Here is a 288,358-nt window from a genome sequence, read left to right as displayed (position 1 = left end):
TATAGTCTATAGATATTTTACAGGTAGCAATGCAGGTCATTTTCCTACGGCTTCTGAACTCATCTTACTTATGATATGTGTGTAGTGCAGTAAAACAAATACTTCTGCACAACACGTATAATTTGTAAAGCACTTCCAAACACCACTAAAAAAATCTACACATGGAATTAAAAAAAAAAAAATAACCAAAACAAATTATTTTTCTGACAGTCCGCTTTCCGCACTGGCGTGAACTGGTGTACGTGCGAAAGATAACGGCGTATAAATTTGGCTGTAGAAGGAAAGAAATGGATTAATGAGATGGAGATTATGGACGATAAGGGCTGTTTCAACGGGTGATAGGTGCCTAAATTTAATGCCGAATATTAGTTTCGCCTGACAATTAGGGGCAATTAGAATTTTGAAAATGCCGTAAAGAAATGCGGAATACGGATAACAGCGGCTTTACAGAATTAAAAGAAATATGGCACAAAAAATAACAATGAACAATTATAGGGTTATTAAACGGGAACCGATTCCATAACGTTAAAAAATATTCAAGCTCCGTAGACGATGACAATTTGCTAGTTTCCAAAGAAAACGTTCGGCCAACCGACGCTGTACCGTGACCTATCGAACCACGCAGTATGCGGGCTCGTGTCCTCCGTGGGTCTGCTAGTTCCTTTCCAAAGAAAACGTTCGGCCAACCGACGCTGTACCGTGACCTATCGAACCACGCAGTATGCGGGCTCGTGTCCTCCGTGGGTCTGATACCTGACCGCCGGTCGACGACCATCCACTGCCGACTGCCCGTCGGCGGCTGCGCCCCGTTGTTGATACGGCCACCACACACCACCGGAGCACTGCTCGACGGTAGCCTTAAAAAGCTCCTGGTGCAGGCAACTACGGCCAACAAGGCCGCGGAACGACGGGAAGAAAAGCGCACTCCAAGTTATTATTGGCAACTTCAGAAGAAAACGTTCCTCTCGATTAAAAGGTTAACTTAACGGAAACAAGTAAAAAATTGAAAAATATTCGCAAACCACAAACAGATCTTCCCACGTCAATCTCAAAATCCATCTGAAGTCCCCCACAGAAAACAAATTTCTTCTTTCCGAATCAGAATTGAAATTCAAAATTCAACGCAATTGTAACCTGCCAACATCGAAAACATCTCAGTCCAAAAAAGGTTCCATGTGTTTTTATAGAGCGCCATCTAACCGTACTTGCGTGAATCAATTCACACTGTACGACACGACTAAACATACAAGCAAACTAGACATGACAGACAAGCAAGTAGTTTCCAAAATTGACGACAGATGTAGCGTCATGCTACAGTAGATAAAGTAGTGTATGCAACTGTACATAATTAGGCCTTAAAACAGTGTGATTCTATTATGAAACTCGCTACCGCTCGTTTCATAAAACCGCACTTCTGTTTTAAGGCCTCGCATTATGTGTCAGTTGCATAAATTATATTACAGACAGTATTTTCATTGCGTTCGTGTGGTGAAAAGTGTTGTGTTTCACTCGGTGGCATAATTTGTTTAACCCTCATGCTTTGAAACCCTCGCACTCGCGCTCGTGGTTCAATTTTGGAATCTTTCGCTTGCTTAGGTATCAATACTATCAATATCTCTCGTGCTAAGAGGTTAAACAACAACTTTGCCCCCTTGTAAAACAAATAACTATTGTTTAGCAATCCTGCTAATACAAATTGTAATTATGAATGGAAAATTTTAACAAGCTATCTAATTAAAACTGTTCCGTTGTCACAAAGTTTTCTATGCAAATGGCATTACCTCCCGAAATGATATTTCGAATTGAGTTTAAAGAAACTCCAGAAACTGTATTTCAGTAAAGCGGGCCAGCTTAATCAGCAGCAGTTAGTAGTTAGTTTGAGAGTACCATCCATCAGGCGGCGGGACATCATAGACGTATGGCAAATCTTCGTGTGTCGTGTCGGAAGACACAATTTATATGCAAATCCAACATAAGATACAAGCCACTCAGCTGTCGACACAGCCTGCTCTCTCACCGCCACCGGCTCGTGTTAACACTTTGCAAATAACTTACCCAACACACAACATTGTCTATAATATAAAACTCGCATAGAACACTGTACCACTCTATAAAGGTACCTACTATTTTATTTTCCTTCGTCTTAAATTACAAGACAAACAAAACACTTATTGATATTTTGCCACCGCGGATACTTTCCCGCCTATTTCTTTTGAAGTGCATATTTATTTTTATTTTTTTGTGTAGAAAACGTTAAACAACGCAATTTATTTTCTTTGAGCCCATTTCCACGGTTTAAGCCATCATCTGTTTATTTAAACGTAATGATACCTACCTTATTTCGTTTTCTGAGAAAAAATATACTTAATAAGCCGAAGCTTGGGGCGTCTTCTAAATTATTAGGATTTTTTCCAATGAATAACGTATCCTTTAAATTAATAAATATCTGTTATATATTTTCATTGATTGTGCGTTTTTGTGCACAGAGATACATGAAGAGCATGACTGACAATGTACTCGTTATTTTATCTAGATAGGTAACTGACATGTAAAGACCAGTAATGTTAAGTTCTAGTTCTAATTCCCATAAAAATATAATAGCCAGTTCGCGGAATTTTATTTCGTGTTTTTCACGTAAAAGGTAACTACGGTATTCGAAGTGGGATACGGTCATTTGGTCAGAGCATACCTACAGTAAACGCCTTGTCACAGTAATTGCATCTTCATTCGGAAGTCACCCTACACCAAATCGACCTCATGTTGGATTACTAAGTAAAGTATAAAGTAAAATTATGGATGTGGCATATGGCATATGGTAGCTTGAAATCTAGTAGGTAGCTAATGTAGCTAAAGGTATAGGCGCTGGATAAAATGTATGTTACCGAAAAAACCCGTTTTTAGTGAAAACACGTTTCTCTTATTAGTTAAAATTAGTTTTCCATATCGCCTCCGTAAAAACACGTTTTCACTAGGTAGTTAAAACTAGTTTTCTTTGAGGCCTTGGCGAAAACTAGTTTTAACTGGGATTTTTAATTGTTAAGAAACAACTAAACCTAACTAAAAATAAAAATACCTAAAACTTACCTTCTAAACCATGGCCCCTCGGCAAGGTGCCCATCACGCAGGCAGCGTTCCCGCGCTGTATCGCGATAGCAATCCTAAATGAATGTCAGTGATAACTAGTTTTGACTAGACGATACATATTTATAACACAAAAGTATTTTTTCTAAGTTAACATTCTAAAATACAAAGGTCGGTTCTGGCACTTCTGACGCTCACCTCCTTCTTGCTTCGCTCGTAGGCACAGCTATTTATTGACTAACGGAATAACGAGAAAACTAGTTTTAACTGATATAATTCCAGCAAGTATTATTAAAGTACTACCTGTTAACATGTTTAAGCAGATTACTTATGGAAAACAGCCTCATCCATTATTTGCAAGTTTCATCATTTCCGTATTGTTGTTCGGCGTTCGCGGCGCGGCGGTGGCGACCGCTGGCTAAGCCAATTAGTGTCCACTTGGGTAAACACCGGCTCGTTAGCGGACTTGTGTGCTCTGTTCAATTCAATTTGCCAGCTCCACCACCACTTATTGATAGGACATGTTTTTCTTTGTCCGCTCTAATTTACTAGGACGTGCAGGATCAGACCGATTTTAAGAACGTTGTGCACATGCGGTACGGTACGGATGTGAATCCATAAGCATGGGATCTACGAAAACTACTACTGTATTTATGGTGTATTTCGATGGACATCGGACATAAGCTCTAATTGTTAACTACTTATGTGATTGTGTTTTATCTATTACCATAACAATCGAGGTTAGTGTATTAGATGAGCAATTAAATAGTAAACCTTCGTAATGAAAAGAAAACAACACGTTTCATTTTTAACTAACTCGTCTAACTAATCTATCTCTAGCGTAGGTGTCGTGGGTAGCGTGTGTGTAAGTCATTTTTACGGTAGGTGTAAGCGCGACTGGTTTTGGAAATTCTTTCTTTTTTTAATGGCACCTTGTTGACTTTTCATCAGTATATGTAACGCAAATTGCGTACCTACCTTTTATGAAATATGCTAATTATATTAATGTATTTCAAGTCGGTGTCGGTTATTAAAGGCTCTCCATTTTACTCGGGCGGAGGAACGTCGTGTCACGGTGGGCTCCTGTACTTTGTCTCTTTGATGCTGTGCTCAAAGGTTAATATGACTTATTGTACGGAACTTAATTAGGCTTGCATTTGTTTCGTTGTATAACTTTGTGTTTGTTGGGAACTTCCGACGTTAATAGGGGCTATCGTTGAAAAGGGTCAACGTGCGTCAGATTAATTGTATCTGTTTATATAATATTATTAGGAAAATTTGGTATAATAGTAAATCGTAACTGTACTCTGAAAAAGACGTAGGCTCAGCAGCGGGTTATAAATAATGATGATGATTTGCGTCACTATGGTTCAAATCTATACATTTGAGTGCCAATAGAAAATGTAAAGTTGGTACGCTTTTAAGCGATAAGAGTAGGTAGGTACCTAAGTAGGTATTAGTAATTTTCACCAAGGCACTTTGCTTTTATTTTAAGCGATTTTATTAAGGTACCTATTTCGTAAAATATATTTTTTGTACCAATATTATGTATTTTGAAGTAAATGGTTCCAATTTTGGATTCAATTTTGGATCATGGTGTTTTATAGATTGGCTAAGTTTCGTTTTGAATCGCAGAGCGGCGTTGATCTTGTCGATTATTGTGTTATAACATAAATGACACAATAAAGTGTATGAATAAATGAAGCATGCAACTTGATAAGCTGCCAATTGCACTTTTTTGTGAAAGAAGCCAATTTTGATAAGAAACGATGTAAATCATTAACATTTTAAAAAGATTCTTCGATTCAAACGTAACTTTATCGCCCGTACTTGGGCTATAGCGGCAGATCGGCTGGTTATGTCGGAAGGTTGTCGTCTCGCGGTAGGTAATCTAGTCCGTGACTTGCAAGTGAAATGCGTGGTTTTATTACCGAGCGGCGCCTGGGTATCCGACACCCGGTACGGGCTTTGCCTCGCAAAACGAATGGGAGGGACAGTAGGTCCAAATTCATGCATTCAATGGCTTTAAAAAAAACATCTCTCATACTCTGAAAGTGAATCATTGTTCATCTGAGTAGAGGGTTAAAAGTGATAAATTTTGCCCCTAAGGTTGAAAAGTGGAATGTTCCTTTCTGTCCCCGTCCTATCAGGACTAGGTGGATACAAATTGGAAAATATTGTCCTACGTCCAATGGGAATTTATTTGTTTCTACTTATTGGAGTGAAAGAGTCCTTTTGTGGTAATACAATGTGGATAGGCCCCCAACCAAGGGCTGACGATCTGATTCTGAACGAAACGCTTTCTGACACTCTCACATATTAGCGATAGAGAGATAAATAGCGTTTCGTTGTCGTAGCGCAAACAATTGGCATCTTGGTTAAGCAACCTGGGATCCATTCGATGAAGGCAGCGCACGTAGATTTATAACTCTAGAAGAGGACTTTTTCCAGCAGCTCCTTTAGTTGATATTGATATTTTATGATGACATTCCTACTCTATGGATGGATTGTAATTGCTCTAGTCATCCTTCTGTATTTGCTCATTGGTGATGGTGGCAGGGGGCGAGCCGTGTCGTGAGTCGTTAGTGCGCCGCATTGTACTTACCGGTTATTGCGGCAGCGACCCGGTGTGACGACGCGAGAATATTTCCCATTTCCAATACGAAACCACGAATATCATTAATCATTACAATTATTTTATTATAGGCATAAAATCCATTACGAATAAAATAATAATAATAAATAAAACCAAAATTTAATTTAAATGTAACCTTAATTGATTTGACTGAAATAAATAATTACATTCATGCTTCTTAACATTTTCAATTTTTTTGCATTACTTATTAATATTATATATCTATCTTTGATATTATGTACCTACCTATTCTAGAACAAATCCAACTAAGATACACATTAGATAAGATAATAATATAATTTTGTATGCCATAGACTGACGAGTTGACGACTGACTGAGTTTGAGGTGGTTCCAAAGGACGTTTACATTTATTGTACTTCAATATTAAATATCATGGGAACCATACATATTAACATGGGAATTTCGGAAGAAAAAGTTGATTACCACTACTTTATTAGTGGTTAGAAAAATTCTAACCTTAAAAAAACAGAGTACGTACAGTGAAAAGAAAGAGACAGAAAAACGTTCAAATGTCATTCAACCGTATTAATAATAATCATCATCATCATCATATATTAATAATAGACTAGTCATAATACCTCAGAATAATGAAGTCATTATTCTGAGCATAATACAATACATACGTTCAGTTATAATACATCGTTCAGAAACTAGTACGAGTATGAATTCGTTTTTTTATGTTATATGAAGTAAACTACTACAGGTTGCATTTTTCTGTCTAATATGTTCTCACTGCTGCCGTGAAAAATTGTATGTGCAACGCGAAGTAAAAGTTATTTTCATGTCGTGCTTTTATAATTCCTTTGCTTGTACGGGACTCAAAATAAGCACTCGAAGAAATATTGAACTTGGCTCTCTGTGGCTCACATAACTATAGTTCATCTATATAAAGAGGAATAATCGACCGGTCGTTGACCTTCTACCCTCCCCACCGCTATGTTATTCGGTTATATCGAAATTAAATAAGGGGAAACTCTTTTGATACATGGGTACGTTAGGTATTTTTTCAATTTAAACTAGAAAAAAACCTTAAAAGATAAGTAATCGTACACTACCGCACTAGCTGATAAATCCATTGCTGTTTTAAAATAACGATTTCTTCTGTTTCGTAAAGGGTTCTATAAATATTAAATCCACTTGCTTTTCCCTTTACACCACTATCGTTTTATGCAACTATCTAGTTATCTTTGCCAATGAACGTCAACGTTGAGGTACAATTTATTACATCTAATGCTTAGGTGCTTATAGCTGAGCTTATATTATTCGCTGAGTAAGAAATTATATGCAGAAGCACGGAGCAAGTCACGGCCTGACGTAGAGGTTGATCGAGGCATAATTAATATTGAAACATTTTTGCCCACCGCGGTTATAGTGCGACAAAAAAATTGTACAAATTAAATAAAATGGAACCAAAAAATTTCCATACTAAATTGTTGCCATGTTTAAGCATTATACGTCAAAAATATTACAGTTACATACAGTTACGTAGGAAGTGGCGCCCTCAATAATTTTCAACAATTTCTTGCCGGACTATATAACTGTGACGGAAAAATTAAACTTTTACAAGTAGAAGCTAAAATACCGTCTCCCCGGGGCTAGAAAACTTGGATCATAAGATGTTATAAGTATGTTAAAACCTGCAGAGAAATAATAAAATAAATAATAATAATTTTTAAGAAAAAAAAACCGACTTCAATGGGGGCCGCTGAAAGTTCACTTATTGTTGATGGTGCACTCTTAGATTCCAGACAATGAAATGAAAAAGACAGCATCTTTTGCCTAATTATGTGAGAAAAGGAGGTAAAACCACCCACTTTTCTAGTAGAATTTCGTTTTTGTAAGGGTCGCAGTTCTAACCTAATCTAACCTACTTTTCTGATAGTATTTTGTTTCTGTAAGGGTCACAGCTCTAACCTAACCTACTTTTCTGATAGCAGTTCTGTTCTATGAGAATCGCAGTTCAAAACCCAACCACCCACCTAACCCACTTGTCTAGTAGCATTTCCGGGTCCGGGTCTTGGAACGGATCAGAGTCCGGGTCCGTGGCCGGCTGTCCGGGTCCAAGTTTGGGTCAGAGTTCGGTCCGGGTCCGAGTTGGGGTCCATGTTCAGACCCGAGTCCGGGTCCGAGTTGGGGTCCATGTTCAGACCCGAGTCCGGGTCCAAGTTTAGGTCTGGGTCCATAAGGAAGAGAACAAATCGCCAAACGTGAACTATGTGTCATTGAAGAGTTCCATTCTGATCATTATCAGCAGTTTCCACTTCATCAAATGTCACTTTTTTAAATGTAAATGCTGGATTTGTTTATAAAAATACAAAAATCACTATATGCCTTTCACATTTGAGGAGTTCCCTCGATTCCTCATGGATCCCATAATCAGAACTCGAGCTTGACAAAAATGTTTCTTGAAAACCTAACTTGCTTAACAAACATAACGAAGAAGACAAATCGCCAAACGTGAACTATGCGTCATTGAAGAGTTCCGTTCTGATCATCATCAGCAGTTCCACTTCATCAAATGTCACTTTTTAAAATGGAAGTGCTGGATTTGTTTATAAAAATACAAAAATCACTATATGTATGCCTTTCACATTTGAGGAGTTCCCTCGATCCCTCATGGATCCCATCATCAGAACTTGAGCTTGACAAAAATGTTTCTTGAAAACCTAACTCGCTTAACAAACATAACGAAGAGGACAAATCGCCAAACGTGAACTATGCGTCATTGAAGAGTTCCGTTCTGATCATCATCAGCAGTTCCACTTCATCAAATGTCACTTTTTTAAATGTAATTGCTTGATTTGTTGATAAAAATACTAAAATCACTATATGTATGCCTTTAACATTTGAGGAGTTCCCTCGATTCCTCATGGATCCCATCATCAGAACTGCTTTTTGACAAAAACGGGACCAATTTGTATGTATATACTTACAATCAAAAAAAGAATTTTCAAAATCGGTCTAGAAATGACGGAGTTATGGAGTAACAAACATTAAAAAAAAAAAACAAAAAAAACATACAACCGAATTGAGAACCTCCTCCTTTGAAATCTTGAAGTCGGTTAATAAAAGGGTCTTCCTTTTGAGTGAGTCTTCTTCACGGTGACAGAAAAATACCTACCTAAGTTTAAATTTCTATGCGACTTTCTGTGTAGTTTTGAAAAACCATGGCTTGGTGTAATAAAATGTGTAAGGTTCCTTTATTTCAGTGGCCACTTGCATAGGCTATTAATTTCATGTAATTGGCTGATTTCATTTTCATCCACTCATTAAATGACTTATTATTAATTTATAAGGTAACTTTTTGTATCCAAGGTCATGGGTGTTTTTACACCAATTTTCAATACCTATAAACGCACATTTTAACTAAAACGTAAACAACAGTTTTGACCTTTTAATTAAATAAATTTCATCCAGTTTTAACATTTTGTTTTTACTCAGTACAGATTGTGCAATTTCTTATATAGGAAAAATATAACAGGATTAATTTGGATCGGCTTCTATGGCGCTTTGTGTCGGACCATTTTAAAAACATGGCGCGTCCGTAATGATGGCTTGATGAGAGCGTCAGTTCGGTGCAGCGCCCGCCGCCGCCCTCTACGTGATACGGAAATGCACAATGGATTACTGAAAAATACATTCGAACTTCTAATACATTTGAATTTAAAGTTAAACTTAGGCAGCGTCAAGAAAAAGAGGCGAATGATGTAAGATTTTTCTTAATGCTAATAGACTTTTAAACTTTGAGATTTTTCTAAATAATTGTGCCTAAACATCACGCTGTATGTACTTATTGAAAATAGGACAGGCCACTCGACGATATAATTATGTAGCCAACTTTATAGCAGACCAACTAAACTTACACTAGAAACCGTACCAAGACTAGACGTTAACATGTTTGGAAGTGAAAATTAGAGGGTAAACTGAAGAGATACTTATCTAGTAGTTGAGTCGTAGCGTAGGCAGTAGTGAGTTGAGTGGAGAATATCCTAACAAGTAAACTGTCCGCGACCCGCGGCGAATAACAATGCTCGCGACGGCGACGCGGCGCGCGACTCGCACAAACCGTAACGACATTCACAACTTCTTCCGATACGACTATCGGAGAGTAAACATTTACTGTAACTATTTCTTCGTCAGGTCTCCATACGCTTACGTTGCATTCTTGCTCCTATATAGTCTTACCTAGTTTGTAAATCTGAATATATCAAACTTAAGTGAAGGAACCTAGTCGTTTCATTGTAGCATTGAGTACATAAAACTTCAATATATAGTTACTACATAAGATGTTCGGAGGGTACTAGTAGGATTTAATAGTGTAATTAAATTTTTAACAAGCAGAAACGTCTGCAAACGATGCTATTAAGCTTAGAATAAATTTAAAAGTGGAAAAATTACTGCCCTGGGTGAGACTTGAACTCACGCCCTCTGGATCCAGTTTTTAAATTAATTCTATTCTAAATTAATTCTAAGTTTAATAGTGTATTTCCTAATCATATGAAGTAATTAAATTTAAGTTTAATGAACTCCGATTGATTTGAATAATAAATGTCATAAGTGACAATTTTATCGCCGCCGACATGGAGACTATATAAAGGAGCCAAATCTCTATGTATGAAAAGTGTCCATCAAAAAACAGTAATTAGGCGGCGCCACCATACACCGAAATACTACCAAAAACAACCTACGTAATTTGGTCGGGTTATTTATTGCCTTATGTCCCAGAGCCTAACTAGCGCCACCGGAGAGATTAGGAACTATTATTTTACGTCAGGTTTAAGCATTTTACGTCAAAAATATGACAGTTACGTAGAAAGTGGCGTCCTCAATAATTTTCTACAATTTCTTGTCGGACTACAAGGATGGTCTACGGCATTTTTTGCGTTGCAGCACGGAATCTGATAATTAGGAGGATAATTTATAATTTCAGAATGTCTGTCTGTGTAGGTTATAATATAAGGTGGCTATAATCTGTGTGTGTCTGTGTCTGTGTGTGTGTGCTACTTAGTTAAAAATACAGGTGTTATAAGATAAGACAGTAAAATATTGGTATATATATAAACAATAGTTATATGCTTATCTTTAGAGGTACCTACTAATAAGAATAACTAACAGTAGCATATCCTACGCCTCTTTCCTATGACGAATTGGTCAAACATTAACATACTTTCCTTTAAAATTTCGCACATACAACAGTAGGTACAAGTTGAACGGAGTTTTTTAAAAGTTTTCTTCTTTACTTATTTGAGGACGGTCGGAGCGAGCGTCGAACTCCTAACTCGTGTTATTGAATTTAATGTACCCTGCTCGTACCTAGTTCCACTCATGTCGATAAAATCACTTCCACCAGTTATACGTACTTGACTACTTGTATAATGTTGCATTACTTAAGGACGTTAAAAGCAAAATCAATTTAATTAAATGTTTAGTAATTTTTTATAGACATTTGCAAGACTAAAATCGCTCTATATCGCTTCCTATTCAGCGTGTATGTGTCGACGGCCGATCGTAATATCCGAAATATCATGAAGTTCCTAGGCATACCGTAAACGTGAAAATAATTGTCTCGTTCCCTGAGTATTTCTGGACAGTTTGGCCTTCGGGCATCTAAAGCTAACAAACCTATACTGCCTACGAGTATCTATTGGTTTAATGTGACTACCGGCAAAACATTAAACAGGAACTTTACGATCGGCCGGATATTACGATCGGCCGCTGACGTATGCACCTACTGTTAGGCAACGTTCACCCCCTTTTGGATACATTTACTCGTATATGGACGTCGATCCAAGAGCGGTATACAGATTTTACATTTTTAGGGTTCCGTAACCAAAGGGTAAAAACGGGACCCTATTACTAAGACTCCTCTGTCCGTCTGTCCGTCTGTCTGTCTGTCTGTCACCAGGCTGTATCTCACGAACCGTGATAGCTAGACAGTTGAAATTGTCACAGATGATGTATTTCTGTTGCCGCTATAACAACAAATACTAAAAAGTACGGAACCCTCGGTGCGCGAGTCCGACTCGCACTTGGCCGGTTTTTTTTATCTTTTGTTCTTTGATGTTGACGTTCACTCACGCTGATTATTGCAAGCAAGTGCAAGGCAATGTCGTATCATAACAAAATAAAAACTTTAACAATTTTTTAAATCTGAATACCGACCCAGAACCCGTTAGGTGGGTTAATTTTGTATAGGAACCACGAGCGCAGCTTAGAATAATCAACTCATTCACAGCTAAGCTACGCTTGTGGTGCTACATCGTAGCCAAAATGCCTCGTAGACGCGTATCAAAAATAAGCCGTAGCACTGATAAATTATTATTTAATTTAGCTCTGTTGGGTTTAGGCATAAAATATGCTATTTTATTTCGCATTAAATTTGGATAACAAGACTTCAAAAGGTCTATTCATCTGAATGGAGTCCTCCTGCTTAAAGTATTTTTATCAGTCAGTCAGTTGAAGTATTATTAGTCATTTGTTGTTATCAAATGTGTTTTTTTTTACAGTAATAACATATACTAATCTATGGAACTGCTATCTGAACGTTATAACTCTTTATATTTAATATTTTATTTGAATGATTTGTTTATCTTACGTGTTTATTCCTCGCATCATTCATGATTGGCTACAAGCGTCAACTCGTTAAACTATTTGTATTCCAAATCTTTTTGATATTTCTGTGAACAGAGAACATTTGGAGGCATGTAAATAAGAGGAACGTGTAAATTTTTGTTGGGCGTACCGCAAAAGGTTCTTGGGCTAACATTTACATTTGGCGTCTTCGCCTCGCCGTTGCCGGCGGCTTTAATCACTGAGAACAGGTGTGGAGCTCCGCACCAATCTTTTTAATGGAATTTCTTATCAAATAACTTTTTTTCATCTATTACCACGATAGCTTGCATCTCTGTTGGCTGAAAAGCTAGCTTTAGAGAACAGTTTTCGAATGAATGGTACCTACCTAATACCTACCTGCTTAATACCTATAGTAATAGCTAAAGGAGTTGCTCGTTTGGAGAAAACATAAAAGTGTAATTTAAATTGTTGCCTCTTTTTGTACCTACTAAATACAGTCAGTTGCAAAGACGCCTAACCCCTGCCCTGCCTTATTAGAATTTAGAAGAGAGCATGCAGGGTGACAGCAGTGACTGGAAGGTATATACTGGAATCTGAGATCATGGGTATGGGCTTGTTAAGGGTGTGGTCATACTATACTAAGTCATATTATGGGCAGATATAATATATGTAACTACGTATACGATAAGTAAAGTCTAAGGAAAAAACGTGCCTCGGAAAATCTAGAAAAAAATATGCTAGAATAGATGGCGCCTTTGGCCTATACTCGTGTAGACAGCGTCACCGTTTGATATTTGTCAATTTTTACACATATCAGTGAAAAAAATGGGTCATAGTCATATGGCGTTATAAAAAAAAAGTGTGCGTGTAATCTTTACGCGCGATTGAAGTAAAACTTCTTTGACGTTTACGATACATATAACTGAAATGATTAAACTTCAACTTAAAATTAAATTAAATATCATATTATAATTTCATTATATTTACAAAAAATGATTTAATGTTATATTCATATTATTCATTAAAATAGGCATTTCAATGTAATTATTAGGTTTATGGTACCTAACTGAAATGTGAAACATAAATTTTACTTTCTAAATTTGCTAATTTTCTTGAAAAAACAGCATCTATCGTTGTACCGAAACGCATTGTTGATTGAAGTGGAGAAATATTTATTTATTAGTATTTTACTTTTATGCGATTACTGATAAATTCTATAAAAACGAAATAAAATACCCAATTTGTACCTGCGTTTTTATATGTGTGTCAAACAGATTATATTAAATACTTTATATTAATTTAAATATACTTTCATTATTTTTGCTGCTCTATCTAGTACTGAAAAAAACTCCTTGATACGCTTTGATTTTCCGTAATTCTTTTTATTCAATTCAGTTCAATTAATCATATCTGACATAAATATCCATATGATTGTTAGTTTACAAGACATTTATTACCCTAATCTACCATCAAAATAATAAAAAAAAACCCTAAAATATTACACTTGTGCCAGTAGTTTATCACTTTCGCTAGATGGCGTAGTGCCGTCAACGCTGACTGTATACCAAAAAGTATAGTAAGTATGGCGGTCAGCAAAATATTATCGGCGCGTGTCGATAACTTAGTATAAGTTAGAGCACGCGCTGATTCGGTCAAGATAATATCTGTACCGCCGTAGATTAGAGATGTATAAAACACTTGATTATGATTTAATGAATCAGTCTAAGTCTACCCGTTAACGGTACCTTTTACTCACCCAACCACGTTCCTCTAAAGTAAGTATATAGAAACTGTATACTCTATCTCAGTATATATAAGTTACTCTATCATATGACATTTACTATTTTTGAATAGCGGAAACTATCTACATAGACTATAGAATACTGAGAGTTACCCTCTAGTCGCGCCTAAAGAAGTTTTACTTTAATAAAAAATATTAAATAAAAATAATAAATAATTTATCCATATAGGTATTTATAATATATTATTTGTTGATAATTTTATACATTTTCATTTTTAGTTTTAATCCTGTTTCAATAGGGCCGGCAACGCACTTACAACCCCTCTGGTGTTGCGGGTGTCCATGGGCGGCGATAATCGCTTACCATCAGGTGATCCGTCTGCTCGTTTGCCTCCTATTTCATAAAAAAAAAAAAAATAGATGGCAGTCAATTTACTGTGACTAAAAAATTTACTATTGCCTGTCCATTTCAGAATGTTACCCTTAAATCAGTTTAAGCACAAACTACTGACATTTTTAATTGATAATTGTTTTTACACCATTTCTGAATTTTTGCTGTATAATTTTAACGCTTCTGATAATAACTGAAAATAACTTTATAATCGTCACCCAGTTTGAAGACTTCAGGATTGCTAACATCTACAAACCTCCTCTTGCTACCTGGGCCGGTAATGGGATGCCCACCTTCCCACACCCATGCATTTATACTGGAGATTTTAATAGTCATCATACATCGTGGCGATACGCAACGAGTGATACAAATGGGCTAGCCCTGGCACAATGGGCTGAATCGAGCAATCTCTTTTTAGTTTTTAATGCCAAGGACAGGGGCACTTTCCACTCAGCTCGCTGGAAAAAAGACTACAATCCAGATCTGACCTTCGTTACTAAAGATCCCTCAGGTACACCCCTTCCAACAGACCGGCTCGTTCTTCGGGACTTCCCCAACAGCCAACATAGACCTATAATACTGGAAGTAGGGCTAAAGATTCCACTCACTAAATCAATGCCACTCCCACGTTGGAACTTTAACCGTGCAGACTGGCCGAGCTATGCAGCAAAAGTGGACGCTGGTGTCCGATTTATCCCTCCGATAGCACATAACTACACACGTTTCGTGGGATTGATTCTGTCTTCTGCTAAGGCCCACGTATGCAGGGGTTTCAGAAGGGAGTATGTTCCTGGATGGAATGAACTTAGTGAACAGCTCTACAAAGACTACCAAAAAACTGGGGATAGCTCGATCGGCACTGAACTTCTAGTCACCTTGGACGAAAACCGCTCCAACAAATGGAGGAATACTGTCCAATCCATGGACTTCAGGCGCTCAAGCCGTAAAGCATGGAGGGTGTTAAACAGGCTTTCTGGGAAACAGTCATCGTCGGGTTCTCTACCTGCAATCTACCCAAATCAAATAGCAAACCGGTTAGTTTCTGTGTCCAGAGCAAAAGGAGACAAGCTGGAGACAAAAAAGGTTAAGAAAAAGTGGCAACAGCTGAAGGCCGAGCATAAATCTGACCCCGGCCTGTCAAAACCCTTCTCAGTGGACGAAGTCAAACTAGCCATCAAAGGTCTTCAGCCTGGAAAAGCAGCAGGAGTCGATGAAATTTACAACGAATTTCTCATAAATCTGGGCTCTCATGCTATAAAGTGGTTGTCTTTATTTTTCTCCGAAATTCTGAAGTCCAATAAACTACCTAGGTTATTCACAGAATCCAAAGTGATCGCATTACTGAAGCCAGGAAAGAATGACGATGATCCCTCTAGTTATCGCCCCATAGCTCTACTAAGTAATGTTTATAAACTTCTGGAAAGAGTCTTGCTGAAACGAATAGCGCCGCTCATAGACAACATTATTCCAGTGGAGCAAGCGGGTTTTAGATCCGGGCGCAGCTGTACAGATCAAGTTCTAGCATTAACCACTCACATAGAGACGGGATACCAAAATGGACTTAAATCTGGGGCAGTTTTTATCGACTTAACAGCAGCGTACGACACGGTATGGAGAGAGGGGCTGCTCTACAAACTTTTAGTTGCAGTCCCTAACTTAGAAATCGTTCAACTTATATCAAGTATGCTTTCTCAACGACGGTTCCGCATTCACTTGGGTTCCAAGGTCAGCAAAGTGAAGAAGCTGAACAACGGGCTGCCACAGGGCTCTGTACTAGCCCCTCTGTACATCCACGACCTGCCTCCTACTCTGGCTCGTAAATTTATATACGCCGACGATATTTGCCTTGTCACGCAGCATAAGACTTTTAGCAACCTGGAGCGGACATTAACGCAGGACATGGTTACACTAGCAAGGTATTTCAAAGCTTGGCGCCTCACACCTAGCACAAGTAAGACCGAAACATGCTGTTTCCACCTACACAACCAACTGGCAAACCGCGAGCTCAAAGTTTCTCTTGACGGTTCGACCCTGAGACACAATTCTACTCCAAAATACCTCGGTGTCATCCTTGACCGCTCTCTAACCTTCAAAGAACATCTCACTTGTACTGGACGTAAACTACAAACGCGCAACAACATCATTCACAAATTAACTGGAACATCCTGGGGAGCAAATGCCAACACTCTGCGTACATCTGCCTTATCGCTGGTGTATTCCTCAGCTGAGTATTGCGCGCCGGTCTGGCTGGGCAGTGTTCACACTAACAAAGTCGATACGGAGCTAAACAAAACTATGCGGCTCATATCTGGCACACTGCGATCTACCCCATGCCACTGGCTCCCGGTTCTTTGTGGGATCCTGCCGCCTGATTTGCGAAGGAAGGATGCGCTTGTGAAAGAGTCTCGCAAAATTAGGGAAAACCTAAACCTACCAATACACAGCGAATTCACGCACCCTGTAAATAGTCGCCTGAAGTCCAGGAACCCTCCCTACAGTATTGCGTCAACTCTTTCACAGGGAGACTACAACGCTAACAGGGAGTGGACGCAACAATGGACTACTGCAATGGCTGGAAAGTTTGGATCGGGGATTGTTCCGGGTAAGAAAATAGATGGATTTGAGCTGCCGAGGCGGACATGGTGTAACCTTAATAGATTGCGCACCGGCCACGGTCGCTGTGCCCTATTGTATTGTATTGTAGTTCGGGCGATTTTCCGCAACTCGACGACTGGCGCCTATTTTGCGTGACATGGGGGTGGGCTAGTCCTGCCAGCCCAGCTCCTCGAGGAAACCTATCAAACCTTTGATGTTGAGTAGGACCTCGGGGAGGTCTCTCGGGGATCCGAGATGTTTTGCCCTGTATGGGGCCACTCCGCTGCACTCCAGCACCACGTGAGAGGCTGTTTCTTCTGTCTCCATGCATCCTCTGCATAGGGGACTGTCTGTGACACCTGTTATAAAAAGATGTTTGTTAAATAGTCCATGACCTGTTATGACACTGGTTACCATGCTCAGTCGGGTCTTTCCTAATTGAAGGAGCACCCTTGTGAGCTTTCCGTTGATGCCAGGCATGGCTTGTTTGGCCTGTCTGCATCCAGTCTGGTTTAGCCAATGTTCTGTGTGTAGTTTCCCTGTACGTGCCAGCAGCATTGAACGTACCTTGCTAAACGGTATCGGGAGGATCGGTTCTGGGCCAATCGCTCCCGCACTCGATCCTTGCCTGGCAAGCTCGTCCGCAGCATCGTTACCCCGGGATCCGCTGTGTCCTTTGATCCATTGTAGGGTGATCTTATTGTTATGACATACCTCCATTAGTCGTTCGTGGCATTCGTGTATAAGTTTGGATGTGACTATATGGCTTTTTAGAGCCATCAAGACTGCTCTACTGTCGGAGAGTATGCGGATGGAGGATCCTACTACCTTCCTTGCAGTAATGGCAGCCGCCGCGTTTATGATGCCCATGCACTCAGCCTGGAATACCGAGTTATGGGCTCCTAGCGGAGTGGTGATTGACATGTTCAGGTCTTCTGAGAAGGTTCCAGAGCCCGATCCGCTGTCTGTTTTGGACCCATCAGTGAAGATTCTGAGCTCCCGAGGATTGAGTCCTTCGTAATTGTCGTCCTCGTATAACTGTATTTTGTACCTTTTGTCGAAGATAGCTTGTTTATGAATCCGATCCGTGCCCGAATTGAGCACTGGAAATTCGTCATATACCTTATCCAGGCAAGTTGTGTGAAGAGCTCCTATGATGTTGGACCATATGTTAAGGGCTCGCAGCCTTACCGCTGAGAGACTGGCCTCTTGTTGTATGTGTAGGTGCAGCGGTGGAAGGCTTAACATGACCTCCATGGCTGCAGTCGGTGTGGACCTCGTACAGCCAGTGGTGGCCGCGCATGCGAGCCTTTGGAGTCTTTGTAGCTTGTCTCGTACGTTGCCTAGGTTTGTTCTTGGCCACCAAACCAGAGCACCGTAACAGAGTAAGGGGCGGATTATGGTCTTATAGAGCCAGAGAGTAATTTTTGGGTTGAGTCCCCACCTCTTACCAATCATCCTTCTGCATTGCCAAAAGACAACTCCCGCCTTGTCTATACGTTTGTTGATGTGATTGTTCCAGTTGAGTTTACTGTCGAGAGTTAGCCCTAAGTACTTAACTTCATCGGTCAGCTGTAGCTCGGTTTGGAAAAGTGTTGGTCTGGTAAAGTTGCCAAGCGCTCTTTTATTGGTGAACATTACCATTTCTGTTTTGGTGGGGTTGACTGATAGGTCGAATTCTCTACACCAGCGTTCTACAATCCGAAGAGCAGCCTGGGTGAGATCGCAGACTGTACTGGCAAATTTACCTGATATTAATATTGCCAGATCATCAGCGTAGCCTATTGTGTAGAAGTGTTTCTCGTTCAGTTTGGTTATAAGGTTGTTGACTACTAGGTTCCACAGCAGAGGTGACAGGACTCCCCCTTGAGGGCATCCTCGCACCGCCGCCACGGCCTGCGGTTCACCTGCATACCTTATAGTTCTTTTGTTTAGCATGTTCATAATCCACTTTGTTAGTCCGGGTTCCGCGCCGTGGCTATCCAAGGCATTCCCTATGCTGGTAAAGTGGGTCTTGTCGAAAGCGCCCTCGATGTCAATGAAGGTGCCAAGGCACAGTTCTTTGGCATGGATGGCTCTCTCAATGCGGCTGACGACCATGTGTAGTGCCGATTCTGTGGATTTACCTGAGCTGTACGCGTGCTGGTTGTTGTGCATCGGTGTGTTCTTTAGCGTTCGATCCCTCAAATCCCTGTCGCACAGTTTTTCCAGTGTTTTCAGCAGGAATGATGTGAGACTGATGGGCCTGAAGGATTTAGCCGCCGTGTAGTCATTCTTACCTGGTTTTGGTATGAATATCACGTTCACATCCCTCCATCTCCTGGGCACGTACCCCCAGGCTAGGCATGCTGCCATGATGCTGGTCAGGGTTTGCTGGATGGGCTCTAGACCCCACTGTAGGAGAGCAGGGAAGATCCCATCCGGACCAGCCGCCTTGAAGGGATGGAAACTGTTTATAGCCCACCTGAGTTTCTCAGCGGTGACGACTCTGTGCGCCATTTGCCAGTTGTTGTCTGCTGTACTGTATACCTCATCCTGCTGATCTTCATCGGCGAGACTTACGCATCCTGGAAAGTGAGTTTCCAGGAGAAGGCGTTGGGTCTCTACAGGGGAAGATGTGTACGTGCCATCGGGTTTCCGGAGTGAGCCCAATTGCGATGTGGTCTTGTACGCTAATGTTTTCCTTACACGGTTGGCGTGGTCTAGTGTTTCGATGCTGCTGCAGAAGTTCCTCCATGATAAGGATCTCCAGTACCGCAGTCTTTTTTTGTAATTGGCCTTGGCTTCATAGTAGTTGTCCCAGTCTACCTCGGCCATTGTGTTCATGGCCCTGTTGAAGAGTCTCCTGGTTTTCCGTCGGAGTCTCTCCAGTTCTGGACCCCACCACTTGTGTCCCGTTATGGCAGTCCTTGCCGGTGGTTTTAAGGGACACGCCTTGTGGTAGCTGTCTACGAGGGCATCGGTTAAGATGTTTACCTGCTGTTCTATTTCAGTCGGTTCCCGGAAGTCGTCCCTCGGAGGAAGCAGGTCGAGGCTTTCACCTAGGACCTTCCTGAAAGTGGCTCGGTCCGTTTTCCTGGGATTCCTTCGGGCGATTGGTGTGTCACTAGATGCTAGTAGATTGAAGCGAATCCATCTATGGTCTGAGCAAGAGGCCTCCTGGGAGACGTGCCATCCCATGACTAGTTCACTGACCTCCTCCGAAGCCAGAGTCAGGTCAATAATCGTCCTGCATCGTTTGTTTACGAATGTTGGTTCGGCACCTACATTTAAAATGTTTAGATTAGTAGTCACAAGATATTCAACAAGTGTCTTACCTCTGTTGTTACTGGTCTCCATTCCCCACAGCGGGTGGTGTGCGTTGGAGTCGGCCCCGATGATTAATGCGAGGCCCGCTCTCTCGCAGTGGCTGACCAGTCGTTGTAGTTCGGCGGGCGGCGGCTCGTCCTCTCCGGGCATGTACGCCGAGGCAAGGACTAGGTCGCGACAGCCTGTTGGCAGTGGAACTTGTAGTTTAATCGCACACAGGTCTCTGGAACAGAACTCAGTGAGCGGTTGTGCAATGATATTGTTAGTGGTTAGGATACAAGCCCTAGGGACGGCGTGTACCGTGGAGTAATAGAGCTTACCTTTCGTGTCGGAGAGCCCGCGTATGTGACCGTTGCCCACCCATGGTTCTTGTAGGAGGGCAACGGCTGTTGGCAAACCTACCAGGCAGCGTCTCAGTTGGGCCGTAGCGGCCACGCTGTGCTGGAGGTTTGCTTGTAGGACACTAGCCGGTGTCCATGTTGTCGGTGGTGGGGTCTCCGTCTTGCATCTCCCCTCCCTCCTTCAACATGTCGGCCAGCCCCGTCTCTATCCAAGCCGACAGGTACTCACCGTCGGATGATGTCCCGGCTGGTTCGTCACCAGTGCCAAGGAGTTCATCCTCCGAGGGTTCGGCTGTCGTTGGCTTGGGCATCGATGGGGGGGCAACTTCCTCTCCGGAGGCAGATTTACTCTGACCGGGGGTGCCCGGGGCCTGTCGACTAGGGACCTGTGCTCCCGTTACCCTTAGGGTGGAGTCCTGCAGGGTGGGAGGCTGGTCCAGGTATTTGCCTCCGGGACCCCTGAACCTGAGGTAGACATTACCCACTCCACAGTTCAGGGATCTCCCCCTCTCCATAAAGGCGGGGACGAGGTCTTCGGGGATTGTGAAGGCGACAAACCACCCCTGGTCTTGCCGCAGTATCTCAATGATGGACCAAGTGCCGACCTTGGCCCATTCATTCTGGTACTTCAGTCCGTCAGCTGCCTGACGGACGTCTTCCCAGGACGAGTTGTTGATGTTGGGTATAAGGAGCCCGCACTTAACTCTCCTTGCCATCTCCGACTGGCGAACTGCCGTTAGGGAGATGTCTGGCAAGGTTAGGGACTGGATGCATCGCTGAGACCAGGCGGCCGAGTATTCGTCCTCTGCGAAGACCCTCAGCTGCCCCTCAGCGAAAACCGGTTTACCCTTGAATTTAGGTGGCCGGGCTCCCACGATGTTCTTCCTCGCCTCCACCACGATTGCTTGGTGCAACCCGCGGAGAATGGCGTGGGATGTTTCAGCGGAGATCTTACCCGACTTTGCGTCCGTGATGACGATCGTCAGGTCAGATGCCGCTGCTTGTGCGTACGACGCTTTCGGTTGGCTGGGGCTCACTAGTCGCTGCTTTTTGTTATCTCCTTGCGGGGAGAAGGACTCTTCTCGCGTCCTTTTAGCAGTGGCTCGTGCGAACTTGCCTGGCCGTCGTTTGGGTGGAACTGCAGTCGGAACAGCAGGGCTACTGGCCGACCTTCCTGCCTTAGGGGGTAGGATGGAACCTTTCCCCTTCGGCGGAGGCTTGCCAGCAGCATCCTGCTTGTTCGGCGCCGGTTCGGGTGCCGGCTTCTGAGAAGCCCGTGCTCCCTCCTCGGTTGCAGGGTTGTGTGTCTGTGTGTGTGTGTGTGTCTGTGTGGTGCCCAGTTGCTGCTCTCGTGCTAGCCGAGCCGCGCGCCTCTGGTTCTTATTTTTCTTCTTCTTCTTAGCCACCCCACCTTGACGTTGAACAGGGGGGGGTGGGTTGGAAGAGGAAGAAGTCCCGGCTCTGGCTGGGTGAGGCTTCCCACTAGTGGGTCGCTTCTTGGGCCTGCGGTCCACTACCTGCCAGTCCTGGAATGTGTTTGGGCCAGTCTGCTCCCCAGATGAACTAGGTTGCTGACCAGCCGGGTGGTTTGCTTGACGCACTGTCTCTGGGACAGCTTGTCTCGCATGTGTGGCTTCACCATTAGCGATGAACGCTGCTGGATCAGCTTGGGGGTTTTCGTTCGACCTGTTATCCATAGTTCGTACGTTTTATCTTCATCCTCATCGGCTCCCACCCTACAAGGGCCCACAACATTGGGAACGCTTACCGGCACATATAAAAGGTGCTTTCAGTCGTTAGGACACCGACTCGGGTATAGAAGTGAGAAGTTGGCTAGTTGCGCGACATCGGAAATTTGTGAAGGTGGGACGTAGGGTCGCCCAGGTCAGACGCCCTCCGCCAGAATCACCTAAACGAATCTCCTCAGCATGGCCTTTCACCACCACATCAGCAGCCGAAACTACCTCTGCGGCCCTCCCACTTCTTGCCGTGAGTCCACCTACGGTACCTCACTAGACCATTTCCCGGACTGTGGCTAGTAGCCCGGGCCACCGTTTCGCCCGAAATTCGGGCCGAAGCAGACGTGTTGCCACGCGGGTTGGCAATGGCTCAATCGCCAGGATCCCGTCATCCTTGCTTACGGCGCTCAACTGTGCAGGTCCTAGCACAGGTGGGTTGTGTGTAGGTTGTCAGCAGTAACCCACTCCTGCTGACAACACCAGTGTGGATGTTAGCCGTGACTAGAAAGAGGCACGAATGCCAGTCGCTAGTGACGTTGCCCAGGGTGGACCAGAGGAGACAGACGGACCTTTGGGCGGGCCGAAGCCCACCCAAACTTCCCCCCGTCTCCCGCTCGGGGAGGTCATCACACCACTCCACCCCTATATAAATATCGTTGCGGGTGGGTGGAGTCTCCTGCATGTCACTGTGGTGCCGACGAACAGAGTATGCGACATATTTTCCAAGAGTGCCCATCTACTCGATATACTGGAGGCCCCCCGGAAGACCTGATAAAACTGAACGACGAAGCTATCAAGTGGATTAATTCTCTGGAGTTAGATTTATGATTTCTCTGTATCTGTATATATTAACATAATGCCATACGATTAAATAAATAACGCTTCTGATTTGACATGACTTTAATATTAATAATAACTAGGTATTTATATAGATATGTAAATTTATTTCGCATGTTAGTATGTAAGGAAATTATTCAAGTTTTTGTACGCCATCAGGCAGGGTACAGTGCTACAAATATTTATTTACCGCCACTGTAATCAGTTTGACATATACTCACAAATAAAAACATTGAACTTTGAACTATGACAATAACCCTATATACACTCTATTCTCTTTGTTATGGGTTAATTGAAATGCAATCGGTGCTTTGCCTTTGAAAGTTTTATATATCCATTTGTTAAAAAACCACCACCAATAATCGATAATTAATAACCTTACTATAAGGTCAATGAGGGCATTTCCGTTATACTTTTTCATTAGTTCACTTTGGCCGGTCATAACTATGATGATATTTACTTTTTTAATAAACCTGATCACTGTAATAGATTAAGCATTTCTTTAACTATATGAAGGTACTCATATTAAAATGCTAGTAACGTTGGTTATTTAAATATGTTTTTTACTTAAAACGTGTCAGTTGACGGATTTTCCCTACGGTTTGGGGCAATATTCCGTCAACCAACGTTTTTTCTTGTATCGTGACGTATTACAAACATATCTGTCAAGTGAACAAATACCGCTATACTCTTAATCGAAACTAAACCTTAGCGAACTCAATATAAGCTTTATTTTATTGCAAAGTATAATTTGGGACAATTCCGGCCTATTTTTACGATCAGGAGTAGTAAACCTTTTAAAACAGATTCCCAAACCTTAGGGAAAATCCGTCAACTGACATGTTTTTAATAACTACTGTTTTTGTGCTCACCAGTTGGCGCTACTGTTGAGTAAGGTCTGAAGTACAGTGTCCAAGTCATTATGGACGCGACAATATTTTTAATTACTTACAAATCATATTTAATACATACAAAAACACCTATCTTAATAACTTTCTCCTTCGACTTGCTTAGTTTTACACCTCTTTTTCTTAACTCCGCTTACTGACATGATTGTTGACCCGTAACTCATTTACGATATAATCCGGTATATTATAAAAAGTTCACAAAATAATGATAATTGTTATAAACGTGCGTAACCCTTCCAGAAACAGTGACAATTGACATTTCGGAGACCTCACGCTACACTAGCGCCTCAAGCGACAAATTAATAAGCGGTAGCCCTCATTCCTATCTTCTCTCTACATATACAGTCTCTATATATGTACAGTCTGTTAGAGTGCTAGCTAAATTGGATATTTCATAGCGTATGTATTGAACGACCAATTTAGCTAAGACCCTAAATTGTTCAACAATCGCAGAGCGTGATGGTACTTTGATGGTACCTACATGCTGCTATTTTACCTTTACCGATCAAAATTAGTTAAGTATGTAACTTTGAAACCGTGCTTAACATTCTCAAATAAAAATACAGAGTAAAAAATCAACAATTTTAATATTGAAATCGTATATATGGACTAATCAACACATGTTAAGATGTATGCAGTCATACCCATACCAGATGTGTATGTGGACATGCATGAAAAGAGCTGTGTTAAGCAAACCCACAAATTTGAATTATTCTTATTATTTTACAAATCTACAATACCTAACTTGTTCGGAATAAAAGATTTTCATCATTTTTTTTGGCAAAACTCCCGACTCTCATTTTATCCAAACAATAGTTTTACAATTTCCTTAAGAAAAACTCATAACTCCATATTTGCTGGGTTCAGATTACATTTTTATTGAATAAATGTGAACAATCATTTGTAATTTTTGTTGTCTTTTGTGCCATAAAGTTTAAATTAATAAATCTGACGGCTTCATTTGAGTTAACATTATGTAAAAAAAACTAAGCGTCTTCATAAAAAAATTTCGGCATTGAAGTTTTTTGTGCCTTTTGTAAAATTTGGTCAGGTTGGCTTGCGACTTTAGCCGACGATATTAACATTAAATCGAGATTTAAACTCGGTATTTATTTTTATAGTTATTATTTATGTTTAAGTCAAATCAAAAAGGTTGGCAATATATGAAATTTGGAAATTCCGGCACATGACGATTTCTTTCCGTTTCGCAATTGACGGATTTGTCTGCTCGATCATTTTGTTAATACGAATATTTAACCACCCATAGTTTCTCACAAACAGCTTATAATTGAAAATTGATAAAACTACCAGCAAGCATGGATATCGAACTATATAATAAACCTACTTACTAAGCCGTAACTTACATTTTCTCATCGCACCGTCACGAAACACAGGAGCATACTACACTCGCGTTCGAGCTCGGAGCGCAACTAAACTTTGAAAGCGGTATTTTTCCATTCACTGGCTAGACAGCGTCATCTGTTTTTAATTGCGGGTATTAAATTTTCTCGCTGCTTTACCGATCGAGTCAGTAAGTGTGTACTGTTATTTGTATAGCCGCAAACGCCGTTTGACGGAAATGCCCCGCTGACGGAAATGCCCTCATTGACCTTAGTTTGTTTTTAGGGTTCCGTACCTCAAAAGGAAAAGACGGAACCCTTATAGGATCACTCGTGCGTCTGTCTGTCTGTCTGTCACAGCCTATTTTCTCCGAAACTACTGGACCAATTAAGTTGAAATTTGGTACACATATGTAAGTTTGTAACCCAAAGATGAACATGTAACGTAAACAAATTAATTTTACCCACGGGGGCCACTTTTGGGGGGTAAATGAGAAAATTAAAAAAAAAAGTTTGTCAAACTATATCGTGTTACATATCAAATGAAAGAGCTCATTGTGAGAATCTCAAATATTTTTTTTTATAATTGTAAGATAAATAGTTTAGAAGTTATTCAAGAAAATAGGCAAAAAATGACCATTCCCCCCCTTTATCTCCGAAACTACTGGGTCCAAAATTTTGAAAAAAATACACAAAATAGATCTTTACCTATAGATCACCGGAAAACCTATTAGAAATGTGCAGTCAAGCGTGAGTCGGACTTAATTACTTAGTTTTTGATCCGACCCCTACGGGTTTTTTAAAGACATTTCACATAAAAAATACATTGTTTAAATTGTGTTATGTACGGAACCCTTGGAACGCGAGTCCGACTTGCACTTGGCCGGTTTTTTTAGCATAAGAAATAAGGTATTAAGCGATCTTGACGTGTCTTTTTATTAAAAATCACTTAAAAATAAGTCACAGCAAATATGTTACAATTATAAATCATATACGATCTTTTAAATTCTTTTGCTTTCATAAGTAATATAAACAAATTTTTGAAAAGCGTTTTTCAATATTTTTTTAATAAAAAGACACGTCAAGATTGTTAACCCTTTTCTAATGCTAAGAAAAACGAACTATGGTTCGCGTTATTTGCTCGTTATAAGACTTACGTTAATAGTATAAAATTGTTAGTGTGTTACGTATACAACCGTACGTGTAGACCGCACCGAAAACGTTAATATTTCGTTTGTAGTGCCAACTAAAGTATTGACACGGAACTTCGGCCGACTTCTAATGGATTGTGTCACGACGATGTATGTAAATACCTACACGTATTCAATTTAGTCGACAATATTTCATCGTATTGGTGTTCTAACTGTACGTTTCCTCATACGACTTAAGAACATATTCGTCCAAGGAAATTGAATTACCAGAGCTTTTATGTGAGACGCAAAACGGAGTACGGGATCTTCAGGGAATCATTTAAATTTTCCGCGGTTGGCGTTTGTTTCGTATCAATATCCGGATTAGGTCGAATCAAATTTGGTTTGTAGGATCAGGATTTATGCAGCAGTCTCAATTTCCTGCGACGACAGCGGAACATCCGCCATGTGCAGCGCCCCGCGCTCCCCCCGTCTGAGGCCCTACGCTTGGCCCAAGCGGAAAATGGAGCGTGGGCATTTGCATAGCAACACTCGAGCCGAGCGGACCGGCAAATTGTTGTCGCATCGATGACTCGATCAATACGCCATAATCTATCGTTATACTAGCCTCTGGGTTTTGTCTGTACCTGTCTGCTTACGGTTGGCTTACGGTCTTACGCCTTACTCCCTAATTTAAATTTGGTCGGTTTTATTCAACAAACAAACACACTTTTCTCTCACATTGTATACTCAAGACCTGCCAGAGAAATTTTATGACATAAATCTTGACATATTAATAATTACAAGCTATATGAGAATATTTGTACTAAAATTACAATTTTTGTTTTGTTTTTACCTTCGTGGACGATGTAAGAAATTTTATAAACACGAATTACTTTCTAATGGAAATGGACCTACCAACTGATTCGATTTAATTCCTTTTGAGCGTAAATATTTGATAGGTAAATAAACAAGATTCGTCTAAATTTGCTGATACTCAGATGACATAAAATAAATCTGCCATTTACAATTGATATACATACGCAATTTTTGTTACGAACGTTGCACTAAGGTATTTATTTTACTCCTAATACCTATTGGTAACCTAACGTCGAAGAGAATAACTACGTAATGAAATTTATTGTACCTGAAGGATGCTATATTATGGTATAGTCAAGTGTAATCATATGGGTGCACACAACTTACTCAAAATATGGTTGCATACAACTTACTCAAAAATATGTCCCATTGCTCTTATGTCGGCGATTTAAGAACTATGGGACATATTTTTGAGTAAGTTGTATGCAACCATATTTTTACACTTGACTATACCATACTATAGCATCCTTCAGGTATATATATACAATATAGGTAGGTTTTTAATGTATTTCAACGTGACGAGTTATTTTCTTTTTCTTTAAGTAAGTAAATATACTTCTAGAAACCTTATTTTTAATGGTTTTTTATCACCTAAAGTTAGCGTACACACTCGATAAGCAATCCTTATGTTTTGTTCGAGTATGAATTGAAAATAATTAAAAACTTTGTGTTCATTGTTTTTTTTTACTACGTGGATTATGCAGCTCTTCAACGTGACGTAAATTATTAATAACAAAACCGGCCAAGTGCGAGTCGGACTCGCGCACAAAGGGTTTCGTACCATTACGCAAAAAACGGCAAAAAAATCCCGTTTGTTGTACTGGAGCCCCACTTAAATATTTATTTTATTCTGTTTTTAGTTGTTATAGCGGCAACAGAAATACATCTGTAAAAATTTTAACTGTCTAGCTATCACGGTTCATGAGATACAGCCTGGTGACATACAAACAGACAGGCGGACAGACGGACAGAGGAGTCTTACTAATAGGGTCCCGTTTTTACTCTTTGGATACGGAACTCTAAAAAGAAACCTCACAACAGACTCATTTGGCGAGAGCGTAATTATAAACTGAAATACTCTTGTCACCCTGTTCATACATCTTAATTTTAACTTCCTAACCCGAAATTGAATTCATTCGTTAAACTTTTTATGACCGGCGAACCGATATATATCGTATCACTGAACACTAATTGTATGGCTACGAATGCTACGGGCGGCGTATCGAGGAGAGTTCGTAGCGGTTGCTACGAGCTAAAGTAATGTTGAAGTTCATTAGCGTTACTTATTCCATTTAAAAAAAAAAACTGTAAAGAAACATTTTAAGACACTGAGCCCGATTGAGATTTAAACATTTGTTATGGTTTTGATCTTATTTGGATAGAAATGAAGTAAAAGTCGTCCGTGAGATGCGCGCTAACTACCAAGACAATCGTGAAGGTCATGTCAAAACCAGTTCACAACCATAACAAATTGCTAAATTAGAATCGACCTCCTTTGACAAGGGATTTCCGAAAATGCTACTTCCGATTATTTGTTTAGTTCGAGTTTGTGTATGTAAAGTATCACGTATCATTCCTAGTTCGTTACGGCGCACGGGAACAAATATTCGTTGAGTGCGTCGAGCGGGCCGGGGTCGATTTCGGTTCGTTTAAGTTCGACATCCATAACACCTCTGTTTGTGAAGCCAGCCCCTCGTACTGTTTACGTAGCACGATGACAGAATTTGCAATGAAAATTTACTGTGTCAACGTGCATTGCAATCGTGACATAGAAAACAGCCGATACTCCCCAATACAACAATGCGCGTGTAATCAAATAACGTGAGAATAACCGAATGAAACCGTGTATTTTTTCCTAAAAAATATATCAGTTTGCTTGTCGTCATAAACGTGGCATGGTAAAGTCCATAAATATTTTAAATCGTAAAATCCGTTATACCCGTGGAGTGACGCCGGCGCGGTGTTTGAGCTGCGGTCCTAAGTAAATAGCGCGATTTAACCCTTAAATGCATAATGATGTATATATGCATCGTATATTTGATGGTCCGTGGCTCAATATGCAGCTATCCAAAATCACATTTATTACTTTTATACAGCATGACACATCTATTTCAATTTATTAAAAAGTTATACAAAAAATCATGCATTTAAGGGTTAATGAGGCCAGAGAACGCTATCGAGTCGAGCCGTGGGCGGCGCGGACGCGGCCGCGGCCGTTGTTGACTCGTCCAACTCCGCTCAACAATACCGCAAATCCCGAAGGTTTTTATTCCCATTAAATACAACAAACACTCCTTAAGCCAATTGTATAAGCTATAATATAAACCTAAAGAAAAACCTCCAATTGATTGATTAGGTAACAAAAAGAAAAGCTAATCTAGCTTTGCATGATTACTATTTTCGAATACAATAAAAGTACAACAAATAATTAAGCGTGGGAGCGAGCTGGGCGAGAGTTCAGACTGAGGCGGCGGCAGCTGATTTCGTACCTACATCTATACAGATAACTAAGGAATCTACTCTCTACGTTTAGTTACTACAGCTTCCTCAAAGGATAAGTAATATCGATAATTTCGCAATTGACTATAAAACCCACTGAACGGTTTCATAACTCTGCTACCTCAAATTTTAAAATCCCGAGGGTATTAACAGCTTTACAAAGTTCGCGCAACATCCCGCTTTCATTAAAATCTTTCGTTTCCGTATTATATGAAAGTAGACTTGAATACTAATGCATGTCGGATTGCACAAGTTTATATTAATTTACTTGAGGAGTTCGCGATCGCTCTCTCTGATTTATTAGTATTCATTACGGCAATACTCGTTGTTATTGCAAAGCTGCCCGGTTGTATCTCGCTAACTTTTTATTCTTTATACGTATTAGTAAATTATTATTATATACCTATGTCGACGAAAAAAAATTCTACGTTACTGAAAAGTGCAAGCTTTAGTGGGTATCGGATCTTCAAATTACAAAGGCATATTAAGCTTTTGTGGATATCGGGGCTTAAAATTTACGATTTTATCATAAACTATAAAAACGCAACAGCACTAGCGACTGAAAACTCGTCTGTAGGACAGTACAGTACAGCCTGAGATCTGTCAGTCCCACCACACGTCCAGCTTAAAACGCCGTAGAAGGAAATACTGACTAATTAGAAGGAAATGCACATGCGGTGCTGCTTGAATTTTTAATTAATGGAAAGCATTGAAAAGTTGTTCATTTTTAAGGTGGATTCGCAGGAATAAACAGCGATGAGAGCTAGGCGGGTCCAATTAAAGGCTTCGGAGCAGTCTGCTGGCATTATACTGGTTTATATAATTAGGTGTAGGTATCTGTTTTAAACGCCTTTTTTACGGTATGCTTTAAATAGAATGGTTTATGTTTGAGCTATACTATACTAAAAAATAAAAAAAACCATGTACATTTTAAAATGTTAAAAACATTCATGGCAAAATTGCGGAATCCTGATTACGCTTAGTTCTTCATAAAATTTAATTAGTCAAACTAAGAATGTATAACTTAGAACTTCCATACTAAAACGTCACGAGCGCGATGAGCTGAATGCAATTTAAATGAGATAGTGCGAAAGTTAGCGAACGCAGTGCGAAATTCACGAGAGGCCTAGCGGCCGTTTATAATTTCACTCCGACTCACTGACCAATAGTTTTCGGGCTATTTAATTTGGGCTTCTGTTTATTTTGTTAGCATAATTATGCTTGCATTTGGTTTTGCAATGGATATCGTTGCCTTGTGTCAAAAAGTTTGTAGGGTAAACCCACCAGTGAATGAACACCCCCCAGTGAATGAACAATTTCACGTTTTTTGTCTAAAATAAGAAATATAGCAATTTCTAACACTTGGCGTATTTTTTTCTTATAAACAACTTTATTTCCTATGCAATGGCAACCCATCATACATTTATTTTCGACCAGTTTGAATGTGACTGGCGTTCGAAGTTTACGTGTTTCTGGTATTGAAGTTTTGTATGGAAAAATTTGATCCCAGATAAGAACAGTGTACGTTTGGAGCAACATATGAAGTGCTTATTTAATGTTTACCTGTACAAAGTTTAGTTACTTGGATAGATTAAGAGTTAAACCTTCTATAAATGCACACTTTTTCAGCGTATTATGCGATTAAGTCTTTATTTTTTAGAGTTCCATTACTGGCTTATCAAATGTTCTGAAACCAGTAAATGAACGGTGTGTTCATTCACTGGTGTAGTCTAGATTTCATTTATTTTCTAAATTTATATCTAAACGAAATGGTATTGAGTTTGTTTTTTGTGATTCTGCATAGAAAACGATTCTGACTCATTCAGCCAGTATTGGAACAAACCAAATTTCTAGATTTTTTAGTCCATTTACTAGATTTTTCATGCCTATGTATGAACAGTACAAAATTTGGCTTGTTCATTCATTGGGTTTCTACTAATTCTATGTATGAACAATGTAACCACCAACAACGGAATGAAAAGTCTATTATTTTAAGCATTATTTGCTGAGCCTGACCTTTTTTCATCAAAATATGCACGTTGTTTCTTGTTTTAAATATTGATTCTCTTTTTTTATTAATATGTAACAGATTTCTGTGTTATTGGTGAATAACCATGATTTTAATACATTTTTATATATTTAATATCAAATAGAGGGGATAAAAAGATATGAACGCTTTCGCTATACCTAATAGAATAGAGCTGGAAACGAGTTTTGTGTTAAAAATGTCTTTTTAATGCTGATTAAAAAGATCGAAATTATGTTCATTCACTGGATTTTGCGATGTTCATTCACTAGTTTTCATGTTAATTCATTAGGTTTTTGGGTACTTTTTGTTAAATAATGTTAAAACTCAAAAACTATGAAAGTAATAAAAAATCGCAAAAATTACTTTCTTAATTATTAAATGAGGATTGATTAAATTGCAATTAATTATTCAAATTATTAATGAATGCTGAGAAATGATTTTTCAAACTTGGATAATTGCTTAAGTGTTCATTCACTGGTGGTCTTACCCTATTATCTACACCGCGTTGAATTCTTTCAAGTTATTTTTTGGGTAAAAGATATTTTTGTTTATTTAGAATGATACTTCAAGAACTATTTTTTTTTTTATTGGTATTAAGGATAACAACAGCCCTAAATAAAACTAATCCTCCTTTAAACATTTATATCAACCTATTATTGTGAATGTGAATGTGGGGCCGGAAGGTTCTGGAGTGGCGTCCGCGTACCGGAAGACGAACTGCCGGTAGGCCTCCAACGAGATGGAGCGACGACCTGGTGAAGCTCGCGGGAATTCGGCGGTTGCGAGCCTTTTTCATGTCCATACCATTTGACATTTGGGGACCTCGAGGAATCGCAGCCATCTTGGAAAATGTGTACCATCCTAGAAAAATTCGCGTTTTACTCTAAATCTACGTTATCTATGAAAATATGGTGTAAGGCAAAATTAAATTTTACACAGAAACGGTCCTAGATATCTTTGTAGAAAAAATACATCTTGTTATAGAAAATATTTCCTGTATCCAGGTTTAGCGGTTATACCCTTTCAGGCAACTTTCAGGGGATATTCTCTTAATAGGAAACTTGGAGGAATATAAATTCCACTTTTGTCTATACATTTGTAGCCTACTGACATTTTATTTAAACAAAACTCAAAAATAATATATATTTGTACTTTGTATTAACTTATTACTAGAACACACATCGAGTAAGTATACATGTGAAAGAAAGAACCGTACAGGACATTTTTGTCTAAAAAATATTTTATGTAATTAGCTACACTAGCATTATCTTATACAGTATAGAGAACCCTTAAATTAGAACACAAGTACCTATTTTGAGAACTTAAAAAAATTCTATATAGTAGTAATATTCTCTTATTATATACACAATATACATTATATACATTTATAGATAAAAAATGGGAAATCACCAGTGGATGAACATGAACATTTTGTAGTAGTTAAATGAACAGGTTGCCGCCAATGAATAAACTACCCTTATAAGATCCTATTGATAAACTACCCTTAGAAGATTGTGTACAAAATGATGTATTATTTTATTATTCATAACATAAACGTTTCATAAAAATTATCAAGGGATTAATAGAACGGCACTGGCAATAGAAAGTCGCAAAAAATCGGAAGTACGCGTAAATTTTCTTTTGGCAGTATTTCCCGGGAGTGTAGGTTTCCAATCGGCGGCGGCGCGGGTCAGCCGGGAGTCAATGAAAAGCGGTAAAGTGGTACCGCGGTGCTGATTAAAGCCTCGAGCAATCGCCCCGGAAAGTATTTATAGGTACACCTGTTCGTTAGCGGCAAGCGCGACTCCGGCCAACTCCTTGATTAGGCGCCGACGGGCGATGCTTCGTTTCTACTACAAATAAAAGAATTCTCCCCTTTACTAGCATCTAAAGAATGCATTTTCGATAGAGAGCATGCAGGCAAAAGACAATTAGTAGGTATACTAGTAATTCCGTTTACCTACTTATGTGAATAATGAGAAGCGTTAATGCGAACAATCTTTGGTATTTGCGAAACGTTACTAAAAGGATGTCTTTTTTACGAAAAATTAACGGTAATCTCAATCGATCGCAAAGTTCATTATTCAAGTTCCCGAGCAAGAGATGGAGTTGACAACCATCGCCCGGGCCGCTATCAGCGGATTTATGCCGTACTTTACTTTGAAATGTCACGCAGAATTTGATAAGCAGTTGATTTTGCATGTGAATGGGCCGGGTATTTGGTGCACGCATGTTGCGTTGGCGCCGTCGCATTGCGACGCCGGTCACGGAAACCCTTAATAACATCACGTTTGATGCGCCTCTATTATTATATTTCATCTCCAGTCGGTCCCATGACGAGTACGGTATACCTATATGTAGTTTGTTTGAATTTTTCTGTAAGGTTAATTTTTTGCTCGATGATCGTCGTCAACAATTGTTCGCTATTTGTAAACAAATACGCGCGGTAAGAGCGCTTATTGTTTGGTAAAGCAGCGCATTTTTGTTTTATACATTATATATAATTCACCGGAATACAAGTCTGTTAACCTTACAAAGTCTGCGCTTCGCCCGGTACGAGTCGTAGAAGCCGTATATTGTACGGTAGGCCGCTCACGTCCGACGAATGAAGACGCTTACCTGAAACTTTTCTTACCCTTTAGCACATTAACCAGCGCGCGCTGCCCGAGGCCAATATTTTGCACTCGTTAGTTTCAGCATACGTAACAAGCTAAGTTCTTGTTTTGAGCTTAATGATGGTAATGCGGTCTGACTTCGTAGCGCTGTTGCTAACAACAGCACTACGAAGCACTAAGGAAGTCTTGGAAAGGGAAATAACTTGAAGTCTTCATGTTGTTAGCGTTCCTAATTATGCTGAGTACTATTTAAGAAACATCTTTTTATAACAGGTGTTACAGACAGTCCCCTATGCCGAGGATGCATGGAGACAGAAGAGACAGCCTCTCACGTGGTGCTGGATTGCAGCAGAGTGGCTCCACACAGGGCAAAACATCTCAGATACCCGAGAGACCTCCCCGAGGTCCTACTCAGCGTCAAATGTTTGATACGATTCCTCGAGGAGTTGGGCTGGCAGAACTAGCCCCCCAATAAACATTAAACAGAAACGGGTAGATACATTTATTTGTCTACCCCAAACATTTATATAAACTAATGTCGGGTAGTTTAGTGTTGTTTACCAATATCTCAATTGACATTTTGCTAGGACGTCAGTCTTCCGTGACCACAGCTAGTGCAACCTAGCTGAAACGTCGGAAAAAAGGTAAAATAATGAAATTTAATCGCGTTAGACCCGGTAATGACATTAATTTTGCGAAAAATCGGCCGAACTACAATACAAGATTATAACGAGAATTCACCTTCTGCTCCAGATACTCATTTTTAATATTTCTCCCATATTACTTATCCATCGATTCATTATTGTGCATAAAGTTCGAAGCCTATAGTGGTTTTAGTTATTTAAGTATGTTTTTGTAACTATATGTAAGTAAGTTAAACGTCCTAGTGCTCGACATGTTTTGCCTTTTGATTAACTTTGTATTATAATTTGCTAACATTTTTGCAACTTTTGCCGCTTGCTTTACCTTGCGAAGTTACTCAGACAACTCCGGTTGACGTAAAAGCACAATAAAAGAATTTCGACTATTATATTTACGTTTACATTGGCGAAATAAAAACAGACAAATAACTTAGCTTTACATTTTCCATTGGCGGAACTCAACATTACGTCTATTGTACTCGAGTAAAGGAATCTCGTATTTGCATCCGAGCGTAGACAGAAGCGAAGGGGAAGGAACGCACGGTGAGACGAAAAAGTAATTTTTCATAAGTATCTAGGCTGGTTTTCAATAACACGCCAACTGAGTGCCAGTGCAGGTAAGGATTCTGTAGGCAGACAGAATATTAATGATATAGTGGGGTGTATTAGCTTAGCCTTATGCTACTTTATTTGGCACAGGTTCAGAATAATCTGTTCATATTTACTTTAACCTATTAAAGTGAATACATTCACGTTGCTAAGCTACAAAGTCACTCGTAATATAAGGTAGTGCAATGAAGGAAACGTTCTGAGTGCGGCCCTCGCGGGCCCTCGCGGCAAGCGGTCGGGTTCGTTACGTGCGCTCCGCTGGATCCGCGAGTGACACCGGCGACTTCCCAAGATCAAACCTCACCTCGCTACACTCCATGGTCTAAATCAAAACACCTTTTTCAACTTTCTCAACGAGTTCAAGGGACAAATGTCAATATTTTTCGTATTTTTTTCCCCTTCACGAGTAGAAATAACAAATCAAAATAATCAATCCAAGTATGTATTGTGATAAATTTTCTACTTAAAGTTTTATTTATTTATTTAAACTTTATTGCATAAAACATAAAAATAATGTAAAAATGGCGGACATAATGCCTGAAGTTTTGTGCCTCAATTAAATTTATGTTTTTATAACTCGATATATTTATTTTGAGGTTGTGCAATAGAGGGTCTGTAATTGTATTGTACTGTATAATTATGTACTTTAAAGTCCACATTGAAAGTAAAGCTTCGCCAATTACAGGAAAAGTTTGACCTTATCACTAAATAACCTGTCAGTTGGAACATCAATGCGGTGGAGGTTAGCCTACGATTATACGATACGATCAACATTGATATTTAGCCTTCCGTCACGTCACGTCAGCTAATTCTCATTTCCAACAAAAACGGCTCAGGAAATTGGATATAAGGATCTGCGCGCTTGGATCCGGCTACGTGACGTTTGTCGAACACGTCACTACACTATGTGGTAATTTCCGCCCTGCGCTCGCGGAAAATTACTTTAGCCGCATGAAATTTCCGATGGTATAGAAATAAAGCTGATGAAAGAGACATATACTTTTTGGTATAGATTGAGGTTGAAATTGGTGTCAGATTTTTTATTTTGTACCTATTTCGCTTTCGCTAAGTCACATACACAGTATGTACCTACCTATTTCTAATGTGAATTGGAAATTCATTGTAAATAATAATTTGTTATATGAATTCAGTCAATCGGGCAGTATTAGGGTGTCAAGCATATCCGTTTAAACGCCGAAGCATTCGCCGCGGATTTTTTTTGTGAATTTGGTCTTAGTTAAGATGGCCAGTGGGAGTCGAGTTTCAAATGCAATTATTAAAATAAAAAGTCCTTAAACTTTTCAGTGATACGTATTAAGGAAATATTTTTGGTAAAATTTTCAAACGTTAACCTAATTAACTTTTTATTACTTACTACTGTTCTACTGTTGCTACTTCGGACTACTTGCATAACACTAGATCCAAGAAAAGTACGTAACTTTTACTGGAAGGTGTTAATATAATAATTATACCTCTGTGAAGTGTCTCACGGTGCGACACCTCGTCCACGCCACGCCACGTCACGGCGCGTCACGCGCCGCGTACGCCACTACGTGTGTTCTGCCGCAACGTGTGTAACGTGACATGAGGAAATAGTATTGCTTTATTTAATTTTTAGCCTGCCACTCGATTTTCGGATGACCCAAAAGTGAGTCAAAATATTGGAAACATTGGCATGCCGTAGAACTATTTTAGATTGTCGGGCTGAACTCGCCATTATCCTTTCATACATTAAACTAATTAAATATTGACATGTGTAACGTGAACAACAAAATACAATGTTTTAATTTTCTTATTAGGTAAGTAAATACGTTCAGAAAAAATAGGCACAGGTATAAAAGTCTAACCCTTCGTATGCTAAACTCCCGGAGCGGGAGGGGAGAAAAAGTGCCGTTGTCTGCCAACCTTCATTTAGCTCATTTGGCCATGTCTGCCACAGGTTTTTCGGGGCACTTCGATCTAGTGTGTGCATGTTAGAAAAACTGCAATTAAACAACTTTTTTATATGCAACATATGCACTTATAGTATATTTTTTGAATCACAGAAAGATACACTATCAGATTCTATACAGAAAAAATGTTTACGTTGTACAGATAAAGTAATATTCCGCGTCGAAGATAGAATTATATAATGTTTGCCAGTTTTCGGTATAAAACCTTCCAGAATTATTAACTCACAATATTGTTTGGTAAAATATGCATTTTATTAACAATAATAAAGTTCAATTTAAAACATTGACCGAATAAAATACATCACTCCATACACTTTTTTATCAGAAGGTTAAGAAAAAAACGACCCTAACGGGAGGCCCTGCGCCGCTCGTCTAAAATAGCTCATGTTATAATCTTAGTTCACAGAAAAATTTAAGTCAAATGGCTCGTTTCTTGTTTTTATAATAGTTTAGTTCATAAACTTAACCTGTACAAACATCTACGTCCGAGGAATGTATTATTTTTAAGATATGAACAATTCAATTTACCCTTTGTAAAATGGCACTAGATAGGTACAAGCAATCAATGAACACTATCACATAATCTTTTTTAGATAAGAATTTGTTCAATGAAACTAGACATAATTTACTAAAGGATTGTAAAAAATGCAAAACATGTTTGCATACAAAAATATTTAAGAAATGATGAACAAAAACAAGGAATTTCTACCAAAAAGGCACCCGACTTTTACCTTGACTTTGGCAGCCAAGCGCCGTGTGCCACCGTCCCGCTGCGGACACCTCAAGTGTCGCGTGTCATTTATTTTCAATATTTCGTCAAATATTGATATATTTGAATCAATTTATAACTTGAATTAAGTAAATAGATAACCAGTCATTCCATTTTCGCAATATTATAAACAAATCTATCCTTATTTGACGCCAACGAGTAATTTGTTTGACGGCCATGACCGAAGTCGAAACCAACGTAGTTAAATGAATATCGTATTTTTCTATGAAAACCATGTCACAACACAAACAATGACTAAGAATAATGTGTATTACTTACCCAACCATCTTTTCTCTTCCAAAATCCTTTAAAAACTTTAAACTTTAACTCACTTAAATAGTTTACAAACCCAGACGTAAACACCATCGCGTAAGTGATCACGGAAGAATGAAGTTTCTATGAAACTAAAACTTTGTTGACGATACTGACCAACTGTCGCCTGTCTTTATTCAATGGTCTCGCATTGGCATGTATCAGAGCAGTGCAAAATCAGTTTAGGTACTCAAATTCACACGAAAACCCTACGAGTACCTACAGTTTCTCCCGGAGCGGGAGACTGGCAGATACGGGCTTATTTGTCCCTGGCAGCAGCGGGAGAATGGCAGATATGCAAACTTGTCCAAAATGGCGTTTGGCATACGAGGGGCTAATCTAATACATTGTATGTGTTTCGCAGTGCTCTGTGGGAGTATTTGGAATTGCCCCAGATGATTGCACCTTACCGGTTTAACCGTTTCTGAAATTTCAACAATAAAACTCCCCTTTATAATAAACGCAGGATTCTCTTAGGGTGTCCTATACCTCTAGTGTCAGTTTGATGTGGTATTTTTGAGTTAAGGGAGGGTAATTTTTATTCAAATGTTTAATCCTACTGTGGCCGGGTCCTGTGGTTAGAGCAAATACGTAAACGGATGACTCCTTATAATTTCAGGTGTGTAAATTTTTAGGGAATGACTATCTGCCTATTAGACCATGAGCGGACTTAATTTATTTTTAGAGTTAAAAATTAACCTTTATGTTATTCAAACTACAACAAACTACGTAAAAATATGTATAAAAATGTTTTTTGTTTTGTTTAAACTATTGGAACATGAGCCCTGCAGACTTGACAGATTTTGATGTCGATGTAGGTGTCGTGGATTAGAGTTATTTTTATGTTCTTCCCTACTACTTACTACTAAGGTATGTACCCTGATAACGGCGGATATATACATATTTATAAGTATAAAAAAAATACCGAAAGTCAAATCCACCTAGCAATTGCAACTGCAAATAAATTTAGGGAGCTTCTATTGATAGTATCGATGGCCCATTGTGAATCGGTTCGCATGTTGCCCCACGAAGCGAATCGCACCGGAATCCTGAATGAGCAAAGCAATACCTCCGCAGGACGAACAGACGCCCGATGTTTGTGTATTAATATTACTGAAACAGAACAGGTTTCCCAGATTACCATAATTTGCTTCGATGCATTTGAATAATGAGAACGTGTTCCTCTATTCTATAGCTTTATGAAAGTTACTCAATTGAGAAACGTATTATCGCTACCGGAACCTCGTGCGAGGTTGATAGCCATTATATAATTCGGGAACTATTTCGGACTCGAGTCATTATCGACTAAAGCTGGCGCATTTGTGAGACAATACGAGGGATTTTTAACGAATTATTAAAATTTAGTATGTAATGTAGTAAGTTAATATGTTCGAAAACGATATTGTTTTTTGAATAGCACTTTCACAGTCTGTGTTATCAAAATCGCTGATTAACTGAACTTGGTCTAATTCTACGTAAATGGTTGTATTGTATTTGTGAAATTAAAATTTTGCGTCATTTGAGGTACTGGTCAGTGTTTTTCTTTAAACATTGAGTAAGGAGTATACATGACATGACATAAGAAACGCCTCCAAAATAGAATTTCTCCGAAATTAATCCTGCCTTTGTAGAAAGTAGCTACTAGAGTAGATGCTACAGAACTAACTACAGCGGCTGGTATAAGGCATAATGCTTCTGAAATTATTGAGGTGCCAATTGTCTTCAACAGCCAATTCAAGGTAATGCCAGTGATGATCATGCCAGTTACTTTTAGGCCAGGTTTTTTTTTTTTATTTGGGATAGAATTGCAGTTTAGGAGTGACAGGATGTTTAGCAGTGGAGAAGTTGAGATAGGGATAATAGAAATTAATGCTCTATGTTCTGTTGCACGCAAGTGAGAGAGAAAGAAAGAAAAAAATGCAACAACAATAATATAAATAACAATTAAATTTTACACCCGTAAGTTATACTTAGATAATATCTATAAGTGAGCCTAATTTACAAATAGGAGTCAGAGATAGCGAAAAACTGAAAGGGAAAAAGCTGGCACTTAAATTCGAGAAAGCAATTAATGTTGAGAATTTGTCAGACATTATATATTTGAATCCACCTAACAAAAAAGTAATATCAAACAATAAAATTAGGACTTAAAGTAAAAATTACAAACTAAAATTAAGGGTCAGACATTGGTTTTAAATTAATTAATAAATATGTAAAAAACATAGGTGTCAAGCCTTATTTTGTAAAAAATCAATTTATTTATTTTATTGAGGGAGAGGGCATGTAATGATTGTCATCCGATTTTGAACTTTAAGTCTTAGCCCTAAGGATGTAAATTCCTTGTTACTTTACATAACTAAGTATGGTTGGTTGTAACTGGTGTTCAATTTTCGTCACCGTGTTAATTAATAAGTAGACAGCATAACGCAGCGGTAGATAGCTGGACTAGAGAACGGGACGTCCGAGGTTCGAATTCCGGCGTGGATGATCTTTTTTCCTAGTTGTAATTTGGTTTTTCTAACTCATTTATTTGTTGAGAATTATGGTTGTCTACGGTCATAACGGATAGTTTTGAATTGGCAGCCAAAAACCATTGACTTATATATTACTTCGTAAAAACGGGCTAAACGGGCCTTACGGGCACTACGAAGTGGTATAACATTTAAAACTTTCGCGTTTTGAACACATATTAAATCACATATTTTAAAATCGGGTCTATCGCGAATTTATTTTGTTACCTTTATTTACCGACGGTTTGACACAGGTTTCACTGGTCGTGGTCGCGGATAACTGATGTCCCAGCAAAATGTCAAAACATAGGTTTATGTGACTACCCGACAAAAAGTGTATTAAGTATTAAGTTTGGGGTAGACGTCACATTTTCAAACCACCCACTACACATAAATGTTAATTATTGTCAATAGTCCGACACGCAACACTCACGACATCCGCGCACACATCCGAAGATAGATCCCTTGGCTTTAACTTTTGGATCACTGGTTACCGATAAGTTAAAACCATCTTCCCTACGAACTACGAAGTTCGTAAGTGCAGTTCGTTGGTGCACATGTTCGTTGCTGCGCACATGTTCGCTCGGCATTATATGCACGGGCCTATTTATATTATTTTGCCAAAGACGAAAGATGCATCCTCCACTTGTTCGATTTTCGAAATTAAATACCGAAATTTATAGCCACACTTGCGAGAGTGATTTTACTTCAATTAAGGTGCAGCAATATTTCACCAGGGGGTACCTTATTTAGTGCCACTTGCACCATCCCACTAACCCGGGTTAAGCGGTTATACCGTTAACCCAGTGTCAAATTGTACTGGTAACCATGGTAACTCCAGGTTTAACCGGAAAACCCCGGGTTAGTGGAATGGTGCAAGTGGTGCTTAGTAATTTATAAACGTATGTTAACTCCCTCTACAACACATAACAATATATTTAACTTGACAGATAATAAATTAATCTATATATATAAACATAAAAGTCCTGACTAACTGACTGACTGACTGACTGACTCACTTAAATCAACGCCCAGCCCAAACCGTTGGACCTAGAGAGCTGAATTTTTCACAATAGATAGCTTTTATGACGTTAGTATCCACTAAGAAGGGGTTTTTCAAAATTCATCCCCTAAGGTGGTGAAAAAGGGGTTGAAAATTTTGAATGGAGATCATAAATTTTTTTGAGTGCGGGACTTGAAACTTTGTATAAAGGCATATTATTAAAATACTAGAAAAGTAATTTCAGCGTTTTTGAAAATTCATCCCTTAAGGTGGTGAAAAAGGGGTAGAAAGTTTGTATGGAGGTCAAACATTTTTTTAAGTGCGCGACTTGAATCTTTGCATAAAGGCATGTTATTAGAATACAAGAAAAGTGATTTCAGCGTGTTTAAAAATTCACCCCCTAAAGTGGTTAAAAAGGGGTTGAAATTTTGTCGTGTCGTGCGCGCGTACGCTTTAACGTTCTTAAAAATTCAACCCCTAAAGGGGTTAAAAAGGGGATGTAAGTTTATATGTGGTACAAATTTTCTTTTAAGCTAGGAACTTGAAACTTGGTAAAAAGGGCATTATATTAAAATAGACGAAAATTAATTACTTACACCGTTTTTGAAAAGTTCGTATTAATAGTTTCGGGAGCGATTTTTTTTTAAATAGTGGACTTGTAAATATTCTACGAGGGTCGAGAGGGATTATATCGGGAACAATTTTTTTCAGCTAGGGTCTTGAAACTTCGTAGTTTGTGAAAGACAAATTTCATGCGTTGTATAATTATTAACAAATGATTAACCGTCCCTACTGATATCTTTTGCTGCATAATGTTCTATATTATGCTCATGTAGAATATATAACCACCAACATACAAATCCACGCGTACGAAGTCGCGGGCAACAGCTAGTAAATATAATAAGTTTTAGATCGGCAAATCTTAAGTATCAGTCAAGTATATGATACCTACTATTGCTTAGATTATAATCCAGCAGTTTGTAATTTCAATCTTGTGGGCGAAATTGGTTGGCGCCGGAAAGGGGTATTGTGACATTGTCTCATATTGCGGAGAGATTTATATGCGGTCAGAGGCGGCTACGGACGTCGATCTATAACCTATCTAGTGCCGGCACAACTAGCTTGTTTATTAATACCTTGTCTGGGCAGGATCATCGAATACTTTTACTTTGTATAAATTTAATGGACTTTTAGGGGTATTTTGGTATTTTACAACTTAGATGGCCGTAAACCTTAATATAAACGAATACCTTAAAAACACGTCGCTGAAATAATTAACTTTTTAAACAAACGTTTTCTAATTTCAATGACGAAATACAGGCCGAAACTTTTCCCTAACGTTTAAATGCGATCGAGTTTTGGTAATTGTTAAATGTATAGTTAGTTTAATTTTAGCGCAGGTACGGTCACGATCCGTGATTGTTGAGCCATTTAGGGTCCTAGCTAAATTGGTTGTTCAATACTTACGCCATGGAATGTACAATTTAGCTACAACCCTAAATGGCTCAACAATCACGGAGCGTGACTGTATTCGTGGAATGGTCAATTAATTTTTAGAATGCTTTTTTCCGTAATACCACCAATTCAATTCAAGACTTTCCTATTGCGTAGAAACGTTCCTGACAACGAACCGGTGGTTAGCGTACCTACTGGAACTTTGACGTATCTTGGTTGCCATTAGATCTTAAAAGTACTCTTACTAATATGTGACATAGTCGCAGGTTAAAACTGGGTGACTATCTAATAGAACGATCTCATAAGCGACAACCGTAAAAGGCCTTCTTAACTTCCGAATTTATTCAGCATACAAGTTTCGTGGCGACTTGGTGACAGCGCAGTCCATTTTGTTTATTCCTATTTGTCCGTTCAACAAACAAAGTTGGCCGTAGAAAACAAAAACTAGTCGACTCCTAAAGCACTGTGTTACCGGTTCCCAGCTCACTGCATTCAGTTGGCAGCAACCGCGACTTTATAATTCAAACTAAAAACCCGATTTGAATTCCATGTAAACAAGTTTGTGGCTTTGTAGAACATATTCTCATAAAATCGTAACGAGCTAACTTTACCGATAACATAGAATCTACCAGCTGAAAATGATACTGATTTCGTAAAAAGCTACCTAATTTAAAACTTGTACAAAAATAACGATACTTGGGGAGTAGTTTCTATCGATATGTCGTGGCCGATCATAGATTATGATTATTTCATGAAATGCTATTTTAAAATTGATCACTAACTTCATGATATGGTTGAATTAGGTTTGACTTTTTCATGATGTGGCCAACCGATAATTTTATGAAATGATTCTAAGATCTGGCCTTGACAGATATAAAATATTCTTCATTGCGCCCGCAGTAGATACAACATTATTTACGTGAATTTCAGATTTCACTTGAATAAGTAACTACTGGACGTATAACCTACTGATGAATTTGTGGGAATCCCTACTTACAAATGTCAACAAATGCCTCTTCAATGTAAGAGCTATAAAACTGTAAGTGGATTAAAACTTAATCCGTAGTGAAAGTTTAATTGTTACACAGAACGAATTGAATTAGTAGATGCGATACCTACTTCCACCCGTCTAGTTTCCAAGTGTATTGGACGACCAATAATATTGCTATATTACGCAATTCAGATCGGAAATGATATTGATCAGGAATAAAAGTTTAATTGCAAAAGTTGTTTATAGTGCGCAGACGGCGAGCCCGCGTGTCTGCAGTCTTAAGACAGATTTTCTTTGGTATTTCCATAAATTTGCTGCATCTTGTCTGCACAAAATGTAATGCTGATATTATTGCGAATACCAATAAGTTTTGCAATTTTATTAACCATCTAGATAGTATTGACAACAATCGTAGGTACTATTGAATGTTTTTCTTAAATAACAGAATTTGGGAAACTGTTCCCGTATTTTTAACCACTTGAGATTCGCATCCGACTTCGTATCTACTTCTCGCTACTTTAACGTATTTCCCCGACAGTAAGGGCGTTTAAAATAAAATTTACACGCGTAAGTATCGTAATGTTGGCGTGGCGTAGATTACCTGAGATCATGGGGCGAGGAGGTGGGCAATGAAATCTGTGGAGATTTATTGTGTGTCGTACGTTACAGTGGGGGTTTATCTTGTTTACGGGCCGGCGTCGCCGCGTCTGGACGCTGCAATAAGGCCCGGCTGACCCATTTAGAATGCACGTCTGGGACGCTCGCCTGCTACCGGACACTTGTGATTGCTACTTTTCTTTATTATGATAATAAGAATGTAAACAGCATTTTTCGTGCTTTTCAAGTTTTAATAAACAACATAGTTACTATGCTTAGGTAATTTAATAGTTTTTCTTGTATGCTATAGTTAGGGTATAGAAAGACAAAGTTGCCTTTTTAAATTTGGCGGACAAATAGTTAACAAAGCTTGTGTAACCTTTATGCAGATAATGTATCAATCTGAAAATATTTATAGCCTTTAACTTTATGTCCGCAGAAGAGACATGAAAGTAATTGCTGTTTAACTAACTTATATATATTATTTATATTATGATATAATTGCATGCTAAATTTATTTGCTGTACTATTCTTTTATCCTTGGTACAGGTCCTCAAGGGCCTATTTTAGATTTAAGCTAGTTATTAATTTCGTTTACGTAGTACCACTGTATATATCTTGTATGTAAATAAATGTTTATTTAAAATTATTTTATGACATTGGTTTAATTAAATTTAATATGTATAACGCACACTTAGAATCAAAGATTGATATAACTCCGTAATAGATGGATACAGTCTAAGGAAAAAACGTGCCTCGAAAATCACGAAAATTTGATTCTCGATCAGATGGCGCCACTAGTTTTGGCCTACACTCGTATAGAGGGCGTTGACTGTTTCGTTTGTTATTTATAATTTTAACGCATACCAGTGAAAGAACATGGGTCAAAATCATATAAAAATAAATAATGCAAATAAAAAAATCATTTATCCATATTTAAATACATTTTATCGTATTTTTATAAATATTTATTTTTAGTTTTAAAGTGTGTCGACAGATGGCAGTGAATTTACTGGGGTTACAAAATTTACTATGACAGTACCGCTCTAGTATAAGTTACTCTATGCTTAGAATGAATCAGTAACCTACATTCTTGCAAATAAATGTATTTCTATTTACATAAACGCTAACCCATTTTTAATGAATGAATGAATGAATGAAATTATTTAATCCAGAAAAAAAAAACCATATGAATTTAAAACATTTAAAACTAATTACATAATGATATATGATTAAATTAAATTAGATTAAGACATACACAAACACAAAAACAAATACACAAAAATCTTTAAATAAGGACCTGCGTCTCGGGTCACCCCGACCCCGATTCAACAGGCTTGTGGTAGGCCCTCCAGCGCTCGTGCAGCTTACTGGCGTCCCACTCTGACCGCTGACAGCAGCGTGTTGGAGGAGACGTAGATCGCCTTTCTGGCGGTGGCGCTCCTCGCGCGCAGCAGCGCGGCCCAGCCCGGCGCGCGCCGCTCCGCGAACATGGCGCTCGCGCTGCACCAGGGCGGCAAGCGGAACAACGCCCGCCAGGCGTTGTTATACTGCACGCGCAAGTCACTGATCGCCGCACAGGTGTAGTCGGCCCATAGCTCCACTGTGTAGACGCTTGTACAGAAGCTGAGGAATAGCTGCCTTTTTACGTCGTTGCTACATTTGGCGAATCTTCTAGCCAGCATATTCGCCCGTACCGCAGTAGCTCGCCTTTGTCTTTCTATGTCATCCTGATCTTTTAAGGTAGAAAGCAGAATATGGCCAAGATATTTGACCTTGTGCACTTGACGCAATTGAACCCCATCGAGCAGCAGTGGTGGTATGTGTACGGGCATATGTGCCGCCTCCATAAGCATAAATTCCGACTTGTCAGGATTGTACGTCATATTGTGCTCGGTGGCGTACCTCTCGCATTCTGCGAGTAACTCACGCATTGCTCCCACAGATGGCGCTAGTAGGACCATATCGTCCGCATACGCTATGTGGTTGGCCATTGTGTCATTGATGGAGCATCCGACCCCGGTCCTTGTCAGTGCGTGCGAAAGCCCGTCCATGTAGATGCTGAAGAGCGCCGGGGACATAGTTCCACCTTGCCTTCCGCCACAGTTAAGTCCGCTAGCTGTGGATAGAGTAGATTTCCATCTTACGACGTTCTTCTGCTGGGAATACCACTTCTCCAGTACCTTAACAATTGGTGTGGGCGTTTTCCGTTCACGTAGTTTATTCCAATAAACCTATTAATACCTAGCTTGAGATAAGTAGAGTGCTCTCTTACTTTAATTACAATAAGATTTCTTGTAGCTATTTCCTATTGGTACCTGTTTGATATATTGGACTATGGTCGCAGTTGCAGGTATAGGAACACTAACTGGAGATGAAGCATGATTTGAAATACTTTTGTAATGCAAACTTTATTGTCCCGTAGAGCTATGGAGCCCTAAATGGATGATTAATAGCCGCTTGTAGTTATTTCGTTAACATCCATTACGGTGATGTTTATTTTGAACATGAAGCTTATCAGGACTGCTCAAACGGCACTTAAATTGTTGGTTGCAAGGTAGTTAACCCTTGCGGATGCGAGGGGCGCAGGTCGCCCCGCCGCCGCAAACACGCCGCAACGTCGTATGCCGCAGTAGGTCGGTTTCCCCGCAGATCTGCGGGGTAATCGTGTCACTGTTCAGGCGTTTGATCATTAAATTTTATTATTATTTTGTGCTTTTTTATTTGAAATTAGAATGGGAAATCAGAATGGTAACCGTTTTTTTCTGTAATTTAAAACAAGTTTATTCATGGTAAGCAGATAACAGGTATTACTTATGCACTTGGAATGGAACTACAGAGCTTGCTAAGCTTGCTAGCCCTAAAACTATAATAAGTTTTAATCATAATATGTAAATACTTTGAACCTAACTACTTCCCAGCTGACGACCTTCGCTTATCTTTTATGGGTAAGTTGTAGTGTTGGGATCCTACTGTAGGTTTGTGTAGCACTCTGTCCGCAATAGATAAAACAGTGATAGAACATGCACCGCGCGCCGCCGGCATGAATAATTCATTAGTTTCACTTGCCACTTTTGTTGATATCGGGATTTTCAGCTTCGCACCGACAAAAATTTGCGTTCTGGAAATGGTTATTGTTAGACTTTGCTTAACATCTTGTTAATTTTAAATGAGTGACATTCAATAGCTCGCCTTCTTGCCCTTAAAATATATTTGTATACGTATATTATGTGTCCCCACCAACGCAGAATGTTTGGTACATACGAGTATAGATATATAATGTATAGATAAAACGTATATTTCATGATATCTTAGTTAATTTTAATTACTCGTTATTGCGCAGTGCACAGTTGCACACCTCAGTTAATGAAAACTGTACAAACCACAACCTTGAAAGGAAAGCTAACTCTCTAACTATTAATTTTGCCGCTAAAGAGCGATCTCTCCCAGACAACCTTTGAGTAGCAGATTCATTTGACCATAATTAATTAACGAAACAGTAGGTTAGAAAAAAAAGGGATTGCTCTTTCTTTTTATTAATTTTTGTAAATCGATTTTGGCATGCGCTGAAGGCCAAGCAATTTATTTTATTCAAATTTTCAGTCGTTTGCTAGTACTTATAAGTTAGATCCCCATTGTTTCATGAAATTTAATTACCACAGAATTTCTACAATATTTAATAAATTGTACCTATTGTTTATTTTTCATGGCTTCTGTTGGTCAGATTTGAGCGCAGATTTAAGTAGAAGCTGAAATATTTTTCGTTCGTTTGCTAAGTCACAGTGTAAATGTTTGTAGATAACCGGTGTGGGCGCTGAAAGCCGTTAAACCAAGGCGCGAACATCTCGGCGCCCCATGGAGCCTGTTATAATTTACGATCATCCGAAAAATCCCTGGATTATTTTTATTCGATAACGATAAAGGTAGGGCTGAGGGTTTCTTTTTTATTATCACTCAAAGCGAGATGACTATTGTGCAATTTTACACATGTAACACTGAAGCAATTAAAATCTGTGTTTTATGATTTAAAATACCCTTAGGCAATTTCGCTATATTTAGTGTTTCACATATTTGCCAACCTTACACACATACCTACCTACTCTTAGCCCTGCCCTGCCGTTAAATGGTAAAGCGCTGCAACTCAAGTTACAGCGTTTAAAATAACCTTGGATAAAATCAATCCTTTCATGTTCTTGAACGATCCCCTTTTTTCAGATTTTTGATATCTCTTTTAATTAAGTCTGTAGAAAATTGTCAAAACGTGGCAACTATAGTCTGAGCATACCAAAACATTGTAGTGAGTCCCGAGCCCCGATAAAAAAAAATACTTTGGCATAAAAGCCGAGTCCTTTATAAAGAAATAAGCGTTGAAATTTCTATCGTTTAAATTAAGGTTTAAAATTAACGTGTCGATTTTTTGCTAAAACAAAGTTGATTTTATAGTCTATGGGAAATATTTAAAGCTTGTTTTTTATTAAAACTTATTTGGGCTTTATAAACACCTGTCGGCGTTTATGCAACTAAAATTGTTCACTTTAGTTGCTAAAATGTGTCATTTTGTATCGGATCAGGTATCTTTTTATATCCGAGATGACATGAACGGAAAGTCACCTAAGGATTTACAAATACACGATGATGACGCGACAACATGCGACGTGCGGTGAATGCAATAAAAGAATTCCTATAGCTAGAACCTACACTACGTTCATATTATGTGACTACAGTACAGTCTGCCGGATCTAACGCGCTAACAAAAACCCCGTTTTTCCTTAAGTTAATAAACGCAATGATTGTACCTATTTTCTGGTAATGAACAGAAACACCGCGTTGTACTCCAGGCACGTTCGGTTGATCGAGGCGGCGCGGATTAGACGAGCCCGAAAGTGATCCGTTATAATTTCAAGGGTGGACAGTGACGGCTGGTGCGCACAGATTAGCTCCCTTCGATAAACAATAGCATTAGTATGCGAGGACGCGCTGACCGCCGATCAGCCCAGCCGTGCTTGGATTAATTTGCCTTCTGGAAATTATGGCGTCCTATATGAGGCCGATGGCAGCCAAATTACATACTCGTAGGTACTCCCGGTGGTTTGTTTTCGTTCGGAGACAGTTTACTTTGCCTTCTGCTACCCTAACACTTTCAAATAAAGTTTACATTCGCTCGCTTGCGCCCGTTACCATGGCGTGACAGTGAAGTTTTTGTTTATGATGTAAAGCGTTCAAAAGGTTAATGTGTTAGTATTCATAATGTAATTAATGTACCTATGACTATAACTAAAACTCAACTAAAACGTCAAAATGTGACAAAAGAATTAAAAACCTTTTTAATTTTACATAGGTTTGAAAAAAACCGGCCAAGTGCGAGTTGGACTCGCGCACGAAGGGTTCCGTACCATTACGCAAAAAACGGCAAGAAAATCACGTTTGTTGTATGGGAGCCCCCCTTAAATATTCATTTTATTCTGTTTTTAGTATTTATTGTTATAGCGGAAACAGAAATACACCATCTGTGAAAATTTCAACTGTCTAACTATCACGGTTCATGAGATACAGCCTGGTGACAGACGGACAGACAGACGGACAGACGGACAGCGGAGTCTTAGTAATAGGGTCCCGTTTTTACCCTTTGGGTACGGAACCCTAAAAAAACGATTGATTCTTGATATACTTCAGGGCGCGGCGCGCTCTTTCTTTTTTCCGTGAGATTAGCGAGGTGTAGACTAGCAAGAACATTTTGAATGCAGTTTACCTTGGTAGTTGGCAATGTAACGTAAATTGCATGCAAGTTCTTGCTAGTCTAAACCTCGCTATAGATCAAATTAATTCTTTTTTCCCGAAAAAGACTCATTGCCGAATGAATGCCTTTTTATATTTTTTTACAATTGCAGCCAATCGATGCATTGAAAATAGATAAAAAATTGTAATAGCTACGTGTAGAGGTAGGTTACCTAGTTGTAGTAGCAAGAAAGACACCTCGACCTAGAAAGTATCAAGTGATTGGTAAATATGATGAGGTCTGTAATTAGAATTTGAACCGTGTTGTTTTTACATACCCTACTTATTAAGTATATCATATGTAAATAGTCCTTAACAAATGCGACTATGATGTAGAGAAGGTATTTAATAGGTGTAGGTATGTAAAAACGAAAATTGTTTATTTACATTTGATTGATTAGGGATTTGAACGGGGCCCGAGATTTTTCCACTCGACGAATAGTTATAGGTATGTGCATAATGCTAAAAATTTGTGTTAGGTACATGAATTGACTTGTTTACTCACCATATTTTCCCTGTATCCGAGACGTTATCCTTCCACCATTGATTATATTATAACGGTTTGATAGATGACCAGAAAGCCTTTCGGAAAATGATGCATCTTTCTAACGACACGGATATACATATATTATATATTATGTGTTACTGTCACCGCATAGGGAACAACACTGAAAATAATAAAACTAAAACAGCAACTTTATGAAAAAGTATATTATTTTTTGCTTAGCAGCTCTGCTTCAATATTTAATTGTTTCAAATCCTAATCATACATTACATGTCTTTTTTGATAAAGTGTGTACCTAAAAATCAATCAAATCCATCTAGAGTCCGTCAAAACTAACTCAGTATCGACTTAGCAGCGACAAAGTGGCGGTAACACTTTAAACTCAGTACCGACTTAGCAGCGACAAAGTGGCGGTAACACTTTAAACTCAGTACCGACTTAGCAGCGACAAAGTGGCGGTAACACTTTAAACTCAGTACCGACTTAGCAGCGACAAAGTGGCGGTAACACTTTAAACTCAGTACCGACTTAGCAGCGACAAAGTGGCGGTAACACTTTAAACTCAGTACCGACTTAGCAGCGACAAAGTGTAGCGGCACCACTTTAAACTCAGTATTGACTTATAGTACAGCGGCCAGATGGCCTAAAACAGTATACTACCGACAAGTGGTATCGTTGTGTTCGGTAGAGTTTACTGAGTACGAAATAAGAACTTGTCACTTTCTAAGAGTGTGGGGGGATGACTGTGACGTCACAAAATCGGCAGTACAAAGTTTTTAACTTTTTTCTTTCAACATACCATGTGGGGTACCAAATGAAAGGGCATTGTGAGTAGATTACAAATATATAACATAGTCTAACATTTTCACTAGTTGGTCTAACAAATTATTAGAAAATGATCAAAAATTTCACAATTCAAAGTTGACTTTGAACTGCTCTAAATTGAATATGGCTTAATGGATTAGTCCAAATATTATACAATATGACTGTGAATGTCCTTTATATTATGTCTTAAAAATAATTAACCAGATATATCCAAAAATAAGAAAAGTACATCAAGTTGAATAACACTATAATTTTCTGTTATACTATACCAAAATAAATACATACATTAGACCAGAAAATTATACTGATATTCAACTTCGTGTACTTTTCTTATTTTTGAATATATCTGTTTAATTGTTTTTGGACATAATATAGGGGATATTCACAGTCATTGTATATAAATTTTGGACTAATCCATTCAGCCATTTACAATTTAGAGCAGTTCAAAATCAACTCAGGATTGTGAAATTTTTGAGCGTTTTCTAATAATTTGTTAGACTAAGTAGTGAAAATGTTAAACTATGTTATATATTTGTAATCTACTCACAATGCCCTTTCATTTGGTACCCCACATGGCAAGTTTAAAAGAAAAAAGTTAAAAACTTTGTACTGCCGATTTTGTGACGTCACAGTTATCCCCCCCACACTCTTAGAAAGTGACAAGTTCTTATTTCGTACTCAGTAGACTCCGACAACGATACCACTTGTCGGTAGTATACTGACCAGTCACATCGAATGGTGTTTTAGGCCATCTGGCCGCTGTACTATTAGCGGTACCCCTTTAAACGTCATATTTTCATAGGAATTGTAATTGCTATTTGCATTAAATTGGCGATGAGGTAAAGGATTTGACTTGGCTAGGTTTTACCAACAAACCAAATTTTAGGAAAGTAACAGACAAATTTAATATAATAGCCTATACATAAAAACCACACAAGACAAATCCTTTATAATTTCAGGATTTTCTACACAGCACAGAACTTGGCGCCCATATAGATCTCAATTATTTTGTCGACGAGTCAACAACGACATATATTCTTAATATTGAACTTGGCTCTCATTTCACATTTGTGTTTTTGTTGGGATATCATTACTTTTTGTACAGAAATGACTATAGTATTTATCATGAAAGCAGCTTTGCCCAAGCTGAAAAGGAGACCCTCGCTAATGCGCGGTCAGTTGTAAAAAGATTACAGTTTTCAAATATTTTCCTACGTTGTACATGCCAAATATCAAGGTTCTAGGTCATCTAAAAGTGGGTTAGGTTTTTGGTCTATCTTATACCTTTAAACGAGCAATTCTTGTATATACCGTGATACAGTTTAATACTAGTACGGGGAACAGACGTAGCTTACTTTATTCATAAAATGTTAAAGTACCTATATTATTTTGTAGTTATCTTCACTGGACAGTGCAGTTGACTGACCAATTGTAGACCTTATTCTAACGACTTAGGGACGTCGGTTGGTCACTTAGCTGTGCTGCGCCTAGTGACCAGGGTCACTACACTATGTAGTTGTATAAAAATGTAAGCATATATATGTCTTTTCTAATACTGAATAAAGATATGTATATTTCGGGGATCTCGGAAACGGCTCTAACAATTTGCTATATGGGGGTTTTCGGGGGCGAAAAATCGATCTAGCTAGGTCTTATCTATGGGCAAACGCGCATTTTTGAGTTTTTATATGTTTTTCGAGCAAAGCGTAAAGAACTTTGAAGACGCTCGTCTCATTGAACTTGATGCGAAACGTCAGATACGTACGAGTAAGTCCCGGCCGAAACCCTCTTATAATTATACTTACAATAATTCTGGTCAGCTTCACCTGCGATAGTTTTTAAAAATAAGTTCGGCTTTGCCAGCCATATCAGAGCACACGCTCGTAATTAGCTAGGGTCCCGGTTGCCGATTACGGCATGGATAGCTATATCTATGGGCTAACGCGCATTTTTGAGTTTTTATATGTTTTTCGAGTAAAGCCCAGTCTCCCAGATATTCTTATCTTATACCTACCTCTAAACGAGCAATTCTTGTATATATTTATATATTTCGGGGATCTCGGAAACGGCTCTAACGATTTCGATGAAATATGCCATATGGGGGTTTTCGGGGGCGTAAAATCGATCTAGCTAGGTTATCTCTGGAAAAACGCGCATTTTTGAGTTTTATATGTTTTCTGATGTCTCTCAGATATTAAGTCTTAATAATCTAATAATTATCAATATTCTTTTCCATTGAATTATCAACAATTTTCAGTGTTTTGCGATTTTTCCCCTATGTACACCTAATAGTCTACGTTGGTGCCAAATATCAAGTTTCCAGGTCATCTGGAAGTGGGGATATTTGATCCATAAGTCTTAATTAATCTAATGATTATCAATACCTATAATATGATTTTTTTCCATCGAATTATCAATTTTCTTTCAGTTTTGATTTGTTCCTCTATATACACCTAATAGTCTACCTTGACGCCAAGTATGAAGTTTCTAATAGGTCATCTGGAAGTGGGTTAGGTTTTTGATCTATAAGTCTAAATTAATGTAATAATTATCAATATATGATTTTTTTTCCATCAAATTATCAAAATTTTTAGTTTTCAAATGTTTCCCTCTATATACACCTAATAGTCAACCTTGATGCCAAACTTCAAGTTTCTAGGTCACCTGGAAGTGTGTTTTTGATAAGTTTTTGATCTATAAGTCAGTCAGTTAGGGTCAACAGTAGCTCGAAATGGTTTGTTTAATATTACACACGGTTGCTGCGTCGCCAGTTCCTTTTTCTTTGAACTTTGCTGGACACTCTACCGCGTGACTAATTTGTTGTACTATAAACTATACCTAGTAATACATAGGTAGTAGATGGATATTGGAATTTAACTAGCAGTTTGATAAGGGTAACCCCTACCTAACCAATTACTTCCCCACTTTAATCAGGTTAACCACCTGTTTATCCAAGCTTTTCAATTTGTTAACTAATTGTTTGATCCTCGAGTATTAAATTAAGGACTGTCTTCTACGTGCACAGCTCATTGCGTTAATTTTGTTTGTCCTCCGATATCCGGTTCCGGAAGCACGCACCTGCCTCCGTGTTGCGGCTAAGTAATGAAGCTACGGTAACAACACTGCACTCCTCTATTCTTAGCGTCACTGAACTTTAAACTTTATATTATATTCTGTACAGTGCAAATTTCAATGACAGCCACTGATCACGTAATCATGATCAATTATTAAACGGATTTGCCAAAGGCCAATTAGGTTACGGTGGATAATTTATAAACAGAATATTAAGGCTTGGTCTAGTGAGACTGGATTAACAAGACTAAGTTTTTTTATTTTAGGGAAGACCGAGGTGAGTTGACACAGCGTTCATATCTTGCCATTTACAGACACTAGAAGTATGACTACCAAGAAAAAAAAAAATTCAATTTTATTTTAGCACTTGGGTTACCAATTGAAAGCTTCTGAAACAATACGTATTTATCATATACATGGCAAAATAAGAAGCTATATGCGGACACGTCATGTATAATACGTGGCTTTCTATTTACTTATATACCAACGAGGTGTATTTTTTATTTATGATATAAGTAGGATAAACTAGCAGACCAATGGCCTGATGGCAAGCAGTTTACAGTACGTTCTATATGGAATGTTTTTTTCCCCACACTAGCTCGGAAAGTTGTCTTTTATCCTTTAAAACAAGCGGGGAAAAACGCATTTTATCCACTAGTGGGGAAAGTAATTTGACCTTGGATGGAGCGTGTTTAAGTAGCTTGACAGATAACAAAACGTAAAACGCTCATAATAATGATTCGTTTGATATTAATTATCATTAAACAAATGGTTTGAGAATCTAATAAAAAATACCAAATTTAGCTTTATTTAATGATTTTATGTCATAAACCTTAAAGTTCCATAAGAAACGTTTGTTTTTTTAATAATGATGTTAAATATAATTCTGAACGCACAAGTTGAGTCGATGCAATTTCAAAACGCATCATTGACATTTCATACGTCAGAAATGTCAACATTGTCAACAATTTTTTTACTTAAAAACTTCTCGCGTAAAAATACAGAATTTCCAGAGTTTTTTGTTATAATATCGTAAAAAAATGAGTGATTTCAGTGATGAAGATGATCTAACGCCTGTGGATGTTGCACTTTCCTCGCTATAGTGAGGTGAAAAGTTTTGTGTTACACACGGGTGCAAATGTATTTTACTTCTCGTGTGTTGAAACACTCGCGGGTGAAATACAACTTTGCACCCTTGTATAATGTTGAATAAATATAAATAACAAATAACTATTTTTTAATATTTTCATTTACATATGTAGACGATATATTTATTATTCCTTTTTATCAAGAATCAGACACCAGAATCCGTAACAATTACCTACGTGTCATCAGGTGTCAAATAATTATAATAGTTTGGGCAAAAAATCATGCATGTAAGGATTAACTAGTAATAAAATATTTAAACACCTTTTTCTGTCAAACAAACATTTATTTTATATTTGTTTAAAGTTCATAAGACTTCATTAAATGTCATTTCAACGCGCTCTAATTGTGTATTCCTATTTTGCTAAAGCTTAAACTTTCCCAAAGTTCCCACGTCAAATTATAGGGAAGAAACTTAAAGCTCTAAATCAAAAGCTAATTTGCTTCAAAATTGTTGAGCCTGCGGGCGATGTATTGCGTAATGTGTTCTTTACATCAAAAACACATTTAAAAGAAGTTAGATTGGCTTACAGGAGTTGGCGTGCCGCCATACATAGTTGGAGCCTTTTCGGCGCCCCAAAGCCAGACCTAATCTTCAAAGATTCGCCGCAGATTGTTTGCTAACATTTCGCCCCGTCAAATTATGACGGAAGGAGATTTTTTACATAAATTACTTTGTTGGTCTTCAAACTTCAATAAGGGCAGTTATTTAAATTCATGCGCGAATGGCGGACGGGAAGGTCAAATAAACCAATCTATTTTTAAAACAAGCTTTATTTAATTTATATAACCTATTCCTCTGGTACCGTGACATGTAGTAGTACATATTACAATTGCTTGCGCTTCTTATAATAAACTCATAGTTACATTATCAATAGATATACTCTCAGATACTAGTCACTTCATTGCTTTGGCTTAGGGGTATATTTACAACAACCTATCTAAGTAGCATTACAGTTTCTTAAATGTAGTTAGCAATTTGGCAACATGTTAACGATAACATATACGTACAATGCATTATACAAACTTTAATTGACCGAAGAAACTTGATCAGTTGTAAAAATAAAAATGTTTAATTTTGACTAAAATATCGCCATTTCAAATGGCATAAACACTTCATAAACATGAGGTTTCTGTTTCATAAAGGCAATAACCAGGTTAAGGTTATACCTAAATACGTACTAATCAATATGGGGAAATAAACGTGTGAGTTAGAAATTTGGACGCAAATCGCCTAAATTAAATAAAAAATTATATCTGTACAATAATCTTGCAAATCCCGTCAACTTATCATTTGTATCACAGCGAACATGAGGTGTATAAATAAGCACAAATCAAATTTTGGACATTTTTCTAAAGATCAGTCTTAATCTATGTTATCAAAATAACAATTATGATTATAGTTTAGTGCACTTAATATTTATTTAATTCGTGTGCAGTGTTCTAGAATAAAATTTACTATTCACGGCCCAGCAGATTTATTGCAACGTTTAACATCTACATACATATTGGGATACATTCGCTACTGTGCAGGTTCACTGATCACAAACAAACACTGATATCGCCTAACGTGGCGTGGTCATCAAAATCTGCTACACCGAGAAGTGTTGTAAAAAGGTACGTGTTTGTCTCAAACACTAGAATCGTTACATATTTTTAATCCATCAAAAATGAATTTAGTGTCTGAGACATCCACATATAGTTCAAGGAACTGTTGTCCATAATAGTTTAAACATTTATAATTAACAACAACGGATTTTACTCTATGTGAAAGAAATTTGATTAAATTAAGCACACCATTGTATAGATAATGTATATAATACGATGACCATCTACAAGTCATGATTCTAAGTAGATACCTGTTTTGAAGACCTTAAGTGATATTTGACAATCCATAAGCTCTAGCACAACATGGAGTAATCCATAGTTCCCGATATTATGAGTTGAAAATTGAAAAGAGGTCGAAGTACTAATACTTTCTTCTTAATCATAACATACGGCTCCATTAGTTCTGCCTACTGTTTTATTTGTTGCCTGAGTTGCCTCAGTTTGCTGGCAATATTCCCATAGCTACCGTACCGTACCGTAAAGATATTGAGTATTAGGTATATTTGTGTCAATTGTGTCCTTAGAAATGTTGATATGAATTCCATTTATTGGGTAATTGAGTCGGACCAAGCTAACTCTGCAGACTTTGCAATGACAGTGTTGAAAATGTCATCAGAGATGTCGAGTTTTGAATACTTTGTTCTGTCGTACAGGTATCATACAGTCTCTTATTAAATTCGGTGCAGAATTAGCTTGATTTGACTACACTATTATAGGGGCCGTGCGCATTGGAGGGTCTGCCGTCTTGTGGCCTGAATCGAAAACATTAACTCTGACATTGATACTTCACGCCAAAGAAAGTGACGCCCTCTATAGTTCACGTACGTTTTATTATGCATTGTAGGTTCTGCCATCTTGTGGGCTATATTGGAAGCATAAACTTGACATTTACACTTCGCGCTAATAAACAGGGGTATCCTGTGCTGCCCCCTACTGCTGCTCCTGTGCTGTGTTAATGCACGTTCCCTATTAATATTTTGAAGTTATCTACAATTCTGAGGACATTACATGTAAATAAAATTAAAAACCATTCTAATTTTAAATATACCTTTTCTTTGTTTTCTTTTTTTATTCTCCTTGTAAGAGGATAGTTGACAACCACTTCTCCATACAAACGTAGTCCCAATTTTCCTCCCTGAATATTAACATCATGGAAAATATTTTTATACAATTTAATATACGTTTAACATATTTGTTTGACTTTTTTCGATGTTTTGATTGTAACAAAATTTAGGAGCGTAAAACAAATTCGATATAATTTGTTAAAAGCTCCTAACTCATATAATATTTAAAAAAATCTAACGAAAGGACACAGCTACGGTTAATATAAATCAAATTGTGTAAAAATATTTTCTGTAATATTAATATCCTGAAAGGAAAATGAGGACTACCTACGTTAGCATGGAGAAGCGGTCGTCCCCTTTCCTCTTAACTGAATATAATTAAACTTTTTATTTCACTTTAAAAAAGTTACTGAGCAGTTGTATTAAGCTATGTAGGAAGGTGTAGTATATAAATGCATTTGAAAAAAGTTAAGCTCGGGGTTTTCCATGGGTTAACTGCAGCAATCTTTTTTTATGAAAATTCAAGTAGGTATATCATTCGGTTTAGTCCAATTAACTGTACAAAATAATCGTTATAATTATAACTAGCTTAAATACGGAAATTCCAGCAAAAAATTAAATGGTTCAAAGGTAATTAACTAATTAAAAATAAGGTAGTACTACTAACAAAATTAGAATCCATGCTTGACTCCTCCGCCAATCAGCATAACCTGCGGAACAAACAGCCGGTGGTAGAAGTTATTTCTAACTGAGATTACCTGTTTTTATTACTTATGGGTTTTGATAAATATTTATTAATAATTGCAGATACTATGCCTTATAAAAGACACGTACGTGTAAGTAAGTTTTTTATATAGATAAAACATTAAACAAACAATAAAGTATAAAAACCCAAAAAATAAAGTATATACATACATACATACATACATTCATACAACAAAACAATTTTTTATATATTAGTTATACTAATATAAATAGGTACAAAAAGAAGTATAAATAAATGGAAAGAAGGTTGTCAAGGCTGAGGCAGAATTGTGAAATATTCGATTAGATTTTTTTGGCCTTAAGTTCAAAATCACAGCATTTTTTATAAGGTTTCCACTTGAATACTTTTTTTACGTGCAAAGGCAACACACACACATGCAAATTTAATTTAATGCAGTTTGCCTAATGGAACTATACTGAAAGCTAACATCGAGGGATGTTAGTTAGGTAGGAGCAGCTAAGTTTCTGTAGCAGTACCTGTGACTTGCGATGCGCCCCCGACCCAGTTGAGATGAGACTTCCCACCGCCCTCGTCGGGCTTCTGCTTGCCCTTGTCGATCTCGTTCAGGTTGGACTGATACTTTGTACCTATGAAAAAATTAAATAGTGAATTTTGAATTATCTAAATCAATGTGAAAATAATGTGTCAATCGGCAATTATTAAACAATACAGAGAAACTACAAGTAACTACTTAAACTACCTACGACAAAGTTAGGTATAAAACTCAAAATACTTGAGCTCAACTGAATTAACTTTAGTTACGTCACTGAATTTTACGTAAGTGAAACCCAAATGATATAAAGATTACAGGCGGACATGATACTCATTGAGTAAAGGATTCAATATGGCAGGGTACGGCGGGCGGTTGGCCGGCAGTTATTGAAAAGTTGCGCAATATTGTCGAGTGGTCGGGCCGTAAATTCGTAATGGTTACAAAAAAGAAAACAGAGGGTGGTGTCGACGCGCCGGCGGTGCCGCGGCCGCAAAAACAACCGCCCGCAAACTTGCGCCGAGACGCCGCATCGGTTAAATGGATTTTTCAAGTTCAAGAGTGCAAGGAAAAATAAAATTGGTAGATATGGTGATTTTAATGCATGCTTCGTGGGCATTTTTCACATGTCTGATTTTCAATATGCATCGATGTATGCGTGTTGAAAAATGTACGTGTAGCATTATTTGGTTACGGTATATATATTCTGATGCTTAATAAGTAATATATCTTGTTTAGAATTATTGTACTATGTTGAGCTGCGGTAAACGCGAAAAAACTGCTAAAACTTTCAGACAGGTACAGCTATGTTATGCAACGTGCGATTTATTATCTTAATTTCTTGCTTAAACCACTTCGAGCTTCAAAGTAGACACTGAAAACTTATGATAAAAGTATCGTGAGGCTTAACGAGAGCGGAAGTGAACACTTGCTCGTAATAGGTTGTCGTGCAAGATGTTGCCATGGTCCGGCGGCAGCACGACCGGGGAAATGCCCAAGTTCCCAATAACGGGCGAGTAATAACGCGGACTTATGAATCCGCCCCCACAACATACAACATGCTCTTTTAATCATACCTACTATTGGGAGCGTGCACGACGACACCACCACACAGCGGTTGCAACTACAGGCCCGTATTTTATCACTACTATTAAGCGAGTTTATGCGGTTATTACCTAAGAGTAGAGTGATTCTTGAGGAAGGTTAAGGCGTATAATTTGTAAAGGTTTTGTGTAAATTGGTTGAAATAAGTATGACGATATTTGCTAATAAAGTTAGAAAAGCTCTTAGCTTTAATCGTAAACGCTGCCCAATCCGTTTCAGATAACAACACAATGTATGATGGAATTGTCTCTATTTCATTGGTCTACAAAAAAGTCTGCAATGGTTATCTTTTATGGATTACTTATTATACCGATTCTTGTCGTCTACATTTTTTTTTTATTTGTTTTTTTTTTAATCTGGTTTTTATTGAGGCTTTGGGCACTAGGTGAACATGTCAGCCTCATGGGTGCTTACATAGTTCCCTACTCAAGGAAGAGGTCAATAAAGCGGTAAACACTGATTGCTTTGTCTGACATAGGCTATGTGGTATTTGCAAATCTATTTGTTACACGGAAACAGTATTAATAATTATCAAATTTAATACATTAGTTATATTAAGCATTACAGACAGATTACAATGGTCCCTTACACCATACAATTTAAATAAATATCTCAAAAGTAATAGTAAATAAAAATAAATCTCTTTATTTACATACAAGATATATACAGTGGTTCTACGTAAACGAAATTAATAGCTAGCTTAAATACCTTGAAATCATTTTTAAAACCCTATTGAATGATGGGGCACAAATTTATGTACGTTAATTTTTCTATTAAATTTAAATTTTCAAAATATTCCTATCCCTAACTTAGAAACCCTTTTAAGTATGTATTTTATTTTTATTTTCAGTTTACATAATATAATAGATAATACTTAATAATAGTAACAATAAATAAAGCCTTATAGTAAAAATTAAACTACAATTAACTAAACTAAAACTACTATAAAACTAAATCTAAAATGGGCCCCCGTGGCATGGTGCCGAGGATGCTGGCAGCATTTCCTCGCTGGATCGCTATGGTCAAGCGTTGGGCGAGGAAGCTGCCAGCTCTCTTATCTCCGGTCCCATCCACCAGCCGTTTTGCCAATTGCCGGTAAAGGCCATGTGCTGCGGGGCCCGACCAAGAGTCTCGACTCCAAACGCAACAAAGTTGTAGTTGGTGTCGAGACTCCCGTATTTGCGCTTTTTGAGGGCCTCGGCCGCCTCCGCTGCCGCGCCGGCTTTGTGTGTAGTACCGTGGAGGTGGGACGGCGCTAGCGTGTCAACACAAGTTGCGTCCCACACGAGCACACGTCCCATCTTCCACGGAATCAAAGACATCCCGTCGAGTCTCTTGCCATCGTCTCTGGCTATACCGGCAGGCTCCAGTACAGCTGGAACGTTGACGGTGGCAAGTGACCGACGGATTATGTCGTTAAGTGCAGCGTGGCGCGAAAGGCGACCCGCGCTACGTTGGCAAGCAAGCCCGTGGCGCCCCAGCTGGTCCACCTCAATGCCACAGGAGCATTTGTGCGGTGCGCAGATTGGGGCCCCTTAGCTAGCTTAAATCTAAAATAGGCCCTTGAGGCATTGTACCAATTAAATTAAACTTAAAGTTCCATTTCGAGCCATATAACTTGTATGAAAAGTTAAGAGTCCCCGGCAAGCTCGGTTCTCCATACAAACGTAGTTACGCTCTCATTTTAAAACGACTAGCTAGATTGCTTTGAAACTTTGTACTTATAGTAGGATAAGGTATATCTAGGGGCTAGGTTGATCTGTGTAAGATATCCCCTAATATTTATTCATTTTATTATGATACTGTATTTTGGATATTGTTTAAGTAATATTAAGATCCAGCTCACTTTTTGAAATGACATCATGATTGAATCTATTATCGTATACAGGATTATTTTAAGGTTATCATCAAATGTTCCAAAAGAGGCACATATTGGTGACGTTTGGGAGCGTGAATCTCACTGGATCAGGTACCACAGAAGTGAAGTACTTACATACTAAGTAGTAAATTAGTCACTTAACCAAGAAACGCTAGTAGTAGTTAAGTTACTCGTATCTATTTATTATTTTCGTTTGTTGATTTCGTATATAAGTACATAGTACATATATATATATTATTTCATAATTTTATTAAGGTGACATTTACCATTGTAAAACTGATTAGAATAACAAAATTACTTTTTAAACTGCTGTTAGTTTATCTTGTGACTTTTGGTAGGTAACCAAATAGTTAACAACAATATGGAGGTAAAATGTGATCATATTTATAATTTATACTACTGGTTATTATTTTACAACACTATAATTTAACCGCCCAATACAAAGTAACACCTACTAACGCAATATAATATTTCAGGTCACTCCATAAAAGGTTTGTTTATAAGCGATTTGTTTATATTTTACGAGAGTCGTAACTCTTAGCCTGTTAACAAACTACCAGTGGCGACAAGCAGATTGCCGTAACAGTTTACGATCTATAAACAATATAACGACCACTAATAATAACTGAAACAGCACCAAACAACAAATATAGCTGAACGGTCCCGCGAGCATAACTCATAAAGGTACCATTATCTCTTAATAAACGAAACCGACCAAATAAAAATGTTGACTCAATGCCTTTACCGTTTACGTTTCCGGCAGCGATACCGGGTAATAATAAACTAATTTGCCCACGATATAATTTTAATTTTAATTGTTATAAAATATGTGGCGATTGCATAATTAATTAACATTTCATGAATATTATATCTATCTACATTAACTTAAAAGGGGTAACAATTCGGGGCAGGGAACCTGTTTTGCATCAACCGTCGTAAAAATATGGTTTACATTAGAAGCATATTGCGACAAAGAAGATGGAATTGACAACCTATGTAGGTGAACTTATTACAATGAATACATATATTATATATTAATGAAATAAATATGTAGTAATGAGCATTTATTAAATACCATAGGTAAGCTAATAAGTAATTACCTTTATCTAGTACCGGCGTGTCTTTGCGTGGTGGCTTGGACGGCGGCGGGACGGTCGCGGCCCGGGGGTCGGGCGTGGTGGTCGGCGGTGACGAAGCTGGACAGACATTACAACTTAATGACACACATTATAATACTACGAATTATTAAATATAATTATGGTTCCAACATTTTAAGTACTTACTATCGTAAAGCGTCTGATTTGGTTTTAGAAATAAATCACAAAAATAACTTATAATTATTGCTGTTTCATAGAAAATATCGCCAGGTAATGGGTCAAAATGTAGGAATAGCTGATCTCATAATAAAGATGTCTGCTAGCTGATACTACTTATAAGTATCAATCTTGTTCAATAGGTAAGGTCAATATGGGTAAGTGTGACATAATTTTGTAAAAGTTAACTTTGAACACATAAATCAATATCATAAAGTTGGATTTCGAACTGTGCCCTAAGGTACAGTAGTAGTAGTAGTAGGTAGGTAGGTAAGGTACGGTATGGTTCAACTTTATCTGAAATCAATGTTTTGTTTTATGTTTGTTTGATGATTTGAAGTTGGGATTTAAGGTCTTTAATGAAAATAGAGTCAGGGTCACACTTGTCCAGAAAAATGAGGTAAGTGTAACTACATTGTTAGTACATAAAATAATTATATTATTAAAACGCAATAACCGTGATACTAAACGATAATTATTTATCAATTTTGATCTATACTATATACGTAGTTAGTTATCATCATTTATGATAAAATATAATCCGGGGTAACTGTGACATATATGTTCCAACGTGGGGTGGAAAACCTTTTTTAATTAAATTTAGGACTGAAAAAAATATGTGAACAAAACAAAAACGACCTTCTATTTATAGGAACAAACACACTTCATAGCACTGTGGCGCTTGTGGTCCCAGCCGGCGAATAACGATTATTAGACTTATTAGATGAATGATAATACCGGTGAGATAAAAAATAAGGTAGGTACCTTAATTAATAATTCCACGCAGACGAAGTCGCGGGTAAAAGCTATTAGTCATTGATAAATTGGTAATACAAGAAATGATTGTTTACGATCTCTGATACGGGGCAAGTGTAACATACAGTCACACTTGCCTCAAGTGAGATAGACACCCTTCCCCAGTCACTCTTGTATACATCGTGTAGGCTCCAACTCGTATTTAAAAAATTGAGAAAATTCAAAATGACGATAATCTCAAAATTGGTTGACAACGTCACCTTTAGTAATAAATTACAATTGATAGTTTATTTACTCATGACAACAAATCATAGCATTATCAAAATCTCGATAAGTTTACGTAATATGAAGGTCAGTTACACTTGCCTCGTAGCTACACTTATCCGTACTGACCTTATGACTATATTGCTTGCTATTTGTTAGCAAAGTAGGTATACGTAATTACGTATAATATTAGTGTAAAGTGATGTCGAATTGTCTATTTAACTCACATGTAGTGAATTCAAGCCTCAATGGATGTCTAACTGTTCTAATGATTCTCATAAAAATTCTTGACCTACATTGCTTAATGAAAGGTTAACTTACTATATAGCCTTATCGTTCCATCCGACTCTCCCCGCGGATTTTTGGCCACGCATTTATATGTTCCATAATCTTCAGTAGTAATATGTCTGATTAACAGCCTCATATGGGTTTTGTAAGCCGGAACGCCGAGTGTATTTTCCATATGATACTTGGAGCTCTCATGAATCATGTGGCCGTCGTCACGGGTCCAGTAATTCAGAGACGTGGGATGCGCCTCGGTGAAGCATTCCAGGGTTACGTTATAATAAAGAGGCGCCCCGACCAGCTGGTGAGGAATCCATAACATTGGGGGGACTGGAACAAAATATAAAAACGTATAATACATGTACATACATAACTGGACACAGCTAAGCCATCATTTATATTTTAATCATATCACCTATAAAAGATTGTCTGGAAGAGATCGCTCTTGTTGTTAAAGTATCAGAAATAGATACATCATATAAATCAGCAATATATTGTATATATTTGTTCCTGAGTCATGCGTGCTTTTTATGTATTTGTATTCTTTATGTATTTTAAGTATTTGTATATTATATATATCATTGTCTGAGTATTATAGGTATCACAAGCCTTCTTAAGCTTACTGTAAGGTCGGGCTTAGTCAATTTATATGAGGATGTCCTATAATATTTATTTGTTTATTTTATTTGGGCACTATTACTTAGCTTTTGAGTTTATGAGTATGTATTTGTATATTAATTTTTCTGAACCTCTTCTTAGTGTTTGATTGGGCTCAAATGCAATTTTATGTTAACACATCAGTCCTCGGACCTCGTGTGGTCTAAGGAAGTAGAAGAAAAAACGCAATTCCATTAAGTTCTGACAATTATAGGTCTCGACGGAGACTACACCATGTAAGTATTGACCGGTAAGTAGTTACCATTAAAAGCGTTAATCAAGATATACATATATTAGGTACATTAGGTAGGTAACATGTTACTACTTAATTACGAGACAAACTAAACTAAACATACTTGAGACGGATTACTTGGGTTTATAATACTGTTAATATCTAGTTTTTATAAACTATAGGTACAGTATATGTACTTACAATCAACGCTGACTTTAACCCTTTTGGACACGGTAGGTGGAACGCCATTACTCGCGATGCACAAGTACGCGCCCATGTCCAAACGTGAAATACGCGCCATATCCAGCACTTCACCTTCCCAGTCGGCCACTGAAAATTAAAATCAGTTAATAATACCGCAAATTGCAATATTTACTTCTTTTCTAAATCCTTAAATAAAATTAGCAATGAAAATAGATTTGCTAAATGGGCCATATCTGCATTTGTACCAGTACCAGTACTCTAATTAGCACTTTACAACTGCTATGAATAAATGTAACATTACAATATAAATGTAGGCAATTAATGTCTAACCAGAATGTCCTTTTGTGATGGAGATTTTTGAATTGTCGTCCCGCTTCCACTTGATGGTGGGCTTAGGAGAGCCATTAGCACGGCACGTCAAGGTGACGTTCGCGCCCTCTCGGACAATCACGTCGCTCGAACTTAGAGAGTCGTCTATCGTCGGTGGAACTGTAAACAAAGGAAAATACATATTAACTCTTTTACCCAACCATTCCTTGGTTTGACGTATGTTGTGTAGGGGTAGATGATTTTATGTTCAATAAGAAAGTTAACATGTACTACCTACTCCTTGAGTTGGCGTCGAAAATGGATTGTCGTATGGCTTGAATTATATTATAAAAAAATTAAAAAAAGGTCTTTCCTGCTGCGGAAGCTCAGAACAAAAATTTTCTGCATATTCTGATGTGTATAAGGTCAAAATAGAAACTAATTACAATCTAGGTCTACGCTTTAGCTAAATTTACAAATGAACATATTATTTAGTAAAGAGGCGTGTGTAACTTCTTCCAGTAGGTACCCGAAGCGTCCGTCCCAAAGGGAGCTAGTTATCTTTTAGAATATGATTTAAAATAAAAGCAACCTTCTTGACTTGTATCCGAACTGTGTCTTAGCCGTGATTGTGTTGAAGTGGCCCTCTTTGTTTATTCCAGAGATACTTTACAGGAACAACGTGCGGTGCTCGTCGTGCTTGACACACACGTCCGAGATGTGCAGGAACCATGTGCAGTGCTTGTCATGCATGACATTCACGAGCAAGTTATATAAAGAGCTATTGCTTCCTTACCTACAACGTGCAAGTATCCGAACTGCGTTTTAGCCGTGACCGTGTTGATCTGGCACATGTAGCGGCCGCGGTCCTCCTCGCGCACGTCCGAGATGTGCAGGAACCACGTGCGGTGCTTGTCGTGCGTGACGCTAACGCGCGGGTTGCGCGTGATGACGTGGTTGTGCACGGTCAATATTGCACTTTGCTCGAAGTGCATCCATGCTACCTGTTCAGAATAGTTTTTATTAATGCATGGTTGTTGTGAAAACAATGATTCAAGCGGGAATATTGAATTTAAATCCTGAATCCATTTTGCTCAGAAAGAATAGGGCATGGTATTTACACTATTTACTGAGGTTATTTGTAGTAGTACTGTCTTCGTACCGTAGCAACACAAAAAAAAACCACAAAAATTCGTTGTTTTTTTTCTTCTTCCACAGCTATGAGCGATATGTAATAGGTATCACTTTAGAACTCTATTATAGTCCATAATATAATAAGTCCCTAGTTCGGTTCAAAACAATGATCATGTGGTTTCCGAAAGTTAAGAAATGTTTGAGCGATATTTTATTTAATTATAAAGATATGTAGGGAAGACTCGAGTTTTATCGTTCCTAACTAGGCAACAAGAAGTTCAAGAAAGGAATTCTTTATACTCTTTTTTTTAACTTTATTCTACTTACTATTCATACGTCCGATTATATACCTACATACTAAATAGCTACCTAATAATTTATCAATAACACGCTACACTACCAAAGTATGTTAGTACAAGTACATTTATTTAAGTTTTAAAAGGTGTACATTTTTAAAGACGCATTAGTATTGGAGGTAATGGAATTTCCTTAGATATGATAAAACGAAGTCATTCAATGTTCACTTCTTTATCGTGAACATCACACGTCACGTGATATTAAAAATGTGGACATGCCTTTCACGGAGTAAGCAGGCCAGGGAGACGCAGGGGGAGATGCGGTGCCTCAATAATTTCCAATCGTTCTTACAATTTGACGAGTGACATAACGGAAATTAAAGAAAACGTCTCCCATTCAAGGATACAAGTCTTAATAAAAAATAAAAGCTATCGTTCAAATAATGAAAGTACATAATATCTACTTATGTAAATATCTACTCTACGATAAATCACCTTGTAGGTAATCGGACTTCGAATGAATACAAAAAGTGTTTGAGCATTAGCAGTGATGGTTAAATGAAACAATAAAGGAAACATCTGAACTTGAACATTTACGAGTGCCGGGCGGCGCGGCGCGGCGCGGGCGCGACATCTGTGTAATTGCACGGAGCTGCCATCGCGTCCCCGCTTCACACCAATTTCCGCAGCATTAAGCGCTTAAAATGCATTTTACAGAGATTGTTATGCTTCCAACAACCCTGCTACTTTTAATCTACGCCCCGGAATGATTCAAACTTAATTATTCAGGTGAAATAGATCCCGAAGTACCTAAGTTCCGAAGCTACCAAGCTCTGTGATCAAGTTTTGCTATTGGTTATTAAGAAAAGTTTGCGTATCTTGAAGTACAAAGTCTATCTTAATAAGCTATTAAAGTAAAAATTAAGCTGGTTTCAGAAGAAAATGCCTTAAGTTTCAGAAGTTCGACGCGCATCTTTTATCTCTAAATCCAGCTCTAAGTTTGATTCATGAGTAGGTTAGTTCTTTTTATCAAGATTGCGGAGGCAATATAGGGGAAGTTTGGGCGCCGAGACTCGTGCCGGGTCACATCTTACCTATCTTAAGTGATGCGGTTCTCAGCCGCTGTCTAATTTATAATGGACTTGAGAAACTTTACCCATTTTATTATGCAATGGGACGGTAACCCCTCTAATGATGACGACCTGACTTGCGGCGGTCCCTGAGCCTTCCAAGATGTTAGTGTACTTAAATTATGAAATAAAAATACTTATTTTACTCGACACACTGACATTGACACATGACCATTAGGAGTTTAAAGAATATATGTATACGAAATACACGTGTTTATCAAATTGTAATGTGCTAATTTAATAATATTCAAATATTATTTTAAATCTGATGATAAGATCTCGGTACATACGGTGTAAAGATCTTTATTAGAGTCCGCAGCAAACTCGGTTCTCCATACAAACGTAGTTACTCTCTCATTTTAAAACGAGTAGCTAGCTGCTAGATTGCTCTGAAACTTTGTACTTACAATAGGATAAGGTATATCTATGCCTGTAATTAGTTTATGTAGCTTCAGATACCATCGTTAAAAAAATACAGCGAAGTTAAGTTTTTTAATACAAAACTTGTTTTTGCTCTATTTCGTTTGTTTTATAAGCTGTAGCTAATAACTGTAGCTGTAACTCCTCATATCATTGTATGTGCACATTTCATTACAATCCAACACGTATGTAGTTTTAAAATGGGAACGAAACTCCGTTTGTATGGGAAATAGTGGAAATACTTAACATATTTCAGAGCAAGTTCTGCCAGAAATAAAACTTAGTTTAAACATTGATTTGACAGAACTTGAATGCATGCGACGTTTTTAAATAAGTATATTAAGAGGATAGTGGGCGGCCGCTCCTACATACAAACGTAGTCCTCATTTTCCTCTTTAGATACTGACATTGGTAAATATTATAACACAATTGGATGTACAAGGTAATTTTTTTTTACCACCCACTGCATAGTGAGTTTATAGGTTTTTTTTTTTAAATATGTATATTTATTCCGTAACAAACGATTACGTTTACAATAGCTGTGCTGGTGCCTCTTTTTAAGTAAGTATTTAAAATACTTGTGTTAAGAGAACACCGCTCTTCCACACGTTGTTTTGCTTAGTCTAATATGTATGTTCATATAGGTACATAGTGTTATCTTTCGCGAGACAAAGAATCTGTTTGTTTCAACAGATAAAAACACCTTACAAATGTTACACTACAATGTAAAAAAGTACCAAGGGAAAGAAATATTACATAATACAACAATTATTTAAACGAATCTATCTATTATTGTATGTATTTGTGTGTGTGTGTGTGTGTGTGTGTGTGTGTGTGTGTGTGTGTGTGTGTGTGTGTGTGTGTGTGTGTGTGTGTGTGTGTGTGTGTGTGTGTGTGTGTGTGTGTGTGTGTGTGTGTGTGTGTGTATGTACGCGTTTGTGTGTGTAAATATGGTTTTATTTTATAAGGACGTCCGAAGGACGATGCCGATATGGAGAGAGAGCGAAGAGCATTGTGTGTGAGGGCGAACATGCTGGCCCTCAGGTTTGCTAGTTTGCTAGGTGTTCAAAAGCAGTGAAAATTACGCTTTTTAAGGCATACTGCTCTTCTTTTTACACTGGCAGCCTGTGGGTCCGATATACCCAAAAGTCATACAATGTTATTAGGGTGCAGTACAACAATGCTTTTAGGATGCTGATTGGCCTGCCCAAATTCTGCAGCGCATCCACCATGTTCGCGGAGTCACGCACCGATGGGTTTGCAGCAAAGTTGCGCAAAAATGCAGCGTCTCTGCTGAGCAGAACGAGGGACAGCCCAAACAGCATCCTAAAGATGATTGCTGATCATGTGTGTTGTCCTGTAATTAATTAAATCATTTTAAATGTAAAATCGAATTTAATTTAAAGTACTAACATTATTTTTAAGAATATACTAACAAAAATTAAGACCATGTTATCTTTATTTAATAAATAAATTGAAATTGAAATTGAATAATCTCTTCAATTTCATTATAATTTAAAGTTTTTAGCCAGTTACTTACTTTTATCTTACACTCTCTATATGTCTGTCAATTTCACTATTAATTTTGTTATAAACATTAGCTGATCGAAACTCGTACTGTCTTCTAGCAAATACTGATTTAGTTTTTGGCGCGGAGATGGCTTTTGGTTTTTTTCGTCTATTAGTGTCATTAGTGTTAATTTTAGAAGTTATTGTTTTGTGGCGTTTCAGAACTGCATTTAAAATATAAAGTCTAATTGACAACAGATCACAGTTCGTATATGTATGTTATTAGTGGAAAACCTATAGGGTTTGGAGTACATTACCTTTAGTAGATTTGAGCTCTCTATAGTTCAAGGAATTTTGTCTTGTAGCTCCACCCCAAACCGATATACAATAGCTGAGAACTGATTGTACTAAAGACACGTAGATTTGTTTCATCAGATCCTTGGAAGCCACATGCCGCAGACTCTTAAAAATGTAAATTAGTTTTCGTATCCGGGACATAATCAGCTCGGTGTGCACATGCCAGGTTAGTCTCTGGTCAATCATTACACCAATGTATTTAGTGGACTCGACTTTACTGATAACTGAGCATGAAAACCAAGCTCAAGTGTGTCGTGACACGTGTGTATCCTAATTGTGAAATTAGAGGCTGGTTGTGTCCTGTCGTACTTTGTGAAACAAATGTAATTTGTCTTATCAGTGTTGAGGGTTGAGGGTAAGCAGTTTGGTTTGCAGCCAACGGGCAATTATAGCAAGACCTTGCTCTGTTGTTTTCCTAACTTCATCCCAGCTATCACCCCAGAATACAACGGCCGTGTCATCAGCATAGGTATAGATGGACCCTCTGTCGATTTTTAAATTGCACAATTCGTTAAAGTAAATTTGAAAAAGGCCATACTGAACAACTTTTATTATGGGACCAATGCCGAAATCGCGAAAAAAAATTTGACTGTTTCATACATTCCGGCTGATGCATATGATGTGATGTCGCCGCTGATTTCTATGGGACATTAAAAAAAATTCGCGATTTCGGTAAATATTACAATGTTCTAATTAAGTAGTTACCAATTGGAAGAGCGAGGCTTTCTGATACAGGTGTACACTACACCTACTAGAAGGTCTCAACCCCCTGTATTATGTATTACTTTAGATTGATTGAAATAAACAATTTATTATAAAATAAAATAAAAAGTATGACCTATAAATTCATACTGAACAACAACTTTTATTATGGGATTTTACTGAAGAGTAAATTATTGGTGTGAAAAATAATGTTTACCTCGAACCGTTCTATGGAAATAATGCAATATATTAATTATAAACTGAAATAGATACCATACACTAAAGAAAAAGTGGCCAAGTTCTCCGGTAGCCGAGGCGGGAATCGAACCCTTCAGCTTGCGCGGCTAACGTCCTGACCACTAGACCACCCGGCCACGGCGGTACCCGTCCCAAATTCTCTGGTGTATGCTATCTTTGAAAGGCTAGGCGCAAATATTTCATAAAATAATTTGATTTGTTCCCTAGTTCAATATGTTGATGTCAGAGCATCTCGCGTCGGGCCTCAGTAGCCACGCCACATACGAGATGTTGATTAGACAAGAACTCAGATGCTTGCATTTCCGAAGCGGACGCGGCGCAGGAGGTTGTAAATTTCTTTTCACCTCAGCAGTTCGAACAAGCCTACTTTCGTCACTCCCTGCATCCCTGTGTGCAAGTCGCACTTTCTTCACTCCTGGGAGTGAAACAAAGTAGCTTTTTAATTTAGTAAAGGCCATGAACTGCCACTTCATACTTTTTTTTCTTGTTTTTTTTTTGTCTGTATTATTCTGTGTAATTCGAAATACATTTTAACCTTTAATATGTTCTCACTACTGAGGTGAAAAATTATATGTGTAACACGAGAGCAAAGTTATTTTACATCTCGTGTTTTTGGTCTTTCGCTTTCGCTTTTCCCAACTTTCCTCTCTTGTTGCACAAATAACTATTTCTACTTTCTCAGCAGCATATAATAAAAAAATGTGAACGTTATTTGCGTTGTAACAAGGTTTCTTTCTTAACTAGCTACTGACCGAGATAAGAGGTTCACAAGACAAGCGATGGAAATCTGATCTGCTTAATTGTGGCCGGCGTCTAATCTAATCGTCGGTGTGTCCGTCTGAGGAGACCTGATTCAATTACCTCCCCCTGTTGTCGCCACCTGGATCGACAACTTTCCTGATATCCCGTAATAATATTGACATTTTATAATTAATACCGTACTCAATGGAGAGATTATAGTCATAGTACTGTTACGGTGGATATTGAATAATCATCAGGCCTTAACAAATAAATAATATACGATTCATACTCGCAAAGATAGATATAACTCCGTAATAGATGGATACAGTCTAAGGAAAAAACGTGCCTCGAAAATCACGAAAATTTGACTCTCGATCAGATGGCGCCACTAGTTTTGGCCTTCACTCGTATAGAGGGCGTTGACTGTTTCGTTTGTTATTTATAATTTTAACGCATACCAGTGAAAGAACATGGGTCAAAATCATATAAAAATAATTAATGTGAATAAAAAAATAATTTATCCATATTTAAATACATTTTAACGTATTTTTTTTAAATCTTCATTTTTAGTTTTAAAGTATGTCGATAGATGGCAGTGAATTTACAGTGGTTACAAAATTTACTATGACAGTACCGCTCTATCTTATTATATCCTCATTGATACTCGTAACATTTAAACCGGTATGGTTTTCGTGTTAACCAAAAAACTTTAATTAAAAAAGTGTTCATAATGAATTGAATGCAGCAATGTTTTTAGTTTTTGAAGTAACTAGTTACTGCATAAAGAGACCATTTACCTCTAGGTATACATGTGTTCCAGCGCAAAGGAATAATTCACGAAGTTACCAGGATTGTTTCAACAATTAAGATAATATTAAAGAGAAATCAAAATTTTATAAGCGGTCGAGAGATAAGCGTTGAGTGTTGAACTTTAGGAAGTGGGGCGCGTGGCGGGTCGGTGCGAAATGTTTTGTAATAACCCAACTTCCGAGGAATTTGGATTATAACATTACTTAGTTACGGAAAGTGTAAAATTAACAACGTTACTGGTTTTATGTGCATAGGTGGCCTAGGGGTTCATGGCGTTAGCCGCGATAGCTAAAGACGCCGAATCAGTCGGTTCGAATCCAGCCTTTACCACTGGAGGGCTTCGTCACTTTTTTCTTTAACATATGACATCTGTTACAGTTTGTAAATCATAATTAAATACGTCAAGTGTAAAGTACAAATTAGTCAACACCTCAAATTAAGCCGACTTCAAGTTAAATGTTATTAAAATAAAACCGATTTCAAAACGGACCTAGCATGTTTAATCCCATGAAAAATGTAAATCTCAAAAGCGAAGTAGATAACGAGGCAGGCTGAGGTAAATCTGATATTAAATGGCCGCAGCAGCGACTAATCTCATTCGTCTGAGACCCTAAGCGAGTTAATCTCAACGTCACCTCGCAAGAAAGTCCGTCCGAACGTCTCGAGTGCTGCAACTCCGCGCATACACGTAATGAGGCAGGCTTGCAATTTGCAAATAATTTTAAAATTGCTTGCCCATTAGCGTAGTTGATAGAAGATGAACAAAAAGATACTGTACTCGATACAACACATTTTCTGTAAACAAATATGATTGTTACCTTAGGATAGAGATAGGATAAATATGTGTTGCGATATATTTGAAGGCATGTTTACAAAAACAACATAACTAACATTTTTTGCGGATTTGAGTTTTTGGTATCATAGCATTCGTCTAAGCAGGATCTACACGTAGAGCAAAAGATAGTGTCCAAAAATGACCCCAATATCAGTCCCCAAAAATATACCTATTTTACAAAAACTACATATCTACATTGTTTTTATGTAAACATGCCTTCATTTGATCAATCACTTTGACTGTCACTATCCATTTGACGCTGACTGTACTTATAGAAATCCCAAATGTTGCAAAACATTGTAAAATAGTGCCATTTAATTCTCAACGGTAGCTGACTTTTGTACTTACCTACATGGTCATTGGTCAAGTCTGAACCACAAAATTGTCTGAGCTTCAGAACTTTAAAATCTTACCGGTACGTTGGGGTTTCGACGGTGAAGGCAAAATTGATGCGCACCGACGTTTCTGTTCTAAACTTTGACGAAGGCGGCTATTAACTCGTTATCTTCTAACCACCTTTAATTTAGGCCGTTCTTTCTTTTTATCTTAATTGTTGAGGCATTTAGACGGCGAAGTTGAAGTTTGGTAGTCGGCGGCGCCCGGGCGGCCGGGTCCCTCAGGATATGCCTGGAAGGCGTCGTTTGATTTATAATGGACTCGTTGCGAACTTTGCCCATTCTGCCGCGCACCGCACCGAACCTCTTTAACGACGGACTCATCGCCGCAGGAGATGATTCGTGGACGTGTTACGACAGATTTAATAATGGAACGTTTATGAACGTTTCGTCTTATTATATTTATACTTTATACCTACTATGTGTTCTTCTTGATATAACTAATTGGACCGAAAACAGTTTTGCTTAACAACGTATGAACGTAACAATACATAATTGTTATATTAACTGAATACGTACGTGACTGATCGTTGTGATTTATCTTGCGGTAACTTGATCTGATTATATGCATTATACCTATAGGTATAATATCCAAACCCCGGTTAATTGAAAATAAGGGTGCGTAAAACTACGTACTTATCCTTAATTCGCCTTTAGTACGACACTTCGCTTTTATTAGAGTCAGACCAAGCTAACTCGGCAGCGGTTTTGAGAGCTGTGCAAGTGTTATTTTAAACGTCAAAATTCAATGAAATGATGACGTTTAAAATAGGTAACACTTGCACAGTCTTTGCTATCAAAATCGCTGCCGAGTTAGCTTGGTCTGATTCTAGCACTAAGTCATAATTCCACCAAAAATTGCGTCATTGGCGTTTAGGAATTCAACAGGAATTTGAAGAATGTAAATTTTTAATCATAAAAATAAAATATTAGACTAAGTTAGCTTATTATAGTTTCTTTTTACATTGAACTATTTTTACGTAGTTGATTGTGATTTCAATAGATATTATTATTTAAATTATTAATTGGGCGAATTTGGAAGCGAAGAATGTCAGTTAGGGTTCGGATGTTATCCCAACCCTTATTTTCAATGAATTACAACATTGATTACGGGGTGTGATAATCTTATCTCAGCGTCAAAGTAGCTAGTTAAAGACATGGACAACTCAATAAGGCCGTATTCATTATATTCCATATTCCTTCTATATTTCTCATACTTAATAATATTTTTTATGTGAAAAATAAAATATGTTTTTGTTCAGATAATTCGCATACCTAACCGAATACAGGTTCGCGGTTCCTACAAGCTAAACGTATTCAGTAATTATAAAATGATTAGTTTAAATAAGTAAATTAGCTATCTAATAATTCATCCTGATAAATGTTTTATTCAACTTGATGTCGTATAAAAATAATCTGGTTTAGAAAAATACATGAAAGCTAAAAGATATAAAAGGCCGTAAAACTACTTAAGAGATTTCGCGGGCTTTCAAGTCCTCAGAGATAGCAGATCTGGAGCATTGAGTTCAACTTGAGGACGTTTATTTGATAAATAATATTTGTATTAGCCAATATCACTATTTACAGGATGACGCATGAAGGTGACCGGGGAGCATTTTTTATTTATAAGTTTACTTTAAGTTTTGTTCGTTATTATGTACTTTTTTTGTTTGTTTAAATACCTTTAAATGCCGAAGTAAATCTAAATTTACTATACGAGTAGGTTCCTGACTCGCATTATTTTTTCGTAAAATGGAGTGTGACTGAACTTCAAATTACAAACATACGATGAACGATTGTGTGTGTGACAGATTGCTATTATACGACAAACTGTTGGTCGACAGTATGGGAGGTCGCACACGATGACGTCGCGACAGTCGCGCGTTTGTATCGCTACCGCATCGCTTCTGCCACGCGTTGCTAATGCGAAAAGAGGCGCGCGACGTGAACCGCTGCAAAAAGTCGTCGTGTGCGACCTCCCATGCTGTCGACCAACAGTTTGTGCGGTAATGCACTGCACACATTGCAGTTTGTTATTAATTATGAAGCGATTTTATTAAGTAAGTAAGTCTTTATTTCACCAAAATTATACATTTTACGTACTTGTAAAACTACTTTTTTTTTTAAGAAACATGGAACCAGGTAACAACAGGCGGTCTTATCTTATTGCATAACATACATATAACTTATCGAATAACAAAAATAACATATCGATCTTTTCATGTATACGAGTATGCTAACTGTACTTATATGAAATAACGATTCAACGTAATTCAACATTTCACTTCTTGTGTTAATTATACGTATATCATTTTCAGTGAAATTTCCTTTTAATTAGATTCTTGTTATCAAATTTTAAGTTAAAGTTTGGAGTCCCCGGCAAGCTCGGTTCTCCATACAAACGTAGTTACGCTCTCATTTTAAAACGACTACCGAGATTGCTCTGAAACTTTGTACTTATAATAGAATAAAAGGTATATAGGTCTGTAATTAGTCTATGTAGCTTCAGATACAATAGTTAGAAAAATACAGCGAATTTAAGTTTTTCATACAAACCTTGTTTTTGCTCTATTTCGTTTGTTTTATATACTAGAGCTATACATACAAATTAATTACAAGTCCGTTAACTCTGAAAATGACCTTCGGATTTTAGAAAGATACATCGGGTATCGGCGGTAACACGCGAAGGTGATACTGCTGTTCTGCTTTCTTATTAACTCACGAAAAATTTTAAACTTACCGCAAAAAGTTAAGGATACCTATTGTCTCAATGTAAAATAAGCCCTAATTTAATGACACTATGCTTAATATTCGGTTGATGACTATATTGCGATTTGACTTTTTCTGATAATCTAAATAAAATAGAATCAGAATTTGAAATTCGTCCCTAGGTAATTTGAAAACAGAACGTCACACCGTCATTTACTACTTCTGGCGGAAATGTATATAGAGTAGTTCATACCAGTTACATATTTCAATTCATATGGTAAAATCATGGATGTAATCATAAAATGTCATTGGGTAAAATTATACAATTTTTCAAATTCAGGAGATCTTTGAATCTATTATGGAAATCATATACCATCCTCCAGATTACATCGTATTCAAAACTATCCAGATTTAACACAAAGTCCTTTTTCGGTCTCTATTTCTTTGACGTTTCAATGGGCATGGATGGAGGCTTTTGGTCGGCTTTCCTTAATATTTTTCTTAATGTATTTTTAGAAATTTCTGTTACTTCTATCACCCGCTATTACATTTTATTAAAATATAGTTATATAGATTTAAGAGCATGTAAGATGGTAATCCTAATTAAAGAAAATGAAAATGAAATTATTTACAATTATCACTTTTCTTAAAAGTTTCCGCTTCTTTTCAAAAATATTTATATACTTTATATATTATTTCCCGTGATTGACCATTTACTGAAATACCCTTTTTGAGATCATTCCCCATTAAATTAATTGCCGAAAAATATGAAATTAAATATTTATCTACTAGTTATGGTGGTATTAACTCTGTATAGTTTAAGGCTGAAAAAACGACTGCTAGCTAGAGATCTTAGATCCCGTTTTCTAAGGGGACCTTGCATTTTTGAGACAAAGCAAACCGCTTGGAACAGGTGTTCCTGGGGGTGATCTGAGCTGATTTAGCCCAGTTGCCACGAGGTTCCCCCCAGCAGGTGGGCAGGGCAGGGGGGGGGGGAAGTGCCTCCGGCGCGCCCCACTCTAAGCTTTATATCTGCATACATCTAGCAAATATATCAAGTTTGGTGTCTTTTTCGTATAATTCGAGGATGAAGAATTCATTTCTGTGACTAAATTTTCACTCACCTATACAAAAAATACGAGAAATTCAAAATTCAAAAATTTTCTTTACACTTTTTTTTTCGAAAATCCTCTACAAAATTAAAACTATGGCGATTTGCTCTAGAAAAAAAATACCTGTGAATAGCCCAGTTATCCTTCTATATAAAATAGTAAACTTGTCAAACATTTTTCTTTTATAACTCTGTTAAAAAAATGTTTTGTGTCGCGCGGCGTACCCGTGTTGTAAGAGCGGTATGCAGCTTTTAGGATTTTTAAGTATGTTTAGATGATTTCTGATAAGTTGTTATTCTTCTGGTTGTAGATTACATTAATAAATTACTTCTGGATGTGATATATAGTTGGTCAAGCAAATCATGTCAGCAGAAAAAGGCGCGAAATTCAAATTTTATATGGGACGATATCCCTTCGCGCCTACATTTTATAAATTTGCCAGTAGTTATTATAAATGTGATAAAATTAACATAGTTAGATGTTTGACAAAAATGCGGGTTAAAATTAGATATCTATTGTTCGCAATTGTCACTACATGCACATAGGTCCGTACATTTTAGTTTTTTTAACGCAGTTGCACCTCCTTGCTCATTTGTTTTGCAGCGGCAACGAATAATCTCCAAACAAGTAGCAGCCGCCGCAGGTCGGCTTGTCCATATGGGCTCCCAATAACCATTTTGTTTGGACCAGCCCCAGTCAGCAGGGCATGGTAGCTGTTGCTGAGAGGATATAATCTGAAACCTCCTCCCCAAACTCCTCCTTGGTAAACTGCACGGAGAATATGTTTACGTAGGGCATCTTCTGTTGGAGGCAGATTCTCTAACTCACGGTTTCTTAAACTTTTTGCTGTCACGGACCATTTTCACAATTTAAACAATTCCACGGACCCCGGTTAAAATATATTTTAGAAAAATAATAAAAACCCTTATTTGTATTTTAAAATTTACTTTTATTATAAGTTTCATTACACTTAGGTCTCGTCAAGTTTATTACAACATTTCCTAATAAGTATGTTTACAGTACATATTTGACTTACTGCGGACCCCTGATAAACATGCTACGAACCCCTAAGGGGTCCGTGGACCCCACTTTAAGAAACCCTGCTCTAACTGGAGATTTCTTATTGTATAAAGTACTCTTCGGCACTCATTTACACTCGTACCTAGTACTTGTACTGTACCTGATCTGAAATCAGTAACAAAATGCATAGTGTTAAAATACTGTCTAGGAATCAATTCACACCTCTTAATTCAAATCTGTCCAGACTTAAAAATGTAAGACTCTTACTTGTGATACAAGACCATAACAAATTTTTCCAATATTGGCAAATTTGGCAACGCCTGCTCAGTATTGCCTTGTTTGTCGTATTTAAATCCCTCTGTTACAGCAGGATATGCCCTCCAAGCTTGAAATACGCTTTTTTTCACCTTTCCACACAAAAAAGAAACAGTGTCGCAACCTGAAAAGGCGTGGAAGAATGCCAAAACTACTGTATTTTCTGGTCCTGTGAAATAAATTATATATCTATGCGTTACAAATAAAATCATATATTTAAAGAAAGTTTGCAGCAGTTATAAGCTTGGAGCGCATATCCTGCTGTAACGAAGGGATTTAAATTTGGCAAACAAGGCAATATTGAGCAGGCGTTGCCAATATTGGAAAAATTTGTTATTGTCTTATATGACAAGTAACTCAAGTAAGTCTTACAATATTAAGTCTGAACAAATTTGAATTACGCGAGGTGTCAACCCTAGACTTATTTTAACACTATGCATTTTGTAACTGATTTCAGATCAGGTACAAGTACGAGTGTAAATGAGTGCCGAAGAAATCTCCAGTTAGAAATCTGCCTCCAACGGAAGATGCGCTAAGTAAACATTATTCTCCTCCAGTATACCAAGGAGGCTATGTTTGGGGACATATTATCCCCCTCAGCAACAGGTTATTGGGAGCCCATATGGACAAGCCTACCTGCGGCGGCTATTGCTTGTTTAGAGCTTATTCGTTGCCGCTGCAAAACAAAATGCACAGGGAGGTGCAACTGCGTTAAAAAAAACTAAAATGCACTGACATATTTATGTGCATGTAGTGGCAATTGCGAACAATATATATCTTATTTCAACCCGAATTTTTTGTCAAACATCTAACTATGTTAATTTTATCACATCCATACTAATATTTTAAATGCGAAAGTGTGTCTTTCTGTCTGTCTATTACCTCTTCACGCTTAAACCGCTGAACCGATTTACTTGAAATTCGGTGTAGAGATAGTTTGAGTCTCGGGGAAGGACATAGGATAGTTTTTATCTCAGAACTCACCCCTTAAGGGGGTGAAAAGGGGGGTGGAAGTTTATATGGGGAATCAATAAAAAGGAGATTGGATAAGTCGCGGGCAAGAACTAGTATTATATATGCGAAAGTGTGTCTGTTTGTCTGTCTGTCTATCTGTTACCTCTTCAGGCTTAAACCGCTGGACCGATTTAGTTGAAATTTTATATAGACATAGTTTGAGTCCCGGGGTGGTTTTTATATCAGAAATTATCCTTTAAGGGGGTGAAAAGGGAGGTGGATGTTTGTATCGGATATCGATAAAAAGCATATTGGATAAAAAGTAAGCTACCCAAATTACTAACTCCACGCAGACGAAGTCGCGGGCAAAAGCTAGTTAATAGTAAAGTTTTCCCAGTCTTTATTTATATATTTGTATATATATCACGTCTAGAAGTAATTTATTAATGTAATCTACGAACAGAAGAATAACAACTCATCAGAAATCATCTAAACATACTTAAAAATCCTAAGAGCTGCATACCGCTCTTACAACGCGGGTACGCCGCGCGACACAAAACATTTTTTTAACAGAGTTATAAAAGAAAAATGTTTGACAAGTTTACTATTTTATATAGAAGGATAACTGGGCTATTCACAGGTATTTTTTTTCTAGAGCAAATCGCCATAGTTTTAATTTTGTAGAGGATTTTCGAAAAAAAAAGTGTAAAGAAAATTTTTGAATTTTGAATATCTCGTATTTTTTGTATGGGTGAGTGAAAATTTAGTCACAGAAATGAATTCTTCATCCTCGAATTATACGAAAAAGACACCAAACTTGATATATTTGCTAGATGTATGCAGATATAAAGTTTAGAGTGAGGCGCGCCGGAGCCACTTTTCCCCCCCCCTCCCCTGCCCACCTGCTGGGGGGGACCTCGTGGCAACCGGGCTAAATCAGCTCAGATCACCCCCAGAAACAACTGTTCCAAACGGTTTGCTTTGTCTCAAAAATGCAAGGTGGTGGACCTAAGATCTGCCACTATGCACTCTTTGGGTGTTGGATTGCAACTAAATCAGTAAGACACTGTCATTGTCCATTACGCGATTATGTCCGATTTTAACCGAAAAACGAATGTCATTCTGAGAGTTAACGGACTGTACAAACCTAGATATACCTTATGTCATTGTATGTGAAAAGTTTCATTAAAATCCAACGCATCGTTTTAAAATGAGAACGAAACTCCGTTTGTATGGGAAGGTGAAATTTGGCCGAGTTGGGTGGCTGGCATATGAGGTAATTTTTACTCCACTTTTTGGTAAAGTTACTCGACAACCTTTGCATTGACCATTGATGATGATGGCAGACAATACAATGGATCGATGAATGAACGACGGTGGATAAATAAGTGCGCTTCATGCACTTGCACTATCTATGCGCATGAATTCACATCTATAGTTCGTTTTTTTTAGCAATATAAAAAAGGTAAACAATTTTGACGTGTCTTTTTATTGAAAAATATTGAAGAACTCTTTTCAAAAATTAGTTTATATTACTTATGAAAGCAAAAGATTGTAAAACATCGTATATGTGATATTTTCTTTAAAAGGGACCTTATTGTCGATGGCGCTTACGCCATTATTAACGTTGCTCCGATATAAATACAATGCCGCGCGACGCTGAGCGGCGTAAGCTCCATCGACAATAAGGTCCCTTTTCATAGAAAATGCCCCATATGATTTATAATTGTAACATATTTGTTTTGATTTATTTTTCAAAAGTGATCTTTAATAAAAAAACACGTCAAGATCGCTTACCTTTTTTCTAAAGTCCCGGGTCCCGTCCTTTGGGTACGGAACCCTAAAAAACGAACTATAGTCAAAGCGCTTAAAATGTTTCTCTTTAATATAATAGGAAATTTCACTGCAAAAATTAAATCTAAAATAACCACATGCCAGAGAGCAATGGAGAGAAGCTTGCTAAACATAAAAAGAGTGCAAAAAATACCCCATATAAATATAAGAGCTGTAACAAAACTTATAGACGCTCTCAAGCACGCAAAAACACAAAAATGGAGATGGGCAGGACATGTTGCCAGACTGTCTGACTCGCGATGGACCTTGCTAGCTACCACCTGGAAAGGACCTGCAGGCAAACGACGCTCCGGAAAACCAAATAGCCGCTGGACTGATGACATAAATAAAACAGTCGGTACAAACTGGAGACATATAGCTGCAAATAGGGATAGATGGAAGTCCTTGGAGGAGGCCTTCACCCGATGAGGGGTTCTTGTCCGCAAACAAAATTTTTGTTATAAGATTATAATATCAAATTACTTAATAATATATGTGAAAAATTGACGTATTTAAATTGACATACTAAAAATACATACTAAATAAATTATATAAATGCTTTACTGTAACGAAACTGACCTATTTAATGTAATTAACTTATTGGACTCGAAATAAAAGACTTTTTTATTATTTATTTATTTATAATATGAAATAAAAAGTATCAAAACTACTATGAAAACAGAAAAATTTTTTTTTTACTATAAACCGAAAACCGGTAAAAATAGTAGTGACACACTAATTGAAAAAACACATATTAAAATATTTTCATAGAAAGTAATTTAATTTGTTCTTAGAAAATATTTTTTGTTAAGTGGCAAACGCAGGGCCAATAGAACGATGAACGACTAATAGCAACAACGTCTACCTAGAGCTAATGCAATGGTGCAGATAGAAATGAGCGAACATCTTGCAGGAGACGGCTTAGCTTACTCCCACTAAAAGCCAACTTAGAGATCTCTTCGGGAACGGATTCGAGCCGAGGGCTCTCCAACTTTTCGCGGAATCTACGGCCAATAAGTTATTTCGAGGTCGGCGTGAGTAGTGTCGCCCGGAAATGCTTTGGCAACTTCAACAAGTATTAATGCAGGTACCTACTCTGTCACAGATCGCAGTCAATAATGTGTTTGCAATATGTTCATAATTTATATCGGATCCGTTTTCAGCACCTAATATTAACCCTTTACCAAGCTGACATTTCAAAAATCACAATCGAATGTCAGTCGTACGCATCGAAAATAGAACACATGTTCGAAGTGCCGTATGTGGGAAATATATATCCCTTAGCCTGGTAAAGGGTTAATAGTTAGTTTTTAGATCTGAAGTATACAATGCCTAATCTCAATATTGCTTTAGGCTATACATATCATTTATTCTGATTATTTTTTGGGCTCTATTACTCTAGGGTAATTAGAGCGGTAGAACTGTGTGGGGGGACGGTAGCCTGGGAAAAATCCAGGAACCTTCCGCATCACACAAGACGGTACTATTTATTCCGAAATAACACATTGTCTTATATAGGGTCTAAGTAATAGGTACTCTGTTATTTAGTTTGCGTCGGGAATAGCGACATATTTGAAGTAATTTGAACAACAAAGTAAACACTATATATCGGCTCAAACATACACCCGCCTAAATGACATAATGTCATTTCTTAATAAAATAAACATTACTAAAACAAAAAATATTCGACGGCTCGTGTATATAAACTAAAAAATAATGTGTTTAATATATATAAACTATCTTCACTTCAACTTATCTTTTACTCGATTTAGAAACTCGGACTGCCAGGGCTTCCAGACAAATTCTTAAAATTGAAAGGATTACTTCAGCGCCGAGGCTATTAGAGGATTATCTAGAGGCCATGAATCGGATGTTAGACAAATATTGAATCTTCCTATCCCTGTGTCTCACGGTTTTGTTTCTCCCGCACAAAACATTCCCAGTAGACCAGCAGCTCGACGCTATCTCTCGATTCTCATTGTTTTTTACGACTCTTTTCTCGTACAACTCTTCGCTTGTCTGTACTGTCATATGTTTCTCTATCTCTCAGAATTCTAACTTCTTTGGCATGTGGTTGAACTCATCTCTCAAGTACATGCCAATGAAAGTTCGATCTTTTTGCACGTCTTCGTTAATCTCGACTTTTCTCTCTCACTTATACTTTGGTTTGAAATCTCTGTTCGTCTCCGTATCTTTTTAGGATTCCGTACCCAAAGGGTAAAAACGGGACCCTATTACTAAGACTCCGCTGTCCGTCCGTCTGTCTGTCCGTCTGTCACCAGGCTGTATCTCATGAACCGTGATAGCTAGACAGTTGAAATTTTTAACAGATGCCGCTATAATAACAATAAAAAAATATTTAAGTGGGGCTCCCATACAACAAACGTGATTTTTTGCCGTTTTTTGCGTAATGGTACGGAACCCTTAGTGCGCGAGTCCGACTCGCACTTGGCCGGTTTTTTAGGTTCGTGCTTCGATTTTTTCCTAGTTTCTATATCGCGCTTGAATTCTTGATTGTTTTCTATCTCGTAGTTTGAATCTATGCTTTTCAACTCTATGTTATCTGAATATTTGGATTGGTAAGGCATACTTTTGTATTCTCTCCGCAACAACGAGTGATGGTTTTTGCTTATTACTTCTTGAAACTCTTTTTTCTTAGGCTTAGTGAATGGTTTTGCTCACATATGTAATTCAGATTTAGCTACTGGTACTGGTATTGGGTGAAATGACTGCGACGTGACTGTGACTTGTGATTCTTTCTGGACATTCACTTCCGCTATTGGGTACATATTTGTAGGCTCGAATAATTGGGTGGTAATAAGGGTGGTAAATTGAATATACTTAAGGTGTTTGCTTCTTCTTCCCATTGTTGTAGGACATCTGTCATGTCGGCTTTTAACTCTATGTACACTTCCTCGCACTCGAAATACATGTTCTGTTTAAAACAGTCGACAGCGTCTCGTTACTATTGTTTTATGACTTGCTGAGAATCGGCTCCATTATTCTTGTAAAGATTCTATTCTGGTTTTGACATGTCCAATCGTCAGCTTCTTGTTGGATAGGTTATTAAAAATTTCTCTAGCTTTTACTATCCTACGTAAATTCTTGTTCCGCGATTAAGTCTTGCAATACTTCTGACATCTTGGTGGCTTTTGAAAACTAACTGAAATCTCAACTTGAAATAGATCTCTGAAACTCGGAATCTCTTCTCTAGGAACTTCTTGAACAAGAACATGGTAGGTAACTCATTTGCGCTTAAAGGATTAATTCTCAAACATTCTGTAGCTCAGCTATTCATTCTTTAAACATTTTTAAAGATTATTCTTGAAAACTACGGAAAATTCACATCGAAATCATGATTCTGTTGCTTGACGTGAAAAAATGTTGACGTATTCTATTTCCGAAACCTTATTCTTTCCAAGTCCATAAAATTCAATGTAGTAAATATCACTATTTATATCGGCGAATTTTCTGCGTTTATGTTACTCGTACGTTTAAACATATATCTTATTTTGTCATATTCGAAGTACAAATTGATCTTAGAGTTTATACATCTTTTTGATTTGACGTTTCGTAAAGAAGAGCTGATTTGACTCGTCAGTAAAGTAGCCAATTAAGTCTCACTAGTTTTTGTTAGTATTGCACAAACAAAGCTAACAGGATGGAAGTGGAACTTGGAAAAACACGGCTGGAAACCATTATCCAATTTTGCATTTCCAAAATTCGTAATTAAGTACCCCTGTCTGTATTCCATATGCAATTGTGATCATTCCATTCCGAGCGGGCATTGCAACGAGTGCTCTAGTCGCCGGGCCTTTGGGTTCAGCCCGACATCGGCTGGGAGGGAAATACGCCTGTGCTCCGTCAGAGCAGTTCATGCGGCATGCGGCGCGAGTATAACATTGTTGCGACTCGTTGTGGCATGTTATTGCAAACCCACATACGTGATACTGCCGACTATCTGACATTTCATGCCTATGAACCGACTACGTGCGCATACTTCCCCGGCGTACGTATAAAATACCAAATATATCGTGAATTCATGGAGCAGTACAATGCGAAATTGCAACAATGATTAACAAGTTTCTAGTACATATACATAAGTTACTATTTTATTTAATTCAATAAATGTGCCATTATGGCTATTAATAATCGTTATTTATTTAATACTAAATGATTATTTTATCGCGCACAAAAATTAATTATTTACTAAAATGATCAAAAACTTACAAAGTATGTACTTATGTAGGTATGTAGTATCGGTGTGATGTTGGCACTTGAAGCATAGGCATAAATCCAAGCGTAAGCCCATGAAAGTTTACTGAGCAGAAATCAGACTATTCCATATATACACTCGATATACACATTAGATAAAAATATTGCTTTAAATTCTCCAGAACAGTAGGTATTTTGTTTTTCATCGTAATATTTTCACAAGTCCATAATTCTATATAAAGACGGTCGAAGAGGCAAATCTTTTTAACCGATGCGGGAAACTAATGGCACAGGCGAGGCTTTCGGGAAAATCCGCTTCTTGTTGTCAATACAGGGCAACGGTGATGGCTCCCTCCGCTAAGCCTTTATTTCACAAGTAAGAGCACACTATCTCCGCTTTTATTGCGGCCGCGCCGTGCCGAGCTACAAGCGTAAGTAAATGCAGTAAAAAACGAGACCCCTTTTAAACAGGAAATCAATAGAATTCTTACGGATGTTTTTGGAATTTTCTTTAATGGGTACAGTAAGTATTTGGTCAGAACTTGGTGTTTTTAAGGTGCTACTTGTATTCCATGATGAGTTAAGGAATTTGCTTTGCTTGTAGTTAGGTTAATGTTGAAAACTGCAACAGTACAACGACGTGTAGGTTTCCAGGACGTTCCCGTAAAACAATAATAAAGATATAACGTGTAAAGTGTCAAAGCTGACATTGATCAACGATACTTTCTAGTTTAGCAAGCCAGGCGTCTGAGCGTATCATGTTTGTTAGCAGTAAAATAGTTTCAAGTTAACTAATGACTTTCTCAATCATAGTTGATGACAGCAAATAACTAGACATGTTTCACGATAAGCTAATACTAATCTGTGTCTCAAGTGGGGTGCTGGGAGCACTGCCGCCGGCTCAAATGGACCGGAGTCCCCCCACGGAGGCCTGTGGGAGCGTACGGTCCATGCAGTAACATACACTCACATTAGAAATGTGAGCATTTTATATAGGTGGTATCATAATACAAATTATACACGGTGGCTAAAAAATAAGTGCATTGGTTACATTTTCGCGATTTCGGGGTTGGTCCCAAAGTAAAAGTTGCTCAGTATAATTCCAAAACCTGCTTGGCAACGGAAATGTACTTATTTTTTAGCCACCCTGTATATAGAAGGTTTAATATAGATTATTTCAACTCTGGATTAACGTGTACGTTACGTACGTTACAAAATAAAGTAAAATATACCCTTTGCTTTAAAATGTAAATCTGCTATAGGTAGTAAGAAGTAAAAATGTAACCAAAATTCATCTCGTAAATCTGATAAGATGCTTATGTTATTTATCATATCATTTCATGTCATTTATGTATTTTGTATCATTTATCATTTATGTATTTATTTATGTATTTATAGCTATAAGCATGCTTATAGGTAGGGCCTGTTTCACAAAGTCTGAGTAAAGTATTAGATACCTAATTAACGAATAAATTAACTGCCAGATAAAACTACCTCAAGTTGTAAAGTTGTTTATCTACCAGTTAAGCTATTTGGAGATTGTGAAACGCAAAACGCTGACTTTATTCGTCAGATAAGTGGCAAGTAGCTTATTCAGGACTGTACTTGGACATTGTGAAACAGGCCCTAAGCCATATAAACTCCAAATAAGTACTTAGGCAAACTCGAGTAGGTATCTTCTTTCTTCAGTTTTTTTTTGAAAATTATCTTTCTATTTAACACCTTTCTATGTCTTACAGGTATTAAAAAACTTGGCTGGAATTATGTACAGTCGCCATCAGATATATCTGATCACGTTTCTATTGGCAAGGAGTTAGAGTGCATGTTCAGATATTTATGATTATAAGCACCTCGGCCGCTCTGATATATCTGACGGCGACTGTACAATAGTAAACTAAGTAGTTTGTATTTGTTATATGACCATTGAACAGCAAAGGGCGACAATTTATTTCATTATATCAATATGCACACTATCTTCTCTCACAATCAGATATTAGCCGTCGTTAGTGTGGCCGAAAACGTGCATGGGCGCCGCGCGCCGATGCCGGCGCTGCGAGTACCTACACGCGGCTTATCGGCGTCCGGTCGCGGCGGAGACTCGCCGCAGCTATACCCGCGGACACACGGCCCAACAGCTTTACCAACATTCTCAGTGCATCTCCTATCAAGACTACATTCAGATTGCGACGTTACAACATCGCTGGTGTAGCGTTGCAACATCGGGAAACGGGCACTCTCAATCTTCTCGATAAAACGAGTGACGTTCGAACCGCAATAACAATACAACAACGTCAGCAACTCAATTTATCAAGGAAATTGACAGTGAGATCATCGCTTTACCGTTGCTGCAGTCGTAATACGAAATTAAGCCTCGTTGATTAGGTTTTATGTTAGATAATGCATATGTCGTGGCCTGATCATAGGTTTTGATAATTTCATGATACCTCTATGCTATCATAGAATTGTTCACTTCATGATAATTATGGTCAGGTTAGGTTTGACTATTTCATGATGTGGCCAACCAATAATTTTATGAAATAATTACCACATCATGAAATCATCAATGGTAGGTTGTCTGAAAGAGATCGCTTTTTAGCGATAAGACCGCCTGTTGTTTACATCTACTTGTATTTCTGTTTTGTTTTTTTTGTATTGTTTTCTTTTATTACACCTCAGTGTGCAATAAAGAGTATTTGTATTTGTAGGTACACACCTTGATATAATGTGTACATACTGTACAATGGCTGTTCCTTTTGCTAAAGTGTATAACGCAATTATCTGTCATGTCTCGAAGTACAACATGCATGAAGGATGTATACACAACGCAGTGGACTATGCACACCAAATGCACACAGGTTTAGGAGAGACAACTGGTGCAAACCGTAGGCGAGTTGCTATCTATGAAATGAATACATTAATTTAATAGTACGTGGGCTTACGAGTGTATTCATAATCGTAAAATATTACGGCACTTTATTATTAAACACAAATGAGAATCAATTAGTCTTTTGGAATTTAAGTGTTCGCCAAAGACAGAAAATACAGCCCTATAACAAGGGTTAAAAATGGTTGAAAGATAGTCCAATACAAATACTTTGAAACTTCTTAGAAGTATAATATAAAAATACAACAAAGAAATTTCAACGCTTTTGTAAATTCAACCCCCAAGGGGGTTAAAAAGGGGATGAAAGATTGGGTCCAATACAAATACTTTGAAACTTCTTAGAAGCATAATATAAGAATACAAGAAAGAGATGTTAACGTTTTTGTAAATTCAACCCCTAAGGGGGTTAAGATGGGGATGAAAGTTTGTATGTGGTACAACTCACCTACAAGGTTTCTTTTAAGCTAGGAACTTGAAACTTTGTTAAAAGACAATGTTATTAAAATACAAACGCGTTTTTGAAATCTTATCCCCTAAGTGGGTTAAAAAGGGGTCGAAGAAATGTTCTAAGGAGTTAGAGGGATTCTATCGAGAACATTTTTTTTAGTTAGGAGCTAGAAACTTCGTAGGTTATTGTGATTGTGACAGACAAATGTCATGCGTTGTAAAATTATTAACAAATGACTAACCCAGGGAGGGTGCTGCTATCTTTGGCTGCATAAATGATAAAGTGTTTTATATTCATGTAGAATATATAACCACCAACATACAAATTCACGCGTACGAAGTCGCGGGCAACAGTTAGTATTCTATATAATTCAATTTTCTCCAACGTATTTCTAAAATGTGAGTGAAAAACCAAAGTTAAACAATACTTCCGATGGTTACTTTAGAATCGAATATATTTGAACATTTCGAGCAGAACTATCTACTATGCGGCTATTGCCATTTTTAAAATAGCAATAATTTTAAAGTTTGTAACAAACGCATCAATGTATGAAATTTGGTATTAATTGCAAAAGCAAACTGAATTCTGTTTAGTCGAGTTAAGGTTGAGTTCGCGGTGAGTAAGTCTTGTTTTTACTTCATGTTGGTAACGAAAGCGAGGTGCAAACTCCGCGTTAGGGTTGTAAATCATATCTTCTTCCATTTATATGGACACTTTATTACGACGGCGCGTTCTAAATCAAATGATAAAATGCTTCTTATTTTATGTTTCCTTTCGGTGCTCTACGCATATTGTCGTCTTGCGCCGAGTAGGTGTCTGCCGTTAAGTGATGTGTCCTCAGAGTCGGCATGTCGCACATTTGTCTTGTAGATTAAAATCTCAGTACCCTCGGCGTTAGTATACGTTTGTAAATCTTAATAGTAATCTTATTCATTTTAGATAAGTATTAGAAAACTACGCTTGCTTAAAATATGTATAAATAAATTTGATTTCTAAATAGGTTAGCAGGGGAAACGTGACACAATAAAGTACACGAGACGGTTAGTACGGTACACTACAAGTTTTAATATAAAATGACACTACTTTTGTTGCTAAAAAGTAGTCACCTAAATAAAGTAAATATGTTTTTACGTTTGTTAAGTATACAGAATTTTGTTTCATATTATTATGTATTAGTTTTGTATGATATTTCATGATAGCTAAGATATAATTATTATGTAATTTTATAAAAAATCAATGTAAAAAAATGACAGTTGTAGGCACAGGCACCGAAATACCTATAATATTTGTATATGTATACCGCTCGTAGAGCCATGGAAGTGGCATAAAACTCGGCCCTATGATTGACGGGAAAAGGATCTTCTTGAAGAATTTATTCTGGCATTTGTTATAGTTATTATTTTGTGGAAAATAAATTTAAATTGGTAAATAGACAGTATAATAATTAAGATTGTACCTTGTAAGAGCCGAGGTTTTTGACAGAGCAAGCTAGACGCACGCTTCGCCCGGCCGGCACCGTCATGTTCTGAATCACGTCCGTGAACTCCGGCTCCTCCACCACTGGAACAACCAAACAAACAATAGAGTTACCCTCCAACACACTTGAGAAAACCGACGAGTTTCCTTTTGGAAGAGTTAGCTAAGAAAGCGAGGCTAATAGACGATTGATGCGATAGGAAGGCTAGTAATAATGTTAGACCATTTAGTCCAAGAAAGTAGGTACTATAATAATTCCATTAAATCTGAGGTGTAATTCTCATACACTAAGTGATTGGTATGAATAACTAAAAAATACTTGGTTAAATGAGAAGAATTATTACGTGTGATATAGGTTTAATTCATTTAATTTTACTTGTCATCGTATCAATGCAGATATTGCAGATTAAACTTGGAACGCTTAATCTAGTATTGCAACTCTCTTTTAAATAGGTACCTCCGACCCGTTTGTTCAAAATCGAAAGAAAAGTCGAATTCAGATACTTTTGCAGGTTTTTTTCTAACACTACCTAGTGTAACTACAGTCAAACAAATTGATTTAGATATGTACCATTTCATACCTTGTAACAGATTATTGTCAGTGTGAAGGTACCTAAATTTTAAATACGTCATCCATCACTATGTCTTGATGATAATGCGGTTGACCAAAACGTCACGGTTAAAGGTGACGTTTGGCTGCAGCCGAAGTAGCCTTTTACCGCTGCAACGTTGTGGCATCGTGAAATGGGAGGTGTCACTGTCTATTTTCTTGATGAATTGCGTTGCAAAATATATTTTTATATAAATAAATACAACTTATATGACAACCTCATAACAAATCAAACTAAATCGGTAGGTAATCAGTATTTTGTGAAAATATTTAAAAAAAGGAGAGAGAGAACCATGAAAACACACGAAACTTTATAATAAAAATTAATAGGTACAATACACAACCGTTACATTACTCTAGAATTACAATTCTGATTATCAATGTTGTCTCACAGTAAGCCTAATTACACTAATTCAAAATACACCCTGTTTCTGTCTGGACACTGTCTGATGTTTTCATATACACTGCCCCACCACGCACAACACCTGTACTCTAAGTGACATCGAAAAACCAGTTTGAACTTGGAATTTATTGAGCGAGTAAACGGTAAACTACTAAGCGCAACTTGCACCATCCCACTAACCCGGGATTAACCGGTTAAACCGTTAACCCAGTGTCAAATTGTACCACAGTAACTCCAGGTTTAACCGGTTAACCCTGGGTTAGTGGGCTGGTGCAAGTGCTGGCCCTCAATGATTTTTAGGATAACACTTACGATTGTTATACTCGTACGTGGTGAGGCCAAACTGTAAGGAATAAAAATTAGGTAGTAAAATGCCTTTGCCGTCTATCAAAAGTTGACAGCGTGACACCCATAGTTATGAGTACATTTTTGTGTCAAAGGATACGATTTGTAATTCTAAAATTATAAAAGCAGAACGCTTTTAAACAAATTGAGTGGGCGATAAGGAGTAATGTCGTCGTTTATCAAGCTCCAAGATAGATGGATGCTGCTCTGCTCTGCCCATTTTAAATGCGTTTGTCTTTTGCTTGCCAAATTGGCGCTCTCTGTTTCTTTCTCACTTTTACGAACCAACCGAACGAGGCAATAAAGGTTCAATAAGAGGGCTTTACGGTGATTCCTGTCTCGGTTAAACCCGCAAAAATTTTGGAAATCTAACTGGGGCGTTTATGGCCGTTTTATTGACACAAAAGGGTGTCAAATCCAACAAAAAAAGATAAAAGAGGTGGCGCGATAAGGCAAACGGTTTAGTGTCGTAAAGGAAGAGTTGTCCAGGGGTTGAATGTAAACATTTGTCATTCAGTGAGTCGAGTCGGGTAAAGCGGGAGCTGCGCCGGCTGCGAGCTTCTCCGGTGCGGTGACAACGCGCACCGACTGTCTTGTTTGGAGAATAAACTTACTCAGCCTCTTCCCGCTTGTTTACATATCACCGTCTGCCTCAAACAGGCTACAATAAATTTATCGAAGGAAGTGATTTTGATTCTATTTGTTTTCGTCTCTAGATTTCGTAAATTTCCTACCTGATTAAATTCGATAGGTATAAATTATAATTAATACCATTCCAACCGATGTAGCGTATTTCTCTAAGTTTGCTTAGTGTCTACACTAAGTATGTACGTAGGGCGCGCGGTGAGCGAGAGATACCTGACTGAAGATGAAAGCTGCGTTTTGTGTTTGCTCACCTGATCGTATTAGCTCTAAGCACGACGCTCCATTTTCTACTCCGCTGCTCCTGACTCAACCGATGTAGATCGCGCATTACCATCCCCTACGCACCCCATTAGCAGCGTATGCGTTTTCTCATCTGATATCTGTGTTCATTTAAATTAGGTATGTAATTTACTAATTTGTTTGATGAAATTAGTCCGGTGGATTTTACAAGCAGCTAAAGTAGAAACTCACGACATATTTAATGCACAAAACAAAACATTTATCCGTCAGTTTCTGTATCTTATTCTTATTCTAGCTAGGTAGATACATAATATTAAAACTAACACCCAGTCGCCAGTCTGGCTGTGACCACGAACGTAACGTCACGTTCGAAACGTCAGGCCATAAATAAACGTAAGTTTGTACGCGATTAAGTCCATATTAAGTTCCGTGTTAGTTTTAAAATTATGAGTGAAAATCGTGTTAGTTTAAATCAGTATAGGTAGATACATTCATTTAAATTTGGCTGTTTTCTTATTTTATATAAAAATAAACTTAATAATTTGTTTAAGAAAGCGACAAGCTAACGACAACCTACAATTAAAACAATTGACTAACATTTAGTGCGCACATATAGTGCGACATAAATTTCTTGTCGGACTATTATTAATACAAATATGTATTTTACTTGATTTTTACCTTATTGTCAATATGGGTCATATGGGTCATAGTTAAGGCCCTTTTTATTTAATTTGTCAGGATGTCGCCGTCGACGGATACGTCTGGGAGAACATCATCATCATCATCTTACACTCATACAACTCATACAACTCATACAAGTACCTGAAGTACCTTTTTTTACATACAGCATAAGGAAATTTGTCCTGTCATTTAGGTATGACTTACTCCAATAGACAAGCGTTTTAACATAATCACGACATTTATGTAATGTTAAAACCGCATTGTTATTTTAATAACACATTACGAAAACAACAGTGTATTTCGAAGAAAGTAAATACCGCTATGTTTACCTAATTCTGCCACGAAAAATATCGCCTTACCGACTACGACAAAGGGATTAACCATTTCGCCGCTACCGTCGTCTGTGGCTTCTTAATTAACCCCTTAGTACCCGCGCGCCGCACGCTCACCGCACGCCTCCTGCTTGCGAGATTATTGCCAAGGCTACGTATTATCTATCCTTGTTCATTTGTACCGCATCGGATGTTATTGGAAACTAATGTTTGTGACGTATGTTCAAATAAGTTAAATTATGTTTTCAGTGGGGATTAGGTATTCGAGTCGTCAACATAACAATGTGACATGGACATGGCTACCATTGATTTATTTTATTCGTTAATTTCTTGAATCCAAGAGTTGTTATACAATAAAATATAACAGTTCTCTGCAAAACGGTGTATTAAAGCTAAATTAAATCCCTAGTACCGATAGCGGAATTAAAACTATTACCAATATTTCATGAGCTGCGGTTTGTTTATAGCTTACATGTAATGTAGGTTAGGTTTAAATATCTATATATGAACAAATTAAATTGTAGGATAGGGTGGGTACTTGGGCAGTCAGAGGGCAGTGTTTTAAGACTGTACCTACTCTGCACCGACTATATAACATTATTTGCATGTACGGCTATATGTACCAATTGTACCATTTCTTGCAGATCCACGAACGTCTCGGGTATAAAAGTACTTTATTAGTTTTATTATCGTAAAAGTCTTATCGGAATTTGTCAGGGTGTCGAATACATCCAGCAATTCTATTAATTACGCCTGGAATTGGGTCGACTAAATATTCCAAAACTAATAATGAATGGGACCGAGTCCGATGTTCCTAACTCGAGAATAATCTCATATTAAAGCTGGCCCTTATGCAAATCAAAGGCGGTCACTCGGAAGTAATCAGGCGCGGACGGGACCGCAGCGCGCGGCGCGGCGTGGGCACGCTCCGACCGGGGCCCGCCGCAAATTGACAGCCGACGCATACCACCAAATTGATTGTGGCTACACAGACACCCCGTTATAATGCCAATGATGCAGGGTAGACAAATAACGTGCCATCCCCTGAGACTGGCCTTCCATTCTTCCAAAACTCAGCGCAATAAATCATTTTAATTTGGTTTTGCCCTGGAGATCGTATTATGTCCGCCATGCCTATAACGATTTTATAGTTTTTGGATTATATTATCTATACATATAATAAAGCGGAAGAGGGTCGAAAGTCTGTACATGGAAGATATTCGAAAAAATATTGGCTGGGGATACTTAGAATCGATAACAGAACACATTCCAACAGTTTTTAGAATTTTTGTCTGTTTATCTGTTTGTCTGTTTATCTGTTTGTCTGTTTATTTGACCGCGCAACTAATGAAAACGGCTGAACGGATTTTGATGCAAACTTTACTAATCTGGCGAAAAAATCCACGGCCAGGTTATAGGCTATAAAAATTTGAGAAATTTTACCCCTAAGGGGGTTAAAAAGGGGATGAAAGTTTGTATGGGGGTCAAGATTTATTTTAAGCTAGCAATTTGAAACTTCGTAAGAAGATATATTATTAAAATACAAGAAAACTAATTTCAGCGTTTTTGAAAATTCATCCCCTAAGGAGGTGAAATAGAGGTTAAAAGTTTGTATTAAGATCAATTTTTTTTTTGAGTGCGTTACTTGAAACTTTGTATAATGGGCATATTATTATAATACAGGAAAAGCGATTTTAGCGTTTTCAAGAATTCGTCCCCTAACAGGGTTAAAAGGGGGTTGAAAGTTTGAATCCATTACAAATGCTTTGAAACTTCTTAGACGATTACAAAAAACTTATTTTGACGTTTTTGGAAATTTAACACCTCAGGGGGATGAAAGGGGGATGAAAGTTTGTCTTGGGGTGCAAATTTTATTTTAAGCTAGGAACTTAAAACTTTGCAAAACGTTATTATATTAAAAAGCAAGAAAATTATTTCAGCGTTTTTAAAAATTCATCCCCCATGGTGGTGAAAAAGGGGTTAAAAACTTTATCTTGATAACTATATCATTTTAGCTACTAGGCTAAGTTAGGTATCGTTTTTGTATAAATCGGGTATGCCGAATTTATTTATGATATCAAAATGACACCATTCCCGAGTGAAAACACAAAAAATATGAAAAAAACTTTTTTTAATTTCTCTTTACGCTTAAACCGCTAAACCGATTTAGATAAAATTTGGTATAGAGATAGTTTGAGTCCCGTGGAAGAACATAGGGTAGTTTTTATCCAAAAAATGGAGACTGCGTTTGCATGGAGAAGCGGCCGTGCCCTTTCCTCTTAATAATGGTCACGAAGGTGGGTACTTAAAAAAAAAACTTTTTTCAGTAAATGTCAAACGATTTGGGACTTTTACGCGTTACCATGCCTTCCCGAAAAAAATCGAATCTTTCTCGTAGTAAATTTTGTAACCACAGTAAATTCACTGCCATCTATCGACACACTTTAAAACTAAAAATGAAGATTTATAAAAATACGATAAAGTGTATTTAAATATGGATAAATGATTTTTTTTATTTGCATTAATTATTTTTTATTATTTTGTCCCATGTTCTTTCACTGATATGCGTTAAAATTGTTAAATAATAGCAAACGAAACCGTCAACGCCCTCTATACGAGAGTAGGCAAAAGGTAGTAGCGACCTCTGATCGAGAATAAAATTTTCGTGATTTTCGAGGCACGTTTTTTCCTTAGACTGTATCCATCTATTACGGAGTAATATCTATCTTTGGTGGTAGGTACCTAATTGTAAAATATTTTATCTGGACTACAGTCCTCTAGCGTATCCATCTGTCAACTTTACTTTAAGTTCCGTCTCCAGGGGACATTGAGATAAATTAGGGGTGAATTAGCCGCTTACTGACACAGACCGAATTCCACGCAGGCGAAGCCGCGGGCACAGCTAGTTATAAATATATGCAATGATTGCAATGAATTATGTAAATGTCTATTAAGCAATAATAATAATAATAGACAATGTAGATTAACTACTACCGTAATCAGACGGTAATTCAACCGGTAGTTCAAGGGAGGAACGTGGAAATTTTAATTGGGGGTTTCCAAAGCAGAGTGTGATACCCAGTCATATTCTCACACTATCCTTCTTCTATTTAGACCGGGCTCTCAGTGAAGTTCCGTTTGCAAAAATAGCACACCGCAGTTTGACTTCTGATCCTTGTAGGGGGTTCCTATATAAGCTCCTAGAAACCCGATGTTGCCGGGCTGAAAAGTAGTGCCGTTACCCCCAATAGCCCTTTGAATTTCCCCCTTACAATTCTCATACATTCGCTATCGAAAAAATCTCACCTTTTGCACAAATCTGACTAATTTGAGTCTAGCTCTTAGCCTAATTGAACTACCAGAGAAAAGGCACCCCCCCTGCATACAAAATTCTGTAAATTTGTATGGACGTGGGGTACCTTTTCTCTGCAGCTGACTGTACCTAATATTAGCAACAGCGGTTATAATATATGCAAGTTCAGCAACATACGAGTATCCCACATATTTAAGTGCTAGAAAGTTTTGTATCTGAGCATTCACGAATGTTTGCTTTATACTAGCCGGTGGCACAGCTATTGGAAACTAATCAATTAGTATCACAGTAAGAGGTTTTTTCCCAATGCTCGCTGCCGCGGGCCATGCTCTCTTAGTAATTTATTTGTTTTTCAACTGAAATAAAAAAGCCATTGGAAAAATTCCAAACGTTACTGATTTAATATGCACTCTGACATTTACGATAAATGTGTTTTAGAGTTTTAAATTTGAAAATCAATGCTTTTGCCAGGTTTTAATATTTTAATGGAAAAGCCACCGGACGAAGCCTGTGTTGCGGATTTCTTAAATATAACTAGATTATTTTTTAAGATTTTGTATATAAGTTGATATAAGGTATAATTCGATTCTTGTCTATTACGTATTTTGAAATACAACAATACATATTTTAACAAATTATTTTACTAATCATGTTTTTGGCCAAGTAATTAATTTCTGGTACAAGTTTAACACCGACTGTACTCTTATTATTACACATGTATTTACCTAAGTGAAAATTGGAAACTTACAGTATTTCTCGTCATCTCATTTTGAACCGGTTAGCGCATTCGATTCCTTTAAACACAACTAAACATAAAAGGTCCAACAAAACTTCACTTAGACACATACTCCAGTCAAATTAAGGGTCTCACCTAGGAATGAGATAATAAGCTACAAACTCGTATACACCTTCATTATGGCGTTCTAAAGTGTTTCCTCAAAAATTAAGTCTCGTGTGCGCATCGGAAGTAATTCAAGATTAAATGTCACAGAATGGCGTTTTCTAAAATAAAATTGAAAACCTGTTTATTTCAAATCTGGACATTCTTGGGCTCATTTTACTCAGAATCGACAGCATTCTCCATCCTGCTATTAAAACAGATGTCTCAAAATGTCTATTCCGTTCCGTCACGTTATAGTGTGAATTTTTTTTTCACTTGTATCTGCGTGACGTAGTGGAATGTACAATTTTTACAAAAAAATTTGGGCCTTTTTTATATCACCAGGATTGAATATGCTAGTGATTCTGAGCTGAAAGAACCCAAAGACACCAGGATCTGTGAGGATCAGGTTTTCAATATTTATTTTAGAAAACGCCCAGAAATTAGTTTTTCGCAAATATCAAGATTTTTGTAGCTCCAATGATGTTTACATCTAGGTAAAAATTTAAGAGCATAAAATTTACTACAAGTTATATCTCATTTTTCATGCGATCAGCCGTGTCTACGATAGATGGCGCAGAACACCAGTGTAAACAGTGACTGGTTTTCATATATCAATATATATTATACTAGCTGTTGCCCGCGACTTCGTACGCGTGGATTTGTATGTTGGTGGTTATATATTTTAAATGAGCATAGAACATTATGCATAATGTATCAAAAGCAAATGCGTAATGTATGCAGCAAAAGATATCAATAGGGACGGTAAATCATTTGTTAATAATTATACAGCGCATGAAATTTGTCTTTCACAAAGTATGAAGTTTCAAGCCCCTAACTGAAAAAATTGTTCTCGCTATGATCCCTCTCGACACTTAGATTTTCAAATCCACTATTTAAAAAAAAATTTGCTCCAGATGCAAACTTTATTAATACAAACTTTTCAAACACGGTGCAATCAGTTTTCGTCTATTTTTTTAATGAAAGTGACACCCGTTGCCCACGAACGCTGCAAAGGGTTCGAAACGTCGGGATGTATTATAAATTCAATATACGCGATATAATCCGTTTTCATAGTTTTATTTTATGAGTAACTATCGCGGTAACCGAAGACAATACTATTTTTTTAATATAATGCCCTTTTACCAAGTTTCATGTTCCTAGCTTAAACGAAAACTTTTACTACATATAAACTTACATCCCCTTTTTAACACCCTTAGGGGTAGAATTATTAAGAACGTTGAAATAACTTTTTTTGTAATATTATACAATGCCTTTCTAAGAAGTTTCAATAAGCATTTGTAATGGATTCAAACTTTCAACCAATTTTTAACACTTTTAGGGGATGAATATTTAAACAAAGGGGGGTTTACTTATGAATGGTGTCAATGTTGATACCATAAATGAATTCAGCACCCCCGATTTATACGAAAACGTTACCAAACTCGGCCTAGCAGCTTTACTGATGTAAATAATCAAGATAAAAATGAGAGCCCTAAATAAACCTTCAAGAGCGGATATCTCAAAAACTATACAAGATATCGAAAAACTTGACTGAATAAAACTTGTAACAAATTAAATCTCTTTTTATTTTGTATAAGTGGCCAAGTCGCTCAGACGCATAGTTTCCGAGATATAATCGAAAAATCGAAAAATAGAACCTTCAAACCCCCCTCTCCCTCCCAGCACCAGGGTTACGGCCGGGGACTTTTTGATATGTTTATCTCCTAACTAGTCCAAACAAAGCTACGAAGTTAAAAATTGTGTTCCTTGCATTTCCCTCTATACCTTCTTATTGCTTAGCCTAAAAGACTGAAATCCTGTACTCAAAAAAAGGTTTGATCTCCATACAAACGTTCAACCTCTTTTTTACCACCTTGGGGAATGAATTTTCAAAAATGCTGAAATAAGTTTTCTTCCCTTATTAAATATCTTTCTACGAAGTTTCAAGTACCTAGCTTAAAATACAATTAGGACCCCTACACTACTACAAATTTTCTACCCCTTTTTAACCACTTGACGGGATGAATTTTTAAAAACGCTGAAATACTTTTCTTGTATTCTAATAATATACCTTTATACAAAGATTCAAGTCCCGCACTCAAAGAATTTTTTTATCTCCATACAAACTTTCAGCCCCCTTTTTTATCACCTTGGGGGATGAATTTTAAAAAACGCTAAAATCAGTTTTCTACTCTTTTAATGATATACCGTTTTACGAAGTTTCTAATTCCTAGCTTAGAATAAAATTTGAACCCTATACAAACTTTCAAACCCTTTTCAACCCCTTTAAGGGGTGAATTTTTAAAATCGCTGAAATTACTTTTCTTCTATGCTAATTATATACCTTTATACAAAGATTCCAGTCCCGCACTCAATAAAATGTTTGATCTCCATACAAACTTTCAACCCCCTTTTCACCACCTTAGGGGATGAATTATCAAAAACGCTGAAATTAGTTTTCTTGTATTTTAATAATATATCTTTTAACGAAGTTTCAAATCGCTAGCTTAAAATAAATCTTGAACCCCATACAAACTTTGGACTTAGCTGTTGTCCGCGACTTCGTACGCGTGGATTTGTATGTTGGTGGTTATATATTCTACATGAGCATAATATAGAACATTATGCAGCAAAAGATATCAGTAGGGACGGTTAATCATTTGTTAATAATTATACAACGCATGAAATTTGTCTTTCACAAACTACGAAGTTTCAAGACCCTAACTGAAAATAATTTTTAGGAAAAAAAACCGACTTCAATGGGGGATGCCGCTGAAAGTTTACTTATTGTTGATGGTGCACTCTTAGATTCCAGACAATGAAATGAAATAGACAGCATATTTTGCGTAATTATCCTAATCCATCTTTTGACTAATTTTGCCTAATTGCCTAATTATTATATTATTGCCTAATAATGTAGAAAAGGAGGTAAAACCACCCACTTTTCTAGTAGCATTTCGTTTTTGTAAGGGTCGCAGTTCTAACCTAACCTAACCTACTTTTCTGATAGCATTTCGTTTCTGGAAGGGTCACAGTTCTAACCTAACCTAACCCACTTTTCTAGTAGCATTTCCGGGTCCGGGTCTGGGTCCGGATCCGAGTCCGGGTCCGTGTCCGGCTGTCCGGGTCCAAGTTTGGGTCAGAGTTCTGTCCGGGTCCGGATCCGAGTTGGGGTCCATGTCCAGACCCGGGTCCGGGTCCGAGTCCGGGTCCAAGTTTGGGTCTGGGTCCATAAGGAAGAGAACAAATCGCCAAACATGAACTATGTGTCATTGAAGAGTTCCATTCTGATCATCATCAGCAGGTCCACTTAATCAAATGTCACTTTTTTAAATGTAAATGCTGGATTTGTTGATGAAAATACAAAAATCACAATATGTATGCATTTCACATTTGAGGAGTTCCCTCGGTTCCTCATGGGTCTCATCATCAGAACTCGAGCTTGACAAAAATATGCCTTAAAAACTTAAGTTGCTTAACAAACATAAAGAAGAGGACAAATCGCCAAACGTAAACTATGCGTCATTAAAGAGTTCCATTCTGATCATCATCAGCAGTTCCACTTCATCAAATGTCACTTTTTAAAATGGAAATGCTGGATTTGTTGATAAAAATACAAAAATCACTTTATGTCTGCCTTTCACATTTGAGGAGTTCCCTCGATTCCTCATGGATCCCATCATCAGAACTCGAGCTTGACCAAAATGTTTCTTGAAAACCTAACTTGCTTAACAGACATAACGAAGAGGACAAATCGCCAAACGTGAACTATGCGTCATTGAAGAGTTCCGTTCTGATCATCATCAGCAGTTCCACTTCATCAAATGTCACTTTTTTAAATGTAAGTTGATTTGTTGATGAAAATACTAAAATCACTATATGTAAGCCTTTAACATTTGAGGAGTTCCCTCGATTCCTCATGGATCCCATCATCAGAACTGCGTTTTGACAAAAACGGGACCAATCTGTATGTATATACTTACAATCAAAAAAAGAATTTTCAAAATCGGTCCAGAAATGACGGAGTTATGGAGTAACAAACATTAAAAAAAAAAAAAAACAACCGAATTGATAACCTCCTCCTTTTGAAATCTTGAAGTCGGTTAAAAATTGTTCCCGATATAATCCCTCTCGACCCTCTTAGAAGATTTACAAGTCCACTATTTAAAAAAATATTCGCTCCCGAAACTATTAATACAAACTTTTCAAAAACGGTGTAAGTAATCAATTTTCGTCTATTTTAATGCCCTTTTTACCAAGTTTCAAGTTCCTAGCTTAAAAGAAAATTTGTACCACATATAAACTTACATCCCCTTTTTAACCCCTTTAGGGGTTGAATTTTTAAGAACGTTAAAATAACTTTTTTGGAATCTTATACAATGCCTTTCTAAGAAGTGTCAAAGCATTTGTAATAGATTCACTTTGAACCCCTTTTTAACCCTTTTAGGGGATGAATATTTAAAAACGCTTTAATTACTTTTCTTGTATTTATACAAAGATTCAATTCCCGCACTCAAAAAAATATTTGATCTCCATACAAACTTTCGACCCCATTTTTACCACCTTGGGGGATTTCAATAATGCTGAAACAAGTTTTTTTTTCTTTAAATTGTATATCTTTCTATGAAGTTTCAGGTACCTAGCTTAAGATAAAATTAGGACCACGACAAACTTTCAACCCCTTTTTAACCACTTTAGGTTTCAACCCCTTTTTAACCACTTTAGGGGATGAATTTTTAAAAACGCTGAAATCACTTTTCTTGTTTTCTAATAACATGCCTTTATGCAAAGATTCAAGTCGCGCACTTAAAAAAATGTTTGACCTCCATACAAACTTTCTTCCCCTTTTTCACCACCTTAAGGGATGAATTTTCAAAAACGCTGAAATTAGCTTTCTTCTCTTTTAATGAAATACCTTTTTACGAAGTTTCAAACTCTTAGCTTAAAATATAATTTGGACCCTATACACACTTTCAACCCCTTTTTAACCCTTTTAAGGAATGAATTTTTAAAAACGCTGAAATTATTTTTCTTGTATTCTAATAATAATATGCCTTTATACAAAGATTCAAGTCCCATACTCACAAAAATATTTGATCTCCATACAAACTTTCAACCCCTTTTTCACCACCTTGGGGGATGAATTTTTAAAAACGCTGAAATGAGTTTTCTTGTTTTTTGTTATAATTAATAAACATTTATATTATAAAATTTGAACCCCAAGACAAACTTTCATCCCCATTTAAACCCCCTGAGGGGTTGAATTTCCAAAAACGTCAATTTTACTTTTTCTTTGTAATCGGCTATTATGCCTTTCTAGTATTTGGAATGGATTCAAACTCTCCACCCTTTTTTGGCCCATATAGGAGATGAATTTTTAAAAACGCTGAAATCACTTTTCTTGTATTTTAATAATATGCCTTCATACGAAGTTTCAAGTCCCGCACTCAAAAAAAATTATGATCTCCATACAAACTTTCAACCCCTTTTTCACCACCTTAGGGGATGAATTTTGAAAAACCCCTTGTTAGTGGATACTAACGTCATAAAAGCTATCTATTGTGAAAAATTCAGCTCTTTAGGTCCAACGGTTTGGGCTGGGCGTTGATTTAAGTGAGTCAGTCAGTCAGTCAGTTAGTCAGGACTTTTACGTTTATATATATAGATAGAAGATAAAACAAAGTCCCCCGCCGCGTCTGTTTGTATGTCTTACATACAGACTGTTCGCGATAAACTCAAAAACTACTGAACGGATTTTAGAATAAGAATAGAATAGAATAAAATTTTATTCGTAAGCACAAACAAACAAGAGAGAAGATTTTCAAGCTGATTTCACCTATGAATAGAGTGCTGATTCTTGAGGAAGGTTTAAGTGTATAATTTGTTGAGGATTTGTGTAAATTGGTTGAACTACCCGTGCGAAACCGGGGCGGGTCGCTAGTTTAATAAAAATCTACAAATAAACAAAATAATTAACATACATATTAATGATGGATCACTCAATTACCGTGTACAATTAAGTTCTACCTACCTACCTTCAGATTTTATGAATGAAGTCACGGCGATATTGGCAAAGTGGTTTGTAGTAAACATTTAAGTTTATACGACGTCCCTTGTCACAGCTGTTGCTTGTAATATTCCCATATATGATCAAATTCTTTTAAGAGATCCGTAGATAAAGAACATGGCGTCGGGTGTTTGGGCGGTTTCGGACTTTCACTTATTTGTATGCTTCACCCTTCGCCGGGACGGGACGGGGACGTGACTATTCGAGATACATAAACCCTGAGTGAATACGGAAAATAGAAATAAAGTAACATATTCCTTTAGTAGACGGATTGTGGGAAAAAATATGTAGGTAGGTTATAATGTTTTGTATCTATAAAAATACTGTAAAGAACCTACTGCATTTTATAATTAAACAATTGAGAATGTATGTGTAGATCAAATTCATTGCTTGTCAATGTTATAGTTATATTATCACTTGTGAATGTACCAACCTCGTCAATAAAGCAGGTATAAATATGATACTATTGTATGCAATTTTATAGTGGTGTAAACAAGTTGAAAATATCCAGAAGCATAGGTATAAAAATGTAATATAAAGTTGGGCGGGCGGTAATTCCGGTCAGCTCGGAAGCGGCGTCGACAGGCCCTCTTATCGCTTGTCACCGATGGTTACGAGCGAGTCGAGCGACACCGGAACACCCCTTCAATCTCCTCGCACTGCTCAATAGAAACGCCACTGCTGACTAACGATTCTTATTTCGTGGAGATGTTAGGGATAGTTTCTGTACCTATAACATGATGATATTATGTGATCGAAAGGCATGATATTTATTAACAGTTCTTACTGCGGACAATCTGCGTAGCTATGATGATGACGTAATAGTAATTTACGATACAAGTGCGAAAAAAATAGAAAATTCGCAAAAAGTGGAGGAAATTTACCTATTCGCACGTGTATCGTACCCACAAAGTTTTACAGTACATATGGCCCTTTAAATTTTTGACGTAGTTACGTAATGTGCTTATTATACACCGGTGTTGTAATGTAGCACCAGATGTACTGTAATAGTACATTATGATACAAGTGTGCTAAGTTGGTTATTACACAGGAGGCGATATTGTGCGCGCGAGCTGTAAGCGAGCGCGCAATAAGAAAGCCGATGTGTGTAATGACCAATGCACACGCGTTTCATACGACGTTTTTCAACACACTTGCGAGAAAAAAAAGATACTCATATTAATCAAATTTTAATAGTTAAAACAGTTAGTATTGTGTGATGCATCTGTCATACTGCCGGCTGCCCCTCGCCCCGGCCGCGGGCGGCGAGCCGAGCGGGCCGGCCGGGCCGCGCACCGCACAGGCGGTCGGGCGCGCCGGTGCCCGCCAGTCCGACCAATTAAAAAAGGCTCCCTTTCCATGCATATTATTAGCAATCAGTTACCTTCTTAACTCAGTCGGACAATATAATGAAAAAGCACGAGTGGAATAATACACTGAAAGAGCACGCGTGTTTAATATCTAGGATTATGAGCCAAAAATCGGTGGAATAAAAACTTCGTTTTGAGCAAGTGTGTCGAAAATACAATAATGTACGGTGTAATGTTTAGAAAAAAATAAGTACCTACCTACTTTTAGGGTTCCGTACCTCAAAAGGAAAAAAACGGAACCCTTATAGGATCACTCGTGCGTCTGTCTGTCTGTCCGTCTGTCACAGTCTATTTTCTCCTAAACTACTGGACCAATTAAATAGAAATTTGGTACACATATGTAAGTTTGTGACCCAAAGACGGACATGTATAACGTATACAAATGAATTTTAAATATGGGGGGCCACGTTTTTCAAACTATATCGTGTTACATATCAAATGAAAGAGCTCATTGTGAGAATCTTAAATATATATATTTTGTAATTTTATAATAAATAGTTTAGAAGTTATTTAAGAAATAGCCAAAAAATGGCCATCCCCCCTTTATCTCCGAAACTACTGGGCCTAGTTTTGAAAAAAATACACAAAATAAAATAAAACTATGAAAACGGATTATATCGCGTATATTGAATTTATAATACATCCCGACGTTTCGAACTTTTTACAGCGTTCGTGGTCAACGGGTGACTGAGGAAAAATTACAAAGTTACATGTACAACCAGCCTTAAAGTTTGTAGTCTATGATTGTTCATTATTTTAGTATGTGGGTATTTTTGCACTTTGTAATTTTTCCTCAGTCACCCGTTGACCACGAACGCTGTAAAGAGTTCGAAACGTCGGGATGTATTATAAATTCAATATACGCGATATAATCCGTTTTCATAGTTTTATTTCATGAGTAACTATCGCGGTAACCGAAGACAATATTAAATACACAAAATAGTTCTTTACCTATAGATGACAGGAAAACCTATTAGAAATGTGCAGTCAAGCGTGAGTCGGACTTAATTACTTAGTTTTTATCCGACCCCTGCGGGTTTTTAAAGACATTTCACATAAAAAAATACATTGTTAAAAGTTGAGTAATGTACGGAACCCTTGGAACGCGAGTCCGACTCGCACTTGGCCGGTTTTTTATATATGTACTAGAATAGAATATGTAATTTATGATTTATTTGCTAACGTCTGTCAATAAAATAATAATACCTATTTAATACAGAGCGCTAAAAGACACAATAGCTTTCAAACCAAATAAAAGATGATTTACTTTATTTAGAACACAGAAAACACTGTAAAACACGTTTATTACTGTATTTAAGAGGTTGAACGTTTGCATAATAGAGTATCTTAAGTCTGATCACTAATTGAACAAGTGTTTTGAGGCTCACGGGCGCGTAAGTCGAGAGATCTAATTAAAGCACCTGCCGCGGTGCGCCGCCGCCGCGCTTCGAACCCCGCTCCGGCCCATTATCACGCCCCCACGTCCTATTAGCATTGTCTCCTCGAGGGCGATACTTATCTTTATTTAAATTCACTTCTTGGTAATTGGGTTGACGAGTAGACAACGTGATTTGCATTGATGAAAATTGGCCAGTATACCCGGTTTCAGTAGCTTATAACTCGTCGGTTAATTTGTTTATATTACATTTATACGATGAAAACGATTTAATCAGCGATATGGTTTCACGGAAAGCCTGGTAGTTTGTTAATTTAATACGACATTTGATTAAAATTGATTATAACTCAACATGGTATTTTTATTAATGTTACAAATTAAATTAAAAGAAGTTTAAACGAAAAGCTCGACCTCACTGGACCTCATTAAATAAGTAGTTTCAATTCGCGGCGTAGAGATGACGTCATGTTAGCATTAGCACTTGTATCATGTTTTAATAGCTTTGTGGTGGTACAGTCAAAGAGGACGCGCTTGGTTATTTCTCATTACGGAACACGCGATAAAATCACACAGAGTTGCCTCATTAAAATCTTCTGGTACGCGCATCTGCGAGCCTTTTGTAAAGGCGGCAGCGCGACGCTCTCAACGCCTTTCACGTGTCATTTGGGGCACAATACCGTGCGGCGACGTCGGGCTTTCCTCGCACGGCATGGCGCGGCGCGAGGCTGCACCGCGGCTGCGATACATGGCGCCTAGCGACGCGACATGACTCGTGGCAGTCGTGGCTCGTGGCCTGACAACAATGCGCTCAACGATATGATATGCAATTTTGAGCAGAGTTGCCTTCATGTCAGTGCGCTCTTTTACCAGATTATTATATTATATCGCAACCTCATTGAGATTTAAATGTGCATACGTAAAGTAAATCAATCGTACAAGATTTAAAGTAAATCAAACGTCAACAAACAATCGGAAATGTGTACAATAGGCAGGGATTTTAATTTTTATTCAGCGAACACTGAGCAAACCATAATTAACAAGATAGTTCCTACCAACATTTAGGCCAAGTTCCAGTTTGTCGCAAACTCTAACTAAGGGAGCAACTGAAAAGTTTTAGGTAGGTACTAATTTAATTGAAAGAACATTTCAGGAAGTAGCTTATACAAGTTTCAGGAAATATTTCAGAAGGATTTGTAGGATTTTTATTGTTTTACTCGTAAACGTTGTAAAATTTTCGCTGGTCTCAGGTGTTGTTTAGGTGGTGAAATAAGAGTGGACTGTAGTTTTAAATGCTGGTTTACTTTCTAAACTACGAAGAAGTACAAAAGTGGCAAAGTGAAATTGTCGTTAGGAATCGAGAGAATGAAAGGTGAGTTTTTGAAAGCCCTAACTGTCAAAGTTTTGAATACAAAATTGCCATAGTTAAATATTGAACATATAGATTTGAATGATAATTGTATTTATACATACATATATATCAATGAATATTTTATTTAAAAAATATACAATTTGGATGACGTTAATTGTGAGATTATTTTATTACATGAAATTAGAATTATTTTTAATTGCAAACATTAAATTAAGCTAAAGAAAAAGGATCAAAAATGAATCCATTTTTGAACGTTTCTGAACATGCTCCCGGCCTTGAAGTGTGGGAACTTCAACTATGTGTCGACAGGGAGAGGATGGATGTTTTTGAATGCCCATCAGATAGTCTCCTCTCTTTGTCTGTATATCCTTGATCCGCTTGCGACGCCGTCGCTGCCATGAATGCCTCGGACGACTCGACCGAGTTGCCAGAACAGAAGAGGAGGCAGTTTTGTCCTGCACGGCAACCAGAACGCCTTCCTGGAGTTCTCCTGTTGAATGGGGCCACGAACGTTGATTTGGCGAAGTCCTTGAGTTAGCAATCTGTGCGTGAGATATGAAAATTGTGGATCGCCCTATAAGGAAGTGGGAAGGAATTAAGGGACTAAAGCTATTTGGATCATCTGACATTGAAGTCAGCGGCCTTAAGTTTGAAATTGCCTTAATTTGAATCAGTAGTGCAGACATCCCTTCGTATGTTATGTGCAAAGGTAGCGTGAAAGAAGACTGGATGTCTTCGGTTACCTCCGATGACGTCGATGCATTATCAGACAATATTGTCTGCGGTTTATCGCGGCGTGCAATGAATCGGCGCAAGGCTGCAATAAACGCATGTTTATTTGAATCTGAATCCAGTTTGAGGGGCGCTGCTCCTGTTGCAAGGCACACAAATGCATAAAGATTACCTTTTTGACTGAATATCAAAACTGGACCAGCATAATCGCCACCAGCCTCAAGAAATGGATATTGTGACTCAATACATTTTTTGAACGTACTGTGTTTGGATGTTGAACTGAGCAACACTGAATGTCTGAGGTCGTAAGCGTAGCTCGAGTTGCTCAGTCTTCCCCCCACAAAAATGAGTTTACCTCCACCGTGAAACAGAGGATACCGTGTCGGAAAGGAGTCTCCTTGAGCCCTACGCAGTAATAAATTATTAGAATGCTCAAGCTCTTTGTGTGTAATATAGCCATGTTGCTTGGCTTCTGAATGACGCTCCACTGAGGGAGACGTAGCTGAAGTATGTTGACATGAGTCCCCTAGAACCTCAGGCGACTTCTTCAACTGCATTGAAGATTTGAAATGATCATCAGGATCAGTCTTTAAAGACTGCTCCTCACAAATGTTTTGTTCTAACTGAATTGAATCTGACTTCCACAAACTCGGGACGTTTATTTTTGAATCTGACGGTATTTCATGTGAATTGATTTTTGGTAAATTGATGAAGTTTGAATTGTGTGCCTTGACAACGGTATTAGCAGAGCTTACCTCCAACTTATTATCGGGAAAATTACGCCTCGAATGCTTTTGAATCAGCACTTGCGCAGACGACAGGCTTGTGAAGTAGGTATTTTCGAAAAGAGCCCACTCCTCTCCGATATCCCCTCCGCTTGCAGACGCAGACGAAATATCGATGTCTGTCTGTAATGCATCAAATTCATCGTATATAGGCACTGTATTGTCAAATCTTAACTGTAACTCGGCAAGCTGCAAATCACTTAATTGCGGCTCGGCTGCTACATTTGAAACAAACTTCTGAAAAGCATTAAGTTTGCCTTTAATAACCCCACGCTTGTAATAAAGTTTCTTTAACTCTTGTTCCGAAGACATTGTGAACTAAGGTAAACTAAGTATGACCCTACTCAAAATTAATTTGAAATGAAATAAATTGTCTTTGATAAAATTTGCTATGCGAAATTCTCAGGCGCTTAACTTTTATGCACTATAGATCTGAGGTGCAATAAAATTATGCAATGGCTTAATTACCTTGTTTACGCGCTCCCGGCACACTGCAGTTCGCTATAAAAATTGACTGAATAACGTGTTCACGTGCGATTGTGATGTTTAAATCGAAAAAAGGATAGTATATTGATGAATTAATGAATATTGTGATGAATTAACAGTTAGGTATCAAGTTTGAAGTGAAATTGTGCAATGAAATTGTATATATTAATATGAAATGCGCTTAGAGGTTATAATTATATTTGCCTACAATATATGAATACCGCTAATGAATACTAGTGAATATCTACCTGCTACTGATCAAATGATGGCAATGAAAACAATGAATTTACTTTCTGCACTAGATGGAAAAGTAATGAATATGAATTATATGGATATGTTTGAAATGAATGGATGGTCAGCTACAAGGAAAAAACAAACAAAGGAACTGTGAATTGAAAGGAAATAGAACGATCTCACTTTCGCGTACTTCTTCCTTCTGTGCTGACTCCTTCTGGATCTGAATCTGGATGTTGGTTGACTGGTCCCCACTGGATGCTCCTGGACTGGTCTGGTTGGTGCTGAATGGGCTGGATTCCGTAACTGACTCCTGGTTACGGCTGGATTCCCTTTGAAATGGGATGCTCCGTGTGTCCGTCGCTGCTTTGTCCACTCGTCGATCCTGACTGCTGCTGGGACGCGATGATTGTCAGCTCTGGAACTCGCACGTAGCTGGATGTGCCCTGCGCCAACCTGGATGACCCACGGCTTCACTGGAGAAGGTCCGTTGAATAGGTGGAGCTCGACTCGATGCCACAATCTTGCCTTCTCGCAATTCAGAAGCTTCGTAAGGACCATGTAATATCCAAATTACATGTATGGTTTCCAAATTTCAAAAATTACGAAAAAATACGCAAAAAGTGGCAAAGTGAATTGTCGTTAGGAATCGAGAGAAAGAAAGGTGAGTTTTTGAAAGCCCTAACTGTCAAAGTTTTGAATACAAAATTGCCATAGTTAAATATTGAACATATAGATTTGAATGATAATTGTATTTATACATACATATATATCAATGAATATTTTATTTAAAAAATATACAATTTGGATGACGTTAATTGTGAGATTATTTTATTACATGAAATTAGAATTATTTTTAATTGCAAACATTAAATTAAGCTAAAGAAAAAGGATCAAAAATGAATCCATTTTTGAACGTTTCTGAACAACGTTGTTGGTGATACTTTTAATAATGACTAACGTTAGACCGGCCCGGGGCCGGGCCGAGCCGTCCGACGCTTCGTTTTCTATAGAAAGCACCACCTGATCACCCATTACCCGTCATAGAAAACGAAGTGTCGGACGCCCCGGCCCGGCCCCGCCCCCGGTCCGGTCTAACGTAAATCATCCTTTATACAATCCATAATTATTTTTATTGTTAATAAATGCATTCTCAAAATCAGCTTTTTCTACTCGTCGACTATAATCTGTGTATTACAACTTCATATGCAACACTACAACCTTACTCTTTTCAACGTTGGATAGTCTATGGCACTTCCGACTCAAAAGCATAAGAATTTTATCGATACGGTTTAGTCAATTATAAAATTTTTGAAAATAGAACTTCATACATTTCGATAAAATATTTCTTGTTTAAGGAGACTCGATTCAATGCAAATTAGCATACTTAAACACGCTGCTGCGTCGCATCTGCTTTATGATTGGTTGGTCAATAAAAACATTTTATTTTATGTTGTAGTAGAAACAATTGCTTCATAAGTCTAACGCGCATGTGACATCCTTCATATAGCAACATCCATACCCTACGAAAACCGCTTAGCGTTGCTTGTTAGTCTCCATAGGCTACGGAGGCCAAAATCGAGAAAAAAACTGTCTTAAAATGGAATTTAGCAAGGAGCAAGTACCAGGGCCTCATGAGTTACGAGGAGGTGTCAGTCGTTGACCAACCCGCTGGGGGCGCCGGCCATGGCGGCCGGGGCGCGTACGAGTGAAAGTATCGCGGGCTGCGGCAGCTCGCGTATCTTAGCTGTATACTTTTGGTTTGTTTACCTATATGATTCTACTAGTTGAAAGTAATATTTTTTTGTCTCATAGAAAAAGTATTGCATACAATAGTGATATAATCAAGCTTTTCAATCTCGTACCTTACTTAAGCAACTCAGCAAGTCTCGTTGCTTAAACACGGTACTCGACTGAAAAGATCTCTATTATATCACGATTGTATAAAATACTATTATCACACTAGGTGAGTTTCTTTTTGGGAATTTTCGAATTTGAACTGCTGGCTGCGCTATGTTTTGATATTTATGAGAATATTCTGTATAAACATAAAAAAAATATTGCTAATTTGAAGAAAAACTGTAGTATACATAAAAGTTAATATTAGAAAAACATGTCAAAATCGATATATAAAAAGAGCTTGAAATTACCAATAATCTAATACTTACATGTTCAAAATCAAAACTACACTAAATTTTAAAGGTCCCTATGGCAAGGTTCCGAAGATGCTGACTGCGTTACGCCGCTGAACTGCAAGACTGATGTGTTGAGCGAGGTAACTGCCAGCTCTCCGGTCCCCAGTTGCGTCTCTGTCTTTTCGGACGGAACAAAACTGTATTCGGCACCGAAATCACTTTATAACTATCCCCACTGTTTGATCGGTTTGATAACAATAAATATTTTTGGCCCAAGACAATCTGAGCGTAACGAGCATTCCTTACTTCCTTAGGGCTGTAAAGCTTTAAGGCTGTACATCTTCAGAATTAAGCGAACATTAAGGTACAATACGGCGGTTCAATATTTAGCGGCGGGTTCACTTTGCATATTCACAAGGCGGTCGGCGGGTTGCCGCTCACCGTTCACCTACCGACTTGGAATGGAAATGCGGCCCATTAGCCGCACTGGCCGGGTGCTCCCATCGCACACCGGCACCGAGTCAATGCTCCTATGAACAGTATGAACCAGTGCGTGTAAATGAGCCCTAGAGTTTCTGTACCAACTATGCGTAATTGGAAAAATTACTTATATCTAATTGTTAACGTGAGCCTCCAACTTGCTAAACGTTCTCGGTAAGAGATTGTAATAATATCCTTATGTTATAATCACTTAAATACATAGCGCAAGCACGTCCAACGCTTAGATAAACCAGTATAAATGTAACCTCGAGATTATAGAAACTGAGTAATCCAACCACTAATAGTTATTGGTTGGCCTGAGCGTTCGAATTGCTTGTGCTCGGTAAATAAATGGAATAACATGTCCCGTGCGATGCCTGTGTTCGCTTCCAAAGCCGCTGTCTCCAACCAATTATCTGCTCTTTTAACTATGTAACTGTATAATTTTGGTGCAATAAATAAATAAAGAATATATACTTACTTACGCTCGTCACCTCTAATTGAAGTTCCATTTTGCCTAATGTGGCTTTTTGCCGAGAATGTGATAGTTATTGTAATTAGGTAGGTTAGTATAATAGGTAGCTAACTAAACGAGCATTCCAAATTAACGAGCGTAGGTAATTTTCTTAAATCCAGTTCGAGGCTGCTTACAAAAACAGGACAGGAATACTTACTTACTTTAATGTCTATTCTTAGTGTTTTTATAAAAAAAAACTCAAGTACGATGAATGTGATTTGCTTTGTATTCATTATTTAAATTTATTTAAAACTATTCAAAAAACCCGATTTCGTTGCTTTTGAGTATATAAATAATTAAATTGACAACTGATCTACAATGACATCACTACGTATCTCATCTACTTTTGGTTGCTGATAAGCAATAATGTGTCAACCCACAAAAACTCAAAAATGAGATTTTAATGCCATATTGAAGCTGGTCCGCTCGACTTCATTTTGCAAAAATGACCTTAGTGATTTGAAATTTATAAATATACCAAAAGAAGGAAAAAAGGTTAACACAAATCCATTAACACGTGTTGTCTGTTTTGCATTAATGCGTTTAGTACCTTAACTTATTACAGTAATGGGGAGAACACATACTAAAATTTCAATAATGTCTTAAGAGAGGTTAACTCATTATTGCGGAAATCACTTTCCATTAGTTCTGTTTTACCAGAAGCGCTTTGAAGGTAAGTGTTGCTAACAACTGTGTTTATAATTAGTATATTGTGTCACAAGGGGGCAAAATGACATATTTACGGCGAGGGCGTACAATTCAATCCTAAACGAAGCGAAGGATTCTATAATAGAATCCTGAGCGTAGCGAGGGATTCTAACATAGAAGCCTGAGCGTAGTGAGGGATTCAAGTGTTAACGCCCAAGGTGAAAATAATTTTGCTACCATGTGACACATACTGCTTTTCACATCACCTATGAGGAAATTACATACATATATTAGGTTTCAAAACATTATTATTTTGAGCAAAGATCGATACGGACAAAGTGCCAAAAATATGTATACACGACCTTAGTATAGGTATATACTTCTGGCACTTTGTCCGTATCGATATTTTCAGACGTGACTGTACTGACAAATTAAAAGTACCTACAGCTCATAATTATGTACCTAATATCTTTTCAAAGACAGCAGCAAACACCTAAAATGATACAATGAAAATCAAGTACATTATTTATGTAGATTTTTCTGGTAACAAATTAGCTCTTACCCCTTTGAACCAAATCTTCGGAAGAACACTATGAAGACTGATATCACTTATATTTATTAATATGAAGTTATTGATTTAAACTAAGTATTCACAAATTTATACACAATACAGGACCGCATAATTATGCTTTGTGAAATATGTGTACAAAACTTTTTAAAAATAAACTTTTTAAATTGCATAGACAAGTATGGCTGCGTTTAAGGAGACCTAAAATGTCAAAATAAAAATTAAATTATTAAACATTTTTTTTGCGTTTCTTTGTAAATATTACGCTAATTAATTAATTTACTTAATTTAAATATGCTATTAATTAATTTAAAATACGCTAATTACATTTATTGTTTACAATTACAACAAAATATTATTAAAGTTAGAAAAAATATATGCACGTAATCGATTATAAATAAATTGTAATCGATTATATGCATACTAAATTCATATGTCTGTGTGTCAATATTTTATACTGGCAACAAAATGTCCTTGAACAGAAAAGTGCCACTGATCCCTCCTAGCAGGGAAGAAAAGTTCCCTTTTCGAATAGGTGATGTGAAAATGTAATTTTACGAATTTTGTGCACAAATCTGTAAATTTTTGCAGCCTTCAATACTAATGCTGATTGAAATAAAGTATTTATATAGCGTAATCACACTAGTTTTTACGGGTTTTATTATTGAGGAAAGTTTGACGAAAAAACTAAACAAAACCGCAAATTGCTGTAGTTTTTCTTAGCAATCCATTTTAAATGCTAAGTTCAACAATTTGAATGTATGTGCATTCGTAAAATAATGTTATTTTTGTAATTATAATGATTTAAAATAACAAGTTAGACTTGAATCTTTCTTACAAATCGAAAAAAATATCATATCAATGCATTATGAGGCTTGATTGATTATTGCAAAACAAAATTTATATTTAGTTAGTATTAAACAACAACACTTTATGTGCTATAACATGTTGATTATAAGTTCAAAGGCACATTTACACAATTAGCAAAACTGTGTTAAGTATATTGACACGTTCTTGAGAAAGTTTCACGTCATTATTCAATTCGCAATAAACAAAAAGGGGATTATTACGACAAAGTTAAATTTATTTCGGATATTATAATTATAAATCACTAGTATTCATTGTATTTAAACTGACAAATACAACAGTTTGAACAAAATCTTAAATTTTTAGAACAAACACTCAAAAACCACGAAAAAATCTTTAGACGCCATTTTCTCAAAATGGTGCTTACGTGGGTTAACACATTATTGCTTATCAGCATACATTTGTCTACTTACTTAAACGTGTAATATGTAATTATCTTTTCACATCACCTATTCGAAAAGAGGACTTTTCTTCCCTGCTAGGAGGGATCAAAGTGGCACTTTTCTGTTCAAGGACATTTTGTTGCCAGTATGAAATATTGACACAAGGACATATGAAATTAGTATGCATATAATCGATTACGTGCACACAATAATTTTTCTAACTTAAATAATATTTTGTTGTAATTGTAAACAATAAATGTAATTAGCGTATTTTAAATTAATTAATAGCATATTTAAATTAAGTAAATTAATTAATTAGCGAAATATTTACAAAGAAACGTAAAAAACATTAGTTTAATAATTTAATTTTTATTTTGACATTTTGGTCTCCTTACACGCAGCCATACTTGTCTATGCAATTTAAAAAGTTTATATTTAAAAAGTTTTGTACAAATATTTCACAAAGCATAATTATGCGGTTCTGTATTGTGTATAAGTTTGTAAATACTTAGTTTAAATCAATAGCTTTATAATAATAAATATGTATAAGTGATATCAGTCTTCATAGTGTACTTCCGAAGATTTGGTTCAAAGGGGTAAGAGCTAATTTGTTACCAGAAAAATTTACAAGAATAATGTACTTGAGTTTCATTGTATCATTTTAGGTGTTTGCTGCTGTCTTTGAAAAGATATTAGGTACATATTTATGAGCTGTAGGTACTTTTCATTTGTCAGTACAGTCACGTCTGAAAATATCGATACGGACAAAGTGCCAGAAGTATGTACAGTCAGCAATACTATTCGCTTAGCACCTTTGCGTACAAACTTCTGTGCAGGGGGGGTACCTTTTCTCTGTAGCTGACTGTACATATACTAAGGTCGTGTATACATATTTTTGGCACTTTGTCCGTATCGATCTTTGCTTAAAATAATAATGTTTTGAAACCTAATATATGTATGTAATTTCCTCATAGGTGATGTGAAAAGCAGTATGTGTCACATGGTAGCAAAATTATTTTCACCTTGGGCGTTAACACTTGAATCCCTCACTACGCTCAGGATTCTATGTTAGAATCACTCGCTACGCTCAGGATTCTATTATAGAATCCTTCGCTTCGTTTAGGATTCAGTTGTACGCCCTCGCCGTAAATATGTCATTTTGCTCCCTTGTGACACAATCTACTATTTCGATTATTCGATATTTAAAAGCACGAGTAAAAATGTATTCCCGGCAATCAAATATTTATAAGTAAACTACGAGTATCTCAACTACCTCGGTAAACTATATTTTATCGTATCTATGTTTTATTGTATCCATACAACCGAATCCTTACGGGAGGAAAATTTAATGCTGAATACTATATGTGGAGCAAGCAATATTTCAATAGCAATATAATGTACCTTGCCGGAATACCTAGTACCTACTCGTTTGACTCGTTTCATAACTGTTTGATTTGTGAACAATGCCGATACGAATAATGTTTCATTGTATCCCACTTATATTGTTAATCAAAGGGTAAATTTGTTAAGCCCGCAGGTGTCATGAGGGGTCACTGGCGTTTGCTTGGTTTAACTTCTACAGTCAAGTTGTGAAAACGTAAAATAATTAAATAAAGAGAGCAAAAAGAAGTGAACGAGAACTCTCGGATGCTTGCAACACGTCGCCGGGTGCAAATGTACGCGAGCATCGTGATCGTTTGCTTTGTGGTTCCTAGAAAAATAAATACAGAAACAGGGAATTTACTTTGTTAAATAGGTACGTGCAATTTAACTTTGTAATCAAATGCAAAATTGGATTAGCTATTTAATTCTAAAATTGCATTAGCTTTGCATTCTTGCATTCTTGGTGATTTATGCGGCAATATGTGTAACAATTACAAAGTCCACTATCTTACGGTGGATGAGATCAGTAGTATATTCGCATGTGATTCGCATTCATGCATTTACTGAGACTGCGGCGGAAAGCAACCGTGGTGTCATTGCGACTCCGCGCACGATTCCATGACGTGGCGTCTCTGAGGAATCAGAGCCCCCGCTCCCCACTACTTTACTCTTCTGTTTCACTTGACTCGGCAAATATAAAGCTCTACTAATGAATAGAATTTGATGCTCGCCGCGATATAGCCTTTATGAAATAAAACGGATCTCACTCAGTTCGCTTACAGATTCAGGAGAAAATAACTACAACACAATATTTAAATGCGAAAAAGCCACTCTCCTTAGTGACGCGGTGAAGCAAATGGAGCAGAATATCAATCTAGAGACAACCGTGACTGAGCGCTTTCTTTCCCTGTGAAAGAAAATCTGTTGTGTTAGATACCTTTGATAGTAGAACACACAGTTAGTATGTAGATATATGCTTAGTGAGTGCAGTTACGTTTTCTGTCGTCGGCAGCGGATCGTTATCTGTTTCCACCAAAGGAAACTGGCTTTTCTGAGAAGAGCCCCCCACGGTTTCGTCGGCCTCCCCCCGCTCGATTTCTCCTTTTTGCGTTAGGTATTTCATTTTTCTTTTATAACGTGCACCTGCTAGTTAGCCGCCGCGGGCTTTCATTGCTCCTGCAATGTTAACTGGACTTTACCTTGTACCTTTTAAAATATATTTTTAGATAGAATTAATAAATCATAAACTGAAATAAATGTCATATACTAAGTAAAATGACCAAGGCCTCCAGTGCCCCAGGCTGGAATAGAACCAGCGTCCTCTGCTATCGCGGCAGGTGCCAACAAAAACAAAAACAAATTAAAGTATTTTCTGTAAATAATTTGATTTGTTCTAATACTTCTAACAGAATTAATAAATCGATTGAAATTTGCGCTTATTATTTGGGCACATCTAAAATATATTTATATTTTATGATTAAAAATACTAATGTTTTGTTTATTAATATCATAATATCATATATATCTATATGTTTTATTATTCATTAATATCATAATATCATACAGGTTCAATTGTTTCGTGATAATATACATATAATATTGTAAATTTTCATCCACCATAGTGAAATGACATCATAAAAACATTTTTTTGCCTATGAAAATTGTCATAGTAAATACAACACCCACTTTTTTGACTAGGTGCAGTCAGCTGCAGAGAAAAGGTACCCCCCCCCCCCTGCATAGAAATTTGTATAAAAAAGTGCTAAGCTAATAGTATTGCTGACTGTACATACTAGTATCATATGGCGGAATGGAAATACTCGTAATGTATAATGGCTAAATTTTCAGTCTAATGTAGTATGTATCATATTTCTAAAAATTAGGTACGCAGAAACGTAATCCACCTACATACGTATCGCGATTTGATCACCGACACAAATATGAGTGCACATATTACAGTCATTTTTAGTACGATTTTTAGATATTTAATTGACATTTCCAAGTAGGTATTTTATTTGGAGTAACTTAATCAGTACCTACTTAATATTATATGTTTCTAGCAACTTAGGACATCTATCACCGACGCCATACATGTAATGTGGCAAATGTCCACTTTCCGTGTTTAGCAGTAACGATTTAGTTTACTGCGACATAAACGATATTGCTTGTGGCAGCGCAACCTAACGTGCATATATAGGCAAGCATTTAGAGAATATACTTTCTTATACTAGCTATCACGCATAAGGTGTTTCACTACCTACTCCCCATCACCTGCTCGAAACAACATAACAAGCGCAATCTTGTTATTTGATACATTTGTTGATTTAGTGGCTTTTATAAAAAGTTGCCGTTAATTGGTGAGATATTGTAGGTTTACGTAAAAATATTTAGACGAAACGATGAAAACCGGGTAAGCTACCTATCTATAGAACCAGCAAAAGCAGCTGATTATCAGTCAGCCGGACGATATCAGCCTGTCAGTTAGAACAAAAATTTCACAGTTCCGAACAACTAACAGGCCGATATCGTCCGGCCGACTGGTAATCAGTGGGCCCCTTTACATGTATAAGGTACCGACATACCTAGTAAACAACATTTGGTCATAATAATAAGTTATGTTCGCGAATATTATACCAATTAATGCGAACGTAGTTACGTGAAATTTCCATAAGTTTACGTAATTACTTTATATTTTTTTAGGGTTCCGTACCCAAAGGGTGAAAACGGGACCCTATTACTAAGACTCCGCTGTCCGTTTGTCCGTCTGTCTGTCCGTCTGTCCGTCTGTCACCAGGCTGTATCTCATGAACCGTGATAGCTAGACAGTTGAAATTTTCATACATGTATTTCTGTTGCCGCTATAACAACAAATACTAAAAACAGCCGTACAACAAACGTGATTTTTTGCTGCTTTTTCCGTGATGGTACGGAACCCTTCGTGCGCGAGTCCAACTCGCACTTGGCCGGTTTTTTTATACTACGTCTATGGTAAGCAGTCACCGTACCTAGCCTATAGACGCCTGCAACTCCAGAGGTGTTACATGCGCGTTGGCGACCCTAACACACCGCACCCTCGTTGAGCATTTTTTTGTATGGGAAGGATTATGAATGAGGTTAATCAATCGGTCAACTTTGATTAATAATACAACCGGACAAGATTGATCCTAAACACCTTGCTAACAACATTTAGGTACCATTAAAATGTTTATTATTTATTTATTTTATTTATTTATATTTATTTATTTGGAGATCCAACAGCTGTGACATTAACATAAAAATTATAGTTGATACAGGAAGCCAATTATAGGAACTCACAGGTAGTGACATGATACTAAACTAATAGGTACTATACTAAGGTTGCGCACTATCGCAGCCACATATGTGAACAGAGCGTATACAAATGATAACTAATAAGGGAGTAACTAAAATACAAATTAACTTAGCAATGAAGACTAAGAGGCAAGACAAAAAAAGAGAGAGTAAGTAAGTAATAATAGGCATTCAAGAAGGCGACAACACGCTCACCCAAAAGACTCAAAATATCTCTGCACTAAATTACGTCTCACGCTAGGAATTCTACAGTTGAATATATCTACATCAAATTCTTTAGACAACTCATTTAGGTTACGACTGGCGCGCGTTAAAAAACTATTCTGTCTGTATTTGGAAGATGCATTTTCGATGCGTTTAGGGTTAAAATGTAACGTACCTCCTTGCGGTCCAGCTACTTTATTTTAGAATCATTTTGTCGCACTTTCCAAAAAATTCAAACTAGACAACTAAAGAGTGGGCGGATATGAAGTTTAATGCCCGCCGTCAGTGCAATAGATGGTATTCGCAGAAGCTTCCAAATAGCTTCCTGATACATTTGTATTCCTTACAGGCAAGTAATCAATATCCGTTTGTCACGACTGAACAGCGCTATCCTCGGTCTACGACAACTTTTACTTCGCCACTCCGAGCTGCGCCAGCGCAATCACACAAAATAATATCAAGGATAAAACACTAATTATATTAGTTACTTAATTTATAATTATTCCTACCATCATCATCATCATAAATTTAAGAGCTGCGCTCTTGTCGGTGAAGCTGTCTCCAGGCATGTCTTTCTTTGGCCTTTTCATTGACGGCCTGATCCGACACGACGTTCACTTGATCCATGTATGCCTTTCTTGGCTTTCTTTCTCCTACCAACTTTTCCTTCTATGATGGTCTTGATGAATTCATCGTGTCGTAACAGGTAATAGGTTATTCCTACTTCGGGCCTTTATTTGCGTATATGTATAATACACGTAAAACCGAACGTCGGACGCTGGGTATTGCGATTTTTGTATGTCTAATGATAATAATGAAATGTTGATAATAAATGTTAAGGCATAGGGATGTGGCGCCACCATCGCCCGCTGCACTGTGGTTTACGGCCCATACAAAGGTGCGACAAAAAACAAGAATGATCCAAAATTTAGTACATTTTACATTAACACCATTGTTTTAAGATAAACACAGCATGTATTTAATAAAAAACTGTTCTTTACATATACTATAAAACATATAGGTGTATATAAGTAATAGCGACAAACATGCAAAAATGAAATGAATGTTAAAATATTCCACTTAAGGCTTAAAATGAAGTAATTTTAAAACAGCTTTATATATATTATATATTTTTTCTTTCTAGGCTCCCTAAGCTCTGTCATTAATGGATCAGAGCTTAGAAAAAGCCTGTTCAGAATATCGCTATTTGTGACCTTCCTGGACATTTTTCGCGTATCTATTAGCAATGGGTATGATCAGATGTCCTTATTACTAGTTTCAGCTGCTACTCCTGATTCCTTCCCCTATTAGCAACTGTGCATGGCAAATAATAGCAGAACTATGCACTACATTTTTGTACACAGATGCTGGAATATAATACCAATCGCACTTTTCAATATTTTTTTCAGCGATTTTCAGTGTAAATATTTCAAACTTATCAGAGTTAATTTTGTAGCCATGCTCAACGTTTGTAAAATTGTGGCACAACCTCCTGTTACCGTCTGTCCGTCCGTCCGTATGTCGCAGCCACTTTCTTCCGAAACTATACTCTTGAAACTTGGTAAGTAGATGTATTCTGTGAACCGCATTAAGATTTTCACGCAAAAATATAAAAAAAAAACAATAAATTTTGGGGATCCCCATACTTAGAACTGAAACTCAAAAAAATGTTTTTCATCAATGATATTAAGGTTTCTAATATCATTTTTTTTCTAAACTGAATAGTTTGCGCGAGAGACACTTCCAAAGTGGTAAATGTGTCCCCCCCCTGTAACTAGTCTAAAATAAGAGAATGATAAAACTAAAAAAAATATGATGTAATTTCCGGTGGAAGTTCGCATGGTAATGACCATGCAAACTTCCACCGAATAATGTGGTTTGAACGAGATCTAGTAAGTACCTTTTTTTTTATAATAAGTCATAAATCGTAAACCGCAATTTACCTTTCACTCACGTTTCACATAAAAAATACATTGTTTAAATTGTGTAATGTACGGAACCCTCGGTGCGCGAGTCCGACTCGCACTTGGCCGGTTTTTAATATCTAATTTATACGCAACCTGTAAATAAAATCATACAACCTTATCCAGGCATGAAGAGAAGTCAAACCAAAATGATAACGATCTTCATGCAAAACCTTTTCGACACACAAACACAGGGCGGACACGCTATACATCAAAAATCGCTCGCGTATCTATGTGTGAACGGCACGTTCGTACACGCGTCATTCGTCATAGTGTGAGTAAGTTGCTTAAAAATAGTACTGAGGGCACGCCAGAAGTCCGCCAGATTTCTGTCGCGGGGCGATGTAATTAGTGTCGGGGCGGGGCGGTGCGTGGTCGTTCTGTATGATAATACTATTACTTATTCTGTGACACAAGTCTAAGCTATTAATTTCTGTTAACTTTGCAATAACATTATCGTTGAAGTAAGTGATCGAAGTTAATTTCTATTTTTAACGGTTAGAGTCATGAATTTCAGCATACACCAACATAATGTGTTCGCTGACACGACACTCGCTCCAGTGACTGCTGTCGAATTTTGACCATATCTTAAAGATATCTATACGTGTAAACTCATATACATAGCTAATAATAAAAACTTCTTATCCAATATAATAGTACGAAAACAATTATTAACATCTTAACTATGTAATTCGTAGCACCGTGCTACGAAAAAACGCATTAGCGTAGCACCTAACTTATTGCCAAAAGAGGATAGACGGGGGTATGTTCATAATCAGGAACATACCCCCGTCTACCGATTTTTGATTTTCTAGTGCTCGATTTCGTCACTCAAAAGTCTGTGGAAAACGGCAAATTGATATAATTTTGAAATACGAGCAATAGATATTGGGAATCTAGCGGTATTGACCACTCGTTTTCAATTTTATTAGTATAATTTAAACGCCTAGTAGTGGAGATATATTAAAGGGAAAATCACGAAATCAGCGCTCGATATTCAAAAATCGGTTCCCTGGGGGCCGATTCTTGAATTTGCGTCCGGTTTTATACCCCATAGCCCAGTATTTACTCCATTGCTTTCACCCAATAGCTTACTTCATTTTAGATTTCATCAACTATATAATTATAGCTCTTACGGGTGCTGTCTCTGCGTGTGCCCCATAAGGCCCCCATTACACGGGCAAGGGCAGCATCCGCTCGGTGTACCCTTACATTTCATTAAAGTGTCAATGGAGCCTATAAGTGTTGGCTTTGACTCCGCGCACGCCTCCCAAAGGTCCGGAACATAATGAAATGTCACTTTTGACACTGACAGATCATATTCATAACAAATCCAGATCAAATTCATAACCTATTTATTATAATAATCAGAATACGAGTCGCGTCCCAAATTATTCGCACACGATCTTGTTCTCATAGCATTAAAGTTTTTTATATACTATATCCATCAACTCGATGCGATGCTCGTTCTGATAGCATTTATACATCGATACACGCCAGCGAGACAATATGATATTCTGGTATCGCGAAAAAATAAAGCTGGTATGGCGGCATCACGCGTATGAAATAAAATAACAACGATAGCATGGTGAGGATGGGGCTTGATACATATTTGAATACATTACCGAGCACGCAGATAATGCCGACAACATGCCGGTATTCATAATGCCTACTCGAACTCTACGTGAATACAGATACAGCAACATGTCTCGGCGACATGACTACATTATGCGATATGCGATCAACTCAATCTAGACAGGAGATGGAAATCTAAATGCTAATCTGATATGAGTAACGTTATTGCCAATTATGTTTTACTAAATTTAAAAAAAAGGTATATAATATTCATTTTATATATCGCTCGAATAGCTCTCTTCTGCAGAACAAAAATGTTATTTATCTCTGAAGCATTGCCCCATAGTAAAATACCATACCTATGACATAATATAACACTATGGAAGTAACTAATATAAACTAATCGAGTTACTAGTGATCGCACCAAGTTATGCCTGTAAAAAATAGGAATAATTATGTATGTATTAAAAGTATGACAATCAAACAAAATAATACCCTAATACGATGTCTGAACATAATACTTGAGTAAAAATTGGGTTTACTCGATTTCGTTACTCGAAAATCTGTGGAAAACGGCGAAATGCTATTTTTGAAATACGAGCGATAGAAATCTAGTCGTATTGACCACTCATTTTCAATTCTATTAGTAGAATTAAAATGCCTAGTAGTGGAGATATTATATTAAAGGGAGAACACAAAATCAAGCGATCGAAATTCAAAAATCGGCCCCCAGGTCCTCTGCATTCGCGGCAGACATCTAAACCGCTTGGGCATCTAGGTCACGCCGGCATAGGTCGAATTTTCCTTAACATATACATATATGCTCCTAATACCTTAATGCCGACAGCACATTATTTCTATTAATAGGTTGAATTATTTGTATTAAATCAAGTTATTTTAAGAACTGTTCCTTAGTCGTTACAAATAAATAAATATTAACATTACACAACGTTATTGGAAACGGGTGCAATCTGTAGGTTTCATAAACCTTGCAATCAGTTTACAGTTGCATGGTGTAAAGGTAGGAAAACACTTCTAGAGCGCATTCAATGCGCTTGAGTGCCCAAGCCGCGACCGATACCTTTGAAACTCCTAGCTTGCTATCTGATTTACTGGTTTCGAATTTTAATTTGCTTTTTTAAACTTGGAAGAACTTTTTCCCAAGTAGCTTGATTCTATGACTATTACCTGCTCGGAGTGCTCGGTTTCTAACTCAAATGTACCAATTTTATTTAATTAAGACACAAGCTCATGCAAAAACAATTTATCTGGATTAGCTATTAGATAAACTTAAAATATTGCTATATTAAAGTGATAAGTACTGTTTTATTTACAATCATGTGATATTTATTTTTAATCCGAATTCCGAAAATAGTTAATGTTAATACCGTAGTTGTTAGCGTAATATAATCGTGCAATTAATAAAATTGAGTTAACCCCTAACATCATTTGCATTATTTAATAATGCGAGGTATATGTAGATATTGTTGAAACACAATAATATTAAATATTAATTGCAATAACAGCACAAAAGGGTTTAATATGCAACGATAATTATCCAGCAATGTATTACACATTGTACACTTACGCCTGCTTGTATGTAAGTTTTTTTTAATTTTACACTAAGTACAAAATTATTATGGTATATAAGATCTTTTAGTAATTTCCTAGCATCGATTTATTTTATTACTTATTATGTTAATAGTGGGATAGATTTTTTAGGGTTCCGTACCCAAAGGGTAAAGACGGGACCCTATTACTAAGAGTCCGCTGTCTGTCTGTCTGTCTGTCTGTCCGTTTGTCACCAGGCTGTATATCATGAACCGTGATAGCTAGACACTTGAAATTTTCACAGATAGTGTAAAAACACTATCTGTGAAAATTTCAAGTGTCTAGCTATCACGGTAAACATAACTATGTTGCTGCTATAACAACAGATACTAAAAACAGATACTAATATAAATATATAAGTGGGGCTCCCATACAACAAACGTGATTTTTTTGCCGTTTTTTGCGTAATGGTACGGAACCCTTCGTGCGTGAGTCCGACTCACACTTGGCCGGTTTTTTAATAATGATTTAGTATGTTTAAGTAGTGATAATTATTGTGTAGATATCTTAAGAGACAGTTACTTTCCAGGGCCCAGGCAGTGTCAACAAAGATGTTTTGCAACAATGTTGCTAGTAGACTGAGGAAGGATGACAAGCCGCGGACTATACCCGCAACAAAGAACTCTTCACAAAAGCAAATACATATTTGTCTCGGCTCGCTCGCGCCTTTGCAGTTTAGCTTCTTGGCTTCTTATTCAGTTAACATAATTATGCTTCCCGTCAAGTACCTACCTATATTTAACTTTAATCTCGTACTTTTTGGTTTACTTACAGTACTGGCCAGTAATATACCACCTTAGTATTATTTTGTATGGACATCTATAGAGTAAACAGTCATTTTATACGAATAAATGATGAATACCGACTGCAATGAAATACTGTGACTTACAAGTTACAATAGGGGACAAAAAAAATTAGTTTACTATTAAATCACATTTACAAACGGGTCTATCGCGAATTTATTTTGTTACCTTTATTTACCGACGTTTCGACACAGGTTTCACTGGTCGTGGTCGCGGCTAACTGACGTCCCAGCAAAATGACAAAACAGAGATTTGTGTGACTACCCCACGAAAAGTGCATTTAAAGTTTTAGTAAGTAAGTACACAAAATTGACACTTGGCAAGCATGATCTTACCCGTTCTTTCTTGCGAAATGTGACAGTGATAGCGGCAAACCGATGGAACGTCCTTAACAGATACAATAAAGGTATATTTTTTTATTTTTCAATAAGATACTAAAATAACAAGGGTTGGTTGATCACTTAAGCGGTGTTTCAAGCCCTTGCTAAGAAGGGCTGTGGCGATTAGACAGCGCCAAGCTGCCACCTTACGAGGGTCCTCCACGGCTGAGAGGTCCTTGAGACGAGTCCTCGCGACATTTCGGCAAACATCCCCAACAAACAAGCTAAACCACGCTTTTAGATAATTTTTGGTTCTAAATTGCTGTCGAAAAACATATTTAGAACTTCAATAGTTCTTAGAAAAGTTATGTAAATAACCTACGCATACATATATTATTATTCTTATGTTACTACAAAGGCCGGGAAAGGGACTAGCCAGGGAAGTGTGATATTGAAGATTGAGCAAAGCGAGGCCTACAATTCCAATTCCTGTCCCGGTCGAGCAATTTATAGTATTTTCTCAAAAATTGCGTGCACATACAATCTAAAAACGAGTAATAACCTTAAATTTCAATGTACGGCGCGTCTCGTTAAAGTGCCGCACGTGTAATTAAAATGTTATTGTTTATATAGAGTACATACTGACCCTACTACTTAGGTATTACAAAAAACACTTCAATACTTCACTTTAACAAAGCCAGTGTACTAAATAAGTACCATGGGACAAGTACAAGGTACGCATAGTTTAACAACTCTAGCATAAGCTTACGTTTTACCTGAATAAAAAACTTAATACTAAAAGTGTGCCCCACAAACAAAGTTACTAGCATTGCCTTAAAATTCTCAAGATCCAAAGCCTTTAAAAATTGTCAGAATCGCAAACTTAAAATGCAGGTGAAAACCGATTCAACTGGGACAATGCACAAAATCATCACGAATCGCTCCGGCGTGAACGTGTTAATAGTACCTCGCCGCGCCGGCAAAAGCGAGGCGAATAATTAGAAATGTTCAGGCGCAGCGGCCGCGAGTGATTGATGTAGTGGAAGCACTGCGGCTCGCGAGCCCCCGCCTCTGCGACGACTTGGAGACATTAAGAATATTTAAATTGTAAATTGCTCTCCTGTACTGAATACCTATTTGGCAAACTTTGCCCACCAAAACGCTCAGTACCTAACCTACATACTTACTAATTGTCGGTAATACTTATTTTTCATACCCATATAAGATCACTTTTTTGTCCGTCCGTCTGTCTGTCTGTCAAGAACGCGAACGTTATCTCGTGAACGCGTGGAGGTATCGAGTTGAAATTAAAACCAGCAATTACTTAATAGGTCTACAGTCCCTTGAAGCTGAGAAAAAATCAAACTTCTAAGTTAACGTAAAAAAAGATACGGCCGTTTATGCCACAAAAAACCTATATTTAGACACTCTCAAGGTATCAAAACGTACCAATTTTCCGTAGACGCAGAACTATGAAATTTAGCAAGTAATATTGTCTTACCTTACACTACAGGGAAAAATTTGATAACTATCCGACTCGCACTTGTCCAGTTTTTTACAATAGCAGCCGGTCTTGAACTCTATCAGAATAGTATTTTTAAGAACGGTAATTAGGTACTTAATTAATAATCCATGCAAAAGATGCATTCCTTTACACTGTAAAGTAAAGTTCACAGGGGCTGTACAATAGTAACCGAATAATGCAAAAACATTGTAATAGGCCCCCGAAGTGAATGGGACAACAAAACTTGGTGATAACAATATGGCTCATAGAAACATGAATATAACAAACTAAAGAACTGGCCGGCTGATTGAATCATCCGGCGTTCTTTGTCATAAATCCGACAACGGCCACGGCTAGCCTTCCAACAATGCGTCCTGAAATCGTTTCATTTCTCATTTTGTTACTCTCCCCTTTAATCTCGCATCCGTAGAAAAGTGGATAAGCGTTGCAAAGGGGCATTGCATTGCAGGCAAGCGGCTGATTAATGTATTGTTGAATTGCAAGTCTATACGCTGTTATTATCGCTAATATTAAATTAGTTGAAGTTGTATTCGCTTAATTAACACGGGCTTTTAGCCAGATTAAATGGACAGAATCGCTACTGTGCATAAATCTCGCGAATATAGGCAAAATAAATTATACATTTTTATCATACCTTATTATTGCAGGTAGGTTAGGTTAAAGCAGAATTGATTGCAGGTCTAAGACTAATATCAAAGTTTATATACCACTTACTACCTGCCTAGCCGCTAGTTTCAGTAAAAGTAGAGCTAATCACAGCTCATAAAACAAAATATTGCCTGATATTGCCCCATAAAATCTGACAACGCATAGTTTTCTTTTTATAATGCGGTACATACTCGTACATAGATATCATTTGCATGAAACCCATCACACGAAGCTGTAGGCGGCACAGAAATTATTATAAAGAGCAGAAATATTTCCAATACAAACAAAGAAAAAACATACAGTTTGAGCAAGTTTCTCTACCCGCATACGAAATAAGCGCATGTCACGCGCTCCAAGCGCGGCTTGATACATACGTAATGTGGACATGCCACAGAATTGAGTTCCGCTACTACTAACATTTTTCTATGTGCTCTTTAATAAGAGTAGTTTGTATTAGTTTCCGCATTGAAACGATTTTTCTTACCGATGCATTTTTCTTTGCGAAATATAACTTAGCTAAAAGTAGTGAGTTATAAGTTTTATAAACAATCGTACATATTCAAGTTGTGCCTATTCTTTTACATTTATATAGAAAGTTCCTTAATTTTCTGGTTATTTTACTACCTTGGAAATAAATCGCAACCAAACGTAATCAGCAACAGGAGTATCTAAGTGGACGAGGTGTTCAAAATTATATGACTACTGTGCAGTTAATTTTGAATACCAGGTCCACTTTGCTACAGGTGGGATCAGACGGTTCACTCGAATAAATGTTCACTTGAGTGAATGTTTCATTTTTCTTTAATTGCATGTTCACACGGCTGCTGGCAAGATTATTCACTTTTTATTTTCTTTCACTATGGCGTCGAATGAAGTTGTGCGTCTTGGATTTTTTTTAATTTGTGATCATTTAAAAAAGATGTTCACAAGCAAAAAGCAAAGAAAACGTCGACGGTGATGGATGCGAAATTCGAATACATTGGGGAAAGTAGCCATTGAAGATCCTGAATTGTATCGCAATCATTTGCGGATGATTATAAGTAATTTTGAAGAACTTCTAGTTGCTACTTTAATAACGAAAGCAAATACTTTAATGAGAGACATCAGCGGTGGCAGCATGGTTGCATTTTTATCGCTTACGCATTTGTTAGTATGTGACAGTCGTGGTAACAGGCAATAAAAATGCGACCTTGCTACTGCCACAGTATACCTAGCCCAGGAGTCGCGAAGCGCATGCGGCTCTTTTTAGGTACAATTGTGACTCTTTAAGTCATTCATAAAATTAACCCGTGTGTTCTTACACCACTGAAAACAAGATATACGGCTCTTCAAGCTTTCTAAAGCTGATGATTCCTACTGCAGTTGGCTCTTCTTCCTAAAAGTTTGACGACTCCTGACCTAGCCGGATAAATCTTAAAATGTTACTGGGATACCTTGCTACTGGCGATTGTTTTGGAACTCGGGAATATTTTTACAGAGTACCTACAAATACCATATCCTGTATTTTCCAAGAAGTCTAGGTACTACTACCCACAGGATTCGAGAAATATATGCAAAATCGGAATGAACATTCACTCTGTGTTCACACTGCTCATTTTTTGTTCATTCGGAGTGCGAGTGAAAGATGCCGAATGAAAATATCCAACAACGTTGGATTAGGTATTTCACTAATGAATTAATTTTTCACTTTTGGTTCATTTTGTTGTTTTTGTTTTGTGACACGTGTCACTTTGAGTGAAAGATGAATAATGAAACACGAAAATTAACACAAAATGAACCGTCTGATTTCACCTTACACGCGCGCAGGCAGTTTCAAATCAATGATGTGCTATCGACGAAAGTTCCAAGTGAGCCTCTCCACGCACCCCTGTCAGCTTCCCCAAAACAGGGATTTTTATTTTCCCGGGCTAATTTGAGGTTACTGTTCGACTGACGGCGCCGGAATTCGGGGTCAGTGTGTTTTGTTTAGGCCCTCTTGACTTAGAGGGCAATTGAAGAAAGAGTTACTTTTTCTCAGTAATAAGTCGCTTTTATTATCATGCTTACAATTTTAGTTATGTTAAGATACAGATTGATAAAATAAAACAAAGTTAATATTATTTAAGGTCAACTGGGAGTTATGCCAGGTTTTTTCAACTATATGTAATTTATATATGTGTGACTACTTAAAAAATACAAATCAAAATATTTGATAAAAATAACTTGCTTTGTTCTCAAAGTTGTGTAAACAATAAGGATTATGTATTTTTCTTAACATAAACTTTTTTTAAGACTACTAATTACATATTTTATAAATTGTATAGACATTTACAGAGTATCGATAGGTAATCATAAAAATATATTTCTTTCGATCAAACACAAATCGGTACAAGAAAAGATAAAATGTTTTATATCGCTGATATAAAACAGATTGTAAAAATATTGGGATATCATATAATTGCATAATTTCTTCAAGTCCAAGAAAATCCAAGTCACCCGAGATTACAACCGTTAACCAACTGATCCCGGGACGGAAGAAAACAGAATGTCTCGTGAGTTGGATAATGTTAAATTTATTGCAGTGCTAAAATGTTTAGGGATATCGCGCGGGCGCGCCGCGCGCCGCGCGCCGGGACTCCGAGCTCTACTCACCCTTGTAAACACGTTTTATTGGCTTTATAATATGTTTTACGCGTGACGTTTTACAAACGATCCCAGAGGATCGTCGAATTATTTTTACGGCACGTATTCCGTGCGTCGGAAAATTCAAAACAACATGGATTTTATAATTACAGTACACTTATCAAAAACAAATAAATGAAGAATTTATGCTGTAGGTACACCAACAACAGGTGGAGGTCCTAGTGGATCGGATAATTTCTGCATGATACAAGATAGTTTGAAACAAAGTTAAGTGTTTGCCAGACACCTTCGGCAGAAGAGGGTTTTAATGTGTGAAATCACAGTGTGAAATATTTGTTGTGTACAGCGTGGAATGCGGCGCAATCGTAACAATTGCACGCCCTAATACCAGTCAACCGCTTGATGAAGGTTCAGCCCTCTCAAGCTTCGCACCCTCGCAACGCCTTTCTGCTGCTTCGGTTGTCAGCTAGGCTATGTTTGTACTATACGTATGTGAAATTATATTATATTTGTTTTGTGCGTTATCATGTCAAGGCATTCATTAATTAATCATTTAATTTTTTTATTACAATTACAGCAAATCTTTAATCTCGGTCTCAGATTATCTTATCTAACAAATGTCAAAAAACATCTGTACCCAGAGTGTGAGCTTTGACATAGATTTTTGACATCAATAGCAAGGAGGATATAATAAGATAGAGCGGTACTGTCATAGTAAATTTTGTAACCACTGTAAATTCACTGCCATCTATCGACATACTTTAAAACTAAAAATGAAGATTTATAAAAGTACGTTCAAATGTATTTAAATATGGATAAATGATTTTTTTATTTGCATTAATTATTTTTATATGATTTTGACCCATGTTCTTCAACGGATATGCGTTAAAATTATAAATAACAAACGAAACCGTCAACGCCCTCTATACAAGAGTAGGCCAAAACTAGTGGCGCCATCTGATCGAGAAACAAATGTTCGTGATTTTCGAGGCACGTTTTTTCCTTAGACTGTATCCATCTATTACGAGTTATATCTATCTTAGTCAATAGTAATTTATTGTCGAGGCGAGTAATGTGGCATTTGCAGGCAGAGTATGAATTTTAAACGAACGACCTTAGGAGGAAACTTTTAATATAATACGAAGACTGTAATGTCATTCCAGCCAAGTCATACATAGGGCTTTTATCAAAATTAGTGCTAAAATAAAATAATAAAAACGATATTAATACACTGTATTTTACCATATAGTTTCTCTGGAAACATATCATTCAATTCAGTGCTAAAGTTATAATATGCTAGCTCTCAATTATAAAGTAAATAGAACCCACTCATTTCCTTTGAAATCGTCAAAGTTATTTTTATTTATTTGGCTTTATATAAATTAGTTTACGATTATCCTGCATTTTTTCGTAAATAGGTATTGTACAGTATGTATTCCTGCTTAAAACACTTAGGCTATTTCAAACAGAAGAAAACAACAAGCTATTCCAAAACCTACACATATAGGTATCGTTCTAACCATTCACCGTTAAGTACCATAATACAAAATCTAAGAAAAATGGTGTTGGATTAAGAAAAAAATCTTGAGACATTTTTTTTTCTCGTATTAGGATCGAAAAAGTATGTTTCTGAGCAGAAATACCTTAAAAAATAAATGCTATGTACAACTTCAAATAAATTGGCCCTTAGATAATTAACACATAAATAAAAAAGATTTAGATATTTAAATAGCTGTTTTATTTCTGTATTATATACCTACATAATATAACTTTTACTCATACATCTCAAAAACTTGGGATATAAGTAAAAGGAACAAACTGTATTTTTATATTTAAATTAAGCTAACAACATTAGGGATAAATTATCTTCACCGACTTCAGACCCCTAAGATACTTATTTACTTGCAATTCTTTCATGACCACCATTGGTGTACATATTAATTCAATGCAAAATTATTATTTTCTGCAGAATAATTTCTCGAAAGACATTTCCGATGTCAAAATGTGTCTGTCAGCACAGCAGCGTATATTATTAAGGTAAGAGTTGTTTATATAAATGCAAAACAGATCGGCGGCTTGTCAGATCGGCTCAGAACCCGCTGATCGAATATGGATTTAGAGTCTTCCCCATTCCGTTCGCTCGTCGCACCCTCGTGCCCTATCGACGCGGTCCGACAGCCGAAAAGTAATCTCTGTCTAATAATAATAACGAAAATGACGAATATACTGCCCTATTTTCATTCTAATCTGTTTTACCAGATTAAAATAAAGAGTTAATTTTGGTATCAAGCGGAGTATAGACACCGCGCATAATTTAAAAGTATTATTTTACTGAGAAATTTATCGATTCCCATTTCAGCTTTGGTAGTTGTAATGTTTAACCTTTTTGAAGCCAATGACGGATATATCCGTCACAGACCACAGAGCAACATAGTCTTACGTGCATATGCATATGCATAAAGTGACAGCTTTTGTGTTTGACACGGCGTCGAAAAGGTCAATTAAAAGTGGATGCTCATCATATCCCTTATTTGAAATATATTACGATAAATCAACCTTACTAAATAGCTGTTACCCGTAACCTCTGCCTACCACTTTTTACTAATATCCACGAGTCTACTTGAATTTAAGCAAATTACGCACAGGAACAAATATTTACATGTACAATACAATTAAATAATGGTATGTTAAGATTATACGATTTACAGAAACATAACTAGAACAGAACTCTTGAAAAGAGTTTTGAATGATTCGCGGTTAGTTTCACTATGGTGATCACGGTCTATATCCCGGTCAATACAAGTCTAGTAGAACTTTCGAAAATAAACCATCGTGAAACATATTTCAAAAGTAAAAAAAAAATACTAGTGAGTGTAACCGTAGTGATCTAAATATTTAGAACAGAACTCGTTAAAAACTGGGACCAAGAAGACGTTTCGATGAGTTCTTCAAAACGGGTATTAGTCGATTTCTATATCGTTCGTTATTCGTATTCAATAGCAAAACATTTTCTTTCAATGCTTCGTCCCTTCCCTGGCTGCGGCTGGATCCAATCGAAGGTATATTAAAACTTTCCGTTCGCCGTTGCCCTTTGTACACCAACTGCGCCCCGCCGGCATCGAAGCGCGCCCCTGCTCGGATCGGTTTGAGACTTTTTAAAGATGCATGGAGCTAATTTAAATTTACAAATTGGTAATAAGAAATAACACTTATTGTGGAGACATTTTGTTAAATTAACTATGTGTTCACGATTGTGATGTATGTGTTCACCAGTCTTTTGGTATCGTATGTAATGACATACCAAAAGATTAACCGCTTAAAAAAATCTTCCATATTCTTAAACAGTCGCTCTTAATTTTTCATACAGACAACAAATCCAAGAAATCGCAGAGACCGTAGTACCTACCTAACTTATCTCGAATCTAATAGATAAGAAACATTTAACTACAAACCGTTCAAACTTCAACCGCAAGTAACAACGCTGCTGCACGTAAATGAGTAACTTACTTAAGTCTCAATGATAGGTACTTGAAATATAAGGTTAAGTAATATTTTCGCGAATTGCGATACTGTATAAACTGAATAAACCGAAAAGACTATATAGTACAATTTCGTTGCTGCTGTTTTAACGTATTCTATACAATTTACATTTTAAAAATTAATTTTGCTTAATCAAATATCCTAAGGGGTAGATTTATTAGACTTTGTAAACGTTTTCTCTCGTTTTTTTAATTTTGGCGCAGCGAAGCAAATGTGTTCCTTATTCTGCCTGCAGCGCATAAATAATTAAAAAGGCGTTCGACGCAGCGCCGGCACGCCCAAATGAGTACCTACAAATTTCAAAGAACCATTCTTAATGTATAAACTAATGATTTTTAACGGAAAAATTAAGTTTAGCTTTAGTAGGTATGTAAACTCTTGAACCCAAACCAACCCCGCCTAAATTAGGTACAGAGCCAGAACAAAGATTAGGTAGATCTGGAAACATCTTGGATGTGTACCTCAATACATATAGTACACGTATTCAATTATTTTTAATATTAATAAAAATACATTTAAAGATACATAAAAATAGAGAATAGAACATAGGTATTAAATATATTAAACCAGGTCACTCACGTTTATAAACGTTTATAAACGTGAGTGACCCGGTTTAATATATTTAATATGTCAGTGTCTCACGGAAGTTTCGTTATTTGTTATTAGAATAGAACATTTCTAATATTTAAGATGGTTTTCACGATCAAGACAAAGTTTTCGGAACTATCTCAAATCCAGATGTTACTTACATTAACCAATTTGCTGAGAACGAAGTTTGCTTCTTAATTTGTATTCGGTACTCGGGCCGCCCAAAAGGCGCTTCTTTTGTAGCTCCAGAAACCAATTTGTATATGTAACGGGGAGAGAACTAAAACTTTCCAGTCTTAAGAGCTATCTATATAGCTTAAGTTACTTTGCTGCCTTCCAACGATTACTACTTACATTGCTTATCAAATGTCGTAATAAACTTTTATACCGCGGAGCTGAAGAATTTCTAAATTAAATTGAAAGTGACATTAAGACAGATGTTAAGAGCGGAAACAATAATTAAGAGGCTGTCGGTTTGAAACCGCGATGTCGCTGGCGAGATTTAATTAGTGAGCGAACAATTCAGCAGGCGCCGTGCCGTGCCGTCCGGTGGCCGCCGTCGTAATGTACCGCCCCGCCCGTAGATATCGCTCGCGTATCGTAATGTCTTACACGCCAATTCGAACGTACACTGACATCAGAATGTTATTGCGTCTCGCCCACGCTAATGCATGTACAGACAAGTACGAGCGAAATGCACATCATTTAGATGTCATTCTGATATCACTCAGATATCAGTGTACTTACGTTCGAATTGGCCTTTAATTGGTTCGGTTAGTGCCTTAGCGTCAAATTTGGTTAAGGGTGGTCGCTAATGCTCGCAGCCTTTCGTTTGTTTTTACTGCTGTTAATTAAGTGATAATACTCATCAAATAGGTTCAGAAAATTTAATTGAGAGGTAGCTTTAACACTGGCCTCTGGTAAATCGAAATGGTGCAATCGTGCATGTAGTTATATAATATTTATGTGAATGTCAGAAGTTTGCTTGGGTGACATGGTACGTTCTTAATACAGCATTATTTACTTAAATAAACATAAGCAAAGAAGACCATGTTATTAAAAGCGTTAGCTTAGTGTAACAAAAAAGAGTCCGATAATACGACACGTCTGGGACTGCCGTGCCGGCGAATCCGATTTCCCTATCTCCCCATATTTGTATTCGAAGCCCGATCCATCTAATATTTCCTTCCAACTCCGCCGACGCTATCTGCGTTCCTTCCTGACACTGAATCTAATCGGAATAGATATTAAAACCGTCCTTACAACGATCGATTCTTTTCAGATTTTTTGTTATTATATTATATTATAGTATTTGCATTATGTAAGTTTATAACATACTGATATGGATACAACTAAAACTGATCAACTTTATACCTACTACTAGCATATATTTTCCTGTTGTTTTCTGTTCTGATCTGGAGTTGGAATCACCCATAGTAGAAATTAGATACAGACTAGTGTGTAACCTGCTGCCGTGCTTTATGTGTTGGTACTCGATCCTAAAAGAGGGTGTGTAATACGCCGGATCCCTTTGTTTAACATAATTATTGAAAGTCAAAACATTAAAATCACTGCTAATCCATAAATGTTATTATAGTGTACAGCAGTTCTTGAACGATAATGATTTGTAGCGTATTTTAATATTGACATTATTTAATTGTATAGTGACATTATTTAAAATGTACGTTTGTTGACATCATTTAATATTTATTGATTTTTAATTATTTGCATGTGTAATTAAGTAATTTATATGTAAAAATTCGTACGCCTGCCGGCAAAACATAGTGATCGCAACGCTTTATTTTTTAAGACCAGTATTATGTACCTATGTTAAACGAATAAATGATTCTGATTCTGGTTCTGGTTGTTATTAAAACTGGTTATGATTGTCATATTATCACTAGTCATAATTCTGAATACTGAAGTTTAAGGATTTTCGTAAGGTTATCCTATAAATAGGTTAGGTCAGGTTAGGTTTGTTTTATGGCAATCCTGAAAAGTTACGCGATTCTAAGAAAAACCAAATTATGACTAACGAAAATGTGGACAAACAATACATTATGACTTAAAACTTTATGGGAAATAATAGAGACCCGTAATACGCTCAGTAAATCCTTAACTGACTAAATAAATATAAATACTATCAAACTGTACGTTTAACTAAAGCAGTAAATGTGTAAATGTCTTTAAAATATTATTCAGCATAGGTACTTCAAAGTTTAAGAGAAATTGAAGGAACTCGTAGATATTTTGGTCAAATAAACACTCAAAAAACGAGGTCTTGATTAAATGAAGCGACCAAATTTTAAAAAGCGAGGCAAGCAGACAATATTCCGCCTCCGCTCCCTCCCGAGGGCTTTGTAGCCTTCCCGAGGAACTGAAAAGAAAGAAATGGTCTCTCCTGTATCCAGAATTATGCAGACTATCACTTGTCCCGATCGAGATTCCTACCAATGCCAGTGATTATTCTACGATTCATTAGTATAATAAAATTTATAAAAAGTTTCCGTCTTACTCAATCCTAAACTGCATTGACCAGACTTTATTTTATCAAATCATTAGAATAAAATTTGAAGTTTTAGTAAATCATGAATATAAAATGTATTGGTACCCAAAATTATGCAGATTATCACTAGGTACCTAAACATGACCAAAATACCTTCTACATTTGAGATTTCAAAGCATTTGTCTGTTTCACTGAAATTGCTTTTCAAAAAACCATACCTACCATACCTTTATCTTGGCCAAATAGTATCTTCTCAGGCGCGACAGGACAAAGAAGTCCAATAAGACGCATCTAAAACGCCCGAATGAAACACCTGATGAAGGGAGACCTACCTCCGTCACTCAAGCGCAGCTAGGCTACCTCTGTCAGACAGCGTAGACATGTGCGTACTTCCAGTTCTCACCTACGGTGCTAAGACCTAATCTTTGACGAGTTTAACGAAAGCTCAGAAGTCCAAACTCGAGGATTGCCAGAAAGCTACCTATGGAGCGCAGCATATTAGGTGTACAATTAAGGGATCGAGTCCGAAACACCACGCTGCGCTCTAAGACTAATATTAGACGTAGTTCGGAAAGCGGCTAAGTTGAAATGGGACTGGGCTGGTCATGTCTGTCGAATGCCGGACGACTTGTGAGCCAAGTCAAGCACGGAGTGGGAGCCCCACGAGTCTAACCGGGGATCCGCCAGACCTCGTCGGTATTGGCGGGATAAAATTGACTCCTTTTTTAGGCTGGCCAGATATAGCACTAAATAGAGACGAGTGGAAAAGAGGGGGGAGGCATTTTCCCAGCAGTGGGGCACAGTGGGCTCTGAATAATAATAAAATAATAAAACAAAAACATATTGACGATCACGATTGATATAGTTGACGATCATAATATAAATTCGTATAGATTAGCTTAAAATAATTTATAATGTAATTTAATATTATGAAATAAATAAATCTAAATCTATTTTGCTTAATACTTATAAATCAAAATATTTATTCGAGTTTCCGGTCCGATTTACGTTCCGATTTCTACAATTTGGCAGTGATTCCATTAGTGTTAGAGTAAGTGTAGACCGGCTGCGTAATGAACGCACACATAAAAGTGTTGACAACACAGAAAGTTGCTAAGTGCCCTCGTCAGCGTGTATCCCGTCTTATCTAATTTATTTAACCGTTAGAAGCCGCATCGAAAACAAGCTTGTTCCCCACACCCTTACTTGTGCTTGTGTGGAGAAATATTTGTTGTCGGGAAACTAGTTTTCGGGAAAGAAACTTTGTGATTGTGAAATTAATCTCGCCTGCTATTTGTCTACACAATATGCATTAATTCACATTTGTTAAATAAGATACCAATAACAAATATTTATGCGAATGTGACGCCTTGAAATAGAAATAAAATTGATATGCAGTTTTTATTATCTGTAAGAGTCGGCAACATGCATGCACATGTAACAATGATACTCAATTATAATTAAACAAGCCGTGCACCTGAGGTACACCATCGTGGTTTAAAAGATCAAGAAATACTATGTCCTTAATTACTTGTATACGTTTTAAGGATTATCAAATTAAACAATTAAAATATAATAGAAAGATTCACTCATGGATAATATAAATAACCACATACCTTAGAACATCGTCAAAGTATTCTACATTAACCAGCAATATGTACCTGCAAAAAAACAAGATAAAATCAGTTTTTGTTATACACCTCTTCACACTTTAGGCACAGATATATTGTACTCTGTCATGCAATTTCCGTCGGTAGAAAATGCAGGCGCGTAGGGTTATCGTCCCATAGAAAATTTGAATTTCGTGCCTTTTTCTACGAACAAACTTGTTTGACCGGCTATAATTAATTATGACCTAAAGTACTAAGTATTCTCGCACAGATGGCGCTACCACCAATACCAACCTTTGGCCTATTCTCGTTTAGTATGGCGTTGACGGTTTCGTTTGTTATTTAACAATTTTAACACATATCAGTGAAATAACATGGACCAGTCATATAAAAATTATAAATATGTACAAATAAAAAAATCATTTATCCATATATTGATATTTTTAGTTTTAATCGTGTGTCGACAGATGGCAATAATTTACTGTGACTACACAATTTACTATGACAGTACCCCTCTATATTCTCTTTGCTCTCAGCTCTCAGCAAACATATAAGCTGACCCTATCCAATTACAATCTACCAACAATTAAATTTTGTATCTAGAAATTTTACATCTAGAAGAAATAAGTTGCCTCCAGAATCAGGCGAACTGTGGGCGAACTCAATTGACAAGTCAATGTGCACAAATGGTACCACAGTTTGGCCAGTGCTGTTCATATCGATATTTTCAAAAAGATTGAATTAGAAAATATCAAGAGAATACACCGTTAGGGGCGCTACTGTTGCGCGGTCAGTTCAAATGTAACTAAGTAATTTTTTTATGTTACTTTGTAAATGTATATTGGATAAATATACTGTAATTAAATAAATGTTTTTTCAGCTGATTTGACCGGTAACGTCACAATCTTACAATCGAATCACCCACTTTTCTTGTGTCATTCATAAATCGAAATCGTTTGTGACCCCGTTATAATTATCACATGGGTAACCTCGCTGCGCCATCGTGTGACACGGTAGCCAAAGCACTAGAAGCCAATTCGAATTACCTATTACATTTATTTATTTATTTTATTTATTCAGGTAAATACACATAATATACAACATAATTACAAAAGTACCGTTAAACCAGTAAGGTTTGTCTCGGTACACCATCAGCAGTCCTCCATCATACTCGTTTATTAGGTGTGACTACAGATTAAGAGGTTTTAGATTTTTTGGATTAGGCCTCCTGCACGGAGTTGCGTTCTTGCGAAAACTTAATTGGTCACTTTCATCGCGGTCGTCCACGGCAACGAACGACATACCAGGGGACCAAAATGCACGAGATTGTTATGCCGACGCTTTTATACTGCCGTGGACGATTTTGTCGACGATAGTATAAAAGCCGTGGACGACAAGATAAGTTTGTATAAAAGCGGCTATTAATGTCTACCGAATATGAAGCTCAGTAATCTCCATTGTCTAACATTACAAGTAGGTACTTAAAACATGATAAAACTATAATCTCACTTAAATATAGTAAGTTTTAAGTTTACTAGCTGCAGAATCGCGGAGAGCATAAAATATTTATCAAAGGGCTCCCGCACGGTCTCGTCCCGCGGGAGTGCGCCGCGACTTCGCGCTACTTCACACCCGGACTCTACCCTCCAGCACACAGCCACTCACTGCTAATAAATATACATGACGTCACTTACCGTTACATTTACTGCGTCGATAAACATGAAAAAGAAATACATAGGCTTCGTAAAAATAAACGCAGATACCTACTATGGTTTATAATTTATTATAAGTTAGATACCTCACCGCAAATAAATTTTATTAATCTCAGTCATATTCATTACAATAGTAATTATGTAAACGAAAACAGTGGATAGTGGTAGAAATTTAAAGAGGTGCAGGTCAATCCAGTTTTTCTTAGCCCATTTAGGAATTGTATCAACATCTTCTTGCCGCACGAACAAGAAGCGCGCGAGAAGATGTTGATACAATTCCTCGCCAGTCTGCCTGTGACCACGAACGTAACGTCACGTTCGAAACGTCAGGCCATAAATAAACGTAAGTTTGTACGCGATTAAGTCCCGTGTTAGTTTTAAAATTATGAGTGAAAATCGTGTTAGTTTAAATCAGTATAAAAACATAAATGTGAAATGAGAGCCAAGTTCAATATTAAGAATATGTGTCGTTGTTGACTCGCCGATAAAAGAATTGAGATCTATATGGGTGCCAATTTCTGTGCTGTGTAGAAAATCCTGAAATCATGAAGTTCAGTTTAATTTAGGTTACGATTTTTGTAATAGTTAAGTACATTTTAGTTTATTATGTTTCGGTGTTCATTTTATCTGTTAGGTTATTAATTATTGTATTTTGGAAATTAATTTTGTAATTTTTGACATACCTCCATAATCTCGTAATATGATTCCATAAATCCCATCCAAAACACCAAACGAATTCAAGTAATCAAAATACATAAGTAAATAAATTAAACGAAAAAGTATGCGAGCACAGGTACTTGACTTTATACATACAGCAAAATTTTTGAACAGCTCAACACTACCGCGTTGCGCGCGCGCTCGAGCACTAATGGTCCAGGATTTAAGAATGACCGACCGCATAGACTGCGTACTGCGTCATTTGCATAGGTCATAATGCTTGTAGTTTTTAAGAAATTTGGCTTGTTTCAATTATAACGTGTTTCAATTGTCCCTGTTCTACCCTACTTGTAGCGCAACAATGACAAAACAAAGGTTCAGCTACTATGAACTGTGTTAGAAAATTACGATTGTAAATCGGGGATTGAAATCAGGAAAATTTGCCCGAAGCAATAATATTATGTTCAGATTCAGACTTATGGCTGACCACACAACAGCAGCCCAGGGCGTCGTCAGTAAAGGTGTACCTATCAATATTCATGCCAGTATCACAGAATGGTATGTGAATAGGACAAATTGGGCGGCGCGAATGATTTTGTTTCAATTTAAAGGTCGAGGGTGGAAAAACGGTTCAGCGGAGCGGGTGAATGGCCGTTACCGTTGCTTTGTGAGCCGCTGTTTGGCTGAGTGGATCGCGCATTTGCGGCGCCAGGCCAGACCTGAACAACTTTCACACAATAAACATAATACAATATTTCATCAGTTTCTAATTTTATTAATGTGTAACCTGTTCATATGAATACGGATATTTGCCAACTATTTTTTTATAGTTAGAAAGGTAGTGCATGTAGCTCAAAATGTGAGGGTAACCTCACCTCGTGTTAGGACAGGTCACCCAAGTGATATGAATAGGCCTATCTGTCACTTTTTTCAATACTAAAATAAATATTCGTGATAAGAAGTAATAAGTTAATGACAATGACATGTATAATATTTAAATTTAAATGTATATTTGAATACACTGCATGTAACAACCAATTTGTGACAGGGTAATAAATCAGACAAACATTTTCCTTAATTTGTTAGCACTGTAAGCAAGAGGCATTATTTACTCGAGTACGTGTACGTACACGTACGTAGCTATACAAGCGTCTCGCCGATACATCAATAGCCTCGCGCCGTCACCAGCAATCAACCCGCAACTTTTTAATTAGTTTGCTGTCAACAATCGAACACTGTCTTGTTACTCCCAATCTTTGCTCCTCAGCTATTACAATATAAGCCAACTTAAGAACTAATAACGTCTAAACTTTTCCTAACTTTGGTGAACTAAATTCATTTGTTTAACAACAACTATTAGTTTCACTAATTAATTTCAATAAATCTATATATGTAGTTTATTACAGGATATACACATATTACATAGCTACCTAAGTTAAAGTCCCGTTAACGTTCATAAAACTAAGCTTATGTAAATACTAAGTAGTAAGTAATTTATCATTAAGATAAAACTGGCTCTGTAAAATCTTGCTGTTCATAAGTAAATATATGGTACTAAGTAACTAAAGTTATTATAAAATAAAATCCTCGAGCTTGTCCAAGCCAAATTGTTATTATGAAACGAGGCTATAATTGTTTAACACTTGAGTACACGAGCGACGCCATGAATTTATGTATGGTGGTAAGGCGGGCGGCGCGGCGACCGGTGGCCGGCGGCTCGCGAATGAATAGCCATCGGAAAGTCATCAGTTATGTAGGCCGTATCGTCGCGCGCCATGTGGCCAGCGCTTCTCTACGCAATTTTTCCGCAGGCAATTTTCCGCAATTCCCAAACAACCATCAGCACCCTTTATTTAAAAGCGTACAAAATGTAAACGCTCGAACGTATCGCGCGCTTTTGTGCGCATAAAAACATGCGTGTTGATTCCCTGACATGATGAATAATGTAATCTGAATATGTTGTTTCCACAAGGTTAACGAGGGTATATCACTGTAAACATGAAATAAAAACACTGTCTCTGGTTATTGTTGCGTATCTCCTATAGCAATAATGTGCTAAATAAATACTGATTCACGCTATGAGCAAAAAATATTTTTTTAGTGATATTAGTGAGGCCTGGAGTATTTTTTTACAAAAAAAGAATCTTCTTTGTTTATACATTATTTTACGTTTTTCAATAAGTACAAGAGTTGACCGCGGACAATTAGGTCCTGCAATAAAAATTGATAAAAACGGAAGCTCTGCATTGCACTAAAATTCATGCTAATTGAATTAAATGTATTGATAGCACTTTGGAAATATTTCTCGTTTCAAAATAAAGTGCTTTATACGCGTGAACATATCGAAATATTGACGAGCAGCAATACAAGTACAATAGTGTTTTAGTACCCTGATAGCTAGTTGACTTGATGTAATTTTTGTCAAAAGCGATAATATATGAAGGGTACACGGAAAGAACATGTCTAATCACTTTAGTAACATTTTGAGTAATCGAGGTTTTAAAATTTGGAACCATGTCAAAATGTATGTAATTCCGTGACCAGGTCTTTTTTAACTAAAAAAAATTGGGTTACATATATCAATACATTTATACAGTGGTAACAAAAGGTATAACTAATAGTTCATTAAAAGCTCTACATTTTGAAATGAAAATCTCATTTTGTCACATGTTCTTTCCGTGTACCCTCATATATTCACGTAAGTAGTTATTCACCAATTTATAGGCTATTTGTAACTCGGATTCAAATGATTTTGTTATGATAGCGCCATCGCCATCTAATGAGAGGGTTATTTTTCTTTAGGAAGTTCAAAAAGTTTTAAAGTAGCCACCTACAACATTGACAAGGCACGCTACGTTTACTTTAATTTACTACTCTCTGGGAAATACGGACGAAACTTGAACATGACGACATTTAATACGGTGATTTAAACTGTATGTACTATACTTCGTACTGATTCAATCAGGCTTTAAAATTGCTCAGCTTCACGAATGATTTTGCAACTAATTAATAACACCACTATGATAGACTATAATAATTTTATCTGCTACAGAAACGCTATGAAAGTCAGAGTCACAAACTAAACCAATAGCTATTGTCATGTAATTAATGTTAATAAATTAATCTCCAGTTACAGGAGACAAATTAGACGCAGGCTGCTCTAACGAGGGACTATTTGGATTAAATGGAGGGTTGATGTTTATGATTTACGGGGGCTGGTGTAATTGTGGCGCCCGGCAGTCGGCTCTCGCGGCCTGCGACGTGCCCACAGTACACCTATCATCATCAGTACCTTGGACCACTAGCACTACCTTGCGGATATAACGCATCATGCTATTCTATTGTGATATCTAATATTCGTATGTTTTTCTTTGCGACGGAAAGAGGACTAGTGTGTGTGGACTCTTAAATGACTGAAAATAGTAAATATACTGCCGCTTTAATACTATTCCTGTATCCACTGTGTAATTACGACACTCCCCCACGTTCAGCAGTTCGCCCTGTCGCTGACGCGACACAATTAACACTGAGTAGGTACCTATCTCGACTTATTTCAGCTTAGTACTTTATTAAACAATATAATGGTGGGCACTAGACTTTCAGTTTGTCCCATAAAAATATTGGTGCACCTACCGTGCGATGACTTCTCTTATCTTATTAAGATCATCAGTTGAAAACTTTGGAAAATAGGAGACAAAATGAAAAAATGAAAATTTAAACACGGACTTTGGTACGGTTTACACTTTGATTCTGATTGATCCACAGATATAATAATGGCTCTTACATTTCAGATGATGACGATATTAAGGGATTTTAGTATAGATACTTCGTAGTCATATTTGATAAAAGGGTCGACAATGTTTCCAGCTAAATGAATTAACCACGTGGGTGTGTACGATACGACTTGCTACGGCCATGCCGGAAATCTAATAACATAATAGATAATAGAGGGTTGTTTGTCTTACGGTGAAATGTTATAATGAATAGTCAACATGCCGGCGACGTTCAGCTCGATCATTGTTTTATTACCGCCTCGCTCTTGTTTTCGCATTTAATAGAAGTTTATTCCGCAGGAATTTGTGAGCTACATTCATGTTACACATACATAAACTCGTGATCTGCTAAGTGCGGTCAGAATCCAGTAATTTCGATTGACTGACCGTCATAAAGACATGTTTGGCGGATCGATCATACTTATTTGGCGTTTAGGTTAGGTATATCTTAAGTCTGCTGCTAAGTAAACCACAATAGCCAACTTTATACAATTTTTGGTTATCAATCGTGAACTGATTTTAATCTTAATTACATAATTAGATAATTTTCTTGTATTCGTTTTTAAATCACGTCCGTGGCAAACAAGCGTATACAAAGTAATAAAAATATTTAAGAAGGTGAATAAACGTTTGTTTCTTGAAGATTTTCACATCGGGAATTTAAACTGAGTCAAATAGACACAGGCTGGAATAGAGTCGCGCCTGTCCAGAGTTGACAAAAGCACTGATTATTGTGTCTAAATATCCCTGTTATATAATAGCATGGTGTTTAGTGGTGGTTCGGTTAGTATATTAGTAGATACTATCATCCGCATAACATAATACAGACAGATAGAAAACTTGTTATTTTCATATATGCAGCAAATACATCATTTGGAGTAACAAAGAGCCTCGTGGAACACATATCTGGTAATCCATTTTCACGACGACGAATGTGATCTGATATGTCGCCCTTCCCTCTACTAATCTGTAAAATATACAATGAGAAATTTATTTGAAAAAAAAAGTACGTAAGTATTCCTGTATAAATTTATTTGAAAAAAAGAGTACGTAAGTATTCCTGTATAATGTATATTGTTAATTAGTTAAATCAGTTATAGACACATATGTTTGCGTATGAATGTCGAAAACAACTGCATTTAGCAATCTCCCTAAGTTAATATATTTCATGCAATAAATCATTGACAACAGACACTGAGCAAGTTGCTGCTGAGTTCTATTCGAAGGAAGGCAAGTACTTACATAATGTATCGAAGAAACTAGGACGACACAGCTTGTTTGTCCTGGCAGACTAATTAAAAAGTTTGTTTGCTGAAGTTTGGAGTGAAGTGGCGTCGCAGCAGAGCCCCCATTTAACATCGCGGTATAATTAGAATCTTTGTAATGCAGTTACAATTCCCTCCGTAGTGCTGGACTTTGAGGCCTTTCATGGTGACCATACGTCGCACTACACCGGGCATTTTGGGGGCATGTCACTTCGTAAGGTTCACAAATCAATTTTCGAGTCGTCAGAATAAAGTATTTGTACTTAGTATTTGGTACCTAGTATTTGTAATGTGCAAATCCAAAATGTCATAATAACGCATGTCAGCTATTTATTTGTTTTTTAGATGGCCACTTAAATGGGCTTATCAGTTGTCACTTCAAAGAGTACACATTAAAGATTAATACATGATAACATGTAACTATGTTACAAATACTAAGTACATGTACTCGTAAGTTAAGATGTTTTTTTGTAAACCTTACCAAATAAATGACTTGCCCGCAAAATGCCCGCTGTAGTGCGACGTATGATGGTGACAATTGCGGGATTTCAATGTAAAATATGAATTTGTTGTTTACTTAATAATAATAGATAGATAATGATGCCCCCAGTATGTTTTTCAGTCTTATTAGAATTATATAAAACTGTAAACCAATGAATGTATGCATATGATATTTAAATAGATCTCGGGTAACTGTATAATTAATACAAAATAGCAATAGTTGTCAAAAATAGAAATGTAGACATTAGTGCATGATTCAGTCGCAAGCGAGTCGGCGGGCATAATATGAATATGTATGGGCAGCGGACACGATCCTCCAGATAATGGAATCTGCACACGGAAGCGGATCCGATTAGTCGCTGCCACAATTAGCGGGCGGCGCAAAAAGATTTAAAAGTTCAATACTAGTCGCGATATTATTCGCTGTTGAATCTATTATGGTAAACGATCTCGTTGGATATTTCATGAATTTTATGACAATTATTACGTTTGCTTTTTTACTACTTTATTTATCTGCCATAACGTTCAGACTAATGGCAGTATAAACACCAAGAAGAAAAGTTTGAGACCGCTGATTAACCGTGTATTTATGGAATTGACTGCCACTAAGATATAGCGTGGAAACCAACACGAATAATTTGAATGAAATACTTAAAAGTTTAGGCATGTTTAGATGAAGAATATTACATATTAAAACAGTTGTGAGAACTTAGATTGTTCATAATTGTTAAAAAAAACTTTAAGGTTGATAATCTAAAGATGTATGTACAGTCACCTGTAATAAATATGTTACTCTTCGAAGGCCCCGTAAATATGTGAGACGCTCTTATGGCTCTACAAATGAGATCGTGTCGTGTCGTGTCAGAAAATAATGTCTTAGTAAGTATCTTGGACTATAGATGTCCAACATGACATTAACATGTCATAATTATCAATTGTCTGCATGGAGACTATTTAAAGGATCTCTATGTATGAAAAGTGTCCATCAAAAAACAGTCATTAGGCAGCGCCACCATACACCGAAATACTATTAAAAACAACCTACGTAATTTGGTCGGGTTATTTGTTGCCTTATATGGTTCATGTTATACTCATGTCCCAGAGCCTAACTAGCGCCACCGGAGGGATTAGGAACTATTATTTAAAGCTGAAAGCGGTCAGTTTTGCAACAATTCTGCCATAAGAGATTGGCATCCTTATTCCTCATATTAATCCTTATTGGCATAATTGTCTGGTTGAGATAATTTATAATAATTATAATGCCTGGGTTACAATAGAGGTAGACTGAGCATTTAATTATTATGTATGAAAAAATAAAAAATTTAAAACATCCAAATTCACGCAAAATTACTATTTTGTTTTATTAGTTTTATTTAGCTTGTTTCCTTAAAATATGTACTTAGCCAAATGCCGAAGTTAACGGAAAACACGAAAATATATATATACATATATATTTAACGACAGGGTTGAAAGTATTCGCACTTAAACTATCGTGAGACATATTTCAAAATATTTATCAGTACGGTTTTTACTCACTATTATTTTTAATCGCTTTTCACACACTCGTGCCTGAGGATGGATTCCCAAAGAATCCGAAACATGTCGATCCTCACGATGTTTTCCTTCACGGAAAAGCGATTGGTAAACATCAAATGATGTTTCGTGCATAAGTTCCGAAAAACTCATTGGTACGAGCCGGGGTTTGAACCCGCGACCTTCGGATTGAAAGACGCACGCTCTTACCGCTAGGCCACCAGCGCTCTAGGTGCTGACCTCTATACAACTCATTAAACTCGCAAAGCACAAAATTCGGTATCTATTTATATACTACAGTTTGGTGTACATATTGCAGGGCAATGTGGTCGCGACGCCAGGAAGCAAACACGGGGCATGTAAATAAAGAACCGGGCGAAGCTGGGGCCTGGTGTCCCGCGATAGTAGAACCCTGCCATGAGCACGTGCAGGCGGCACACAGGTGATAGGCACATGCTTCATTAAGGCTGGACTTATGACTTCTTTAATAAAAAATACAACACAACATTCAAACTTCGTGTACTTAACTAAAATAGGTGACACATTAGGCTATACCTAATTTAGAGCCTATATTTATATATACTGTATTTAGACCGTAAATTATTTCAACAGTCATTGGTATATTATACGAGCGACCCGTCCCGGCTTCGTATGGGTTACAGTTACACGTACAAAGCCTTAACAAATTTTATTTTACCCCTAAACCTTCCTCAAGAATCAATCTATTGATAGACAAAACGCACATGAAAATCCGTTCTGTAGTTTTTGAGTTTATCGCGAACATACATACATACACTATACAGACAGAGAGACGCGGCGGGGAACTTATAAGGTGTATATGTCGGCGGCAGATCGTAAAACCGGGCATATCGAGATATTCCTAGGCATATCATGAAACGCCGTCATTTCACGATCTGACTAGCGACTACCGGCCATATCGTTCAAACCTCAACGTTTGGCTATTTGCCCGGCGACGTTTAGGCATATCAAATAAGTAGGGTGTGATATTCCTAGACAGATCATGAAACGCCGGCATTTCATGATCTGCCTAGCGACCACTAGCGATATCGTGCAAAATTCAAGGTGTGATATTCCTAGGCAGATCATGAAACGCCGGCATTTCGTGATCTGACTAGCGATAACTAGCCATATCGTGCAATCTTCAAGGGTTTCAAGTGGAAAGATAAATATTAATTATAAATTAGAATTATATTGTATTAAGCGACTATATTTTACGGTTTTACAACAAAACAAAATGGAAAAACAGCTAAATCACATATGATGTCGTAGATAAACTAACAGTTAAACTCGATTGTCGCTAGTCAGATCACGAAATGCCGGCGTTTCATGTTATTTTACGATGCGCCCGGTATGAAGCTAGGAATATAAACAAATGCAATTGGTATGATCGATCTGCCGCCTCTTTTATTAGGCAGATCATGATATGCCTGGGTTATTCTTAGTCAGATCGTGAAAGGGCGGCGTTTCATGATATGCCTAGGAATATCTCGATATGCCCGATTTTACGATCTGCCGCCGACATATATAAAACATATTGTATTGATGATTAATGAATGATGAAACGATTATTATTGACTTTAATTAAAACATCCGCTGAAGCAGAAGCAGCATCCGCGAAAGCCGCTGAAGCAGTACTTTCCTCGAGCTGGAGCCTGATTAAGATTTTGATTCTTGAAAGTTGTTATAATTAATATCTGAATTAGGGATTATGTTCGCTCATTCCTCTGCGGTCAATGGGGTAAGACCTCACACCTCACACCATAGCTATACTACGCACATGTTGTTACTTGCGGTTAGTAGTTAATTTGATCTACGTAGTGCATATTAAATGCATTTATAGAGAAATACTTTTTAATGATGAAATATTAGATATTACACTACAGCAAGTATATTACACTAGTTTACTCCAATAACAACTAGGTAACAACTTTTATTACGTTTCGTTTACCTTAACGTGAATTAAACCATACAAATTTGAGGTTTTTCTGAATACATTCAAGCTTACTGAATCTATGCGACCGTTTTCGAATACATTAGGAGTATTAAATCCAAACTAATACGAGGGTGACAGCGACAGCTAACATTGCCTTAATACGGCGAAGTCCGTATCAGTGACTAATAGCAGTATAATAGGCGGCGGATCGGCGCTGGCGCGGCATGTGCGCGGCTGTGCTCGGCGAGGCCGACGCGGGAGCCCTGCGCGCTAGCAGCGGTGCTAAGCCCGCCAGCACGCCCTAATAAATTGCGATTTAACTTGTCTCCCGGATAATGCCAACTTTTCCGCATTTGTTCCGCGCCCGACACTTTTTTCCGCCTCTTCATTTCCTATCTCTTACTTTTGTATTTTCCGTTCTTTCCTCACCGAGATAAACAGGCGAGAAACGCTGAAAGGGGCTTTACAAATTCAAATTGAACTTATCACACAACTTTTTACATTTGTTTCTGGTCTGGAGTTCGAGAGAAAAGAGCGAAGAGGCATTTAATAGTACAATCTCGGGTAAGATTGATGATTTTGTATCACACCTCGCTTCGGGCGGCTCGTAACGAGTAGGATGGCTCTCGACGTGGGTCGTGCTGCGTCTTATCTGGAATAGGATGCCGCTTTATCTCAAATTACATATTTTACTTGAGACATTCTCTGGATTTCTTTATTTTTTTACATGTTAATAGGCAATTCATACGCATAATTTGAATTGTTCGTGGAAATCAGAAGATTTCTTTAACACACAAATTCTTTATAATAATCTTACTTATAACACACGAATTTTGTTGGTTTTTTTGTAGCGACGTAACGTACATTTAGTACATTACGCACAGAAATTACGAGTTCTTTCGATTCTTATAAAATAAAAAAATGTCTGATAAAATTATCCTTTTATATAAGCATTCAGTGAATCTCATATTCAAACATAGTTTGGTCCTATATTCAAGCTACTTTGTTGCAGTATTACTATATGTAATTCTGACGACACCGCATGTAAATGCTCATCTTGAGCAAACGTCTTGCATTTAATGCGGGGAATGTAAACACAATCTTGTTAATCAAGCGGGTAAGGAAGTTTTCGCGCGTGCAGTAAATAGCGCTCGCTTAATTCGAGGGCCATGTGTGGGACATAACCGCAGCATATTTATCCCATTATGCACGGCACGGCGGGCAGCCGCGGTGATGCGAGTCACGTCGTCTGAAACGAATCGCATGTGACATTATTTGTGAAGATCGTGCTCTATCTTCGTCGTGACGTGGCCGGGACGTGGAGGGATTACTCACAAAGAAGTACAATTTCAACGGTGCGATAAAGAAGCGCGAAGTTACACCCCGACTATATTCTCATCGGGATTAACGCACTGTTAGGCGGCTCAGAGCGACAGGGTTGCTCCTTCGACTGCGGACTTTTCGATTTTATCTCATAGAATAAATTCGCATCGATTTGCCTTACCGACCGATTTGCCTAGTAGACCGAATGGTAAAAAGGCAGTTCCTATCCCGTCGTAAAGCAAATTTCTGTCAAAAAGTAATTAATACCTAATAATAAACAAATTAATAACCATCCGGGTAATGACTTAGTTTTTGAAGGCGGTGCCAAACCAAAAAAAAAGATATATTTTGTTCTTGCCCTACTACTTCTCGTATTTTTTTTTCTATTTGACAGCAAAGAATGTTTTTGCTGGTGGGGGAGTTGATGTGTTTGTGCTGGAACTGGGGGTGGGGTATTATATAAAAATTATTTTGTGCTTTTCAGTGGGTTGGTTTTTTGAAGGCGGTTCCCTTTTAAAAAAAAATGAAATTAAGTTATTACAGTTTTTGCTTATTTTTTGGTGTTTTTTTTATACTCGTTTTTTTTTTATTAAATTTTATTATTGACTTTTTAGTAATAGTTGTTCTTTTGTTTAAATTTTTTATCTTTTTTTATTTATTTATTTTATTTTACTTTTTAGTGATTTTGTTTAGATTTTCAGATTTTGGGCTATAATATTAGTTTGTTTACAGTTAGGTTCTCCATTTAGTTTTGGGCTAATAGTAGGTACTTTAGTGTAGGCGATGGCCAACCTCGATAATAGGGAATATTACGCGAAACTCTGCGTAGGGGACGCCAGGGCGCCACTACCACAATCTGAGGGTCTATCGTGAAACAAGAAAATTTTGTTATCTAACTTCTCTGTCACTCTTGCATATTCGAGCGATAAAGGGGCAGATAGCGAATTTTCGGATTTGCGTTTCCCGGTAGGTCCTCTGTAAGCAAACCGCCTTGATGCATCAATGTCATATTTTATTATCTCTGAAAACTTGTCAAAAACCTGTTAAAGGTACAGTATGTATAAGTTACTCTATGGTTTACTAAAAAGGCTAGTCCTGCACTCTGGTGGCAGAACATTGCAGTAATATCCCCTATTATTCGCGACGAAACTTTGACGTTTCGGTGCTAAACGATTTCTAAATGTTAAGTATAGGTATTATGTTTCGTCGTTAGGTATTTAGTACCTATACCTAGACACTCCCACTCCCAGTCCACGTCCCACTCCCATTCCCAGTCCCAAGCTCCAGATCACAGGCTCAGTCCGACTCCTCCAACTCCCACTCGCACTCGCACTCGCACTCGTACTCGCACTCGCACTCCCAATCCCACTTCCACTCCCACTACCACTCCCACTCCTACTACCACTATTTCACCTAAACACAAATTTTCATCTAAATCGGTTTCAGCAAATCAAAGAAGATAGGTATACCGATAGCAGCGCCACCTATCGAGTCCAATTGGTTTTTCAAACCATCCATGTATCCCTTCTCCAGAATATAACAAACACTTTTCTGAAAACCGCATTAAAATCGGGTTAGCCAAACGAGAGATAATCGCGAACAAACATACATACATACACACAAAGATACGGGTCAAACTGAGAACCTCCTGTTTTTTAAGGCGGTTAAAAAAAGTTGATCGATCCACCTGCAACATAGGCACACGACGACGAGTCTGTTAACCAAAACAGTAGATGCCTATGTTTCCCCAATTCCACTAGGTACAGTCAGGGTTCAGCATCAGCTCTATCTTGGGTACTGCTCTCCCAAGTGCTCATCAAGGCGTGTCAGGTGTCCAAAACAGAGTGTGCCTATGTTGCACCAAACCTGAGTTTCACTAGGTACAGCCAGGGTTCAGCATCAGTTCTATCTTGGGTACTGCTCTCCCAAGTGCTCATCAAGACGTGTTGGATGACCAAAACAGCGTGTGCCTATGTTGCTCTAAACCTGAGTTCCACTAGGTACAGCCAGGGTTTAGCATCAGCTCTTTCTTGGGTACTGCTCTCCCAAGTGCACATCAAGCCGTGTCGGAAGACGAAAACAGAGTGTGCTTATGTTGCACCAAACCTGAGTTCCACTAGGTACAGCCAGAGTTCAGCATCAGTTCTATCTTGGGTACTGTTCTCCCAAGTGTTCATCGAGACGTGTCGGAAGACTAAAATAGCGTGTGCCTATGTTGCACGAAACCTGAGATCCACTAGGTACAGCCAGGGTTCAGCATCTGCTCTATCTTGGGTACTGCTCTCCCAAGTGCTCATCAAGACGTGTTTGATGACCAAAACAGCGTGTGCCAGTGTTGCACTAAACCTGAGTTCCACTAGGTACAGCCAGGGTTCAGCATCAGCTCTATCTTGGGTACTGCTCTCCCAAGTGCTCAGCAAGACGTGTTTGATGACCAAAACAGCGTGTGCCTATGTTGCACAAAACCTGAGTTCCACTAGGTACAGCCAGGGTTCAGCATCAGCTCTATCTTGGGTACTGCTCTCCCAAGTGCTCATCAAGACGTGTTTGATGACCAAAACAGCGTGTGCCTATGTTGCACCAAACCTGAGTTCCACTAGGTACAGCCAGGGTTCAGCATCAGCTCTATCTTGGGTACTGCTCTCCCAAGTGCTCATCATGACGTATTTGATGACCAAAACAGCGTGTGCCTATGTTGCACTAAACCTGAGTTCCACTAGGTACAGCCAGGGTTCAGCATCAGCTCTATCTTGGGTACTGCTCTCCCAAGTGCTCATCAAGACGTGTTTGATGACCAAAACAGCATCTGCCTATGTTGCACCAAACCTGAGTTCCACTAGGTACAGCCAGGGTTCAGCATCAGCTTAGCTCTATGTATACTAAAACCTTCTCCAGAATGTAACAAACACTTTTCGGAAAACCGCATCAAAATCGGTTCAGCCAAACGCGAGATAATCGCGAACAAACATACATACATACAAACATACGGGTCGAACTGAGAACCTTTTTTTTAAGCCGGTTAATAAACTTAAATAGGAGAGTATGGATCGTATAGAAAGGATGCCAATCTCTTATGGCAGAATTGTTGCAAAAGTGACCGCTTTCAGCTTTAAATAGTAGTTCCTAATCTCTCCGGTGGCGCTAGTTAGGGTCTGGGACATGAGTATAACATGAACCAACAAATAACCCGACCAATTTACGTAGGTTGTTTTTGGTAGTATTTCAGTGTATGGTGGCGCCGCCTAATTACTGTTTTTTGATGGACACTTTTCATACATAGATATTTGGCTCCTTTATATAGTCTCCATGTAGGAGAGTTTTGACAAGCTGTCACAACTCGCCTAGGTACAGAAAATCACAAACTCGTAATAATAATAATTGCCAAACAATGTGCAACCTCTAGGTATAAAATATCGTCACATTTTTGAAACTTGGAAAACCATAGAATAGAAGAAAAAAAATATATCACTACAATGTAAACGTAATACCTTATGATATTGATATAATCGAAAATTTTGAGGAAAAGTTGCTTTTCGCGTTTTTTTGTGCGTAAATTTTGTACACCCAAAACCACTTTATATGCGCCGTTGGCATTTCTAAAGGGATTTAAGAGCTCGTTCCAACTCGCTAACAATCATAGTTTTCGAGAAATCTACATTTTCACAACTCCTCTCTGTCACAACCCTCCTTGGTCTCCCCTACATAGTAATTAAATCACGAATAAACCTAGAGTTGTCTTTTTTATCAAGTACCTCAGCTCTATGTCCATGTCGTTTGTCTTCGATTTTTTCACGGTATGGATGGGCATTCGTTTTCATAAAGTAAGTTGGTCACTAAAGATTTTCATCCAAATACAGATCGGATGTTGCTTTACTAATTTAATGGAAATAAGTAACTGATAATCATAAAAATATCAGATATGCTCAAAATAGCACCCTACCGAGCCACCATACCGGCAAGCAATGCGGGTTGTAATCTTCTATCTATCTATATATAGGTATATAAATGCACGTGTCCTGACTGACTGACTCATCAACGCAGAGGCGAAACCACAAAAGCTAGAAAGTTGAAATTTGCACACCAGGTTGCATTTATAGTGTACAAGAGATAAGAAGCGATTTTGAAAAATTCAACCCCTAAGGGGGTTAAAAAGGAGAGGAAAGTTTGTATGGAGATCAAAAATTAACCCAATACCAATAACAATAAAACCAACCTAATACCAATGATGATTGATTAATACCATTAAAATTATATTCTATTCTATTCTATTCTATTCTATTCTATGGGGTTCAAGTTTTATTTTAAGCTAGCAATTTGAAACTTGGTAAAAAGATATATTATTAGAATACAAGAAAACAAATTTCAGCGTATTTGAAAATTCATCCCCCAAGGTGGTGAAAAAGGGGTTGAAAGTTTAAATCCAAAGTTTGTATGGAGTTCACAAATTTTATCAAGTGCAGGACTTGAAACTTTGTATATGTGCAAACTATTAGAATACAGGAAAAGTAATTTCAGCGTTTTTAAAAATTCATCCCCTAAAAGGGTTAAAAAGGGGTTGAAAGTTTGAATCCATTACAAATGCTTTGAAACTTCTTAGAAAGGCATAATAGCCGCTTATTTAAAAAAAAATTCGACGTTTTTGGAAATTCAACCCCTAAAGAGGGTTAAAAAGGGGATGAAAGTTTTGTCTTGTGGTTCAAATTTTATTATAAGCTAGGAACTTGAAACTTTGCAAAAAAGTATTATATTAAAAATAAAGAAAACTAATTTCAGCGTTTTTAAAAATTCATCCCCTAAGGTGGTGAAAAGGGGGTTGAAAGTTTGTATGGAGATCAAACATTTTTTTGAGTGCGGGACTCGAATCTTTGTATAAAGGTATATTATTAGAATACAAGAAAAGTAATTTCAGCGTTTTTAAAAATTCATCCCTTAACAGGGTTAATAAGGAGTTGAAAGTTTGAATCCATTACAAATGCTTTGTAACTTCTTAGAAAGGCATAATAGCCGATTACAAAAAAAGTGATTTCGACGTTTTTGGAAATTCAACCCCTAAGGGAGTTAAAAACGGGATGAAATTTGTCTTAAGTTTCAAATTTTATTATAAGCTAGGAACTTGAAACTATGCAAAAAAGTATTATATTAAAAAACAAGGAACCTGATTACAGCGTTTTTAAAAATTCATCCCCTAAGGTGGTGAAAAGGGGATTGAAAGTTTGTAGGGAAATCAAACATTTTTTTTAATTGCGGGACTCGAATCTTTGTATAAAGGCATATTATTAGAACACAAGAAAAGTAATTTCAGCGTTTTTAAAAATTCATCCCCTAACAGGGTTAAAAAGGGGTTGAAAGTTTGAATCCATTAGAATAGAATAGAATAGAAATCATTTATTCAGACAACACATCAATAGAACACATATATAGCAAATACAAGACAAAGATAAACAAAACAGTAGAAATAGAGATGTGAAGCCGAAATGGTCTCCACTGCAATGCAGCTGGCACGACTAGCGTGGTCAACGGCGCTGGTTTTCTGTGGAGCCAGCGGAGTGTGCGGGACAGCATAGTGCGGGACGGGACATTACAAATGCTTTGAAACTTTTTAGAAAGGCATAATAGCCGCTTACAAAAAAAAAATCGACGTTTTTGGAAATTCATTCAAATTTTATTATAAGCTAGGAACTTGAAACTGCAAAAAAGTGTTATATTAAAAAACAAGAAAACTAATTTCAGCGTTTTTAAAAATTTATCCCCTAAGGTGGTGAAAAGGGGGTTGAAAGTTTGTATGGAGATCAAACATTTTTTTGAGTGCGGGACTCGAATCTTTGTATAAAGGCATATTATTAGAATACAAGAAAAGTAATTTTAGCGTTTTTAAAAGTTCATCCCCTAACAGGGTTAATAAGGAGTTGAAAGTTTGAATACATTACAAATGCTTTGTACCTACAATTCTCGTTTTTAAATCAACCAATGATTTCATATATGATTTTGAAAATACTAAATAACTCGAAACGTGAACAATCTAAATAGCTTCAGTGAACTGCGAGGAACATTTTGATATGCTTTTGGCCAAGTTCTGTACAGTGGTTGTGATGTAATTTGAATGTCAAGTTTCGCCAAGATCATGTGCTTTTCTTAACCTGTCCTTCGAAGTTAGCTGATTAAGAGGCTGGATATCCTACTCAATCTATAGCTGAGAAGGTATGCTTTAGTTTTACATAAGTGTTATACTGGAAAACATGTTATTTTGTTGAAAATCTGACATTGATGTTTTGGAGGTTTAATGGTAGGTTCTTTTGTATATCAATGTATGTAGCATCGCTACAATATCAAACCTTTTTTTTTTGAGTACAGGACTTCAGTCTTTGTATAAAGGCATATTATTAGACTACAAGATAAGTAATTTTAACGTTTTTAAATATTCATCCCCTAAAAGGGTTAAAAAGGGGTTGAGAGTTTGAATCCATTACAAATGCTTTGAAACTTCTTAGAAAGGCATTGTATAATATTACAAAAAAAGTTATTACAACATTCTTAATAATTCAACCCCTAAGGGGGTTAAAAAGGGGATGTAAGTTTATATATGGTACAAGTTTTCGTTTAAGCTAGGAACATGAAACTTGGTAAAAAGGGCATTATATTAAAATAGACGAAAACGAATTGCACCGTGTTTGAAGTTTGTATTAATAAAGTTTGCATCGGGAGTGATTTTTTTTTTTAAATAATGGACTTGAAAATCTAAGTGTTGAGAGGGTATTATATTATATTTTATTCCATATCGAAAATATTAGTATTAGTTAATTATTAGTTTTAATCATTACTCACATTATTATTTTTATTCCATTTATTTTTTACCAATTCTTATTAAACATTGCGTGACATACAAATTCTTAATCTTGACATAACTATTAAATAAACTAATATTATATACCCTACATTTTCAATGTTAAATTTAATTGTTAATAATATCTCCAAGACATTAATAAATTTGTTGCAATATAATTTTAAATTACAATCTCTTAACCATTGTCATAAGACCTAGTCTATATAATGATTACATTAATACTAATACCTAGCATACTTTAGATTTAAGACTATTGCTGTGCCCTACCAGGGTCCATGTGAAACCCACTATGTATGTATCACCAAATGTAAACCATGGATGCAATAAATAAGTTATGAATTATGAACAATTTTTTTCAGTTAAGGGCTTGAAACTTCGTAGTTTGTGAAAGACAAATTCCATACGTTGTATAATTATTAACAAATGATTAACCGTCCCTACTAATATCTTTTGCTGCATAATGTTCTATGCTCATAGTCATGTAAAATATATAACCACCAACATACAAATCCACGCGTACGAAGTCGCGGGCAACAGCTAGTAATTACGTAAAAGTCTTGATTACCTCTCATGCACCAACTCACACTATAAACATGATCATAACGTATAACTGACAACGAAATTATGCAGTCAGGCATCCTACAACATTAATGCATGTGGGAAACTATAACCAATTGGAATATCGAAACATCCAACTGATCGACAAATCATAACATCACATAAATATTAATAACAAATACTGTGAATCAAATACGTGTTACATTAATGTACATAGGTACTAACATAACCGGAGCTATGATATTCTAATGCATATTAAAACGTAGCCATACCGATGGATTTAACGTTACAAAATGTGACGTTTTCAAGTAAAAGGTACCACATTGTCGCTTACCATAAGGACGAAATTTGCTAGTATCTTTATACGAATAACCTATCGGAGCGTCCTTGTGGCAAGCGACAAAGTGGTACCTTTTGCTTGAAAACGACAGAAATATGCAAAATATAGGTTATTACCTACTAAACGTTTGAACTGCAATTGTGTCATCTATACCAATCAAAAATTCATGGAGACTATATAAAGGAGCCAAATCTCTATGTATGAAAAGTGTCCATCAAAAAACAGTCATTAGGCGGCGCCACCATACACCGAAATACTACCAAATACAACCAACGTAATTTGGTCGGGTTATTTGTTGCCTTATATGGTTCATGTTATACTCATGTCCCAGAGCCTAACTAGCGCCACCGGAGAGATTAGGAACTATTATTTAAAGCTGAAAGCGGTCAGTTTTGCAACAATTCTACCATAAGAGATTGGCATCCTTTCTATACCATCCATACAAAAATTTAAGACATTTGGGGTGTTATTACAACAAGTAAGCACTTTATATTAGCACTAGATACTATTGGCGATTAGATATTTTTGGCCAAATCAAAACATACGTGTTTCTAGATATAGGTAGTATTGGGCAATCCAATCACTTACAAATTTTAACATAATTCAGTAAAAGAAACGTGAATTTCATTAACCCTGTTCATTACGCCATCCCCATATTGTATTTTTCCTGCTTCGAACCTATAGATATTCGATAGTTTGTATAGCATCGTAGTGCTTTGTCTAGTAGGGGCGAATGTCGGAGGCGCGAGCGCGCCGAGCGGATAGCGGCAGCGCGCACCGCATACCAAGCAGGCGCCCGCCCATGCCCCCGGCTAATAATGTGCTGCGTCACATACTACCACTAATGCTGCAGCCCCTTATTGTTTTACTTACCTTTCCGACAAAGCTGAGTTTTCACTAGGCTTTTTAATAACATCATACGAAAACGATAAAATGAGAAATACCTACATACTTATCGGATTCTTAATAACATCATACGAAACAAAAGGAAAGAAGGAAGGAGGTCAATTCTTATTTAATAATCTGTTAAAAGTTTTCAGTGAGCCACTCGCTCCGATTAGTACTAGCGAAATGCACTTTATTGGTGCACGTGAAGCACCTAATGGCTCCTCTACACCATCGGCGATAATAGACGATGCCTGGCGGGCACGATAGTGTAGAGGGCATACTCGGCAGTCCCCGCCAGTCATCGTCTATCATCACCAATGATCGCCTGCGACCCGTGAGTTGTCGGTTTTTTGGACACGCAACAAAGGAATCGCCGGGTGGTTGCGTTGTACAGGCGATCATGTGGATGTTTGCACGATGATCTTGCCGATGATAGACGATGATACTTGTCAACGAACATCGCCGATAGTGTAGAGGAGGCATAATGACTTGACTCAAAGTCGTATCAAAACAAGATGAAAACCTTAATAAATTGTTGATTGAAAGAACGAGTTATGAATTTGATTTAAATTTGTAATGGAAATTATCTGTCAGTATCAAAACTGACATGTCTTCAATCAGAAACGTCACTTTTGTACCTAATGAATTACAACGAACTCAATGTACTTATCTCTCTAAATTACAACTCATACATATAATATTTCAAAACTATCGGTAAATATTATGAAACAAAAAATATTTGAAGCATTATTAATGAATGTCTGGTATATTTTGTCTGGGTGAGGTATTATTGCAAAATAGCCATTCATTTTTCCGCCAGTTTGCCGCGCCCAACCATGCGTGATTTTGTTTTTGTGCGTTTGCTCAGTCTGTCCAATTTTCACTGTGGTTGTTTGTAGAAAAACGGTCTGTCCTGCAATTAATGAGAGAATGGCATATATTATTATTGAGGTCTGCTCATTTACATAATAGGTACAAATGAATACGGGTATATATTCATAGTACCTTTTAGGTAAGTGCATCACTACATAGTATAAAACAAAGTCGCTTCCTAATGTCTGTCTGTCCCTATGTATGCTTAGATCTTTAAAACTTCGCAACGGATTTTGATGTGTTTTTTTTAAATAGATAGAGTGATTCAAGAGGAAGGTCCGTGCCCCCACCAAGTCGAGCAAAACAAAGAGGCACGGCCGTACCATCCTTTTCTCGAAGCCATTCAGGCCATTTTCGACGTCCTGTAATTTTGTGCTGGCTAAAGCTAGAACCCTGAATTCTCAGTGACGTATAGGGCATGGGACACTATACAGGTCTATACTCGAGTCCAGTAGACATACATCTGGAGGCTGTAGAAAGCATGCCCAAACTGGATGTCAAGACCGATAGATGATCTACCGTCTGTAGAGGAATTTGCCAAGGCTGTCAATAACCTTAAGCGTGGTAAGAGTCCCGGCGGTGATGGCACCCAAGCTGAAATATTAAAACTCGAGTGCGTGCGACCCATCTTGTACAATCTACTGTGTAAATGCTGGGAAGCGGGAGATGTGCCTCAGGATATGCGTGATGCCAACATCGTCACATTATACAAGGGGAAAGGTGATCGCGGCGAATGCAACAACTACCGTGGCATTTCCCTTTTGAGCATTGTTGGCAAGCTTTTTGGTCAAGTCATTCTATCAAGACTCCAAAGGCTTGCAGAACTCATTTACCCTGAGTCACAGTGTGGCTTCCGCTCCGAGCGTTCCACAGTGGATATGATTTTCACACTTCGCCAGATACAGGAGAAGTGTCGTGAACAAAAGACCCTCTTGGCTTTCGTTGACCTTAACAAGGCCTTCGACACGGTCAGCCGGGAGGGCTTGTACACAGCACTCGAGAGCATTGGGTGTCCATCTAAGCTTCTGAGGCTAGTGTCATCGTTCCACGATAACATGAAAGGCACAGTAGTTTTTAATGGTAAGTCATCAGAGCCGTTCGTTGTTTGGAGTGCGTCAGGGCTGCGTCTTGGCTCCTACCCTGTTTGGTATTTACTTCTCGCTTATTTTACGTACCGCTTTCGGCGATAACCAACAGGGTATCCATCTGCACACGAGGGCCGATGGAAAGATATTTAACATCTCTCTCCTCAAGTCAAAAAGAAACCGTGAGGATCTTTTCGTTGACAGCCTCCTATATGCCGATGACGCAGCCTTCGTTGCTAACTCTGAACGCGAGCTCCAGTCAATGGTGAGTCAATTCTCACAGGCATGTTCCCTGTTTGCCATGTCCATTAACACGAGGAAGACCGTTGTGCTTGCACAAGGTACTTCTGTGGAACCGGCGATTTCACTCAATGGCACGCAGTTAGAAGTAGTTGACAGATTTTGCTACCTAGGGTCGACCGTAACGAACAACCTCTCGCTTGATGCGAAGGTCGACATACGTATTGGCAAAGCGGCGACCACGTTCGGGAAGCTTAGTACTCGAGTATGGCAAAACAAGCACCTCACAACAAAGACCAAAATGTTGGTCTTTCAGGCTTCTATATTAAGCATACTCTTGTACGGCGCTGAAACCTGGACGACGTATGCAAAAATAGAACGTCGTATAAACTCTTTCTACGTCTTAGGAATCTCATGGAAAGACAGGGTGACAAACGAAAGGGTTTTAGAAATTGCACAGCTGCCTAGCTTAACCGCGTTTCTCAAACAGAGACGTCTGCGTTGGCTAGGGCATGTGCACAGGATGGAACCCTCTCGATTACCTCGTCGTGTTCTTCATGGTGCGGTTGCGAATGCAAAACGTAACGTTGGGAGGCCATTGCTTCGCTTTAAAGATTGCGCCAAGAGGGACATGATTGCCTTCCATATCGACCACCGAGACTGGGAGAGGCTCGCAGAACAGTGGACGGAATGGCGCAAACATGTTGTGGAAGGTCGCAAGTTTTGCGATGAGACCTGGTTCGCCGCACTTGCTGACAAGAGGAAAAACGACGACAAGGCGTCTCAGTACCGTTTTCAGCAAATCTCTCTTGTCAGGCCTGTGGTAGACCATGTGGGTCTCGCATCGGTCTATTCAGCCACCAAAAACGGTGTAACTCCGGTGTTACACCATAAATCGTCTGCAATAGACGCAAAGGCTTGAATATCATGTTTAGATCTTTTAGTTTAGTTTCTGTATTCTTTAGCTTGTATTGTAGTAATTACTTTTAGTATTAAGATATGTATAATAACATTAATAACGTGGACATAATTGTCAATCGCTCTCGCAGACTTCCAAGATACAGGCTCAGCCTAGTTTGGAGTCTGACGGATATATCGATACACATGTAAACAACTTTTATGATAATAAACTATTTGTATTTGTATTTGTATTTGTATTTGTATTTGTAAAGGCCAATGATGATGATGATAGGGCATGATATGGCTTACATATATTCCCAAGAACATTCAATTTGAACTTGTAGTTTAAGAATTATTGCATGTCAAAGTTCCTTACTTTGGTCACCGACTCACTCACCGATCATCATAATTCTAAGGTACTTCTAGCCAAACAACAAGCTTCAAATTTTAAACATAGGTAGTTTTTAGCTTAACAAGCCATAAAAAACCTAAAAATATTGCAATGTCAGCCACGTTTTAAAGATTTAGGAACTGCATCAGTAAGTTTGTAGTCCCATATGAATATATGCTATTACAAAGTTACTTTTGCAGTTCCAACAAATAGTAGGTAAAGTAAAGGTCGTAGTAGGTAAAGTAAAAGATGTACGATGTGAGTAGGTATAAAGATGTGTACAGTATGAGTATGGTATGGCTATGAGTATGGTAAGGATATGAATATGGTATAGGTTCATATCATACATATTATGGCACTCATACGGGTATTGTGTGGGATGGGGACTTAGGTATGAGTATTGTATGAATACAAGTATAGCTTGGTATGGCCATGAGTATTGTACAGGGTATGAGTACGAGTGTAGTGTGGGACGGGTATGAGTATGAGCTTTGAGAAAAGTGGTAGGTGACGTACAAGAAGTACCTAGTACCCGAAAAGAAGGACTGCCTACAAAAAGAGATGAGATCCCATCAAAAATATTACATGTAAAAAGAGGGAAGTAATTAAATGATCAGCCATTTTTAAAACTAATCTTCAAAAAAAATAGCCATTAAATCATTTGGGCAGCATACAAATATGTTGCCGGCAATAAATAAAAATTGAGTTGCAACTCTTGTTCGGCAAATAATTCACAAACGGTCAACATTATAACCAATATCCATCTGCTTAATAAATAGTTGAGCTGCAAAATTATTATTTGGTCAGCAAGATTTAAAAATTGGTTGGCAGTTTAATTGAGACGTATGCATATTAAACAAATGGTAATCTGATATAATAAGATGGGTTGCGTTTGAATTGAAAAATCGGCAGGGTTGCAGGCGGAGCGGAATCGTGTACGCACACTTTTACTCGATGATTATTAGCAGTCACATTGCGGTGTTCTAACGTATTAGTTGGTGATATTTATCCGTTTTGGTACTTTGAGAGTATTATAGGTGTAAAATGGAAGATATTAGCTACTAGAAAAGTGGGTTAGGTTAGGTTAAAACTGCGACCTTCACAGAAAACAACTTCTATAGAAAAGTGGGTTATGTTAGTTTAGAACTGCGACATTCACAGAAACAAACTGCTACTAGTAAAGTGGGTTAGATTAGGTTAGAACTGCGACCTTTACAGAAACCTACTGCTACTAGAAAAGTGGGTTAGGTTAGGTTAGAACTAATTTTTGCGGATCAGTTAAACTGTAATCCCCTTACCCACTAAATGCTTAAAAAAATTTGATTAATGGTGGATCGCTTACTGCCGATCAAATAATTAATTTGCTAACCAAATCAATTTAGAGCAGCTCATTATGACATTAATTGCGAACTGATTTTGAAATACTTGCCAACCTTAAGTTGCTGATCAAATACACATTTTGGCTGACCAAATATATATTTTTGTTCATCAAAATAGGAATATTTTGCAGATCGATTGTATAACACCCGTAAAAAGATGCCAGTCTCGCAACGCAATACTTCTACTACAGAAAAGTTTAGAGATGTAATGTGATACCAAGTCGGTTATTTTAGTCAGTGCCAGGGGGTGTTAAAACCGCCTCAATATTAGATATCTTTAATTTTTAATACATATAATGACTTGGCAATCGCATATAATGCTTTACTCGTACCCTACTCCTAAATATACTCATACTCATTTATTAATAATATTATTACATATTAAACGTCAAAAATTTAATTACATGAGACAGATTACATTATTTTACAGTTTTGGGTAGTGTAGGTACAAATATAATGCTCAAGCTGCATGTGATTAACGCTAGCGTTATGTTCAATTAGAATTATTTTTAATAGTTGACGATGATCCATATGTCATTATGCAGCAGTGCGATGGCCAAGTACGTATTAAAAATTAAAGATATCTAATATTGATGCGGTTTTAACACCCCCTTGCACTGACTAAAATAACCGACTTGGTATCACATTACATCTCTAAACTTTTCTGTAGTTGAAGTATTGCGTTGCGAGACTGGCATCTTTTTACATGTAATGTTTTTGATGGGATATGTATAATACATCAGCATTGCACCCGTGTGAAGCCGGGGCGGGTCGCTAGTATATTATATTCAGAGTCCATGAACACTCAGATATGGTCAAGAAAAAATTATTTCTGTCAGTGAGGATACCTAATTGCTGTTTTATGCAATGTCATGGTGACATGGCGATAAGTGCGAGATAAATGATAGTAGTACAATTTAGCAGTAACATAACAAATGCAAGACCTGGTATGGATACCACGCCTCAAGCGTTCAGGCAGCGAGTGCGATGGAAAGATTGTTCGATTCAATAGAGCAGCTCCCTAAGTCCCAAATTAAATCATGGCACATCTCTGCACCTGCCGGCCTCGCGGGGCGATGCTCGCACACTGACTTACGATTCGTTTTCATTATTTTTCCTGTGATTTTGCCAAAAGCTTCGTTTATTACAATTTCCTTTCAAAGGTAACGCGCCAAATGTATTTTGGAAGCTTACATTTTCATAAATAAATTCACAAGTTAAATAATTGCAAAATCATGTAGGTATTACAATATTTTACATCGTTTATCTCATATCTATAAACCTCAAGATTAAGTTATATATTTAGGATTTACTTCGGCAGTTTGTTGGAAGGGACTGCTGCTATCTTTATCTGGTCCGCCGAATGTGCCGAGAGAGCTTCGGATTTAGTAGGACAAATCTTTTCGATTCAGTCACTTTGCGCCGAAATGGGAATCTTAGCAGATTTCGTTGAGCCTGTTTAGATTTCGCCAAGCTGTTCATTGAAAGGGATTGTAAGTGGGCTCTTACACATGTGTGTGTACTTTTAAGGGACAAAGTTTGTCGTCACCTTTTCGAAACGAAAATGTAAGAAATAAATAAACGAATATTGATTACACATTTTTATTTAAAAAAACAGTAGATAGTTATATAGCCACAGAATTACTATCACCATATTTCCACTGACTGAACTACTATGAGACTTTCATGCCAATTCGAACGAACACTGATATAACAATGATATCTAACTGATGTCGTTCAAACATCGCTCGTACTGGCGCATTTATTGGCGCGGGCGAGACGCACGATAACTAAATAATATGATTCAAATATCATTCTAATGTCAATGTACGTTCGAATTGGCCTGTTTGTCATAGGTCATGTAATTGCTACGCCAGATGACGCAACACATGCTACGCGGCTACGAACACGAGCTACGCCGTAGACACCGCTCGAAATGTAGCGAACTCTGCCATTCGAGATATCACTGTTGAGTTGTATGGAGTTGTAGGTATTTTCTTTTACGCTAAATTTGGTATGGTTTTTATTTTCAAATAATAATAATAGTTTCAGGTGAACCTAGTTCCTTAGCTCTAAGTATTAATTTAATGTACTTATTCCATCTGCTAATTGAATTAAAAAAAATGTAATTTGATTAGCGATGTACTAGATAGATGTAGATTCACCATAAAAATATATCGCAGTACTAATGTGAAGCTCCGGCGGCGTACAAGCACAGATAATTAAGCAGCATTGAAACCACTTTGAATATTTTATGAATATTTCATATGGATGAGGACATGGCTACTAGAGGGAAATCATATAAATTTGCATCCTTGATGAGCTTAGATGTATATATATGAATACTTTTTTTGCAAGTATTTTACGTAAAATTCAGAGAAAATAAAGAAAGGATAAAACAGTTAGTATAACATCTTTGAAACGACTATTGTTTTTTTATTTATGCTTATATTCGGTCCGGCGAATGATGATTCCTATGACAGTTCAATCTGTATGGAGTCTGTCAATGTGAAATGCTTTTAACAAAAATTTTAACACATTTTTTTATTTAGAAATCTAACAATTAAGTAATAAAAAGAGGGTAAAAACCTATTTCTTCAATTATTTTTTAAATAAAGTCTATCCAAAACCTCATTGGCGGAACTGTCATAGGAATCATCATTCGCCGGGCCGATTATAGTACCCACAAAATAGGATTCTACCATGATTTGTAAAACAAAAAAACCCGGCCAAGTGCGAGTCAGACTCGCGCACGAAGGATTCCGTACCATTACGCAGAAAACGGCAAAAAAATCACGCTTGTTGTATGGGAGCCCCGCTTAAATATTTACTTTATTCTGTTTTTAGTATTTGTTGTTATAGCGATAACAGAAATATATCATCATCTGTGAAAGTTTCAAACGTCTACCTATCACGGTTCATAAGATACAGCCTGGTGACAGACGGACGGACGGACCGACGGACAGACGGACAGCGGAGTCTTAGTAATAGGGTCCCGTTTTAACCCTTTGGGTACGGAACCCTAAAAAGCACCAGCTTAAATAAAGTTTTGAAAATTATTCGAAAAACACCTGTCTAAGAAACGATTGATTATTGATAGCTGGGTTTATAATTTCTGCATTAATTATATGCCCCTAAAATGTATATATGGTACCGTAAAAACCCGCTTTTGATAAAAACGCGTTTTCCCTAGTTAAAACTAGATTTCCGTAAGGCCTTGGTGAAAACTAGTTTAAACTGGGGTTTTTAGTCAAAACTAGTTTTTGCAGTGCTATGGTGAAAACTAGTCTTAATTAAGGTGCAGTATGTTCAAAAAACAAAGTTTTTAAAAAATCGCTCGATCACAATACGGCTGCCATAAATTTACTTACCAATCTTGGGGCCTTTTTTCGACGGACTGTAAGACTGTAACGATTCCAATCCTGTTTTTTTTTACACGGACAATTTTTTTTTATTTAAAAACATGATCACGCTCGCTCAGTAAAAGTGAAAGAAAAACCCGAACTACTGGGCCTTAATTGTTTAAGTATTTATTTCAGTGAAAACTAGTATAGGTACTTACTGCAAAATTTGGCTAAAACGGCAATAACACATAATTAAATTTTAGGATAAAATATACAACAAATCCACGAAAGCTGAATGTACCTAGACCTAAAACAGAGTCAACAGAGTTTGGACAATGTTATGCGATAAAGTAATAAACCTTCGCGTGTCCGCATGATGTGTCTTACATTTCCACGGCGCCGGGCGTTTACGCGCGTCATTTAGAGAGCAACAAAACCATGATCGCGCTTGTCACATTGCGCGCGTAATTGCCGCGCGGCGCGAACGCCCATTAATCTCGCCGCCACTCCCGATAAAGCGCAAGTCACTGGGTAGTGTAATACGTTCACTTTCGACGTGTGAAAAAAATCGTTCAGCTATTACTGCACGGGTAATGTACGCGGTTTTTCCCTATTTATTGCATTTTTATGTTTCTGTTAAAAGTGTAAAATATTCATTGCACGAAACATTAACTTTTGTAGTCAATAAGGAACCCTTATAGTTTCATTATCATTCATCTTAATCAGTCTGTCTCTCCTTTCAGCCGTGAGTCCCGTGACTTGTCAGTAATACAACAAATAATTACATATAACAGAAAATATTGTTCTGACACTTCACTTCTGACATAAACTCAGTAACCGACATCGTGCGTCCCACCGCGCAACATAACAATATCGAACACCTTCTTGAAACGGCCTTAGTATTGTCTGTATCAGTGAAGCGTGCGAGGTGGCCGGGCCGGTAGTCACCGGTCCTGACAGAGCGTTCGAGACAAATTCAATTTGCCCCAACGCCGGCGACGAGCCAGTTTGCGCTGCTAACTAGCTGCGACGTGAATGCTGGCGCTCTTGTCTTTATGATATATCCACCTAACGATTCCGGTCCTCATTTTATACCACATAATACTGATTCAGGCTTTGTATGTTAGAAGTAAGCCTTTAGAAATTTAAATTATATTTTGAAATATGCCAATTGAAGTAATCTAATCGAGTGGTTTTATTTTACATTCAACATTTGTACACAGATCAGGTGTTAAGGTTAGGTGTTGCCTAACTATTCGCTATCAGTATTTTCCATGAATAGGGGCTTATTTTGTTCTCCCAAGAGATGGTTCTGTAACCGCTTCCTATTAGACAGACCCATGGGCGGTGCGTTTATATGTATGTAGTTGACGAAATATAATTTGCACCGATTTGTCATAAAACTTTATATTTACGAATACAAAGGAACAAAAGAGCGGCAAAGCTCGTCCCATCCATATAGTGGGAATAACTAATTAGGATACTTTGTGTAACTGGGATGATATCGATACGTTATTATGTAAATTAAACTTTTTTCGACACAATTCGTATGTACTTATTAATGTTTCTTTAAATTAAATCATTAATTTAATTTAACGACAGACTTGCAAAGTAGGAATACTAGGACAACTTAGAAATTAAAATGTAGAAAAGTAACTGGGATCAAGATTGATTTGCTCACAGAAATAAATATACCATAAAAGACCCAAATGCATCTACTTCGCGTGTCCGAACCCCGACCAAGCGTCGAGGTTGACCGTCGCTCTTTACAGTCCACGCCGCCGGTTGTTGCAGCCGGACGTCCCTGAAAACTTTAAAAATGCTTCGTTGCATGATAATTAACTGCATCAGCCCAAAAATTGCGAGCACCCAAAGGCAAGAACATATTTCCTATCACAGATAAGTAATTTTAAAATTATATCATGCGTAAATTTTGTATGAAAAAGTCGGCACGCTTGGTTTCAATACAAATCGTGGTATTTGCGTCATCTAGCGTATATATTAAATCTGTGGATTTGCTCAAGTACTTTAAGCAAAACCGGGTGCTAATAGTTTTACGAGTATTACCTTATGGTAAAAGAGTCATTAGCGATAACATTAATCGGTGCAAATACTATTTCTTCAACTGTAACACAGTCATGGTATTTTACTGTATCGTATATCGTATACCATAATTTTAAGGAACTAGCAAGATTTAGTTGCATAACTTAGCTAGCCAATTTAAGCTAAAACCTTATAGTTTGTTAGGTCGACAAAGCAAGCAGCACGCAGCAGGCGACGTCTCCGTAATATACGCTAACGAACGGGCGCGGGCGGGACAAGACAAATGTGTTTTCTCTCGCCTGCTATTAGACGCAGCGTGCGCGATGCGACTACCCGATCTGGATTGAAAACGATAGCTTAATATCGTTTCTTTTTAATACTCCCGTGTCATTAAATAACACCGTACCTAATAGGCGGGCACAACGTCGAAGGAAGCTCAATTCAAAAATAATGCATATGTATTGTAGATATAGGAACGTACAGCTTTATGGGCAGCCAGATATAATTATGATATCTATACTCTGGCAAGACGACTTTGTGAAAAAGGCGTAAAATTCAAAATTTGTATGAGATGGGATCCTTCGCGCCTACTTTATTCAAATTTACCGCCTTTTTCTACTGACAAAGCTGGCTTTGCCAGAGTATATAAATATCTAGAGTAGAAGATAATCCACATATTCTAAACATAGCAAGCAATTAGTAAATACCTACGCAATATTGATGTTTAATTACTAACACAAAAAGTGAAAAAAAAAAAGTTAACATGGACATATTAGGAAGAGTCTAGGAGACTACAAAAGTCCAAGTAGTGGTAGTATTGTCATAATTACTATCGTGTATTTTATATGTCGGGTCCCAGGATTTGTCGTTGCCGCGTTCCAAAACTTCGCCTCTACCTACTGCTAGTACTAAGTTTATATTACTTAACAAGAGAGCTTTCTTGTTACTACGAACAGAACATTTTATTTACTAACCTAAAATATTTTTTACAAATTCTAGCAATATTTTTTATTGTATAAAATAAAATGTTATGCACCTCTACTCATGACACGGCATTTTGCGAAACAAATGTTTAATAATAACTACGTACTTAAAATTAAATGGGATAAGTATGTTTTAGTTAAAGAAAAAAAAGTGAAATTAGAATGTCTCAAATTGAAAATCCAAATCTTCCTCTCGCGTTAAAACTTATTCTGGAGTTGGTTTCCTTTGATCCATTCGGAGATTTGGCTGTCATAGCAAACAACGAGTCAGAAACAAGTTTCAAAGGCTTTATATTAGAAAGCAGTTCAAGTATATTATGATATATCTACTTTGGAAACACAAATATGAAATGGAACGACTAATATAAGTAAATTAATGTTATAAAAAAGCTGTGTTTTGACCGAAAAAACGTACCTATAGTTTAGTTTAGTTTATTTCTTTCATAATGATAAATTACAATATAAATTATTCTTACACTAATCTATATGAATATCTATATATCTATATCTTAAATACATTATTTAAGTTGTAGATGAATTATATAGGCTAATTTGACATGGATATGTACAATGTTTATATTATATGTATAAACTTTAATCGTGTAACTTAGAATTAGTATCAGATTTTGCTATCCCAAAGCTACACTTTAGAACAGAATACAACTGCATCACGAACTATGATAACAACAAACCCAACGTGTGCATGTGAAAGCTGCCTGAAGCGCAGCGCTAACTTGCATATGTTAAGGTTGGACATTAAAGTTGCAAGCGGCAAGGTAGTTATGACATAAGGCAACGGCGCCACTTTGTCTCCTCACTTTTGTCCCCTCTAAATCTTCCAGCAACACGCCGTCATAATGCAAGCAAGACACAAACATGTCTACGTGCGCCAAGCTTGTTAAGTGGTTTGGAAGAAAAACATCTCGGAAACTTTTTTATTATCGTAAGCCATTTAAGCAATAGCTTCCCTCGCATATTTAGATCATACATAAGATAAACGCTCGTAGTAACTGACTCAATACGTAATAAGCCATAAGTTGTTTTGACAATTCACTTTTGTTCGAAAAGTACAAGCAGGATCTTAAGTTAATTTTAACTCGCCATCTCCGAGACCTTATAAATTATAAAACAGGAGCGGGTAAAAAAAGAGTGTAACACCGCCCCTCGAGTCGAGAAGTTGGCAAACCGTCCCAAGTCGGTTTTTTGTTGTGACGTAATAATAACCTTTGTAATTCTTGAAGTGAAACTTCACCAAGTTTACAAGTATACCTCAAAGCGACTTTGCCGTAGCACTTCATAAATTATGAAAGGATCTTGCTTTCTTCGCCTTTGTACTGAAGGAATATTTATAATAATCGTTCTGGTTGGCCTACGAAAGTACGCTGTAAAACTAACACGGTATAAAATAAACATTGAGTTATATTTAAGAAAGGAAGTTTGTCGTTATAAATAATCATATTAATTTAAATTTTTATCAGGCGTGCTCTTTCATAACTTCTAAGCAAACAATAACAAAAAATGCTCCATGTCTCGACCTTCGGGAGATACGTACCAATAGTACCATCATGTAAAGTAATTTGTTTTTTAATCATTATAACCCCCCTTAATTTATTATTTATTTGTTGTCTTAATTAAATATACAGAGGTACTACAAAATAAATACTAAACAAAATTAATAACTCGGTCAAAACTCTTCTCGTTGTCTTGTTTTTCTTGTCCCTTAAAATGTGACGGAGTGTTGCTTTTTGTATGAGATGAAATTTATTCTTAAATTCTCTCAAGTAAAATCTGGGGGCACGGTAGTGCCCCCGCCAAGTCGAGCAAAACAAAGAGGCACGGCCGTACCATCCTTTTCTCGAAGCCACTCTGGCTATTTTCACCGTACTGTAATTTTGTGATAGCTAAAGCTAGAGCCTTGAATTTTCAGTGACGTATAGAGCATAACATGATTTAGATACATTCTCAATAACATGTAATTTGAACATGTAGTTTAAGAATTATTGCATGTCAAAATTCCTTAGTTTTGTCACTGACACGCTCACGATCATCATAATTCTAAGGTACTTCTAGCAGACCTACAAGCTCCAAATTTGAAAAGTAATTAGTTTTCAGCGTGAACTTAGAAATACTGCAATATCAATCACGTTTTAAAGATTTATTAACTGCACAAGTAAGTTTGTAATCCTATATAAATATATGTGATGACAATGTTACGTTTGCAGTTCGTACAAGGTTAGTAGGTTAAGTAATAGGTACAACCAAGTCGGTTATTTTAGTCAGTACCAGGGGGTGTTAAAACCGTAACAATATTAGATACCTTTATTTTTTTAATACATATAATGACTTTGCAATCGCACACGATGCTTTACTTGTACTCGTATGTGTATTGCTCAAACTGCATACCTATCATTAGGGCTAGCGCTCAATTAGGATTATTTTAAGTAGTTGACGAATTATCCTTATAATAATCCTTATGTCACTATGTATCCGTGCGATTGCCAAGTCATTATATGTTTTAAAAAAATAAAGGTATGTAATATTGTTACGGTTTTAACACTGGCACTGACTAAAATAACCGACTTGGTTTCACATTACATTTCAAAACTTTTGCGTTGCGAGACTTGCATCTTTTTACATGTAATGTTTTTGATGGGATATAATCTACCGCTAGAAAGACATGCGATAGCACTCGACTTTTTTAATTTATTTGATAGAAAACGGAAATACAAGCGTGATAGTGATCAGAAACAAGACAACGAAAATAATTTTGACCCCACTAGCTTAAATCTTAAAGTTGTTGTTGTATGCAATATAGGTAAATAATGTAATCTGTGAGAGCTCAACTGGTTCTTGAGCCCGATGTTGACGTATTGACGGACAGCAAGAGGCTTAGTGATGAGGTTTATCAAAGATAGATATAACTCCGTAATAGATGGATACAGTCTAAGGTAAAAACGTGCCTCAAAAATCACGAAAATTTGATTCTCGATCAGATGGCGCCTCTACCTTTGGCCTACTCTCGTATAGAGGGCGTTGACGGTTTCGTTTGTTATTCAACAATTTTAACGCATTACAGTGAAAGAACATGGGTCAAAATAATAAAAATAATTAATGCAAATAAAAAAAACCATTTATCCATATTTAAATACATTTTATCGTATTTTTAAAATTCTTAATTTTTAGTTCTAAAGTGTGTCGATATATGGCAGTGAATTGAGTGCTGTGGTTACGGTGTGGTATAGGCGCGGTAAAAACAACGCTAGTATAAAAAAAATCATGAGCTTGTAAAAAAATACGTACATTTTCCCGAAGTTCGATTGTGTATATTTTGTAAGCATGACATGTGATGAATGCAGCCCGCACGGGCGCCCCCCGCGAGGGCTCGGTGCGACTACGCGCCCGCCTGCTCGGCCACCCCTTGTGCCCTGCGCTGGCCTACACAACGAATATTTTTTGCGGGGACATCATAATAATAGCTCTGTATTACTTCAGGAGAAATTCCAAGAAGTTTATAACTCGAGATGAGTTTCGTGTTCCTTGTCATAAATAATAAAGCGGTCGTCGACTACAACGTTGTGCAGATTTTTAAGTGAAGTTAAATTTTAAGAAATAATTTTTCATTTTGGGACCACGAGTCACGGGAAACTTTCGAAAGTATAATGTAATGCAGATTTTGCAATTCTACTAAAGAGTTAGGATTAATAACAAGTTACGGCAAAAGTTTTATTTTATATTTTTAACTAAGTAAGGAGTAAAGCATGATGTTTAAAGACAAATTTACAAAATTAAAGTAAGTAATCATTACCCCAACAATAATTATAATAATAGATGAAACGAGTAGATATGTGACAAGTAAGGAATTCCAAGTGTTGATAGGCTAATCTCCACTTAGGTGGATAAAACACTGATTATGAATACCTATAGGTGATAAAAAACATTCGTACCTACACCTACATAATATATACGAATTTTATATACCTACTAATAAATTAATTAATTCATTAAGTAAATTCATGCCATGACAAGCAAGATTCGCACACATCCAACATAACAGACTGATACCATAAATTTAGGTAAACGTTCAAACTACTAACACGGCAAAGGCAACGTTCTTCGTACTGTCTACAGATTCTACTTAAGTTAATGGATAAGTTACGAAGGCACAGAGTTTACTTTGTGTTTTCAGGTAGACGGACTTAGATCGAGAAGTTTTATTCGTTAATTTACACAAGTCGGAGCTTCACAAAACTGTCAGGATAGTTTACGGAACATTGTTTCCGGATTGGTGTAGAAATTACAGTTAAGTACTAAGTTGACTTTGACATTCCGGGGCTGAAAACACAATTTTACATGAATTATTGTTACAATGAATAAAACATTTATCCATTTAAATTAACCTGTAGAGTAGTGTTATTTTATAGTCATTTTCATTGCTTTATTTTCGTAACATTCAGCATGACATAACAAATTACGACAGAATTAGGTACAAGTTGTTTCCAAAAAAGCAACTTGCCCGAAAGTTCCCCGCCCAAAGAATTATGAAAATTAGCATAACAAAGTAAGCTGAAACTGTGTTCGGGGAATGCGTCGCCTTTCGGAACTTTAAAATCTGTTGCACGCTTTATTTATATATTTTAAAATCATCCTTTAGTCGAAACTTAATGTCAACATTACCACCGAATAACGATGCGTAAATTATTTAATGCACATATTATTTTAAAATAATCATCCAAAGAACGTTCTCAACTGTATGAATCTAAATACATTGTCGCAAAATTCAAAAATGTCGTGGGCATCATCTGGTAATAGTTTTGAACAAAAATCTCTGGGGGCAATTTTTCAATGGCTATCCTGCAACACCCTTTATGTTTTATTACTTAAATTGAATTATTTTTCGAATTATTCAATGAGTTTCCCTATTTTTTTTAAAGGTACTATTAACTACTATTATCAACCAAAGCATTGCACCCACTTACCTTACTTGCTGTGTCTACCCTACATGTTTACATGCAAAGATTGCAAAGTTTAACCCCGTTAAACTTAGCAAGTTTATACAAACCTCTGTTTAAATTTACTTTCTAACAAACAGAAATGTTAACGGTTTTTTAGATTTGAAAAATGTTTAAGTATACGCCATAATCTATCTATACCTATATATATATAAACGTAAAAGTCCTGACTGACTGACTGAATCACTTAAATCAACGCCCAGCCCAAACCGTTGGACCTAGAGAGCTGATTTTTTCACAATAGGTAGTTTTTATAACGTTAGTATCCACTAAGAAGGGGTTTTTCAAAATTCATGCCCTAAGGGGATGAAATGAGGGTCCAAAGTTTCTATGGGGTTCAAGTTTTATTTTAAGCTATGAATTCGAACCTTGGGTAAAAGATATACAGGGTGGAAAGACACGACGATCTTTCTCGCAAAGGGGGGTTAGTTTAAGTGATGGAGAATCGACTCGTAATGTTTAGATTTTTGTTACGAACAATTAGTAAAAATATTAAAATTAATTAATCTTCTTCTTAGTGACAACCCTACTACGTACTATCAACCTACATGTAAGTGTAATGTGACACTTATGTTTACAAAAATAATTGACATAAAATTGACATACGGCTAGTTGGGTGTGGTGGAGGATATCTTTGTCTGTAGCGTCGTAACGTCTCGGCGGCATTATAATTACACTCCCCGTATAACATAAGCAAATTTAAGCAATCGCGGGCTCCCAAGGGCATTTTGAAAATAGGTTTTTTCGCGTAATTTTCAATTTACTTGCGTCACGGTTTTATCACGGGTAAATGTGACAGTCCATTTCCAACCGCAGCTGCATTACTGCTCCGACACTACTGCAGTTATTGTCAATTTCCATAGTAAAATGAATGACTATATCGACTGCACGTATGGTGATTTTAACGTATTCCCGACCGCAGCTGCACTACTCCTCCGACACGTCGGTGTTATTGTCAACACGGAGTAGGATGGAGATGGCAAATGGGCGTTCCCGTCTATCCGACAGTTAGTAGCGACCGACTCACTTTATGCACAGACTATGCTCAGTTGTTGTGTAAACTTCATGCTCGAATGACATTCACGTCGTACGTACGCTCGTCTAAAAAAAATTGATAATTAAATTTAAAATGCCGTATTGTGCAGTATTAAGCTGCAGAAATCACAGCGGTTTAAAAAATCTTTCACGTGGAGGTATTTCTTATCACCGGTGGTTATTTATTTAAATATAATCCGATAAATACGAAAAATCTGTTTATTTTGCATTATTTACGAATGTTCGTTAAGTAAATCTATATTTTATCAGTTAGAACTTAGAGTTCACAATCCTTTGTCACTAATCTTTACGTTTATCTGGAATATTCGCTATCCTAAATGTCAAATAACTTCGCTACTCAGATGCTGCGCAATGTCGATATTTATATCGATAAAGTTAAAGTTACGATATTTCAAGTTTGATGTTTGGTTCGGTAATAAATTATTATTTTAGACACGTTTCTAATTATTATTTGGGATAATCAATGTCTTAGTAAATATGGCAGCTCTGGTCATCAAGCACTAAGTTAAGTCGGGGTCATTTCATGGCAACCTTTCAAACCTTCGTATTCCTTTACATACGTTTTTGTTTTTTACACCCATCATATTTTCATCGTTAATATAATTAGACTAGGTACTTAATGCACTTATGCGTACAATGCATGCAATGTGCCATGAATAAACGTTTTATATTTTATATTTCTTTATTATTAATTATTGTAGGTTACCACAAGATGCCGATATTAAAAATAAATGGATCAATGCTACTGGGCAATAAAATTAGTTTCCGCAAAAATATAGCACTATTTGCTAGGAGCATTTCTTAGAGAAAGATTTCTGGGGATAAAATTGCCATACATCTCATCTAGCGTCCACACGCCTTAAACTTAGTTATTAATTTAGTAATTATTAGTGACATTCGGGCTCACTCCATTAATAAAAAGTGTTCCGTACCACGCAAACTAGCGTCAAATATTGGAATTTTGCCGCCCCCCTTCCTGATTTGATAGGTCACAATCTTACAATCAAATCAAGTGGGATCGATGAGCCAGTTTCATGTATGCTTTCACACCATACAATTAATTTGACAATTTAATCAGGTTGTCCCGTCTAGATTGGCCTTAAAGGCTGCTACAAGTAAATATATTGTTAAAGACGAATACTTACCTATGTAAGTAATTGCAGATTTGTCATTACAAAATAACAGCAATACCGAGTTAATAGACCTTTAAAGAACTATGATTTTATCTGTTTGACTTTAAGATATATTTAATTTTCATACAATCACGATTATCACTACCTATATTATAATCATAAATAAAGTATCATCTAAATGTGTTAAAACATTCGGTAATGAAATATCAATACCTAACTGAATACACAAATATCGATAAAACACTCCGATTACACTGTCCCCTCCCTATATCGTCGAATGGAAAGAAGTTCCAACGGTTAGCTACTCGCAGGCGTGTAGAGATCTCGAAAACACCAGTGTAACGTGACCGTGAGATCCGTAACAAACCATGCGTAATTAGACCTTACTTATACTGGTTTTTTAGCCCTTTTCTCGCCTGTAATAAGTAAATGATTTTAAAATTATATAAAATAACGCCATCTGGTGTTGAGTAGTTGTATTAGGTGAACGTTGAGCGAGCTTTTGTGAGATGAATGAGATAATGAAAGAGTCGTATGTCATATAGCTTTGACATTATATTTTAAACCGTCACTCATGTAGCCTACAGTTGATATTCGTTCGAGAAATGTCCACCGGTAATAACCTTTTGGTATGGAAAGTTGCTACGAATCAGAGCAATTTTGTAAGTGTGTGACGTATTTTAACGTGGCTATGAATGTGTGAGTTTAGCGACACTGGTTTTCATACTAAATAGGAGTCATTTCACATCCACTAGTTTATTAATTCGTGATTGTCAATTTCCATAGTAAAATTAATGACAAGGCCGACTGCACGTAGCATGGCCATTTTTGCGTATTTAGTGTATTATTGCAACTGCGGCTGCAGACCGCACGTCAAATCTTTCACCGGCACTGAAATGTCTTTAGGTCACAGATATTAGTAGTTCTAAGCAAAGAAGATAAACCCTATTTGTTACTGAACCTAATGAGGGTTGTCACTTGCAGTATTTTGCATTAAAAGTTAACTGCCTATAACTTTAAAACGGTTACGAATATGAGCCTAGTTTCTTTAGACTCTTTAGAGGAAATACAGTACTAAATCCAAACAATCCCCCTTTTGCAGAAAGGATCGTCGTGCCTTTCAACCCTGTATTATTAAAAAACAAGAAAACTACTTTCAGTGTTTTTGAAAATTCATCCCCTAAGGTGGTGAAAAAGGGGTTGAAAGTTTGTATGGAGATCAAAAATTTTATCAAATGCGGGACTTGAAACTTTGTATATAGGCATATTATTAGAATACAGGAAAAGTAATTTCAGCGTTTTAAAAAATTCAAAGAAAGGCACAATAGCCGCTTACAAAAGAAAGATTTCGACGTTTTTGGAAATTCAACCCCTAAACAGGGGATGAAAATTCAAATTTTATTATAAGCTAGTTACTTGAAACTTTTCACAAAGGTATATTAAAAAAAAAAAACAAAAAAACGAATTTCAGCGTTTTTAAAAATTCATCCCCCAAGGTGGTGAAAAGGGGGTTGAAAGTTTGTATGGAGGTCAAACATTTTATTAAGTACGGGACTTGAATATTTGTATAAAGGTATATTATTAGCATAGAAGAAAAGTAATTTCAGCGATTTTAAAAATTCATCCCGTAAATACAGGACTTCAGTCTTTGTATAAAGGCATATTATTAGAATACATAAAAGTAATTTAAGCGTTTTTAAATATTCATCCCCTAAAAGGGTTAAAAAGGGGTTAAAAGTTTGAATCCATTACAAATGCTTTGAAACTTCTTAGAAAGGCATTGTATTATTTACAAAAAAAGTTATTTCAACGTTCTTAATAATTCAACCCCTAAGGGGATTAAAAAGGGGTTGTAAGTTTATATGTAGTACAAGTTTTCGTTTAAGCTAGGAATATGAAACTTGGTAAAAGGGCATTATATTAAAATAGACGAAAACTGATTGCACCGTGTTTGAAAAGTTTGTATTATTAAAGTTTGCATCGGGACTATCGGGAGCGAACATTTTATTTTAATAGTGGACTTGGAAATCTAAGTGTTGAGAAGGATTATATCGAGAACATTTTTTTTCAGTTAGGGGCTTGAAACTTCGTGCTTTGTGAAAGACAAATTTCATGCGTTGTATAATTATTAACAAATGATTAACCGTCCCTACTGATATCTTTTGCTGCATAATGTTACAAATCCACGCGTACGAAGTCGCGGGCAACAGCTAGTAATATATGAATTTAAATATATGAATGTTCGTAATATTCGAACAAATATCAGATAGGTATTAACTTCTTGTGACGGATCTTAGCCTGTCGCTTTGGTCGGTGGCGCGTATCCCTGTTTGCGCATCGCATACCGCGCTGGGAAGGGCACTAAACCGGGGAGCGCTCAGGGGTGATGTTCAAATATTTTACCGAGCACGCACGAATCAAACCAGTACAAAAGAGCTATTATACGTTAACGCGTATTTTATACAAGACTCAAGGTCATCTCACATTGGTTCGTGCAAGGAGTCGGCTCGCCCGAGCTCGCGGAACTAATGGGAATGAATGGCTAGCAGCGGGAGCACGATCACTCTACTACTACTACCAATTACTCTAATGGAATTTATTTGATTTCAAACGCATGGCACTCGGACTAGAGTCAACGTGTACACTCGCCCTGAAGTGCACTTATTGAGACCCATATTGCATTTGGCTCCAGCGTTCGATTTGTAAGTAAGTTCGCCTTTTCGTAAATTAGAAAATTTGCAGGAAAAACAGTTGATAAAGATACAATAAACAAATAAAAATCGGATAAGCAAGAGCATGTCGACCCATGCTCAGTGTAGGGTTCCGTAGTTACCATTCTGTCATCATGTACATTAAAAGCATAAGCTGCGAAGGTACTCCACCTTCGCAGCGCTTTGTACGTTTACTAAGAAGAGAAGACTTTTTGCAATAATTCAAGAACGGCTGAACCCATCACGTTCGCTATAGTTTTCATTGAAAGTAGGTACTTAATAACACATAGGGGGACACATATTTTTTTTCTTTCGGAGCGATTAATTCCGAAAATATTCACTTAAAAAAATAGTTGTTGAATACCCGTATTCGTTTTAAAAGACCTATCGAACGATACCCCACACCATTGGGTTAAAGCAAAAAATAAAAATAATAATCATTTTGTATGGGAGGTACCCAAAAAATATTTTTTTCTACTTTTTATATTAACGTTCTGTCGCCATGCATGAGCGTTCTAGCACTAACTATCGCGGAACAAAGCCGCGGACGGACGGACAGACGAATATGGCGCAAAAGGGTTCGTAGTTGACTACGGAATCCTAAAAAACCTTCTTTGGTAAACTTCGGAGATAAGGAGAGGGGTTTTTTTTTCTTAAACGCAATGAAATTTTTAACATGACACTTCAAATTCGTTCCGGAAATACTACGTATCCGGTGCGATGAGTGAAGATGATATGTAAAGGAATTTCATACAGCCTTTCACACCTAGGCCTGTAAAGCAATCTTCTTTCGTTTGTGACACAACGTCTTGGTTCGTTATGACATTTTGCCATTACTCTTTTTTTCTGTTTTTTTCTATTTTGTATTACTTAGGGGTATTAAAGGGGAACGAAATTTTGTTTTTTTTTTGCGCTACGATGACACGGTTTAGGAGATACAGCCCTATAAAGATTTCTGCATGACTAAATAAATTTTCCTGGTGAAAAAAGAGAAATCTTTATAGGGCTGCATCTCCTATAAGCCGTCAAAAATAATCAAATTTTAGTTCCCCTTTAATACCCCACGCACTGAATAACCTATTACAATAGGACAGCGGCTCCTAACCTGGGGGTAATTACCCCCGGGGGGGTAACTGGCATTTTACGGGGGTAAAACTGGTATTTTACGGGGTTCAAAAACAAAGACCTATCTATAAGAAAGAATATTAATTATTATGGAGGAGGGGTAAATCGAGTTCCCTAGTTAGTCAAAAGGGGGTGACAGTACTGAAAAGGTTAGGAACCACTGCATTAGGACATGAAACAATTATCATCATAATCATCATCCTTTTATTATTATTATTTCATTGCAAGGTTGAGAAAAGCAAATCTATATCTACTTGGCCTGCAACCCTTCGTTTCCCGGCCTCTCTATGGTAATGTACTATTTACTTACATTTTCCTTCATATTTTTTTTTCTTTATCAGGAACGGACGGATATTCTAAAGGTTCCTTTTTACCTTTTTGGTACGTAACCCTAAAAATGGAACATGTATATTTCATAGGTAGGTATTTATGAAGTGCCTATATAAGGTCAACCGGGATAATTTCCACTATTGGGTTATTGCGTCTATTCGAGTTATTTTTAAACGGCATTATTTACTACAGCTCCCTCCATCTAGTCTAGATAAAAAGGCCAGAACTACTTGGAGGACAACACGTAACAGGAGGGCGTTTTACCAAATTGTATTCTAATAGTTGGCTATTTTGAGAAAAGGTTTCACCCCAGACCTACGCGGTGGATAAGGTAAGTTCACAAAATCCGTTTACATCCTTATTTTTCTTTAGATATTTGGCAATATTTAGTAATAAATGTGCTTAATATTAATTGGAGGATTAATTAACCACAATTTGTATTAATAATACTTCTGTTTTGGAAAAAATCCATAACGGTATTAAATATAAGGGGTTAGCACTGATTGACTAGCACGTTATCTTTTAGCGGATTAGCAAATTAATATTTTTGGTGTTATTTAAAAATCCATGTCAAATTCTTGGAGGATATTTTTTTAACTTGGCAAAATGCGTCAGTGATGTTGAAGTAATTGCGTCTATGTAACGCATTCGCCCCAATGTCAGTGGTCAACAACCTTTTTACTAAATACGAAGTTTTACTAGTATACTTGATACGTAATTTTAGCAACTATTCAAGAAAGTTACGTCAGTAGAAAAGCTCGCAAAGTTAAAATTTCAGCCCTTCGACCATTCAAAATTTTCTAATGCTAGCTTTTCTACGGAACGGAACTTGCATATTGCTTGCCAAGCTTTGCAATATAAGTAAACACACATTTACACATACATTTTCCAGATTTTTTTGACGTGATAACGTCTTATAAATCGATCAACACCGATAGAATGCCCAAAAAAGTGTCACGCTGTGGACAGATCTCCATTGTAACGTTGTGGACAGATCTCCATGGTAGCGTTACGGCCTTGTCATCAATGTTTTCTTATGACATTATCACGCAAAACTATCGTCCGTAAACCGACTTTACAGACAACCATTGTTTTTTACCAGAAACTCTCGCCCACACTTAAATAAAACCTATTTAATTTTTTTATATTACTTTTTTAATCGACTAAAAGAGCTTTCAACATCTGGAAATTGGGTTTGGATAAATGCGTCTACAAATTAGGGACGCATTTACCCAAATTATACTATTTTCTAATTGATGTTGTTAATCGCTGTTTTTGGCCCCTTGTATTGATTATACATTCTAAAATACTATAAAGAACACGTTTCATGAGGTTTAAAAAGTCTTATCGTAATTGTTTTTAAATTATTTTAAAAAGACGCATTTTGCCCAAAATGCGTCTAAATTTCAGTTTAAAAAAAAACCTCTATATTTTTTATTATAGCGCAACGAGAAAGTTACATCACGAATTATCTTGGCAAAGAGTTGTAGAAAGCACAGAGCAAAATAATATTTTAATACACATTAAATATTTCATAATATGGGGTTAAAGGAGAGTAAAAAATATTTACAAAACAGTCTACCACACTCAATAGGTACCCACGGCAGACGCCACGTATTTACTAACTGCGCAAATAATATTTTAATACACTTATTAAATATTTCATAATATGGGGTTAAAGGAGAGTAAAAAAATATTTACAAAACAGTCTACCACACTCAATAGGTACCCACGGCAGACGCCACGTATTTACTAACTGCGCAAATAATATTTTAATACACTTATTAAATATTTCATAATATGGGGTTAAAGGAGAGTAAAAAAATATTTACAAAACAGTCTACCACACTCAATAGGTACCCACGGCAGACGCCACGTATTTACTAACTGCGCACTTGTATTAATGGTAAAAGTTCATCACACGACACATAAAATTGTAATTTATTCGATATTTCCGAGCACCGCTGTCACCATGAAGTAAACACAAAGCTGGATTTAGACTGATTTATTAATTTTAAAAACCAACCCACACCATACTATTTATATATAGGGTGACTTTAAATTGGTGATACAAAATCAATGTTTTACATACATCTTCCCTTAACTAAGCTCCTCAATTAAGTCTGATGCTTTAAAAATAATCAAAAGTTATTTGTTGAATTTTTTTATTTTATCCCGTTTTTTAGGCTTCACATGGTTATCCTAACATAATGATAAACAAAGAAAAGGTTAAATTATTCAAATGAACACTTCCCTCTTTGGTTATCAATCACCTGCCACAGTTTATGATGTAAACTTGACGATTTTGCTACAAGAAGTGCCGGGGCAAAATTTGGAGAATCCTCATTTCCGGCAAGATGTGCGAAACCAGCACAGTGGGCGAAATCATTTGGAGCAAGAGTTCCCTGACAGATGGATTGGACGAAACGGCCCAGTCGCAAAGCCGTCTCGTAGTCCCAATCTTCGCATGGCCGACTCGACATCCTTTGTGGGGCGAAATTAAAAGGAGAGTGTACGCACGGGAATCAAATACCGTCTATGAACTTCGCCAAAAGATAATTGAGGTGTTCAATTCTGTGAAAGCCAATGCAGACTCAAAATCAATCATATGAATTAGACTTCGTGTCCAGGAAGGTGGTGGTCATTTTGAACACACCTTAAAATACGTTTAGGTACTTATTGAAACGTTGGTATTTTAAGATTCTGTTACATTCGGTAGATTACGTACATTAATAAATAATTTAATTTAAATTGATTCGCTTATTATTACCATAAATGTATCAGGGTACATAAGACTAAACAGCTTAAGGCCAGTCCAGACGGGAACAGTTTTGTGCTAATCTGATTAAATTGTCTGATCAAATCAGGTGGTGTGGATGCAAACGCCAATTTGGCTCGCCGATTCCCCTTTTCTTCGATTGTAAGATTATGACCGATACAATGGAGGTTTGTGACGCCAGTATGCGCGTTTAGGGGCATTATTTTTAATTTAGAGCAATTAAATGTCACCATAATTCTTCCGTCCGTCTGGACTGAGCTTTAGTTACACGAGTGTCACTAATGGTGATATCGATAATTATTAACTTACATTGAAAACATCGAGTGACAGGTATGACAGTTAGGTATTTAACGTAGGGTAACCACACTTCGGGACTTTAATTATTTGTTTTATTAGAAAATTAGCGATAATTAAATACAGCTAATTTTAACAACGGAGTTACTGTAGTATACTATTGGGCATTAACTGAGCCACAATCAAGTGTTTTGTATTACCAATTTGAAGTCACCCGTATACTACAGTTATAAGGATTGGGCAGGTTCTCGTATTAAAAATTAAAAAATCAAAACGAAAATCGGTTCATCCGTTTGGGAGCTACGATACCACAGACAGATACACAGACAGACACGCTAAACTTATAACACCCCTCTCTTTTTGCGTCCGGGGTTAAAAAGTATCCTCTGCAAGACCCGTACGTGTTCTTTGGCTCAAGTTTTGTACTCACCTCTAAGGAAGTTCCCCTAGCAGCAACTAATATTAGTAAGTTAATCGTAGTAAAAAATATAAAAAAAACAGTAACGCAACCCAATAGGTACCCACGGCAGACGGTCATAAGGATTGGACAAATTCTCGTATTAAAACTTAAAAAAGTATCCCTTACAAGACCCGTACGTGTTCTTTGTCTCAACTTTTGTACTCACCTCTAAGGAAGTTCCCCTAGCAGCAACTAATATTAGTCAATTAGGTATTCAGGGCGCGCTCGCCCACCCCGTGCGTCTGGCCATGTACTGTGATTAGTTACAGAGTCAGATGCTCAAACAAACCAATGTGACTCTGACTGTGACACCGAGCGCTCGCGCAGTGTGTTAAAACCCTCACCCTAAAAACTGAATGAGTTCAATTTTTATTTGAAAAATGCATAGTTATAATCGTTTTAAGTAGCCCACAAGAACTCCGGCTTGGCAAAACTTTCTAGTTTTTATGTTATCAGATGTCAAAGTTGACCCGGGTGTAGGTGAAAAATACGAAATATAATTGTCATAAAACTAAGCGGCCTATTTTATTTTTGTTAATACACAAGTATTATAAATGATATGCTGTAAATAGTTTAGAAGGTACTATATTGTTTTTTATGATCTTTACTTTTTTTTTACTCCGTAATTCTGCCGTATTAGATCGCGATTACAATACAACACGATTGATTAAACGAGTCTTTATTTATAGAATTCAAATTACGCAGAGCTAACTTATACTGGTTCCTCTGCGTATTCGATTCGCCCGCGCTTGGGAAGCGGTTGCAAGAAGACTTCTGCCGCGTCCCGCTTCCGCTGCCACACGCCACTCAGCTATGCAACGCAGCATCTTCGGCCAACTTCGTTGCATCGATATTTGCTGACCGCACGCTCAAATTTGACCGCTGATTGCAGATCTCGATAAACCGAGTCCAAATTCAGTCAATATTTGTTGTTTCTATCTTTGAAATTGTGCAACTAAGGCTGAATTCAGTAGCTTGTTAAAAATTACACAGCTGCACATACAGGCAAAAACGGAACCCTTACCGTTTCATTATATCCGTCTGTCAGTCCACCCGTCTATCTGTCATATGAAGGTACGGATCCCTCCATTATGCGTGGTTCGGCCGGTTTTCAATGCTTTTGGGAGCACTATAGATGGGAAAGTAAGTCTGTATGTCTATATTTATATTACTTTTTCATGGTTTCATAAAATGTGAAACCCGACCCCTGAAAAGAGGGAGGGGTAAAATGCACAATCAGCATGCACACATTTATATAAACGGGACATTTTTGAAATATATTTTCATATCCCTTCAAGTGGCGCCAGCGAAAACGCGAAAAGTAGTCAAGCGGCGCCGCGGATTTGCGCAAAAGCAGTCACATTAATACGGCAACACCTCATTAGCCACTCACTGGTGGCCGACAGTTTACTGGTTTTCGCATCGACCCGTGAGTGGTAGGCCGCCAGTTTACTGCTTTTCGATCCGACCATTCACGGGTTGACCGCCACTCTATGAATCAAAAAGAGATTTCATATCTCTAACACTAATTTATATTCCGGCGATATATATTTTTCCTATCTTACCCTAAGAGCTCTTTTTAGAACACTCTTGGGTACTTCGACTTTTATCGCAGGAAATCTCTCTCCTTTCTGCATAATTCATCGCTATGAAGTTGAAACCGAAGTCGTAAAAGGAATCGCTCTATGATTTCATGTCTTTGGCGGGAAACTTTCTACTTGTCTTTCTTTTGAATCAATCATTGATCGCCGCAGGCTTGCGACGTTCACTTAAAACTGCACTTAAGATTTGTAAAACTGATAAAAAAGTTATTACTTCTGTTATCGCTTATTTTATACCATAGTAATCTAAGGACTGTTAGATTTATTATATTTTAGTGTATCATTTTTAAATCAACTTGATGTTTTTTACGCCAATAAACAGTCGTGGTTGCATATTTTAGAAACCTAAATTGTACCGTTTAAATTGCATTTCTAAATGTGATAACTTGATAAGGTAAATAAGCGTAGGTACCTAACAATATTAGTTTGATATGACTACCGTTATTCATTTGACGGTCATAAGCGCATTGTAATATGCCTGCTTGAAAAATAAACTACCTTTATCTATCTTTATCTACCAAATGTTCTCATACTGTTAGCGCGTGTTGCAAAACTGCAAGTTACGAGGAGCATTCTTTATTGCAGCAACCACCTCGATGCCAATTCGAATGATACTAGTTGGTGCCTTATTTTGGGACTAGTAATCACATGTCCATAATAATGTTTTAAGTTTAAATCAAATGCAGCTCCTTGCTAATGCCACTGTCGAGGCATTGTAAAGTCGTTCGATAACGTGTACCTACTTATATTGATCATAATTTTATCGCGTTTTTTTAGTGACCTTTATTTCCGAAGTTTCGAGGCAAATTCCCTACACAGCCTACACTACTCTTGTTCATTAATAAATGGGGGCTTAGCCAAGATGACAATCGGTGATAGACAATCCCAACTTAAATAATTTATAGAAATAGTCACGTGACTTTTTTGTATCATCTGTCATCCCGATACATTTTTTTTCTTTTTGAGGCCCCCTGAAGCAAAATATTCTCAATAGACCCGATAAAAAATGAGAACGTGAAACTTGAAACTTTTAAATGTTATAATGTGAATTTATCCGAACTTAAAATAAAATCCTATCCTAAGTATTTTAATTTGCACTTTTCTAAGTTGCCAAGTAATGTTCTAAACTTTCATGTGCTCGAACTGCGATCAAAGCGTAAACGAACGTCTAACTAGAAACCACACCCACATAACTAGGAAACGTTTCTAGCATTCACGGCAATCACGGCGGATATAATAGATATCGAAGGGTTCCGATCCAACTAAAATATTTTAGTTGTTTTGTCAATGCCAGCACGTATAAAGTATTTAATAGATTAGGTATGTATTATTATTAGCCGCGTAGGAGCCATTGAAAACATTCGACCCCATTTTTACCCCTCTGGTGTCGCCATGCCGTGAGCAACGGTACTTGCTTAATACCATCAGGCGATTCGTCTGCTCATTTGCCTCCTACACTATAAAAAGAAATCAAGGTCCTTTCTCAACTGTTTGGATGTTAATAACATTACTATTTTACATGGGTATAGAATAAAAGATGACAATTATACAGTTGAAACGTTTAATAAATAAATGAAAAGTTTAAAAGCGACATGAATAAAACAATCGCCGTTTTATACTATTTATCTATAACAAAGAGAATAGATAGTATAGAGGGTTATTGTAATAGTAAATTTTATGGTCACAGTAAATTTACTGCCATCTATCGACAAGGATTAAAACTAAAAATTAAAATGTACCAAAATTTCATGGAAATTATAAATACATGGTTTTTTTTTTATAACGCCAAATGACTTTGAAACATGTTAGTCATACTTGTTATGGCCATTTTTTGCCCGGATGCTGCACTTCATGATAAAAGCAAGCCGCTTTGCACAGTGCTAGTAGGGACCAAACTGAGTGATTTGACCCACAGCAGCGCAAGTTTCACCCCTTAGGAACAGAGATGGCGCCAGTTCTTTAAAAAATATTTCAAAAAATTCTACAAGCTAAACCAATGAACCGATTTAAATGTTTAATATCTCAAATGAAAGCTCATTATATAAGTTACTTTTAAAAAAATACTCAAAAAATATATACTGATTACTTTCGACAAAAAACGGCATCTTAAGTTTTTTTTTTACTCGATTGATAGTTTTTACTTGGTTTCTCAAAAAAAAATTATGGAACATAAATAGCTTAATGCATGTATATATTACTGAATAAATAACAAGTATTATAAAAAAAACCCGACACCGATACCTCTCATACTTCACGAAATATAAAAGTTTGAATGTGAGTGTAAATTTCTTCAAAATATATTTCAAAAAATTCTACAAGCTCAACTATTTGACTGATTTCGATGTTTAATATCTCAAATAAAAGCTCATTATATACATTACTTATAAAAAATAATCATAAAACATATACTGAACCCTTTTGGCAAAAAACGGCATCTTTTTATTTATTTTTCTTACTCGATTGATAGTTTTTACTTGATTTCTTAAAAAAAATATTATGGAACATGAATAGTTTAATAAATATATATATAGTACTGAGTATATAAAAGTATTACAAAAAAACCCGACACCGATACCTTTCATTCTTCACGAAATATTTAAGTTCAATTATGCACGTTCTTACAAATAAATCCTTTAAAAGAAATCTTCAACCGCAGTAAGTGCACTGATTTTAATATGAAATGTGTCATATGAAAAGAAATCACCCAATTTATTTTAATAAATAAAAAAATTATCAATAAAAACTGAATAAAGTTTTTTCCTGGTGGTGAATTACAAAAAAAATATAACAAATCTAAAATTAGGAATTATTTTTATTTAAAGTGACTACATTTGTAAACAAAAAACTTAAATGTCCTCTTCGGGTTCATATTTATTTATTGCAACCATGGTTTTATAGGTATTACAAATTCTTGGTAGTTCCACATGGACCCCGTGGGGGCATAGCAATAATACATGCATACTTAGGGTCTAATCTTAAATCTATGTGTATAATATAAAAGTAGGTCAATTTAGTAGTTTTTATACATATAAGCCGAATTGAATCAGATAATTGTCAGTGTATTAAATACAAAAATAAAAGGGCAACTAATTATTATTAGGTGATGTCAAATTATATGGTTCACCGGTAGATGTAAAACTGAAAAAGAAAAGTCGTTTTGAAGTACTCGTACCATTCCAATACTACAAAATCACTGATCATACATGAACTGGTTGCTGTAGATTACTGTTGAATTATTTTTGTGCCTAGTTGATAACCATTAAACCTAAAATTTTGTGCCAGACCTATAATTAGTGGTCAGCATGCAAAATAACCCTGGATTGAAAATTACATTAACTTACTTTTGATTTGTACAGCCACATTTGCATGATTTACACTGGGCTGTGCATGGCCAGCTGACGCGACGACACCCACAATGCATAGTTTCGCAGCCAGATTTGCAGCCACAATGGTCCAAGAGGCTTGATTGAGACCAAATCGCGGTAACTGCCGACCATTCCGGAGTCCAACTCTCTTTTTCCTCAGTCCATCCCCAAAAAGATGTACATGGTATGGAAACTTCTGGTTTCAGAGCGTTTCCCCATATATGGCCCTCTTGGTAAGCTGCTCGAAGTGCATGTTTATAGAGAGCAGCTGATGTAGGTGGCAGGGTTGGCAGGTTCTAATTTCTCGGCCAAATCAGATTTGTTCCCTGAACGACGCCCTCCATTGACTGACAACGAAGGTGGACAAATTTGGTTTTCGTACTCCAGTACAACAATTCAAGAATTCTTCCAAGAATTCGTTCAGATCAAGCTGCCTTTCTCTGGCCACTATAAAAAGACGGGAAAATAGGAGTATGTCAACTTTTAAGTTTTTGATTTTGTCAGTTGTCAGGTGTGTAACTACATATTTTAATTTTAGTATAAAGTTACCCTAGATTTGTGTTATTGTTTGGCCAAACGGAACACATAAACGTAAATGAAGTTCACAAATATTTGTTTGCTTCAAAAAAACAAGCTTGTGACAAGCCTGCCACCTACATCAGCTGCTCTCTATAAACATGCACTTCGAGCGGCTTACCAAGCGGGCCATATATGGGGAAACGCTATGAAACCAGAAGTTTCCATACCATGTCCATCTTCTTAGGGATGGATTGAGGAAAAAGAGAGTTGGACTCCGGAATGGTCGGCAGTTACAGCGATTTGGTCGAAATTAAGCCTCTTGGACCATTGTGGCTGCAAATCTGGCTGCGAAACTATGCGTTGTGAGTGTCGTCGCGTCAGCTTACCATGCACAGCCCAGTGTAAATCATGCAAAGGTGGCTGTACAAATCAAAAGTAAGTTAATGTAATTTTCAATCCAGAGTTATTTTGCATGCTGACCACTGATTACAGGTCTGGCACAAAATTATAGGTTTAATGGTAATCAACTAGGCACAAAAATAATTCAACAGTGAATCTACAGGCACAAAAATTATCCAACAGTAATCTACAGCAACCAGTTCATGTATGATCGGTGATTTTGTAGTATTGAAATGGTACGAGTACTTCTCAAAACGACTTTTTTTTTCAGTTCTACATCTACCGGTGAACCCGAAGAGGACATTTGAGTTTTTTGTTTACAAATGTAGTCACTTTAAATAAAAATAATTCCTAATTTTAGATTTGTTATATTTTTTTGTAGTTCAGCACCAGGAAAAAACTTTATTCAGTTTTTATTTATTAATTTTTTTATTTATTAAAATAAATTGGGTGATTTCTTTTCATATGACACATTTAATATTAAAATCAGTGCACTTACTGCGGTTGAAGATTTCTTTTAAAGAATTTATTTGTAAGAACGTGCATAATTGAACTTAAATATTTCGCGAAGAATGAAAGGTATCGGTGTCGGGTTTTTTTGTAATACTTTTATATACTCAGTACTATATATATATTTATTAAACTATTCATGTTCCATAATTTTTTTTTATGAAATCAAGTAAAAACTATCAATCGAGTAAGAAAAAAAACTTAAGATGCCGTTTTTTGCCAAAAGTATTCAGTATATGTTTTTTTAATATCTTTTTATAAGTAGTATATATAATGAGCTTTTATTTGAGATATTAAACATTAAAATCGGTCGAATAGTTTAGCTTGTAGAATTATTTGGAATATATCTTGAAGAAATTTACACTCACATTCAAACTTTCATATTTCGAAGAGTATGAGAGATATCGGTGTCGGGTTTTTTTTATAATACTTGTTATTTATTCAGTAATATATACATGCATTAAACTATTCATATTCCATACAATTTTTTTGAGAAATCAAGTAAAAACTATCAATCAAGTAAAAAAACAAACTTAAAATTCCCGTTTTTATCAAAAGTATTGAGTATATATTTTTTGAGTATTTTTTTAATATATAATGCGCTTTCATTTGAGATATTAAACATTTAAATCGGTTCATTGGTTTAGCTTGTAGAATTTTTTGAAATATTTTTTAAAGAAGTGGCGCCATCTATGTTCCTAAGGGGTGAAACTGCCGCTGCTGCGGGTCAAATCGCTCAGTTTGGTCCCTACTATCACTGTGCAGAGCGGCTTGCTTTTATCATGAAGTGCAGCATTTTGTTCATAACAAGTATGACTATGTTCTTTCACTGATATGTGTTAAAATTGTTAAATATCAAACGGTGTTGCCAACGCCATCTACCCGAGTATATGCCAAAGGTGTGGCGCCATCTATTCGAGTATAACTTTTTCTTGATATTCCGAGGCACGTTTTTTCCTTGGACTTTACTTACGAGTATCTTATACGGAGTTACATATATCTTTGTCTATACACATATATCATAAACCTTCTCTAAGATGCGTTCAAAAACCGCAAAAGTACAACCAGCATTAAGATAAAAATATTATTGGTGCATAATTATTACATGAATATCGATTTTATAATTACATTTAAATTTCGAACATCTCTGAATGTATTTGACCTCTTCTCTAATATCAGTCGAGATGACGTTTTATCCGAAACGAAGTGTCTCGCATGATACCCGCTCCTCTGACCTGTGTTGTTGAAAAAACGACACTTGCCTGCGCGAGGTTACTTTTCATACTCAATCTCAAAAAGCCGTTGTTGGCCCGAGTGTACTTTTCTATTCCATAGCACTAACTTGCTGAACTATATTTTTCCTCTTCTTCCCTATACAACCATCCATAATCTCTTTGTTGCTTCTTTATCCTGATAATATTGCCCACTTTTTCATTTAATTGATTCACAAAGAAAGTCGCATTGTATTTTTTTCCTAAGTTGAATTAGCCAGGTTTGTCTAAAATATACTAGTAAGCACTGAACCCTGCACACACGCGTCTGTTTTTTTTTCGCCCATTGTGGCTGTCTACGCGAGCGTCGGAAGCTGTCTTTGCAAGAAATGTTTTAAAGCGAATTCCCAAAATTGCCCTCCGCCGCGATTCAAAGAAACAATCTTATTCCAAAGTTATTTAAAAAGCATGTTGGTTTTGCTTTATTTGTTTTTGGCTGCATGGAATGTTATAATAATTTTATTAATGGGAAAATAAAACGCTCTACTTACATTGAAATATAAGCCCGTAACTTTGGCGTCTTAGTGCCAGTTGCACCATCCGCACTTGACAGACTGAATAGACTGATCAACGTCACACGGCGCGCCGCGGCGGTTTACTATGAAACTTCCCATACAATAAAATTTAACGAACTCTTTAACGATGACAAAGGGGCCCTATTCGAGATGCACAACTGTCAGTTTCGGCTTCAACATCAGTTCAACAGTGGAATGAATCATTTGTTCATCAACTGTGGAAAGTATCATTTGGTACAACCAAAACTCATTCATTGAAAAAATTATGCAACAAAAATCAACTTTGTTTTCTTACTACTATACGGTTTAAAATGGCTCTGAACTCTGCGTGGTTCGGTTTGGTTTCGTTGTCACCTAACTGTGGATTGCTAATGTCAAATTTACCTATTCGACAACACACGATTTCTTCCATTCAACTGAAGTTCAACACGAAACGTCACTTAACGCATGTCGAATACCGCTCCAGTTTGGTGCAACCGACCCTTAGACGAGCGCGAGCGCTTGTTTTTTTTTTTTTTAGAAACAAACAGTCTTATAAAACATGTAGGTGAATAAGCTGACAGCTAGAATTTATTACAATGTAGACCTATAGTTTCCTGTATGTAATTTTTTAATAAACTTAATACTATTAAATGCTATCTGAGACAACTGTGAAATTAACAAATAATGAGATAACTTACCCTAACTTTAATACTAATTTAATAAAGAATAAACTTTCTTCTTAAATAACCCTAACGAACTGACAAATATATCCGCGTTCATACACTTTTCATTATACAACCTGCATGCGCGTTTAATATATGATTGCTGTGCATATTTAGTGCGACATGTCCCAACACTGAACAGCATTTTGCTCCGACAACCACGTTCTGTTCTACGAGGCAAAAGTTCAGGGGCATCTACAAGATTATTTATTATTTTAAATAAAAATATCAGATCATTACATGAACGCCTTAATGACAGACGTTGAAGGTTGTGTCTTGAAATTGAGGAGGCGTAATTTTCGTAGTTACCCCTTATTCGGAATTCGAGAGCTTTAATAAATATTTTTTGCACCCTTTCTATTCTCTTTTTATGTACATCATAGCAGGGATTCCATACTACCGAAGCGAATTCCAAGCGGCTTCTGACGTAGCTATTATAAAGTATCCTGTAAGTTAACGGTCTACGAAAAGGTTTAGCAATGCGAAGTATAAACCCTAATTGTATATAAGCCTTATTTAAAATGTTGTTGATATGAGGGATGAAGGTTAGTTTTGTGTCAATTAATACACCCAAATCACGTATACTATCCTGACGCTTTAGAGTACTGCCACATAATTTATAATTGTATAATATAGGATTTTTTTTACGTGCAAATGTAATAACGGAGCATTTGCTATTGTTTAAAAACAAACTACTTCTAGTGCAGTAACCCTCAAATTTAAGTAAATCCTCTTGCAACATAGAACAGTCTGCGGGGGTCTTAATGACTCGGAATATTTTGGTGTCATCGGCATAGAGAAGGGCTTCCGAGTTAGATAAACACTCCGTTATATCATTAATGTATAAAATAAATAACAGAGGCCCTGGTGAGATCCCTATGGGACGCCCGACGTGGCTTGTTTGAAAGCTGATGTAAAGCCTCCCAATACTACAGCTTGTGTCCTATTTTCTACGTAAGACTTAATCAATCGAAAGAGATCACCGTGTATTAGTGTAGTGTGAGGTTCCATATTTTTAATAAAAGCGTATTATGAGAAATTTTATCGAATGCTTTTGCAAAATCTGTATATACAGCATCAACTTGATATTTGTTATCCGTGGCATGACGTATGACCTCGGTAAAGGACAAGAGATTGCTTTCAACGCGACGACCTTTGTAGAACCCGTGCTGGTTTGGGTTGATATGACGGCGCACAGCATGGGAGAGCTGGTCAGTATTAACAATTTTTTCCAATATTTTGCCAAACTGGCACAATTTGGAAATAGGTCTATATTTTTCTATATGTTGGCTTATGTTACCTTTGGGGATAGGTGTAATCCACGCCCTTTTCCAGATTTGTGGAAAACGCCCCTCATTAATTAATTGCACGAAAATTCTTGTAAGGGGAACTACTAATGTATTCGCGCATTTCCTTATTAATAAAGTATGTATTTCATCGGGTCCAGCTCCCTTGTTTATATCAGCTGACATTAAATATTTTAAACTAAGTCACTTGATAAATTAATAGTGCTGATGTTAAAGACTGGGTTTAACGAAGGTTCCAAGCAGCCAACGTCCAAAGGCGGCAAATTAGGGATTTCGAGTTGAACAACATGTATTCGATGTCGCTAAAAACTGCTACTATAGATTGAGAGTACTATACCAGGTTCGTCAATATCTCAGTGTCGACCAGGGGGAGAGGACACTAGGAATATAGTTAACGTCAGTAAAGATGGAGGATGATGGCGGCAATTTGAAGAAAGAAAGAAAAATTGTGTAAAGGAGACTTCCGATTATGGAAACTACGTCACCAGATGTCACTATAAAATTGATACGTTTTTATGGCATGAATACAACGTTGAGAAGGTTGCTTACACCTTTCTTTATTATAATAATGTTGTTACCTAGCAACTGTTGTTTACTGTCAGACATAAATAAATGTCGTAAATAGATATATAAGCTTATTTTTGCCCTAAATAGTAATTTTAAAGTGTAACCAAGTAAAATGGACCAAGCAGGCAAGCAAGCATTAAACACGAGAAAGGGAAATTAGCCTCCCAAATCCCAATATTACAACATCAAGGTTTAGATATTCTCGAAGCTAAAAAGGAAATACCATACTTGGCGCTCACGGCAGCTAGCGATGAAAAGACTAGCTATGAAAAAGACAAGAGATAATACCTATGCCTGAAATTCTTTAGTTACAGTCTGAACTATGACATCATGACTCACACGTGTTAATTTTAAACAATATCTGGAGCAAACGTATCCTCAAAATAGTTCTTTACCTATAGATTACAGGAAAACCTATTAGAAATGTGCAGTCAAGCGTGAGTCGGACTTAATTACTTACTTATTTTTTGATCCGACCACACCTTTTTTTTAAATTAGCCTATGTGTGTATCCCACTGCTGTTCAAAGGCCTCCCCTCTCCCTTTCCAATCATTCCTGTGCTGAGTAAGATCCCGCCAATAAAAAAATATATTGTTAAAAATTATGTAATGTCCGGAACCCTTGGAACACGAGTCCGACTCGCACTTGGCCGGTTTTTGTTAGTTAAAACCGTCGATCGATGCCTTTTCTAAAAACCTATTTACAACTACCAACTCACAGATATTAGTTGTTTTATATTATAAATTTAATTATTTATTTATTCGAATTGCCTACTTTATGTATATGCTGCACTATATATTAAACTAAATAATATATTACTGGCTTCTACCTGTTTATATATTTTTAGATATTCCCAATTCCCAACCCACTCACTTCCACATCCACTTTCAAATTATTCCATGCATAAGTTTCTAATTTGTGTTAAATATTCCGGACTAATCCTAATAATCCTATTAAGGCCGTCGCTTTCGTAAAAACTAGTGCCTACGTCAATTCTTGGGATTACTTGTCAAGCGAACCCCAGGCTCCCATGAGCCGTGGCAAAATGCCAGGATAATGCGAGGAAGATGATGATTAGTTTGCTAAATCACATTTTGACACTGCCTTTACTGTTCTGAGCTATCTTCTTGCCCTGGGCTCCACGGAAGACCAGCGCTGTAGCATATTAGGTATGTTAGAGCATATGCTGAGTGGTGTCCATTTGTAGCCTCTATAGCAGCATCAATTATTGCATGTTAGTATAAACTACAAGTAGTTTTAGCCGTTTAGTGTATAGTCTGCATCGTCTGCAAGACGGTAATCTGTTAAACAAAAGCCATTGTATCTTTTGTGCGAGCTATCGGCCTTTGTGTGCCATTGTGTGTTGCTGTTGGCGCGTGCCACGGCGCGTGCGGCGCTCACACAATGGCCGACCGCTCGCATAAAAGAGACAATGGGTTTTGTTAAACAGATTACCGTCTTAGACGAAAAAGTCATTTGAGAAGATGAAGACTATAAGTATAAGATCTTCTTTCTTTTTTTAAACTTATATGGTGCTGTATATACATGGTTTTTGCAATAAACATTTTTCTATTCTATAAATAAGCACACACGAGGACCAAATCGCAAACTATTTTTTTTTTAAACCGGCCAAGTGCGAGTCGGACTCTAGCACGAAGGGTTCCGTACCATTACGCAAAAAACGGCAAAAAATCACGTTTGTTGTATGGAAGCCCCACATAAATGTTTATTTTATTCGGTTTTTAGTATTTGTTGTTATAGCGGCAACATTACATCATCTGTGAAAATTTCAACTGTCTAGCTATCACGGTTCATGAGATACAGCCTGGTGACAGACGGACAGACAGACGGACGGACGGACGGACAGCGGAGTCTTAGTAATAGGGTCCCGTTTTTAACCTTTGGGTACGGAACCCTAAAAACGCACATAAAAGTTTTAAAAAAACGCGACATCATGTACCTATGTAAGATTTTTTTTTATAAAGTGACTGTTCTTTATTAATGAATTTGAATAATTATCATTTATTAGTAGCTTAACGCAAAAGAGGAAATCCTGTCGTTCTCTCCGAGGGCGTTTTTGTCAAAATATAATTTGATTAACCTCGGCGCAAATTATGATAACGAACACAAGCATCCGTCTCTTGAAGCAAGCTGCTGCCAATATTACATTCTTAAATCACGGGATTATAAATTATTTTTATCGCAAAATTAAAAAGTTGTGATGATTTAGAAAATACATTTTATAAACTTAATTGAGAAACAAATTAGCTAATGTAAGATGTATAGGCACACAAAATTTATATCAGTCATATTTTCAATAAGTCGCAAGCATTTCAACTGATAACGTAATGATACGTATAACGATGATTGAGTCATTTATATTCCACAAAACCGATTTTTACCCTATTTAATGGAAAGCTGGCATTATACAATAAATAAAGGCAATCTCCCCATAAAATGGACCATGTGCCTTCATAATCCTGTAATAAATCACAACTTAGAGAATAATCATCATAAACCTTACATCCGCGGTGTGGCGAGCGACGAGCGCGACGATAGCTCTCATACATCACGCTACGATACGATTACATGTATCAAATAAACATTAGCTGCGCCCTGCCCGGCCGGTCGAGTATCCCCGTGCGTGCCCCAAGCTCCCAAACCGTGCGTGCGAATCCAACGATAAAGATAAAGTTGTTTTATGCAATCAATTGATTTATTATTATTTGAAGAATTTTTTGAAGAAATATTAGTTTTAAGCCACAGCTATTGTTTTTATATAAATTCTGTTACCACCTACGGGAGAACGGTGTCTCTTGGCACAAGTGTTATATACGCTTAAAAAGAGGCACCAGCCCAGTTATAATTACGTTTGTTTGTGCTAACTCAATAAACATTTTTATTTATTTTATTATTATTAGAAACATCAAACAAGACAAACATATTAAGACAAGGGATCGCATTAGACTGTCAACCACAAGATGCGATTCGGGTAGTATCTAGTGTTTCGTAGTAAACTTGATAAACGTATGCGATTGCTTCCATCGTATCTAAAGTTTATAGGTATAGGTACTTATAAAATTACCTAGTCATGAATGTAGTGAAAACGATCTATACATTCGGTTATAAGTTAGCATGAGTGAAATGTCAAGTTCAATTAGAGTAGGTAGGTAGTACTTACAAAGACGACCTGATTCAGCGGCATGATTTTAAATAAATATTAATTTTAGATAAACAAATATCGGGCTGATTTGCTAGTATATAGCAGTAAAGAAAAATAATTTAAGGCAGTAGTATAGATATTAATTTTAAATTGGCGTAACTCGTAGGGGTGTGTAGTAGCGCTGGAAGGAGCGCCCGCGGCCCGAGCTCCAGACAAACGACATCAGCGCTCGCGATTAAAAATTCGGCTGGGGTCTGCGTTCCCATTACTTAGCGAACACCGGCCAGCGACCAGTATATGTTTGTCTGAACTTCGATTTCTTATAAGTAATAAATAATAATAATAAATAAATATTATAGGACATCCTTACACAGATTGACTAAGGCCCACAGTAAGCTCAAGAAGGCTTGTGTTGCGGGTACTCAGACAACGATATATATAATATACAAATACATAAATACATAGAAAACACCGAAGACTCAGGAACAAATATCTGTGCTCATCACACAAATAAATGCCCTTACCGGGATTCGAACCCAGGACCATCGGCTTCACAGGCAGGGTCACTACTCACTACCCACTAGGCCAGACCAGTCGTCATTTCTTATTGTTGTTACAGGTTGTTACGAACCTCGAGATGACAGACACTGTTTCTCCAGACTCCAGTGTTTATTAGCTCTCAGCAACCGGTGAAAGAATCTAGGGACACTGAACCACGAACGCCCTGAATGTTACCGAAGCGCAAGCACGAGACATTCGGACTAAATTCGCAACAAAAGAATGGTCGCAGGAGAGGCGCTTTTGAACTGATTTTAAGCGAAGATGTTACTTTTTTTCTTACTATCATGGAAAAGCTTCAGACATAGGTATTAAAATATTTTCTAAAAAAATTATACCAATTAGGCTCAAACTAGAATATCCTGTATCTTTCGGTTGGTGGACTATTAATTATATGCTAAGGGCATATTCTGCTTCGAGCATTGATCAAAAAATGTCTAACTTGTAATCCTAAAAGAGCAGGAGGCATATTACAATAAAGTTATAGAAAGAGGTATTAAGTATACCTACCATTTGATAGGTAAGTAAGTAAATATTCTTTATTGTGCACGATACAGTTAAAAATACACAGAAACTGAAATACAGTTAAAAGCTAGGTAATAACAACAACAGGCGGTCTTATAGTAATTTGTGGTTTACGTTTTTTTAAGCGAAAAATTCTATGTTTAGTATTGTTTCTACTAGTACCTATTTATAATTTTTTAACAGTAATTATTGTCACCTGATATTAAAATTACTTTAAAGTCTAAAAAACTGTGAATAGCGAAATTAAATAATAACAGTGACAAAGAGAAGTACAAAACTGATTAAGGAACGTTAGGAACGTGGCAGGGAGCATCAGGCACCCCTAAAAGTGCTTGCAAATTAAAAGGCACGGTGGTCACAGGGGGCTCTTATTTGAGTCGGTGAGATTTGCGGAGGGTTCGCCATTCGCCACGTACAAGCTCCGATCAATCATTAATTACATTCAGTCACATTTACGCGCCACATGTTACTCGGCTACCAAGCTGACTAAGCCCTCTATTACCTACAAATAATGACGTGGCGGTTTCGGTACTAACAAAATTGAATTCATCTCTCATAATCCCTGAACGACGTCGCCGAGATTAAAGTTGGCTACTTTTAATAAATATGTTAATAAGTTTAATATAATCAACTACCTATAGTGTGTTAAAAATTACGTTTCATGTATGAACGTGAAGATCCCAAATTAGATGAAGATTAGCCAATCATCTCTTCCAATTAACCTTTGAGTAACTTTGAGTATGATTTGCGGCAAAGAAACAGCTACATTTAAACTCGTTCTAAACTTATATACCTGTATGTATTATTAAGAATTATCGATCTATAGATTAACGGTAATTAACAAATAAGTATATTTTAATACCTACTAATAATAATTTCCTATGTTAATTTGACGGATGTAATGTTTTTTTCTGCTTTTTCTATGCATTATACTAAAACATATTATTTGTCCAGCCATTTTCTGTTCAATAGTTCTTTTTCAAATAGGTTTTTCGCAAAAAAACACGAATGTCCGCTTTTTGAGCGTTTCAGCCCATATATAGTGTATCGTGCGTCTCGCTCGCGCCATTACACGTACGGACAGGTACCAACACTATTAAACACCGATATAAAAATATATATGTACCTAATAAAAAATACAAACTTATTTGGTACATACGCTGAACGTGCAATTACTCCACATGGTAGGAAGTTCCCCAACTAAATGAACATACGTGAGTTATGACAGCAAGGAGTTGCATAATATGTAGGAACTGGATTGTTGACAGAGCGGGCGTGGAGATAAGTATCTGCTGAGTGGTCCCCTTGTGTTTTCCGATCGACGCACGTTCAGGGTTGCTATTAATTTCTGAATCTTATCACAAAGCTAATACACGCGCTTGAACTTAATGTGGTTACATTTGCAAGTAAAATTCGCTACTATCCTCTGTTTCAAAGGGAAAGAGGGTCCGACTCTTTGATAATCTTACTGTGGTGTCATATGTTAACGAAAAAATGTGCTCTTTTTATTTATGTACTGAGTATATAGTTAGAGGGTTAACATTTTTCAGGCTGGTTTCGTTACTTATAAAATGACTTAGTTATCCCATTCAGCGCTAATCACTCCACGTCGTTTTTCCTCTATACGAATCATTTCCGCTACATACCGGGAAATACATGTTACGGGGCTACGACGAAGCGCTTCGACCGTAGCTCAGCGGTGAATGTGCTATACATGCGTATACCGACCACGTTGCATGCAATAGTTTTTCTGCACTACTTACATACTTTTAAATAAAAATTTAATATAAACAAAATAAAATTAAGGCACCTGTTGGATTGCTGTTGGAGTTCATTTGGTGTATCAAAAATAATTTGGTTTTTCTTTATAACAAAAAAAGTAGAAGAGCATTTACTTGAAAATGAGAGCCTAACAACGTTACTTTAAAAGAAATATGAGTTACGTAGCAGAGAACAAGTATGAGGTCCCTATAGTACTACTATGCCTTATGGGAAACGGTCGAAGAGATAGTTCAGATCCGGAAACCGCTACCAAATTTTAGTATGTTGTTGGGCATGGTACTGGGTCTCCAAAACTGCCGGGAGACAGCGGCGCCGGTCATCTACTTCAGCGGAATGACGTCATCAAAATGACTCCCGTCTCGGAGCGAATATTGCATATTGCACCGAAACTATGCATTGCACATACACGTGTCGGGTATTAAACGAATGCCAATAAAATATTATATATTTCACTAATACACTATGTACCAAAATATGCAATAGTTTAAGAGAAATTTAAAAAAAAATCAAAATGGTGAAAAAAAATCTATTATTTGGGTTCAACCAAACCAAAAGTCGAACGTTAAAGCAATGTACTACAAAATTAAAGCTGATGTCTCAAGTCATACACTGATATCAAAATAATCAAAATCAGACCAAAAATGTGAAAATTATGCATCAAAATGTAGGTATTTGCTAGAACAAATGCATTAAAGTTAAAAATTACTTATGTACTATTTTTCTTGCCTTTTAGTCTTCATTATGTTGCTAAGTTAATTTGTATTTTAGTTACTCCCTTATTAGTTATCATTTGTATACGCTCTGTTCACATATGTGGCTGCGATAGTGCGCAACCTTAGTATAGTACCTATTAGTTTAGTATCATGTCACTACCTGTGAGTTCCTATAATTGGCTTCCTGTATTTACTATAAGTTTTATGTTAATGTCACAGCTGTTGGATCTCCAAATAAATAAAATAAAATAAACTAAAAAAAAAATAAAAAAATCGAAATTTGTCATTTTCAGGATAATCCGCATAAGCTTCTAGTATGTTATTAGCAATATAAAAAGGACCATAAAACTGCTGGGAGACAATCTCTATGTCTGAGTGACAAATAATGGCGTCATACATGTGACCGCTGCCGAAATTAGCAAAATCTTAACTATACCATGAGTTATACATAACCGTGTGCTATATCAAACGAAAGGTTATTCCACGTCCATTCCGTAGCGATGCGCGGCAACTACTACTGCTAGACCCCATAATTGGTGTGGGCCTCATGTACTTGTAGCGACGCGACGAAATCGCGGAGTGAGCAGCGCCTGGTGGCGGGTCAAGGTATGAAATTCACTAAACTGATACGACTGTATGCTCTGAGATCAGTTTTATCTGACTCATTACCATCATCATTAGGCCTTGTCCATCTTTACAGATGATTTAAGCAGCATCTATGAATTGTGTTATCTAGCGACAGCGTCGCTCGTGTCTATATAACCCGATCCTTGAACGGCACAATCGTCCACATTTTTGACAAGTAAAAGGACATTGAGGCTCCACACCGAGGCGACCCACATCGCGCATATGTCTTATTGCCCGTTTTCGGGCCAAGTCTTGAAACCAGGACCTATCATGGGTCTAGCGACCTCTAAAAAGGCTGTTCCTCCACTCAGCGCGGTTTGTTGCTAGGTCTTCCCATGAGTCACAGTTGATGTTAAACGCAACCATGTCGCGCTTTACGCAGTCCTTATTTTAAAGCGGAGTAATGGGCGTCCCACGTTGCAATAATATCCAGGTGTGTCAAAGGAGTATAGAGAGAAGTGTACTCAACATAAAACTTAGAGACAAGAAGAGATGCTCAGAAATAAGAAACACAACTAACGTGATAGATGCACTCGACCACTCAAGATCCTTAAAATGGAAGTGGGCAGGCCACTTAGCCAGATCAGAAGACCAGAGATGGACCAAAGTGGTGACAGAATGGCATGGACCTCATGGAAAAAGACACAGAGGGAGACAAAATACCAGGTGGATAGATGATATTGTCCCAATAGCTGGACAAAGTTGGATGAAGAAAGCACAAAACAGAACACATTGGAAAAAGTTGGAGGAGGCCTATACCCAGAAGGGGTCCTTAAATTAAAAAATTAATATAAGCAAAATAAATTGTAACTACATGTATACTTAATGAATAAAAGGCTCTATTATTATTATATTCATTGTATTTAAACTGACAAATACAACAGTTTAAACAAAATCTTAAATTTTTAGAACAAACACTCAAAAACCACAAAAAAAATTTTGGACGCCATTTTCTCAAAATGGTGCTTATGTAGGTTAACACATTATTGCTTATCAGCATCCAAATATAAGCTAAGGGAAGCTGTTGAAAGTATCCGCTCTTCCTTAGGTAACATGAGGTAAGTATAGGTGAAGCTATATAATTCTAGTTATGTCGCCGTGCCGTAGGTACAGTTTTGGATAATAGAGTAAAGATAATTTGCAGACTTACAGCTCATGTTCTTATCTTTGTCTTTGTGACTGAATAATAGTTATTTGTTATACAAGGGTGCAAAGTTGTATAACAAATAACTATTATTATTATCTCGTGTGTTTAAACACTCGCGGGTAAAATACATTTGCACCCGTGTGTAACACAAAATTTTTCCCCTCACTATAACGAGGAAAGTGCAACATCCACAGGCGTTAGATCATCTTCATCACTGGAATCACTCATTTTTTTACGATGATACGATATTATAACAGAAAACTGTAAGTTGTGTATTTTTACGTGTCGGAGTCGGTGAGAAAATTTTTGTTGGCAATGTTGACATTTCTGACGATGCGTTTTGAAATTGCATCGACTCGACTTGTGCGTTCAGAATTACATTCAACATCATTTAAAAAAACAAATGTTTCTTATGGAATTTAAGGTTTATGACTTAAAATCATTAAATAAAGCTAAATTTGGTATTTTTTATTAAATTCTCAAACCATTTGTTTAATGATAATTAATATGGAACGAACCATTATTATGGGCGTTTTACGTTTTGTTATCTGTCAAAAGCTACTTAAACACGCTCCATCCAAGGTCAAATTACTTTCCCCACTAGTGGATAAAATGCGTTTGTCCCTGCTTGTTTTAAAGGATAAAAGACGGCTTTCCGAGCTAGTGAGGGGAAAATAAAATAACAAATAAATATTGGAATCTAAAAAACTATTTTATTACCTAAATGTTTCTTAGAAATAGGTACAATAAACATTTGAAACTTTAGCACACAAGAAAACGAAAATATGATTTCATCAAGTGAGAAAGACTGAATCTGTTGATATGTTTGTGATAAGGTACCTCACGTCCATACCAATTTACAGAACTTTGTATGCAGGGGGGGTGCCTTTTCTCTGCAGCTGACTGTACCAGTCCTGGTAAATGTTTGTCTTGTTTTTTGCGCAAAACGCGAATAAAGCAATGTAAACTTCGTCTTCACCTTGCCAATAACAACTGCGCGTCCCTAAAAATGTAAAGTGAGGGGAGACGTTAATAAAAATTCCACGCTGAAACAACAAATTAAACGAAGCCGAGCCACTCGAAAAGCCATAAGTACTCATCTCAATTGCCGCCGATAAGAAATCCTTGGCAATGTATTCCGAGCACGTTTCAGCTCACGGTTTTTTCTCGCTATGCTACTGTGGCGTTTAAAACGAATTGACTCTTAAATTCTTCAGAATGAAATGTTGTCGGAGTTTTATTAAATCGAGTGTAACCATTCCTGGCATTACGCAAATGGCGGGTCCTCCCCTACATCTGTCGCGGGGATGCACCCCTTAATAAGTGTTAACGCTCGCCGGCTGCGATGAACACTCGCTGCTGGCTCGACTGCCGGCTCAAGCTAAATCTCTACAAATTCTTGATACAAATTAATGCCACAGGACGACTCCCTGAACGTCTCTTGTAATTTCATTTCACATTACAATGTGCCGCCCCCATGGAACCCGAGACTCAGAATACACAGTTATTCAAGTGCGTGTGTGGAATTTACTCTAACACGCTAAATACCGCGCTTACTGCTCCATTTTCTGCGAAAGCTTGACGAAAGTAATAAAAGGGATGGTTTAAGATAATAAAGAATTCTTAATTTAATTTAAGTAATAAAAGTAATCCGTGTGACCTTAAAGTTTTTTACTCTGAAATCTCTATGACATTAAACAGTTATCTCTTTCAGATAACTTATTAGAGGCAAAGAGGATATAATAAGATAGAGCGGTACTGTCATAGTAAATTTTGTAACCACAGTAAATTCACTGCCATCTATCGACACACTTTAGAACTAAAAATGAAGATTTATAAAAATACGATAAAATTTATTTAAATATGGATAAATGTTTTTTTTTATTTGCATTAATTATTTTTATGATTTTGACCCATGTTCTTTCACTGATATGCGTTAAAATTGTTAAATAACAAACGAAACCGTCAACGCCATCTATACGACAGTAGGCCAAAGCTAGTAGCGCCCTCTGAACGAGAATCAAATTTTCTTGATTTTCTAGGCACGTTTTTTCCTTAGACTGTATCCATCTATTACGGAGTTATATCTATCTTTGTTAGAGGTAATAAAGTCAGGTCACGCCGGCTATCATTAAAAAATCTGGCCAAGGGCGTCTCGAACCACGCATAACGGGTTCCGTACCTTCATACTATACTACAAAAAAGCCACACAAGGAAAAGGGCGTATCTTTGCGGCACTTACGTCATTTAAATCAGAACAGAAGTTTTCTTTGAAAAAAGTCATTAGTTACAAACGATCAAGTTCAAAATGTACTCATACATTTTGTACAGCCAGTTCAAAATGTAAAGGGAGGGAGGGGACACATTAAACTCAACTTTTCACATAAGTACACAAATTATTTTCTAACCTATTCACTTATTAATCAAAAAAAAACTTAGAAACCTTCAGGTCATTTTTAAGAATCCATCGAATGTGTGTTAATATTACAATTTCAAAAGGAGGAGGCTCTCAATTAGGTTGGTTTTTTTGTAACGTTTGTTACTCCATAATTCCGTCATTTCTGGACCGATTTTGAAAATTCTTTTTTTGATTGTAAGTATATACATACAGATTGGTCCCGTTATTGTCAAAACGCAGTTCTTATGATGGGATCCATGAGGAATTGAGGGAACTCCTCAAATGTGAAAGGCATACATATAGTGATTTTTGTATTTTCATCAACAAATCCAGCATTTCCATTTAAAAAAGTGACATTTGATGAAGTGGAGCTACTGTTGATGATCAGAGATATCAGAATGGAACTCTTTAATGACGCATAGTTCACGTTTGGCGATTTTTCTTCTTTTTTATGTTTGTTAAACAAGTTAAGTTTTAAAGACACATTTTTGTCAAACTTGAGTTCTGATGATGGGATCCATAAGGAACCGAGGGAACTCCTCAAATGTGAAAGACATACATATAGTGATTTTTGTATTTTCATCAACAAATCCAGCATTTACATTAAAAAGTGACATTTAATGAAGTGGAACTGCTGATTATGATGAGAATGGAACTCTTCAACGACACATAGTTCACGTTTGGCGATTTATTCTCTTCGTTATGGACCCAGACCCAAACTTGGAGCCGGACTCGGATCCGGACCCGGGTCTGGACATGGACCCCAACTCGTACCCGGACCCGGACTGAACTCGGACCCCTAATCAGACCCCAGGAAATATTACCTTAAAAGTGGGTTAGGTGGGTGAGTGGGTTTTTTAGAACTACGATCCTCACAGAACCAAACTGCTATCAGAAAAGTGGGTTAGGTTAGGTTAGAACTGTGACCCTTACAGAAACGAAATGCTACTAGAAAAGTGGGTGGTTTTACCTCCTTTTAGTTAGGCAAAAGATGCTGTCTTTTTCATTTCATTGTCTGGAGTGCACCATCAACAATAAGTAACCTTTCAACGGCATCCCCCATTGAAGTCGGTTATTTTTTCTTATAAATTATTTTCACTAAACTTGTACATACTTGTAGTTTAAATTTTAAACTAAGTAGCGGCTCACAAAACACACCAAATTTCATTAAGTATACCTTATAGTCATGACGAAACAATAAAGGTTCCGTTTTTGCCATTTTGGCCACGGAACCCTAAACACGGCCTGGAGTATATCGAGTCATACTCAGTGTAAGGTTCCGTAGTCAACTAGGTACCCTTATGGTTTCGCCATGTCCATCCGTCTGTCTGTTCCTCCTTGATTTAGCCCAGTGGTCTTTAATACTAGAAAGCTGCAAATTGGCAAGGGTAACTATACCTAACATAACCTAACCTACCATTAAAACTAGAAAAAAAATCTGTCTAAGCTTTACTATTACTACATATGATGATTTTCATAATTTTTTGGGCCCACCACAGTTCAAAAGACACGGTTCATACCTAAATAACAATGTTTAGGTTAGGCACGGAATGCCTCACTTCTGGCAAATGATAGGTTCCCACTACATTATGATATACGAATTATCCTATAAACCCATGGATGTGGAAATTTTCCATGTTTGATATGTATACGTTAAGTTATCTGTGAGTTCAACTAATCCCTTTTTGAAATTAAACGGCTTGACTGACTTGGGACATTGAGGTATCTTTGTAATAAAACAAATATTCCTCTTGGATCATTTTAATGAAGTCTGTCAAAAAATACATTTGAACATACAGCAGTTATATAAAAAGTATGTACCTGATGGCCAGTTTCAACACTCCCCCTACATCAGGGCAGGCTTACTTATCATGCCCAACAAGGTGCGTGCTTTAAGGAAGCTTTCCTTGGGCAAAGCTTTTGTCAACGTATCCGCTACTTGCTCTTTGGATGGCACGTAGAGGACATCTACCTTCTTTTCGTGGTGCAGTTCTTGCACAAACTTATACCGTGTGTCTATATGCTTAGTCTTGAAATGAAACACAGGGTTTTTGACTAGCTTGATTGCACTTTGGTTGTCCACAAACAAAGTAGGTATAACGTCGAATCCTCGCACTTCTTTGTACAGACGATTGAGCCATATTACCGTCTGTGCTGCTAGGCTGGCTGCAACAAATTCTGCCTCGGTCGTTGAAAGGCTCACACATCTTTGCGTTTTTGAAGACCACGACACTGCTCCCCCTGCGGCCAGACATACATAGCCAGAAGTCGACCTTCTCGTAGTCGAATTTCCTTCTGCTGACGAATACTTGTATAATATACCAAGGCATTGGGTTCCCTTCAAGTATCTCAAGACTCGTTTAGCAATCGCGTAGTGGCACGTATCGGGTTTTTCAACGTGTTTTGTTAAAACATTTACAGCACATTTTTATCTGGTCTGCTCACAACCGATAAATATAATAATTTTCCGACCAATTCTCTATAATGAAAATTATTGACACTCGTGTCACTGTCGAGTTTCGAATTTTCTGTCATCTGACTTTTGTCTATCGGAATGACAACAGAGTTTGCATCACACATGTTATAATGTTTTAAAATAGTTTTTATGTAGGCTTCTTGGTTAATAAATATTGACCCGTCATTTAGGCGATTTATTTCTAGACCAAGATAGCAGCCAACTTCGGAAGTTCTTACTTGAAATTCTGCCGTCAGGGCACTCAGGAACTCTTCCATACATGTCTTGTCTGGAGATAGGACTAATCCGTCATTCACGTAGATCATGATGATGAGTTGCCGATCTTGGCTTATAAACAAGCATGGATCTGAGTCACTTTGCTGAAGCTTATATTTCAACAAGAACGAACAAAACTTCTTGTTCCAGCATCGTGGTGCTTGTTTTAAGCCATATAGGCTTTTGAGAAGCTTGCAGACGCGGCCTGATCCGTCGTCGAACCCCACAGGTTGCTCCATATATATAACCTCGTCGATGTCGCCGTACAAAAAGGCAGTCTTGACATCGAATTGGGTCATGTGCATTTTTCTAAGAACTGCTTCGCTCAGCATAGTCCGAATCGTGTCCCAGCGAACAACAGGGCTAAAAGTTTCATGATAATCGATCCCGTGCTCTTGACTGAATCCTCTGATGACTAGTCGAGCTTTAAAACGTTCAATAGAACCATCAACATTCTTTTTGATTTTATAGACCCATTTGTTGCTGAGGGCCTCTCTATTTTGAGGTAAATCAACAAGAGTCCACGTGTTGTTTTCTTTAAGAGAATTCATTTCCTCCTTCATAGCATTACGCCATTCTTTATGGTTCTTTGAATCCATTGCTTGCTTGTAAGTCTGAGGTTCATCTTCTAAAAGACATGTACAGCAGTTAGATCGCGAACTTTGAAGTAATCGTCTATCTCTTAGATTGTAGCGGTTTACTGGTTCTTCAATAGCGTCAGGAGGAGTTTCAACTTCACTAGTTTCGGGTATATTGGGTAGTTGTAGTTGAGCTTCATCTGGAAAAGCCTCACGATAAGAATCGTTTTCTGATTCAATCTCAGTTGTTTCTTGATCTTCATACTCGCCTATAACACATGGAAGCTTGCAGAAGTCTGAAGAAACTATTTCTGATCTAAATAGTACATCTCTTGAGATGATAACATCATTCTTTTCAGGTATCCAGATACGATAGCCATCTTTATCTCCGCAATAACCCACCAAATATCCTTTTATAGCCTTCTTATCGAGCTTCTTACGTTTCTGCTTAGGGATATGTACAAAACATTCTGTGCCGAAAATACGTAGATGGTCAATACAAGGTATCTTGTTATACCAGAGCTCATAAGGTGTCTTCCCTTTAATCTGTGTTGGTCCAGTCCTGTTAATTACGTAACTCGCAGTATTAATGGCTTCAGCCCACAGCTTTTTCGGTAGGTCTTTATTCTACAGCATGCTTCGTGCTGCCTCAACAAGAATCCTATTTTCCCTCTCTGCTCCGCCATTTTGTTCTGCCGTGTAAGGCATACTCATGCGGTGGTGTAAGCCAATGGCCTCGGTGATACGATGAACTTCAACATTGTTAAATTCTTTTCCACCATCTGTAAGTAATTCTTTAACAACATGACCAGCCGTTTTAATTTCAGCGAGAAATTTGGGTAGTACACTGGCTACTTCGGATCTTTGTTTTAGGAAGTATACTCTTCTAAACTTGGTGAAATCATCTTTAAACACAACGAAGTATCTTTTCCCGCCAAGTGATAGTTCTGACATAGGTCCACAAACGTCAGCGTTAATTTGATCGCCGGGTTTGTTGCCACGATGTTGCCTTGTACCGAATGACAATCTAGTCATTTTTCCATAAACACAGCCATCACAGTCATCTTTCTCTGGTGAAAATTTTACACCGTTGCGTGTAAGAAATTCCTTTACATGTCTTTTGTTTTGGTGACAAAGCCTTTCGTGCCAAATTTGTAGGTTAGTTCCTTCTTTGACCACACATGCATTTGCAGTTCTTACTCTCATTAGAAGTTTATACAGATTACCATCTCTGATGCTGACAGCTTTAACTTGGCCGCTCTTGTCTTTGAAGACGCGCTTATACTTGTCGGCATGCTCAATGTAGCCATGATCTAAGGCTGAACCAGCGGAGAATAGGTTTTGTCCTGCTTGCGGTACATACCACACGTTATTTAAGTGAGCACGATTCCATTTGCCATGTATAGACATTTCTACGTCAATAATTCCTTGGCCGTATGCATACATAACCCGATCCTCTCAAAGGCGCAAGGCTTTTGGGTTATCGAAAGGCGTGTAGCTTCTAAACCAATTTGCGCTAGACGTGACATGATGAGACGCACCAGAGTCAACGATCCAGTTTGGGCTTGGATCGCTAAGACGAGACAGAAACGCATCTCCATCATTCGAAGTGGACTCGTTACTCGCAGGTTTCTGTTTATTGTTTCGCTTCTTAGATTTCTTGAGCAAGAAACAAGCCGATCGCTTATGTCCGATTTTGTTGCAGTGTGTACATTTAACATTCGATTTACTTGATATGAGAGCTTCTTCAGACATAGATGTAGAAGGATTAGTACCAAGATCTCCAAGGCGCTGCTCGTGAAGACGCAGACGCTCCATGAGGGTGGAGATATTTCTATTATCTTTAGGCACTACTGACTCCCAAGCATTTTTGAACTCGAGGTATGCTGAAGGTAAGGTATTCAAAATCCTGTTCATAAGTAATGATTGAGGGAGTGCTCCTTCTTCCTTTAATTCGTCGTTGAGTTGTTGCCATAATGTATGAAGCTTAGAGACGTGCATAGCAATATCATCAGCTTCATCTTTCGTATAGGTAAACAACTGGCAGTACAACAAATCGAGTCTTCTCTCATTCTTCTGCTCGTAGACCGAGTGAAGATTATCCCACATTTCCTTACCAGATTAGGCAGTGAGAATATGCCGTTTCGGTTCGGCGGACACGCTACATCCTATGATGCATTGTAATAGTGAATCGCGTTCTTCGTATTTGATAAGCTTCTTTTGATAACTTTCGGTTTCGGCAGCTGGCGCGTCATGACTTGGCGGAACAGGAACAGTCTCGACGCCTTTTACTATACCTTGCAGTTTGTGCATAGTTAGTTACAGGTTTATATCGAACTTCCATTCTAACCAGTTGTCTTGACCGCGTAGCTTTTCAATATTAAAGCGATCTATTTTTTGACCACTCATATTTTATATGAAACACAAAAAAAAACTCAAGAGATAAATCTCATCCGGAAATAGAAGATAACTCACTATAAAAGGTATATTTGTAAATATTTAACCATAACCTAATTAAACAAATATTCCTCTTGGATAATTTTAATGAAGTCTGTCAAAAAATACATTTGAACATACAGCAGTTATATAATAAAAACTTTTATAAAAAAAAAGATAAACCGACTTCAAAAAGGATGAAATAAAATATTATCCTTTTTAGGGTTCCGTGTTTAAGTATATGCGTTACCAACTGATATTTTTGAAGTCGGTGCCAAGCCAAATTTTAAACCATATATTCATAATGATTTTGGTGCAATTCGATAAAGATACATAGATATAGAAGTGTCCTACGTGGGCGATCTCGTTGCGAACGCGAACGCCTTGGGCCGGCCGCGCCGTGCCGCGTCGCTTCGCTTCGCGTTCGCGAGTGTTCGCCTATGTAAGACGCAGCGTACACGACGACAATAAACGAACTTTCTGTACACCTCAGAACAGAACACACGGTTGAACCTTCTTGGCGCAGTTCGTACCATGCTTGTCGGCACGTTAGTGTAAATCTAATACGTTTTGTCGTCGTATTTTTTTAAAGAGCATTTCTTACTAATTCTTGAACAGTCATAACACGCAAGTGTGGGATTGGGACTGTCGCTTATCCAGAGGACTACATTTCAAAATATAAAACAATTCAAGGAACCTTCATGCAAAATTTCAGCTAAAGCGGTTCAGTTGTTTAGCCATGAAAAGGTAACAAAGAGGCAGACATAATTGCTTTCACGTTTATAATATTTGTACAGTTGTAATGGGATTTATAGACATAAAGCTGATTATTTTTGACTGGTATTGTTACTACTTAGAGTACTTGGCTTGGCACCGACTTCAAAAATATCAGTTGGTAACGCATATACTTAAACACGGAACCCAAAAAAGGATAATATTTTATTTCATCCTTTTTGAAGTCGGTTTATCTTTTTTTTTATAAAAGTTTTTATTTTTCCATTTTTAGTTTTAAAACATTGTTAAGAGCGTGACGCATGAATGAAAAACATAATGATGTTTAACTGTAAATTCGTAAACTTTATTAAATAATCAGAATTTTCCTCGAGTCCGTCTGGGAAATCATTCCTGTCACTAAATCCATTCTCCGCCCCGCCACTGATCCAATCCCTCAAACCCGGTGATCACTCAACCTCACAGCACATCAACCCCTGATCACTGAACCCCTCGACCCTAAACCACCAACCCTTCAACCGCCATTCCCCGACCCCTAACCCCAGACCCCTTAACTTCTAACCCTAACCCCCGATCCCTTAACTCCTAACCCCACAGTCCCCGACCCATCAACTCACCTCCCCTCAACCCCCAACCTCAAACCCCCCAAACACTAATACCCTCTACCTTCACCTCTCAGTCTCTTTGGTTGTTTCCAACACTACCTACATCAAAAATCATAATACACATACGAGGGAAGTTATCAGTAGCCTTACCACGAGTTTGACATTGATATATTCGCTATCGTGTGCGTAACTTACTGTTTATGCATCTCGCTCGTACTAGCATATTAGTGTACAAAGTAAGTTACGAAGAATATTTAGTGTCAAACTCGTGGTTAGGCTACAGTTGCACTACATCAAATTGGTGGTTTTGGGGAGGAAATGCTTGAGTTACTTTAGAAAACACCGAAATTACCACACACGTGCCTTTAAAAATTGAGGAGTTCCCTCAATTCCTCACGGATTCCATCATCAGATCAAAACCAAAAATATTACGAAAACACCTTGGAGAGGTAACTTCTTTCAAACAGAAAAAGAATAACTCAAATCGGATCATGGGTGCCGGAGTAATCGCTGAAATCATTATCATCAAAACAATCATCATCATCAGCTCCACTTCATCAAATTGGTGGTTTTCGAGAAAAAATGCACAATTTGCTTAAGAAAACGACCAAATCACCATACATGTGCCTTTAAAAATTGAGGAGTTCCCTCAATTCCTCATGGATCCCATCACCAGAACAGCACCAGATTAATGTGGGACCACCTTGGAGGTAGTTCCTTTCAAACAAAAAAGAATTGTTCAAGTCGGACCACGGGTCTCGGAGTATTCGCTGAACATCCTACAATAAAAAAATCATCATCACTATCTTCAAAACAATCATCATCATCAGGTGCAATTCATCAAATTGGTCGTTTTCGAGAGAAAATGCTAAAGTTGCTTATGAAAACACCCAAATCACCATACATTGATATATTCGCTATCGTGTGCGTAATTTACTGTTTATGCATCTCGCTCGTACTAGCATATTAGTGTACAAAGTAAGTTACGAAGAATATTTAGTGTCAAACTCGTGGTTAGGCTACAGTTGCACTACATCAAATTGGTGGTTTTGGGGAGGAAATGCTTGAGTTACTTTAGAAAACACCGAAATTACCACACACGTGCCTTTAAAAATTGAGGAGTTCCCTCAATTCCTCACGGATCCCATCATCAGATCAGAACCAGATTAATATGGGACCAACTTGGAAGTAGCTCCTTTCGAACAAAAAAAGAATTACTCAAATCGGACCACGGGTCTCGGAATAATCGGTGAACATACATAAAAAAAAAAAAAACATAGCCACAACCGAATACAGAACCTCCTCCTTCTATGAAATTGAAGTCGGTTAAAAAGTATGTACCTGATGGCCAGTTTCAACACTTTGATATATTTATTAATTGGATTTTTAAATGAGTTCACAAGCTTCCGTAGTGCTGCACGTAAACGCTCTTAGAAGGCCTTTCATAATTAGGGTTCCTTACCGAGAAGGTAAAAAGTAAGTAACTCTTAGGTGCGAGTCTATCCATCTCTCTGTCTGTCTGTCACATGGCTAAAAATCCCGAGAACTACTTACGCTATAGATTAAATTTATTTTGGTATGAAATCTGTTAATTAACTTAAATACTAATCCAATATTACTAATGTATCCTTCAATTGCCTCATGGGACAAATATGTAGGTATGTATTGTATTAAAATATTCAGCAAATTGTAGCACATTACTATTTTTCAGACCATTAACTCTGGACCAATAACACGAGTAGAATGGGCAAGCAAAATAAACGCGGCGGACAAAATAGTTCGAAACTGGTATCATCGTTGCAAATGTAAATGAACAATTAAAGCGTTTGCAGGGGCCAGGGACAATGATGATAATTATTTTAGTTTGCTGTCGGCACGGTTGTCAGCGCGTCGCCCGCCCGCCCTGCCCGGCGCCCGCTGGAATGCTCCTCGGACCCCTGCTTTCATTGCCATTAAATTGCGACACTTCTGCTATTCGTAAATTATTATCAGCCAGCGTTTTCATTACTCGGTCTCCAACAAAGGAACTCTCCAAATCTACGTACTGATTTAACTCTGATCCGAATGCGCCTTCGACTTTGCCTCGGCCCATTGTTCAACTCGAATCGTGACTCATATTAGGCCCGAGGTGAAATTTTGATTAATTCGTTATACTGTTCCCAGTTACCGGTAATTCCAGTCGAGAAACTACGATGAAAGGGCGTTGGTGGCTTTAAAATAATTGCAGTGGAATAGTTTCGAATGCCAATGCGCTATGCACTGTTAAACTAGATCGATAGGCGCCTCCGTCACAATAATACGATAGTAATTATGTATTCACGTTCGTATTAATTCCACTTAATGCACATGGCTTTATTTCCCATTACTTTTATAGAATCTATTCGCTTTTACAATCACAGTACAAATTGGGTGGATACCATTTGTTCAATGGGGCAGTAAAATGTACTTAATATTTTTACATTATTATCTTAATAATTATTATTTAATTATTTACATATCTACAGGCTGTAGTCTAAATAAATATTATAGCAAAATACATTCAAATCAATTATGATGCTGTTCAAACGTACGCTACATTACAGTACTTACCTATGCATTTTTTCGTATAAACATAAAACGGCACGGACCAAAAATAATGACTACATTTTTAACCGACTTCAAGATTTCAAAGGAGGAGGTTCTCAATTCGGTTGTATGTTTTTTTTTTTAATGTTTGTTACTCCAGTCATTTCTGGACCGATTTTAAAAATTCTTTTTTTGATTATAAGTATATACATACAGATTGGTCCCGTTTTTGTCAAAAAGCAGTTCTGATGATGGGATCCATGAGGAATCGAGGGAACTCCTCAAATATTAAAGGCATACATATAGTGATTTTAGTATTTTCATCAACAAATCAAGCACTTACATTTAAAAAGGACATTTGATGAAGTGGAACTGCTGATGATGATCAGAACGGAACTCTTCAATGACGCATAGTTCACGTTTGGCGATTTGTCCTCTTCGTTATGTTTGTTAAGCAAGTTAGGTTTTCAAGAAACATTTTTGTCAAGTTCGAGTTCTGATGATGGGATCCATGAGGAATCGAGGGAACTCCTCAAATGTGAAAGGCATACATATAGTGATTTTTGTATTTTTATCAACAAATCCAGCATTTCCATTTTAAAAAGTGACATTTGATGAAGTGGAACTGCTGATGATGATCAGAATGGAACTCTTTAATGACGCATAGTTTACGTTTGGCGATTTGTCCTCTTCTTTATGTTTGTTAAGCAACTTAAGTTTTTAGGACATATTTTTGTCAACCTCGAGTTCTGATGATGAGACCCACGAGGAACCGAGGGAACTCCTCAAATGTGAAAGGCATACATATAGTGATTTTTATATTTTCATCAACAAATCCAGCATTTACATTTAAAAAAGTGACATTTGATGAAGTGGTGTAACTGCTGATGATGATCAGAATGGAACTCTTCAATGACACATAGTTCACGTTTGGCGATTTGTTTTCTTCCTTATGGACCCAGACCTAAACTTGGACCCGGACTCGGACCCGGACCCGGGTCTGAACATGGACCTTAACTCGGACCCGGACCCGGACCGAACTCTGACCCAAACTTGGACCCGGACAGCCGGACACGGACCCGGACTCGGATCCGGACCCAGACCGGGACCCGGCAATGCTAGTAGAAAAGTGGGGTAGGTGGGTTGTTTGTTTTTTGAACTGCGATTCTCACAGAACAGAACTGCTATCAGAAAAGTAGGTTAGGTTAGGTTAGAACTGCGACCCTTACAAAAACGAAATGCTACTAGAAAAGTGGGTCGTTTTACCTCCTTTTCTACATAATTAGGCAAAAGATGCTGTCTTTCTCATTTCATTGTCTGGAATCTAAGAGTGCACCATCAACAATAAGTGAACTTTCAGCGGCATCCCCCATTGAAGTCGGTTTTATTTCTTAAAAATTATGTGGTCGTAATCAGAAAAATATACCTATAAGTAGAGATGAAAAATAAAATAGAGCTCAAGTAATTGTGTACTTTTTTTTAACAAAGATAATCATGAGCTTCACTTCAGTAATCTAATAGTATTTGAATTTGACATGATAAAAAGCATAATTTAGGTGGGTTAAGAGAAACTATGGGTCAATAGGAACACTTTCAAGGAGAATACACAGTTAGGGATACTTAAAAATATTAAAAACTAAATTAAATGATAATAAACAAAAACCTAATGGATAAAAAATAACATTAACTTTAAAATACTCACGTAGAAGGACTTTTCTCATACCATGAGAACAGTAAAGTATGTTCCTCTTACCCCACCTGTGTGGCTACCACCAGTTATAAACGCTATCGAGAACGTAACTTACTTTATATCATAGAGTAACTTATACTAGAGCGGTACTGTCATAGTAAATTTTGTAACCCCAGTAAATTCACTGCCATCTGTCGACACACTTTAAAACTAAAAATGAAGATTTATAAAAATACGACAAAATGAATTTAAATATAGATAAATGATTTTTTTTATTTGCATTAATTATTTTTATGATTTTGACCCATGTTTTTTCACTGATATGCGTTAAAATTGTTAAATAACAAACGAAACCGTCAACGTCATCTATACGACTGTAGGCCAAAACTAGTAGCGCCCTCTGAACGAGAATCACATTTTCTTGATTTTCGAGGCATGTTTTTTCCTTAGACTGTATCCATCTATTACGGAGTTATATCTATCTTTACTTTATATGCATCTCGGTCGTACTCGCATATTAGTGCGAGCGAGATCTATAGAAAGTAAATTATGAAGACGTTAGCGTACATGTCAGTCTTGACACTGTCAGTGACTCGTGGTACGGGTACTGACCTTAAGTCAAAAATAAACGTCCGTCCCGTAGTTGCCTGTCTGTCACAATAGCGGGATTAAAATGGGGTACTTTGTAGGATAGGTACTATAAAAGATACTTTGATTGAGTAAGATGCGTAAAATCTAAGACAATTTCGTGCTTCGAATTTGACAGGTAAACGAGATGGCTCCGTACATTTTGCGGTAACTGATTATCAAAAGTTGACGATTGACAATTCAGTGTAGTGCACTGCCTTATGGGAATATAGTTCAGATCCGGAAACCGATTTCAACTTTTAGTATATTGTTGGGCATGTACTGGGTACTGGGTCTCCAAAACTGCCGGGAGACAGCGGCGCCGGTCATCTACTTCAGCGGAATGATGTCATCAAAATGACTCCCGCCTCGGAGCGAATATTGCATATTGCACCGAAACTATGCATTGCACATACACGTGTCGGGTATTAAATAAAAGCCAATTAAATATTCTATATTTCATTTCTACATTATGGACCAAAATGTACAATAGCTTAAGAGCAATTTAGAAAGAAATCAAAATGATGTAAAAAAATATTCGATTATTTGGGTTTTATAACCAAACCAAAAGTCGGTCGTTAAAGCAATGTACTACAACATTAAAGCTAATGTATCAAGCCATACACTGATATCAAAAAAAATCAAAATTGGACCAAAAATGTGAAAATTATGCATCAAAATGTAGGTATTTGCTAGAACAAACGAATTAAAGTAAAAAAATCTAAATTGGTCATTTTCCGGATAATCTGTATAAGCTTCTAGTATGTTATTAGCAATATAAAAAGTATCATAATACTGCTGGGAGACAATCTCTATAGTGCCTGAGTGACAAATAATGGCGTCATACATGTGACCACTACCGAAATTTGCAAAATCTAAATTATAACTATACCATGAGTCATACATACACGTGTGCTATATCAAACGAAAGGTTATTAAATATTTTATGATTCGTTAATACATTATTTATAAAAACAATCTATATTTTAAGAGCTACAAACAAAGAAAACCACTTTTTTTGAGAAAAGTTCGTGCATATATATTTTATAGCTCAACTAAAAACGTTATAACAATGTTGCGTCTAATATAAAAGAAACCAGTTATTCAACTATACGTCACAGCTTAAATTTTTAATTTCCGACAAAAACTGTGGAAGTTGTAGAAAAAAAACTAAAGCCGAGCGCGCCAACAATTCTACCTTAATGCGCTCATATTATGCAAAGAATAGTCCTAATTATCGGGTATTAAATGAAAGAACATTACATAAAACACATGAAAACGATATTTTGGAGTGGAACTATAATTTATACCTATAAATTGAATTTGTTTGATAAATAAGCAAAACAACGGTTTCGTTTCCTACCTAATCTCCTTTGAAAATCGGTTAAAATTTAAGTTTTGTGCACCTGGGCTACAAAGGCGAATGAAGTGACGCCTCATTTATCCAAATCAGTTCATTAATTCCATGTAAGCAATACATCACACATAGACAGCAAATTCTGCCTATTTATTGTCTGGGAGAGGACACTGACTTCTGTAACAGGTTTTTAAACCTAGCTCAGAAGTCAGGGACTTCAACACCTATTTTGTACTTGCTTGTCAATATTTTTTTTATAAATTTTTTTCAAATTCATTTTATAAATTATGATTCCACTCCAAAATGTCGTTTTCATGTATTTTATGTAATGTTGTTTCATTTAATACCCCATAATTAGGACTATTCTTAGCATAATATGAGCGCATTAAGGTAGAATTGTTGGCGCGCTTTAGTTTTTTGGTACAACTTCGACAGTTTTTATCAGAAATTAAAAATTTAAGCTGTGACGTATAGTTGAATAACTGGTGTCTTTTATATTATACGCAACATTGTTATAACGTTTATAGTTGAGTTATAAAACATATATACATGAACTTTTTTCATAAAAGGTGTTTTTTCTTTGTTTGTAACTCTTAAAATATACATTGCTTTTATAAATAATGTATTAACGAATCATAATATATTTAATAACCTTTCGTCTGATGTAGCACACGTGTATATAAGACTCATGGTATAGGTATAATTTAGATTTTGCAAATTTCGGCAGCGGTCACATGTATGACGCCATTATTTGTTACTCAGGCACTATAGAGATTGTCTCCCAGCAGTTTTATGATCCTTTTTATATTGCTAATAACATACTAGAAGCTTATGCGGATTATCCTGAAAATGACCTATTTCGATTTTTATATGCTATATAACTTTAATGCATTTGTTCTAGCAAATACCTACATTTTGATGCATAATTTTCACATTTTTGGTCTGATTTTGATTATTTTGATATCAGTGTATGGCTTGAGACATCAGCTTTAATTTTGTAGTACATTACTTTAACGTCCGACTTTTGGTTTGGTTAAAAAACCCAAATAATCGATTTTTTTTTTCATCATTTTGATTTATTTTTAAATTTCTCTTAAAACTATTGTATATTCTGGTACATAGTGTATTAGTGAAATATATAATACTTTATTGGCTTTCGTTTAATACCCGACACGTGTATGTGCAATGCATAGTTTGGGTGCAAAATGCAATATTCTTAACGAGGCGGGAGTCATTTTGATGACGTCATTCCGCTGAAGTAGATGGCCGGCGCCGCTGTCTCCCGCCAGTTGTTTTGGAGACTCAGTACCATATCCAACAACATACTAAAATTTGGTAGCGGTTTCCGGATCTGAACTATCTCTTCGACCGTTTCCCATAAGGCATAGTACTAGCGACCGCAAAACACATGGCGCAGTACAGCGCCATCTGTTTTGGATATCAAACTAAGGGGCACGGTTTTTTTCTTAGACTTTACCTCTATTACAATCAGTTCTCTTTGATACTCTGGACAAAACCAACAAAAGGGATTATTTTCGCAACACTTACGTCCTTTTACTGAAAGAGATAACTTGTGCAAAAATTTACAAAACGGCTTTGCCGATTATGTTCAAAATAGTTTTCTTTAATGGTATTTACTATAGTCTCTATACAGTGCCAAATATTTTTTATGTGATCTTTGAAATCACCCTGTGCATCTCTGTGCATAAGTATGCACAGGGTACAAACCAGGACACAAACAGGGTAGGTACAAACTAGATTCCGGGAAGGAAGATAAATATAAAAATTCCAAAACTCCTCTGCTATTATGCTACTAAACAGGTATTCTTGGTATCGCATCCAATACCCAAACTCGCAAATTATACCTTTATAGCGAGCAAACTAATTTTATTTTCCGATGCTAACCTCGTCACCAATTATCCGCTAATTAAATGTCATTGATTCAAAGCATTTGTGAAGAGACCCGGATGCCTACATATCAGTGGCCGCTCAGTTGTAGGGTAATGAAAATGGATCGTGTTGGATAGCAGAGGAATGCTTTCGGCTCGAATAATTCAGTTAAACGAGTAATTTATGACTGGCCAAATTACTGACATCGCCACGACTGGCTATCAGCGCGTTAACAGCGATGCACTTGTGCATTATTATTTAGACGAGCTGCGTACCTAATACCCTTTTGCGTTTCTTTCCAATTACGCTATCCAAAAATGTTTATGTACAGTCAGCATCAAAGGGAGCGGATCAGTCTACGCGTCAAAAGTATTCTCTAATAACCACCACTACACCACACAACTAATAATTTTTAACCCAAAAATAGTTTAAAAAAAACCGGCCAAGTGCAAGTCGGACTCGCGCACCGAGGGTTCCATACATTACACAATTTAAACAATGTATTTTTTATGTGAAACGTGAGTGAAAGGTAAATTGCGGTTTACGATTTATGACGTATTAAAATAAATAAATAAAACCGGCCAACTGCGAGTCGGACTCGCGCACCGAGGGTTCCGTACTTTTTTTAGTATTTGTTGCTATAGCGGCAACAGAAATACATCATCTGTGAAAATTTCAACTGTCTAGCTATCACGGTTCATAAAATACAGCCTGGTGACAGACAGACAGACGGACAGCAGAGTCTTAGTAATAGGGTCCCGTTTTTACCCTTTGGGAACGGAACCCTAAAAAACTACTTACTAGATCTCGTTCAAACCAATTTTCGGTGGAAGTTTGCATGGTAATGTACGTCGTATATTTTTTTTAGTTTTATCATTCTCTTATTTTAAAAGTTACAGGGGGGACACACACATATTACCACTTTGGAAGTGTCTCTCTTGCAAACTATTCAGTTTAGAAAAAAATGATATTAGAAACCTCAATATCATTTTTTAAGACCTATCCATAGATGTTTGGGCTTGATAAAAAAATTTTTTTGAGGGTCAGTTTTTTGGGGAAAACAGGTCAGGGGAATTTTTTGGAGAACCCCCAAAATTTATTGGTTTTTTTTTCTATTTTTGTGTGAAAATCTTAATGCGGTTCACAGAATTTATCTACTTACCCAGTTTCAACGGTATAGTTCTTATAGTTTCGGAAAAAAGTAGCTGCGACATACGGACGGACAGACAGAAAGACAGACAGACAGACATGACGAATCCATAAGGGTTCCGTTTTTTGCCAATTTGGCTACGGAACCCAAAAAAACAACCAAATTTTTATTAACAATGTCATGCAAACGAATCTCGTTATCCTATTAAATTAATTAAGGGGCGGGTATATGACGTTTTCGATTTAGACCTCACTTTGTGCAAATAATTTGTTCAATTTTTTTTTTTTTATAAATGTTTAATAATTGCATTAAATTATACGTACTTCACAAAGAACCCGTGTAGCGACTGTTCATGCCGTTATTTTTTTTATTTGCAGTTATTCTCTACAAATCGACACTAAAAGTATAAAAAAATCAAAATATGGAGTTCAGTTTGAACAAGATTTAATACATCAAACATCAAACATCAAATATTTATTCAGCAAATAGGCCACAGGGGCACTTTTACATACAATTTTGTCTTTGACAGTAATTGAATTGTTGTGTGATTGTGAAAGCTAGATAACTGAACTAACGAATTATCATCTACTTATATTTTTACTCGCAAAGACAACACAGAAATATGAACTTTCGTACAATTTCCATACATTGACGACAACACTCATAATTTTTCTTTGACTTAGATGCCCGCTGCGCCTTGACGAGAGAAGACGTGTAGCTGCACATATGAAAATGACATGTTCTTTTGTCAATTTTATTGACATTAAATCATATACGCATACGAAAGAATATACCAGTAGATAAATTGTATTTAAAAAAAAGTGGGAAAAGAAATATCATCACGTGAAGCTCGTGTCCCATTTTAAATTTGAGTTGTTGTTATTTACGGGTCGTAACGGTCGAAAACCGCAGTAAACTATCCTAAAACAATACGTTTACAATCTATAATAACCAAAAAAAACCGGCCAAGTGCGAATCGGACTCGCGCACCGAGGGTTCCGTACTTTTTAGTGTTCCGTGCAAAACTTTGTTTTGACAAACGGAACACTTATTAGTATTTGTTGTTGTAGCGGCAACAGAAATACATCATCTGTGAAAATTTCAACTGTCTAGCTATCACGGTTCATGAGATACAGCCTGGTGACAGACGGACAGACGGACAGACGGACGGACAGACGGACAGCGGAGTCTTAGTAATAGGGTCCCGTTTTTATATTATTTTTTATTTTTTTATTAATTTTTTATAACAACAAATACTAAAAACAGAATAATATCAAATTTAAATGGGGCTCCCATACAACAAACGTGATTTTTTGCTGTTTTTTTTTCGTAATGGTACGGAACCCTTCGTGCGCGAGTCCGACTCGCACTTGGCCGGTTTTTTTATTAGATAAATACAAGGAGTCGACGTGTCATAAAGACAGCCCTAGTCAGATTGCAGATCGTGCATCACTCATCTACCTACCTATGAATTATTTATGTCCTACTGTAACAACTACAAACAAAAATTCAAGTAAAACAAAATATTATGATAATATCTATGTATCTTATCATCACTATTTCAAGAGCCCGATTCTGATTTAACTTTTTAAGGTTCTGGTTTTGTTTTGATAAGAGCTTGACGATCGTGAGCAGTGTGCGCGTAATGCAATGAAAGTCGTGTCAACAGCCCTCCTACGTAACGTTAAGCGTCCCCGGCAAGCTCGGCCGAATTTTACCTTCCCATACAAAAGGAGTTTCGTTCCACTTAAATAATGGGGTGTCCCAGAAGTAAAGAGACAAATTTAATTTTAAAATATTAAAAACATAATATTGTCTTCGGTTACCGCGATAGTTACACGAAATAAAACTATGAAAACGGATTATATCGCGTATATTGAATTTATAATACATCCCGACGTTTCGAACGATTTACAGCGTTCATTCATTTATTACATATGCTTTAAACCTAGATCTTTGCTTTTCATTCTGGCGACAGACGATTTTGATATTTTTAAATTATCCGCTGGCACTCTGACGGAACTATAAAGAGTCTTATCAAAAATCGATTTAACTCTACTAAATATTTCGAAGTACCGTGATTGTCCTATTTCTTCCCGGAATCTACTTAAAACTAACCTCATCCGTTTTGTCCTAATGTCTTGTATATAGGTAACTAGTTTTTCTAGCTTTTTCTAGAAGAAAGTGTCTTACTTTATTTATCCTTTTTATTATGATACTCTATTTTATGAATAATCCTATTAGCAAATGCTTCATTCCTTGACGCGTCATTTTGAAAAACAAATATGCAATAACGAAAATCCCCGTTTAAATGACAGATAAGAAAACCTTAGACACCATGACATGAAAAGTTTTATTTTCATTTATGTTAAATTTTCAGTCAGCAAGACTTTGAAAATAGTCTCTTTACTTCTGAGATACACTTTACCTGCCTATTTCATATTGGTAGAAAACGCAAAGTTACCTGACCGCGCCGCCCTACAGAATCATTCAATCAAATTGAAGAAATGGATTTTAGAACTTCTCCCAACCCCATGCTGCATCGGATTTACTAGCAATCTCGTTATGATTTATGTAAAATGAAAAACAAGCAGTGTACGGACTCATGCTCTGAGAGTTCCGTAGTGCTTATAAAAACATTTGATACAATTTGTAAAATATCTTTTCTCAAGAGCGATTAACGCTTGACTGATTTTTATTAGTTCTTGTTTTAAACTATGTTTTTCTTTATAAACTCACCAAGTAAGAAAGTCACAAGTAAGTACCTCTTTAATTTAAAATGTTAAAATTCAACTCCCCACTTATTACTGATAATATTATTTATGAAATAATAACTCAGTCAGACATCCGAGCCGCTGGGGCTTAGTGGTAGTCGTTTGTCACCCTTCAGAAAGAAGGAAAACTAAATACATACATTATATATTGTTTTTTTTTCGACAATTTAGAATATTTTAGACTTTCGTGAGATAACACGCACTTAATTTTCAATTACAGTACTGAATATTTAAGATCCTACAAATTAAGACATTTAATGTGTTAAACTGTTAATAATAATAATAATAATAATATTAATCATAAAGATTGGTTATTGGTACACTATAGCCAAAGCTACGACAAATAAGATATCACGTGCTAGTTAAGAATATATCAAAAAATCTATGATGCTCGTGAATTTTTGTTTTCTACTTATAATAAGTATTGATTAAATAGATGGTTAAAAAATAAAAATATACCTATTCAATTATGTGTCTCCATTGAGTAAAAAATTAAACACTTCATACAGCAAAATAGTGAAATATAAAAATAATTAACAATTTTTCCAGGGAGTAAGACTGAGCGATCTTACATTACGTACATAAGAGGTGTTGTTCTATTCCGTCTCCGCCCACCGAGATTAATAAAACAATTGGATGATAACTCAGTATTGGATAAATAATAAATTATTCAAATGTATTTATTTACTATTAAGGTTAGGTACCGTTAGTTTTAAGTCTTTGCCTAGCTGAAGTGACTAATATATACCCTATACCCGTATAATTAATATATCTAGAAAAATAATATACATAAACCCTAAAGCCTAGGTGTCAATCCAGATTGCGCTATGATATACTTGCTAATTTTATTATAAGCTAATAAAGCACAAAGTTTTAAATCACCTATAATAAAATTATCATACTTCGGCCAAGATTTTTCATCTTATCAAAAAGTAGCAAAAATAACCCTGCCTTTTATATTACTTAATACCTTGCCTACATTAATAACTAGTACAAATGGTCGTAGAATGAAGATTTGGCGTTTGTCCATTGATCTTCTTGTGGACCCCTCTCTTTATTTAACAACACGGCTTGAATTACAATTAGAACATCTCCAGCTGCCTAACTGAATTACAACTCGATAGCAGGCAAGTTCTTATTGAAACTGCTACATTTTATTTGCTCTAATACTTAAATGTTCATACTACCTATACTATAAATGTGTGTAATAATTATAATTATAACCTATAGGTATACCTCCTTCTCTTAACATGTACGTTCTTATAATGTTTTACACTTACACAATGTTTACTAATATTAATAACGTCTAATAATGTTTATCATTCTGCAGTAATGATCGTAACTACACGCACGACCCTATGTGGGTACCTAATTATAATTTTTGTTCCAATCTTATAAATGTTTTGTTCTGTTTATTTTTAGTCGATTCAAAAGTTTCAAATAAACAATCTACTTAACTGGTGTAGTAAGGTTACCTGAATTAGTCAGTGTGTTGTCTCCAAGGCCCGTTGAGGTGTCGACATCTGCATGAGCGCTCGCGGCGGCGGCGAGCAACGCGCATGCCCAGGCGCACCAGCTCACCAGCGGCCGCGGCACCGTGCGGACCTGCTTGCGATGCCAACCCATTTCACATCACCAACAAGCCAGATAGTTCACTAATACTAATTTCAAAAGTTTAAGTCCGCGTAAAAAGTTTTAAACTTTTTAAAACAACAATAAGTTTTATAACTATTATTTACAGAGAGTCTACTGGATGAGTTAATGTATTGTTACTTTTTAAGAGGCTTTACGAGTAGTATAGTTTTGGTACAGTGAGCGCACGGTCTCTGCGGACTGTGCGGAGCGTCTGTTCCGCGCTGCGATGCGATGGGGTCGCGACAGCACTGTCGGCGACACATCGCGGCCGCGACCGGCTCCTCCGGAGTCCGAACATCGCTCCAGACAGTGAGGAGGGCCGGTGCGCGCGCACCTCCCGCTCCGACCAATCGCGCCACGGGGGAGGAACCGCGCGTAAGACGCACGGAAGTATATGCGAAGGCCTATGTACAGACAGACGATAGCGGACAGGTGGTTTCGCGGCCGTAATTAGGCTCCTGATAACTTATTGCGACGTAAATATATCTACAGCGGCGATTAAGATAGCACCCAAAACGCGCCTATGGATTTACGAGTGCGGGTAAAGGGATCAAACTTTACCTTTTAGTGTAGCTTCTCTAAACAATGCTAAACAATTCATACTTACACACGAGGTCTCTACAAAAGTTTACATGTATGTATACCTGTGTGTTTTTACGAAACTTAATTTTATTTATGCAAACCACATTGAATACCTTAAAATTTTGGATAAATTCTGTTCAATTTTCTTTTTTTTTTTCTTTTTATTGTGTCTATATTTATTGTATGGGTTTCCCGGTATGTGGCGAAAATACTTCGTAGGTACGAAAAGACAATATATCAAAACCTATAACATAATAAATTACTTTCTCCTATAACGTGTCAGGATTTGAGATAGGAAAGTACCTAGGAAAATCTTCTGGTCAACGAGGAGACAAACATCTTTAACACAATGGAATAAAAGCGCTCGTCGTAGCTCCTTGAGTAAAGTTCACATTTCCGTTATATTCTAAGTCCTCGGACTTGCCTAATATAAAGACCGTATCGTTAATTATGGGTACAGATAAAACCTGGTCTAACTGTTTACATGTGTATTATTTTGTATTACTATGTTCTTAGGGTATAATCAGGAGGGTATTTTTACGCCATATCTGATATAAGATATTGATGACTTTCTTAATCATAAATTTTAATCCTTCTAATGTTAATTCTTAAGCTTATATATGTATGACATTCTTTCTAATTTTGTAATTACTTTGACTTTTATATTCGAAATGACGTTACTTTATAACTTGACATTGTATAAATTTATAGGTATAAATTGAACTATGTTGTAGGGATAATTATTATAATTAAGTAGTGATATTAATTTTCTGTGATTTGGCGAAATTCTACTACTGTTAGTAGCGAATCAAGCCAATATACAGTGCATGTACACCTGTATAGGTAGAATCTTGGTGAAACAAACTCAAAATATTGTACCCAACACCTACTTATGTAACCCAATATCCAATATTCACATGCAAATAAATCATTCAAATCATTCATTCATTCATTCAAGAAGGTTTTACTTTTTCTATTTTAGGGACTTTATGATGCTTTCAATATCGTCTAGCAAATATAATTTGGCCAAGCCTATCCAGCTGAATTTGAGACTATTTCACTGACTCCTTGGTACGATTTATACAAACAAAAGGTTCATATGCTGCTAAAACATGTTATCTAAGTGTCCTCTTCATGATTGCTCAATTGAGCATCCACAGAATAAATGTGGTGAATTTTAATTTTTACATAAAAACGACATTTTACGCAACATTTTGGATTCCCGTCAATTTCTGACGCAAGCAGAACGAGGGAGACAGCTAAAATAATCTACCAAAAACCAAAGCCTAACGTGGCCTAACGGACATTCATGGCGTTGAACCACGACAAGAGCAGGTCGATAGAAACACTCCATGATAGTTATATTGGATATCAAAGTGTTAGTATTTGTCCAAAATCGTTATTGTTACTCGGGAGGATTGGGTAAATTTTGTCCAAACCATATGCTTTACGTATAGCTCCCAGGACGAAATGTGTACTGTACCTTATTACAGCACTAATTAAACAAATGTGTAATTTTTAAATAAAAATATGGTAAAAAAAAAGTGGCTAAGTAAAGTTGTACCCATAATTAACGATACGGTCTTTATCAACCGCATCAAACATATTATCTTCAAACAAACAAAAAAACAAACACAAACAATAACCCAAAAAAGGGTAAATAATACAAATTTGTTAGTGTAAAATGTTGTTTCACCTTTTCTGTTTTTTTAAAACAGTATATATGCAAATATTACAAAAGGTAATAGGACATAAGTTGCCTACCTTAAACTATATTTTAAAATATGTACTATAATCTAAAACACTATAATCTAAAATAACTAACATGATACATTATGGGAAATGGTAACATAAGTAAAAATAAAGCTTTAAATTCGGATACATGAGACTGAGTAGTTTAAGAAATTATTACATATTAAACATTTCTTTGTACGAGGGTGAATTGGAAAGTTTTAGAATAGAATAGAATAAGATTTTATTCGTAAGCACAAACAAACAAGACATTACATAATATAAAAGAAAACATAAAATAAGACCTTTAAAATAATGACGAGTTTTTACGATCTTATACACTTTTGCGAACTTTCCACATGGTAAAATTTCGGAAGCTTTCCATATTTTATATGGAAATCCAATTTTTCCATTTCCAAAATAAAAGTTTCCTTTGGCTCCAGTGAAATTTTCCTATCTGAGACCTTATTGAAACTTTCCGCAACTTGCACATCTGTAACACGTGATGCTTTTCCTAGCATGGGAAGGAGAAGCGCAGGAACGGGGGAATTACCTCTTTACCCTTTGCCATACCAGAATTCGTCGGTAGGTGTAGTACCTTACCTAGCTAAAGTATCCAAAAATTATGGAAAATATTTCACAAGCTGTGTAAAAATTTAACTAAGCAGAGACGTCTGCCACTGCGGGCTGATATATCTCATAGCCGCGAGTTCGAGTCTCTCCTGAGAGTCCCCAGATGGTGAATATAGTCAGGGACTACAATATCCCATGACCAAAAATGAAATTCTAAACTATTTATCTAAAAATAAAATAAAAATATTTGATGTTTTCTTATTTACATATGTACTGGCAGTAGTGTTTAGGTATACTATTTTTCTTTCCGGCCGGAGGGCAGAAATAGTCGATTGTGTCACAACGAAGCAAAATGACATATTTACAACGAGGGTGATATTGAATCCTGAACGAAGCGTAGGAATATATATGTAGGGATTCTTTTAGAAAATAGAATCCTGAGTTTAGTGAGCGATTCAAGTGTTAACGCCCGAGGTATTTAAACTAAAAACAAAAATAAAACAAGACCGAAGTGATCCCATAAGAGCTCCGTGAACAAAGTTTTGTACGGAGCTCTAAAAATAGTGCCCTAGAATAGAAAAGTGTCACTTTGATCCCTCCTAGCAGGGAAGAAAAGAGCCACTTTGATCCCTCCTAGCAGGAACAAAAAGTCCGTTTCCGAAATGGTGATGTGAAAATGATTTTTTCACTTCTCATGCTCGTAAACTTCGACTAAGTCGTGCGTAGACAACATAATATCGCTTTTTAAGCTCTAGTGCATAAAGTAAAATCATCTGTTATCTACGACCCTTATTGACTTAGTAATAAAGTCCAAAATCTGCCATGTATACAAACTGCCAGCCCTGCCGGCGCGCCTCCGACAGGCGCGCTCCCGACCGGCGTGCCCCGCGCCCGCGACCGGGCCGAGTACAATTTTCTTTAGTCATAAATAAGGGGGTTTTTGAGAATAAATGGTACCATTTTACTTTTTTTTCGACAAACCATCAACTTTTGGGTTATTTAGACTCAGAATCACGAGTACTATTGAATGAGACAAAGAAAAAGTGTCCCCCGTTTTTCGTACAAATTTTGGGTGTCAGTTTTGTAACGGTCCATACAAAATGTACATACATTATGGGTATGGGTACATGGGTATGTACCTATAAAATCTGAGACACCAACCTTTGGCCAAACTTTAACTAATAAGCGTTGTTAATAACATTTTTACTTACCCAGTTTTTATATTCCTTCTGCTTATTATGATTATCTGTCTCGTGTCTCACACTGCTACTTTTATAGTACGATTCTCACGGATATACTTAACTTCACATCGATTTTTTGTGTTTAATACGTTTTTTAACGCGAGCGTACTAAAATTACTTACTACCAACTACCAATAATAAGTTTAGCACAATGTGATGTAAAAATAGTTAAATACGGAAGGCAGAAAACCAACAGAAAACGCACAACGTATTTTTTTTACCTTGAAAAATGTATCGACCCTAATAAATGTTTTTGTAGCGGCTACATTAGGTTAAATGTTAAAATTCAAATTCGATTGTAACGTCGCGCCGATCTCCATGACACTTAATGACAATTGCACACCTTCGCACCGCACCAAGGTCATTGTGCGATTCACCCATAAGCATGGGTGCGTCGCACAATGACCTTGGTGCGGTGCGATGGTGTGTTATGACCTGTACAGTGATACCCACATAATCACAACAATTTTTTATTTATAGTTTGTCAAGGGACTGTCTCATTTCAAACATAGAGAGAATCATACTATCTTTGTCTTACACTAGTACTAGCACCCAAACGAAAAGGATGGGTATAGTTTCTTTTGTTCCTATTTACTGACAAGATTTGCTTGACCAACTTATATTCCCCTCCGTGTATGGTTTATGGTGGGCTACAAATCTACTCGACCAATCATATTGTCGCATTGCGTATGTTCTGTCCCTCACGGGGCGCACGCGCTAGGCCACTTCTATAGGATCCTACCTTCTATGGTTGCAGTGGATTCACTGCCAGCGACCCGCTAGGTTCTCTGTTCGTAGGCGCTTTCGCTACATACGGTTTTTCCCGTGTTACCATCGGCAACACTCATAGCGCGTAGCTCGTGCTGGTACTGAATGTGTTAAGGCGGTTCCCTGAGCCAGAAGGCGAAAAATCTCCTTATATGATCATGTTTTTCTAAGAGGCGTTGATATTCGTAGACGTGGAAAAATATATGTAGTTCTTGACTATATTATCTTTAACAACATAGCTTCCGATACACGAATTATGACACTTCGCTCGATACAATTAATTCCCAAAGTAACCTCTAACTCGGACTTTTAATCCTACTTTACTCGGTTATTTATTATGTGATACTATAAACAAAAAAAGAAGAGAAAACAATCTTACTGTAATTTCATAGCTTTAGAATTTCGATATTGTAAGGTAACGTTTTTAAAATAAATAAAAACCGACAAAATTCGATCAAAATTGACACTTGGCGCGTATGTTCTTTCCCGTTCTTTCTTGCGAAATGTGACAAAGACAGCGGCAAACCGATGGAACGGCCGTAAGGAATCAGCTATGAGTGAAAGAGGTAATTCATAAATTCAATCGGACCAAGGTCGTGGTCCGTTGCGCCCAAAGAGGATATAATAGGATAGAACGGTACTGTCATAATAGATTTTGTAGCCACATTTTATTCACTGCAATCTATCGATAAACGATTAAAACAAAAAATAAAAATATCAAAAAATGTATTTATATATGGACAAATGATTTTTTTTACGGCATTAATTTTTTTATATGATTTTGACCCATGTTCTTTCACGGATATGCGTTAAAATTGTTAAATAACAAACGAAACCGTCAACGCCATCTATACGAGAGTAGGCCAAAGGTAGTGGCGCCATCTGATCGTGAATCAAAGTTTCTTGATTTTCGAGGCGCGTTTTTTCCTTAGACTGTATCCATCTATTACGGAGTTGGTTGCGCCCGTCTGTTAGCAGTTAGTACTTGTTACAGGTCTTTTACACAACGCGACCCAGAAAGCCACAACTTTAATATGCTCCCGTGGAAATTAGTGATGCGTGTAATCAAACGTGTATTTTTTACTCCTAGCAACCATAACTGTCAAAACTGACAGCAGACACAGCAGTTTGCCAGTTTGATGGTGAGCTTGGAGTTTACGTATCGTATCTTTGTATCGTATTTTCAGGATGTTTATGCAAAGTAGCGCAAGATAAACAAATATTATTTAGTATTTCGAATGAATTGTATATTTCAAGATGGAACCAAATAGTCGTGGAAGGAGGAACGAGTTAGATATAGACAGTTTTCGTAGTGATGACGCAGGCTTTGATAGGGCTCGTATGAGAAGACAATCCGGCGGTTTCGTGGATCTAGGTAATGAATCACAATATGGAACAGGCGGGCACCAAGCCTCTGGGGCTAACGAAATCTTTGCAGATATTCAGGTAATGCTACAACATTAATTTAACGGCATGTTGTGGGAAACAGGTGGGATGGGAATTAGTTTCTTTGTTAAGCCAAAAAATAGATTAAGATTAGATATTGAATATTAAGGTAAGTAATTACGACGAAAATATATTGTAATAACACTACTTTACATTATGTAGATCTGATGTAAAATTACACTACCTTCAAGAGGAATGAGTAAACTTTAACATAATCCCTGACACTCCTAGAACAACTGTCCTCTATTAACAAGTTGATAGTCTATAATATTGTTTTTAATTTATTATTGTAAAGTAATATTGTGCAGGCTATATTTAATCACTATTATGTTATGTTTATGTGATGTTATAAGTTTTATATTTACAGTTATTCTGATTTTACTATGCTACCAAATGCCATAAAAAAAAATGAGAGAATAATACTTTTATGACATAATGTCTAAACTTTATGTGAAAAATTAATTTTTTTATTCAGTGTATTTATTGGATATTTATATTTCCAGGGAGATGTACCATGGTGGAAATCTAACTTCTTTATATCACAACCAGTCCTCTTCGGCACCTGGGATGGGGTGTTCACATCTTGCCTTATCAATATTTTTGGAGTAATTGTATTTCTGCGGTCTGGGTGGATAGTGGCTCAAGCAGGCTTAGTTAATGCTATCCTAATAGTGTTCTTTACAGGTAAATATACTACACACTTAAATGGCACTAGCTAAATAGAAATCAATCCTTAATAGAGGTAAATATGCAGGCCACACCAAACAACTTTCACTAACATGAAATGCCAAGGACATAACTTGGTCTGCTGTTGTCTATAAAACAGGTTTTTTTTAGGGTTCTGTACCTCAAAAGGAAAAAACGGAGCCCTTATAGGATCACTCGTGCGTCTGTCTGTCTGTCCATCTGTCACAGCCTATTTTCTCTGAAACTACTGGACCAATTAAGTTGAAATTTGGTACACATACGTAAGTTTGTGACCCATAGACGGATATGTAACGTAAACAAATTTTAAACATTTTGTCAATTTGGGTCAATTTTGGGGGGTAAATGAGAAAATTAAAAATTTAAGTTTTTAAAACTATATTGTGTTACATATCAAATGAAAGAGCTTGTTATGGGAATCTCAAATATATTTTTTTGTAATTTTAAAATAAATAGTTTAGAAGTTATTTAAGAAAATAGCCAAAAAAATGACTCTTTTACCTCTGAAACTACTCGGTTTAAAATTATGAAAAATTTATAAAATAGCTCTTTACCTATAGATCACAGGAAAACCTATTAGAAATGTGCAGTCAAGCATGAGTCGGAAAGTTCAATAGCAGGAATATAACTCAAAAATATCAATAGCTAGTTTGGTAGCATCCTAATTAAAATATGTATATGACAAAAGATACATTTAGTGTAGATTTTACATATATTCAATATTAATCAAACTTTTTATTATCTTCAGTGTTTGTGGCCCTGATCTCGGTGTTGTCAGCAGTTGGTATTTGTGAAAGATGTCGGATAGAGAGTGGGGGAGTGTATTTCTTACTCGCTCACACATTAGGCTCCAGAATGGGAGGCTCACTGGGAATTGTCTACTGTTTTGGCCAGGTAATGTTGTTGTAATTTTTAAAGCTAAACTTATTGGAATTATTAGTATGGAGCCTGTGAGGAGATATATAAAAGTTAATCATACAATGGACTTGGAATGGATTCTCATAGAACTCATGAACTTATTAATAAAGGTGAGTACCATTCAGGGATCAATTAATTTACCAATTTACTTTAACACAGAAATTGCATACAAAACTACTAAAGATCTGTAGTAGTAGTAATCAACCAGTTAAGTAAAGTACTAGACATACTGACCGGGATATAGACCGTGATAACCTTTTGTGTTATTTCACCCTTTTGTATTATGTCACCCGTGAACATGATGCATGTAACTGAGTCGAAATATCAGGAGCTCACAAATAATACAAAAGGTAAAAAGGTAATCACGGTCTATATCCCGGTCAATATAAGTCTAGTGAAACTAACCGTGAATCATTCAAAACTAAGTACATAATAAAAAACTTACATCCAAATTGAGAACCTCTTCATTTTTAAATATTAAGGTTGGTTAAAATAATTACACATGAGGAATGTAAGTTTGTATGGTTGTTTTTCTATAAGATTTGGCTTAAAGGGCTGGCACCCAGGACATTAAAAAAACTAAAATTTGACACATTTCTAGGGATTGACAGGGCAAGCTATACTGGCGCCATCTGCTAAATATTTCGACCGGCCAACTAGTGAATGCAAACCGGTTAACCGAAAACCGGTTAACCGAGACTTTTTATGCACGGTTAAAAACCGGTTTTTGGAGCCAACAACCGATTAATAACCGAAAGTATATTTATCGTATGAAACGACCTAAAAAGGTACAAAATAGCTTCAGAGTTAAATTATTTTAAATGTAATGTTATCGTTATGTATTATTTATTATTTTTAAATGTAAAAACCATACTTTATAAGTCTAGTCATACTTTAAAATTTTTTTTTGAAGTTGTTAATGTCATCCTCATTATTTTTTATAAGTGTCTTATCTCCCTTACAAATCCTGACAGTAGTTAGAATACTTGTAAAGTTAACGTGATATCCGTGATGAAACAAACAACATTTTTTTCACTCAAAAACGGAATAATGAGCGAAACCGTAATTTATCGATGAGAATTAGATAAGTTACACATTTATAACAAATTAATTTAAGTTCATAGCGCGATAATGATAACATTGATGTTCCTAAGCATGCCAATCGCCTCGTGCAGATTTTAAATCAGTAAACACGTACGGTGTATTGATGTTAAGTGAAACATTCCAAAAATTGAACGCAGAACAATTTTGTAGCCTACCGTTATTTAATTAATCCGCGCTGGACCTGGTGATATATGGCGTCAAATTCATAGTATTTATATTTATCCAAAGTACTAGAAGTTGTTCATTTTCACGACAGATTTGCCCCCTGCCCATATTTTAAAAAGACTGGGATACTAACTTTAACAGGAGATACTCGTATAAGTATCTTTTCTACATTATAATTATTAAGATATTAAGAGCAGACCAGACTCTCAAAAAAAACCCTTAAATAAATGGCCATTGGCGTACTTTTCTTGTAATGGTGATGTAAGACTCACGCATGTGCAGCAGTACAGTTGCGATACTTCCATACAAGCCCAAAAGCCGGGCTAGCCTAAGATGCCTTACCGAAATTACGTAGTGATAAGATCAAAATATAGATTATTTTTAAACCGCGCGCCACATGACCCCGTATCATTAAATTCAAGCCGCAGCGCTCAAACCGCGGCGCGTGTTTCAAATTTTTGCCGTGGCTCCACTTCCGCGCGAAAGAAAACAGTCGTAGGAAATATTCTCAGCTATCCTGCTCGCACTCGTCGGCTTGCAACCGGGCTTGCTTTTTCGTCCCGCTCTAGGCGCTCTAAGCCTACAAACCGCCATAAAACGATGTAACTATTTGTTGGTATTTTATAAGTCGATTTAAGCCTGGCTTTTGGTGTGAAGTTAGATGCTTTAAGTTCGCACTAGCGCGCGTTTCTGCTCTTCGTATCCTGCTCGCACTCGTCGGCTTGCAACCGGGCTTGATTTTTCGTCCCGCTCTAGGCGCTCTAAGCCTACAAACCGCCATAGAACGATGTAACTATTTGTTGGTATTTTATAAGGCGATTTAAGCCTGGCTTTTGTTGTGAAGTTAGATGCTTTAAGTTCGCACTAGCGCGCGTTTACTTCCAACTTCAAGTGTATTACTATTTAGTCGAGTCAAAAGTAACGAAAGTTCAATTATAAGTGAATTAGTGAATGTGGATTTGTTCGTTTGTTGTAGCGTGTGTATAAGTGTCTAATCGTTAATAATGGATTAAGTTGTTCCTTGTGACGGTATGAGATGCGTCCACGACGCCACGTATTACTTAACGAAGGCAAGGTGAAGTCATTAAACTTCGTGGAAAAACGGGATATCATTTCGGCGCCAAAACCAACACCCGACTTGTGTATTTCTCAGACATTACAATAGCTGATATGTTTGTAAAATTCTATCTAGTAATAGTGTGCCCTCAGTGCGCTATGGTTAGCTCGCCTCGACACGCTAGCAGATGCATTCGAGTCCGAAGAGTGAAGATTGGGCAGTTATGTAATAAGGCATTGATAATAATAATAATATAATTAATTTTGCTGTTACTAACCGTAGTATAAGATTACCCATAAGCATTACTAACACTGATTGATCCTAGTTGGTCGTTGAATAAAGAATTTAATTTTAATTACGAAACCATATCTTTCGGCTTGCCCTACTCCAAAACTCTAGGCACGCCACTGCAGCAGTATCGAACACAAAAAAAAACTACAAAATTGTTACCTAGTCAACTACACAGTTTATCTACCACCAATTTTTTTTTCTAATTTTATGATCTTATCATTATCTGCACATATCGAAATTGAATACTTACTTCCTCATCAATATCATCGCCGATAGTGTAGAGGAGCCATAAAGTAAAGCAGGACATAGTTAGAACCCTAAGGCGCTGAAAAATATTCAGAAATAATGTTTTACAATGTTTTTCGTAAAACCGGTTAACCGGTTTTGTGTCCTGTTTTTCGGTTAATAACCGGTTTTGAATTATGTCCGGTTTTTGCATTCCCTACGGCCAACCCCATTGGCTTGTAAATATGTAATTTGTGAACTCAACCTTACATTATTTTATCATATTTCAACCGGTTGTTGAAGTTTTATATTATATTACATAGGTACTACAGTATATATTTGTTTTTCAACCAAACACAACATCTTTGTTACAGGCTGTAGGTTGTGCATTAAATGTATTTGGTTTTGGAGAATCAATGGCCAAGTTGTTTGGGACTGAAGAAACGTGGGCAGCTCGTGGATTCGCCATTGCTGCGGTGCTGTTGTTGGGCACAATAAATATTGCGGGCGTCAAATGGGTCATAAAGTTGCAGTTTGTTTTACTACTGATCATTCTTATGGCTGCTTTGGACTTCTTTGTTGGCTCATTTACAACTCATACTGGTTAGTACACCGGTTGTAAATCTTGTTGATATTTGACAATCCAGTGACCACATAATTTGGGATAGTGCCCCAACTATTTCAGCAGTCAAACTAGGAAGCACAATCCAACTCGAAAACAAATCGAATTATTCAATTAAATATTTTGATTTGTGTTTTTTAAGTAGTCACACTACTATATATAAATTATAAACTGAAATAGATATCATACACTAAGAAAAAGTGACCGAGTACACCAGTGGCCGAGGCGGGAATCGAACCCGCGTCTTCAGCTTACGCGGCTAACGTCCTGACCACTAGACCACCCGGACACGGCGATACTCCTCCCAAATTCTCTGGTATATGCTATCTTTGAAAGGCGCTATAGCGGTTAGCAAAATGAAACTGCACTTTATGCAGAAAGCAAGCCGCTTTGCCCAGTGATACTAGGGACCAAACTAAATGATTTCATCCGAGGAAACACAAATTTCATCCACTAGAATTCAAGATGGCGGACCTTTTCCAAAATGGCGGCTGCAAAATTTAAAAACATTGTAGACACAAAGCGGGTGCACCGATTTTAGTGATTGATATATCAATCAATTCGTATTGACACCTGTAATCGGAAAAAAAATACCATTTAAGAAATTAAAGATGGCGGCCGAATATTAAGAAAATTGTTTTTTTTTCCTTCTACTGAAAATAACAACTAAATGTTCTATAGTATGGTCACATATTCTTTTATTTAAATGAAACCTGATAATATTAGCTACAAAATAAAATAAAAAACTTGACAATCCGTTGAGTAGTTTTTGAACTATACGCATTACAAAAAGCGCGTAACTCCAGTCCGAAACGGCCCCCTCGCGTCTAAACTGACAACTTTGATGATATTTCTTTATATTTAAAGGTAAAAAAAGAAAATAATACATATTTACTTATTGAGCTGTAACTGTATTGCCGCTTATTATTTGTGACGTTCTACGGAAAAAGGAACCTTATGGAGACTGGCGCTTACGTCGCATAGCACCGCGATAGTATTGGAGCGGCGTTAATAATAGCTTAAGCGCCAACCGCCATAAGGTACCTTTACCCGTGGGACGTCACATTTACTCCTCTTTATCATCTTCGTCCGATGTGGTTGAATTGTAAAAAAAAGAAAATTAATATGAAATCAGAACAAAATATACCTACCTAATAGAATTAAATTGAATATATAGAAATGAACTACGCCAAACTGTCCCGCCCCTCCATTACTATTTCAATGTCTGTAGCATTGAGGTTTCATGAAGAACCTGAAAGTTTGAAATAAGCAGCGGAGTACATCAAGGGTCAATATTAAGCCCGTTATTATTTAACGTCACCATAGATTACCTAACAAGGGCTCACCAAAAAGCAGTGCCATGGAACATATTATATGCTGATGACGGCGCCCTAATATCAGATAATGTCGAAGACTTCCAAAATCATCTAAACATTTGGACTAAATCATTAGAGGAAAATGGTTTGAGAGTAAGCCGTAAGAAAACAGAAAACGTGTCATGTTTGTTTGACGGTACAACAGATCCCAACTCAATCAAGCTCTACATAAATGATGTCCCACTGCCTACAGTGAAAGAATTTGAATACTTAGGGTCGATAATCAGCAACGACGGTAAAATTGATAGAGACGTAACTCATAGAACCACAGTAGGCTGGATGAAGTGGAGGCAATTGACCGGTGTTGTGTGATAACAGAATGCCTTTAAAAATAAAGGGTAAATTATATAAATCCGCAGTGCGACCCGCCATACTTTATGGAACCGAATGCTGGGCATCAACAAGACAACACGTTCAAAAACTGCATAAACAGAGATGCGCATACTTCGCTGGTCAGCTGGAGTCACCCGGAGGGATAGGATCCGTAACGAATACGTGAGAGGCAGTTTTAAAATCGCTCCTATTGAAGAAAAGCTGAAGGAAAAGCGACTACGCTGGTACGGTCACGTACTCAGGCGGTCTTCAGATCACATGGTACGAGTGGCATTGGACCTACCAACGACGAAACGGGGCCGTGGAAGACGCCCTGCTACTTGGCTGACAACGGTCCAAAATGACCTGAAAAATACAAATATTGACGCCGGAACAGCACAAAATCGTCCTGTGTGGAGAAAGAGGACAAGGAGAGCCGACCCCAGATAATCGGAAAAGGCTTAGGTAGAAGAAGAAGAAGAAGAAGAATGTGTGTAGTATTGAAATAGTAATGGAGGGGCGGGACAGTTTGGCGTAGTTTATCTATGAGTACCTTTCGTTTTTGCAGTTGCCTTTGCATATGCTGCATTCTGCATTGCACTGTGCAGGGTAGACCCACCCTCCGACACGTGCAGCACATTGTTTCGCAACCTTTTTTCAGCCGCAATGGTCCAGGTATGATAAACGCCATATCTCCCTGGCTTCAGACCATTGCGGTTCCCAACTATCATTAGATGACTTCCAACCCCAAGAGGATGGCAATGGCACAGAGGCATCATCAAGAATAAGGGCATTGCCCCATAACTACACACATTGAAATAGTAATGGAGGGGCGGGACAGTTTGGCGTAGTTCATTTCTATATGTGCCATTTTCAATCCAAAGGGTACTTATTGTCGGTTGTCAACAAGGCGCTATTTCCATAGAGCTTCAATTTGAAATCAACCTTATTGACAAGCGACAATGTGGGACCTTTTGGTTGAAAATGTCACATATATTCAATTTAATTATATTAGGTAGGTATATTTTGTTCTGATTTCATATGAATTTTCTTTTTTTTACAGTTCAGCCACATCGGACCAAGATGATAAAGACGAGTAAATGTGACGTCCCACGGATAAAGGTACCTTATGGCGGTTAGCGCTTAAGCTATTATTAACGCCGCTCCAATACTATCGCGGTGCTATGCGACGTAAGCGCCAGCCTCCATAAGGTTCCTTTTTCCGTGGAACGTCACAAATAATAAGCGGCAATACATTTATTTATAGCTCAATAAAGTAAATATGTATTATTTTCTTTTTTTTTACCTTTAATTATAAAGAAATATCATCAAAGTTGTCAGTTTTGATGCGAGGGGGCCGTTTCGGACGGGTGTTACGCGCTTTTTGTAATGCGTATAGTTAAAAAACTACTCAACGGATTGTCAAGTTTTTTATTTTATTTTGTAGCTAATATTATCAGGTTTCATTTAATAACCATACTAAGAATATGTAACCATACTATAGAACATTTAGTTGTTATTTTCAGTAGAATGAAAAAAAAAAAAAAACATAATTTTCTTAATATTCGGCCGCCATCTTTAATTTCTTAAATGGTATATTTTTTTTCCGATTACAGGTGTCAATACGAATTTATTGATATATCAATCACTAAAATCGGTGCACCCGCTTTGTGTCTACAATTTTTTTAAATTTTGCAGCCGCCATTTTGGAAAAGGTCCGCCATCTTGAATTCCAGTGGATGAAATTTGTGTTTCCTCGGATGAAATCATTCAGATTGGTCCCTAGTATCACTGGGCAAAGCGGCTTGCTTTCTGCATCAAGTGCAGCTTTCGATGCAAATATCTCCGTAACCGCTAGTACTACTAGGCCAGACCAATACTGACGTAGTTTCTTAAACTACTAATAGCTCTTCAGTAGGCATATTTATACGAATTTGAACTACAGTCTTAAAACATCCTTTTTATTGTATATCTAAAACATTTTTAATGAAACTTGTTTCAATTCCATAATATATTTTTTGTAGGAGCACTTTCACTTGAAAGGGCCAATCTGGGTCATTTACACGCTGTAATTACAACTCATCATTATTTACAGATGTACCTGGATTTAACGGATGGCTTAATAGCACAATATCCTACAATATGTGGCCAGAATACAAGGACTACACCTGGTTCAAATGTTTTGGCGTATTCTTTCCCACTATTACCGGCATTCTGGCTGGAATCAATATGAGTGGGGACTTGAAAAATCCTTCCATGAATATCCCTAATGGCTCATTAGCAGCTATTGGCACAGGGTAAGTTATTTTATTGTTTGACAACAATGGTTTACAATCATAACTAAAGTTACAAAGAATAAATTAACAAACATTTATTTTTATAAATGTTATAATAAACACCTTTACTTAGCGTTTTATTTAAATACTTTTATAAGTAGCAGTGAATTAAGGGACAGAATGATTATTTAATATTAATACATATATATTTTTCAGGACTTTCCTATACTTGATGTTCGTCATAACCCTAGCTGCGACCGTAAGCAGGGAAGTGTTGCTGACTAACTTCTCCATCGCAACAGACATATCGGCCATTACGGTGTTGCTCCTAGCGGGCTTGTATGTCAGCTCCATGAGCTCGTGCTTGGGAGCCATGTACGGAACCCCTAGAGTCTTACAGAGTATTGCTAATGAGAAGGTTATACCGGGACTTGAGACCCTTGGCCATGGAGTAAGTTCCATCATATTTTGTCATTTGTATTTTATAGGTTCATCATATTTCACAAGCACCATATATTTGCTGGAGTTGGATAGATTTCCATGACTTGCTTCATTGACAACTATTGCCAGTTTAAAATGTCGTCAGTCATACTAACTAAAGCTAATAAAACGGTTTAACTCACATATTTTAGTCACTCGCGCGACATGTTTCGGACAGCATGAGTAGCGTTCACGAAGGCCGCGCGCCGCGTACTCGCCAGGAGTCCTAACTAATAATTTTTAAGAAAAAAAAACCGACTTCAATGGGGGATGCCGCTGAAAGTTTACTTATTGTTGATGTTGCACTCTTAGATTCCAGACAATGAAATGAAATATACAGCATATTTTGCGTAATTATCCTAATCCATCTTTTGACTAATTTTGCCTAATTGCCTAATTATTATAATATTGCCTAATAATGTAGAAAAGCAGATAAAACCACCCACTTTTCTAGTAGCATTTCGTTTTTGTAAGGGTCGCAGTTCTAACCTAACCTAACCTACTTTTCTGATAGCATTTCGTTTCTGTAAGGGTCACAGTTCTAACCTAACCTAACCCACTTTTCTAGTAGCATTTCCGGGTCCGGGTCTGGGTCCGTGTCCGGCTGTCCGGGTCCAAGTTTGGGTCAGAGTTCGGTCCGGGTCCGGATCCGAGTTGGGGTCCATGTCCAGACCCGGGTCCGGGTCCGAGTCCGGGTCCAAGTTTGGGTCTGGGTCCATAAGGAAGAGAACAAATCGCCAAACATGAACTATGTGTCATTGAAGAGTTCCATTCTGATCATCATCAGCAGTTCCACTTATTCAAATGTCACTTTTTTAAATGTAAATGCTGGATTTGATGATGAAAATACAAAAATCACAATATGTATGCATTTCACATTTGAGGAGTTCCCTCGGTTCCTCATGGGTCTCATCATCAGAACTCGAGCTTGACAAAAATATGCCTTAAAAACTTAAGTTGCTTAACAAACATAAAGAAGAGGACAAATCGCCAAACGTAAACTATGCGTCATTAAAGAGTTCCATTCTGATCATCATCAGCAATTCCACTTCATCAAATGTCACTATGGAAATGCTGGATTTGTTGATTAAAATACAAAAATCACTATAAGTATGCCTTTCACATTTGAGGAGTTCCCTCGATTCCTCATGGATCCCATCATCAGAACTCGAGCTTGACAAAAATGTTTCTTGAAAACCTAACTTGCTTAACAAACATAACGAAGAGGACAAATCGCCAAACGTGAACTATGCGTCATTGAAGAGTTCCGTTCTGATCATCATCAGCAGTTCCACTTCATCAAATATCACTTTTTAAAATGGAAATGCTGGATTTGTTGATTAAAATACAAAAATCACTATAAGTATGCCTTTCACATTTGAGGAGTTCCCTCGATTCCTCATGGATCCCATCATCAGAACTCGAGCTTGACAAAAATGTTTCTTGAAAACCTAACTTGCTTAACAAACATAACGAAGAGGACAAATCGCCAAACGTGAACTATGCGTCATTGAAGAGTTCCGTTCTGATCATCATCAGCAGTTCCACTTCATCAAATGTCACTTTTTTAAATTTAAGTGCTTGATTTGTTGATGAAAATACTAAAATCACTATATGTAAGCCTTTAACATTTGAGGAGTTCCCTCGATTCCTCATGGATCCCATCATCAGAACTGCGTTTTGACAAAAACGGGACCAATCTATATGTATGTACTTACAATCAAAAAAAGAATTTTCAAAATCGGTCCTGAAATGACGGAGTTATGGAGTAACAAACATTTAAAAAAAAAAAACATACAACCGAATTGATAACCTCCTCCTTTTGAAATCTTGAAGTCGGTTAAAATTACGTGATATAAACCGTTTTATTAGTTTATATTGCCTGTTTTATGCCATGTCTTCAAAAGTTGGAAGATGAAAGATTGGATAGTTTAAAGTCAAAAAATGAACATCACGACAATGTTTCATCTAAATTGAGGTACAGCCGGTTATAATCCGGCTTACAGAACATTTCAGCCCCAGCGAATCTAGCACATTAATTGTCACATTTATAATTTTCCATACTTTTTGTTTTACAGAGAGGTCCAAATAAGGTTCCCATATACTCAATGGTCGTAGTAGCCATAGTAAGCATAACGTTCATCATAATAGGCGACATAAATAAGCTTGCACCCATCGTGACCATGCCGTTCCTTATCACTTACGCTAGCATTGATTACTCTTACTTTGCCCTTGCTCAAACGTTTGATTTGCAACATAGGCGTGAGATGAGGTATGATATTTTAATTTTTTTTGTAGTCCGTGAGTGGTATTCAACTAAATTTATTAACAGCTTTAATTTTGACATCAAATGTATTGACATGGATGGCCACAACATCTATCTCGAAATTGGCTATATGATCTTACTAACCTAGGAATAAGTGACAGACGTGATGTATCTAAGTTCCCTGTGCGTAGACACATCAACATGCTTATAATATAGTGTCTAGCAAATAAAAATTTCATTCATTCATAATAGTTGATATGCTTACAGAATGTCACATACACAATTAGTTTGGTTTAGTTTATTTTTTACGTCAGCGTCATCAATATGAACTTAATGAACTTGATAGTGCAGAATACTCTTTGACAGTTCACATGGTGCTACTTTACCGCACTAGTGTCGAATGCCCTACTTTTCGCATTTGTATCGTAATGTAGGTACTATTACATAACACATGCTTGTAAAAGGTGTTATTACACGTAGGCGATGCGGTCCGTAAATCCTAAATTTCGACCTAGTACAGAAGTTTTTCGTTCCCTTGTTTTTCTCACAAGTGAGATGAAAAACATTGTGTGTGCCACGGGCGGTACATGATTACAAACTCGTGTTAATTAAGCCTTCGGCTTCGGGCAACATTCAATTCACGCTCGTTCGTAAATTCTTGTTTAACACCCTTAATACAAAATGTAGGTACTATTACAGTAGTGTAAGTCACAATGTCACTGGCTGCCATTAGTAGATAGAGTTGAATTCCACTCCACTTCTACCTAATACCTAATTGGCTGAATTTTCTTTTTTTGTAGTCATCAAATCTTTGTTTTTGTCATAATCATTGTAGAATTGCTAGTGATATATAAAATATTACAATAAAATAAGTTGTTTTAACTTGAGTATGGTGTTTCTGGCTTTTGACGACATATAAATAAATGCAATCCAAAAAAAACTTAACTTTCAGATTTCAGGGGCATTTACAGAGAGATACGCAAGTGTATGGCGCTACTGGCAGTGACTTAGATCTATTGTTCCCTGAAAGAATAAGGCATAAAAATGTTGGTGTAAGTATTTCATTAACTTCAATAACAATACCGAGTACCAGGAGAATACGGCGAATGGTGGTGCCATTTATCTGTTGATAAAGTACCTGTTTAATATTGTCATTTATACACAACTGTATGTAATCAAACCAAGGCTTCGTCACAATGTAGCGGGACTCGTTAAATGTTCATCCACTCACGCTGCATTATGGCTAAATCTAAGGTTATAAGCCTTTTTCACATCACCTATTCGAAAAGGGAACTTTTCTTCCCTGCTAGGAGGGATCAAAGTGGCACTTTTCTGTTCAAGGACATTTTGTTGCCAGTATGAAATATTGACACAAAGACATATGAAATTAGTATGCAGATAATCGATTACAATTTCTTTATAATCGATTACGTGCATACAATTTTTCTAACTTAAATAATATTTTGTTGTAATTGTAAACAAAAAATGTAATTATCTAATTAACGTATTTTAAATTAATTAATATCATATTTAAATTAAGTAAATTAATTAATTAGCGTAATATTTACAAAGAAACGTAAAAAAACTTTAGTTTAATAATTTAATTTTCATTTTGACATTTTAGGTCTCCTTAAACGCAGCCATACTTGTCTATGCAATTTAAAAAGTTTATATTTAAAAAAAAATGTACAAATATTTCACAAAGCATTATGCGGTTCTGTATTCTGTATAAATTTCTGTGTCAGATGTTTTAAGCAGCATCCCGGTAACGACACTAATAATAATAAATATAAGTGATATCAGTCTTCATAGTGTTCTTCCGAAGATTTGGTTCAAAGGGGTAAGAGCTAATTTGTTATCAGAAAAATCTACAAAAATAATGTACTTGATTTTCATTGTATCATTTTAGTTGTTTGCTGCTGTTTTTGAAAAGATATTAGGTACATAATTATGAGCTGTAGGTACTTTTAATTTGTCACTAAGGTCGTGTACACATATTTTTGGCACTTTGTCCGTATCGATCTTTGCTTAAAATAATAATGTTTTGAAACCTAATGTTAGTATGTAATTTCCTCGTAGGTGATGTGAAAAGCAGTATGTGTCACATGGTAGCAAAATTATTTTCACCTTGGGCGTTAACACTTGAATCCCTCACTACGCTCAGGATTCTATGTTAGAATCCTTCGCTTCGTTTAGGATTCAATTGTACGCCCTCGCCGTAAATATGTCATTTTGCTCCCTAGTGACACAATCTACTATTTACGCGCTTTAAAATTGCACGAGTTTGTTTCACATTTCTGACTTTTGTATTATTTTGGTGCAGCTGTCCTCATAAAACATTCTGTGATAAACAATAGAATACCTCGCACTTAAACTATCGTGAGACATATTTCAAAATATTTATCATGTCGCCAAAAGCGACTAAAAATAATAGTGAGTAAAAACCGTACTGATAAATAATAGAATACCTACTCAGCTGACATAATAAAAAGACAACATGCTAAGTGATTATACAAATGTTACAGGAGTTCACGCCATCCCCAACCGACCCGGCGATGATGAACGGCCGCGCGGGCGGCGAGGCCGCCGGCCCGGACGCCGACGGGCGCCGCCCCAACGTCGGCGTGCACTCCAAGAACAAGAACTGGTACTCGCATCTGTGCAATCGGTGGCTGTCGCTCGTTGGGGTCAGTTAATACGCTATTTATAAGCCTTGGTCTCTCTCTCTCTTTTACGATGGCCTAACATCAAGCCGAAGTATTGTGAATATATAGACTCGTACAATATTTCACTTACCCCCCCTCGTTGCACAATGTTTCAGGTAGCAATAAAGCTGCTGCTAATGTTCCTGGTGCACTGGGCGTACGCGCTGGGCTGCCTCAGCATCCTGTGGCTGCTGTGGCTATACATCGGCGCCGCCAACCCCGCCGTCAAGCCCGGCCGGGCGTCGGAGTTCCGCTTTTTCCACTGGCTGAAGATCGCGTTCTTGCAAGCCATAGGGTTAGTATCCCATTAGTAGTTTACTTACTTTACTTATTTAGTTTACTTAGATTTTCGGCTGTTTTACCGGACTAGGTAGGTAATTGATAGTTTTTTTAATTAAGTTCTAATAGCTAATTCGATTTGAGTATGTATGGTACGCACATAACCGCCAACTTACAGTATGTAATAACGGCGCACAGCCGCGGTTTTACTTGCAAGTGCGTACGTGTTGCCGCAAATGAGTGATATAAGTGCTATTATACAAAAAGTTTATACATTTAAAATGTGTACAGAAAACGGCCGCTGGAGTACGAGCAGCTGGTCGTGACGCCCGTGCACTCTGACATCCGCGTGGAGCAGGAGCGGCTCAACGACGACAACGAGGACTTCGCATCGCGCCGCCGTTACCACCAGTCCACCAACGTGCAGAGCCACCTCGTCAGCGTCACGTAGCCGACACACACACACACACACACACACACACACACACACACACATACACACACACCCTTATTCATAAAAGTTAGCAACCTCTTAAGGCTTCTACACACTATTTGCAGGGCAGGTATGCCGCTGGCGTAATCGGCATATAAATACGATAATGCGGCTCCAATACCTACCCGCCGGGCTTGTGGGCGGCGTGCCCAAATGTCAAAATGACGGATAGGAACAAGTGATTAATCATGATATAATCAAGAAAATAGGCAAAAAAATGACCATTCCCCCCCCCCCCTTTATCTCCGAAACTACTGGGTCTAAAATTTTGAAAAAAATGCACAAAATAGATATTTACCTATAGATCACAGGAAGATCTATTAGAAAATTGCAGTGAAGCGTGAGTCGGACTTAATTACTTAGTTTTTGATCCGACCCCTATGGTTTTTTTTAAAGACATTTCACTCAGGTTCACATAAAAAATACATTGTTTAAATTGTGTAATGTACGGAACCCTTGTAACGCGAGTCCGACTTGCCGGTTTTTTTAGTATTTGTCGTTATAGCGGCAACAGAAATACATTATCTGTAAAAAAAACCTGACGTCAGGATGGCGGGTGGACCTTTTTTGTTAAAAATCTCGTTTTAGGTATAGATATGCCGATTTTTAATGAGAGTTTATAGAGGTACACTGAAGGTACACCAATATATATACTATTCGCGTGAAATAATGTATGATTTCATAGGTCCACCCGCCAACCTGACGTCAGGATGGCGGGGTGGACCTTGTTTTGAGCCTAGCTCGTTTTAGGGGTAGATATACCGATTTCTAATAAAAGTTTACGGGAGGTACACTGAAGATACACTATAAATACATACATTTCGCGTGAAATAATGCAAGATTTCATAGGTCCACCCGCCAACCTGACGTCAGGATGGACCTTTTTTGTTGCAATATCTCGTTTTATAGAGAGGTACACTGGTTTTTATTAAAGGTACACTGAAGGTACAATATGTTTATGAATATTTCGTTGAAATCGCAGAGGTTCACCCGCCATCCTGACGCTCACGAAAATTCGATGGCAAACAACAATGCACTACATCTGTACCCGTTTGGGTTCATCCATTAATTACGTCACTCGAATTTCGAGGTTTTTTGACACCTCCCCCCTCCTTGTCACACTTGGTCACATTTCGCGCACATGCAAAGCGGCATTCCAAATAATACTTATTTTGTAATATTTTTACGTAACTAAGAGACTTACTTATTTATTAACGTTTTATAATGTACATATAGAATTACTTTTTAAGAACAGCTTAACCTAGAACTTTACAGTTAATATGTTTGCTAAATAATTACCGACTAGCTTTTGCCCGCGACTTCGTCTGCGTGGACTTAGACACAAATTAGCAGACACTTCATTAATTATCTCAATTCCACCCCGCTTTTTACTTTCTTAAGGGATGATTTTCGGGATATAAACTATCCTATGTCCTTCTCAGGGACTCAACCTATCTCTATGCCAAATTTCATCTAAATCGATTCAGCGGTTTAAGCGTGAAGAGGGAACACACAGACAGACAGACAGACTTTCGCATTTATAATATTAGTATGGATTATTGATCAATGATCAATACAATGGTTGTGTTTTTAATAGTAAAAATAATTAATTTACTCATATCAGTGTAATAACAATAACAATGTACATGTTAACACAATATATTAGGTCTACGATGTCCACATGCATTAATTTATATGTTATACCATTAGGTATAGGTATCAACCTACAGGGCGTTCTCACAAAAATATATTATTTATGTCGGGACTACTGCAAGAAAAAAAAATTGGACTTTCCCAACCTGTTGTCAAACCTGGTGGTGAAGACCACCGTCAGTGCCAGAGGTGGCACTGACAGCAGTTTGTTTAAACCTGGTGGTGAGGACCACCGCCAGTGCCAGAGGTGGCACTGACAGCAGTTTGTTTATCACATCGTTACGTCATCAAGATCACGTGACAGCTTGGAGCGTTTTTGCTCGAAATTTAAACACTAAACTAATTAGTCGATTTTTTATTAAAAATTAAAAAAAAATTTTTTTTCGCAATAATTACGTGTCTATCTATAAAATGAAAACAGTTCTAAGAAATTGTCAACATTATTGGTTACTTTTATTCTGAAAGCGCCCTAGACATATATATTTTTTTAATTACATCCAGTGGGGCGACACTCCTCCTTACGGGCATTCTCGGCTCCGGCTCAGCATTGCTCCGAGCAATTATTATGCCCGTAACACACCGTCGCACCGCACCAAGGTCATTGTACGACGCATCCATAAGTAAGAGCGAGAAAGCTATATCTCTCTCGCTCTTACTTATGGGTGCGTCGCACAATGACCTTGGTGTGGTACGCCCATTAGAGTTGACACAACTTGACGCCTCACTTGACGCATCCCTTTGCGTGCACGACCACAGATAAGATAATGACATGAATTTTGACAACCGTAAAAAACCAAAAGGTACGGACTGTATAGAAAGGACGACAATCTCTTATGGCAGAACTATTGCAAAAGTGACCAACTTTCAGCTGTAATAGTTCCTAATCTCTCCGGTGGCGCTAGTTAGGCTCTGGGACATAAGTATAACATGAACCATATAAGGCAACAAATAACCCGACCAAATTACGTAGGTTGTTTTTGGTAGTATTTCGGTGTATGGTGACGCCGCCTAATTACTGTTTTTTGATGGACACTTTTCATACATAGAGATTTGGCTCCTTTATATAGTCTCCATGCCAAAAGGGATAGTACCATACGTTAGAAAGGGACAGCATGATTCGTCCCTGAATCGCTGTCAAACTTCGGTTTCATAGGAAGTGTCTTTTCTGTAGGGTAGTACTATTATTTATTTTGTGATGTAGTATTTGTTCTCATACAGTATTTCTAGTTGTAAAACTAAAAATATATATGAGCACATAATGGCCGCCTAAGGCGGTTATCACACTAAATGCGATTTGCACGTCAGTCCGATGTTTGAGCGATACAACGCAATGCGCGTATTATAGCGACATCGCGCTCGCACATCGGAGCGACAGTGCGATAATGATAACCCCCTAACATACAGTGTGAGAATATTTGACACGAAAAAGGAAGTCACGGCCAAGAGAGCCTACCGCGAACATCGAAAATCAAAATTTCGTTATCTGCGTCTCTATCACTCGAATTACCTAGAATTAGATATAGCGATAGAGGCAGACAACGAAATTTTAACAGGCTGTCTCTTGTCCTAGTCCTTTCATAATCCCTTAGCAATTCGAAATAAATTATGCCGATGTTTAAATTCACGGGGTGAATTGTATGAAAACGATACAAGATCGCTTACTCGAAAGATTCCATTGTACTTTATTATATATGTAAATGTCTTTGGATAATCCTCGGATAATCTCATATGTATAATTGAACTATTGGCATTCAACTCTTTAATGAATTACAACCTTAAAGCTGATATTAAATGAGTTTGTCTTGATCCATCCCTTCAATACCTACATCGTCTTTTTTAGGTTTTTTTTTCCATTTTACTTTCAATGAAAACTATAGCGAACATGATCGGTCCAGCCGTTTTTGAATTATTGCAAAAATTCTTCTTTTCTTAGTAAAAAGACGTACAAAGTGCTGCGAAAGTACTCCGTTATGCCTGTAATGTACATTCATTCATAATTTAAGAGCATGGCTCTTGTCGGTGGAGTATGCGCCAGTTTTCTCGGTCCCTGTAAGACACGACATTTGCTTTCGCTTTCAGTTGTTGTGTGTAGCTTGCTCGTGGTTTTCCGCGGCCTCTTTTCGCTTCTATCTTGCCTTCTAATATAGTGTTAAAGAAAGTGTCGTGTCTTATCAAGTAATGTAATGTACATCCCATCAAAAACATAAATGTGAAATGAAACATGAATGTGTTTGTTGGTATAAAAACTAGGCAAGACAAATCTAGAACTTAGCACCCATACTAGGTATATCTCATTTATTTTTCCGGAGAAGTCAACAACGACGCCATATTCTTAATATTGAACTTGGCTCTCATTTCACATTTATGATGGGATATCATTACTTTTTGTACAGAAATTATTAGTATTCGTCATAGTTGATTTCGAAACTATTTTTTTTTGCTATTACAAATTCGATAGGCGCTTAGTGTGAAAAAAAAGACTGTCTTTAGTAAAATAAAACACATAATATAATAAACAATGTATGTAATGTAATGTGTGTTTATGTTAATAGAAATATGGCGGTCAGCAAAATATTATCGGCGCGTGTCGATAACTTATTATAGGTTAGAGCACGCGCTGATTCGGTTAAGATAATGTCTGTACCGCCGTAGATTAGAGATGTATAAAACACTTGATTATGATTTAATAAATCAGTCTAAGTCTACCCGTCAACGGTACCTTTTACTCACCCAGCCACGTTCCTCTAAAGTGGTGACCCCGAGTGGGGTTCCCACGGGGACCGACGTGCACGGTTGCCACTTCCCTACAGTGGTAACCCGCCGAAGGAACACGCACCTACTGAAATGTCAATACGAAGAGCTCCAGTGAAGAAGCCATGGAAGTAAGTGACTACGACACTCAATTGCTGTTCGAGAAGGACTGACAAAGTGATCTCGTCACAATTTGGTTTCGCCACCCTTCCGTCATCTCACAACATCACCAACACTGTCGAGAAACATCGTGGGAAACAGCGGCAACCTCCATTATATTCCGGTTTCCGGAATCTTGGACCACAGAACATCGTCAGAAGCAAGAAGATCGAATTACAACGAGCGTGAAATGACCTCGCTATGACACCAGACATCCACCAATGCTTTATGGCAAGATGATCGTGATTAATCCTGATGTGGCACGCAGAAAACCTAGCGACCCGACTACTCTACTCAGCGCTCCACTACTAGTCGTCGCCCTCTACGCTCGCCTTGTCGGCTCTGAGCACCCCGCTCGCCACAATGCCTCGAGATTCTCCGCTCGCCACGCTGGCTCTGAGCACCCTGGCTGCACTCTTCATACGTCCGCCCAGACGTATTGAAAGACATCGGCACGTCTCCGTTTCTTCCAAGAGCCAAAAGTTTAAGGAAAGGATACAACGGAAAGGACTGTCACAACACATCAGGAATATATTCAAGAAAATTCACGCCAAATTGCAGATTAATTAAATGAAGTCATGCCAGCTACATATTATAATTTTTTTGAAGCCGCACTCGAAAATGCAAACAACCACAATACGCGACACGCGCGAGGAAATTATTGTCAACGCAGCACGCGTCGAGACATGCCGTAGCAATTCATTTTCAAGTTCACGGTCGCGGGGCCGTGATTAAAGTTATAACGTCGTGGAAGTGAAATAATCGTATCGTAATCGTAAAAATCGAGAAAAATCGCAATTTTTAGATGTATGTGTCTTAACCGGTTGAGCTATTTTCATGAAATTGGGGGTTCTAGTTAGCCTTAAGTCTTAATAAATGAACCAAATGACGCCTCCACGTCATACAAATGACACCTCCATGTCATACAAATGACACCTCCATGTCATATAAATAATGCCAATGCATCATACAAGTGACACCTCCATGTCACACAAATTTTAATTTTATTTTATTTTATTTTATTCATAGACCAACTGAGATCATTGTTGTTAGTACACATAAAGCTTAAATATATGGTTAGTATTATACACTATATAACGAATGTCAATAAACTTAAAAACAAATGACGCCTCCACGTCTTACAAATGACACCTCCATGTCATATAAATAATGCCAACGCATCATACAAGTGACACCTCCATGTCACACAAATGACGCCTCCACGTCATACAAATGACACCTCCATGTCATATAAATGATGCCAACGCACCATACAAGTGACACCTCCATGTCACACAAATGACGCCTCCATGTCATACAAATGACACAAGCTCATATTAACGTCGATCAAAAGTATCAGAACCCCTGTGCTATTGTTATCTTACTAATGTCACATTTATTTCCTAAATGCACATATTATGCATTACACAATACTCATTTAAATTATAACGATTATTTAGTATCATATTATTCCTTTACATATGGGTTTTTTTTTAAAGTAGGATTTAATCTAGAACATCAAAGTCCAATTCTCTCCAAAAGTTGCTGGACAGAAACTCTAAACTAAACAGTTAATCAATTTTAATGAACAGGACTTATTCCGTCCCAATTTAATACGATATGCTAGACATGTCCTATATTTTGTGAAATAAATAAGACATAATTCAATAAATCAATTGCACAGACCTTCCGATCACTGGCCATCAGCACAAATCTACACATCAATCTGTAATAATCATAAAAACATAACAAGATTAAAGTAACAGGTATTTCAAATACACATCAATGTATCAATTTTATGATGCCAATAATTTTGATCATTTATCGATAGTAGGTACATATAACGTGCGACTACATGTACCGGACATCCCCAGGATAGCCCTCAGACCGCGGCGACGCGATCTGTTGGCTTTGCCGGAGAGACGCACCGTGTCGCGCCTCAACTCTCCGCTGCTCCGTGCCCTCACACAGTTGAATGCTCTCTTGGCATCAGCACCCGAGTGCGACCTGTTTGCGTGGCGATGGGCGTCTGTGAGAAATGAATGCCTGAGATTCTGTGAGGTGATGGATGCGAGGCCTACATCCGTCAAAGTTTAATTAGTAATAGTTATTTGTAATTGTGTTATTTGTAAATATTTGTTTGTACCTGATTGTTATTTTTAATAACCTGTTTGTTTAATGTTAATTTTAAGTTTCATGGCGCATTGGATTTCTGTAAAGTCATGTAACATATTTTCAAATAAAATAAAATAAAATAAAATAACACAATAATCTGTGCTAAATATCCATTAAATCGATGGATACATAACATAACTATCAACTCATTGAAATATTTAAAGTCTACCGCATTAATACTGCAATTATTATTATTTAATTGTAGGTAAGGTAGGCAAGTGTCGTAATAGTATCAGACTAAAATAATTTTTACCATTCAAATCGACAATTATGGTTATATTCCAAATACTTTTGCAAAGAACACGTAGTATAACTAAAACGTATAACTATTTTAACCTTCTTCCTTATAATTACAACCTACCTTCATTAAAACAAACCAAACTAAATTCAATACTTTTACAATGAATTGATATAAAAATTTACTTTGTCACTGATGGATGATACGACTACCACTCATGGATAATAAAACTACCTCATATATTTTTTTTAGCAATAAAATATCTTGGTAATTTAAAACACCACTACAAAGCAACAATGTAACACAAGTCTAAGGTCCTTACAGCTACGAAACTGCATTCGAAACATAAATCACTCAAGGTTAATAACATCAATCTATTTGGTAGGTACGTAACGTACTATTGAAATAGTTATTTGTTATACAAGGGTGCAAGGGTTACCCGCGAGTGTGGAATTGAAACACGAGCACGCGAAAGGATTCTATAGTTGAACCACGAGCGAAGCGAGTGGTTCTAAAATAGAATCCTGAGCGTAGCAAGTGTTTCAACACACGAGAAGTAAAATACATTTGCACCCGTGTGTAACACAAAACTTTTCCTCTCACTATAGCGAGGAAAGTGCAACATCCACAGGCGTTAGATCATCTTCATCACTGGAATCACTTATTTTGTACGATATTATAACAGAAAACACTGGAAATTCTGATTTTTGCGTGAGTCGGTGAGAATTGTTTTTAAGTAAAAAATTTGTTGACAAATGACAATGTTGACATTTCTGTTCTGACCTGACGTATGAAATGTCAACGATGCGTTTTGAAATTGCATCGACTCAACTTGTGCGTTCAGAATTATATTTAACATCATTATAAAAAATCTAACGTTTCTTATGGAATTTTAAGGTTTATGACTTAAAATTATTAAATAAAGCTAAATTTGGTATTTTTTATTAGATTCTCAAACCATTTATTTAATGATAATTAATATCGAACGAACCATTTTTATGAGCGTTTTACGTTTTGTTATCTGTCAAGCTACTTAAACACGCTCCATTCAAGGTCAAATTACTTTCCCCACTAGTGGATAAAATGCGTTTTTCCCCGCTTGTTTTAAAGGATAAAAGACGGCTTTCCGAGCTAGTGAGGGGAAAAATTATTAGACAACTTACGTTTTTATTCTACCGATCGAATTTAAAAATCGTATTGTGGGTTAGTGGTACGTTAACACTTCTGAAATATTATAAGACATATATATCTCTTTGATTGCACGTGTTATAAAATGGAGGTACCTCTTTAACCCTTTAGCTACGGGTGTCAACCAGAGTTGCCAATAAGGCAACACGCTGCAGTACGGGTGTCAACTATAGTTGATCGAAGATAGGTTCATGTTCAATATTTATTTTAATCGACATGAGACCTTGTGTCCTGGTAATAGCGGTCACATTATGCATTGGGATTAATATAGGTAGGTGCAAAGATAGATATAACTCCGTATAGATGGATACAGTCTAAGGAAAAAACGTGCCTCGAAAATCACGAAAATTTGATTCTCGATCAGATGGCGCCACTAGTTTTGGCCTACACTCGTATAGAGGGCGTTGACTGTTTCGCATGTTATTTATAATTTTAACGCATACCAGTGAAAGAACATGGGTCAAAAACATATAAAAATAATTAATGCAAATAAAAAAATCATTTATCCATATTTAAATACATTTTATCGTATTTTTATAAATATTTATTTTTAGTTTTAAAGTGTGTCGACAGATGGCAGTGAATTTACTGGGGTTACAAAATTTACTATGACAGTACCGCTCTAGTATAAGTTACTCTATGGTAGGTGCAAAGAAAAAAATATCATAATATTTCGGTAGATGGCTCTGACATAAACATATTTTTAAAATTACCGCTTTTTAACCGACTTCAAGATTTCAAATGAGGAGGTTATCAATTCGGTTGTATGTTTTTTTTTAAATGTTTGTTACTCCATAACTCCGTCATTTCTGGACCGATTTTGAAAATTCTTTTTTTGATTGTAAGTATATACATACAGATTGGTCCCGTTTTTGTCAAAACGCAGTTCTGATGATGGGATCCATGAGGAATCGAGGGAACTCCTCAAATGTTAAAGGCTTACATATAGATTTTTGTATTTTCATCAACAAATCAAGCACTTACATTTAAAAAAGTGACATTTGATGAAGTGGAACTGCTGATGATGATCAGAATGGAACTCTTCAATGACGCATAGTTCACGTTTGGCGATTTGTCCTCTTCGTTATGTTTGTTAAGCAAGTTAGGTTTTCAAGAAACATTTTTGTCAAGCTCGAGTTCTGATGATGGGATCCATGAGGAATCGAGGGAACTCCTCAAATGTGAAAGGCATACATATAGTGATTTTTGTATTTTTATCAACAAATCCAGCATTTCCATTTTAAAAAGTGACATTTGATGAAGTGGAACTGCTGATGATGATCAGAATGGAACTCTTTAATGATGCATAGTTTACGTTTGGCGATTTGTCCTCTTCTTTATGTTTGTTAAGCAACTTAAGTATTTAAGGCATCACTAGACTTATATTGACCGGGATATAGACCGTGGTTACCTTTTGTATTATTTGTGAGCTCCCGATATTTCGACGCAGTTATAGCGGGTGGGTGTCAAAGTTGTGTAGACAGCGCTCTGTCTACCCTCATTCTTGCGCGTCGGCTGCGTTCACTTTCAACGTTACCAACGGTCGCATTCACACTTGTTGGTGCAAAAATCTAATTTTTAAGGCATATTTTTGTCAAGCTCGAGTTCTGATGATGAGACCCATGAGGAACCGAGGGAACTCCTCAAATGTGAAATGCATACATATTGTGATTTTAGTATTTTCATCAACAAATCCAGCATTTACATTTAAAAAAGTGACATTTGATTAAGTGGAACTGCTGATGATGATCAGAATGGAACTCTTCAATGACACATAGTTCACGTTTGGCGATTTGTTCTCTTCCTTATGGACCCAGACCCAAACTTGGACCCGGACTCGGACCCGGACCCGGGTCTGGACATGAACCCCAACTCGGATCCGGACCCGGACCGAACTCTGACCCAAACTTGGACCCGGACAGACGGACACGGACCCGGACTCGGATCCGGACCCAGACCCGGACCCGGAAATGCTACTAGAAAAGTGGGTTAGGTTAGAACTGTGACCCTTACAGAAACGAAATGCTATCAGAAAAGTAGGTTAGGTTAGGTTAGAACTGCGACCCTTACAAAAACGAAATGCTACTAGAAAAGTGGGTGGTTTTACCTTCTTTTCTACATTATTAGGCAATATTATAATAATAAGGCAATTAGGCAAAATTAGTCAAAAGATGGATTAGGATAATTACGCAAAATATGCTGTCTATTTCATTTCATTGTCTGGAATCTAAGAGCGCACCATCAACAATAAGTAAACTTTCAGCGGCATCCCCCATTGAAGTCGGTTTTTTTTTTCTTAAAAATTATTTTCTGTCAACTGGGGTTGACACCCGTATTGCAGAAGCGCAAATAATTGAACTCAATATGGCGGACCTAGTGTTGTTTTATATTTCATCGACTTGTTGTAGGAGTGAGACGTGTGATTTGAATGTTATTTTTAGTTTTTACAGTTTTATTTGTCCAAATAGTTACAAAATTGGAATGTAATATTTTTTTAATTAAAAACATAACTTGCTAAGCTTATATCCCGTACTTACAGAAATATCGTCAATTGTGTCGATATGCGCACATCACTATTGTTCATCAGTAGCAGAAATCTGTTTTTGTGCAACATTTTCAGTGATTGATTTTTTGCAATATTTCAATAATCATCATCATTTAAGTGTTTAGTTGTGTTACATATATAATAAACTAATACTTTAAACCTTAATCTTGAGAAATTCGCTAACAGTAACTTAAAATTCTTCAATTTCTTAGTGATTAATATTAAGCGTGAAATAAGAATTATTAGTGAATATAAATACACCAAGTGATTAGTTATTAATAAAACATATTATACTTAATGTGTGTGTGAAAGTTCAAGCACGTAGCTGTAGTACTTCAAAAGTCACAAGTAAGTGAAATTATGTCAAACCGCTGACTCTCGCCAATACATGCCCGTATTGAGCGGTGACTGGGTTTTCAAAGTCCCCGTAGGTAAAGGGTTAACTTTGCTCACCCGTTACCATCAAGATGTTGTCTCCTTGACTTCCCCAATCCAAGTGGCTGAAGTGGCCGGGTCTGAACCACCGTCTCTTTAACTCCCGCTTAGTGTTGCCAGGTAAGTCATTAAACATTACCCATCACCCTAATATTAAATTCAGATATTTTAAGAATGTTGCCAAGTAAAATTCATATTTGCTTGCACTTTTTGATATAATTACTACAAAATCATGACATGGTTATGTTAAATAGATTATGAGTTACGTAGTGGTCAAAAGTGACTCCAAATGGTAGTAGTAGTAGTAGTAGAAAATAAATTCAAACTAGTTTTTAATACTTACATAATGCAGATGCAAATTAATTTCGTAAGCGATGATGTTGTATTTTGGGACTTAAAAAAATAAACAATATTGTGTACGGGACTATGGGAAAGACGTAAGTAGGTACAATCCATACCAAATTACTATTTCATCACACTCGCTCAGTAAATATGGTTTTTTTTTTTTTTTTATGTGATATTCAGCAAACGAGCAGACGAGCCGCCTGATGGGAAGCAGTCATCGTCGCCCATGGACGTAAGCAACATCACAGGAGCCACTTAAGCATTGCCGACCCTTCAGAACCCTAAAATCCCGCTTCTTGAAGAATCCCATGTCGTAGCACAAAGGAAATACCTCAGGAGGCAACTCATTCCACATTCTGCACGTTCTGGGAAGAAACGAGCGGGATGCCCGCTTATTCATGGTGTGCCATGTGTCTAAGAAGTGAGGATGAGCTTTGCTCCTTTGGCGGGAGGTGCGGTGATAGAAACGAGACGATGGCACCAGAACAAAAAGTTCTTCGGAACATTCCCCATTGTACAGACGGTAGAACATGCAAAGAGAGCCAACGTCTCTCCGAAGACTAAGAGGTTCTAAGCCGTCAGTAAGTTCGGAATTGCCGACAATACGAACTGCCCGACGTTGGATGGAGTCAAGGGGAAGGAGCTGGTATTGTGGAGCGCCAGACCAGAGATGAGAACAGTACTCCATATGGGGTCGAACCTGCGCTTTATATAACAAAAGTCAAAAGTATTGCACGCAGGCTTAGTGGGAACTATTGAAAAAGCGTTTTTCCTAGGGAGTTATGATGTTTCTAGTATTATAATTAACAGTTTGTTGTCTTTATACTTCATTTTTGTATCGCAAGTGTGATGAAAAACATTGTGTGTAACTCGGGGCGTAATAATATTGCAAACTCAAGCCGCAAGCCGTCGCGATTTAACTACTCTCGTTTGCAATATTTAACTTACAAACAATAGGTACTATTGCCTCACGGCGCTCCAGGGACTTGCGGCGCACAGTTGGGAATGGGAACCTCTGGCGTAGGTAGTATTAAATAAAGACAACAAATTAACAATGTATTATACTACTTTTATTGGATTCAAATGGAAAACATCGACGAAAGGATCATATCCATAAGCTTTGAGATCAGGTGCAACACACAATTCTATATTTAAATGATCTCTCGAGTACATATACTTAATTTTATTAAGTGTCTGCAATTTCTTCGCTCTTAAAGTATCAGACATCGGCATACATATTGATAAATTATACATACAACAACATCTTTCAAACATATCCTTTGGTTCAGCTATATCACCACTGGATGTCATATTGTACAAATGTACATTCTCTATGTATTTGCACCGACTTAAAGAAACAAACAATGATTTGAAATCAATTGTTGTTGCAACTAATCGTAAATGTTTAATATATTTACATAGCCAAATGTATCGTCCTAATGCTTGGGTAGCATTTGGCGATGATGTGCAACTGATGGCAACAAGATTATGACAATTTGTAAATAATATCTTGAAAAAATCAGAGCTATAAACCACATGACCAGTCAAGTTTAAATGAGTTATCTTTTTTAAATAGTTGCTACTACTTGATAGTGTCACTAGACATCTAATCGTATTTTCAAACAAAATAGTTAATTTAATGTGTTTCTTGTGTTTACAAACATTGTCATAGTCAAGAATTATGCCTTGTGGAGCTACTCTTCTTCTCTTAAATTCAGGCTCAATATTTCTCACTGATCTCGCAAAGTCATTTTGATTTGGTCTTGTGTAAATCCAATCATTATTGGCTGGTATTTGAGTATCACCAGAAGCTGATTTTAAGTGATATGGGAAGAACTGTTTTAACTGTTTCAATAACTGATTATAAAATGAACTATCAAACACAGTTGTTGCTGTATTCCAAATCATGAATGCAACATTGCCTCCAAGTTCCTGGTTAGTCCATGTTGTGAATATGTCTGCTTCTACACCAAATTGTTTAAGAAAGAAGTCCTTAAACCTAGGAGAAACTAGAACTTGCAACATATCCATAGTGCATCTGGAAACCATGATAAGCTCATATTTGCTTAAGTCTAACATAGAAAGAATAGCAGATTCATTTAGGCGTCCATAATACTGGTTTTCTTTATGCCAGTTAAGTAGAAACACTTTCAGTAGCCTCAATTGTATCATTTCTTCCATATCTATATCATTATCATAAACAGATCTTAAAAATGCACAATCTGTTATAGTGTACTGTAACTCATTTAATTTAGCTTTTTCTAGCAATCTTAAGGGCAGTTTTGAACAAAATAGATTAGTCAATATACCTACAAAATGAACTCGCTTATAATGTTTAAACATATTTTGACATTTTTCTATAATGCTTTGAGGAACCCTTATCTGAACACATTTGTCAAATGCAAAGTTGATAGAAACATCTTTTATAGTTGGGCAAGCCTGGTGTATATCCAGCAAATCTACTATATTTATCCTAGTATAAGAAACATCTAGAACATGCAATTTCTTCAATTTCTTAATAGCGGGTACAAGCGAAGTTTTATTTAAATCACTCATAGCTGATAAGTTGAGTTCTCGTAAGTGCATAGCAATGTCCTTAAAAAACTGCAGTTTTAGTGATTTAGCTGTGGCCATAATATTCATACATAATTTGCAACTGGTCACTACTCCATACATGCTTATTAAATTTTTGAAATATGTGCATGTATAATAAACATTCTTCTGGGATTCAATGTCTAGCAGTTTTACTATCAGAATATTGATTTCATCTGGCAAATCAAGAATATTCTTCATATTCATGGTTAATGTATGTGTTAGGTCTGAAAGTAAAAAGACAAAATTAATTGAATTGTCCTTCCTCATATGCAAATTTCAGATTTATAGACTTTTCTATGTAATAATATTTTTAACCATGGTGATTAAAAATACAGAATGGTAATATTAGTGACATTTTCAGGCTAAAGGTATTTTTAAGGCCTGCACAAACCAGCAGAGATCACTTTAAATTTATCAATATATATTCTCTTCTATATTTCAATTACAAAAATAGATTGAGACCGATTTTGAAGTATCACGGAGGATTACTACTCCGCGGCATCAAGGAGCATGTTAGAGGATACTGCGACAGTAGGAGCCGGCATACCCCACTATGCGCAGAGGCCTCCCGAGTGCGCCGGGACGACTGGGGAGAACTCGTGCACTATAGTCACTAATCCCTTTTGATTGAATACACGCGGCGGTAGGCGGCGGCATGCCGCGGCATCCCCCGGCCTACGCCGAAGTGCTCCCTGGTGCGCCAGCCGCTGGCGCCGGGCGCTCGCAGTATCGCGGCGGATTTTACCTCGTCGGTGTGCGCTGCGCGGAGTAGATCCTCCTGTGATCTGCGCTGCGCTCCACCGGTTTGCGCAGGGCGCAGGCCTTTAGTTGGCGATGTTGTTTTAAATTTTTTTTAAGTGACACGTTACTTTTACTTTAGTCCAATACCTTAATTAAGTAGCAGTTTAAGTATTAAATTTTATTAAAAAATAATGGTTGGACTAACCGTAAAAACAACCTTATTCAACCTTATAACTAGGTTGCTAAATATGAAAATAAATACTTACTAGACGTTAAATAAAATTGTTAATGTGCCTGTAAACTTCGACGTAAATCGAGCGTTATTTACGGTTTCATAGCACAATAAAAGCTTAGCACTACATGACTTACAGTAACTGTAAGAGTATATATGTATTGTTATTATTTATGAATTTAAATATTTCTACTTGGTTTACTTAATTATTTCATGTATGATGTACGATGTTCATGTACATTACTATTTACTTTTGGTTTTGACAGTTTTGACATTACTTGGCTCAATCAATCAATCTTTGGGTAATATGGCTCCATCGACATTGTCGATGATTCCGCCAACGTCAAGGTTTAGGAAGGCACGTGGTCGTGCTTTATGAAGACAATTGGCCGGTGAAAATCCACGACGCAGATCACTCCGATGAGAATTGAATGTAGATCTACCAGGACAAAACAAACATATATTATGAGAACGCGAGTGTGGAGTCTAGTTCGCTAATCAGCGAAATCGACTCCACACTCGCGTTCGCGGCTTCGCGCCGCGATTCGCGCACGAGTGTGGAGAGCGCTTATAACTTCAACATACGTGGTCTGTGACTCTAAACATATTAAAATCGCATACGGTTGTTGCAAGGTTTGTAGAGGCCTCTAAGTTGGTGATATCATTGATATGTATCGAAACTATCGAAAGCGACAATCGATGTTTTCGAATCCCCTTTAATCGAGTTCTTATTTATTTTATAATAGTAATTAATAATTACTAATTATTTACATTTGATTTAATTTAATCAGATTTTTAAACTATTTTAGCCTCGGTAGAGAGTATCATTTCGTTCCATTTGGAGTTGAAACTCTAAGTCCATGGGGTCCCAACGCGCACAAGTTGTTTGCAGAAATCGCGAAGCGTCTGGTTGACATAACTGGTGACCGAAGAGCTGGCGGCTTCCTCGCACAACGTATCAGCATTGCGATACAGCGAGGGAAATGGGAATGCCGCCAGCATCCTTGGTACAATGCCTCAAGAGCCTATTTTAGATTGAAGCTAGTTATTAATTTCGTTTACGTAGTACCACTGTATATATCTTGTATGTAAATAAATGCTTTATAGCACACATAAGTATACGTATAATTTAGTTTGTACATAACTAACATTGAATATCTGCAAACCGATTTTGTTCAGATTCTCCGATTCCGTTTCCGATTTGCTTAGCCATAGAGAAGATCGATTACTCGAATGGACATCTACATCACTATCATAAAAATGGACGCCTTTGTCATTGTCAAAAAATTAAAAATTATGTGGAAATTATATGGGAAATTATAATATTAAAGTTTTTATTGTAGTGTCGCCTCTACATGGTGTAAATTATTTCGTTAATATTAATCTATCCATCAGGATGGCTGAAGACTTAAGAAACTATAATTTACAATTACAGCAGGTATATCAATGGAGCAAATGCATTACAATATTTATTTATGAGTGTACCTGATAAGGGTTTAATGAAATCAATTAATTATGTCGAAATAACAAATTTCAGGTTGAAGCGGCACTGTTAACCGACTCTCAAAATGAGGAGCTCTTGAAATTGAAAGGCGATTTAGAAGAAGTAATTGAGTTGACCCAAGATCTTATAAAAACACAGGAAGGTGAATCTAAAGCCACGAATATTCACGGTTCTAGTAATGATGATGATGTTACAGCGTCGCTGTTGGCTGCCGAGGAGGAGGCGGAGCAGCACGCTCCCGCTCAGTGGCATGTTGGAGACAAATGCCTTGCCAAGTACAAAACTGATGGATCGTAAGTGCCAGAACATGGTTTTGCAAATATTGTCACTGTGAATTTGGTTAATGTCAAGTTACATTATTCATAATCACGTCCTTTATTGAAATTTAGATGTAGATTTTGCTTGCTCTTGTTTGCCTTCTATTTATTATAAGAGTTGACATATCAGTAAACATAGACATTCAAGTGCGGTTTGCACCATGGTTGGGAGACTGGTCTATAGTTGGGTTGTTTAACAGTACCTATGTATACATTATTGTTAATCTCCAGCGGAACATTAAAAATTTGTTGTGTTCCAGGTTTTATGAAGCAACTGTTGAAGAAATAACAGCAGAAAGCTTAAAAGTAAAATTTGATGGTTATACTTCATTAGAAACAGTTTCTGTGTATGATGTAAAGCCAGTGGGCTCAGGACTGAAAAGAAGATTAAGTACAGATGAAAGCAAGTTAGTATTAATGTTTGACTATTTTGCTTATCAATTAGAAGAAAATGTCTTTCTACATCAGGTATCAGGTCACCTTTCCAAAACTAATAAATAAATAAATATCTAATACAGATACATAATTATGAGTGTGTCATTAAAATTATAATATACCAAAACCTTAAGCTAATAAAATGGTTTAGCTCTATGTTTATTATAATATACCAAAAACTTAAGCTAATAAAACGGTTTCGCTCACATATGTTTATTATAATATACCAAAAACTTAAGCTAATAAAAAGGTTAAGCTCACATATGTTTATTAGAGTGTGACACAAAGTTTAATTTCAAATACCAATACCTGAGCCTAAGTTGGCCACCTTCAATATTGACCATTGCTTTATGCAGAACCCGTTGACTACCTTTTCTCTTTGTGACAGCCTTAAGTTTAGTAATTGTATCATTCTTTCCTCATTTTACAGGCATGGAAAAGGCTACAACAGAGAATATTTAAAAAAGAAAAAGCAGAAAAAACAACAAAGATTTAAACAAATTGAGGAAGAAAGAGAGAGTGAAAAAAATAAATGGCTATCATTTCATACTAAGGCATCCAAAAAGCCTGGAGTTCGAACTAAAAGCATTTTTGCATCTCCTGACAATTTGACTGGTAGAGTTGGTATTGGTACTTGTGGTATCTCTGGCCAGCCTATGACTAACTACACACCTGGTGAAAAATGGAAGAAAGGGGGATAGTATAGGTATAATTGTTCATTTCCCATTTAGTTTTATTTTATCAAATAAGTTAGTGTCTCCCGACCTGATTATGGATTTATAATAAAAAATTTCAATACAATATCTTAGTTTTTACTTGATTATCCTAAATACCTGCATAGTTGCATACACTGTAGTGTTGCAGCATCTAAGAGTATTGTAATGAATTTGCATATCTAGTTTATTCCTTTGAATGCCAAAGGTTTCAATGCCGCTTCTGGTGTTCTCTTAACCTTTTGGACGCCAATGACGGATATATCGGCACCGCAAGTCCAACGTCAAAGACGGATTAATCGGTCACAGACCACAGAGCAACATAGACCTATGTGCATGTGCATAAAGTTCAATTTCAGTTTTGACACTTCGGTGACGTGGCGACCGAGTGACACTTTGTGTTTAACGCGGCGTCGAAAAGGTTAAATAAATATTATAGAACAATTTTACATCAACCTAGTCCCACAGTAAGTTCATTAGTTCAGTAAGGCTTGTGTTGTGGGTACTAGGACTAGACGACGATATACCTATATTATATAGTTAAATATAAATACATTTATACATATACATAGAAAACACCCATAACTCAGACACAAATGTTTTTAATAAACACACAAATAAATGCCCTTACCAGGATTCAAACCTAAGACCTCCTGCTTCACTTACGTAAGCCTTCAATTTATTTCACAAGGCAAACGGATTTTGTGAAATTGTTGTACAATATGCCATTTTAGATCCTAAAACCAAGACGTAAATCGCGGACATTCAAATACGGAACGTGCTGGAATATCAAATGGAATTTTATTTGGAAAATGGAAACATTAGGTTACTCCACCGACAAGAGCTTAAATATATATATGATGATGAAAACCTTGGGAGCTGCGTTGAGAAGACTTGCAGGTATTTTTTTTCTTTACAAATTCAATCTTGATATAGGATGAATCCAGATTATTCGATATTGCAGAAAAAAACGTGAAAAATAAATTGCATCAACGTTTTATTAAGAAACATCGCCCTCTCACGCGCGCTTTCCAAATCCCGTAAGTAGTGTGGAGTACATGTGGAGTAGCTATGTGTAAGTAGTTCACAGTATGTTTCCCTAGAGGGCGTTAAGCGTAAAGCTTCTGATGAGCTTCTGTAATGTGTCTTTGTTCTCTGGCATGCTAATTGTATTGTTAAGAGGATAGTGGCAACCCCTGTGTCGCGCCAAGCGCCAAGCACGATATAAGGTGGTAACATGAATCTAGTATAACATGGATCGGTCATGAGGGGTGGGGCGAAATGACCGAACGGGATAGTCTTATCTTATGTATCTTTCAGTAGTAGTGACAGAGAACAATATATTACTTTTTGTCTTTGTCATAGTTTCACTTTTCCACCGCTGCCACAACCGAAATTGTGGCAAACAAATAAGTACGTGACATGTCATGCTTGTTCGTTGCTTGTTTAATTATTGTTGTTTTCTATGAAATTGTGCTTTCTCTTATAAAACATAGTGATGGTTAGCGTTTTGAATTGATAAAATAATGGTGAATTGTTCTGTAATCGGCTGTAATAGCCGCTCTGGGCAAAAATATGAGAACATAACCTTTCACACGTAAGTACGGTATTTTATACCTTCCTCTTAACGCAATATGTGAGAATAAAATCATAAAATTACGTTACACTCAAAGCAATGTAGAATCAAACGATTTCAATAAAAATATCACAATTATTTACGCAAATTAACAAAACATTATTTGTAAAATTATCCACCCAAATTACGTAGGTTGTTAGTGGTAATATGTCAGCTACTCAGACGACTCTGAGGTCAGCCGTTTTTAATCTTCTTCTTAATTTAGCTGCATAACAATCATGTTAGGGATACCAGATGAAAATATCATAATTTTATGGGTAATGAGGGCTAACGCGTATGAATTCGCCGCTAGGGGCGCTAGTGTAGATGGTGGTCTTTTCCATAGTTCGAAATGTCAAATGTCACTTGTCACTTCAATGACTGACAGCTGTTAGCTGTAGTCTTTTGGACCACCATCAACAGAGGCGCCAACTGGTGAGCAAAAAACGATAGCCCTCATTTTGACCTCGAAGTTTTTTCGTATTTCTAATTCCAAAAAATAAAATAAACAAATGTTGTGAACATTAAATGTGGTGTACATTAATTGGTGTGAATAATGTGATTGTGATTTGTGATTTCATAAAGTTAAAACTCATAATACATTTTATTTTACGTTTTATTTACTAAACATGTTTAGTTTTGTACCACCTGCGCGAATTATAGGAGGTATTTCATTGTTCATACGCCTAAAAAGAACGGCCCATTGACATTTTATTCAACAATTTTAATACCGTCAAACTTTGCCTCCAGGGTAATCGCCCCAACGTTATATCAAATATTGGGGTAATTTTTACCAATATGGTATCCCCACGTTTATGACGTCATCTATGTCTATCCCTTACGGGCGCACGCGGTAGGCCGCATCTATGTAATGCTAGGTCTATGGTTGGGAAGTGGTATCAACCTCAGAATAATGACTAAAGCATAGAAGTCGGGCAAAAATGCTTCGCAAATATGTATACCCGTACTTTACTTCCTTACGAATTAGATAATGTGCCGAAAAGAGATGCATATATGCTTGTTATTTCTCATTTACGTACGGTGTCATAAGTTTGATAATTTGCTAGGGATGTGACTGTGTCGACTTTTTATATCGATAAATTATGCATAAGTTTATGTGCCGTGTAAAAGATAATCACGAAATTGGCAAATTGATAATAGTCTGGCTAATGAAAGTTGAACCTGAAAAAACGCGGCAATTTCAAGAAATCTGTAGCAGGCGGCTCGTTGAAATGAAATGAAATGCGTGGAATACAAGGATTGCATAACTTTTATACTTTTTATAATTTTCATATTCTAAAAATCATTAAAAAGTATAAAAATTATGCAATCCTTTCAATCAAAGAGCCGCGTGATATGAGGATTAATGCATGTACCTAATATAGCTTTTATCTCATTTGCAGTCTACCACTCAGAACCGTCTAACTATACCTCTCGTTTTTTTATCATTAGAAAGAAGGCGAGCGATCTTAATGTGTCGTTTTATCGAAAAACACTTTGAAAATAAGTCACAACAAATATCACGATACGAGTACGAGTATCAAATATACGATCATTTACATACTTTTGCTTTCATAAGTAAAATATTGCTATATTTATAAAAAAACTTGTCAATAAAAAGACACGTGGAAAAGGTTTACCGTTTTTTCTAATGCTAAAAGACTAAGTATAGTTTCTAGTCATGTACAGTCAGCTGCAGAGAAAAGGCACCCCCCCTGCATACAAAGTTCTGTAAATTAGTATGGACGTGGGGTACCTTTTCTCTGCAGCTGACTGTACCAAATATGAAATGAAAAAAAAAAAAACGTTCGTGTAATATATTTTTTTTATTTAATAATAGGGAATATTACGCGAAACTCGGCGTAGGTGGCGCCACTATCACAATCTGAGGGTCTATCGCGAAACAAGAAAATCGAACTTTCGTTATCTAACATCTCTGTCACTCTTGCGTATTCGAGCGATAAAGAGGCAGCTAGATAACGAAATTTCGGATTCGAGTTTTCCGGTAGGTCCCCTGAAAACTTGTCAAAAACCTGTTAAAGGTACAGTATGAATAAGTTACTCTACGGTGCACTAAAAAAGCTAGTGCTGCACTCTGGTGGCAGAACATTGCAGTAATATCCCCTATTCCTCGTCCTTTGGAAATCTGAAATAAAAAGTTGAGTTTTATGACCAACAATATTAATAAAAGGAACATTCATCAATGATCATTAATGTCTTTTTTATTAGGGTTCCGTACCCAAAGGGGTTAAGACGGGACCCTATTACTAATACTTCGCTGTCCGTCTGTCTGTCACCAGGCTGTATCTCATGAACCGTGATAGCTAGACAGTTGAAATTTTCACAGATGATGTATTTCTGTTGCCGCTATAACAACAAATACTAAAAAGTACGGTCCCCTTGGTGCGCGCGTCCGACCCGCACTTGACCGGTTTTTAAAACTGGCAAACACAATCTGTCAGTAAGTAAGAACAAAGAAAACTATAGGTACAGTCGAAGGCAAAAATATCGATCCAGACAAATGGCTTAAAAATATGTGAACACGATTTTATTGTCTGAGCGTACACATATTTTTGAGACTTTGGGAATGTATATATATTTATGCCCTTGACTGTACTCATCAATTAAAATGAGACAGTCCTGGGCCAAACTATAAGAAAGCTGTAAATGTCGATAGGTTATTGATCTGAGGTCGATACATCACTATGCCAAAAATATAACCTTTCATACTTAGCAGAAAAGTTCGAAAATGTATGCAAAAATCTATATAGACTTGAATGCAAGTAATAATTACATAAACAATATATCGATTTCTATGTTTAGGGTCAGGTCCTATAAATTAATTTCTTCAAAATTGAACAAAACTCACCGATTAAAGGTTATCGGTTCGTGCGTATTTTCTTTTCTTCCTGTATGCGATTTACAGCCCTCGATCACACAAGACATTATCACAAAGGGAACTTCAAACCATTACAAATAAAAACTCAACACGTTTTCCAACAATCTTTCAGGAATAGCAAGAATATAATTAAAATAAACCAAGATGACCGCTGAAACATCCCGAAATATTTCAACTAAAATAATACGATTATGTCAAGTTGTTACAGTTGACACCTACCTGTGAAATAACGAACTTATATTTTACTTGGCTGGATTATATTATAGAACCACATAGGACCATTTGACATTTCCCTCAGTTCATCTTATGACAATACTGAAAAAAACGAAAGAACTTGCGGATTGTTGTCTCACTCACTCATAGACAAAAAGTAATAACGTGTTGTGAATACGATATCTTTTACCAAGCTTTTATTTTTGCCCGGCTTCTTTGTTAGTCATTATTCTGAGGTATCAACCAGATTCTACTTTCTCATTTGGCAACACTGACAGATAGAATGACAGTTCTCATGGCGGGGAAAAGCACGATGGCGCCATTAGAGAATAATTTTTAAGAAAAAAAAACCGACTTCAATGGGGGATGCCGCTGTAAGTTCACTTATTGTTGATGGTGCACTCTTAGATTCCAGACAATGAAATGAAAAAGATAGCATCTTTTGCCTAATTATGTAGAAAAGGAGGTAAAACGACCCACTTTTCTAGTAGCATTTCGTTTTTGTAAGGGTCGCAGTTCTAACCTAACCTACTTTTATGATAGCATTTCGTTTCTGGTTAGAGCTGTGACCCGCTCTAACCTAACCTAACCTACTTTTCTGAAAGCAGTTCTGTTCTGTGAGAATCGCAGTTCAAAACCCACCCACCCACCTAACCTACTTTTCTAGTAGCATTTCCGGTTCCGGGTCTGGGTCCGGATCCGAGTCCGGGTCCGTGTCCGGCTGTCCGGGTCCAAGTTTGGGTCAGAGTTCGGTCCGGGTCCGGGTCCGAGTTGAGTCCATGTTCAGACCCGGGTCCGGGTCCGAGTCCAAGTCCAAGTTTGGGTCTGGGTCCATAAAGAAGAGAACAAATCGCCAAACGTGAACTATGTGTCATTGAAGAGTTCCATTCTGACCATCATCAGCAGTTCCACTTTATCAAATGTCACTTTTTTAAATGTAAATGCTGGATTTGTTGATGAAAATACAAAAACCACTATATGTATGCCTTTCGCATTTGAGGAGTTCCCTCGGTTCCTCGTGGGTCTCCTCATCAGAACTCGAGCTTGACAACAATATGTCTTAAGAACTTTAGTTGCTTAACAAACATAAAGAAGAGGACAAATCGCCAAACGTAAACTATGCGTCATTAAAGAGTTCCATTCTGATCATCATCAGGAGTTCCACTTCATCAAATGTCACTTTTTAAAATGGAAATGCTGGATTTGTTGATAAAAATACAAAAATCACTATATGTATGCCTTTCACATTTGAGGAGTTCCCTCCGGTTCCTTATGGATCCCATCATCAGAACTCGAGCTTGAAGAAAATGTGTCTTTAAAACTTAACTTGCTAAACAAACATAAAAAAGAAGACAAATCGCCAAACGTGAACTATGCGTCATTAAAGAGTTCCATTCTGGTATTTCTGATCATCATCAGCAGCTCCACTTCATTAAATGTCACTTTTTAAAATGGAAATGCTGGATTTGTTGATAAAAATACAAAAATCACTATATGTATGCCTTTCACATTTGAGGTGTTCCCTCGATTCCTCATGGATCCTATCATCAGAACTCGAGCTTGACAAAAGTGTTTCTTGAAAACCTAACTTGCTTAACAAACATAACGAAGAGGACAAATCGCCAAACGTGAACTATGCGTCATTGAAGAGTTCCGTTCTGATCATCATCAGCAGTTCCACTTCATCAAATGTCACTTTTTTAAATGTAAGTGCTTGATTTGTTGATGAAAATACTAAAATCACTATATGTATGCCTGTAACATTTGAGGAGTTCCCTCGATACCTCATGGATCCCATCACCAGAACTGCTTTTTGACAAAAACGGAACCAATATGTATGTATATAATTACAATCAAAAAAAGAATTTTCAAAATCGGTCCAGAAATGACGGAGTTATGGAGTAACAAACATTTAAAAAAAAACATACAACCGAATTGATAACCTCCTCATTTGAAATCTTGAAGTCGGTTTAAAAATGAAGGTACGTGCATGAGGTGTTGGACGGCGCTGGGTGTACTGAGTCGGTACACGGTGCGCCTTCACGCTGTAACGAGAACCTGTCCAGGTGAGTGTTTATACACTTATTTATGCTTATATAATCGACATCCTAGCTACATGGGAGTGGAACAAGGGGTTAACCAACGGTCCTTGGTTAACGTAGTTTCACTAAGGTGCAGTCCAATCTCGACATTGGACTGGGAAGACCGGGGCTTCCCGGAGTGTGTACCGGAAGCACACAGGCAGGCATTTAGTACGGTCGGTTATGAGTTGGAGTATATGGGCCGGATCTAGGGGGCAGGCATATGGAGGATCCCGTGGGGGCACCGCCCCCACGTCCAGGTGGTGTGCAGGACGGCGACAGGCGAACCGATCGTACGGGAGAGTCACTCTGGATAGGCCAGTAGACTGCACTCTCATATTGATACAGACGTGCGATGCCAACTCGGAAGTAAATGTACTTGTACATGTAACAGTGTGGTCGTAGGTGACCCCTTCTCCTACTCTCATGTAGCATGGTCACAGATTAATAAATGCATGGTGTTATGTGCATTCATGATGATATATTTTGTTGCCCAGAGCAATCTATACCCAATTGGATTCAGGCACGTGTATTATGCATGGCTGGGTATAGATGGCGCGACACCCTGGAAAATATTTTTACAGTACATATGGTGCTACTTTTTCGCACTAGTGCGGGAATGAGCCCTTTTCGTGCATATGTCGAAAGTTTAAAGGGCCATATGTACTGTAAAACGTTGTACGATACACGTGCGAAAAGGTAATTCGCAACTCGTGTCGATTTAAAACACTCCCTGCGGTCGTGTTTTAATTTATCGCCACTCGTTTCGAATTTCCTCTTTTCCGCACTTGTATCGTAAATAACTATTTCAACACACTTGCTCAAAACGACGTTTTTATTCCACCGATTTTTGGCTCATAATCCTAGATATTAAACATGCGTGCTCTTTCAGTGTATTATTCCACTCGTGCTTTTTCATTATATTATCCGACTGAGTTAAGAAGGTAACTGATTGCTAATAATATGTATGGAAAGGGAGCCTTCTTTAATTGGTCGGACTGGCGGGCACGGGCGCGCCGGACCGCCTGCGCAGTGCGCGGCCCGGCCGGCCCGCCCGCCGCGCCGCCCGCGGCCGGGGCAAGCAATGGGCCGGCCGGCAGTACGAGTATGACAGATGCAACACACAATACTAACTGTTTTAACTATTAAAATTTGATTAATATGAGTTTCTTTTTTTTCTCGCAAGTGTGTTGAAAAACGTCGTATGAAACGCGTGTGCATTGGTCATTACACACATCGGCTTTCCTATTGCGCGTTCGCTTACAGCTCGCGCGCACAATATCGCCTCGTGTGTAATGACCAACTTAGCACACTTGTATCATAATGTACTATTACATAACTTACTGTAAGTCTTCTTTAATTGGTCGGACTGGCGGGCACGGGCGCGCCGGACCGCCTGCGCAGTGCGCGGCCCGGCCGGCCCGCCCGCCGCGCCGCCCGCGGCCAGGGCAAGCGAGGGCCGGCCGGCAGTACGAGTATGACAGATGCAACACACAATACTAACTGTTTTAACTATTAAAATTTAATTAATATGAGTTTCTTTTTTTTCTCGCAAGTGTGTTGAAAAACGTCGTAGGAAACGCGTGTGCATTGGTCATTACACACATCGGCTTTCTTATTGCACGTTCGCTTACAGCTCGCGCGCACAATATCGCCTCGTGTGTAATGACCAACTTAGCACACTTGTATCATAATGTACTATTACATAACTTACTGTAAGTTATTGACAATAGCTATGTCCCTATAATGTCAATATCCAGAGAGGAAAGTGGGGACTACGTTTGTATTGGGAAGGAGTCTTCATCTTATAATAAAAATAAATTAAAAAACAAGTGGGTATAGTAAAACTTATGTTAAATAATTTATGTATTTTAATAACATAACCAGTCTGGGGTACACTACATAATTCCGAAAAATTGTATGCCGAGTTTTAGAATGTCGAATATTATCATTCCGATTTTTAAATGCTGGCCCCATAAAAATTCCAACTGTCGTAGTTACGCATAATTTTCCTACTACGGCTACGGCGTAGCACTCCGCCGCAAAGCACCTAAAGTATAACTGTCAGTTTTAAAGTAAGACAGAAGAAACGTACAGGCTAGGGAATGCAATACCGGGATACCAGGATCCCGAAATACCGGGATCCCGCATGCAATTTGCGGGATTAATCCCGCGCGTAAATTAAGCGGGATCCCGCGGGATTTGCGGGATTGAGGAGCGACGTGGTTCTTAGGTTTTTACGTGTTACTAAGTACAAGTAACACGTCTCCTACTGGCGAAAGTTCTTCACGGAGCCTAGATGCATCTGTGGAGGTAAATGGAAGGGATACATAACATACATAGATAACAAGTCAAGCACGAAACAGGTCACGATTCTCCACCAAAATGTAAATAGACTTGAACACAAAACTTATAAGCTAGAGTGCGAATTACAACTCTGTGATCGTGTTGACGTACTGTGTCTAACGGAGCATTGGCTAACATTAGCTAAAATATCCTCTGTGAGCATACTGAACTACAGTCTTCGGGCCCAGTACTGCAGACCTTCGCGCATAGGAGGCGGGGCATGCATCTACGTCGAGTCTGGCATCACGACCATCGAGCGACGTGAAGTATCCGAGATCTCAGTGGAGAAGCAGTTGAATGTATAGGTATGGACCTAATTGTGGTGTGTATATATCTGCCTCCGAACGGTGACATTGACTTATTATTTTCCAAATTATATCAGTTATTTAATCTAAATATATTAATTAATAATAAAGTTGTAATAGTTGGCGATTTAAATATAGATTTACTTATCAAAAATAATAATACTAAATCATTATGTAACATCTTAAAACAATTTGGATTTAAGCAACACATTAAACAACCAACTAGAATAACGACATCAACAGTAACCTGTATTGACCACATATACACTAACCTACCTAAAACTGACATTAAAAGTACTAACTGTTATCAAATGAATGTATCTGACCACTTGAGTACGAGCATTGTAGTTAATATGTGTAAAAATAATTTAAATACACGCTATATAGCTAAGCGTATATTTCCAAAGGAGAAAATAAATGGTTTTAAACAAAGCTTAATCTTTTATGAATGGGACACCTTGTTAGCAAAAAACTTATGTCCTAGTAAACAATGTGAGTCTGTTTTAAATGTTATCAAACACAGTTTTGATCTACACTTCCCAGTGAGGAAACGTCCCGTAAAAAATAGGTCCAGTGTGTGGGCCAATGACACTTTGCGACAATTACGTAACCAAATTCGTCTTTGTAAACAAAGTTTATCTATGGGTAATGTCGATATGTTTTCGCACTTGCTAGGACTAGAGTCCCGTTACTCACTAGAACTAAAACAAACTAGAACTAAGTATATAAATAAACAAATAGCATTATGTGACGACATGTGTAGGGGTGTGTCGTATTATAGCATCCGAGACGTGCAATAACAACAAACGCGGGAGCGGAGCGCTAGACGTACTCGTGAGCAGGTCGGAGGGCGACTGCGCTGAGGCGCGTGCGACTGCTGCCGCGCAAGCGCTAAACCGGTATTACACTACTGCTAATGCCCACAATCCCAAACCGTGTCCTAGGGATGCGCTCGCTTACCTACAAAAATACTTACCGGCCGAGCTCTTGGAATTTCAATTTAGACCATTTACGCTCGACGAAATTGTTCAGACATTAAAGCAAATAAAATGTAAACCATCAAAAGATAGCAACGATATGACCACTAACATACTCGGATATCTCCCACCTACCGTAGTATCTTTGCTACTGAAATTGTTTAATGATTGCGTCGCCGCAGGAGTGTACCCGGATCCTCTCAAAATTATTAAAATTGAACCTATCTACAAGGGAAAAGGCGACATGCATATTCTGAAGAACTTTAGGCCTGTCGCGCTCGCTGATACCGATCGTCTCCAAAGTCTTCGAGAAATTACTAAGTAAGCGAATAATGAATCACCTTGTAGATAATAACATCCTCAATATACACCAGTACGCGTACCAATCGGGACGGTCGACGGTGAGCGCGGCGCGCGACTTAAAGGCGCGGGTGCTCGCCCACCTCGACGGCGGGCGGCAAGTGGCGGCCGTATTCTGTGATCTGTCGCGCGCCTTCGAGATGGTGGATCACCAGCTCCTCCTAAAAAAAATGTGGTGCTATGGGGTGGGGGGTAACTTTCACAAATTAATTGCGTCATTATTAAAAAACCGAGTGCAGCGCACCCACGTCCTGAACTCTAAGTCCAGTCTGGATCCCACAGGCGAGTGTGCCGTGCCCCAGGGATCCATGATTGGTAATTACTTATTCTTGTTGCTTATCAATGACATCACGGCTGCTAGCTCCGATGCTGAATATGTAACTTACGCGGACGACACATGCATAATAGTAAACGATAGTAGTATTGAGAATCTTACGCTGAAGTTGACTCATGTTATGACCCAGATATCAAAGTGGTTCCGTGCCAACGGCATGCTGTTAAATGTAGAGAAAACCAACTTGATTCATTTCCAACTTTGAAAGTCCCAGACAGAGTTAAAAATAAGTATTGACAACACCCCAATACCCCAAGTTGACCAAACCAAATGCTTAGGCTTCATTATCGATTCTGGTCTAACATGGTCAGCTCACATAGACATTATGTGCGACAAGTTATCTTCAGCAGCCTTTGCACTACCGAGACTGGCCCCGACACTTTCAGACGAAAATATGAAAAAAGCATACTACGGGTATTTTCACTCGATATTGATTTATGGTGTCGACCTCTGGGGGACAGCGGCTGATCTTGAGCGATTGTTCAAGCTTCAAAAACGAGCAATACGAATAATCGCGGGGAAACCTTACGACCACTCGGCACTTCCATTATTCATTAAGTAAATATCCTAACATTACCTAGTGTCTACATTTTAGAAGCGTGTAAGTATGTTAGAAATAACATCAGCTCGTATAAAACCCGTGAGCAGCAGTCAGGCAGAAGTACGCGCGGGGGAAATCTGCTTTCGATCCCGCCCCATACTACCGCTAAAGCCAAGAAATCCGTCTATGTCTTAGGAGTCAAGCTATTCAACGCGTTACCTGCCGACATCAGAGATGCCCCTAGTGACGTCACATTTGCTAATAAATGTTTTTTTTATTTATTAGAGATGACCTGCTACACCGTCGACGAATTTATCGATAAAGTGTCATCGATCCACACACGCAATATAAATAAGTAAAGTACATGTGTACACTAGATATTATAGATGTGATGTTTATGTTTACCATTATTTTGTTGAAAATTCTATTAATTCTATTATGATTGACATTTGTATTGTGCGGATAATTTACATTTAGTTAAATGTAATCAAATATTATGTACCTAATCTTGACGTGTAAACAATTACCTTTATCAAAATTAAAAAAATTTTTTTTTTATAAAAAACCACTAACATTTATTGAGCTATATCTATTGTTTACCGTGATTATAAAAGATGGATAAAGATTTACCACAATTATGAATAAGGAGTGAAAATTCCCGATAAAAAGCTTGAAATCCCCAAAACTTCTATGCATTTGATATTTTGAAAGACTTCCATCTACATTAGCGACCCGAGCGGCCAAAATTAAACGCGGTAGCCCTCAGTGAGTAATATTTGTTTTGATTAAATATTCAAAAACAAACATTTATTTATATGAATAAATATTTTTGCAAGTATGTTGGAGACGGTGTATAACTAGGAAATTTACGCTGTGTCTGAAAGTATTTTTTGAAGGCGGAATATTTGCAGTGCTAAATGCAAGTTGTGTCAAACAATAATAAAAATATTTTATACCAGTAATGTGTAATAATTATTCTTTAAGAAATTAAATAAAGAAAAAAAAATTCATCTCACTTGCTCGTAAAAGGTGTTACCTATACACGTAGGCGATGCGGTCCGTAAATCGTAAATTTCGACCTGGGGTTGTAGTGTATTTTTACGTCACACTTGCTAGGTGATGCGGTCCGTAAATCCTAAATTTGGACCTAGGGCTGTAATGTACGTGTACGTACCGAAATTAAGCAGGTTTAATTGTTTTCCTCTTTTTTTCTCACAAGTGTGATGAGACTTGGCGTGCCAAGGTACAGGAATTACGAAATCGTGTTAATAAGCCATCAGTTCACACTCGTACATTTTTGTTTACCGCCCATAATACACAATGTACTATTTCTAAATTTTGTTTACTTTTTGTTTTAAACCTTCAAATTTAGCACCAATTCGTAAAATTGTATAGTAATTTGCGGGATCCCGCAAATACCGGAATCCCGCGGGACTGAGAATGTCAATCCCGCTAAATACCGGGATTGAATTCCTTATGCGGGATTGCATTCCCTAGTACAGGCCAATTCGAACGTACACTGACATAAGAATGATATCTAAATGACGCTATTTAGTTATCGTGCATTTCACTCGTACTTGTCCGTACATGTATTGGCGCGAGCGAGACTTACAATGTTAAGAGGCCGTAGTCGATTTTGGAGCAAAAATTTTAAATTGATAGATTTAGTCGTTGAAATTATACACGTTTTGTTACGTAATATCTAAATAACAAGTATTGGTTTCTATTAGCACGTCTTCTCATCTTGCTTTTTAATAATGAGGTCGCAAGCGTGCGTCACCGGTAATAAATGAAAAGATAGGGCAGTTTTTAAAAATTCATCAATAGTTTGTGGTGGTAAATTATACAAATTGATGTATAAAAATAGTTTCAACAAATGTTGTAGATTGTTTAAGTATCAAAATTACGTTGAAATTAAGTCGATTTTCAGAGAAATTGTCACTTGTTTTGAAGTAATTTCTGGAGAAAATTGATTTCGTCTAACTTTCATTTACACTACTTCAAAGTCATAATAATAAAAATGTAGTGTGATAAACGTCAAGTACAGGATATGTGTAATACAAAATTACCATGTTTAGCCGTCCAAACTTTACGAAATTTACAAATAATAGCGACAAAATCAGTGCTTTTCGCGCGTTTACCTAAACGTCCATCAGAACAGCAAACATTACTAATTTAGTGAGTCTGTTTTCAACAAATTGATCTGATAAAAGGTAAGATAAGAAGATGCGCTAATACAAACCAGTACTTGTTATTTCAATTAGGTAACAAAAGGTGTACAATTTCACCGACTAAATCTATCAATTTTACATTATTGCGACTAAAATCGACACCGGCCTCTTAAATGACATAATTTAGATATCACTCTGATGTAAGTGTACCTACGATCGAACTGGCCTGTGGGAATAAGGACTGACTGTATCGTTTATTATAAATACAGATAAAACCTGGTCTAACTATTTATATGTGTATTATTTTGTATTACTATATATGTTCTAAGGGTTTGATCTATGGGTATTTTTTAGCCATATCTGATATAAGGTTTTATTTGTTATTTTATTTTAGGGACTTTATGATGCTTTCAATATCGTCTAGCAAATACATTCCGGACAAGCCTATCGAGCTTAATTTGAGACTATTTCACTGACTCCTTGGTACGATTTAAAGAAACAAAAGGTCAATATGCTGCCAAAACATGTTATCTAAGTGTCCTCTTCATTCAATTGAACAACTGCGGAATAAATCTTAATTTGACGCGCTCGAGTCGCTACAAAAATCCCCTCTTGGGCTCCCCAACCATTATATTGGATGTCAAAGTTTTCGTAAGTAACATGCCATATTCTCTAAAAGGCCACACATCCAAAGCTTTTTTTAGTAATAGTAGTAAGGATTCGTGCGTTCTGGCTCAAAGGGGGGGTCAAACAGGCCTGGTTTTAGTTGCTGACCTTTTTTTAGCAGCCACACCGTCGGCCTCAGTTGTTACTTGGTGTCAGCAGGTGGGCGGGGTGTTGGTTCAAGATGGCGCTCTCCTATTGGTCGTTGAGTTCCTTAATGACTCTTAATGACTCCTTAATGAGGCCACACCCCCCCCTAGCTGAAGTTATAAAGTGGGCGGGGTGTTGATTCAAAACTCTCCCATTGCCTAATTACATCCATTAACCTAACCTGTCTCTAATATCTTTGTAGTTCGAAATATAATACCTAACCAAATTTTTATTATGTTTAGAATTCTTAAAATGCCTACTTTTATTAAATATTTACGTTCAAGGGGGATACGGTTTAAACCTAACCTAACCTGTCTCTAATGCCATCGCAGTTCAAAGTGTAGAAGATATCAATTCAATGTTAATGAATAATCATAAAATGCTGTAATTTGTAAATTATTTTAATGCATAATATATAAACTTAACACAGTTTCCTGTTTTATTTAATTCTTATTATTACCTTTAGTCGAAATAAAAAACATTTATTGTTGTACAATATTTATTTAAAAATAATTCTAAACATATGACTTATGGTAATATCATTACATATTGTGTCTACAGTAGAGAAAACATTGATAAAATCATTCATTTTAACGTTTTTCATCTTCAAATAGAGATAAACTAAACAGTACTTTCCACATACCGATGTTAAATAACTTTGCAATTGTTGGTGATTATAAAACCACCTCTTAGTATTTCTCTTTAAAAACATCTGATGATAACCTTCCGGTTTTCGACCGAAGGAATCGAAATATTCACCAATGCCATTATCATCAATGTATATGGCTATCCAATGTGAACCAGGTTTAAAATCTGGATCTAAATTGCTTATGATATAAACAGGTAGTTGAACAAACATAGGCATTCGGTTGGCTGCAAATACATTCGATTCCATGTTTATCTTACTCATACAGTGTTTAATTTCATGTGTATTCATCTTGAGATAAATCCTTGTTCGTTCTATTTATGAGATAATTAACTGTTGTAATCCACACTAACATCTCGATTTTTATTGATTTCTATAACATTATCAAATTCAGCGTAAATAACGCAATTAATTGTTGTTGTTAACGCTGCATCAAATCGAACTTCTAGTCTTACACTACCATGTTTG

The 288,358-nt window shown here is 37.1% G+C and overlaps 7 protein-coding genes across 7 annotated transcripts; 3 read left to right on the top strand and 4 right to left on the bottom strand.

Moving 5' to 3' along the window:
- Positions 1-20,396: 20,396 nt before the first annotated feature.
- Positions 20,397-22,384, bottom strand: LOC134756217 (uncharacterized). The gene is made up of 2 exons (XM_063693046.1): positions 20,667-22,384; positions 20,397-20,528 (listed from the first exon to the last, which is right to left on the bottom strand). The coding sequence occupies exon 1, from the start codon at positions 22,382-22,384 to the stop codon at positions 20,810-20,812; it is 1,575 nt and encodes a 524-aa protein (XP_063549116.1). The 3' UTR covers positions 20,397-20,528; positions 20,667-20,809.
- A 24,485-nt stretch (positions 22,385-46,869) lies between these two features.
- On the bottom strand, positions 46,870-47,583 carry LOC134756216 (uncharacterized). Its single transcript, XM_063693045.1, has one exon. It carries the CDS (start codon positions 47,581-47,583, stop codon positions 46,870-46,872), a length of 714 nt encoding a protein of 237 aa, XP_063549115.1.
- A 12,340-nt stretch (positions 47,584-59,923) lies between these two features.
- LOC134755910 (lachesin-like) lies at positions 59,924-233,092 on the bottom strand. Its single transcript, XM_063692590.1, has 9 exons — positions 232,789-233,092; positions 93,290-93,393; positions 68,553-68,760; positions 67,778-67,936; positions 67,445-67,573; positions 66,391-66,684; positions 64,837-64,932; positions 60,740-60,850; positions 59,924-60,207 (listed from the first exon to the last, which is right to left on the bottom strand). Exons 1-9 carry the CDS (start codon positions 232,937-232,939, stop codon positions 60,140-60,142), a joined length of 1,320 nt encoding a protein of 439 aa, XP_063548660.1. The 5' UTR covers positions 232,940-233,092; the 3' UTR covers positions 59,924-60,139.
- Positions 233,093-238,989: 5,897 nt separating this feature from the next.
- Positions 238,990-257,989, top strand: LOC134755874 (solute carrier family 12 member 8). Its single transcript, XM_063692512.1, has 11 exons — positions 238,990-239,289; positions 239,793-239,973; positions 240,743-240,888; positions 244,129-244,357; positions 248,160-248,361; positions 248,557-248,791; positions 250,899-251,092; positions 252,039-252,138; positions 253,612-253,773; positions 253,908-254,086; positions 254,362-257,989. The coding sequence occupies exons 1-11, from the start codon at positions 239,101-239,103 to the stop codon at positions 254,519-254,521; spliced, it is 1,977 nt and encodes a 658-aa protein (XP_063548582.1). The 5' UTR covers positions 238,990-239,100; the 3' UTR covers positions 254,522-257,989.
- A 9,118-nt stretch (positions 257,990-267,107) lies between these two features.
- LOC134755904 (uncharacterized) lies at positions 267,108-268,851 on the bottom strand. Its single transcript, XM_063692583.1, has one exon. The coding sequence runs from the start codon at positions 268,849-268,851 to the stop codon at positions 267,112-267,114; it is 1,740 nt and encodes a 579-aa protein (XP_063548653.1). The 3' UTR covers positions 267,108-267,111.
- A 2,046-nt stretch (positions 268,852-270,897) lies between these two features.
- LOC134755873 (survival of motor neuron-related-splicing factor 30) lies at positions 270,898-272,677 on the top strand. The gene is made up of 4 exons (XM_063692510.1): positions 270,898-271,058; positions 271,158-271,417; positions 271,702-271,848; positions 272,307-272,677. The coding sequence occupies exons 1-4, from the start codon at positions 270,930-270,932 to the stop codon at positions 272,575-272,577; spliced, it is 807 nt and encodes a 268-aa protein (XP_063548580.1). The 5' UTR covers positions 270,898-270,929; the 3' UTR covers positions 272,578-272,677.
- Positions 272,678-283,357: 10,680 nt separating this feature from the next.
- LOC134756215 (uncharacterized) lies at positions 283,358-283,924 on the top strand. Its single transcript, XM_063693044.1, has one exon. It carries the CDS (start codon positions 283,358-283,360, stop codon positions 283,922-283,924), a length of 567 nt encoding a protein of 188 aa, XP_063549114.1.
- The last annotated feature ends 4,434 nt before the right edge of the window (positions 283,925-288,358 follow it).

The sequence above is a fragment of the Cydia strobilella genome, chromosome 3 (genome assembly GCF_947568885.1).
Source record: "Cydia strobilella chromosome 3, ilCydStro3.1, whole genome shotgun sequence".
NCBI lineage: Eukaryota > Metazoa > Arthropoda > Insecta > Lepidoptera > Tortricidae > Cydia > Cydia strobilella.
The sequence above is the reverse complement of the archived record's forward strand: the minus strand, read 5'-3'. Positions and strand labels throughout refer to the sequence as shown.

Coding starts and splice junctions, on each gene's coding strand:
- LOC134756217 (XM_063693046.1), bottom strand. CDS start 22,384: ATGGATAACAGGTCGAACGAAAACCCCCAAGCTGATCCAGCAGCGTTC.
- LOC134756216 (XM_063693045.1), bottom strand. CDS start 47,583: ATGTCCCCGGCGCTCTTCAGCATCTACATGGACGGGCTTTCGCACGCA.
- LOC134755910 (XM_063692590.1), bottom strand. CDS start 232,939: ATGGGTTGGCATCGCAAGCAGGTCCGCACGGTGCCGCGGCCGCTGGTG. Junction 93,394..232,788: donor CAACACACTGACTAATTCAG/GTAACCTTACTA, acceptor TGGTTGTTCCAG/TGGTGGAGGAGCCGGAGTTC. Junction 64,933..66,390: donor TGGAACGATAAGGCTATATA/GTAAGTTAACCT, acceptor ATGTCTGTCCAG/CTTCGTCACCGCCGACCACC.
- LOC134755874 (XM_063692512.1), top strand. CDS start 239,101: ATGGAACCAAATAGTCGTGGAAGGAGGAACGAGTTAGATATAGACAGT. Junction 239,290..239,792: donor AAATCTTTGCAGATATTCAG/GTAATGCTACAA, acceptor TTATATTTCCAG/GGAGATGTACCATGGTGGAA. Junction 252,139..253,611: donor TAAGGCATAAAAATGTTGGT/GTAAGTATTTCA, acceptor CAAATGTTACAG/GAGTTCACGCCATCCCCAAC.
- LOC134755904 (XM_063692583.1), bottom strand. CDS start 268,851: ATGAATATGAAGAATATTCTTGATTTGCCAGATGAAATCAATATTCTG.
- LOC134755873 (XM_063692510.1), top strand. CDS start 270,930: ATGGGAAATTATAATATTAAAGTTTTTATTGTAGTGTCGCCTCTACAT. Junction 271,418..271,701: donor AAGTACAAAACTGATGGATC/GTAAGTGCCAGA, acceptor GTTGTGTTCCAG/GTTTTATGAAGCAACTGTTG. Junction 271,849..272,306: donor TTAAGTACAGATGAAAGCAA/GTTAGTATTAAT, acceptor CTCATTTTACAG/GCATGGAAAAGGCTACAACA.
- LOC134756215 (XM_063693044.1), top strand. CDS start 283,358: ATGAATCACCTTGTAGATAATAACATCCTCAATATACACCAGTACGCG.